This window comes from Epinephelus fuscoguttatus, linkage group LG14 (genome assembly GCF_011397635.1).
Source record: "Epinephelus fuscoguttatus linkage group LG14, E.fuscoguttatus.final_Chr_v1".
NCBI lineage: Eukaryota > Metazoa > Chordata > Actinopteri > Perciformes > Serranidae > Epinephelus > Epinephelus fuscoguttatus.
The window spans coordinates 36,486,747-36,775,104 of record NC_064765.1 but is presented as its reverse complement, the minus strand read 5'-3'; the positions used below and the strand labels follow the sequence as shown (position 1 = coordinate 36,775,104).

General features: G+C 40.6%; 6 protein-coding genes across 6 annotated transcripts; 3 read left to right on the top strand and 3 right to left on the bottom strand.

Annotated features, from left to right (window-relative positions):
• Positions 1-13,701: 13,701 nt before the first annotated feature.
• On the bottom strand, positions 13,702-15,920 carry LOC125900979 (uncharacterized). Its single transcript, XM_049596324.1, has 3 exons — positions 15,298-15,920; positions 14,584-14,900; positions 13,702-14,194 (listed from the first exon to the last, which is right to left on the bottom strand). Exons 1-3 carry the CDS (start codon positions 15,459-15,461, stop codon positions 13,839-13,841), a joined length of 837 nt encoding a protein of 278 aa, XP_049452281.1. The 5' UTR covers positions 15,462-15,920; the 3' UTR covers positions 13,702-13,838.
• A 9,496-nt stretch (positions 15,921-25,416) lies between these two features.
• On the bottom strand, positions 25,417-114,740 carry rragd (ras-related GTP binding D). The gene is made up of 7 exons (XM_049596310.1): positions 114,457-114,740; positions 102,884-103,179; positions 98,157-98,356; positions 93,056-93,170; positions 79,364-79,506; positions 34,676-34,824; positions 25,417-26,951 (listed from the first exon to the last, which is right to left on the bottom strand). The coding sequence occupies exons 1-7, from the start codon at positions 114,578-114,580 to the stop codon at positions 26,800-26,802; spliced, it is 1,179 nt and encodes a 392-aa protein (XP_049452267.1). The 5' UTR covers positions 114,581-114,740; the 3' UTR covers positions 25,417-26,799.
• Positions 114,741-125,050: 10,310 nt separating this feature from the next.
• LOC125900966 (major histocompatibility complex class I-related gene protein-like) lies at positions 125,051-136,254 on the top strand. Its single transcript, XM_049596304.1, has 6 exons — positions 125,051-125,196; positions 128,468-128,704; positions 128,827-129,090; positions 129,988-130,254; positions 131,302-131,442; positions 131,940-136,254. Exons 1-6 carry the CDS (start codon positions 125,139-125,141, stop codon positions 132,167-132,169), a joined length of 1,197 nt encoding a protein of 398 aa, XP_049452261.1. The 5' UTR covers positions 125,051-125,138; the 3' UTR covers positions 132,170-136,254.
• Positions 136,255-145,655: 9,401 nt separating this feature from the next.
• Positions 145,656-175,902, top strand: ankrd6a (ankyrin repeat domain 6a). Its single transcript, XM_049597112.1, has 15 exons — positions 145,656-145,698; positions 145,771-145,925; positions 146,056-146,154; positions 147,355-147,453; positions 147,644-147,742; positions 155,468-155,566; positions 156,664-156,741; positions 156,989-157,093; positions 158,946-159,122; positions 161,383-161,532; positions 161,770-161,922; positions 163,205-163,318; positions 163,841-164,135; positions 170,785-171,155; positions 175,607-175,902. The coding sequence occupies exons 1-15, from the start codon at positions 145,656-145,658 to the stop codon at positions 175,856-175,858; spliced, it is 2,289 nt and encodes a 762-aa protein (XP_049453069.1). The 3' UTR covers positions 175,859-175,902.
• Positions 175,903-189,289: 13,387 nt separating this feature from the next.
• Positions 189,290-194,591, top strand: gja10a (gap junction protein alpha 10 a). Its single transcript, XM_049597111.1, has 2 exons — positions 189,290-190,717; positions 194,553-194,591. Exons 1-2 carry the CDS (start codon positions 189,290-189,292, stop codon positions 194,589-194,591), a joined length of 1,467 nt encoding a protein of 488 aa, XP_049453068.1.
• A 515-nt stretch (positions 194,592-195,106) lies between these two features.
• Positions 195,107-279,978, bottom strand: bach2a (BTB and CNC homology 1, basic leucine zipper transcription factor 2a). The gene is made up of 5 exons (XM_049596251.1): positions 279,639-279,978; positions 229,575-229,857; positions 219,418-220,842; positions 206,540-206,746; positions 195,107-206,017 (listed from the first exon to the last, which is right to left on the bottom strand). The coding sequence occupies exons 2-5, from the start codon at positions 229,839-229,841 to the stop codon at positions 205,577-205,579; spliced, it is 2,340 nt and encodes a 779-aa protein (XP_049452208.1). The 5' UTR covers positions 229,842-229,857; positions 279,639-279,978; the 3' UTR covers positions 195,107-205,576.
• Between the last annotated feature and the right edge of the window lie 8,380 nt (positions 279,979-288,358).

Here is a 288,358-nt window from a genome sequence, read left to right as displayed (position 1 = left end):
ATGAGGCTAAAAACAGAGTTCAAATGACGTTTTTCCAAACAGCTTTTTATGTCGGGGCTTCAGGACACTTGGATCACTATGGATGAGCAGTATGGAGATATTTTGTGGTTTCAATTCTGTGTTCTTGGACGTTTGAATCTGGGTCGCCGTCAGCCTCCATTAGGTGTGCAGTTGTGCTGCTACCCACTCTCCCCTTGGATCTCTGCAAGTGATGTGAGGACTCTAAAACTTCACCAGAGCCTCCCTTGGCATATGGGTGAGTAGATAATGGCTGAAATTTCATTTTTGGATGCACTATCCCTTTAAGCATCCAGTGTGTAGGATTAGTGGCATCCACCAGGGGGTTGCAGAGCTGACTCTTCCCCAGTGTGCAAAGTGTGTAAAAGAACTACAGTGGCTGACTCTAAAATAAAAATGGTCCTGCCTTCAATCAATGTTTCATTTGTCTGTTCGGGGCTGCTGTTGAAATTCTACGGACTTCAAGGGGGCGGACCCGCTTTGTATGTAGATATAAGCAGGTCATTCTAGGGAAACGAAAACAAAAAAATTCTTAGTTTCAGGTCATCATACACTAATCAAAACATAGTTATACCTATTATATTCCATTTCCATTAGTGTCAATACACACTAGACTTTTAAGTCACTTAAAAAGTATGTGTCAGTGATCCCACAATAATAAGCCCAAATTACATACTGTAAAATCACAGAATCATAAAACTAATGAGGCTCATAATTAGTTATTTCTTTCTGAGCTCTTTGTGACACCAAAGAATACAATTAGAAGCACTGAAGTGCTGGCACTGGAATATGATTTGCTTACTAGGGTCCTGATGATGCAGAATGACCATCACCAAACTTTTCCAGTTATCAAGTTATCTGTCAGTCTGTATAACATGTTGTTTACTCCTGTTGGCTTGTTTACAAAACAATCATTATTGTATCCTTATTGCCCCATCTCTGCAAACTGCTGACAGCAATAGTTGGATAGGCTGCATATTAACACTAGTTGAATATATTTATAACTTGCCTTGTTTGTAGTCCAACAGCAGTACAACTCATCCTCATCACCAAGTGTTATCACAGCATCTACACAACCTGCTGCTGCCTGATTGTTACTAGATAGGGTCTCAACTTCCTATCTGCTGTTGTATGTACCACCAGCACTGCACCCTCTCAAGGGTATTTTTTGGTCTAATCAAACCTTGCTTATGCTGTGTTCAGGTAATATGGGATATATGGCAGATATGTCATGCAGGTGTGTACAAGGCAACAAGGGAAAGGACCCAAATGCAGACAGTCCATGCTGACAGGGACAGTTTTGTAATTTCTTGAAAAAGTGAAGATACAAAAGCTTACTGGCATGCATAACAAGTCCAAACAAAAGTAACAGAGAATCCACAGGTGGACAGGGATGGGAAAAAGGTAAATCATGCAGGTGTGTTGGCAAACAGGTTCAGGAATAGGACTAGTCAGTTATCGCTTTCAGTACATTTAGGCCCTTAAGAGGAAACTCTAAGCAAACCAATTATTTCAAGTTGTCCTAAATTAAAGTAATTAAGTTGGATGTATTACTCAATGCAAATAATCCTTTCAGTTTAACCTGAATATTTTAACTTCATGTAAACCTTTTTTTGAAGGTCGGAACAAACTACTTTTAAGTTGTCTCAAATGAAAATTTAATGTTGTCATAATTTAATGTATATAAAATTGAATTTTAAAAAACTGCTTTAAAAACATTTTTGACTAATACTCAGAACACATTCCTTTAGAAACACATTCTTATTTATTGTTCAATGAACATTTTTTTAACATTGTATTTTTTTTTTTAACAAAAAAAAAAAAAAATGTATACAGTACAACACTGCTCTTAGTGACCTGATCAGACCCAAACTAAATACTCAGTGACAAAAATAAATCACTTGATAAAATTACAACAACACTGAACACGGCAATAGATTCTCTATAAATGGACTGATAAAACAAATAATCCGAAAATGTTCCTAAAACAAAAATCTGAAAATGTTCATATTTCAAAATGGTCAAAGTAAAATACATTTTGGAAAATAATACAATCAGAGAGCTAATTAGGAATTATTCCGTAAAATAAAATCATGGACAATGTCTGGAGAATGTCTGTCTTCTGACAGAACACATTTACTCAACACCGTAACAGTTGCTGAAAGCACTTTCCTTAAGTGTTTTCAGATGATTAATCTCCTCAGTTCCAAAGAGAAACCTCCAGTTCCTTATTCCTTGGCTTGAATTTCTAACCTATCTGCCATACAAAACCTGCAAACGTGTGTGGATCTGGAAAGTCTAACCTATCTGCCGTTCAAAAATCTGTACAAACACTGCACTGCAAATGCAATTGTTCTCCAGTTTTTCAGCACACTGCCTACTTGAGCCTGTGATGCTGTTAGTCTCTAAACTTGGCCAGATACTTTTGTCAATATGCAGTCATGCAAGTGCAACCTCCGAACACCAACCTCATATAAAAGGGTCTAAAGTCTTGGTTTTAGAAATGCTACAAAATTGACACACCAATGGAAAAATAAAATCAGACGAGTCAGTGGAATTCAACTCTACCTACTCTGGGATGTAAAGCTGGGTGCTCAGCCTATGAACTTTTGGGGACATCTTTTTTCCACCAAGCTCCATCAGGACTTTTTGCACAAATTCAAGGGTGTATTGCAGATTTTTCAGATATTTTGGTTGAGTGTGTATGTGAGCCTGAAGAACATGGCAACAGCTGTTGTAACTGAGAGCACCTCGTTCAGGACCTGTGTTCCATCGATGACTTTGGATGGATGGGAAGGATCCTCTCTGCCAGTGACAAAGATCACCATGGTTGCCTGCTCCAGTTCGCCAGCCTCATTTTCCTGCATATCCTGCACACACACAAAAAAGCAACAAATGAGGACAACTAGAAGAGTGCACAGTAGAGTGCAGACCTCTGCCAAAGCCTAACAGTCTCTCCACTTTCTTAAACACTGGACAATTTATTGAATAAATGACAGAAACAAGAGTTCTCAGTTTAGACTGATGGTGGCGCTACAATAAAGGTCAAGGAGTCATCAAAAATTACTAGTTTTTTTCCCACTTGGGGCTGTTTTTATAGCAATTTGGCCATAAAATTTAAACAGACACAAATCAAAGAAATTTTTATTACTAGGAAAAAATACACAGTGTTATGTTGAATCTCAACAACAAAAATGGGTCTGTGGGTGTTGTTAGTGAGAGAGAGAGATGCCCTTCGCTCGCAGGAACTCAGCATTGATCTGGAAAATAAAAACAGAGCATGCAGAAAAAACTTTGAAAATTTATGAATTAATGATCTTCTGAAAAGAGCTAAAGATTTGATCAAACTACTCGAAGATCAGCTTTTATGAATGTCTGATTAATAATATTCACAGTTACAGTTGGATGTCAACTGTCCGGCCTAATTTTTGAGTATTTCGTAGCTGTTAGCTATAAGACATTTGCTCAAATGTACTGAACTGGCCTTACAAAACGTGCCATGCCTGTGAAACTATTACAGGCATACTGGCCAACATTAAAGTACATGAATGAGTGAATGTTGTCTGAGTGACTAATGGGTCTGAGGTGCCGTGCATTGAAAAACATACCTCTTCCATCTGGAAAAGTGCAGGCCATCTCTCCAAGATGTCTTCAGTGCTCGGCTGCTTATGCACTATTTCTTGTCTCCGGTATCCAAACGTCTTTGCCATCTTTTCTTTTATTGTTTGTCGGTTGTTTCTTTTCTCTCTTGTCTCCTCTCTTGTTCCAGGCTTTCTGTAGCCTCACCACTTGGAAAAGATGGAAAATGTTTGACCTCGGCTCGTCGAGGTTTCTTCACATTCTTTGCCGGGTAGGCTTCCTCTCGAGACTTGGGTTTCAAAGAATTCACTGTGAGCTCAGCTGATGTGCCATGTGCCTTAAGTTGAGTCCTGTAGTTGCCCATTTTTATCTTGATCCTGCGTTTCCATCCATAGCTCTCATTGAAAGACCCTGGTTTTCTCAGGCAGGGGTGCTTCCTTGTCAGTGCCTCAGCAACATTGCTGAAGGCAGGATCTTCAAGGTATGGTGTGTATGCGTAGATACTTTCAGCTAGTTTCTCCAGTATGTCTGACAGCATTTTTGAGCTGGGTGTCAGTCTAGTTTGGCTTTTCATGTACTCTGCATTTCCCCTCTGCAGGTGACATTCTGTGTCATAGGAGAAGTGTGGGATTGGGAACAATTTTGGCCACTGCTGTGTTCTTAGTGAGTCTGAGGAAGGGCTGCTAAGCAGTATTGTGTCATCTGTATGTGCAGACACTGAGGAGTCATCACTGTCCAGTCCAAAAGGGATGCTACTGACTGAAGGATCAACTGGGTACAAGGTAACAGTTGTGGACTCGGGGTCTAATTGGACAACTTTGAGAATTGTCAGATCCTTAATTACAGTTGTAGAAGTCAGATTCACAAATATGTTACCAAAATCAGCGTCCTTGTACTGCAGCCTTATGTATCCCTCTAATTCACATGCATTCTTGACCTCATCGATAAGCTCTTCCAGTGAATTGGGAATCCCCTTGCGTAGCTCCATTCTTAGGCTGTTGTCTTCATTCAACATGACCAGCAATCGAACAGATGTGATATCTGCCGTGGTGCTCTGTGAGAGAGAAATTAGTTAGTTGCTTTTTAGCATTAATTTTAAAAATACATTTTAATGTAATCCTTAATATTTTCAAAATTAAACTAAAGGTGTCATTATGCAAAATACACTTTTTCATATTTTTCCTGCTTCATCTCTGAGTAAATGTGTACGTTAGATTTGGCTCCCGTTATGTTATAAAGGAATCCGTTGAACATAGACCTCCTCCTCCAGCCCTTCAGCAGGCGGACTCTTCCTGCCCACTGAAAACCTACTGAATGAAATTGTTCTGTTGTTAGCTGGAAGAACCAACACAAGTCTTTATGTCTTCCCATCTTCTGAGAAAGTGAAGACCATCAGGGGGCAGGTCTTAGCTAAAACAGCCTGTTTCAGACAATCTTAACTGAGGGGTAGCATAAAAGTAGAAGATCATAAATAAGGAGCTGTTTTTTAACTGTGAGTCATGAAAAGATACTCTAGTGGAGACCAAGAATAAAATATAGAGCTGAAATAAGCATAATATGGGACCTTTAAAATATTAAAATGAACGTTTTGTTGTGTTCCACTTTAAGACAGACCTTATACATGTATGTATCTTTTGAGAGTTATCAGCCACATTCCCCCAGTTGTGTAGTCAGCCAGTGGGTATGGATCTGCCAGTTCATTTGGGTCAACCAGTTCCACCTCCTTCGTAGGACACGTTTTCAGTTCATAGGCTCTGTAATGTTTTCAGTACCATGTACTCAGAGCTCTGACGATGAAAAGCAGTTTATCCTTGGCAACAATCATCTGGATTATTTCCGTAAATTCAGGCAGCCCTGCCAATGAGCCATGTGCAAGGATCATTCCATTCCTGTAGTTCAGGCCACTGTACATTGCATTTTTAGCCAAGCACACACCATCCAACTCCGGGTGCCTCTGCTTAAGAGCAAATGCAATGTCATTGACACATTTGCTACCTCCAGGGGGGATTTAGAAAAGTTGCACATGTAAAGGTGATGTGCCATGAGAAACTGATGTCTTTGTGCTAAGGACAGAAGCACATTTTTGAAGCAGGTTGTATGCCGCACAACTCTTTTGAAGAAGCTGTGCTTCGCTTCGAAGCGCATGGTCCATAATGCAACTAAAGGTCCAAACTCACAGGTTAACTGAGGATGATGCTCTGAGAAATGGTGTTTAGGCAGAAAGTTTGACTCTGGGAAAACCTCTTTAAATCTAACTCTGTGCTCAGAGATCTTAAAGTTCAAATATGCAATTGATTCCGGAGTCTGAACTGGAGAAACAACTTCCACAATGTCCTTCAAGTCAGCAAGGAGTTTCCAGGCTGGTTCATCAATGGGCAATTTCTGTCCAAGTAGTAGTGGAAAAAATCTTATTAAACACCAGTGTTCATGTGCGTTACCACCAATTGTTTTCCTGGATGCACAGGTCAGGGGAACAGAGTGGGGCTGATTTGTTTTATCAGTCCATTTAAAGGGAAAATCTTCCATCTGTCTATTTCTATCTATTTTAAAGAGAAGTCCATCCCAAAATGATCTGTATACCTGTTTATCACTCTCCACTGGTTGATGTTTTTCTTTCAAATTTATAGCCTTATTTAATATAGTTTCACAATTCAGAAGTTGCTGCAAAGATTTTAGTAAAGGTACATACTGAAAAGACTTTCTATTCTTTCTGTCTAACACATATTTAACAGGTTACACAACGTTGAAGTTTTTTCTACAGTATGAATTCCGTTTCCAAGCAGTCAATAGTAGATCCTGGTTTCCTATTGCAGCTTGAATGGGATTCGAAGTGCAAACTACAGTAGCTAACTCTTTTGCAACAGATTCATCAACTCTGCAATTCTTATCTTGTATGAAGCTGATTACAGTCTTTTGGGTGACCGGCACAGAGGCAGTACCAATTAAATATTGCAACTCTTCAAGTAGTTCATTCACAGCTGCACTTGGCACCAGAAACGAGTGTTCTAACTTAAGTATGACTGAGACTAATTTTAGTTCAATAACTTTTGTCAAATTTGTTGATTCTTCATCAGGAAGTTCTTCAGATGGTAAATCATCATCTGACTGCTCAGTAGTGCTGCTTTCAAATGATTCTACAACAGCAGGACTCTCAACAGGTCCAGGCTTGATTTTTCCAGGCTTAAAATCATGAATTGTGTAGGGGGTATGTTTTCTCCATTTGTGAGTTTTGAAAGCACCGTAAAGATTTGTTTTGTATGAACAACCAGCAAACATACAATTGACAGATTCTTGATTTTTCAAATGTGTCTCAATGTGTTGAAAATAGTCTGTCTCAGTAGAAAAATGATTGTTGTCGCAGATGTGGCACTTGAATAGTGAAAAGCTATCCTTCTGTGAGGATTTTTAGTCCGGGAGCCATGGTGTTGAACCTTGTTTTGTCGGGTGCAATTTTTTTCTTTGCTGTTTCTTGTAGCTTGGGGGTACCTCTTCAAAATACACGAGGGTGCTCAGTGATATCCCTTGGGCATTTTCAGATATTAACCACATGGCCCAAATCACACAAAAATAGACTTATGATATTGTATGCTGAATACATAAATTAAATGCATCAAATTTACATTTTTTAATGTTTTTTCATACAAGAGGTGATGGAAAATGTATTGCATTCCAAATGATTAGTATTAACCCTTTCAAGCCAGGCCTGTAAAACAATTTTTGTAGCAGGAGTCATTAGCTACGACACAACTCAAATTTGCATTGTGTTGGATCATTTATTGATAATGTCAACAAAACATGAGCAACAGGAAAAGGGGTGCAGCTCTTCCCCCCACAAAATTTATCTAACTAAATCAAACAAGTGCATCCTCACCCAGTGTGTATGCACCCACACTACTAAAACAGTATGGAAAAACACATAACTAACATAACTTCGATAGTACACACTCAGTGGTGTAAAGAACTTATCTCGCAGATGTGTTACATATTAGAGTCTTGAGCATCCTACTCTGAAACATGTACAGAACATTATGCATGGCAAACCATACACTTTACAGCTGCATTTCTTGGAGTTACAAGGAGCAGCCACACCAGATCGTCTTCAGGATGTAGTCTGGAACAAGTTTGACATCTTCTGGTAGGTGGATTGGGATAAGTGCCCTGTTACATGTGTCCTTTTTCCATCCAAATTCCTCTGGGTTCATTGCAGGTGGCTGATTGTTATTGAGATTTCGCCACAGGTACGCTTGGAAGTGGGCCCTCTTTACATTTTCAGTGAACGCTTCCTTTGTCGGAGGTAGAGCAGCTAGATTTGGTGAAGACATATATCCTTCCCCCTTCTTTTTTCCCTGGACAAGTAGCCTCGTGTGTGTCATGTCTGTGCTCTCCGTTAAGCCATAACAGGCTGAGCTGAAGGCAGTGGCTTGGTCAAGGACTTGCTGGAATGGTGCATCCACATTACCAGTAGCTGATAGATCGTAACCAGCTTTCAGGGCTTTGATGACAGAGCCTTTCCCCAAACCATAGTATGACGCTACAGTGTCACACCCTGATACGGCATGGGCTGGTAAAAGGTGTTTGACAATTTGTGTCTGCTTGGCCAGTGTTGACTTGATGTCCACTATTACTCTCTCCTTGCAGGGGGATTCTATGATGAGTGGTACATCCAGTCTTGCCTGATGGTAATGATGAAGAAGCAGGATAAACACATCTGTATCATCAGAAACCACTGTGATTTGATGGGCTTCTCCAGCACACCTCAGGACTTGTTGGATGATGATAGTATCAGCGTCTTCCTGCTGATTTTCTAGGTCATATCTGGTCGCTGTCTGATTGCTCAGTTTTTGTGGGGGGAAGAGCTGCACCCCTGATATCTGAAAATGCCCAAGGGATATCACTGAGCACCCTCTTGTATTTTGAAGAGGTACCCCCAAGCTACAAGAAACAGCAAAGAAAAAAATTGCACCCGACAAAACAAGGTTCACCTAAAAATTGGGCTATGGCTCCCGGACTATTTTGAGCAGGATGGAATTTGCTTAGATGGGTCAGCAGAGCTTTCCATGTCTTGCATGTGCATGAGCAATTCTCATAAGTATAAGGGTAAGCATGGCCTCGCCCATAATGTTGATGATCAAGTTTATAGTGTTTCAGAAGTTCAAATCTTCTTGAATATGAATGGTCACAGTCTTTACATTTTCACATGCATGGATAACTGAGGAAAAATACAAGGGAGGGGAGGGGAGGGTTTTAGGAGGGTGATCTAATTATCACAAATGCCTTCATGTCAATGTCAATGTCAACGTCAGCTTTATATAAATAAAGCTGACCTTTAAAACAGCCAACGGCCAACCAAAGTGCTTTACAGTTAAATAAGCAAGAACAACAACAACACACAAAAAACAACATTTATACAGTGAAATATAACAATGGTAAAAGACCATGATAGTATAGAACTTACCACAAGTTGAAGAGGATGCACAGCAGATTTGGTGGCTGCTTTCCTTAAAAGTGCAAAATCTGCTTTTTAGTTTCGTATGTATTTCTTTAGAAAATGACATAAAGTGCTAATCTTAGTCAAAAAATAGATAACGTAACATAACGCGGTAAAAAACGAGTCACAACAAGCACACAGGACTGTTTAGAGTTGCTGAAGAGTTTATCTGATGACTGCAGGCAGAGGCAGGCTAATGCTTCCCATTGACTCCCAGCATTTGAGCTAAGCTAATTAGCGGTGGGCGAGCTCTGCCCGTCTCTCCCCTTTTACTGCACGTACAGTCGAAAGAATTGTATCTATCTGCTTGTCATGGACTCGGGAATGAGGCAAGATACGCAAACAAAACAAATGTTGGCGTATACCTTTAACGTTACTTTTATTAGCCGTAACGTTAGCTCTCGCTAGCTTAGCTTAGTTTAGTAACTCATGGGAGCATGTGTTTCAGTGCCCACACACACGCATACACTCATACAAGCTTCACACCATGTACAGGCTGTTACCTTCATGAATGTTACCTTCATCATACCTTCAACGTTTTATGACGTCTTTCTATTTTATCTGAGTGAAAATTTTACCTTTCCGCGGCAGCTCCTTGTCTCCCAACCTTATCCACCGTCTGCCTGGCCGGCTCTGCTCTCTCACTTAAAGATACAGTGCGTCGGCCCAGAGGACTGAAAACAACGTCCAGTCAAGAACAGAATAATACATGCTTAGAAAATGACTTTGACTATCTTTAACGTTACCAGAATGCAAAGTATTTTCCTTACCAGTGTCAACTTTGGCTTCTTCTGTCCAAATCCGAAATGCAGGACCGTTTGAGGTGGAAATACATTTACCGCCAGAAGTTTAAAGACTGCGCATGTGCAAATCATACTCAATCTAATAAAAATCCTTTGATCAAAATGAAACATTAAACTGTCAGTTTACATTAAAGTAAAAAAAAAACTGACTCAACCATAAACATAAATTAGAAAGTTTAGTTTAAATGAGCAAACTAATATTTTTCAACTACTGGAATGATAAAAATCACATTAAACGAATGACAGCTTTGTTTTACTTTTTTCAGTGTAAGCTAACAGACTCTGCCTGATTGGTAAGTAGCCTACTATGTCACTGGTTTCTTTTTCCAATTAACATTCTTGTTTTAAACATAAAGAGATACTTTGCCAATTTTTAACCATCAAAATAATGTGGGTAGTGGGTATAGATGAACTGTAGTAAACTTCCCTCCATCTAATAAGTGTCTAGATATTCCTCCTCCCCCATGGCAAAACTCCACCAGATGACATAATGTACATCATTTGGCGGATCTTTGCTACCTCTTGGGGCTGTTGCTTGAACACACATGGGAGAAGTTTTCCTTGTAGGCTTTCTCCAAGAAAACTCTTAACTGACAGAAATCTATTCCTTTTACCCAAACCATGACTTTTATCCTAACCCTTTACCAGGAGATCTCTTCTCTAACGTTCATCATAGATCACAGGGACTATGGGCCGGGTTGGTTGGGGAGTGGTGACAGCTACTCTGGCTCACACTGCAAGAATGCTGCTGCTTTGCCTACAGGTGGCTTTGTTTATAGCCGGCTTTTGCTATTTAGTCTTTCTATGAACTGTTGTGTAATTACATAACTGTCATCAATAAGCTCTTTTTAGCCTGGGCCATTTAAGTAGAGTGACTGTGCTCTGTGAATGGGGTTTATTTCATTTACAGTGTTGCTGTGTGTAATTCACAGGCCTGATAACCTCACCTGTGGATCTTCGATAGCAGGGGTCTGCAACCTTTGCCATTAAAAGAGCCATTTTTGACCAAAAATAATTTGAAAAAATCTGTGTGTTTGAGCCTTATAATCAAGGTAACATAGCCTATTATGTCTAAATTAGCTTATACTTATGGTCTAAATAAGCATTTGTTAATATGTTTTACTTAAATTTTGCAGAGCTGGCAGTGAGAGCAAACAAATCTGTCCACGCACTGCTACGTTCTCTATTTTATTCAATTTACTTTTTTGGATTTGACATCCATAGCTAACCAGCCACTGCTATCGAGGTTCAGCAACATTTGGATTCATAGAATTAATTTCCATAGAATTCTTTTCTCAAAGTCTCAAGGAGCCACTGGACAGGGGCTTAAGAGCCACATGTGGCTCCGGAGCCACAGGTTGCCTACCCCTGTTCTATAGCTTGTGTAATTCATTCATTCACTTTGTTTTATTTCACTCAGTTTAAAATGTATTATCAAGTGTCTAATTATTTTATTCTGGGTTACAAATGTGGTTATTTTACATTAGCAACAGATGTACTGTTTATTATTAGTTTGTTTAGTTACTTTTGCTTCATTTGCTGTTACCTAGCAAGTCACTTCATGCAGATAACAATGTGTTTAGTTTATTTTGACACATTTGCAAACTGGTGGTTGTTCATTTCTTGCAATTATTATCATTTTGGGTCATTTATTTTGTTTTGTTTCTTTTGTAATTATATGCCTTACTTGTAGATTTTGTGTTTGACCATCTTACACAAACTGATATTGCTCTTAGGAGTGTTCCTAACCATGCCCATTTTTGGAAACCCCTCTATTGGGGTACCTAGCACACAGATCTGGTACTAAAAGATGGAGCTAAAACACTGCAGTCTGTTGATTGGTCAATAGCGGAAGGTCACTCGGCTCAGAGCTGAGTTGTGGCTGGTTTTGAACCTTATGTAACCACTGTTCATACTATGGCAAGTTTTACATATGTTATATATATGCATATATATATATATAGAGAGAGAGAGAGAGAGAGAGAGAAAGAGAGAGAGATATAGATATAGATATATAGATATAGATATAGATATATATACACACACACGTGTGTGTGTGTGTTTTGATGCCTCTGGCAGCAGCTGTAGACCGAAACAAAAATGACTTAATTCACTGGGTCGGCTGTTGGCAACTTTTAAGGTGAACGTTTACTTGTAATGTAACTCAGTGCATGAGTTGACGACATGACTCCATCAACACACCTTAAATTTCAATACGAAAATTTTGACCATTCCATAAGTCTTTATTGTCTTTCTTGGATGACATACTTTTAGTAATGAGTTGGTCACCAGGTGTTTAAAATATATATTAATTTGTCTGAATTGTGTGAAATGCACATATTCTAATCCTAGTGGAGCTTCGTTCCTGTGGGCTACAGCAGCACTAAACCCTTGCACTTACCTGAGAAGGACTCAATGCACAAACCCACTACCTTTAAATATCCCAACAAGAGAGACTCTCACTGCAGCCTGTCCTATTTTGTTCTGAAAATGTCTGTATGCAACCTTGTTCTGCGGACAATAAATGAGGTGGAGACTTCTGTCTGTGTCACTGGTGAAGAGGTAACACAGCGAGTGACAACAACTCCGTCCACATTTAAGAGCAGTGTTTGCGGTGGACACACTAAACATACCTAGGGTCTAGGTACCATGTCTGAAGGGTTACTTTTGGTTCTAAAGGTACTTTACCAAAAGTGTTTGGTGGAAACAGGGCATATGTGTTTAAAGATGCAAGGGGACTCTCCTTTGGGCTACCTGTCACTCTTTACTGGCTCTTTATAGGTGCTTCATTCTTATGATGATAAAGATTTTGATATTGTTAATAAAGTCAATTCCCAGAGTGCTCTGATTTCCTTGAGCTGAAAAAACTTAAAGGGAAATTTTAGTTTATTTCAACCTGTCTCTTATCATCCTAAACAGTGACTAGTGTCATATAATAATAGTTAGCATGTTAGCCGTTAGCCTAGATACAGCCGGGGCGCATAGTAGCGTCAGACCTGTTAAAACATAAGTGAAAGGGCATACTCTTGAAGTGCAAAGTTAGTCCACTAAACAAGCTTTTTCTCCTCAAAGACCACCTCATATCATTAGGATATATGTCAGAGAACACACAGAAAATGACAGGGGTGGAAAGAGTACCAAAAAAGTCTACTCAAGTAAAAGTACTGTTACCGCGATGAAATTTTACTTAAGTAAAAGTGAAAGTACTGGTGTAAAAATCTACTCAAGTAAAAGTAAAAAGTAGCTCATTTAAAATGTACTCAGAGTAAAAGTTACTTAGTTACTTCTTGGGGGGTGGGGGGTGGGGGGTGGGGGGGGGGTGGGGGTATAATCTCTCCCCATGCAATAAAAAAGTACAAAAACATACACAAAGCTCAAACTCACTTTTTTATTAAAGAAAACACATAGATCACAGATAGATCCAGATTACAGTTCCTCCTTAATTACTCAATGAACTTGCTTTTTAGTTTGAACAGGAGCTGGTTTTCAGGACTCGGCACCATCAGGTGAGTCAGAAATAATAATCAGAAATAGTATCATTGTTTTCAAGTTGCACCGACGCACCTGTTGCATATTCAGGTGTACAGAGATACACATGTATCAAAAACTGCACAAATAAATCAAACTTTTGCAAAATAATCATGACTTGATTCATGCCTGAGCTTTCATTCACATCTCACTGTATAAGAACAGAAAATCAACAGGAAACTGTCTTTAGCTCATCAAGACATAAAAGCAGAACAAGATTATCCCACTTATGAAAATAAATGTTAACAAAACTCAGTTGAAGTGAAAGTCGTCGGCTCTGTCTAAAAATCACAGATCTCTGGATGAACCATCTCCAAGTGAAAGTCAATTCTTTCTTCTTCTAGGATTTTTTGACTGATTTTTCGAAGCACTTTTTACACCGTTTCTTTCTCCTCCTGCTCTGCTTCAGTTCCTCATTTTAATTACTCAGTGAACTTGCTATTTAGTTTGAGCAGGAGCTGGTTTTCAAAGTTAGTAGAGTTCATTCTAGCTCGGTTTGCAGTGAAAAGCAGTCCAGCACAGCTGAAGAGGCGCTCACAAGCAGCAGAAGCAGGCAGGCCAGTGTTGAGTTTGAGAGAGAGCTTTCTGATGAGAGGAAAAGAGTTCAGTAGGTCCATTTTGTCTGAAACACAGGCAATGAACCCATCTAGCTCACTTGTGCCTTTTGACTTTCTGGACTTCAGTGATGAGAAGAAATCGTCCTCGTCTGATGAGTGGCCGACATGCTCCATCTTATCCTCTGTCATGTGCTCAATGTGGTGCTTCACATAGGCCAAACCTGTGTTAAGTGACAAATACACACAAAACACATAGAATATATCAGACATTTAGGCTTTCATTTATGTGGCGACTTAATTCATCATAATGTTGCCATTACAAAAACCAAAACATTTTCTACATTCATGTAGACAGGCTCATTATTTTGTTGCGTATATGATATTGGACTAAGCCTTCTTAAAGGTGGCAAAAATGTTTTACTGCTGGCCCTGTGCACAGCAGTACACTGCTTTGCTTCTATGCTGACGAAGTGGAGACTCCTCTTCTCCAAACTTTGTGTGAGCTGACCAGCATCTACAGTAGGTGATACACTGACTATATGTAGTTTATACATCCCCCATCAATAATCCAAATGATACCTTTAATAATAATAAGTGTTGAAAATCATACCTGCTTCTATGACGTTGGCTTTCTCAGTCCAAGTGGTCTTGAATTTTGGCAGAAGGATCGCTGCAGCTATCAGTTCAGGGTCTCCCATCATCCCACCAAAGCGCTTCTGGACACCAACCTGAATGGCTTTGATTAGTGGTAGGCACAACTTGTAGGATACTTCCAGTCGTTCGAGTTTTGCTTCTAACTGGAAGATCACTGGCAGCAGCCATCCCATGTGTGTGTTCATCTCTGACTGAAGGATGTTTAATGCCTTCGTCACAGGCTTCATCACGGTGCAGTACTGGGTCAAGAAGGCGATTTCATCCGGACTCAGCCTATATGACATAAAGCAAATATCAACAGATAAATACTATGTTTTAAATTAGAAGTTTGCCACAACCAAAATTCACAAAATGTCAGAAATTCAAGTCAACACCCCAAAGCCAAACCACTCTGTACTAAGGATTACCAGCAATCAGATGCTTTATTTACCCATCTCACTAGTACTACTGATAATATTGATACTTTGTGGTCATTTTTATGATATCAAATAAGTCCACTCATGTTCTATTCAGACTGTATGCTCAATGTGTGTGTATTTATGTACTATTCACCCTCTGTGTTTTATGGAAAAAGGTGTAATTGAAAATGTAATGGAGAATGTGTGAGAGAGTCATTATTTCAAACTGTGAATAGTGCTTACATAATGTATTCCATTTCAGGAGTACTCACATTTTCACCTTGAATTTCTCACAGTCATTTCTGATGGCACCCTCTCCCTTCTCGTGTATAATTTGTATGATCCTCTCCACAGCCATGTATGTGGAGTTCCACCGTGTTTGATTTGGCCGTATGAACTGGAGGATGCATTCTTCTTCCACAGTTTCTGCAGCCATGTGTGACCGACCTGTTTTGTTCCACAGTCCTTGGCATTTCCCAAAGGCTGCACGTGATAGCTGTTTGTATGTATCATTCTGTTCTTCTGCCTTGGCAGCATCTGTTAACAGGTGACGCGCACCTTTGATGAGAAGGCAGTTGGTATTCAAGACCGTTGTTTTCTTCCAGGATGTTGAATGTGTCTTGATGGTTGACTTTGGGCTCTTCTTCAGAAGAGTCTGACTCGGCTTCCGTGGACAGGCTCTGCTCCCGAAACACGCTGAATGCTTTGATAAATTTTGACCCGCTGTCTGTTGTGGTTCTTACAACTTTTCCCCTTAACCCGTACTGACAGTGAACGTCATCAAGGGCACCTGCTAGCACATCGAACGTGTGGGACCCCCTCAACCTCTGGCATGCAAGTGCAGCGGATCGTCTCTCAAACGTTTCTTCATCTATCCAATGACAGGTGACCCCTATGAAACTTCTCTGGTGTGCTGTCCAACAATCGGTGGTAGTTGCAACATAACTGACTTCACTGAGGTGTGACACCACAGCCTTCTTCATTTAAGTGGAAGCTGCCTGTATTCTGGCCCGGAGAGTGGGTCTGGAAATGATCTTGCATTGAGGATTCAGTGTTGATACAAGTTCTTTAAAAGCAGGTTGTTCAACCACAGCAAATGGATGAAGGCCTTCACAAATGAAGTTAATCAGGACCTTGTCAACTTTTGCTTGCGGCACACGTTTAGTTCCACCCACTGCCACCAAGTCAGATATTTTTGCTTGCTTGCTTGGGGTTTTTTCTGGTTTCAGGGTCCGCTTCCGTGCTGCCACGAGGTCAGTGTAGACTTTCATCTTTGATGGATGTTTCCGCTGTGAACAAAAAACAAACATTGTCATATAAATAATCAATACCATGTTTTCATTAAACATACAGTTAAAATATTTTTTATATTAATAGATTAATTCATATTTTTCAAAGTGTCATGTAGAAAGAGTAGACTATATCATGGATGGGTCACCGGCAGACTTTAAGTGTGGTCCCAGATCACCTGGTTTTATCCTGCATATAAGATTACTGAATGAAAAACATTCACCAATATATCAATCAATCAATCAATCAATCTTTATTTATATAGCGCCAAATCACAACAACAGTCATCACAAGGCACTTTACACATAGAGCAGGTCTAGACCACACTCTTTAATTTAATTTTAAAGAGACCCAATATTAGAACAATACTAGAAGATTTTTTATGAGCCAAAACTTAATAACTTTTTGGTGCATTTTTCAATGTGTTAATACACTCATAAGCATATCATAGCAATAGCATAATTTTGTGTGAAATTAAGGAATGGGTCAAATTTGATTGTTTAAAATGAACCTTACTAGTTTTACTACCAAGTAAGCTAACGTTAACTAGCACTATAAAGCTGGCTGCTGACACTGACGTTAGCATACCATGATTGAGTAAAGTCATTAATTGCATGGATCCATGATTAATTGCATGTAACGTTATTTAGCTTCTCGTGAGGTTATCTTACTTGTACATGCTTGCGCAGGTTGGAAGCAGAGTTTTTGTAGGTGGATAGCTGCGTCTCTTTCGGCATACAAAGTTTACATTGCATGATGAAATTGTTCTCATTCGCGGACTTAAACTCAAATAAGTCCTTTAAGTATGGCCAGGGATTGGCCTCACGTTCTCCGTGCGTGTCTCTGTGTCCCAAATTCGACCCTTCTCCATCGACACACTTATTTCCAACCACACACTCAACTCCATGCTCTTTTAGCTAACGTTAGCTCCTCTGTGGCACTGGCACCAACGTCTTGATGTTTATGACCTTCTGGCGCTGCAGTTGTCCAGAGCCAATCAGACGGACTGTTACTGGCACGCAGACGCGTGTAACGGAAGCTATTTAAAATGTAGTGAAGTAAATTACTTCCAACAATATGTACTTAAGTAAAAGTAAAATTACTGATTTTAAAAATTACTCAAAAAAGTACAACTACACAAAAAAACTACTCAATTACAGTAACGAGAGTAAATGTAACTCGTTACTTTCCACCCCTGGAAAACGACATGTAAACATGTTGTCTTACCTTACCGGTGTGCTGCCATGTTTGTTTACCATTTAGCTCTGCTTTCCAAAGTGCGGCCGAAATATCGCGAGAACAAGCAGCGATCTCATACTGTGCCTGAACAAGCAGCAACAGCTGGAAGGCAGAACCGGACAGTAGCCTGAAAAGTTCATTCATTTATTTTATGAAAGATTTGTAGAATAATGGCTGACTTTTTGCCAGACTTTGACTTTGTGGAGGAGGAATTTGATTTTGCAGAGTTTGATGGCCGCCCTTATTTATTTGATACACTGACGAAGAGCTTCGTGAAATTGAAGAATGGAGGAGAGAGAGAGAGAGAGGCGCAACAGGTAGAGGACGAGAGAGGAGGAATGGCTGCTGCAAGGCTGCGTAGCTCTGGAGATTGGTGGTGTACCTGTGAATGCTGTGCCCCAATGCCCACAGAAGGGGAATGCCTCTGTTGCAAGGAATGGGACCGGTTGCAGCCTTATTTTCAAGGTCTGGATGTGACCGAGGACGAGACACCTCCACCTGGAGTAGTATCCAGCTGGGCTTTATCTAGAGCTTGCGAGATTTCAGGCACGGTATGAGATCGCTTCTTGTTCTTGCGATATTTCGGCCGCACTATGGAAAGCAGAGCTAGATGGCAAACAAACATGGCACCACACCAGTAAGGTAAGACAACACATTTACATGTCGTTTTCTATATGTTCTCTGACATTTATCCTAACGATATGAGGCGGTCTTTGTGGAAAAAAAGCTTGTTTAGTGGACTAACTTTGCACTTGAAGGTTGCCCTTTCACTTACGTTTTAACAGGTCTGACGCTACTGTGCGCCCCGGCTGTATCTAGGCTAACGGCTAACATGCTAACTATTATTTTTATGTCACTAGTCACTTGAAACAAATTTAGGACGATAGGAGACAGGTTGAAATAAACCGAAATTTCCCTTTAAGCTCCCCATGCCATCTCTCCTTTTTTCCCATTGACCAATTGGATGATTTGAGAGGCTGGCCTTCTGTGGTGGTCATGACAACAAGTTTACAGTTGATAAACAATGGAGGAGAAACTGGTGGTAGTGATTGCGGGATACCTAGAGCTATCCGACTTTACAAACTGCAGTTACCACCATCTAATTAGAAAACAGCAGGTGTGGAAGCACATAAGTGCAGTACCTGAAATGTCCATCATTGAGATGAAGCTCCTGGACCAACTGGTGGTACTCCCCGTGAACCACCCACTTTTATAGGGTCTCATGTACCCCCACAGATCTCCGTTTCCCTGTGTCCAACAAAGTATTTGCTGACAGCCTCTCACCCTTAACCACAGCTGCAGCAAGTACTAATTAAATAAAAACCAAAACTGATCTGTGCCTTAGTGCCCTCCAACTTAACCACCCAGCACAATAATATACTGTGAAGGCAGCCCCTGATGTCCAAACTACATAAACTAAGCTCCTCACTGTGTCCTTGACTCTGAGCTCAGAAGCAAACTTGACTACATTCTCCCAGTTCCTGCTTAAAGCTCGTAATCACAGCTGGCTGATTAAGCCCAGACTGACAGGTAAATGGAGAGCTTCACCTTCACACGCAGCTCTACTCAGCCTTCTCTGTGTTACAAGGTTATAGAAAGCAAAGGCCTCATCAAGTTTATGACCTATATCCATCAGACATGATAGCTGGCCAATCAAATCTTGATTCATTTCACTGCTCAAGAAGCAAATAGCCTGCTGTCAAAGTGTCCAGGAGGCTCCTGCCCAGGCTTCACTTACTAATAATCACAGTCTCCAACTAAACAGGAAAAGACATCAATACAAAACATTTTTATATATTTTAATGCCTCCTTCAACAAGGTCCTTCAAAGTCTGGTGCTAATTCTCTTCTTATCAATAAATCCCATGTGCATATCTAAACCAACAATAAATTTATCTACTAACAAGAATTGTATGTGTAACCTGATATACAGTATGCTCTTCCTCTGTACCACAGAGCTCCACTGTTGTTTAAAAACTATTAATAAAATACATCAGTGAGCCTCACTGTTGCACTGGATGACATGTTCCCACATTGCCATGGACACACACACTATAGTTTATTTTGAGTCACTCCCACACACTCTCCTGCCACAAATACTCACTAATGTAGATCATCAAATGTGGATTCATCCACCTCTGAAAATAGTCACAATTAAATACAATAATTTCTCTTGTTTGAGTAATGTTTATGGGGAACTACAGCGACCAGCTATTTTTTTTAATGAAACTAGATTTTGTGAATTGCTTCTAAAGATATACATTTTTATTAGGAACCAGTGGGCTTGGATCTGAGAGCTACAAACCATGGATCAGATTGTCCAGCAAGTGTGCCACTATTGAACTCCACCTGAAATATTAAGGGTATTAAAACCCCATTTTTATTGGTTTTTAGTGGAGCACATTTCCAACCACTTTAAAATTGAATCAAATAACTCAAACTAATTGACATAACTTACCACAGGGGCCATTTTAGTAGCTGTTCTTGAAATATGAACGTAGAAGGCTTGTTTTGATCCCCAAGATGAGCAGCTAAGGAAGGTTGTACTTTATGAGCGGAAGTTACACAGCAGGTACATATATGGACTTTGTGGTGGGACTTATCAACTACTGTTTTTAAGGTCAAGAATTAAATTAAGATCTCATTTTTTAGGCTAACACTGACGAGAAGTCTTAAAGGTGACCGTGTAGCACACGTGATAACCCCCTCACAGGAAGGGATAAAGTCTGAGCTACAGCCATCTGGGAGCAACATTAGTCAGTCTGTGCCAGCTACTCTTCTTTTCAAGGGGAGATGAAGAGAGTCTGTAACCATCTGGTGACAGGTAAAGAAGCTGCAAAGAGAATTTAAACCTTTGACAAGGCTCTTGCACTTGGAAAAGGGAGACTCATTTCCGCTTTCCTTCATGGGCTATCTCAAGCCACATATGATGAATTAATCTCCCCCAGGCTTGACAACAATCTTGACAATCTTATCTCTCTGGCCATTCAGGCAGACAATCACCTCAAGACCACCTTTACAACCAGCCATTTCCAGACTTCTTCTCGTCTCCTTCCTTCAACTCTCCTTGATGGTTCATCTTAAACATGTTGCAACTCTTTTCAGCCTGAGTCTCAGACTACTGAGACAAACTCTCCTGAACCCATGCAACTTTGGTAAACACCAGACACCAGAGAACGAGACAAAGATGTTGCACCTACTGTGTTTTACCAGGACACTGCAGATCAACCTGTCTGGAGTTGGCATCGTAAGATAGGGCTCATCAGTCAACAATGGGTCCTGGTGAGCCAAATCAGTTTTCAAAATTCTACCTCCAACACACTTCCTTTTCTGTCGGTTTGTTTTGAATGATGCAGTCTTTTTCTCACAGGCTCCCATTCATTCTGGCTCTGAAGAGGGTTTTTTTGACTTTTCCCTGGTTTGCCACCTAGAAATCCCAACTCTACCACTCACGAATCCCCTTGAGACCAACAGATTTGAAAGAAGATATCAGCAAGAAACGAGCAACCACACTGTTCCCTCATCAGTTGTACTGTATTGTTGTATTGTATAATAACCGCCATGGTTAGGTACATAGCAGAGTCTCTTGCTGGAGCAAGCTTATTCTTTGTGAGTGAGATGGACGGCATACTCAGACCATGTACTTACTTTAGAGGGTTCAATCAAATAACGGTCTAGAACTGTAACACCCTGCATTCTGATGTCATCTGTTGGACAATATACTGTCCCAGAAACAATTGTGATAAACAATATTACTCAAAAGTGGAAAAACAACACGCACATCTTACCCTGTATGAGGATGGGTGCTGGACCAAAAAAGTTAACATGCAAAAACAAGTAAAGTCCGCACACCATAAAAGCTCGAATCAAGTGTGATTTATTTATAGCATGACGTTTCGAGCCATGTCGGCTCTTCCTCAGATGCTTACATGAATGAATGTGTAGGGAGACGCCATCTTTAAAGATCCCAAACCCTGGTCATGTGACCTGGCACACCAGACGTGCATTATCATCAGTAAATACAAACCAATAAAACATATCAAAAATAGTTATTAGCCACAATAGTTATCACAAAAAATACACATGTATACATATATACATACATACATCTAAACACAATTTTTTATGTTCCCCAGAAGGACTCAGGCTGTAAAGGCCGAGAGAGAAACTCTAGAGAAAAAACATAAAGGACAGTAACTCTGAACATACAGCATCTAGACCAAGGAGCATACAATAGCAGTCCACATCTATAGAAACGGTCTAATATCAAAGTCCTCATTTAGGCCCTTGGGGGTTAATGTCCCCAGTGTGTGGATCCAAAAAAAGCTTGCGTTTTACGATTGAATTGAGAGATGGGGAGGTTCTGTTTTAAATGAGTGGGATGGTAAGACTCGCCATGAAGGAGAGAATTTCTATCTGTAGGTTTACGGTATAGACTAGTTTTTAGACCATCCCTTTCTTTAATCACCACAACATAGTGGACAATAATCCTTCATGGTGAGTCTTACCATCCCACTCATTTAAAAAAGAACCTCCCCATCTCTCAATTCAATCGTATCAGACGTATCTGCAGCTTGGTTGAGGACTACAATCAACAAACTATTGATCTAAAAAACCATTTCAGACAAAGGGGTTACAAAGAGACCTGGACTGATAATGCTGTCTCACGCTTCTCCAGTCTTTCCATCACCAGACCTAAGGAGTCAGAACAGAGAACTGTGTGTGCTATACAATATTCACCAGTGTCTAAGGACATTTAAAAGACTATTAAAAAACAGTGGCATATAATTGAATCAGATCCATCTTTGAAAAACAGTTTCCCTAAACCACCTAGAGCGGTTCTAAAAAGACCCCCAAATCTGCGCAACATGCTGGTAAGGGCTGACCTCCCCCCCAACCATCTCACCATCTCATTTTCTTAGTTCTATCCCCTCTGGTAACTACCCGTGTGGTCTATGTCAACAATGTCACTTTACATACAAAACTAACTCTTTTAATCATCCTCACACAGGAAAAAAATACCACATAAAAGGATTGATTTCATGTTCCACTACCTGTTATCTATATGCTCAAATGTCCATGCGGTTTGGCATACATCGGAAAAACAAACAGACAGTTGAAAACACATATTGCCGAACACTGGAGCACCATCAGAAACCAAGTTGCCTCGAGCCCTGTAGCAGTACATTTTGCTGAAGCAAAACACAGCGTTTCTACTTTGAAATACATTGGGATCGAAGCTTTAAAACATCCACGCAGTAGGGGGAGATCTTAACTCCATGCTCCTCAAAGGCGAGCTTTTTTTGGATCCACACACTGGGGACATTAACCCCCAAGGGCCTAAATGAGGACTTTGATATTAGACCGTTTCTATAGATGTGGACTGCTATTGTATGCTCCTTGGTCTAGATGCTGTATGTTCAGAGTTACTGTCTCTTATGTTTTTTCTCTGTAGTTTCTCTGATGCTGTACATATTGAGGTTTATGTCATGACTTGTTTATCATTGTGTTTTTTTCAGTGTATCTTGTCATGGTATGTATATCAATATTATATATCTCCGTTGTGGTATTGGAGATCTGGTTATACCTAGGTCTTTTTGATATTTTTGAGTATTCTCCACAAGTATTACTGACCCTGTAACTGTTATTTAGTACTAAAAAGAGGCACCTCTAATAGTTTTTTATGTAACATGACGGCCTTTACAGCCTGAGTCCTTCTGGGGAACATAAAAAATTGTGTTTAGATGTATGTATGTATATATGTATACATGTGTATTTTTTGTGATAACTATTGTGGCTAATAACTATTTTTGATATGTTTTATTGGTTTGTATTTACAGATGATAATGCACGTCTGGCGTGCCAGGTCACATGACCAGGGTTTGGGATCTTTAAAGATGGCGTCTCCCTACACATTCATTCATGTAAGCATCTGAGGAAGAGCCGACATGGCTCGAAATGTCATGTTATAAATAAATCATACTTGATTGGAGCTTTTTTGATAAACAATATTACTGTCATTTTAACAAAGTACTGCAAGAACACCCCTTCAAAGAGCACCGTGCTTTCAATGAATATACAACATCAGAATGAGAATATATTAGAAAAAAAGGAAATTATTCAAATATCCAAAATAAAAAAAAAAACATTAATCAAATAAAACCACACAAAAAGCACAAAAAAACAGACTGTCAGGCTATGGTGACATAAATTTCATTTAAATAAATATTAAATATTTGGCAAAGAGCTCCCAGCTCATTTTCCAGCAGAGGGTGGCGGGCTTCCTTTTACACATGGGTGGAAGACTCTGGGTGATGGCCGCATGGCGGAGGCCAAACACCACTCATCTGCACATGCTTAAACTGCCAGTTTGCCAATCCAATTTGTCATTGGTTGTGACCGTTTTTTAAACGCATTCACATTAATAGAAATGTCATTAGACCTCAACCTAGAATATTTAGACATCGAAACTGTGGAGTGTGTCCATTTAAACTTATTCTTTAAAACTTTCTGGCTGGTCAGTAGCCGTCGGCTAAAAGACCAATAGAGTGCCCCAGGAATGAGTCCTGAAACCCAGAAATAAGTTACCATTTTGCACTCCCAGTTCCCTTGTCTCGAAATTAATAGGTTTTTTAGTGATTTTTTGCCTAGATGCCTGAAATATGGCTTCACAATTTTGTTATGGTGGTTATATTTTGTAATGCGTCCGTGGTGTCGTACGTTTATAGCCTAACGTTAGCTTTTTGTTTGTTTGCCACAGAGCTTATTTTCAGCAATAATCTAAAATCCAATGGAAAAATATCATAGGCTTTTGACGAGGTAACTAGTGCAATGTTAACTTCCACATCGGCCTACAGAAGAACATCATCTCTGGGACACTCTATTGGCCTTGACATTATCTACACTTAATGTAATTCACAGAAACTGCCACAAAGACAGCATAGAAGGGAGAGGACAGAAGGAGGGCACAACCGGATATGACAGCTGTTTATTTGGCCTAGGCACTGTGAAACGAAAACACTTTGGCGCTGTGCCCAGGTCTTATAATGGTGGGGAAAACCCTGCTATTTAATCTGGTATGAGATCAGCAAAGATAAGATAGATAAGATCTTTATTGTCTCCCTTAGGAGAAATTTGTTTTGTACCTGCGAGAGACCGTCCAAAAAGGATGGTGACATTCTTATGTAAACATGCATACAAACGCAATGGACAAAATTTAAGGTCAGCAAAAACGATCAAGGACATGTTCATGAGTCTTAATGCAATTATTGTGACATGCCTTGATATGCCTTCATAGACAATTTTTGTCGACTTGATGACATTTTCCTCTGGATTACGTCTTCCATGTGTGACAGATGCTAGCTATACTATCAGAAAATCAACTATATGTAGGCTGAAAAGTGGGCATTCCAGGCCTCACTATTTCCTCTCTGGATTTCACTGTAACAGACAGATGTGTCCAGATTGATTTTGTCAAGGTGAAAGCCATAAATGATTGACCTCAGCCAACTTCAGTTAAACTTTTGCCAGTTTTTATCGCTGCTTTGGGGCAAATCAGTGGCAGCTCCTCTTGCAGCGCTAACCTCTTGCTCTTTTGCCTTCTCCTGATCTCCTGAAGCTGAGTGGGCCTCCAATAGTTGAGGTTGTGATTTACTTCAGCCCCAGTCCTTGGGCATCTGGACATCCCTCTCCCTTTCATTGTATAAGTTGACGTCTTTGACATTGGTGTAGGAGCAGTCCTGTCCGAGTTCTCCTGTGAACAATCCAATGGTAACACGACTATCCCTGAAAAGGCGGCAGAGGAGATACACACACACCAATACAACTGGGCCACAAAAAGGGTTTATGGGCTGAGATCAATGCAAAAAAAGTAAAATTTATTTAGAAGATCAGTGCACAAAAAGAAGGGTGCTGAAAGTGCAAACAAATAATAAAAAGTGATTAAAAACAGCAGCAAACATTTCAGTCCTTGACTATTATCAGCACTGATGATAGTCAAGAATCAAAATATTTCTTATCATCAGCACTGATTCAAAACACTGAAGAGCGCAGGCAGTGTCAGAATCACCCCACCTCCCACAGAAAAATAAATTTAGTCTCAATTAACTGAGGCTCTTCAGCCAACTTGACACTGCTAAACTGTATAATTTTAGTGTGTAAACTGCCACTGCCCACAGAAGTGGAAGGTGTTACCATGAGCTATACAGATAAAAAAAAAAAAAAAAAGAAACACTACTGAATGGTATGCTCCTCTTTTAACATGTAGCACTCCAGTACATGGTGTCCACAGAGACTGAGGAGTGTTTTTGCCCAACGTATCCTAATACAACAGTTCATATAATACTTGACAAAATGCCCACACAACTGATATGATATCCTATGAATTAGCATCCAAAGAATGACATTACATCCTTGACATAAAGTTACATAATTAACATAAAGTTACTGTGGTTAGGTTTAGGAAAGGAAACAAGGTGAGGATGTACCTTGAAATGACTTGGTGTTCACTCAAAGTTCACATGATTCTGAAAACTGGTCTACTGCAAGCCCTGTATTTTGTGACCCATCCACCACCCCAGCCTGCCTCCTAATTGGACCGCTCAGCAAGGGTTGTTAACTAAAACGTACTCATATTTATGGTATAAGCGTATACTGTTGCAATAAATGGTTAAAACCTTGATGCGAGTGACTTGGCTGAAATACAGAAAGCGTTTTTGGTGTCTGCCACTTGACTCTCTCACAGAATATCAAGTGAAACAATCACAAGTTTAGTCACGTGCACTCTCTACAAGCAGCCATTCCAATCAAACAAATCTACTGCTGTTTATATATTGTGCTTAATAACGGTATCCATAATGTTTAATGAAGACCCCCAGTTTTGCTATGAGCTCTCTGTTTTCAGAATAAGCCCCCACCCTCACCCCCACCCTCGCTACAGAGAGTCAGGAGAATAAAATCAATATGTATACTTCAGACAAACAAGTAAACTTAGTATACTTTTAATAAAAAGGATCCACTAAATTTCATCAGCCTAGTGAAACTTGATGAATGACAGTTTGTTCTCCTGTTGCTGACAGACAACTGCCTGTGAAGACAGAGAGACAATGATGGACGTAGTGTGGATTAAACAAACTGAATGATTCCCAGTGTGAAAAAAGGTGTTCATCTGAATGAGGATGGAGTCTCCTGGATTTGTGGGGGTGCAGCTCAGGTACATTTGGCTGTCTGATGTGATGTAATCAGTCCTCAGTGGGGGTTGTCGAGCACTCCATTAGCCATAGTTAATTTGCTCCACCTCCTCTGACTGAGAAGTTTGCGATTCTGTTGAACCTTTACACGGACGTCAAAAACCTCCTGGATGGCTTTCTTGAAGCAGTGGAAATTGTAGTCAATCAGTCCTGTGAGGGACACAGAAAAAGACAATCAAGTAATTGTATTCTTCATAAAACATAAAAGTCAACCATAGGCCACAAATTAGATAAAGGCCTGAAAGGGGAACTCTGCTAATTTCATACAAGAAGATCAGTTTCCAGTCACTGTTAGCACAATCAAACAATCAACAATGACTGCGTGATGCAGTATAACAAACTGATCTTGTTTCTAAAATTGCATTCATTAAAATCTTGCCATTTTACATTCATTCCTTACATTCTTGTGTGTAGTTAGGTAAGTAGAAGATAACCTAATTCCAAAAGGCATGAAGTTAAAGATGAAACATTTCTTCAATAGCTTAAGCAGGATTACTTTTTCATTTCAATCTTTTATAGTTTCAAAATAACAAAAAAAGGAAAAGGGCCAGAAACAAATGTTTGGACACCCTGCATGGTCAGTACTTAGTTGCACCCCCTTTGACAAGTATCACAGCTTCAGACACTTTTTGTAACCAGCTTAGAGTCTTTCACTTCTTGTTTGGTGGATTTTCACCCATTCTTCCTGCAAAAGGTTTCTAGTTCTGTGAGATTTTTGGGCATACACTGGTCTTTTGGGGTCCATTCACATGTTTTCAATGATGTTTAGGAGGACTGTGAGGGCCATGGCAAAACCTCCAGCTTGCTCCTCTGGAGGAAGTCCACTGTGGATTTTGAGATGTGTTTAGAATCGTTTTCCTGTTATGGAAGCCGTCCACTATTTATCTTCAACGTTTTTACAGATGGTGTGATGATTGCTTCCAGAATTTACTGGAATTTAATTGAATCCATTCCTCCCTCTACCCTTGAAATGTTCCCATACCATTGGCTGCAACACAAGCCCAAAGCGTGATCGATCCACCCCTGTGTTGGACAGGTGTTCTTTTCATGAAATTCTGCAACCTATTATCTCCAAACATATTTTTGCTCATTGCATCCAAAATGATTTATTTTAACTTAATCAGTCAACAGAACTTGTTTCCTAAAAGCACCAAGCTTGTTTAGATGTTCCTTTGCAAACTTCTGACGCTGAATTTTGTGGTGAGGACACAGGAAAGGTTTTCTTCTGATGACTCGTCCATGAAGATCAATAGTATAGCAGTGGCGAGCGGTGACCTTTTACTCTGGTCATGCTACCTCAATTTTGAATATTCCCCGACATGACCTAACTGTCAGCAACACATGCCCGCGGCGCACCCACCCACCCACACACACACACACACACACACACACACCAGCCTCGGCGGACCTAACTCACTCACGCAAACAGGCCTAAACTCTGATCACAAATCTACCACAACCAATTGAGGCCACAGCAGACCAAAACCATTCAGAGCAGTACAAAAACACTCAAAGCACACACATACACACACACACTGGCCTCGGCGGACCAAAACCAACTGCTGTTACAGTACAAAAATATTCAAAAATAGAACAATGTCCTACCTTATTTGTAGATGAATTCCATCCTACGAGCCTTCCTGGTGAATTCAGTGATGACTTTGTCGTAAAAAGTGTCGGACGTCTTCATTTTATGTAGCATTCTTCTTTCAATGGACATCATCGCCAGGCCAGTTAATCGTTGTTGTCCCATGGCATTCCGTTGATAGGTCTTGATTCTTTTTAATGAAGAAAATGTTCTTTCTAGTGACGCAGTGGTAGATGGCAGGGTAAGAAACAGTTCACACAGTCTGTAAAGTTGGGTCCTGCCATCACAGAGGCCGTTTGAGTGCTTTAAAGATGTTAACTCTGAGACATTTCACTTGGCCAGCTCAGGAGATGTAAACAGCACTTTCAGTTCACTGCGCAAAAGTATGTCATCAAAAAACTGTGCACGTGTCCCTCAAAGAGTTAAATGCACTGTCTGGAAAGTCCTCCTCATACAGATGAAATTTAGAAAAGTCCAATAGACCCAGAAACCTCTCCAGAGATGAAAGTCGCTGCTGCATTTGTAACTCAATAGTGTCCAACACTTTGAAATAAAGCTCTTGATATTCTGCCTTTCTGTCATCACCCCCTCTGCTCCTCTTAGCTGGGTTCTCTGGTTCTGAGACCTGTGCAAAAACATGCTCAAACTCTTCTCTCCTCTCTGTCTTTGCAACTGTTCTGCTATTCTCTTCATTTGACTCACACAATAGCCAATGTCCAAGCCTTTCGTTTGTAGGATGTTGAAAAGCACATCAGTGTGAGAAAACACATCAGAAAAAAGGACTTTGGGATCTTGTAAATATTGCAAAAACCCCCCTGTTGAAAGAATCAACCTTTCATCCCAGTCCAACGGGTTGTTTTTTTATGTGACTGAATAGTTCGATTAATGATTTGTGGTTCTCTTTTGCTGTGTTTACTAAACAAGACATAAAGTTCCACCTAATTGCAGCAGCTCTAGGGAATCGTCTCTTTACGATGTCATCTAGAGCCTTGGTGCGCTTTGCAGAAGTGGTAAAAAATGATCCTAGGCCATTTAAGGTTGAAAAGAAAACCTTGCAGTCTTTGATAGTGCTGCACACTTGTGACAGCACTAAGTTGAGAATGTGCACACAACAATGCACGAAACTGGCACACAGGTATCGGTCCCTAACCTTGGCCTGCAAGCCATTTAGGTGGCCAGACATTACACCGGCTCCATCATATGTTTGACCGACAAGCTTGTCACCACATTCCATTTCACCTACAGAGGAAAAAACATGCTCCGCTAAGGCAGTGGCTGTTCTGTCAGCGCTAACGTCGGAAAAGCCCACAGATCTCTCCTCCACCACCCTCTCTTTGGTAACATACCTCCAGACTGTAGACAACTGGGCGAAGTTGGACACATCTGTCGTTTCATCAAGTAGTAGCGCTACAAAGCTTGTGTCTTTGAGTTGAGATTTTATTTCATTAAGCATCACACTAGCCACAGCTTCAATCAGATCGTTCAGAATGTGGCTTTACATGCCACAGAACACAGTGCATGTTTCCAAATAATGGGCTAGCCTCTCATCATATTTCCGGAGTAGGTTAACAGGTTCAATGTAGTTACTGCGATTGTCTGATCCTTCCCCTTCTGAGTGCCCTCGGAATGCCTGCTCCTGGGCTCCAAGGTACACAACGATGTCCACAAGTCTTTTCAACACGTCCCTGTTCTTTCTTACCCGCTCGTTGTGTTGCTCCACTGCTCCGTTGCTACTCGCAGGCCCTCGTTCAACTGATCATCAATCCGTGTGTTGCCAAATGTCTGCAGTTTTACCAGACAAAGTATGTGTGAAGATGCACGCTCATGTTTGGTCATACCGGTGTGGAAGTTGTTTAAATCGCCATAACCTGTTGTGGTCCAGACTGTCTATTCGGTGGAAAAAAGGAGACATGGCCAACAGAAGAGTTTGCTCACCTTTGGACAGCCAGCTAGCCATGTGTGTTTCTCGTACGTGCTAGATTGAAAATGACAAACAAAACTCTTAGTTGTTTTTGTGAATGCAAGGTCTGGAGTTGGACGTCCTTTTGATATAATGTTCCTTTTTTCCTTCAAATGTCCTCAGGGAGAATGGCACTGAAATGGCAGTTTTTATTTGCCTTTCTAACAATCCTACAAGCAGCTCTTTCTGAAAGTTTTATTTGTCTTCCAGACTTCAACTTGACCTCCACAGTTCCTGTTAACTGCCATTTCTTAATTACATTATGAACTGAGGAAACAGCTGAATGACAAATATTAACATGCTAAAGAAAGGTGTGTAAGCATTTAGCTCTGCTGTGACTGAATATAGCCTCACAGAGCCGCTAGCCATGGCTGTAGACTCTTATCCTGTTTGTTGTTTGGCCAGCTCATGGACTTAACATTAATTACCAACAGCTGAGTAAATTTGGCGTCATTATAACCAATATGATTAACAGTCCTAGGGATTACACAGCTCTCAGTTATGTTATGTATTATAAATTATGCAAGCTATAATTGCAGTTAGGTCTCCTACTATTTGAAAAACACACTTTCGAATAACAGTGACAATATTTAAACAATAAATTATTCCACCCTAACTTGAAAGCCTAAAAGATGAAAATGGTTGCATTATGGGAAATATAGGATCCAGTGTTTTTGGACCTTGACTAATATTAGGGACTAAAAGTCTTCTGCTTTGATATTGACAAGTGTCAAAAGTTTTTAGATCCCATCTCTTGTCCCCAACTTCATGAAAAAGCACTTTTAGGGAACCCCTTTAAGATATTGTACAATTTTTTTTTTTTTTTTCAAAGGAGTGGGAAGACATTTCTGAATTTCTGGCAAGGTCTGAGAAAGTGTGCAGAAAGACCATGAGGTTACTTTGAAAAAAAAACAAACAAAAAAACCTAATGTCATAAGAGAATGAAAGGAAAGCTTAATGGTGTAAAATAACCTTTACCAACAACACAGTTTGCAGTTTAAATGTATGGTAAATAAAATGTAATGTAAGTTAAGTATCTCTCGCAAATGACCTGAACATCATAGTAACAATAATGACAGTGAAGGCAAATGTGAAATACAGGCATATGTCAGCTATGGAGGATGTAAGAAGAGATGCTTGTTTGATTGTTTGTTAGTCTGCCTATTGTACTTTTCACCATTATTGTTTAATTGACTGTATATTGTTAACACCAACCTACCTAGGGACAAAGGATGGAAATTAGCCACTGGCTATAATCCTGCATATTTACACAAAAGTGTTTATTAATACGCACCGTCCCTGATTATTTCAAAAATAAATAAATTAATAAAAAATGCTAAACTCTATTTTTAAGTTTATATTTAATCAACTTATAGGGATAAAACACAATAGGCAGCAATAAAATAAAAAAAGGGAGTAAAAAAAAGTAAAAGGCATAAGCAGTGTTTGAATCACTTAGCCAAGATTGTAAACAGCATATGGTACGTGCTACCCTAACTTCACAGAATCATTTCTCCTTAGATGTGAGGCTAAACAGGAGATGATCTCCATAGAGACAGTACATCTCAAGGGAAAAAAAGTCCATTGTCAGTCAGTCAGTATTACTATGTGCACATTACTAAGCCACATAAGGCAGATAGTCAACTATATAACTACAGAGAAAGCAGGGACAAAACACAGCTACTGCATGTAGAAGCACAGACCCAGCTACCAAATGAACAGAATTTGAGTTTTGGGTGCACTGTGTGTTCCTATGAGATGCTGATGCAGGACAAAGCATTGGTAATTGACCTTTCGCTAAGTCCCACCCCCACACGCAGACAGGCTAATCATAACATAGCACTGGGCCGTCTCAGACCAGGGTCTGCTCCATTGACTCTAATGCAGTCATTTCAGATTTCCTTCATTTTCAGGGTGGTTTTGTGGATTTAGAGCTAAATGTTGTGCCTGGGGCACGTCGTGTATTAATGATACTCGTTACCTGGAGAGGTTGGACAAAGATATAAGTTTCTTCCCTGTGTAGGGTTAGCTACCTAGCTAGCTACTGAAGACATAGCCTACTGAATGTATACACATGCTGCTTTTGCTTTTTAATGGTTATAACAGTAAAAAAAAAGGCTGACCCTGCTGTACAGGGACCAGTGAAGGGAAGCTGGGAAACTTTGCTGATATTCAACCAGCTGTCTCTCAACACATTGTGCGCAGATTAACTTGTTTGACTTCTTCCACAGCCTCCCGACAGTCCAGCTGCCAGTCTGGGTGCTGGGAGCGGCACAGGGGTGAAGCTAAACACTGTTCATCTGCAGACACTGCGATGCCACACAGCTGGTTCAATATCAGCAAAGTTTCCCTTTAAATTCATTGTCTTCTGTGGCGATCAGCAGTGATGTGATGGTTCACTTTTACACCGTGATCTGTAGGCTTTACTGTAGCTTCAATCTTTATTTTGTTACCTTGATTTCGTTGCTGTGTCAGTCTGACATCCTGAATATATCCTTCAAATGCATATTGTAGACCCTTCTGTCTGCTTCTGCCCGAAAACACTTTTTTGTTTTTCCAAAAATTTAAGAGTATTTCTCCAGGGAATGCAGTTAGCGACAGTGAAAGCGCCATGCCAGTCTAGCTCCGAAACTGAAAGTTTGTCGGACTTAGCAACAGTAACTAAGGGGGGCAGGCCTTAGCGAAGGGTGAATTGACAGTATTTGGGAATAAGAATGGGTTGGTGTGCAACAGTGAGCTAGACTTGCTCCATATATCGTCCTACGAGGTTCATGTACCATAGGATCACCTCCAGCCGGTGACCATCCCTCATTCCTGCCCATGGAATACCTGCTAGATAAACCTTGCTACTTGTCTATCTCTGCTGAAGCTACTCGCATCTCTAAAGCCTGAAATGCACTTGTTAGTCGATACTAATGCCTGTATTTATTTTCGGTTAAAGACTTGCCCTGGCTGCAGCACTGACTGTGCATTGCAGTTACTGCATCTAAACAGTTGCCAGGTGCTGTTTAATTAACAGTTTATCATTAAAACTATTAGTTATCAAATGTCAATCTCTTGGACCCTGCCTTGATCGTTAATTGGCTACTAGCATGACAGCCAATAGAAACAATAATACCATCATTTAGACAATAGATTTGTGGCTGTGAGTTTTGGAAGTGGGTGGAGTCTCGGGTTTTGGGGATCGTATACATGCCGCGTTTTTTGCGCCCTCATATTTATTGTTTCCAATATAGACGCGCAGCAGGCATGCTCAAACGCCAGAGCAGCGTGCACACGTTCCCAAGCGCCTGTGTCTTAGGGCACAACTACTGCTCCTTGTGATAAACTGAGTTCAACTTTTGGAAAACAGCAGCGTGTAATGTATGTGATGAGGAACAACCAATCACAGCCAACAGATATCTTTCCCTTCTTCCGTAAATATCAGTGTGTGGTACATATGGAGACGAAGTTAATTTTTTTAGTGCTACTCAGAACTTCACATCTGTCCCCCGGATAATATTTTGGGCCTTACACACAATTATAAAACAACGCCTGGAAAAAAAGCGGGTCTGCACACACCTGCCTCTGCGCCTTTAAAAGTTGGCACAGAGTGGGCAAAAGAGTAGCACCCAATGCCTGACCTCATGTTTTCCAGGCTGTTAAAGGTGCTACATGTGTAAGGCCCCTTACAGTTATTTTTCCCATTTCAATTTATTCTTTAAACAATATGCTCATTGCTACTGACAAAGACACACAGAACTCTCTGGATAATATAACGACCACCACTTAATCCACCACTTTCAATCATTCAACTTGGCTGTGAGAAATCTTTGTTTCTATATCATTTAAATTTTGGCATGGCAAATGGGTCAAAATATGTGAGTCTGGGTTGCTGTTGCCATGTTGAATCAACTTGTTAGCTGATATATAACAGCTTTGTTGTTATAGCTGAGAACAAAACATGGCACCATGTTGCTAAGTTCAGTAACAATTTGAATGGCACTTTGACCCAAGTGAATTGATTTAAGCTCAGACTGTATTTTAAGCTTTCTCAACATTGTTATCTTTAGCTTCCACCTGCCATTAATTGCACACATAACACAGTTTTAAGCTTTGGATGTGTCTTTTTGAAATGCACTTTGAAGTCATAATCAGCGTCTGTCATTACGTTTTTATATACATAAGCTTGTACCTTGCAACTTTTTATTAAAGAACCAGACATTTTCAAACAAGGCTCTCAATATTCAATAAAATAGTTTTTATGCTGATTCATTGTGTATGAAAAAGCTCATGTAAAGGAGGTATTAGTGATTGATTGGATAAACATACTGTAAACAGACTGACCTTTTCTTTCAAAGCTTTCCTTGCGGACAAAGCAGACCATTGCGAGGAACTTGGTGACCTCCTTCAGGTACATGACTGTAGTGTTGTTCAGGTGGATGATAGCCATAGACTCCTTGTCATAGGGTAAACCAACTTCACTGTCCGTCAGACTGAAGGAGAGGAGACAGAGAATACACTCAGCTTCAGTGGGTAAACTTATATTATTGCCTTGCAGTAGTATGCCTCCGTGAACCAATCGAGTTGCACTTACAGTTTACATCCATGTCTGTGAAATTCAGTATCTGACCAAAATGTGTCCCCCTCGGTTTCTGAGATATGACATTTAACAATGGCCATAAAAGTGTTTTTGCAGAATATTATGATGTCACAGTGAAACCTTTAAAGGGATACGCCAACATTTGTTTTGTTTGCGTGTCTTGCCTCACTCCCGAGTCCATGACAAGCAGATAGATACCATTCTTTCGGCTATACGTGCAGTAAAAAGGGAGAGACCGGCAGAGCTCGTCCACCGCTAATTAGTTTAGCTCAAATGCTGGGAGTCAATGGGAAGCATTAGCCTGCCTCTGCCTGCAGTCATCAGATAAACTCTTCAGCAACTCTAAACGGTCCTGTGTGCTTGTTGTGACTCGTTTTTACCGCGTTATGTTACGTTATCTATTTTTAGACTAAGATTAGCACTTTATGTAAGTTTTGAAAGAAATGCATACGAAACTAAACCGCAGACATGCTTGTAAGTAGGTCAACAAAACAAAGCCTCTGTTTAGGAGAAGATGAAGAAGATTGCTACTACAGATTATGGCCGACTTTGTAAGAGAGGACGAGGATGATTTCTTCGGGACTGACGAAGATCCACAACCTTACCTATTTAAACCAGAATATACAGAAGAGGAACTACATGTTTTGGAAGCTGAGCATGCACGAAGAGAAGCTGAGACAGTCGAACAGCCTGGGGCCGAGGGGAGAGTCAGAACCAGCATGGATTGGTGGTGTAGATGTGGGGCTTGCCAACCTATGCCGACAGAAAATGAGTGCTTCTGCTGTACTGAGTGGGAGTTGGTGCTGCCATGCTTGATATATCTGGCAAAGAGGACAGTACACAAAGAGATTGTGTCACAATGAATGACGCTTTTCCAGCTACAGTAAATCCCGCAGTTGTTGAAACTTTTTTTTTTTTTTTTTCCCATCTACCCAAAATAAACTGGAAAAAACGCCCCAGGCCATCTGGACCTAACGGACGAGTAGAGTAAGTGACTATTATAATTTTATTATAAATTATAATATAAAAATTATAATTATAATAAAGATGCATGAGGCACATATTGTTGTATATAGCAAGCTGTATACACAGTTAGTCTCTACATGTATAGAGAAAATAGTTAAAGCATAGGCCAAGAATTACACAGTCGTGTATGTTGTTCTGGTTATTGATAAATTTTTTTCTTGTTTCTCAGTAAATACAGGTTGGTGTCCTACCGCATTGTTTTGGAGTGGGCCCTGAAGGGAGAAACGCTGGGGAAAGGCAATCGTAAACCTTTGCCACCGTGTGTTGTCAGTGCTATTCGTAGAAGATATCCCTCACCAACGGGGACATATCAAGGATTCCAAGAGGCACAGGATGCTATGGATATGTTGTAGACTTGCAAGCCATTCCAGTTATCAAAACACTATATAAAGACTTGTCTTGATCACGCACAATTTGTTGATACATGCACTATTCATATCCTTGTGACATATCTGCTGGCTAATAATTGTGTTCACTACCTTCCTATAATACTCTCTTTTTACCCTAATAAAAGTTTCAATACAGCATTATGTTGTTATTATTACATGCAGCGTAGTAACAATCTGTGAACAGACAGGTGACTCCTGAAGTTGTAAATAGATTACACACCATATATTAGTTCAATACTCAACCTTCTGACAGCTAAATAATTTCAAAATAGTTTCTCTATTGTTGTGTGACAAGTTGATCTATCTCCAACACTGCCCTCTTCTCTCAATCCTTCCATCATAACTGTTGTTTTCCTTGTTTGTCTGAGGACATCAACAGTTGTGATGGGAAGATCAGGAAAAGAGGGCAGGGTTTGAGATTGCTGTGTAATAACATCTGTAAGCTATTTTTATCAAACATTTCAATGTTCAACTTGTAAATAACATGATCAGATTTGCAAAAGTAAAATGACAACTCACAAAATGATAAACTGTGTTATTTACTTTACAATATGTACATGTATGAGGTAAGAATGAATATTTTGCGGTAAATGGACAGGTATGGATGAACCTGCAGACTGGTTTGGGACAGAAAAAGTAGTACTATATCACTATATTACATTACTGTATGTCACACTATAAAACTATAACATTATGTCACACTACATCACACTATATTACATTGTCCCAAAAAACATATCACACTGTAGCATCCTATTTTACAATGTATCACACCAAAATCAACAAATAAATATAAGGCACACTTATGACTGGAGGGGGGGGACTTGCAACATTATTCCTCTGATGAGCCTGTGAACCTAGATTTGTGTGCTTTTATGACATCCTCCTTGTTGGGTTTAGGAAATGGGGCGATGTTGGTAGCCAGACGAGGGACTTTCACTTTTGATGAGGAGTCTCTGAATATGACTGAGGGATCCAGTCTGTGCAGTACTTGCTCCATCAGGTCATCTCTGAATCTTTGAGTTGTCTCCCTGTAAACTGGCCGGGAAACCCACTGCTTGGACTGCTTCTGAAAGACAACGCTGTGTCTTTGGAGGCCTGAAATGATATACAAGCAAGAATTGAGATGTTTCAAAACGTTCAATGACTTCTTGACAGATGCTGTTCCATAATGTTTTATTTACTGCTTTGAGCAGAATGAAATAAGTCCTATATAGCTCTACTTGTCACTCTCTAATCACTACAGTGATTACGGTAGACAACTCGTGCAATGAAAATTCTCAAAATCTAAAATGATCTTTTTAGGTATTTTGTGTAAACTTGCCACTGCTCATATTCTTAGAATTTACCTGTTGCAGTCGAAGCCTGTTCACGTTTTGTGTTGTGGTTCTCATTGTGATCCATGACAGCCAACCTTGTGCACACCTGCATCGAAGGATAGTCAAAATGCAGGCGCTTTGGACAGTATTTCAGGAGGGCATTATGGAAAACCTCAAGGTTTCCTGAAAACACAAAAAACATAGTTGACATTACAAACTATAAACTATAAACCACATACTTTATGCAATATTTATCACAGAGTGTGTGCATGACCTGTTGAAGAAACCAAAAACGTAGAATAGTATGCATACCAATGCTCCTCTTGTCTGTGGTGCTTCATAACCACCCCATTTACTGTAAATCATTTTCACAGAAAGATTTCCTGAACACACAATTACCTCTTATTGCATTTTATTGGGCCTTTTCACTATCTTCCAACAAGTTTATATACATACCCGTGTGCTTGAACAGCGTCATTTGCTCCAAATCTTGAAGGGGACGTCTGTTCATCACCACCTCATGAACGCAGCGGAGTCTTCCAACAATCATCTCTTCTTCCTTTGCTCATCTGCTGACAAATCAGGGTGGTAGCATTTGTGCTCTTCCCCATTTTCCTCCAAGCGATGGACTCCACGGATATGATGAAGGAGTGACTTCCATCGTCGAATCAACTCCTGACAATAACATTCCCCCACAAGAAGAAATCATTGTAGCACTGATGTAACATTCCATATGAACTATCCATTGAATAAAATTAGAAACATTGTATGCCATAGACCTGTCAGCAAATCAGTAATAATGTTTCATCATTTCAGGAATGAAGTACTGAAAATGAGGTACTGTATGGCTTAGGTCTGCAAGGAAAAGTGAAATGCCGTAGGGCTGTCTGCAACGAGGTGTGATTGTGTTTACCTCTCCATCTCCTTTTGATGTGCTGCAGCACCACCACAAGTGATTGATTACGCTCTTTATCCAAGGACCAATGTCTTTGCAGTACTTGCGTTTAGAGGCTTGGACTAATTTCTTTTTTATTCCTAAAATAAAAGGGGAAAAGGATTAGAAATGGACATTACAATTCAGAAAGGGCACACACAGACAAATTATTTTCTATGGCTGTTCTCAGGGAAAACACAGCACAGCATTATACTAAGTGACAGGTATTGTGCTATATGGGCACATACAATATTGTTATAAGTAGACCAACCTTTTTTTATATGCCAAGGATCAAACTGGTGGTCTATGTCTGGAAAAGTCTCTCTCAAAGTTTTCCTGATGGACGGATGTCTGTCAGCGGTTACGACCTTTACATGGATCCCTTCATCCAAGAGCCTTTCCAATCCTTTCTTGAAACCTAATGGCTCCATACCAACAGAACTTTTTGTTTGGGTCACCTTGGGGGAACAAGAAAGGTTTACGAGTTACTGGTGGTTACGTTTTTGAAAGAGACTTTGTAGCACAATAACTGTTATTTTTTGTCTATTATTGTGTTTTTCTTACCTGAATCAATTCAAAGAGTATGATTTCATTGGTGGAGTCATCCATGAAGGAGTAGGTTGTGTATTTGCTTGAATGGCCCGGGTTATCACTTCTTCCATCTGCACACACATGCACTGCCTCACCATCCAGATTCTGGCATCCTCCTGCATCTTGTATGCTTCCTCAATGACAGGAATCAGGGAGCTAGACTGTATGTTATAATATGTGGTTTTCTTGGGCAGTTGAAGCCTCAAAACCGCTGCCCAATCAGAAATGTCAGTGTAAGTTGCACCAGTGAACAACGTTGCTGCTGCTGTAAGCAGATTGTTTTCAGCCATCCCACGGACATTTGGACATGACTCCCATTTCTGCAGTGTGACCGTTGCTGCATTGCCATCTCACTTTGAGTCTGCTGCCAGATGATGCTAGGCTGTTGTCACACATTTCAGCTCCACAAATACTGCATCTGTGAAATAGTTCCATAAGTTTGGACTCATTCACTATCCACTTCTTTTCCATCCATGTTCTTGTTTTTTGTGGATTTCTGCAGCTTTACTCTGTGACTTGGCCAGTGCATACATGACCGTCATCTGTGTAAAGCAGGCAAGTGGCATTTTGGCAGCTTTAATTAAATCTCTGTCACATCTAAATTCCTAGCCTGGGGTTTTGAGGAATGCATCTGCACCTTGTCGGTCGAGACCTGTAGCTCTCAAAATTTCATTGTTCTGCTGCCTGTGTTCTTGGTGTAACGACAACATTTATACTTTGTCACAAGGATAAATACAATTAGACACAAAAATAGGGAAAATTGGAATAAGATGTAAAATGTTATGGGTGTGCCTGTGCAATAATATCATTAAAAAATATATATGTTTAGTCCATTTTTGACCATGACTAGGGAATGATAGAGGTTGCAAGTGATGTGCAATTCATGGTGGTTCATCAGTGGCCACAATCCATTCTTTGTGAAGTTGCCCCTAGGTGTGCTATTACAGCACTCAGGCACACAGACCTTGATTTTAATATTCAACCACATAAATTTCAAGATTTAGGGGCGTCGGTGGCTTAGTGGATAGAGCAGGCGCCCAATGTACAAGGCTGTTGCCACAGGGGCTGGCCATTTTCTGCATGTCACTCCTCCTCTCTCTCCCCCTTTCACACAGGCTAAAAAATGCCCCAAAAAATATCTTAAAAAAAAAAATTCAAGATGTAGAGACCAATATGGAGAGGGCAAAGACAGAGAGGGAAATAGAAGCAGTGAGAGGAGCAGTTAAGAGGGAGATAGGGGCCTGAGAATTTAAACAAGAACTAGAGCACGAGGACATGTTAAACTGAAAACTGAGCAGAGCGGACAGGCTGTTTTTTGTTTTTCTCCTATAATATATTCTGTTTTCACAAAGAAAGCCAAGAAATACAAGAAAACATTGCTTCCTTCATTCCATCTGATGAATATTCATTTTCTCCTCCTGGTTTTTATATTTGGGCTTCCTTCTCTTTTTGAGCCACATGGGATTTTCATTTTACAGTATACATACAAAGGCCCATTGTAGCATCAACTCTTGTTACCACAGAACCCCAGAAAGCCAAATAAAGTTTATTAGTATTGCACTTTCATCATTGGACTTCACAACTGGCCAACTGATTAAAAGTGAAAACCCAGCATCAGACCCTCAGCTCAGGATGAGGAAAACTCCCACTAAGACAACTTCTGAAACTGGGGCAGTACTTTGATAAGACAACCTCATTTGCAAGTGTCAAGTTCTGTTTTCTGCTGTAGAGAAAGTTAAGCAAACAGGTTCTGATATCATCTACACTGTTTACGTTCTATTCATTTTGAATCCACTTTTCCTCTTCACATATAGCAATGAAACTTCAATCAGACATAGCCTGTAACAGAAATCTCATTCATCTTAATTCAAGAAGTGGGTACTACCATTCCATCTGCATACATGCAGGGGTAAAAGTAGACTCAAGATCTCACTACTTCCCCAGCCTTCATCACTTCATATTGTTCTCCTCAAGCCCCCAGCCTCACACAACCCTAAACACATGCATTTTTTTTCAACCTCTGTATGGTATAGAAAGAAATCAGAAGCATATGATATCATGTGTAGCTAATGATTTATTTGAGTGGTGGAAGTGCTACAGAATAAACTAACTAATGCTAACAAAACTTTTAAACTCGTATTTTTTTTTTTCTTTTAAAGTACAAGAAATTTACGATTGAATTATCGACATCAGTCAGCTTACAAGTCAATCAATCAATCAATTTTATTTATAAAGCCCAATATCACAAATCACAATTTGCCTCACAGGGCTTTACAGCATACGACATCCCTCTGTCCTTATGACCCTCACAGCGGATAAGGAAAAACTCCCCAAAAAAACCCTTTAACGGGGAAAAAACGGTAGAAACCTCAGGAAGAGCAACTGAGGAGAGATCCCTCTTCCAGGACGGACAGACGTGCAATAGATGTCGTACAGAACAGATCAGCAAAACAAATTAACAGTAATCCGTATGACACAATGAGACAGAAAGAGAGAGAGAGAGAGAGAGAGAGATGCAGGTAATGACAGTAGCTTACAACAACATTAATGAAAGTAATAATATTATAGTTATAGTTCTGGCTACTGTGGTACAATATGTTGAAAGTATGTATTAATATCTGGCAGTATACATGTGTGACAATAGTCATATGTGTATAATAACAGTAGAAGTATGACTAATGACTAATGATGGCAGCAGCAGCAGGAGGCATCTGGCAGGACCACGGCAGGACCACAACCACACACGTCACACTGTCCAGGCACTGTTGCGATATGAGTTAGTCTCCATCTTTGAATTTTTTTTCTTCATAATAAAACACTATTAAGTAAGCTAACTGTAAAATCTTCTCACGTACTGCACCAGGTTACAGGACCTTCTCTCACTCTCTCAAATAAATCTGAAAATCAAAAGTGCTCCAGGTTACTGGAAAGACCTTTTTTATACAAATAAAATTCAATTGAAAATGAATTGCAGTAAATCCCAGATCCAAAGACCTGAGAATGTTGTCCTCTTATCTATTAAGGTATTGTCCTCAGTTGTCAGTAAGCTTTAAATAGTCTAAATGTTTGTCTTTTGGACCTACAACTAACTGTATACATTTGAGTTATCTATGATAGTTTTCTTTTTTTTTTAGGTCTAATACAGAATCATCTAGAGGCTCAGGTAGTAGCTTTATGCAGCCATCTTTTCACAACTGCAGTACAAGCCCCTTGTAGGTACTGACAGATCCTTCAGAGGCAAATCCACCTCTGTTCCTCCCAAAAATAGAAATGCCTCATTAGACACTTATTGTTGCCAAGAAGAGAGAGATGTTTTACAAGCCCTTAACAACAACAAAAATCAGAGAGAAAATACAATACGGTACATACTAATTTATCATTAGATCAAAGTGAGGGCTCTATTTGAACCAAATAAAGGCAAGAATATTATTAATCAAGCCAGCCGATAAAGCGGGTTTACAGTGGTGATAGATTTTTGTGACTATGATCATGAAATTAATCAACAGCTATCAAATGTTCTATAGGAATCTCGGCTCAGATCCGACTACGGATTTTAAAAACACCATTCACAGCACGTTATCCTGTCATTTTGAAAATGGCATCACTAAAAAGAACTTGATTATATGAAAGTAGATCATCCACTATCCAAAGTACATAACAATTTAGAAAATCCACTCAGTAGACCTGTTACAGGTGGCATTGGCTCTTTGACAGAGAAAATATCTACATTTGTTGAATGTTTTCTAAAACTTCATGACACCTCTTTGCCTTTACATGTGTAAGGTATCAATATGATTAACATAAAAAAAATACATAAAACACTAAGTGTTCTGTGAATAGCTGGTTATGTTTGATGTGGAATCACTCTATACCAACATTCCGCCTAACGGCAGTATTGAAGTAGTTGACTATTTTATGGTCCTCTCATCCATATAGGAATCCCCTTTCTGCCATATTAAAGAATTAACCAAACTGGTCCTAATAACAAAATGTTTTCTTAAACAAACATTCCTTTTATTTGCAGTTGAAAGACACAGCTATGGGTAGCCCCATGACCTGATTTCCTTATATGTTGGACACTTTGAATAAGAGTTTGTGTTAAATTGAGTCTTGGGCAAATGTACATTGAGGAAACCCCCTTACTCTTGAACAAGCTCCTCAAATACTTGAACTCCTTCACTTGTGGCAGTAACCTTCTCCCAATCCAGAGGGGGCATTCCACCACCATTTTTGGGCAGAGAATCATAAACTTAGAGGTACTTACTCTTATCCCAGATGTTTCACACTTGCCTGAAAAGAGCTCTAGTGCATGCTGGAGGTCATGGTGTGACGAAGCCAACAGAACTACGTCATCTGCAAAGAGCAGAGATGTTCTGAGCCTCATGGTCATGAAATTTGGGTAGTGATCAAAAGAATGAGATCGCAGGTCTGAGCAGCCAAAATGAGTTTCCTCTGTAGGGTGGTTGGTCTCAGCATTAGACATGGGGGAAAAGCTACAGTACAACATCCGGAGGGAGCTCGGAGTACAGCCGCTACTTAAATTGCTTTGAAAGGGGCCAGTTCAGGTGGTTCAGGCATCTAATCAAATTGCTAATCAAGAGGTTTTTAAGGTTTGTCCAACTGGAAGGAGACACCACAAAAAGACCTACAACATGCTACAAGGATAATAAATTTCATTTGGCCTGGGAACACAGAGAGATCCCCCCCTTGGTCAGTCTGCTGGCCCCGAATACACGGATGAAAGTGGATGAATGGACATAGATAAATATAAAAGAATTGCTGGATTTCACAAGTTTTCTAAATGCCAGCAGCCATCTTAAATTTATAGTTAAATATGATCATTCACAGATCAAATTTTCTAGACATTATAATCATCAAAGAACAAGAAAAAATGACTTCAGGTTGCTATAGGAAACCGAAGACAAAAACATAATTCAAATATTGAAAAAAGTTTCCATCCCACCTCTTTCAAAAAATCTCTTGTACTCCACCCCCATTTTGTAGCAAAAATGCCTAAAATGACATATACAAATAAAAATGACTGTAGCTTCTGAACCACTCTGACTACATGCATACATGATTTCTTGCCAGAAAGAAAACTCCCTGAAGTTTTTTTGTGAAAGTGTCAGAAACACAGATACAGAGACAGAGTAATGGGCCTTTGAAGTCAGTAAAAAATTGAAGATTTTGCCTAAAATAAAATAAAAAATGTATTTCAGGATGAATAACTGTCTGTGGCTTCATCTGAGCAGGTAAATGACACTGTGGGGCTGTAGGCACACTATCAGTGAACACTTGTTTCAAATTTGAAGAAGGTTGCTCAAAGTTTGACCATTCTACAGTGTTTTTACCATGAAAACATCCAGGCGGAGCTCCAAATGACAAGTCAGTCACTTGGCTTCAAAACAGTAGTCAGTGATCAAACAACACTCAGCCAGCTTCAAACATTGTACTTGTGAAATCGGATGTGATTATGATAGCTGATGTTGTTTATGACACAGAAACACCATAAAATATCACCCATAAAGCCATATGAAATGTGAAAGTTATGATCCCACTTTCTAGTGTATCTCAGCCAATAAAGTGGTAGGAGTGAGACTCTAACCTTTTATAAAACAGCTAAGTCCCCGCTAACAGCTCCACATAAGATGGCGAGTAATCCTGCAACATTTCCCGTCGAAAAACGGCATGACATGACACTACTCACTGCGATTTTGGACTATGTGTGTTTAGGCTGCTTTGGTGCGAAATACATAAAAAAAGGAAAAAAAACAAACAAACAAAAAAAAAAACAATGTTATTTTTTAAAAGTCCAGAGCTTCCTGAATCCTGAATGGGAGATACCATTTCACAGAGGAGGAGGGTAGCGAGGACGTCGGCGTACTGGTGGAGTTAGAGAGGTTAAATTAGTAAATTCAATATAGTATATAGTATACCGCATTTGTAAAACAGATGATTCTTACAGTAAACATAGTCTGAATTTGATTGTTTCTCCAATAAATCCGTTTTTCTGTTGATGCAACCTACCTTTTCATTCTCTTCGTTTTTGTTCATGTCGTCCCTTTTGTCGTAGGTCCCAATACCAATTGCTAGGCTGAATGGGCCTGTACTCCTAAAAACTCTTTCTGGCCAAGTTATATATTACTGCTGTCTATTTTTGTACTTCTTATATGTCTTTTTCTATATGGTAGTTTTCATGATAAGTGTTTTTCCTGGATGATTTTTATGATGTATAAAACATATTTGACTCAACATCTTATGTGGTGTATGTCTGTATCTTGATGTTTCTGGTTCCTTTTCATGGAGGCATAATCTATCCCCCATGTGGGAGTATCAGACAACCTTGTTTAACTCTGCTCTGATTGGTACAACTTCATTGGTCCAACTTGAGTGTAGACTGACTCTCAGTGATGCATATCACAATCACCTAAGTTATGAATGTGTTTGAGTCTATATTGATTGTTCTGCTTAGTGACGATGGTTTGGCAATGTCTGATGAAGATCTCTGTCGGATCAAAATAATGCACAATTAAAAGCTGGGATCTTTCATTACAGTGTGCAGATCTTGTGTCTGATTCTTGCCTTAGTTAGATTTTTTTTGATCCAGCACCTTTAAAAGTTTTTTGGGTGTGCGTACCCTCCACCCTTTCTATATTTACACAAATTGTCTTGGGCAAAGCTAGGTAAGGTAAGTAAGGTAAGGTAAACTTTTTGTCCCTAAGAGGCAATTTGAGATACAGACAGTATTCATGAGCACAACAAAACAGACAATGCAAGGCCCTGGACAAGAGTGTGGATTAGGTTTTAATACATTGTAACCTTGGTTCTCTAATTAAGGAGATTATTTCCCCACCCAGTAGTTATATCATAACTATGGGAATTAACCCCATCTGGGGTAATCGACATGGAAAATTAATAATCTTAAAGACCCATCACTTTATGTGGCCAGCATGTACCAGGCAAAAGAAGCCCCACCTTGCGCATGTACCCACTGATTAACATTGATTGGAACTGGTACAGAGCGGCCTCGAGCCATGGGTGGCTACACCTCATGTTGAGTGTGCCCACGAACCCACCATACTGGCATGCCAGCCCCTCTGTAAGCCTGCTGAATTGTCTCCACGACCCAATAAGACAGCCCAGCCTTCGACACCGGCTCACCCTGGCACTGGGCCTTAAAGCAGACAAAGAGTTGGTCTGCCTTTTTATATACTGCAGTGCGCCAGACATAAACCTTCAGAGCTCCAACAGGACACAGTCTTTTTGACCCTCACTACCCTCCTTGGAGTGGTCGTAGGGTTGCAACTCCACCAACTGATTCCAATGAAAGTCTGAGAGTACTTTTGGCAGGAATGCAGGGTTTGGACACAACATGACACCAGCGCCATACAGCAGGAAATGACAACAGCTCTTATCCACTGACCGAGTGTGCAGTTCCCCCACTCTTTTGGTTGATGTCACTGCCAAGAGAAAAACACTTTAAGAGACAGCCACTTAAGCTGACTGACTCCAGAGACTCAAAAGGTTCCTGCTGCGAGGCAGCTAACACCTGATCTAGGTCCCATGGTGGAATGGCCAGCCTCCTGGTGCACAGTGCAAGCCCCTACGTACCCTTCAGGAACTGAGAGATGAGGCTGCAGTCACCATCTGCAAGCCTATAATCACCTGCAGCCTTGATAGCTACCACCATGCATCTAAGGGTTGAAGGTGATTTTCCCGCCTCATGCAGCCCCTGCAGGTACCGGAGCACCTCTGGGGCTGCGTATGTCAGTGCATCAGTTTGGTTAGTTGTGTACCATGATGCCAAGAGCTCCCAGAGGTAAGAGTATGCAGCCCTCGTAGACAGTGCCCGAGCACTCTGCATGGTCTGAACCGCTGACTGCGCAAGTCCCGGTGGAAAGGGATGTAGCAGAGCCCCCTGCGCCTGACTCAGAAGATCCTGCCAGACAGGGAGCTCCCGGCCAGGAGAGGCACAACCACCGAGAACCATGTCATGTGGGGTCAGTTTGGGGCCACCAGGATTAGCTGCACTTCCTCCTTACGAACTCTCTGCTGCAGATTTGGGAGAAGAGTGAGAATAGGTCGGCCACTGCTCTGCCGAAGCGGTGCCAGATCTCTCCAAACACCTCCAGGTGCAGCCTCTAGTCCCTTGGACTTGGGCCTCCCCTGGAGAGTAGGTCTGCCCCTGGTTCACCAATCTGGGCATGTGCATAGCCCTGATGGACAGAAATCTTGTCCATGCCCAGGTCCAAAGCCTGTGTGCTATTCTGCAGAGGTTTGGGGAGCCTAGACCCCCTTGTCTGTTGACATATGCTGCTGCCACTGTCTGTCGGTTCTTACTAGCACGTGATGGCCTTGCAGACTCAGGAGAAAATGCTGGAGGGCCAGGTGAATGGCTCTCAGTTCTAGAGCATTAATATGATGTTGGCTGGATCCGTCACCACCTGAGGTCTGCACAAAGCTGACCTCAGGTGCTGAGCACTGCTGCCTGCAGCTGTCTCTGTGGACAGAACCCCAGGTTGAAGAGATGCCTCTGGACTGGACGCATGTGTAGAAGAGCCAATTGCACCACTTGTATCCAGGCTGCCATAACACCCAAGAGGCGGAGACACAGCCGCCACGTGACCCTGGCACCAAGCTGAAAATGAGAGAGGCAGGTCCTTGGCCACTGCCACATCGTCTGCCCCGTTTAGACTTGCTGCACCGTGCTGCGTCCAGCCGGCCCCGCAGATCTTCCTGCCCCCAAACAGGCTGAGGTTGCTTGGGCTGCTGCTGCTGAGGCCACTGCCAGCCCTAACCTCGCTTCAAGGTGCCTAACACCTCCTTAGCACAGTAACGGGCTTTCTGGCCCTGCTGAGTCATCATGGATGCATCAGGCCCAAACAAGGCAGATGGCTTGGTTTGAGCAGACACACCCTATCCTCTGGCTGCAGTATGAACTGTGACAGCCAGAGATGGTAACTGGCCAAAAACTCAAACCCACAAACTTGCAATAGCACTTGCTTCACCCTGCTCTCTCATGAGCTTTGGAAGAAGTGAGGAGACACGTTGTAGTTCAATTATTAGATCCATACTACGCCCCTCCTCTAGCTGGCCAACCAGATGGCGCTGGTACAGGGACCGTATGGCACCTGTGCTTGCCAGCTGTGTCTGGACTGCCATGACTTCATGCATTTTCTCCAACAAGCCATCCAGTACCTTGCAGTTTCTACTGGGGCAGTTCGCCTTGCCCAGGAGGGACTTTGATGGAGCCACCAAGGCAGCCAAAGCCTGATCAATGAGGGGAAATGGCCCACAGCCTACAAGGGCTCCTTTCTAACCCAGTGGAGGGCCAAGGAGCAGGGAAGTATCTATATGACACAGTCTGCTCACCCTCTACTGAAACTGTAATAATGGAGGTGTTGGGCACCCTGATGAGCCCCTGTCCCCCACTACTGGATCCACCAACTTAGGGTGCTTAGCTGGCTGCAGGCCCTGAGAAGGGGCTGATGGATGTCTGCCAAATGAATGGCAGACATGCAGAAGCACTTTCATTCATTAAGATGGATTATCATGAGCAGCCACTGCATGCTCAATTATGTGGGGCAGAGGCACACATTTTTTATTTACTAGAATGTTCATGTGTTGTTTGGGGTGACGAGGTGAGACACAGCAGACAGTCTCTCAAGAAAACTAAAACTGCACCAATAACATTTTGGATTTAAGGGCAACAAAAGATGTCCTGACTAACTGCCAGTGATGCAGCACTGCATTTAGAGCTAAACTCTTGTTGGTTGGATGAGGAACTGCTGAGTCATTAAGTTGAAAAGCAATTCTGCACACGATGCCTCATTTCACTACCAAAACCAACATAAAGTGGAAGCTGGCCTGAGGGAGATCCCTGGTGAGCTCAGAGTTTCTGCAAAGGTAAATGACCATGCTAATAACAAGCTAGGCTACATGCTGTTGGCTATATTGTATCTAAATTTTTAGTATATATGACAATACATAATGTGAGTTTTCTGTTAAAAAAAAAAAAAAAACACTGTTACAAACGTAGGGCGATAGCGATAAGGCTATTCACCCATCTTTTATGTGGTTACATCTTCAGTCATAACTCAAGTGCCCAACTGGTAGCTATGTGGTTTGCTTACATGACATAACAGATGTGCATATTTAATGGAATCAGTGTGGACAGAGAATGCGATAATCTGATGCCCATTTGCTGTGGGGACAGGGTGTCATTATGTATGCTACTTAAGTATGACACCTGGTAAAACTGGTATACTAGTGTGGTCTGGTGTTTGGCTTACAATCAAACCATTTTGACAATGCTAACACTGGCCCAATCCTTGTTCCCACCATACATTGGACAGAAGGTGTTTGTGAGCCATTTTAAGTATTACACTGAATGTTTCAGCAGATGGCTTCATTTTGCTTGAACAGTCTCAAGTTTTGGAACTTTGTGATAACAGTTAAGGGAAATGGAATATATTTCATAAAATGTGTCTAAGTAGCTATAACAGTTTCACAAAGAATTATTTTTGAACATCAGGCAGCAATCTCTCAAAAGGCAAACAGACAGCACTGAGCTGAACTTGTATTAATTATGAATTGCTCACATCTCTTCCTGGGGCATTGCTGCCAACAAAAAGATCACACAGCAGAAATATGATAAAAAAAGAATCTCTGTGCAACAGATGCAGGATTAAATATAATTAGCAAAATAAATAATGTAACTATCCGAATGAATAAAAAGCTCTGATACTTAATCTTATGTTTTCATGGCCATTGGCTGAAACATGATGACATATTATGACATGATGCCGAAGAAGAGAAACGTGCATAGCTAATGTTTGTTTAGTAAAATGTGAATTCATCATTGTTGTCAAAGAGAAAAATAAATAATTGCATGTCACTGACAAAAGACTTGGCCAAGGAACCCTTTTATCCACATTTGAGCTTTCCAAGTGCTGAGCTTGCCAGGTTTTCCACAAGAGAGGAGTTCATTAATTAAATGAGGTGGAAAAAAAAGACTCCATTTACTAAAGCCTCTAATTAAGGATAATATCCCAGCTGTTTTGTTATGATAATGATGGAGCCTTCTGTACAACAATCTGCTGATTTATGTGAGCAAGTCCAACTGGTACCTACAACACTTCCACACTTGTTAATGCTACACAATTCTAGGACACAGGTGAGTGCACACGTTATTAGAGGTTACTGAAGCATAGAGTTACGGTTAACTAAACAGTGTGTGTTTACAAAGAGAACGTATTCTACAGACATCTGGCATCCACCTCTATCCATGACAAAATTAGCAGGAGTCCTTTTTGTGCCCTCGGCAACACATTCCCCAACACAGCTGTGATGGGTTAAATATTCACTCACTTCGGGCCGAATGTGGCCTAGTTCAGTAAAACCCTCAGCTGTGATGCCTAAGGTTAATCACATACACTTACACACACATTCCCCCTATTATCTCGCCATCAAACATAGGTCAAAGAAGGATCACCTGGACCTAGGGAGGCATGGTGACCCTACGCCATTCCAGAATTCAGTTTAGGTGGTTCTTTTACACTTGCCTGTGAGCACCTAATCAACATCACCAAATATTTAATTGATTTCTAACCCTTTGCATGCTGGGGTTCTTTCTTGGATTCCATCTACTTATGAATCTACTGCGGCCAAGCAGCCTGTTCTCTTTTCAAGGTCAGCAAATACTGACACCCCTCTGCTTGTGATACCAATGACAAAGGCGCAATTTGGTATTTCTATGTGATGCACAGAGCTCTCAAGTAACTCCAATGTAAACCCATTTGCACCAATATTTAACACTCAAAGCAACTGACAAAGTATAAAAAGCAAGGAAGTCCACGAAGGGTGGGTAGGAGGTTAATGGGTCAAACACAGACTTCCAGCCAAACGCTGCTGTTCAAGCCCCGTATGAAACCAAAAGTCTTAGTGTTACATAACTTATGACTGTCCATCACATACTCATGTCACCTTACATACTTATATTATTAAAAAAATGTCTTTATACGAAGTAGTTTTGTTGCCTAAGCCTAATCTTAACTGTTTGACTTTAACGTATTAACGAGGTTCACTGAGGAGACAGCTACGTGTCACATACAGACATTAAAGGGTGAGTCTTATAGGGACACCAAAGAGTGCCTTTAGTGTCACTATCACAGGCCTGGGGGCATGAGAAATTTCTATATTTGAAGATCTGGGAAGGTCAGTATTCTGACTACGTAGGATAAGAATGCATGGGGATGTCCCAATCAAGTTTTTTTTTTTTTTTTGTTTTGTTTTTTTGCCCCAATCCCAATCTGAGTCATTTAATATTGAGTATCTGACGATACTGAGTTCTGATCTTCTTGATACTTCTCAAGGTAATATCTCTGTCCCTTTAAAATAGTTGCCTATTCTCCAGTGTTTGTTGCCTCGGTGCAGCCTTTGCCTGAGTTACGTGAATGAAAAGTATTTAACTAAGTGTTTGTTTTTGTCATCTGTACATCTTTTGTGTGGCCTGGGCTACATTAATATAAAACTCCTATGTGCTTTTTGCCTCTAGGACTTTTGTTTCACTTGCAGTGGCCTGGTGAGTGCAGTTGTCATCAGTTCTGCCTCTGTGTGTCCTTCCTCTGCCTGTGGAAAAACACCAAGCGCCACAAGTGCACAAGAATGTCACACTGAGCTGAAATGAAACAAGTGCTCATAATTTTGGTAAAAAAGAAAAAAAAAACAGGCGGGGCTCAGTCCCTGCTCTTACACACACATCTAGGAGAGTTCAATCAATCAGTCAATCAATGTTATGTATAAAGCCCAATATCACAAATAACAATTTGCCTCACAGGGCTTTACAGCATACGACATCCCTCTGTCCTTTGGACCCTCACAGCTGATCAGGAAAAACTCCCCAAAAAACCCTTTAATGGGGGGAAAAAAATGGTAGAAACCTCAGGAAGAGCAACTGAGGAGGGATCCCTCTTCCAGGACGGACAGACGTGCAATAGATGTCGTACAGAACAAATTTGGAGACAGTCGCACTCTGCGTGTCTCTGCATAAAAGTTTCAAGAGTAAAAGCACTTACTGTATGTGACAGCTGAGGTTAAACAAAGGATCAGATCCTCTATGTTGGGATTCACTGGACAACAGATGATTTCTCATTTGTAACACTCTAAACTGGTCATGTGAAGGCTTCTCCTCTTGCCATCTGAACTGGTAAGGGACCTCGTGTTCTTTGCTCTTCAACATTTATTTGAGATCTATCTCCACAGGATGCCCCACCTCACACCTCAGTGAGAGACAAGTCTCAAAACTTGATTGGACAGTACTTTAACAGTGTCATGCGACTCTGCGATGTCCCCAGGCAACTGTAGAAGTTCTGATCCCTTCACTGTCAGTGTTACTCTCTTTCTCCTGGGCTGCCAACCAGGGCAGATCTTTCCTCCTGGGCCCAGACAGACCTCCTCTTTCTCCTGGGCTCTGACCAACTCAGAGGCCCTTGCCCCCAAACCACTAAAGAGAGGGCAATTGCTCACAGACTGTTTTTCTCCTGGACCACAACATGCCCTTGTTCATGGCAAGAGCAAACCTGGGAAACCAGACAAATTAGTATGCAAACACAAGGTTTGCAACTAACTTTCCAGCAACAAGGAGAACCAAGTTGAGTTAGCACCCCAGCATCTAACTCTGCATACACCCCAAGTGACCGGCTTCCTCGAATCTGCACTTTCAGAAGAAGGACACAACAAAGACTGCTTCTGGAACCACAGCTCTTTCCAGCCTTCCTCTGCCTACTAACAAAATCAGTATGCCTCAAAGAAACTCTTCCCTCCATCCATTCAAGGATTGGTATTGTAACAACCGGGCATAGCTTTATCACATTAGTACAGGCTAAGCAAGACTGTGTATCTTGTTGTATGTGATTTAATGCTGTTCATTGCGTCATTGTTGTAATTGTTTGCAGTTAGGTCATTAGTTAGTTGGCTTTGCCAAAGCAAAGTGATGTTAGTTTGCTAATGCTGTTCACCGACAACGTCTTGCATACAACTAAACATCCTCTGCACCAATCAAGACCCTTTGCGCACCCGCACACACACACACACACACACACACATATATATATATATATATTTTTTTTTTTGATTGATTGATTATTTTTATTTACGTGTCATGCACAAAGTGCCCAACCCTCATGGGTTTATAAGACACCAAAAAAAAAAAAGTACAGTTACAGTGTACATTTTTTTTCATTTCATACATAATTACAGCCCCTTTCAGACTTTAAACAGAATATTCTGCCTTCTCTCCCACGCTTTACAAATAAAATCTGCAACAAAAAAGGTTCCCTTTCTAAAACACAACTCAAGTTTCTCATACTCGTCCAGCCAAAAGAAATCACCATAAATAGAGTACATTTTCATAAAAAATACATCTCTCAAGTCCTCGTAAACAAAACAGTAAAACAGAAAATGGACCTCACTCTCAATTTCACCGAGCTCACACACCTGACAAAGTCTGTCCTCCTCTGGAATGGCATTAAACCTGCTGGTCTCTAAAGCCAAGGGTAATGTTCCTGAACGTAACTGTGCACATAATGATCTTTGTCTTTTGTTTAAATTATACTTCACATACATTTCAACGTCATAACAGTTTGTTATGAGACAGTAAGTTCATAATTTTGGTTTATACCATATACGTATATCGACAGACCACTTTTCCTTATACTTGAGAAACATATTAGTCTTTAACTCCTGAATATTACAAAGTAATCTGTTATGAAAGATAAATGAAAAATCATTCAAATTAAATAAGGGTTTCATCTCGTTAGCCCAGGGATGACCATGTAAAATGTCCCAAATAAAAATCTTTTTAGTGAGCCTCTGATCTGACATCCTTACAAGTCTATTCCACAGTCGAAGCATTTCACATTTATGTCTGATGTTTGGAGGTTCCCATCCCATATCTCCACAAATAGCTAAAACTGAAGCTAATTTATGCACTCCTAAAAAAGATCGAATAGCTCTATAATGCACAGCATTACAACTTGAATATTCCCGGAAACCCCAAACACCAGAAGCATAATCAGACACAGGACAAACACATGAACTGTAGAGCTGTGTATAAGTATGAAATCCCAGATTACCACAGTATTTGACTTTATTAAGCACAGATCCCAAGGCTCTACCTGCTGACTGAGATAACACACTAACAGCATCTCTAAATGTCATATGCTTATCCAGTGTCATACCAAGATATTTATATTGATCAGTATATGACAGCACTATTGAACCGAGATTACAAACAACTGGACTTCTAGACAGCGATTTTCGCCTAAAGTGTACTATTTGTGTTTTGTCTTCATTAACCACCACTCTCCATTTCCAGCACCATTCCACCACAGTGTTCAGCATAAACTGCAGATCTTTTTCGTGTTCCGCCATTAAAACTACATCATCCGTGTATAATAATATTCCTACAGTTTGATCTTCAACTTTAACTCCCAAATTACATGCTTTAATTTGAAGCACTAAATCATTTACATAAATGGAGAACAATGTTGGAGACAAAACATCTCCCTGTTTCACACCAAATATTTGAGGAAACCATCCAGTTGTATATTCATTAACCTGAACACAGGCAACAGGTGCTTGATAAAGAGACTTGATGGCATAATAAAACCTTCCATTAACAGCAGAATTTAACAACCTACAATGAAGAAGTTCCCTATTAATTCAGCCGAAAGCCTTTTTAAAACCAATAAAGCAAACAAAAGTGGACTTATTCAACTTAATTCTTGCACGTATAATGGAAGTTACTGCATATATATGATCAATACATGCTCTGGATTGTCTAAATCCGTTTTGTTCATCAACAAGCAAACTTGTCCTCTCAAGATAGTCTACAAGTCTTATTTAAAAGTGAAGAGTACAATTTATAGACACAGCTAATGAGGCTTATTCCCCTGTAGCTGAGTGGCAGTTTGGGATCATTTTTTGAAGATTTCGGAATAGGTTTAATAACAATCTTGTGCCACTGTGTCGGGATAATGCCACTGTCAAAACAGGACTGAAATAACTCATATAACACATCAAACAATCTTGGCGACTTCAACATTTCATTCAAAATTTCATCAATTGCAGAGGCTTTTTTCCGTTTGCATTTATCCACCACATTTTTTACCTCTTCAACAGAAAAATTTCTCTCATTTCAGTTTCCATAGCCTCATTTATACTAGCTACTTCACTCAAAAAAGAATCATCAAAAGAACTTTTGCAACCACAAAATAAATCTGTGAAGTCTTTTTTCCACTTTTGTAATACTACTCCTAAACAGAACTATATTCACCATTCTCGAGTTTAACCTCCATGGGTATTTCCCTAGACTTTCTGGGACCCAATCTGTTGATTTCATTCCAGAACTTCTGGGGGTTATGGGTTTGTAAATAATCAATATGCAATGACAGGCCTCTATTAAAACTGCATTTCACTGTGCGTAACCTTTTATCAAAATTAGTTTGGCTTTTCTTAAATTCTATCTTCAGCCCTTCCCTCAGATTTTTGTTCTTGCATCTTAGAAATCTTTTCTCTGCTGTTCTTAGATTGTGCCATAGGGTCTGCAAATCTTGATTCCAGTAGGGTTTGTAGATTTTACTAAAACCTTTATGAGGATTACATTTCATTTTAACACATTTATTTAATTCTAAATGGACACAGCCACACAGTCTATCATACCAGGCATCCAGACTCCCAGTTGCACACTTAAGTTAAGCAAAATGTTGTTACATTGGCGGAGGATAGAAATAAATCAGGGAGATGTTTTTGTGTTACTGCTTTTTCAGTGTGTGGTACATATAAGTCATCCTCAACAAAGCTTGGTCTTACTTGAACCTTTAACCATAATAATGAATGATCGGTATATATATATATATATATATATATATATATATATACAGTACAGGCCAAAAGTTTGGACACACCTTCTCATTCAATGCGTTTTCTTTATTTTCATGACTATTTACATTGTAGATTCTCACTGAAGGCATCAAAACTATGAATGAACACATGTGGAGTTATGTACTTAACAAAAAAAGGTGAAATAACTGAAAACATGTTTTATATTCTAGTTTCTTCAAAATAGCCACCCTTTGCTCTGATTACTGCTTTGCACACTCTTGGCATTCTCTCCATGAGCCTCAAGAGGTAGTCACCTGAAATGGTTTTCCAACAGTCTTGAAGGAGTTCCCAGAGGTGTTTAGCACTTGTTGGCCCCTTTGCCTTCACTCTGCGGTCCAGCTCACCCCAAACCATCTCGATTGGGTTCAGGTCCGGTGACTGTGGAGGCCAGGTCATCTGCCGCAGCACTCCATCACTCTCCTTCTTGGTCAAATAGCCCTTACACAGCCTGGAGGTGTGTTTGGGGTCATTGTCCTGTTGAAAAATAAATGATCGTCCAACAAAACGCAAACTGGATGGGATGGCATGTCGCTGCAGGATGCTGTGGTAACCATGCTGGTTCAGTTTGCCTTCAATTTTGAATAAATCCCCAAAAGTGTCACCAGCAAAACACCCCCACACCATCACACCTCCTCCTCCATGCTTCACAGTGGGAACCAGGCATGTGGAATCCATCCGTTCACCTTTTCTGCGTCTCACAAAGACACGGCAGTTGGAACCAAAGATCTCAAATTTGGACTCATCAGACCAAAGCACAGATTTCCACTGGTCTAATGTCCATTCCTTGTGTTTCTTGGCCCAAACAAATCTCTTCTGCTTGTTGCCTCTCCTTAGCAGTGGTTTCCTAGCAGCTATTTGACCATGAAGGCCTGATTCGCGCAGTCTCCTCTTAACAGTTGGTCTAGAGATGGGTCTGCTGCTAGAACTCTGTGTGGCATTCATCTGGTCTCTGATCTGAGCTGCTGTTAACTTGCGATTTCTGAGGCTGGTGACTCGGATGAACTTATCCTCAGAAGCAGAGGTGACTCTTGGTCTTCCTTTCCTGGGTCGGTCCTCATGTGTGCCAGTTTCGTTGTAGCGCTTGATGGTTTTTTGCGACTCCACTTGGGGACACATTTAAAGTTTTTGCAATTTTCCGGACTGACTGACCTTCATTTCTTAAAGTAATGATGGCCACTCGTTTTTCTTTAGTTAGCTGATTGGTTCTTGCCATAATATGAATTTTAACAGTTGTCCAATAGGGCTGTCGGCTGTGTATTAACCTGACTTCTGCACAACACAACTGATGGTCCCACCCCATTGATAAAGCAAGAAATTCCACTAATTAACCCTGATAAGGCACACCTGTGAAGTGGAAACCATTTCAGGTGACTACCTCTTGAAGCTCATGGAGAGAATGCCAAGAGTGTGCAAAGCAGTAATCAGAGCAAAGGGTGGCTATTTTGAAGAAACTAGAATATAAAACATGTTTTCAGTTATTTCACCTTTTTTTGTTAAGTACATAACTCCACATGTGTTCATTCATAGTTTTGATGCCTTCAGTGAGAATCTACAATGTAAATAGTCATGAAAATAAAGAAAACGCATTGAATGAGAAGGTGTGTCCAAACTTTTGGCCTGTACTGTACATACATACATACATACATACATATTTTATTCTTTTATTTTTTAACAGGATAAAACTGTTTTTGGACATATCTGTGGAAACAGCATCTAAGCCTCAAGCCTGAGAGGGTTTTTCCTATGGCATCGGCTGGCTGACAACTCAAGAGCTGGCTTTGCTAGCAGACACACAGTTATCTTCTGTGGTTCACCACTAACTGGAGAAGGAGTGTCATACAAGATGAATTTCTCTCTTTTCCATCAAGTATTTTTTACAGTGTTAGTTATCAACCATTCACAGTTTAAGAAGTTCAACATTTAACAATTATGCTTGTATTCCACTCAAAAGTGGAAGCTAGTTAGACTGGCTTACATTTTATAAAGAATGAGGTCTAGGTAGTGTTAGCTGTCTCTCTTTAAGTGCTCCAGTTGTGGTGATGGCGAATGATCAAGCTGTAAAAATTCACAGCAACATGTATTTCTGTGACCTCAGCAATCACAGAGCCTGTTTACACCTGGTAATTCATATGCACCTTGGGTGATCCAATCACAAGTGGACGGCACTAAGTACAAGTGTAAATAGCCATCAGGACACATTGTGATGCGATCACTCAAACCACCTGGTGACGTGGCCTGGAGCACATTTGACCACATATCTTTTGAAGTGTAAACACTGGTGCGCCCAACACAGGATGTGGTTGTTCTGGTGACAGCATATTAACACTCCATGACTTGCCCATTTTTAGACAAGTTGGACAAAGTGTTACGTGACCCTCCATCATTTTGCCCTATGAAAGGAAAAGTGTTGAATTGTCCTGACAGCAATATATCCAATAGGCTAGGGCAGTATCACGGTATTACAGTATACCAGGGTATTTAGAAAGCCCTACAGTATGATTTTCAATTCCAACAAAAATACAGACTCTTCTCTTTCTGTGAAACTCATTGTATGTAGTGCACATCATGCGCCACCAGAGGTCAGTCTCTACTAGTAGACAGGCAGCTGAGCTGACAGACATAGTGACTGTGAGTGGTGGGGATACCAGGACTGTAAACAGCTGCAACAGCAGAGAGACTGTGGGGCAAACAGCATATTTTCACATCCAACTCATTAAATTAAGGGTTTCTTTTGACCACACCTGAGTTGGTGATCGTTTAAATAGTGGACTAGTTAACTAAATGACTAAAAAGACTGACTAAGATGGTTTTGGTGAGTTTTATTTTGTTTCTTGTTGAGTTTCAATAATGTGTATTTAACGATGAGTTAACAAGGCAACTAAGCTGACGTTATTCTTCGCTCAGTGTAAAGAGAAGGGGGTGGGTAGGTAGCAAAAACACCATCATATACTGTAAGTTTCATGAAGTTATGAAAACACAGATCCTACCCAAGCCGAATCTCCAGCTGAACTGACAAAACTGCTAAGGTTACCAATGTGCATGCTAGCAAGCAGCTAATGAGAGACTACAATGATTGTGCATGAGGCCCTTTAACACTCTAGCATGTTTGACATTCAGCATGATAGACAGAGGTGTTAACAGCAATGTGTCTTGGCTGCCCACTTTTGTTGGGATCACCAAAACACAGGTCAATATCAGGTGTAAACCAACCTGATCTCACAGAAATACGTGAAATGACCACGACCTCTTAACACCACATTCAGTGGTGGCAGCACATAATGGGTTGAAATTACACGCTGGTACCATGGAAACAATGCCAATGTAAAGGCAATTAGGATCCTTTGTCGTGGTGTCCACACGGATTCCCTGATTCAACAACATCCTGTATACACACAAAAACACGAAAGTGTTCTTGATATTAAAACAGCAATTATATTCCTCTGTTATAATTTCCCACCAATAATAATAATAATAATAACATGATAGTTCGGCTGTACTAGATATTTGAGATATTCAGTAGATTTACTTTTTTACGACACTATTTGACAACTCTACAATCACAGTCCCAAAAATGCCGTTTCTAGAGAACTTGCTAAAATATCTGAAATTAACCATCATCCTTACTTTTTCTGGGTCCATGTCATTGGTCCGACAGCCCATTGGTCTGACGTCCCGTTGTTCCGATATGTGATTATACTAGGCTATACTGTATTTGTGTACCATAGAGGATCAGCAAATGCAACAAAAGTAGGCTACTGGTCGAGATACAAGTGTCATAGAGAGGAGAGAGTGAAACACCATAACCTCTTGATATTAGCTCTGGGGTCCGGGTTGTGTGGGGAGCTCTCCGTGGTGCTGAACGGCTCCCGGTGGGCGTATTTCTGCCTTGATGGTGCGCCGCAACCAGCTCTGGGTCAGCTGGGAAAGACTTGAGGCGGAGCAGGCTCATGGCTTATGTGTTTGTCACTTTCTTTTTCATTTTAACCCACACCATGATCTTTTCCTGACCCTAACCAAGTGGTTTTTGTGCCTAAACCTAACCAGACCTTAACCACAGGGCATCATGATGATTTCGGAACAGACTTCGGAACAATGGGTTTAATATGATCGGAACAATGGGCTGTCGGGCCAAAGGGCAGTTCCCCTTTTTCTTAACGTGTTTCATCTAGGTGCAGTGTCATTACTAGTTCGGCTTTACTAGACATTTGATATATTCAGTAGATGTATCTTTTTATGACTTTATTTTACAACAAGCCGCAAAAACCTACTGTTCCAACACCGCTGTTCCTAGCGTATTAGCTAAAATATCAAAAATTAGCCGACATCTTTACTTTTTCTTAACATAGTTCATCTAGGTGCAGTGTCATTACTTGTTTGGCTTTACTAGATATTAGATATATTCAGTAGATCTATCTTTTTACGACCCTATTTTACAACTCTATTTTACAAGCCACAAAAACCTACCGTCCCAAAAACGCTGTTTCTAGCGTATTAGCTAAAATCGAAAATTAGCCGACATCTTTACTTTTTCTTCACATAGTTCTTCTAGGTGCAGTGTAAAAAGTAGTTCGGCTTTACTACTTACTACTACTCTGCCCACAGCGCAACGCTCTTAAAGCCCTATACACATAATACATTTATTTTATTTCATAGCCTTGACATTAACCTGTCATATTGTTGAGTTATCAAGGACACTTCCGTGTTTTTGTGTATACAGGAATGTTAAATTTCCATTATTGGTGTTGTGTGTTAAAAATGCAATTCAACACTTGTGTAGTTACATTCAACTATGTGAGAGTCATTGCTCAAAAGAGTTGGTGTTAATCTGGGGAGTAATCCAATCAACACTGAACAGAATTTCTCCCAGAATTCAAACGGATCTGTGACGAGCGGGGAGAATACGCGCAAGGACAGCAGACCACTACCATCTTGTGGCTCTGATTGGCCAAATTTGTGGAAGTACTGTATATCAAAGACAACAACATGTATATTAAATAATATTTTCTTTGCAGTCATATGTTATGTGCTGATAATTAACTTAATACAGATGAAGGACTAAAAAAGCGGCTAGTTTAGATGTGGCAGAGTCTTGTCAGCAGCTAACACTGTGATGAGGTAAGCCTTGTGTTCAAGGTTAGCTGGATTGCTTTATGCTGTTTTTGATAAGTTACGTTTGCACAAGGGTGTCGATGAATATGCACAATTTGCTTTATTTAAGTATACAAATTTGTCCGATTCTACGTAAGACAACACGGTAGAGATGTGCAACTGGCCATTTTTTGCCAGAGGTTTTCAGCTAGTTAATGTGTTGATGGAATAAAGCTGGAGGCACGAGCCATGCCGCGTTCCACTCTAAAACCGGAGCTGTTTGCGGGTGGAAGGAGTTTTTTTTGCTTTTGGCAGAGAAAAAAAGTGTTGTATCTTAAATTAAGGATCTCAAATTACCATTAGCTGGAGCTAACACCAGAGTCACACACACACCCAGCAGACATCAACAGTAATAAACGTTTTAAATGCCGGTGAGTTTATATAACTTTTAAGTTACACCGTGTGTAAATATCTATACACATAAACAATAACATCGCTGTCATATTTATACCTTCAGATGACGTTAGTTTGCTAAACTAACAGAGAGATGTTGATAATGTATCTCTGTGTTTACGGCTAAATGTAGGTGCTGTTTGCTGTTTGGAGACTAGCTATTATGATAGCAGGCAGGCTGAGCTTCAGTAACATCACTGCGCTGGTTCCCATTGTCCAGGAACTAGTTAGCGTCATTCGCATTATTCCCGAGTAACACCAGCAGTGTCATGTTTTGTCATGTTTGTGTTTCTGTCTTCCTGTCTACTCCATGCTGTGATTACCCAAATGGGTATCACCTGTGTTGATTTCCCCACCTGTTTCTACTTGTGTATTTATCTCTGTGTTTTGCATGTGTCGGGCTGTGTGCGTTAGTTCCCTGCAGTCGTCCCCTTTGCATGTTCTCGTGTTACTGCACTGAGTTCTGCATTTTTTGGGTCTGTCTACAATCCTCCACCCTGACAAGCAGCGAGTAACGCTAAAAAACAAAACAAATGCTCAAATTAGTTCTTTACAAATCCATGGTGAACACACAGTGACTGATGGCATGGATGTCTTTTCTTCTTTTTTTCTCCTCACAGTGCATCATGTTGGTGAAGGTGAGTTTTGGAGAAATTCAGAAGCATGTCAAAGTGGCTGAGACTGATGAGGGCTATGATAGCTTCAACACATTCCTTCAGAAAGGCTGGCAACCCTTTTCACACAGCCAAGAATGTAGTTAACAGAGTACTTGCTATAATACCTGTTGAACTTATTTAATGTTTATATTATGGAGTCCTGTGAAAAATTCAAAAAGTGCTTTTGGAAGTTGTCCTAAAATGTTAAATTACAAGCTTATCAAATTTCTATGTTAATCTATGTTGAGGTAATGCTGCTCATAGTTTAATCTTTTTATTGCTCTAAATCTAGTATGTTTTGACAGATGAATCAGGGACAGAAGTGGACGCAGATGTGTTTGAGAAGCTTTTGCATTTTTTTTTTTCAAACTGTTTTACAGTTTTACTTCAGACTCATCTATTGTACACTTCATTGGAGTCATCCATGTCAGACAACTCACCAGCATCCTTGCTAGTATCCTCTGATTCATCAGATACAACAGTGTTAAGACAAATGGAGGGAGGAGAACCCATGCTGAACGGGATTCGGCAAAAGAGGTGTGCAGCCACATCCACTTTTGTAACAAATTGTATTAGCTATCAAATATCAGATACAAAGATATTGTGCAGTTAAAGTGTGGTTTTGTTGTTGGATGTGATGATGAATATAATTGCTAACTTTATGATTCTATGGGCCAGATCCACAAAGAATGGATTGCTCCTGCTAATAGCGCCATTATTTGCACAGAATTAGCTCACGCAATCTGCCCTGTTTTAGCGCCTTATCCTCAAAAGAATTTGCTCTAATCATATGCCGGCGCTAACACGCCCACAAAGTTTGGCAGCTGAGCGCAATTTGCGGCACATTGCCCTGCTGATGGATGACTGTGAGAGCCCTGAGACACCTGCAATGGGGTTCTGGAAAGAGCCAGAAGCAAGAACCTGCAGTGTAGACACTAGAGATGTGCGGATGACAGTTATAACCGCCAGGTCGATAGCGTGATAAAAATGAACAATCTGATTAATGGCGGATGGGTTATGGGTGGGTGAAAATAATAGCCTAATAATAACTTTTATTTAAATCGCACCCTTTAAAAACAAAGTTTACAAATTGCTTTGACAAACATTAATGAGGGGAAAATGTATTGCATGCTCTAAAATGTGAAATGAGCCTACTTGTGTCGTGTGCAATACAATAAGCCCTCTATATCATCATGCTTATATCCCGCTTATAAATAATGTATGATCGGCTGGGCAAGCATACTCTTTAAATGTGTCATGTGGAAGGGTTTATTTAACACAGTGATCCCCGCAGCAGCAGAAATGAGTGTCTCCTCATTGAGTGCCAATGTGCGCCTTTATGCACATAGTAACGGCGCCATTTTATTGATTATTTTAATGTCAGTCAGCTGACGGGATCGGTCAGGATCTAATCTTTCCTGATAATATAAACATGCGGGTGCGGGTGGATGCGGGTCTGTAATTACAGAAAATTAATTTGCTCGGATGGGTGGTGGATGGATGATTGTTGGATCCGCGCATCACTAGTAGACACTAATTTGACAATACCAGGTAAAGCATGGGATCTCTGGATGGCAGGCTCAATGTCATCCTTGATGTCATCTAGTAGCGCAAGGATCATGCGGCCTGGCAACCGGTATCTGCAAATGATTTCATTGTCACTTAAATCAAAAAGTGATATTCTCTTCCGATAAATCCTTTCTGGTGCGCGCCTGCCATTACGGTGCCTTCGCCGGGCTACAATCACTGCTGCCATGATTACCGGAGTCCTGGCATGACAGCCCTTATATAGACTATGCTCCACAGTTTCCACCAACTGAGTGAAATTTGCAATCATTTTGCGTGAGAGAGGGAGAAAGAGAAATTGCGCAGATTTAATACACGGGTATTAATTTTGGATGAATATGATAAAACAAAAACACTGATGGATAGCACACAGAGACAGTTGGTAAACCTTCTCGTGGATGACATGGTTGAAATTCATGGGTAAGACTACAAAGTTCATATTTGCACTTGACATTGAATTATTTAAAAAAAGAGCTCACTCATTGTAGAACATTGCATATTCATTATTACAAGCAATACATATACTGTTCAAGCAATTCATGATTTAATTTCTTTTTTGACAGCAATAAATAAGGGCTAAAACAAACAAAAACAATTGATTTGAGAGAGCCTATAACTCACTGAAGCTAGTAAAAGTAAAACGTAATGGGAAAAGGAAATGTAATAATGTTCATCAATCATGTTTATCTTTCAGGAGGACCCCGCCAATCTCTGTGCGAAGTAAATACGCTTTGGGTATCATCTCTCTATTTCCCAGCCTCAGAGATCCATACTCAGACAATAAGTTTGTAAATGAAAACCTTGTATGTCAACTTAGGAAGCAGAAATATGTTCTGATCTCACTCTACAATGTATTGTTTTTAATATTACAGGAACACTTCTCTGACCCACAGAGTGGATCTGGCTTCCTGGCCTGGAGGATAAAGACGGCAGCTAAGTCCCAGAGATCCTCCACCACCACTGCCTATCAAGATAGTCTGAAGAGAAGGAGGGTCTGCTCTGATAAGCGGCTGCTTGGTGATCAGTGTCATAAGGCAATATCCTTTTGAAACATTCAACTGATGCATCAGCAATCAAAGAGAAGATGAGGGCCACATTTCAGTACCACCAGTCACTGGTTCAAGATCAGCAGTGCTCTTCAACAGTCTTGGATGCCAAATTATTCAAGTTGTACACTTTAACTTGCATAAGTCGGAAAATGTGTGTTCTTCTGTAGATTGACCAAGACTTCAACATGTTGTTTGGAGAGGAAGTGTCTGGAAGATTTTTGGCAAAATGGCCCACATTTTTAAAACCTAGGATCCTGGCTGACTGCAAAAAAATTACTTCCAATGAGCACACTGAAGCCCTCTTGTCCATGCAGCAAGACTCCAGTGGTTCTGGTAAGCTTTGCTCATACTTCTCTTTAAATTATCTGAATCATTTATGTGAATGTGTCCAATATTTATCCTGTTTCCCCCTAGGCTGGGACAGTGATCTGTCAAGTGTTCTGCTCTTGGTTCACTTGCTTCCCCACACCTCTAAAGGCCACAAGAAGAGTGCAAAAATCAGCTCATGTTGAGCTGTTGACCATGTTGTGAAATATCTTCAGGCATGCAATTTTTTGTGTGTACTTGTGCAGTTATTCTGATGATCCTACTTATGTAGAAGCATTTTTTTTACTGGCACAATTAGTCACCTGAATGCAGCAGTGCTATATTTCATTATTTTCTAATGATTCTTTTTTATATTTTGTTGTAGATGGGAGCCTGTGTTGAAACCTTCCTTGCTAGTGTGGAGCCAGGACAGCCCTTCCTCCTGTGTGTTGGTGAAAAGAAGAACAGCATCCAGAGATTCTATGTCATCATTGATCATAAGGACATCCCTGGCAGCTTTCAACAAGCTCTTCAAAGCACACTTCACCTTCAGCATCAACTACCATGAATCCCTCTACAATTCTATACGTTCATCCAAACCACAGTTTTCAACATTGATGTGGGAAGTGCCAAGGAAAGTCCCAGAGTCAAGGAGCTTAGAGCAAGATTTTTGCACGACACTTGAGGCACTTAAAGATCCCTGGCTACAAACATGTTTCTTTGTTACATTTGTAAGGCATACCACAAAAGTTCTGCATTGCTTTGCCAGCATTTAAGACTCAATCACGGTTTATATTCTGGAAAAACATAACGTTTGAAATGTGGACAACCAAGATGTTACTCATCATTTTGTACTTATGAGGTTTCAAGAAGCACCTTTTTTGTTTCAACAAAGATATTGCTCTGACTAACACACCTAGCTTACCACTGGGAGAATTTTGATTTTCAGAGATTTGAGTTTGGTCTGGTGAAGAAAGAAATTATTGATAGCTTGGTGGGAGGCGAGGTTTTAAGTTCTGTGTTTAATGTTTTTTTTCCTGAACTCTTACCACCCAATTGTACATATTTAAACTCCCCTAGGACAATCGGTCGGGGAGGAGGAATACCGACCATTTATAAGGAGAACTTTTATTGTAAGCAGCTCGTGTCACCGGTCTCTGTTTCCAGCTTCAAACTGACCTTATTTGAGTTGGGTCGCTCTCACCTGGTTCTCTGTGCAGTGATATATCGCCCTCCGAAATATAACAAAGATTTCATTAATGACTTTTCCAATCTTCTGACCGAAATTATGCCAAATTATGACCGGGTGATCTGAACATACATGTCTGTTGTCCAAACAAACCCTTGGCAAGAGACTTTTTAACTCTTATTAGGCCCGTTTCCACTGAAGAAGTTCCTGGTACTATTTGGGGGGCAGGAACTACTACAGGAACGTCCTCTCGCTCGGCCCTCTCAACCGCCGTGTCTCCACTGAGAGAGTGGAGTACGAGGAAGGTTCCTGTAAAGTTACGGGTTCTGGATGTAACGTAATCGTCGACCACTTACCATTTATCGGGGCGACGTAGGGATGCCCTTAGCTGTTAGCCCTTAGCGGTGTCTGTAATAACTCACTAAATGCCCCATGAAAAAAATTTTTTTTTCCAGAGGATGTCTTAGTTACAACATGATTGAGCTAACTGGAGTAGTTTCATGTCGTATCCGACAACGGGAGGCTTTTAACAGATGATGTCCTGATGTTAGCTTTGCTGCTGTTAGCTGTCCCTGTCAGCTGCAGCCACTGATGCTTTCTAGACATCGTGACTTCCCATAACTGAATAAATACCACACATAGCAACACAAAACTGCTTTGCTAGCTCAATCATGTTGTAACTAAGATATCTGCTGGAAAAAAAAAAATTTTCACGGGCCATTTAGTGAGCTTTTTTACATGGCGGCGGAAGCTATATGAACAAGCTAACCCTCGTCTGCTGAGTTTTAAAAATGCCGGCTATTTTGTTGCTTTCTGTTGACATCACATCCCTCCTTGAGTATATCCAATCAGCACCAAGTAATCCCCAAGCCCCAGCCAGGAGTCTTTCGGGGCCGTTCTGAGTACCTACTCCAAGGCAGGGACTTGTTTAGCCCCCGTAAAAGTTCCGGAACTCTGTCCTTCGGGGGTGGTTCCTGCGGTGGAGACACGCACCAATGGCCCCGGCCCCGTAAAATTACCCCAAAGTTCCTGTGGTGGTAACGGGCCTATTGATGCTTTTAATCTTGTTCAGTCTGTGTCTGCCTCCACACATGAACACGGACACACCTTGGATCTTATTTTGTCTTATGGCTTGCCTGTTTGTAATGTTGAAATATGTGATGCTATTTTCTCAGATTATATGCCCGTGTTATTTGAGTTTTCTCTGCCCTGTAATATCGTTAAACCATGTGCTCCTGATCGTCTCTGTCGGATGCTCAAACCTTCCACAGCTATTCAGTTTTCAACTGCCTTTAATAATGCTGCAGTGGCCGACCGAGCATCATCCTGTTTTAATACGGAGGAGCTACTCTCCCTATTTCTCTCCACCTGTCAAAATACCCTTGACACTGTCGCTCCACTTAAGCCTGTTCGTTTTAAACCTAAGTCTGAACCATGGTTGAATGAGACCACTCAGGCCATTAGACAGGAGTGCAGGAGAGCTGAACGTAGATGGAAGAAAGACAAGCTGCAGGTGTCTTATGATGTCCTAAAGGAGTGTTGGTGCAGATAACAAAAAGTTGTCAAGGCCCAAAAGACTTAATACTTTTCTGATATAATTTTGAATAACTGTCACAAACCACGTGTTCTTTTTAGTACAATTAACAGCTTCCTTAACGTCCCCCAATCCAGTAATCTGGCGCCTTCCACTCAAACTTGTGGCGCTTTTCTCCAATTCTTTGTGGGCAAGGTCGCTTCTATTAGAGCAGGCATCTCACCTCCTTCTTATGTCCCATCTGTCACCGCCACTTGCTCCGCTACTTTTTGTCACTTTGAGCCTGTGTCACCTTCTGCTTTGAAGGAAATTGTTGCTTAAATGAAACCCTCAGGTTCCTCCGCTGATGTTGTCCCTCCTTGCCTCTTTAAAGAAGTCTGGGACTCTATCGCAGTCAGTGTTTCTAGCATTATAAACAGCAGTCTGTCTAGTGGTACTGTGCCAATGTGTCTTGTCCTGTGGTGCAGCCCTTGATTAAAAAACCCAACCTGGATACCTTAGTTTTAAATAATTTTAGACCTATTTCAAAACTCCCTTTTATCTCAAAAATACTAGACAAAGCTGTACTTGTACAACTTCAGTCCTTTTTAAAAACACATGGCATTCTTGAAACTTTTCAATCTGGTTTTAAGCCTCTTCATAGCACAGAAACTGCACTTTTAAGAGTTTTTAATGATTTATTTTTAGCCACTGACAATGGGGACCATGCTATTCTTGTACTTCTAGACCTCACAGCAGCATTTGATACAGTGGACCATAAGATCCTCATTTCTCGCCTAGAGCACTGTGTGGGTATTCGTGGTGCTGCTTTAGAGTGGTTTTGGTCTTACCTGTCTGAGAGAAGTTTTTCGGTTAACCTTGGGGATTATAAATCATCATGTGCCCCTCTCCCTTATGGAGTCCCCCAGGGGTCCATTCTAGGGCCAATCCTCTTCTCTCTATATTTGCTCCCTTTAGGTGCTATTAGTAAAAAACATGGCATCTCATTCTATTTTTATGCCGACGACAGTCAAATCTACATGCCCCTGAAAGCCAATGACCCTAATTGTATAGAGGCCTTGTCTGAATGTCTAAAGGACATTAGCTTGGATGGCTCTGAACTTTTTAAATTTTAATGACAGTAAAACCGAGGTCATAATGGTTGGGCCCAGTGGTGCCTCCAAAGCCCCTCTTGACCTGGCTCTCTTGCTCCTTACGTCAAAACCACTGTGACAAATCTCAGGGTTAAAATTGATAATTGATTTAAAATGGATCAGCAGATTAATTCAGTTGCTTCTTTCAGTTAAGAATTTTATCAAAGATTAAGCCTTCCCTTTCTTTTAATAATTTTGAGAGGGTTATTCATGCATTTGTCTCCACCCGACTTGATTATTGTAATGCCCTTTATGTTGGTGTTTCTCAGGCCTCCCTCTCTCGACTCCAGTTAGTCCAGAATGCTGCTGCTCGACTATTAACTGGAGCACGCAGGCGAGAGCACATTTCCCCCGTATTGGAGTCCCTCCATTGGCTTCCTGTATATTTTAGAATCCAGTTTAAGACTTTATTGTTTACTTTTAAGGCTTTGAATGGGCTGGCCCCATCCTACCTTTCCGATCTTTTGAAAAAATGTGTTTCATCACGGTCATTGAGATCGGCGACCAGATCACTTCTTGTTGTCCCAAGAACAAGGTTAGCGCAAAGGGGAGACAGAGCCTTTGCAATTGTGGCCCCCAAACTCTGCAATGAGCTGCCCCTCCAGGTTAGACTGGCAGATACCCTCCCTGTTTTTAAATCTCATTTAAAAACCCACCTGTTTTCGTCGGCCTTCTCTGCCCCTGTATGATAGTTGGCAGCCTTTTGTTGTCTAATTTTGTGTTTTCTTTTCTTGTGTTTTATTTATTGACTTTTGTATATTATATTTGATGTACAGCACTTTGGTCAGCGCTGTTGTTTTTAAATGTGCTATATAAATAAATTTGTATTGTATTGTATTGTATTGTATTGTAAATGCATACTGTGAAGTGTCAACCACTAATTGGGTGAAGAACTATGGAACGGAGTATCAGATTGGAATGTTTGTTTGTACTGGAACAAATATTGAAATTCCTGTTTTCAGAAAGGTCACCAACATTATTATACATGATGAGCAAGCTTTCATTTTGACCTGCAGAGTGGATACTCTTTATTTTGATGATCATTTTAATGCATACTGTATCGAGGAGAGCAGATTCATTCTCTGTTCTTCCAGTTAAGGAGATGATTTATTACAGACCCTATGACAAACAGTTTTTGAACGAGATGTGTGAAAAAACATACATTGTACCACACTGTCATATTGTCTGACCTGTTTATGCAAAGACTGTGTGTTTTATGTGGTGTGCTTATTTGAAATACAGGTTGATTCAAACTGCAATTTGTGTGGTTTTCTTTGTAAATTCCAGTGGCATGCATTGTTCTTGGATTATTAATCAACTCCGAGTGGTATTTCTTAAAATGAACTATAATTATAAAAGATTTCTATTAGTTATATTTATAACAATCTCCATAGAGTTAATATAATTTGAACTTTATTTAGTGTTAAAAAAACACTCACAGTGTTAACTTTTTACACTACACACTAGTGTTGCATAAATTCAACACTAAGAATGTTAAATTTCAACTACTGAGAGTGTTGTTTCAACTCTGTCACAGTGTAAACTCTTCAACACTTTCAAAAGTGTTGAATGTAACTCCCTGAGAGTTGAATTAAAACTTCTGATTTGCTGTCGACAATGGATCCTAACTGACTTTACATTGGCATTGTTTCCATGGTACCGGCAAGTAATTTCAACCCATTACGTGCTGCCACCACGGAATGCGGTGTTAAGAGGTCGTGATCATTTCACATATTTCTGTGAGGTCAGAATTCAGGTTGGTGTAAACAGTCTCACAGAGTGATGTATAGCATTCTAACCAAAATGGGTGGCAACATCGCCTGCCTGCTCAGTCACTGCAGAATCATTTAAAGTTATTTCTTTGACGATGACAAATTGGATCAGTAGTTTTCAAATAAGTAGATGTCAAGAGAGACAGGTGCATACATGTATCTTAACTTTTTTTTAGAATAAAAAAAGCACTTTTTGTACTAATCTCATTTGAAACAACAGCTCTTACAGTTATTTCTGTCACCTTCCATCACGTACTCTTCCATTGGCAGCACGTTCTCTACAACTGCGTCCTTGTTTTTATTAAGAAAAACCCATCCCGGATATGTCCCCTTATTTCCAATGACAGAGTTACAACAAGAAGAAGAAAGGCTGGGGGAGGATCATGTTAATAGTCCTACAGTTCTGTACTACAATTGACCCTTCACTAAGCCTCTCCCTTAATCAGTCACTGTCCAATCCTACGTTACCAACCGTGTGTAGCACCCGAGAGGTCCGTCAAGCTTTCAGCAGAAGCTAATATGCCGAAGCAGCATGCATATCGTAATGTTACCTTCAAGTCCAACACCTGATACCCAAAAAGTGTCGAAGGTGGTGTTGAATTTTTCCTCTTCCCCAAGCCCAAGACCCAAGGAAGATATGGCTAAAACAGTGTGGAAGACCACACAAACAGCTGAATCCAGTAAAGATCAATAAAAACACCTACGTTTGTTCCAAGTTAAGATGCTAACTAACGTTAGCTAACGCTAGCTTTGGGTGCTAGCTGCTCTCCCTTTGTCTGCCCCAAGGAGGGAATATAACTCAACATTAACTTAAATTTAAACCATATTGACTTACCCTGCTCCCTCTATTTTAAAGGGCCAGTGTGTAAAATGGGTTTAAAACAGTGACATCAGTGGTCAAATTCTAGATTGCAGGGCTCACTCGCTCACCCCTCCCATCGGGTAAATGACGGTGGCCTCGTAGGGACAAAAAGCCTTGCGCACAAGTTTTTCAGGAGTAGGTCTATCTAGCAACGAGGTGAATGTTTATTTAGAAATCTAAACCATGTTACGATATTGTAATGAATCCCTCACAAGCAGGAGACCAGAGTAGCGTTTATTTGAGCACTCCAGAAACTTCGGTAACACTCCACTCCGTCCCAAACTCTGACTCTTCTAGCATAACAGACACACTTCATAACTTTACACACGTGCTTGTTTACCATTCCGAATGGGGACCCCCTCCCCTCTCTGCACCACCAATCTCCAGCCCGCACACTGACTGACAGCGTAGCCTGTAAACAGAGCTCAGCTGTTTATTTAGCCTAGCAATATCTCCGGACTATAGTAGCTGCAATGGACAACTTTGAACGCGATTTTGAAGAGTTTTTTGAAGAGTTCCTTCTTCCTTCCTTCCGCTGTCTTCGTTGGTTCATTTATACACGCGAAACGCATTCTCTGGCTGGCTGGATTGTCCGTCGGGCTGCCGTACATACATGGCGGTGCAAGATGGCGATCTCTCTAAAGCAAGGCCCTTGCTATATATATATATATATATATATAAAAGCATAATTATAAGGCTAAGAAAACCAAACGAATTTTATTTTACAGCGATCATACGCTTGTATAAACATATTAATGGGTAGAATATTCAGATTCAGATTCAGATTGACAATAAACCATGCCAAATATTACACACTGGCCCTTTAATGTTCTCGTGATTTATACTCCACCAGCAGATGATATTGTGAATGTAGCTCTCACATGCATATTGAAGACCTTTCTGTCGGCTTCTCTCTGACATCTCCGAACAGTTTTTCCAGAAATTTGATGTTATTTCCTTTGGAATAGCTCTCCCTGATATCACTGAAAACTCCATATTTCTTATGCTAGGAGTGAAAGCTTGACGGATGTGGCAACAGTAACTAAGGGGGGCAGGGCTTAGCGAAGGGTCAATTCTTGTTTTGACACAATGTTCAAATTTGTCTTTTTAAAAATCATATTATGTGGCATGTACCTTGGCATGGCTTGGGTTGTCGATATACAAGAAGTATACAGCATGACACCTGTCATAACAGTTGGCCTAGTTCCTCTATACGTAAATCCTACTATTCCTCTTGCTATCGTCGGACAGCAGTCTGTGCTCCAGAAATGCAGCATATTTGCACATCCCCCTACTTAACCCAACTTCTTCTTTCAGCTCACGATGGCACATTTTACTCTGTGATCACAATGCTGTAATGGACAAAGAGAAGTTTATTATTGAGGCGTAGAAAATATTTGGAATTCTATGATCTATAGTCCTGGCTTTATAAAGATATATTCATTAAACATTTCCTGGTCGGCCACAGCAACAGAGATTTTGTGTCTTCCTGGTGAGGATCGTGTGAAGATACACACAAAAGACTCCATGGCAACCCTTCCAATGCACTCTATTTGCTTGTGTAGCCCTGTTTGTGTGTTGCACCATGGCACATCTGATATTGCTGGGGGGAGTCATTTGACCCTTATCATACAGGTATGACACACAGCAGAATGTGCTTTGACTTTACACCTTGATGAAAGCCATTCACAGATCTAGATTAGGACCTAATTATACTCCCAGCTGGAGTGATAATTGAAGTGAGAATTTTGAGCAGATCAGAGAGGATCTGTGGGGGGATCAGAAGTACAGAGAGTGTGCCTTGGGCTTTACTTCACATTCAGCTGTGTACTACTATTATATCCAGTATGCCAATCCACTCTGTTCCTGAGACACAGAACTACCATGCATACTTCACCTAGACAAGGACAATGATTTCAGACACTCCGACAGCTACTGCCACATCTCAAGGCTCTGATGCGTTCAGATCTTAATTTCTTCTATAGTCATTACCACTGGTTAAAGTATATCAGCAGAGACATCAGTGCACATATATTTGTGCAAGCTTTGGCTGTTCTTTACAGACATTACCTGTATGTGAGGATTTTATCAAAAAACAGTTAGTACCTCTTCACCTTCACCTCTTTCTACAGTAGAAAATGGAATAGATATTACATATACAGCCACAGCATTAAAACCACTGACATGTGAACTGAATAGCATTGATCATCTTGTTACAATGCAATGCAATGTTCTGGAAAACCTTGGGTCCTTGTGGAAAATTGCCAGGACGCCACTTTACACATACCAATAGCTTGGGGGCCATTACATTTTCAAAACCTTCATACCGTTTTGAATTTTCACCGGATGGCATTAGTACCCCCCTTCCCACAACCAGCCAGTGCACTACTTTCCACAAGCTCTTTTAGCTTTTACAGTATAATAAACACCCAATAGAAACTAACGAAATGTCAGCAAAGGTATATTTTACACCTATTTTCCTTATTAAACAGAAAAATATTACCATGCAGCTTTTAAATTCAAGTTTCTCTCTTTCACCAAACTATGACTGGCTTCATTGCCTTGTTAACTCAGTTAAGTAACAGTAACACAGTTTTGCAGACCAAGTAAACCCCTTCATGGCTTACTTTCCTCACTTCCATTTCTCTTCTCGTATGTTGAGCTGAACTGACAATAACTGACAGTAACTGACAATGATTCACCAGTGGGCTCCACCTTCTCGGATGCCAATTCAATTAAATTCAATTCAATTCAATTCAGTTCCTAATGAATCGGCTGAAAGAAAGCTGACAAAGGCCATCGAATGCCAACGATGCTGGACACACCTTAAAGACTGGGGCCACAGATGCTTACCAACAGCCAAACACTGACCAACTGCCAACTGCGGCTTGGTGTGTCAGGGCCTTAATAATTTCACTATCCACCCACCTCAGCACATTGCATAAATCTTAATGTGAGCAGATCTGTGTACAAATTTTGACTTTTCACTTTATCCACATTTTTTTTACTATTTTGTTAACATACAATATAGTATAAACACACTGATATTGATTGATATTTTGTAACTTACTTTATGCTGAACATTTCATTTTTTGTGTCATACCCTACTTCCTGCCTGCAAGGCTATAATTTATCCACATACGTCTCACCAAGTTCACTCATTTGTACAGTTTGAGATAAAGTGATGGATTACATGCTCCTATATGAGCTTAGAAAATTCTCCAGCATTCTTTGCTAGTTCCTGTGATGTTGGCTGTTTGAAAATGCAAGCTTTTCTTTGTTTCCATTTATCCATTGTAGTGTTCATATCACTCTGATTGTAGGTGTTCATATTTTTCTGTATTTCTGATTATTTATTTTTTTTAATCAAGACATTATGTTGCTGTTGCAGTTTGACTGTGAAGAATAATGAAGTTTTAACTTGGAAGGTCGGGCCTATTATATCTGTAGCTCCTGTGATAAATGACTGTAAAGTTGTTATAGTACTTCTCTCCCAAAGGCTTTAAGCCAATGATATCTGGCTTCTGTAGAAGCTCCTGGCTGTTAACGTAAAGAAAGGTCAGTATATCAGACAGACGTCAAAGTTTATCAAGTTAAGAGATCTTCAACAGTCCTCCAACAGTTCACATCCATTATTCAGGAATAAAAGTTCAGGTGAGACACTTTTCTCTGAAACCTCTGTCTCACACTGGTTCTGATGTGAATCTTGTCAGTGTTGTTAAATTGAGAATGAATTACAGATCTACTTAATTACACAAGGCCATTTAGCAAGAATCCTGACAGTTGATATTTTCTGACCGACAACTTCATTCAGCTCAAACAAAGCTAAATAGCCACTGACAGGGGGATGGTGTATAAACAGTTCCAACTAAAGGGGCTTAGATGTATAGTAATTAAAGATGCTAACTTATTTTTATATTTATTTTTTGTGGCCGATGGCCGACCCATACCAACCAATCATTAACCATTTACTGACAAGTGTGTGTGTGTGTGTGTGTGTTTGCTGCAGGTGGTGTATTTCAACACAGTTTCACTCCGAAATCATCGGATCCCTGCAGTGACTTCCAGTGTCAGACACAGACAAAAAAGCCGTCCTTTCATGTCGGCATGATATGCTTGCAATTATTGTGTATTGGTGCCTGGCAGTGTTGGGGGAAATGAAAAAAATGCAAAGTAAGGGGCCGCAGAGTCTGAGCTGGGCTGGCAGGAGGGTGGTGGATGGGTCCAGCAACAATTGACTTCACTTCCCGTATGATTGTAAAGCCAAACCCTGTTCTTTTTTCTAGACCCAACCACATGTGTGCATTGGCCAAACCTAACCAAGTGTTTGTTGTCAAGTCAATTTGTGGTGTTGTACCAACATAATGCATTTATTTTGAAAGAGACTGCATGCAAATGGTACATTTCCTGTGCAAACGTAAGTTAATTTTGACAGACAAACAGACAATGCATGTAACAGGCTGAAGTTGACACAACGTCCCACAACATCAATTACAAACGCACCCAAGGTACCTTGCATGTCATATGTCGATGTGGAACATCTTTGACCAAATGTAAATATGTTGAGAGTTGAGAGTCCACCTGCCCCACACACAGAAACAGGGCTTACTGTTAGCATCACACAGCTAAAGTTACGGGTTTAATGACTGAGACGACATTCATGTGAGTTTGTCGGGACTGTTTAATCGCTTAGTTTCGATGTTAGCCGCTGCAGCTGTGTTGGCTCATGCTAACCTGGCAGACGTTGAACTGACCATTCTGTGTAATAGCAGCAACAAAAAGTTTCCTGATCCTTTCAACCGGTGAAGAAGATTAGTGACAGGGGGAACTGCCTTTCAAGTACGTGTCAACCTGTGCCTCTGGGTCACTAGGTCGTTGAGGGGTGCTATAGTCGTCCCCTAGGAGTAACACTATGGCATTGCCCTGGCAGCGGCGTACGACTCTAGCTGGCGGCAGGCTGAGCTGGCTCATCATCTCCCCTGTAGTATTAGTGTATCATATATACATTTTTAATTGTTCAACTGATTCAACAGTATTAATTGGTCAAAATTCTTGTCAATTAACCGGTAAACGGTTAATTAATTAACACCCCTAATAGTAATTGTTAATGCATGCAATAGTGATGACAAGAGGTCTGATTCAAGTGCCTTTTTCTTGCAATCTGCTACTGTGACTCATCTCAAAGTGTGGTGGTTTTCTTTGCCGATTGTGTCTTTGGTTTTAGAGAGAAATGGAATTTCAACTGCTCTGTGTTAAGTTTGTTTTAAAGGCAGGCCTGCAAGCTGCAGTGGGTTGAGAAAGATGACAGTTCTGAGAACAGGGCTTCTTTTAAAGGCACCACTTTCAGTGTTGTTGCCTCTTCTGCTGAGCCAGACAAAGCTCAGTAGTTAAGCTCACTTTGGACAAGGTTACATTACTAAAACTCCATTAAACAAAAGTTACAGCATCTGAAAATTGTTTCATTACAAACATGAGGTCAAGCCCTGCCTCAAGAACCACATTCATTTATCTTTTTGCTCTGTATACATAACTAGAGATTCATGTTGGCACATAATGGTAAAGGAATAGTTCATCAAAAAACAATATAAACTGTACAGTGTAGTCCCCTCCCTAGACTCTCTATGGTTCCACAAAAAAGTTTTCTATTGCTTGGCCTTAAGGAGATGAGAGTGCCCAGAAAATTAAAGCATAACAGTGCAAACACACTTCTGCGAAAAAGTTTATAAAACATCCAAAAAGACTGTCCCCTGGGATCACAGTAAACTGATCCAAGGCCACGCCTCGACCCCTGTTGAATTCCCCCACAAATAAAAAAACCTCTTAGATCTACATGCAGCTATTTCAAAGAGTGCAAACAGGATACACACAGAATTGTAGGAATAATTCCCAGGATCAAAGTAATAAACCATCAAGACAAGGTTAAAAAACACACTGCTCAATAAGATTTCAACCCTCAAGACTAACAAGTAGACTCTGTAGGAGTGTGTGCACCAGGGGTGTAAGTATAGACAGTGCAGGCAGTGCGGTTGCACTGGGGTCCGTGAGGTGGGGGGCCTGTAGACAGAGTGGGCCCTCCAACAATGTGTTGGGTGGAGAATGGGCCCTTATGAGTGACTGCCACCTTGAAAATATGCCTATGCTTAATATGTGAATAATAAATAACATATTTTGTGTAAAGAATTTTACTCACATTGCCCATTCCTACTGAGCAGGACCTTTTGCAGTGTCTTTTTTTTATAATACTGCTGCAATAATCAAAATCTAAATTTCTGAAACAGATTATGAAAGGGATACAGAGTTACAAGAGGGCTTTCAATCAAATCCTTCACATTAAATCAAAATGCTATAAACAAGACAGTTTTAGAGTTTGGCATGACACTGAGTTACAGCAGAGTCTGCTGCACTTCCAAGCAGCAACCTCCAAGAACCAAAAGCTCCAGTTAAGTCTGGCTCTAGAAGCAACCCTTTCCAATCCTCATAGACCCCTGTGTTAAAATACCCAAATTTACAGCAGAAACAAAACGGTTTTGGTCGTCATGGCTTTCAACATTCATGACAACTGTACAGGGGGTGGATTTTTATATTACTTAGCTACCTGTTTGCTTTTTATTAAGGCCTAATGTTATGCATATTTACAGTAAGGGCTCTATTTAAATGACAGGTTGTCCGCAAGGCATCACTATAGTCTATGAGTTAGATCCACCCCTCACTCCTTCACAGCTTCAACTTTTCATCCAAATGCAGTCAATTCTGGCTCCAAAAAGCCAAGATTTTGTTGGCAGAAATGATGAACTCGAGGCAACAGGGACAACAGGGTAGCTACATCCTATGGACCATTGGCTCCATACACACTTGCCTCACTTGAGGCCACTTCAATCTAAAAACCATGTGCACCGTTTTGCTGCATTTTTCATGTTGAATGACGTTTCCATGAAATGGTGTGATACGGTGTGCAAACAGGCATTGGTGTACGTACCCCATATAATAAGACACAGAAGAACAATTAACACAGGATAAAAACTGTAAAATGTATCTTCCATTTCACTAAGTGAAAGTTGATGTGGCAGACTGGTTAGTAAGTAGTTGCTTATTTAAACATCCAGTAGTTATGAAGCAACATTATCCTTTATTTGGAGTCATGCTGCTGTTCACCTGTACACCCACCTGTAGTGTAAGTCCAATTTTCACTCTACTTTTAGCTCTGCTTTTGGACTGCAAATCATGAGAAAAATACTCTGAAACAACTGAAACAGTCTGCACCGCTAGCTAACCTCCTCCTGACCTGGCTGGTGCACAGTGCGGGGTGGCAGAGGCTAATGCTGGCCAGCCAGTGGAGACCAGAGGGTGGGCAGTTCTGCATATTAATGCAGCTAGGCCGGATGGTGCACAGTGCAGTAATCTGAAGAGCAGCAGAAAATAGGCCGACATGCAAAACCGGTCAAATATATTCCAGACAGTTAACCGTTAAACAGTTAAACATCATCCCCACATTGTTCCTGACAGAATGTCTTTGTCTTTATATTCATGTAAAAAAAAAAAAAAAAAAAAAGACCAGCATTGATACTGAAGACAACGAACAACAACTCTTGTTATGGTTTGCTGAGAGTGTCTATTGGCTTACCCATAGATGCAGGAGATGTCAATGACCACATCGATCATGTCACAACACAGTTCATATGTCTGCATATCCACTGGACTGCTGTCTGTGGCTATGTAAATCTTACTGACCACATCAAACAGGAAGGCCTTCTCAATACCTGAGTTCTGAAAACAGAGGCAGAGACAAGAAGAGCATCACTTAGTGTAAGTCATTCATATTACCACAATTGAGCTCTAGTGGCCATAAAGAGCTTCACATGACAAAAATTAGGCCTGCATGCAGGGAGTATACTATCCTCTACACAGACCATGTGCTGTGACAGTCAGATAAGCGGCTTTCTTTCACTAATTTCACACACTGGTCTTTGATATACACATTTATTATTTGAAAAGGGTAAATAAAGAGAAATGTGTGTATCCCAATGAATTCACATGAACAAAAGAAATAAGGTGGCTAGGTTATAATACAAATCTCAAACAATTAACATGTTTTACGCGCTACTCATTCTGAAAAATAGGCGTGATGAAGACTGACCAACTGACGAGACTACTACACACCTGAGGCTGCAGATGTTGCTGGATGATGTCATGCGCTCATTTTTAAAGATTTTTAGCATCATAATATGCCACATATTCAAGTGTTTTAAAATGAAAGTTAAATAATGAAGTCAAGCTGAACAGTTAATCTTAAAGCATCAACCTCCAAGTTGCCAGTCCTAGACACCCAGGTATTCATATTCATAGACTTGTTTGACAAAGGTCCATCAAGGTCTATCAAGACTGGCAATTTTCATACAGCAGCAACAGTATGTGGATGATGTGAAAATGAAACCTGACAGTGGGGGAAAAAAAAACATTAATCATATGGCAAACTTATGTTATAAGCAGATTCACATAGGAACATGGTCTGCAACTCAGTTTAACCCCTGAGAGCTTTGTGGCAGCTAAACACATTGAGAACAAATTATAAAAGTTGTCTCCTGTTTTTCATCACACTGTTTATTCTTAATATTACAGCGCTCTTTAGCTGAGTAGTTTACTGGTATAAAATTGTTTATTCCAGTGGGATAAGTCCTAAATACCAACCTCTCTCCCGGGACAGTCTGTTTAATTGCTCCTACATGGAGCAACATGAATAAATTACAAATATTATCAGACCCCAAAAGTGTCAGCAAATTAAATTGTAATGATCAGATGAGCATTTCCCAAGACAATAACATTTAACATATAGTGTACAATATCATTATAGGAACTTCAGTAATAGTCTCCAAAAAAAATAAGAGAATAAGAGTAAGTGGACTTTTTTTTGTTAAACTATACACTGTAGGTGACATTCTGAATGAATATGGCAAAAGTTAAGGTTGTTACTGCAGGTCAGTGGTTCCCAACCTTTCCTTCCTTCCTTTCTCTTCATTTTTCTGTTTTTGAGTAAACTGATGAATAAGTGAGTAAGTGACATATTCCATGGATTTTTCACATTATATTCAATGCATAACAATAACAGTACAGAACAGTTAACCCAAATAGTGAACTACAGCAGTTTGTTTAAAACAGGCAACACATATGAGGTCTCTAGTGGAACCTGTGCTCACAGCCCAGCACCGTGCAGCTCAATTGGTATTCTCCAGACAACACCGGAATTGGCAGGTCTGCCACTGGAGCCCTGTTCTCTTCACAGATGAGAGCAGGTTCACACTGAGCACATGTGACAGGCGTGAAAGAGTCTGAAGATGCTGTGGTGAATGTTATGCTGCTTGTAACGTCATCCACCATGACCTGTTTGGCTGTGGGTCAGTGATGGTCTGGGGCATATCCTTGGAGGGTTGCACAGACCTCCATGCCATAGCCAACAGTACCCTGGATGCTATTAGGTACTGGGATGAAGTCCTCAGAGTGATTGTCAGACCTTTCGCCGGTGCAGTGGGCCCTGGGTTCCTCCTGGTGCTGGACAATGCCTGGCCTCATGTGGCCAGAGTGATTAGGCAGTTCCTGGATGATGAAGGCATTGAGGCCATTGACTGGCCCTCTTGCTCCCCTCTGACCTAAATCCAATTTGGCACTTATGGGATGTTATGTATCAGTGCATCCAACACCGCGCCAAGTACCACCATAGACTGTCCAGGAGCTAAATGATGCCCTGATCCAGGTCTGAGAGGAGATCCCCCAGGACACCATCCACTGACTCATCAGGAGCATGCCCAGACGCTGTCAGGAGGTCATACAGGCACATGGGGGCCATACACACGATTGAGTCATATTATAAGTTGCTGTGACACCCAAGTTGCATCAGCCTGTGATTTCAATTTTCTACTTTAATTTTTGGTGTGATATTGAATCCAGCCCTCAGAGGGTTGTTGATTTTGGTACCCACCAACATTGTTGCGTCATTTTATTCTCAACAAATTATACAATGTACATCAGTAAAGATTTTCAATTTGAATAATTCATTCATCAAGATCGGATGTGTGATTTAAGTGCTTCTACTGTATCTATCTATCTATCTATCTAGTGTGTGTGTGTGTGTGTGTATGTATATATATATATATGTATATATATATATATATATATATATATATATCTGTGTATATATATCTGAAGCTTTGGTGACCCCTGATGGGGGTCAAGACCACCAGGTTGGGAACCAGTGTTGTATGGAGCCAACAAGGCTGTAGTAATAAAAAGGCAAATAATCAATCAATTAATCATTTATTTGTCACATGGAATTACACAAGGTACAACTCCAGTGAAAAGTGAACTCATCAGCTTCTTCAACTTATTCACTGTAATCGAGTCCTTTTTTGCATCTTCTTACATTGTTAGCTGGTGCTTTATAATTGCCCATGTTTCCAGCTGGTTCCAGTAATCCATGGTTTCTGGTTGTGGAATGATTTAACTGTCCACACACGATGACCCCAGTAGGACGGCTGCAAGGTCGCTCCAACTGAACAGGGGCAGCACAGCACTGCAGCCACCTTTGAATGACGCAACGTTATAGTAGCAATCCACAGCCCCCCCACGACACACTAGTCCTTATTCACCGCAAAACACACTCATAAGTAAGCTGGGCTGTTTTGCACACACTAACAATACAGAATACAATGTCAGCTCAAGGCTGAGACAAATGGCAAAGATTTGCAAAAACAAAATTTGCAGAATTACGTAATTCAAAATCATGGTCTAATACCTGCAAAAGGCCACAGAAAATATTCCAACAGGCTATACGGGCTACAATTGGTTATTTCTGTAGTAATTAGTAATTAGTAATTACGCTCACCCCCCCATCACCAACAATATAATGGTTTTTAAGTAAAGTAGTGGGCTATTAGTAGCTAAGGTAACCAGTCCATCATCAGTATGTTCCAACACTCAGCAAGGGCAAGGCAAGGCAAGGCAATTTTATTTATATAGCACCATTCATACACAAGGCAATTCAATGTGCTTTACAAGGGAAATACGTTAACAATAAAACATTAAAGGAACAATAGATCATTAAAAACAAAAGCTAAAAGCAAGAAAAACAGTGCAGAAAATGCATTTAAAAAGCAAACATAAAGCAAAAGCAACAGTAGACAAATATAAAAACAATAGCTACAGATTATCCTAACAATAAGTTACATATCTAGTTCACTGGTAAGCTGCAGTAAATAGTAATGTTTTAAGCCCTGATTTAAATGAGCTGACAGTTTCAGCCGACCTCAGATATTCTGGAAGTTTGTTCCACAGGCGGGGAGCATAGAAACTAAAGGCTGCTTCACCTTGTTTGGTTTTGATCCTGGGAACACTGAGTAAACCTGTTCCAGATGATCTCAGGGTCTGGATGCTTCATAACGCATTACAAGTATATCAGAGATGTATTTAGGCCTGAGACCATTTAGTGCTTTATAGACAAGTAACAAGATTTTAAAGTCTATCCTTTGATACACAGGAAGCCAGTGCAGTGATTTAAGCACTGGTGTAATGTGCTCCACTCTCTTGGTGTTGGTGAAGACTCTGGCAGCAGCGTTCTGGACGACCTGCAGTTGTCTGATTGATTTTTTACTCAGGCCTGTGAAGACACCATTACAATAGTCCAGCCTGCTGAAAATGAAAGCATGAACAAGTTTTTCTGTATCTTGTTTAGACAGAAATTATTTTATTCTTGCTATGTTTTTAAGGTGGTAGTAGGCTGATTTAGTAATTGTCTTAATGTGACTATTGAAATTTAGGTCTGAGTCCAGAACTACACCAAGATTTCTGGCTTGATTTGTAGGTTTTAGTGTCATGGCGTCAAGGTGAGCACTGACTATTGATCTTTGTTCTTCAAAAACAACTATCTCAATTTTTTCTGTGTTTAGTTGTAGAAAATTCTGGCACATCCACGTATTGATTTCACAATGCACTTATTTAGTAGATATAGGGGACTGTAGTCATCTGGTGACACTGTTATGTAAAGTTGTGTGTCATCTGCATAAGTATGGTAGGAGATGTTATGATATTCCATAATCTGAGCAAGAGGGAGCATATAGTTGTTGAACAGAAGAGGCGCAAGAATGGACCCTTGAGGAGCTCCACATGTAGTCTTTGTTCGCACAGATTCATAATTGCCAAGTGACACAAAGAAATCCCTGTCTTGTAAATAAGATTTAAACCAATTTAGCACAGTGCCAGAAAGTCCCACAAACTTTTCTAGTCTGTCGAGCAGTATGTTATGGTTAACTGTGTCGAATGCAGCACTGAGGTCCAGTAATACCAGAACCAAAATCTTTGATGCATCACTGCTCAGATGAATGTCATTTAAAACTTTTACAAGTGCAGTCTCAGTGCTGTGATGTGCTCGAAATCCAGACTGAAAGGCATCAAAGATATTGTTTTGCTCCAAGAAGGTGTTGAGTTGCTGAAAAACAACCTTTTCAATGATCTTTCCTAAAAATGGTAGGTTTGATATGGGCCTGTAGTTATTTATTACTGAGGCATCCAGATTAGGCTTTTTTAAGAGTGGTTTAATGACTGCAGTCGTCAGTGCCATTGGAAAAAGGCCTGACTGAAGAGAACAGTTGACTATCTGTAGTATATCTGATGCTATGCAGTTAAAAACATCTTTAAAAAAGCTTGTAGGCAGAGTGTCAAGGCAGCAGGTAGTGGACCTAAGGTTTCTAACTATGTCTGTCAAAGTAGCATAATTTAATGGGTGAAAAAGTGCCAAATTAACTGGAGTAGTCTTATGAGGCACAGGTGAAATAGCCACTGTGTTGGAGTTACAGACTGTCTGTCTTATCTTTAAAATCTTGTCTGTGAAAAAAGAAGCAAAGTCATTGCATGCCTTGGTGGATAGCAGTTCAGGAGGGACTGACGCTGATGGGTTTGTCAGTCTGTGAACAACAGTAAATAAAGTCCGTGCATTGTTGTTATTTTTGTTGATAATCTCAGAGAAAAAGGATGCCGCACCCTTTTTAGCTCCAAGCTATAGATGTGCAGACTTTCCTTATAGATGTCATAATGAACCTGGAGTTTGGTTTTTCGCCACCTGCATTGTGCTTTTCTGCATTCTCTTTTTTGAGCTTTTACCTGTGTGGCGTTCCTCCATGGTGTTTTTTTCTTACCAGAGACAACTTTGACCTTCATGGGGGCAATATTGTCCATAATATTCATAGCTTTAGAGCTGAAACTATGAACCAGATCATTGACAGAGACTGAGGGCACAGCTGGTGTGGGTATAAAATCCTGGGTGAATAGTGTACAGGCGTTGATATAGCGTTTTCTGATTACCCCTGTTGTACTTTTACTGGTGGCAGCGGAGATGGCCATTTTAAAGAAAACACAGTAATGATCAGAAAAGGCAACATCAGTCACCACAACCTCAGAAATGTTGAGCCCTCTGGAGATAATTAGATCTAAAATATGTCCCTTATTGTGTGTTGGCTCTGTTACATGCTGGGAAAGTTCAAAGTTGTCCAGGATGTAGAAAAGTTCTTTCGCACTACCATCTTTGGGATTATCAATATGAATATTAAAATCACCCACTATAACAACACAGTCAAAATCAATACAGACAACAGACAATAGTTTAGAAAAGTCATCAACAAAGTGTGCACTATATTTTGGAGGCCTGTGAATGGTTATTATTATATATTCAAAAGACTCAAACTTCCCATATGACAACTGTTTGCACTGGTAAACATCCTTAAATAAAGTGGCTACTCCACCTCCTTTCCTGAGTTCTCTAACTGAGCTGATAAAATGGAAGTTTGGGGGGGCTGATTCAATAAGTACTGCTGCACTGTTGTTTTCATTTAACCAAGTTTCAGTTAAAAACATAAAATCTTCTCTTGATAATAAACTCATTAATTAATAGTGACTTGCCAACCAGGGATCTGATATTTAATAAAGCTAAGTTTAATGTACTAACATTGTCTGACACAGTCTGTGGCTGACGCATAACCGGAGTCAGATTAGATAGAGTAGCTGTGCGCTTCGAGTACACATTGTTTTTCCTGATGCTAGTCAAAACAGGAATGACAGACCTTGGAGATGACTCTGGCTGATACTTGTCAATTTCAAGATGTGTTTGACCATGCCACCAGCTATTTAAGATTGCCGGTATGTTTAAGGAAGCAGCATGGGGTCTGTCTCATCTCTGACAGGCACCTGAGTGATGACGTCTAGGGCTACTATTTAAGAGTTCATCAATTTGACTAAGCTTTAGTGTGGCAGCTTTAACTAACTCCTTGATTGTGGGGAGGGTCGACGTTGGCTCCTTAGTGTTTGCGCTGGTGCTGGGGGGGGGGCGACGTTGGCTCCTTGGTGGTTGTGGTGAAGGGCAGGAGGAGGGTTGTTGGATCCCTGACTGGGACAGGGACATCCTCTGAATGCCTTGGGTGATGTGGAGCAAAGGGCCAGGTGAAGGAGGAGAGATGCAGGCTGTCTGTCTCTGTGCCACGTACTTGTCCTTGGCTCTTATCTGTCCATTCTTGTTTTGGTATGGCCTTCCAAGAGCATGACGTAGGTTGGCCCCGAGTAGTCTGCATCCAGTGATGTTCGGATGAATCCCATCACTCTGAAAGCGATCCTTACAGTTCCAAAAGATGTTAAAATTGTCAATGAACTTTATCCCATGAGTGAAGCATGCCGATGTCAGCCATGTATTCAGGGCAAGGAGTCTGGTAAAAGACTCGATTCCTTTCCCCAGGGTTGGAATGGGGCCAGAAATGAACACATTTTGTGACAGACAGTCACTCAGTTTCTCCAGGAGCAGGGAAAAGTCTTTTTTCAGGATCTCAGAGCCAGTTTTTCTTCGTAGAATGTCAAAAGACCCAGCATGGATGATGATCCTCATGTTGCTGGGGTGTGTAGAGAGGATCACTGGCAACAGCTCGGTTGGCTCCCTGACAGTGTCAGACACTGTTAGATTTTCAGTCTTTGCCATTCTTACATGCTTGGTTATTGAGTCTCCGATCAGGATGGTATCTGGCTGATCAGGTGTGGTGTTAGCGATACTTCTCCTGGCCCTTGGCTTCTCAGGTGTGGTATTAGCATAGTTTTTTCTGGCCCTGGGTCTAGCAGTGGTTTTGGGGCTATTGCTTGCTGATGTCAGCACTACAAGACATCTGTGTGAGGAGGCTACCTGAGAGGTTTATCTGTATTGTTCTAATAGGTAACCACAATGAAACACAAATAAAGTTAAGTTTTGGTGTTTGTCACTCTTTTTTATGTGCTATTTTAACACTTCCTCTTTCTCTCTCCCTCTCTCTCATTTTAATTAATTTTCTAGGTTTATTTGTGTGTTGGGAGGATAAACAAATACAGATCATGACTGAACCAAATCTTCCATGATTTGTGTAAATGCATGCAAACTAATGGCAGACATGCCGTTAGCTTGAGTCTAAATTGGGCAAAGTGGTTGAAGTCATCACATGACACTAATCTGAATATTCATCACGAAATCCCAGGTTAAGTAAAATTACATGAGGCCAAATGTTTATACATCTAACAAAAAACTGCTACTTCTGCTTTTTCATTACAGCATGTTTTATTGTCCATTCTGGGTTGGGAGAGAGTTGCTGCCCCAAGCAAAGAACTTAAAGTACCTCAGACTCTTGTTCACAAGTGAGGGTAAAATGGAGTGTGAGATGGGCAGGTGGTTGCAGTGATGTAGGTGCTGCGCCGGACCACTGTGTTGAAGAGAAAGCTGAGCTAGATCATAAAGCTCTCGATTTACCCTTAGCTTTGGGTAGTGACAGAAACAATGAAATCACAGGCAAGCACCAAAATGAGTTTCCTCCATTGGGTGCCTGGCCTTAGAGATAGGGCAAGAAGCTCAGGCATCCAGATGGAGCTTGGAGTAGAGTCACTGCTCCCTCATGTCAAAAGGGCTGGCCCCTTTTGTCATGAGGTGGCTCCGGCATCATGATCAGGATGCTTCCTAGGTGCCCCCAGATAAGCAGATGAAAATTAAAGAAAAAAAAATGGTGTTCCGAAACATGAAGGTGGACTTCAAAAATTTGTAGAAGGATAACAAATAATACCAATAAAATTATAAAATCCAAGTTTAAACTTCACATCCCTAACAGACAGTAGCGTACAGTCCCTCATTGAAATTACAATACAGCCATCAAGTGGTCTGAAATTTTAGCCAGTAAACAGTAAAGAGAGTCTTGTCAGACTTTGTGGAGAGTTGTGCACCAACAGTACACAGGTATAGAGGGAGAAATACAACCTCAAAGAAAAAAACATCCATCTGTAATAACAGTAGACTTTCTTACTCTTAGGTACGGTACATCTAAAGGTAACAGAGGATCACTGCAGGGAAATATTTGTTTAATTAATTACCACATCTTCATGACTGACTTTTCAATTACATTTACCTCTTAGAGAAACTAAACTATCATCTGTTGTCTTCAAGGCTGGATATTCAATTAGAAAGATATAATCAGTTATTTTTACCCTGTCAAAACACCATGCAAAGTTTGGATTTTAATGTGAAGTTTGAAACTTTAAATATGACAGCTTATGCAATACTCAGTGTCCTATCTGACAGAGTGGGAGACGTGACTGAATAGAATCAGTGAATGTAAGGCCTTTCAGAAACTGAAGAGTTAATGAACACTTCAGTTCTGAACTATTAATTATATGAAGAATCACTATGGATACAGGCAACACAAGCTACATTTTGTTGGGGCGGAACTGGTCCACTGTCAAACATATTAAAATAATTTTATTACATACACTGTACTCTGGCTCAGATCAGGGAAAAATGTGATTGGGATATACAAGGCAAGTTAAAACATTTCAAACAGTTCACAATTTTTTCTGAGGAACAGCATTCTATTTTCTATTCTATTCTATTCTATTCTCAATTTTAAATGTGTTCATTTATTTTTTATTAAATTTAAATTTATTAAATTTCTTTCTTTCTTTCTTTCTTTCCTTTTCTTCTTGTATTCATTTAGTATCTATTTATTGTTTTCCCTTTGTTTTCCCCAAACCTATTTATTTCTGTATTATTGTCTCATACATTTATTTTTTACATTTCTTTATGCATTTTGTTCTTCATTATGAAAATTAAGGGAGGGACAAGTGCTGCTCTGCTGTGCTGTGATTGCCCATCACATTGTTTTTCCAATCGTAGAGAAGAAACGCTACGTTTAGATATCAAGGTCAAGTCCACAGCTCCACATCTGAGGGGTATGAGTACACTGGGGGGGGGGACAAGGAAAAAAAGTTGTAGCCTGTCTTTTATACAGCATCTTTCACCGCAATTTGACGCTTTAATCTTTTCTCTGTCTCTACAAAAGGCAGGCATAGGACCTTTCTTAGCACTGACTGAGTCCACCTGCACATGTCCAGATTTAAAACAAAATGACTGAACAAAATGACCACATGTACACATGGACAACAGTCAGGTGCGCCATGCTGTCCAAGGTGCTGAGTGTGTCTGGAGCAGAGCAGGTCTCTGTCTCCCCGTGCGCAGTAGTGTGAATTTTTATGCTATTAAGTAAGCGGAGAAAACATGTCTCTCATTGTTTAATAGCAGCAAAACAATAAGGCTTCATTCATCAAAGACAGAAACTCGATCTCTCTCCTTCTCTCCCTCTTTTTCATCTGGCTCAGGTGTGTGGAATGGATCCTTCTCTCTGGCTGGCTGCAGGAGCAAACCGTTTTTTTCCGTTTTTTTAACGGCAGTGAGATAAACATTTCCTGCAATTAAACTGGTGAACTGGTTTATAAGCAGTGTGCTGTGAGATCTGCTGCTGCGCACCTCACAACCGTGCGTAATAGTCGTGCGTAATGACCGTTCCTCGTCAGTTAAACTGCACGTCTGTCATGTGTGTCTCACTGACAGGTGGAGAGCCTACAGATATTAACTACGAGCCCCTCCATCACTGACTGCTCTTGTCCTGTCCTCTCCCTCTTCTTTCTCTCCTGTCCTCTCTGACTATCACTGAACTCTGGCTTTTGAACAATGCAGGAGAAATGTTGCAGACAGTTTATATTATCAGCCTGGGCCTGGGGCTTGTTGTAACAGTAAATGGGATGTGTTGTAACTTGTGTAAGTTAAACTGTATCTGTGTGAGTGTATACCACTACTAGGAATGGGAGGGACAAATCTTTAAGACTTAAATAGCACATTATTGCGCAATTATAATGAGCACCGCTTACATTGTGCTTTCAATAAATACTACTGCATTGTTCAAAAATTATTAATTGTGTCTCAAATTATTCTAGGGGGGTACAGCTTTACTGAAGGGGGAGTCATGTCCCCCCTGTCCCCCCTGGGATTTTCGCCCCTGGCCATGGGCACAGACAGGGCCAACCTCCTGCCCTCCCTCAGGTTCTCTGGCATAGGAGCAGAGCAAAACCTGGGTCAGTGGGGCTTGCTGAAAGCTGCTTCAGGGCTGTGGGATACAACCAGCTGGTGGCTACAAGTCAAGCCAGGACCTGCGGAGCATGCTGGAGGCCTTACTGCAGAGGCTGTCATAGCAGGTGAGAGAAGACCCATGGCCTGCAGAGCATGTTGGAGAACTAGAGGGAGGGCAGGAGGTCTCTGGGGTTTTTGCCCACGGCCAAGTGCCCGCTGTCGGCTGTCCTCCAGTCAGGGCTGAAAAACAATTGAAGGTTTTGCAGAAAATACCCAACCTTCATCGCTTTGTATTGTTCTCCTCCCACCCAGTCAAACGTGGTTTTAATGTGGTTAATTTCCGTATCGTTGATATCTTGGTCATGGCAACATTTACTGCTGCAGAGTGAACAATAGCCCAGTAACTGGAAACAGCTGTTAATCTGGACAAATGTCCAACACATAGACTTTATCTATGCATTTACAGCCTCTGTTAAAATAAATTTACTCAGATCAGGGAAGCGTTACACAGTTTATCACTTTTGTGTTGATTTGTTGGAGGCATGTGTACTAAGAGTCCTGCTGTCTGACACTCCACTCTCAGCCTGCACTAACCAAGCGAAATTATGTCTTAAAACCAAGCACCAACCTCTAGGGCTTAAAATGACACCAGTGTAGAAGTGTCCAAAACTGCAGTTCCTCTAATGGCCAGTTTAGACTGGCTCCAAAAGCGAGTCGATCCCTGTTGAACCCCATGTTAAAATTGTTAAATGTTAAAGATTTAAAGATGTTAAAGAGTTTGGGCTCTATTGCTAATTTAAACATATATGACAAATGTAGGGAATTGGGAATTGGCGGTGCCTGCACTTGAGAATCTGGACATCAGTACTGACGAGTCTGCTGCTCTTCAGAGACTGTGCATCACCGATCACCCTGAGCGCGGAGCACAGAGAAGCAGTCAGAGCTACAGGCTACAGTGAGGCTAAAAACAGAGTTTATATGACGTTTTTCAAAACAACTTTTTATGTCGCGGCTGCAGCACACTTGGATCACTACGAATGAGCAGTATGGAAATACTTTGTGGATTCAATTTTGTGTTCTTGGATGTTAGTCTGGGGCGCCGTCAGCCATTAGGTGTGCTAGCCGCTCCCCCCGCCGATCTCCGCAAGGGATGTGAGGACTCTAAAACTTCACCAGGGCCTCCATCGGCAAATGGGTGAGTAGATAATGGCTGAATTTTCATTTTTGGGTGCACTATCCCTTTAAGCAGAACATTTTAATGTCACAATGATGTTGACTTTTGACCTTCAAAATCAAATGCCACCATTTTATTATTTTATCCTATTAGACATCTGTGTAATGTTTTGTCATAATTAGCGTTTGTTTTGTGAGGTCACTGTAACCTTTACCTTTGACCTTCGACCACCAATATCTAATTAGTTCATTGGTGAGTCCAAGTGGACTTTTGTACCAAATTTGCGGTACCTCCCTCAAGGCGTTATTGAGGTATCACATTCATGAGAATAAGACAGATGCAAAATCACAGTGACCTTTACCTTTGGCCTATGACCACTAAAATCTAATCGGTTCATCGTTGAGCCCATATGGATGTTTTTGCAAAGATTTCGAGAAATTCTCTCAAGCTGTTTGTGAGATATCATATTCACAAGACTGAAATGGATGCAAGATCACAGTGACCTTGACCTTTAACCACCAAATTCTAATAAGTTCATCCTTCAGTCCAAGTGGATATTCTTGCTGAATATAAAGAAACCGTCCCAGGGTGTTCTTGAGGTACCATGTGTTCACAAGAAACACATGTTCGCAAGAATGCAATGGAAGAGGGGTCACAGTGACCTTGACGCAAAGTCATAAGGACCTTTGACCACCAAAATCCAGTCAGTTCATTGTTGAGTCCAACTGACCATTTGTGCCATATTTGAAGGCACTTCTGAGACAACATGTTTATGAGAATGGGGTGTACGTACAGATGGACGAACAACCCTAAAACATGATGCCTCTGGCCATTACTATCACTGGTGCAAAAGCTTAAAAAGTTCAAGTCCTGCATACAACATATTATGTGGCTCTATGGGCTATTTGGCAATACAGCTTTTAGTTGGAGTCAGCAAAATGTTGTAAAACTAAGTTCAAATGGTGGTGTGGTGGCCAAAAACATCTAGCAGTCAGTGATAAAGGCATGTCAGGGGGCACATCTTTTATTTATTTAATGTTTAGTTGTATGGGGACAAGTATGCAGCATAACCCAGTGCCACACACCACAGCATTTTATAGCCTAAGCTAAATTGCGATGCCCGTCCCTTGATGGGCCATAAAACACATAAAACTCAACAACAAGTACACACAGTACTAAAAACAATCTCAACAATCAATTTGTACATTAAGAACGCAAAACTCAGAATTCAACATAAAAACACAGACAACACACAAAATATATAAAAATAAAACACCATAAAACATGAAGCAGCAGATCTGTCATGACTACATGATTGGTCCCTTTTCAAAAACCGGTAATTGCTTTGTTTTCTCATTTATGAATGCTTTTTGGAAGGATTCAACTAAGTAACATTCACATAGAAATCAGTGTTGGCATTCAATGCAATTTCTACATTCATACAATACAACCAGTATATCTTATGTATTACTACCACCTAGTGTGTGGATTGTAAAAAACAGGAGGAAACGCACACACAATATACTGTACTCAGAGGCGAAACAGCAGCACACTAGTTTAAGGTTTCCATAGAGGTTAGACTAAAGGATGTATTAGTCTTCATATAAAATCAGCCCATTCAGTAGCACTGCTTGGTTTACAGTAAACAGACCCAGGTGCATTATTGATGTGGTGTAGTGTTAACCCTGCTGTGCAGAATTACTCACAGATATGAAGATGTTAAGCAGGTTTTCCAGCGTGGGCAGCTGTGGAATGAGTTTCTGGACCACTTTACTGAAAGCCTCGAATATGGAGTGATCATATATACTGGTTAAATAGAAGCTGTAGATAACAGGGAGAATAATGTCAATCAGAACAGATTTAAATAAACAAAGTACTTCACAATTTGATTATTTTTTAGCTTTGTACAGATATGGACAGGAAACAACTGAACAGTCACTAATCAGAAGATTGCATTTCAAGGTTATCACACACATCTCTGGATTATATTGCAAGTGATACAATTCCTGTAGATAATTTAAGGAGAAGCATATTAAGTACATTAAGCTATAGTCTTTGATAGAATTAAACTTGTTAAGAGTTGGTATCTTTTGAAAATGTTTGACATTAGTTTTTCATTTCATTTATTCCTTTTGACCCCTCCCCGGAGTATAAGGGGCAGACAACAAAAAATAACATTAACAAATGAGGACAGGCAGCAGCCAATGCACAGCAAAATAAATAAAACAGAATTTGTGTACATACATACAAGTCAAAGCAAATCAAGAGAAACTATTCAAGATTTTCTTTAAAAGTTTCAACAAATTTGACAAGACCTTTACTTTTCGAGATGACATTAACTTTTGAAACTTATAAATATTTGGATTTGCTCTATAGAACTGTCCGACCAACTCTCTTCTCTCTTTATCAAAAAAAGAACACACAAGTTCATAATGATATTCGTCTCCTCGATTGCCAGTCAAACAAAGAGTACATTTCCGGGGGACATTTTCACGATCATACCTGCACTCAGAGATAGGTAACTTATGATTTCCACACCGAAACTTAGACAAACAAACTCTTTCGGCAGGTCTTAACATAATCAGATAAGGTTCAAAAGTGAAATCAGTTTTAAACAATTTATAACTATCACATAAAGGGTTACTTTGTAATTTCTCATGCCATCTCTGTAGTTCCATATCAGATAATCTACATTCAATCATTAATTTGAAATATTTAGGGTTCATCCGTCCAGCGTCATGCCATAAGTACGATAAACCACAATCATCAAGAATATTTTTAACTTTGGAAATCCATTTACACTGAAAAATATTGTCATCATACAAAGTCTTGAAAACAATAAACACAGTCAAAGAGATTTTTGCTGTTTTATGACTAATTAAATGTACCCAAAAGTTAATCATTCTCAGGTTTACCTTTAAATCTAAACTATTTTGACCAAACTCTCCATAAATAATACAATTTGCTGTGCAGATATCAAACTTTCAGTATGATGCCAAAAAAGTAGTTTTTGTGAAACCTTAATTTGAGATATATTTATCTACACGACGCTTTTGTTCAAAAGACAAATTATCAAATGTTGAGTGCTGTTTCTCCATGCATAAGCAGCTATACAAATACTTTTCCTAAAGACAGTTTTAATTTGGCAAAATTAAGATTTCAATTAGCACTTGGCAATTTTCAATACTCTATCAGGGCTCCCGATTAACTTTCTACATTGGTTGCACTAGTGGGCAAAACTTTTGATGTTGTTTTAATGATTTATTTGTGTGCACCAGTACATAATTTACATGCAAACAAAAACTTTTCACTGCACCTTTTGGCACTGTAATAATATATATTAAGCATGACCTTTTTTTGTGAGTTCCCATACACACAGGTAATTTCTTATCTAGGGGCACAAGGGTACACAGAACTCTTGGTTCTCACACCCATAGTTTGGTGTGAGTGTGAGTTTAGGACAGCAGGAAAAACAAATACACAAGGATATGTTTGTTTTCATTTATTTTGAACAGTCAGTAGTGTGTGTGTCAAAGACAGAGTCCTATTGCTGGGGACTGAGGCCATTGTGCACTGGCTCCTTTGGTCAACTATTTTCATATAAAAATTAAGAGAATTTCAAAACTTCCTGTACAAACCCTGACCAAACACTCTCCTAAAAGCGAACACGTAACAGGCTCTAAGTCTAACAGGCATGTTTTGTGCTATGAAATCAAAATACTACATTAATTAACTACATTGCTGAAAGCAGCAGTGATTAAGAGTTAGGCTCCAGTATGTTCTTCTCTTGCCCCAGTGACTGGGACATCTGGGTGATGCTCCTGAAAGTGCATCAGCATGTTGCATGTTTACATTCACAGACTCTACGATGGTGGAGCAAAAATCATTCTCTCTATCCATTGCTGTTGTAGTTGATCTGGAAACCCACAGGCAGGTCCTCTAGCTCCATCGTTTCAGTTGTGCTCACCAAAGTGTGACTGACTCATATGCTAATCCATGTGCTGTGCTAATCTTAGCATATGTTGCTAACAGCAGAGGTGTCAACAAAAGGTTTTCAAGCAAAGCTCAAGCTTGTGAACTTTGGTTCCACATTACTAGCATTAATGTAGTGAATGTCAGGGACACTGGTGCCACCACTTAAATTGTTTAGTCAACAGATATTTGGTCTCATACACAACCAAAGGGGCGGCTGTGGCTCAGAAGGTAGACGGAGTCGTCAGCCAATCACAAGATTGGCTGTTCAATCCCCAGGTCCTCCAGTATCCACAAGTATCCTTGTGCAAGATACTGAACCCCAAATTGCTTCTGATGGCTGGGCCATTGATGTGTGAGTGTGTTAAAAACTGAGTAGCAGTTGTATCCATGCGTAGTAGACTCAGCCACCAGCTTATGAATGTGTGTGAGTGGGTGAATGTGACTCACAGTGTTAAAAAAGCACTTTGAGTGGTCAGAAGACTATAAATGCTGTTGGCCCATTTACCACTAACAAAAATGGTCGCTTTAGGCTATGGGCTATTTCTTTTGGAATGAAAAAAGTAATGAGGTTCAATAGCCAGTGCTAATCTTTTTTGGTCTCTAGCACAATGGTATCAAAGACCCCAGAGGAGTCCTTGCATTCTAGTAACTCTGCAGTAATATGCAGGTAAAAATAGCTACAAATGATTTACCAATAGAAAGAATAGAAATTACTACTTTTTGTTACAAGTCCCCAGGTAAGGTACAAAGTTACACAATTGAATATTTAAAGGGGCAAAAAGCGAAATCGTTTCATTGCTAGGTTTGCTGTTGTGCACTGCCTGGAGACAGGGCCGTTGCAACCAGCTAGGCAATTGCCTAGGGCCCAGAGCTGGAAGGGGGTCCCCAGAGACGGCTGACATTGGTCCATATCAATGACAATATGATGGAACCCCTATAGACACTGCAACGACAACACATTGGAATCCCCCCTAATGGGGCCCCCCACTAGCTGCTGCTTGCGAGTGGCTAAGTAGGGTGACCAGACGTCCCGCACTGTGTGGGACTGCACAGCATTTCTGTCTCTTTTCACGCATCACGCAAATTGAGACCATGTCCCGCATGATTGGTTGCCACCCGCGCTAGCATTGTTGGAGTACTGTAGTGCTACAGTACCTCACTCTACCACTAAGTCCAATCGCAAGAGGGTAAGTGTCCATGTGCCGTCCAATAACGGCGCGCTCTGGCCACCTGGCACTCATATGCTGCTGCAGTGGTTTGTATCCAGTGACATTTCAGGTATTAGCTGAGCTAGTGAGTATATTTAAGCAGTGAAAGTTATTATTTATTTCTTTTTACTTGTAGGTTAGATTTGTTTATATATGCTACAGTGATTTGTTTTCCACAGAGCTCTACGGTTCGAGCATTTTACTCGCATTTGCAACTAAAAATAGTTTTGCGCAAAGTGCCTCTTGCCTGGGGCCCCCAGAGTGTCTTGAAACAGCCCTGCCTGTAGACCAAAACAAAGTGTGTCATGAGCCACACCTCCCTCTACCTCTGCTCTCCACCCCCCACCCCACTCACCTCGTCTGAACTTAGCTTAGCTGTTAGCGATGTCTTTCACTCCCTCTCGGGCTCTGCTGTGTTTAGCTATTCCCCTGCCTACTTCAGTGATGATGGTACCTAATAAATGTAATATATTTGCTGAGATGGAGGCGAGGCTCAGTGACTAGAAGAGCTGGTAGAAGCGCTCCATAGCTGTAAGTTACTCCAGTAGCCGGTGGCAGCCGGTTCGGCTAGAGCTATCGCCAGATCCTGGCTAGTGCTAACACTGGGAGCTAACACTAATGTTCCTACTCTTCTCTGTGAGTGAGAGCAATGTTTTAGCCTGGCTACATTTTACAATGCTAATTGCAAATGTTAGCTGGGCTGCCGGGCTACACACCTAACATAACCGTGACACCTGACCCATTGCTGGGACCGAGCCACTAATAACTCAAGCTCTGGACATTAACCCATGCTACGATTGTAACATTAAATTTAATTGAATCGACATAGCAACATGTGCCTAATGTTACTGTAACACTAATTAAAACAGACATTTGACTGTATGTTGTCACTTAACTGTTACCTGTCCAGGAGAAGAAGAGCTAGCTCCGAGTTAAATTGTAGCCCCTTTATCAACACAGAGAGAGGGTGTGTGACGTCATGCTATACTCCAGATGAAATTACACCTCTAGTTCTTCACATAGCAATTTTTTGATTCCTTCAATCTAGAAATGATGAATTTCCGCTTATTGCCCCTGTCCAAGCTTATATAGGTCTTAAGGTCTAGAACATGTCAAATTTAGGTCCAATTATTCAGTTTGTCATGTGAAAATATTAAAAAACACTTAATCGACTGAAGATTTCTGACTCAACATACAATCTTAAAATTTGCTTGTATTTAGGGATGCACAATATTGGATTTTTGCCGATATCTGATATGGTGATATTTAACAACTTAATTTGGCCGATAACCAATACTGATATTGATATATCTACATTTTTTCCCACCTAATTTTATTGCTCATCAAGTCTCTAATGTAGTGGATTTGACATCAGTTATAAATGCATGCTCTTATTGTGATGGCCCACCAGCAGATGGAGACATGAAATTCAGTACTTTTCAATGTATGTAATATTCATTCATTGTGCAAAATAAGAAAATGCATGTTGGACAATTGTGATAGCTCATTTTAAAGCCAATATTGGCCGATGTGCCGATAATATTGTGCATCCCGACTTGTATTACAGTGTTTATTCAATCTATTGTGAAACCAAAAACAGTCCAAAGTTGCTAGTGAAGCCCACCTCAGGTGTATTCGCTCCAGGCCAGCATCTGCAAGGTCATCATTGGCTCGTTTGTGAATGTCCCTCTGCTTCTCGATCTTATGGTCATCTGACAGGCCATCCACTTTGTGAATGAACACCTCGAAATTAATTTCTGGGTTGACTTCATAGGCCCTGGTCACTGTGAGATGCAGCCTACTCAGAGCCTCCACATAGTCATCCTGTGATGAGGAAGACAAAAGATTCATACAACAATAGCATCCACTGTCAGTTTTCGGTTTGACCTACAAAAGTTTTCTTGGGTTCTTGTGTCAGTGATATGTTTGAGGTCATTTAGAAACAGTGTCTGCATTACAAACTCAACTGTCCATCATAGAGAACTGGCGAGTTGATTTTAACAATTTGGAATTCAAGTTAACAAGGACATTTTTTGCACTGCCTGAGAAATGGGTTTTAAGATTTTATCAACACCAGTAAAGATATTGAAACTGCTTATTGTATGCTTTTTTTAATGTATGCTTCTTCTTGATTTTAATGGGGGAAAAATGAATAACTATTTGCACCAGTGCTCAATGTCCCTGTTATTTATTGATCATGGTATCTTGTTAAAATAATTAACTGCTTTTTTGCAGAAACTTTGATGAGAAGATTGATATCAATCAATCAATCAATCAATTTTATTTATAAAGCCCAATATCACAAATCACAATTTGCCTCACAGGGCTTTACAGCATACGACATCCCTCTGTCCTTAGGACCCTCACAGCTGATAAGGAAAAACTCCCCAAAAAACCCTTTAACGGGGAAAAAACGGTAGAAACCTCAGGAAGAGCAACTGAGGAGGGATCCCTCTTCCAGGACGGACAGACGTGCAATAGATGTTGTACAGAACAGATCAGCGTAATAAATTAACAGTAATCCACATGACACAATGAGACAGAGAGAGAGAGAGAGAGAGAGAGAGAGAGAGAGAGATGCAGGTAATGACAGTAGCTTACAACAACATTATTGAAAGTAATAATATTATAGTTATAGTTCTGGCTACTGTGGTACAATATGTTGAAAGTATGTATTAATATCTGGCAGTATACATGTGTGACAATATAATAATAATAACATGTGTATAATAACAGTAGAAGTATAACTAATGACTAATGATGGCAGCAGCAGCAGGAGGCATCTGGCAGGACCACGGCAGCAGCACAAACACACACTTCACGCTGTCCAGGCACCGCTGCGATATGAGTTAATCTGAGAGATAGTAGAGCGCAAAGGCTCCGGAGAAGAAGCCGAGTTAGTGAGATGCAGTAATAGAATACGAGAGAGAGAGAGAGAGAGAGAGAGAGAGAGAGAGAGAGAGAGAGAGAGAGAAAGAGAGAAGGTGCCCGGTGTATTATAGGGGGGTCCTCCGGCAGACTAGGCCTAAGTCAGCCTAACTAGGGGCTGGTACAGGGCAAGCCTGAGCCAGCCCTAACTATAAGCTTTATCAAAGAGGAAAGTCTTAAGTCTAGTCTTAAATGTGGAGACAGTGTCTGCCTCCTGGACCGTAACAGGAAGATGATTCCACAGGAGAGGAGCCTGATAGCTGAAGGCTCTGGCTCCTGATCTACTTTTGGAGACTATAGGGACCACGAGTAACCCTGCGTTCTCAGAGTGCAGCGTTCTGGTGGGATAATATGGCACTATGAGCTCTCTAAGATATGACAGAGCTTGACCATTTAGAGCTTTATAAGTTAACAGTAGGATTTTAAATTCAATTCTGGATTTTACAGGGAGCCAGTGCAGAGAAGCTAAAACAGGAGAAATATGATGTCGTTTCTTAGTTCCTGTTAGTACACGTGCTGCTGCATTCTGAACTAGCTGGAGAGTTTTTAAGGACTTACTAGAGCTACCTGATAATAGAGAGTTACAGTAATCCAGCCTAGAGGTAACAAAAGCGTGGACCAATGTTTCTGCATCTTTTCGGGTCAGGATAGGCCTAATTTTCGTAAATATTACGCAGATGAAAAAATGCAGTCCGTGAGGTTTATTTTAAATGAGAATTAAAACACAAATCTTGATCAAATGTTACTCCGAGGTTTCTTACGGTAGTGCTAGAGGCCAGAGCAATGCCATCTAGAGAAACTATGTCATCAGATGAAGAGTCTCTGAGTTGTTTGGGGCCAAGAACAATAACTTCAGTTTTGTCTGAATTTAACATCAGGAAATTGGTGCTCAAGTTTTTATGTCTTTAAGGCAGTTATGGAGTTTAGTTAATTGATTACTTTCTTCTGGCTTCATCAATAAATACAACTGAGTATCATCCGCATAACAATGGAAATTTACAGAGTGATTTCTAATGATGTTGCCTAAAGGAAGCATATATAGAGTAAATAGGATTGGTCCGAGCACAGAACCTTGCAGAACTCCAAAACAAACTTTGGTACGTAAGGATGATTCATTATGAACGTGAGCAAACTGAAAACGATCAGATAAATAAGATTTAAACCAGCTTAGTGCAGAACCTTTTAGGCCAATTAAGTGATCCAGTCTCTGCAGTAGAATTTGATGGTCAATTGTGTCAAACGCCGCACTAAGATCTAATAAAACAAGTACAGAGACAAGTCCTTTGTCTGAAGCAATCAGAAGGTCATTTGTAATTTTAACTAGTGCTGTCTCAGTGCTATGATGCACTCTAAATCCTGACTGAAATTCCTCAAATAAATTATTATCATGGAGAAAATCACACAGCTGGTCTGCGACTACTTTCTCAAGGATCTCTGACATAAAGGGAAGATTAGATATTGGTCTATAGTTGGCTAACACCTCTGGATCCAGGGTGGGCTTTTTTAGTAGAGGTTTAATTACAGCTATCTTAAAAGACTGTGGTACATAGCCTGTTAATAAGGATATATTGATCATATCTAACATATGAGTGTTAACTAAAGGAAAGACCTCCTTAAGTAGCCTAGTTGGGATGGGGTATAAGAGACACGTTGATGATTTAGATGAAGAAATCGCTGCGGTCAATTCTTGAAGACAAATTGGGGAGAAGCAATCTAAATATATATTAGGTCTTACAGCTGTGTTTGAGGTTAGATAGGTACTATCTGAGGACAGGAGGTCATGAATTTTGCCTCTAATAGTTAGAATTTTGTCATTAAAAAAGTTCATAAAATCATTACTGCTAAGGGCTAAAGGAATACAAGGCTCAATAGAGCTCTGACTCTCAGTCAGCCTGGCTACAGTGCTGAAAAGAAACCTGGGGTTATTGTTGTTTTCTTCTATTAATGCTGAGTAATAGTTTGCTCTGGCATTGCGGAGGCCCCTCTTGTAAGTTTTGAGACTGTCTGCCCAGATTAAACGAGATTCTTCCAGTTTGGTTAATTGCCAATTCCTTTCAAATTTTCGCGATATTTGTTTTAACTTACGGGTTTGAGAGTTATACCAAGGAGCGAACTTTCTTTGCTTTTTTAACTTCTTTTTAAGAGGAGCTACAGAGTCGAGTGTTGTTCGCAGCGAGCCTACAGCACTATCGACAAAATGATCAAAGTCGGTACAGGATAAACATCTAGTATAGTAACTGTTGCTGAGTGGCGTGTAACTGAGTAAAAAGAAATCAAAAGTAATCAGATAATGATCCGATAGCGAGGGATTCTGTGGAAAGACTTGATACCACTCTTATATCTCTTATCTCTTATCTTATCTTAGTAGTCCAATTAAATTTGAGACCACAGTCTACAGTCAGGAGACAGTTAGCATACCATAAATACTGAGAACGGGTGGAAACAGCCTGCCTGGCTCTGTACAAAGTTTAAAAAAATTACCTACCACTAATGCATTCACTCACTAATGAACATGTAATATTTTGTTCGTTAAATCTATTTAAAAATAAAACTGTGTGATTTTTAGGAGGTTATGTGACAGATTTTTCCTGGAGTCTATGTCCTGGTCACTATACCAGAAAAGACTCAAGGAAGTGACAGAGCCTGGCCAAAACATAATAACTGCAACTGCAACTTGTCACTTTTTTGTGCACATCAGCACTGGCTGTCAGCTCAAGCATAGAAAGACAGGCAGGTGAGAGTGGCAACACTGCTGATTCAATGCTTTTCAAACTAGAAAAGTGCACTCAGTAGAGTGCAGATCCCTACAGAGCGGCCTGGAGCTGATCATGGCCACCCTCGACAATGCAACACAGTGCAGCTGTGCCTGGGGGAATTGTCCCTTCCAGCCACCTTACAGTCAAGATGACAGTATAGGTAACAAAACTGTGGATTTTTCCTTTTAGTTTTTCTATGTATGTCAGCTTAAAGTCATCATAACATATTGGGTATTGAGTTAATCTGCAGACGCCCTGGCTCAAAATGGGACAAAACTTTTCTATGGATGTCAGTTTTTGAGCCACAAAAAAGGCCAAAATGCAGCTGCAACAGACTAGGTGAGTTTGGTCACTTGCAGCCCCAACCAACTGGTTAGGAGGAGTGAGGAGTCAGCAGTCAATACTGGCACTAAAACTGGTTTTCAACACTTGTGAATCACTGCAACCATGAGAGGTCCGCGAGCATACACTCATAAATGTGCACATAAAATGAGGCTAACACACACACACACACACACACACACACACACACACACACAACCAAACTTATGATACCTTCTGGCCTCATGGTGGAAACACAGCAGTATCAAAAATAGAATAATAGTAATGGTAATTTTAGGGTAACATTAAAAAGGACAGATTTTTTTCTTAAGGTTTGTGGGCTGACCTGTGAGTCGATGACAAAGATTAGCGCTCCGGTGCCTCTGAAGATCATTTCATAGTCAAAGGTGGGGTCAAAGAAGTCGATCTGGCCAGGGAAGTCCCAGATCTGGAAGCTGACAAAGGAGCTGTTGGAGACGTCCTCTCTGCAAATCTTATTGGTGCTCTCCAGGAACAGGGTCTCATTGGGAGACATTTTGTGGAAAACCACCTTCTGGATAGAGGACTTTCCACTCCTCCGTAGGCCCATCAACAGGATACGAGGTTTGACCTCTCCATTCAGAGAATCACTGAAGCCCAACACTACACAACAGCACAGGAACAGAGACACTAAAAGAGGTTAGTAAACATATGTTAGGCAACCACCTATAACAACACAAGTTTAAACAGTCCCGGCTGAGCCAGGACCACAAGTTTCATCATGATACGATATTTGTTGATATTACAGCTTCAACCACAGCATAGTTTTGATTTGATTCAATTCAGCAGCCTGTCAGTAAATATCCTCATTGTCTTTCTCTTGGCTGCTGTGCTCACCATTATCTGCCTGGCACTAAGCTGTTTGCATAAATGATACTGGATCATTGATTACTAAATCGATATATTGATCCAGAGTGATGAATGGTTACACCCTTAGTCAATACACAGATCCTACTTGCCAGAGGATGGTGATATTCCCTCAAAATAATATCATGATACTGCAGAGTAATGCTGTGATAACAATATTCATTACAATGTGATTAAATACCAGCAAATATTTTATTATGTGATGCATGCATATGAAACACATAGTACTGTCTAGCAGAGTAGTGATGTCTCCAAATCTCATAAATAATGCTGTTCAGGTTTTTGAGTAAAGATTAGGATGTTGGTTTAAATGTTTAAAGGGCTCTATGCAAAATTCAGAGCCTATGAGTTGTCTGGACACGGATTTAAACATGAAGGTGGCTGAGCCAGCGACAAACAGCTAGCTAGGGCTGTCCCAAATGCTTTGGAAGATTCAAAGCTTCTACTGTTGCCGTGGTAATCAGTTTTCAAATCAGTATTTGAATGCTTCATTTCATGTTTTTTATGTGTTTAAAAGGCATCATCCCAAAAATCAGGATAAAATAAACATTGGCATAGGCCAATGTCACAGTGCACACTTTTGACCTGCATTGCATGCCATTCTCTCACTTCACTCAGTAAATTTGCACTCACCCTTCCTCTGCACCTCACCTACCTGCCAGCCTATCACCTGTCCACACATCTCCCACTCCTGCCGGTCCACCACAACCACCTCATCAAGCAAACTATGCTCACCTGTAACTCATTACTCCCTGCCACTATAAATACCCCAGCTTCAGACCGCCTTTGCCTTCCGCCTTTGTGTGTGTGTGTCACGGAATCAACTGTTCTTTGCCACTGGTTGCTCAGCCTTTCGCCAGAGCAACCCTGCCTACGGCTGGCTCCACACAGGTATGTTGGCTTCCTTTGTGTGTTCTTCTGGTTCCGGAATCCCTGCTAGACTGACATCACCTTCTTTCTGCTCTCTCACAGTACCGTACAGTACCGCGGTCCATGCCTAGAGCCCTGGAATACGTTTCTCAGAAGGCTCCAAACTAGAAAAATCACTCTTCCAGTTGTTTCACCTGTCTGCTCACTCTGTTTTTATAAACATGTGCAAACTTGTTTTTATGGGGTATGCAGGTAATTTATTGGATGTCATTATTGCAGATTTTGTAGCCATTTTTGTTGCCATAAAAAACAAGACAAATCCTGAAGTCCAACTGTTTTGTCCTAGTCTCTCATTAGACTCATTATTACAATAATAGCAAAATGTATGAATAATGACTGCAAGTTTCTTTGAGATAATTCTTCATGAAGTTTTTAAGTCCAAAAAATGGTATTTGGGTCAGCCCCACAGCTAACGGTGCTAACTCCATGAAAAGCACTCAACAATGACAACAGAGCTAACAGTATTGGAACCAGAGGGTGGGCGCAACGCCTTCACAACTACACCTTCCCAATATCAGTGGTAATTGCTGTATGAGTGCAGTGCAAAGCAGTTGGGATGAGCCAGCCAGTGGGATAAACACCTGCACAAATATGCACGTGCAGCTGGACCAGCTTACCACAACAAACCAAAGAGAAGCTTGACTACCAACACACACAAAGATAGTGTGCTTCATTCTTTGCTCAGAATTCCAGTACTCCACTATATCTTTACATAACAAATAGTGGTTTCTGCTATATTAATGTCCTTAATTTTTCAAAAGGTACTTTTAAGGTCAAGAGTTTAACACAGACCAGCAGGATATTTGAATATCTGAGCAGCAGAGAAATAAGTGGCACTTGCCTCGCACTCTGTACCACTGCAGGTACCCTTAAGGCTCCTAACCTCCAGTGGAGCTCCTTAATAGCCAAAAGATCTGACTTTGGTTGTAACTGGGCAGCTTTTAGGTTAAATGTGTGTTATTGTGTGAATGTTGAGCAGGGGGCTGGTAAAAAACAAAAGAGTACCCAAGCAAACATTTAAATATGCAGTTTATTATTTAAAACTTTTGTTTAGAAATTAACATGTGGCTCTTAAAATTTTAAATGCAGTATTAATGACTCCAAACAATATAACAGAAAACTAACTAGTGTACCAAAATACTATTTCACTCTATAATACTATTTCACTGCTCAGAAAGCAGTGTGAATATTAGAGAATTGTGGGTAAGAATGGAATGTATATAAGTTTCCTATCTGTTCAGACAAATGCACAGTAAGACAAATGTCTGTGAGCGCCACATTCTTGCTTTGACGTTGTGACCCTGATTGCTCCGTGTTGAGGAATGTGGAGTCCATTCTAACAAAAAGTCTTTCTACTGTAAAAGACTGGGGAGGCCACATACTCTGTAAGCCATCAAATGATGAACCTTTAGTCAGTGTACAGTGAGTCAATAGCACAGTGTTTGGTAAAACAACAGCTCCCATTGTTTCTCAACTCCAGCTGACTCCTTGTACAAATGCACTGGTCTAATTTCATATTCCAGGCATAAGAACTGCAGAGAGAGAGAGAGTTTGCAACTGTTTATGTACCCATATAATAACCAGAATTACCTCATTTTTAAAGTTAGATTTGCCTCAGCGCTCTGGTCAAGTTACAGTTTACATCCATGTCTGTGAAAACATGGATGCTTCACACACATCTCCCCCCCAACAGCACAGAAGATCTATACAATGTTTCAAGGTGACACCTAAGATTTGTGTCACCAATTAAGTATCTGATCAAATGTCTCCCCCTCTGTTCCTGAGATATGACATTAAATAATGGCAAGAAAAGCCTTTAATGCAGAACATCATGATGTCACAATGAGGTTGATCTTTGACCTTTTGGATATACAATGTCATCACTTCATTATATCTTATTAGACATTTGTGTGAGGTTTTGTCATAATTAGCATAAAAATTACTGAGTTACGGCCAAAACAATATTTTGTGAGGTCACACTGATTTGACCTTTGACCTTGGGCCTCAGAATTCCAATCAGTTCTAGTCCTAATTCTTCGGTCCAAGTGGATGTTTGTGTCAGATCTAAAGAAATTCCCTCATGGTGTTCTTGAGATATCGTGTTCACAAAAATGAGACATAAGATCACAGTGACCTTTACCTTTTGACTACCAAAATCCAATCAGTTCATTGTTGAGTCCAAGTCAGCATTTGTGCCAAATTTGAAGAAATTCTTTCAAGATGTTCTTGAGATATTGCGCTCATGGGAACAAGATGGATACAAGGTCACAGTAACCTTGATGTTTGACCCTTGACCACCAAAATCTAATCAGTTCATCCTTGAGTCCAAGTAAATGTTTAAATGCCAATTCTGAAGATGGGGCAGCAGTAGCTCAGTCCACAGGGACTTGGCTTGGGAACCGGAGAGTCACTGGTCAAGTCCCCGCCTGGACCAAAATATGGAGCATGGACTGGTAGCTGGAGAGGTGCCAGTTCACCTCCTGGGCACTGCCAAGGTGCTCTTGGGCAAGGAACTGAGTGAGTGAATTAAGGTTTATAGTGTGCAGCGTCCAGTGAAATCTCAGCCTGACCTGACATCCAACAGCCGTAGTGAAGCTGTTGGGGATAAGGGCCCTATTAGGGGTGGCATTAAGGTAGTGCAGGGTATATGCAGGAATCCTGAGGTTAATTTCAACACCTTTTTAAGACTTTTTAAGACCTTCCAAACAAACCTTAAGACCTCATCGCCACTTCAAGCAGCAACACACCTTTAACTTACTAAACAGTTGTAGTTTGCAATTAAATCTATGGAGCACAAACATACAACAGAACTCATAAGATGAGAAGGAATAAAGCTTGAAAGAATAAATTAAACCAAAGGCAGGTTTATTACAATTAGGGCTGTCAACGAATATTCTAAATTCAAATTTAAATTCAAATTTGAAAAAACAGTGGACCTTCGAATGTGAAAACTGATATTCGCGGCGCAGCCGGTGTGGATGACACAATCGGTTAACATGGGCACCTAAAGGAAACTGGCTTCGCTTCTCGGCGCTTTGAGGCTATTCGCAGTGCTCCCGCGGGTGGTGTGGCCTGACGGAGGGCGAGCGAGAGGTCCGCAGTCGTTTATAACGTAATGTTATAGATAATTGTTTCATGTGTTTTAATGTGTAGGTATGTAAATGTTTTCAAAGACATTTATGTTCAAATAAAAATACCTACAAGTAGTTATGTTTCCTTTAATTAATACATACAAGTATGTTTCCTTGTATTAGTTTGCCCTCTTGTGGACATAATACGAAAAAAAAAAAAATCGAATGGTTCAAACCTATGAGTTATTTTTAGAAGGAATATTCGAACGTCATTTTTGAGCAATTTTGACAGCCCTAATTACAATACACCTTAGGTCATAACAAGAAACACAGCTGTACAGCTCAACATCAGCTATTCAAGGCCAACTTGCTGAAACAACAACCTTACGGCTAGCCCCTTGTATGTGAGATTTAGGGCTGACCCAAAAAATTCAAAGCTTCAAAGCTTCGTTCGATGGCACGGGATTCGATCGTGAAAAAAAATTAAAAAAATAAAAAACAATGAATATTCTGCCTTTTTTTTCTCCCGTTTTTTGGGGGGACCTTGAATGCAACACTAATCATGCCGTCCGTTTACGGTTGTTTTTTTCCCCTCTTTAGCCATATGTAAACTCAAAGAACGAGAAGCAATGTCTGTTAGGCATATAAGATTTCATGTTCTAGTTCCAGTTTGTGTTTTTAATTGATTGTTTTTGGTTGGTTGACAAATAAAGGCCGGCCCCATTAGGCCGAGTAAAGAAGTCATCTGGTCTGGTTGTTGCATGAATTGCCTAAAAAAGTTTCACAATAAATCAGAACAGAGATATTATTATTGCCACGGGTTATTTGAAACGGACAAAGGTATTCTTTACTGGTGAATTAAGGGAGAATAGCTATCATGTAATTAAAAATGAAAACATCTCTGACAAGGAAATAATGAATAGAGACCTATTATCCTGCTTGAACACAGACGACTAAATTCTTTCAACTATGTGACTCAAAATAATGATAAAATAGATTTTGATGATGATGATGATGATGATGTAAAATAATATGCTGATGGTGACATTTTCCACCGGTCCACTGTGCTCTGAGTCTGGTGTCAGTGACACATGCTGCTCTGAGTTGTGCATCTGTCTGCTTGCGCTGCAGTGCACCGAGGATTTTAATTTTTAGTGTTAAATGAAAAAGTAAATACTACTTATCAGCAACCAGAAGTATTTTTTCATTTGTGAATATTTTTATCTTAATTCTAGGGTTGCAAGAAACTACCTTTTTGCCATAATTTTTAAGTTATTAACTTTTTTGGACTTTTTTTTCTGCTCAGCACCCCCCTGATGGCAGTCCGAGTGTGCCACTGTTTGTGTATCACTGTTTGTAATAGTCGCGAGGAGGAAAATAAATTATATCATTATATCATTGATACTTTTTGTCAAAGCTTGAATGCCAAGAAAATTTAATACTTAATAAAATCGTGATTAAGACTTTTTAATACTTTTTAATGGCCTTAATTTTCCAACATTTGATTTATCAACTTTTAATACTTTTTAAGACCCCGTGGACACCCTGTAGTGGCATCAAACCACCAACCTACTTCCCTAACCTTCAGTCCACTGACACATTCATTCATTCAGGAAGACACAGTTCATCAATCAAGATTCTGCACTCATGCCATAATCACATTCTGAGCAGCAAGTGAATCTCTGCTTACATGCATCATTTGGTGTAGTAATACATATCCTGGCTGGTGCTGTAACCCAAGTCAGCACCAATGTCCGTGCACAGTGCCACTGACTTCCTGGAAAATGTCTCACTCTACTCAAAAATATACAGATACATCACCAGTCATCTAAAATTACAAAACATTACTAGGGTAGCTGTTCAGCTTTTCCAGGCAACATTATATAACAAACCATTTTCAGCTTACTCTGCTGCCATTAACTGCCACAGGTTGGTCTCGTCCAGAGTAAAACTTATTGGAAATGCTGCTGCCTCTAGACAAAGTAGCCAAAAATATTTGACTAAGTGTGCTATGTATTACCCTGAAATAACATATTTTAAACGTAACAAGTAATCAGTCATCACTCAGGGTATTAAGGGACAGAAGCAGAGACACTTCTGATTGCCTTTACCCTGACGAGGTAAATGCGTCATATGTTCAGTGAACATGTAGCAGCATGTAGCAGCAGTGTCAGACCTTAGAAATTTGGGATACAACTGCTTTGATAAATCCAATAGAATGTGAAAAATGAGAATTACTGTGCTAAAAATGTTCCTACTTTATGTGAGTATTGATCAGTTTTGAGCACAGGATCTCACTCAGACTCCAACAAGTCTAAAACAGTAGCTATATGTAACATGAGATAAAGACCAACTATCAAGTTGTCCATTCAGAAGACAATCAATGAACCATGTCAGGGGTTACCATCTCTCCCATATAAATCCACCTGTTGTCACTTGGCCTGAGTATCAGCTGCCCCCTTAACAACATGATGCAAAGTCCCAGAGTCAATTTCAACTTTGTCAGTCAGATCACTGCACTTTGGTTTTAGCTGTATTATTAGTACTGCAGGGTAACAGCCTGGCAAGATAACGGCTACAAACCTACTCCAGTCTTAATTTAAGTCTTATCCCGCACCATGCCTTCCTAGTATGGTGTGAATAAAGCAGCTTTGGGTTACACTTTACAGCAAGTAGTAAAAAGGCTCTTAAAGTACATTCCTACTATATATAATCTATGGAACTTTTTTTTTTTTTTCAAAAAGTTCTCAAAGCATTGTCAACTGTTTCTTTCTTTAATGTACCTTAGCATTTAATGTAGACAATCTTCTGTCTAGAGTGTTGATACCTAGGCTGTAATTATAATATACAACTCCAATTCCAAAAGAATAGGGACACTGTGTAAAACATAATTAAAAACATTATGCGATAATTTGCAAATCTTTTTTGACCTATACGCAATTGATTACAGTACACAGACAAGATATCTAATGTTCAAACTGATACATGTTATTGTGTTTTGTAAATATAAAAAAAAAAAGTTTGTAACATTTCACAGATAAACAAATTGATTGGTAATAGATTAAAGCAGTGGTTCCCTACTGGTGGGTCACAGTCCAAAAGTGGGTCACGGGTCCATTCTGCATGGACCGCATGTGACTCGCAAACATGTCAAGTCTGTAAAAAACACACTTTATTTTTACATACAGAGAATTTCCGGGGCAGAGCTTTTATTCTGAAGTGCTGCTTCCTGCTGTAGAGCGAGTGACTAGCAGACAGCTACTTGAGAGAGACAGCAAACTAGTTCAAAGACAAGGCCAAATGCAAGTATAATGCTAAATGTATTAAACTGTGTCGACCTTGAACTAATGACTAAGGGGAAATCTAGACCCTGAGGCTGAATCAGTTGGGAACCACTGTATTAAAGTATCATGACTCATTATTAAAGAAACATTTTTGAAAGGCTGTTTACAAGCAAGGATGGTCACTTTGTGAAAAACTGTGTGGGCAAATAGGCCTAGTCCTACAGAAAAACTGTGTCTGTAAATAGTCCAGCAGTTTAAGAATGTTCCTCAGTACACAACTGAAAAGAATTTAGTGATTTCACCCTCTACTGTCCATATCATCAAAAGATTCAGAGAATCTGGAGGAATCTCTGCACGTAAGGGGCAAGGCTGAAACCAACATTGAATGCCCTTGACGTTTGATCTCTCAGACATCAGACTTTTGACCCCTCAGCCTGCGCTGCATTAAAAACCAACATGACTGTATAAAGGATATCACGACATGGACTTGAGAACACTGTCAGTTATCACAGTTAATCACTGCATCTACAAATGCAAGTTAAGATTCTACCATGCAAAGTGAAAGCCATATATAAACAACATCCAGAAACCACCAATTTCTCTGGGCCCAAGCTCATCTGAGATGGACTGACACAAAGTGAAAAGTGTGCCTCCAGTTTTGAGAAACAGGCTGGAGTTCCATGCGAACGCTAAGCAATCTACTGCTGTGGAGGGGTCAGCAATAAAATGTATTCAAGCCACCTAAAAAAGTCCCACCTAAATGAGCCAATATCAGTTTAAGTGTACGCTATATTGAGAGTATTTTCACTGCTTTACCTTATTGTCAGACAGTGACTTCCAGCAGTAAAATTAAGCCGTTATATGACTCTCTTTACAGCCAGACTCCATTGAGAAAACCATTAATTTAACATTGCTGAACACAGGAGCTGCCGCTCCTCTCTGCTGCCTCAATCATTTAGTTAGTTCGTGTTATTGTGTGACTTTGGCATTTAAAAGGGCCAGTTTGGATTCACCAAAGTCACACAATGATACAAATTAACTAACCAATCGAAGCAGTGGTAGACGAGTAGCTCCCTTGTTTAGCAAGCTAAAATTGCTGTTTTTGTCAATGGAGTCTGGCGGCTCTGACATAGCTGGGAAACTATGGCCATTGATGTCTTCTCCACTGAAACAGGCTGTCTGACATTAAGGTAAAGCAGTGAAAATACTCTCAATATAGCATACACTTAAACTCATACTGACTTATTTCAGGTGGGACTTTTTGAGGTGGCTTTTTTGTGACTCCTCCACAGCATTATGTTGCTTAGCTTCCATGTCAGACTCCAGCCTGCTTCTCCAAACTGGGGGCATGCTAACTGACATCTACTGTATGTAATATACTGTCTATGGATAAATACCTCATACAACCCTACTGAAAAAAATTCCGAACTATGCCTTTAAACTGCTGGTGTTAAAGGGATAGTGCACCCAAAAATGAAAATTCAGAATGTGAAAATTTTTTTTTAAAAAAAAATAGTGTTGAAATCAGCAGGAGGAGAGCTAGTTAATGTTTCCGCTAAGCAGCTAGTGGCTGCAACCAACAGCTCACAGAGGTTGATTTACCTTGTGAAGCATTCAAACTCTATTCAGTAAAAATGAGTATTGGACGAAGGCAGGGTTTTCCCTGCATAGAAAATATTTTGGTGGCCACCAAAGCCGTTTTAGCCCTCCGCCAATGGAAAATCCCCTCCGCTAAAGAGGGGTGTGGGAGCAAGGAAGGGAGGGAAAAAAAAACCCCTCAAATCTCAGTGCAACCACTCATAGTTCCATCACCATGGTTCGGACCAATAATGAGAGCCTGGTGATGCGCAGTAGACCAATAATAATCGAGTTCTTTGATTCATCAAAGATCAGAGTAATGTGTTGAGCCCCTTCGCGTGAACTCAGAACGCAGGTGCTGGTGCACTCACTGCCAGCCTGGTGACAAGTGAGATCCCAAGCGAGATCATGTTTTGGTCCTGAGGTAAGATTCAAATCAAATTAATCTAATTTTGATTTCTATGTATGACTGGGTATAGCTAATGTGTATACAGTATTAGAAAGCAGTGGCGACATGTCTGACTTTTCTTGCTGACCATCGTCAGCAGGAGTGACTAGCAAACACTACAGCTAACTAGCTGGTTATGGTTAGCTAGCTAGGTAGCTTGCTAGCTTTAACCGCAATTCATTGTCCAGAGGGATATACTTAAAGAATCAGAGATGGCAGCTTCATCACACCCCAGTCAGATGAGATGGCAGCTTCATCACACCCCAGTCAGATGAGAGAGGAGCAGGTGAGAGAGGAGCAGGGGTCCGGGGACTGACAGGGCAGCTGATTCTCAAGGAGCAGTGTGATCAAGCTTAGTAGTTTCTGGTTTAGGAAGAATGTACTGTATTATTTGGACCTCTCTCGTCTAATAGAGAAGTTATGGCATCGCTTAATACATTTGCATGATCTGTAAATGTATACCCCCAAAATTTTGCGGCACAGACTTTACCACCATAACCCCTTTCTGAGCCAGGGAAAACCCTGCAGGCTGTGTAACATTAGCCTACTGTAGCATAGCCTCTGAAACATTAACGTTATCTTCTTTGTACATTTCCACTTACTAGTAACGTTAAGTTAACGCTAAGTTACTGTCTAACGTTAGCACTGTAACCTTATTCTAAAACTCATCAGTCATCACTGACTCCGGTTGAGTTTTAAAACTCCAGGGTTGCGTTTTGACTGTCTTGGTTGTAACGTTACACTCGCTCTCCTCTTCCATGTATCTAACGCGCAGGCCTTTGGAGGGAGGTGGAGTTGCAGGAGGAGGGGGATGGGACTTTGGAGGGAAGCGGGAGTTGTGGATGTTCAATTTTTTTCTAAGTGCTATGTGAAATGCAAGAAAGGTAAGAGTAGCTTTAATTTGTACATTTTATTATCATTCTACAATGTCATACATTATCTTATAGTTTATACTCCTGAGCAGGTCAGTTTGTAATTCTTTCTAATTAATGAACTATGTGATTATCATATGGCATGTACAACATGTTACTGAAAGCAGATTATTATTTTATTATTTTTATCTCATTCATTATTGTTAGCTTGGTTGTTTATTTGGGGGGGGGGGGTGCACCAGGGGGAGGCTGCCTAAAGCACTAACATTAAATGTGTTAAGACCACCACTACTAATATTAAAATCCATAAATACAAACACAAGTGAGCTAACGATTTTTGGCCCCAAACAAAATCCCATATAGCTACCAAACTGAAAAATAAGCATCTGTTCACAAGATGTAACGTTATGTCAACTGTCACAAGAGTTTAAAACTCAAACATCATAAAGTAACGTTAGCAGATCTACATGTATTTAAGCTTTAACTCTGTACGAAACCTGATTAAAAGTAGTTGATATACTGATGTTAATGTTGTCAGATAACGTAACGTCAGTCAGTCTCTACCATGAAGCCCTCAAACAGTTCAGTTACCAGCTGACGCAGAGGGAAATATTATGTGAGGCAGAAAGGCAGAAAGGTTACCAGCAGAGTTATTACACAGCGCTGGGCACCAGCTTCAGTTAGCTAACCGAAGGACGGGCTAGCTAAAGTTCAGGGCAGTAACGTTACATTCCTCTGAGGCGTTTCACAGCCGAAGTAAAGGAGTGCGGCTCGCCCCCTCTCTCTCTGCCTGTACGTGACCTTCCTCAGCAGCACATATATCCGCCTACCTCCGTCCTCACAGCCCTGCTCGGCGTCTGAAAACGCCTCCAGCTCGTCTTCGTCGTCGTAATATTCCAAAGCTGTGTCGTCCTCATCGTCCCCTCTCGGCGCTGAAGCCCTCTCGCTCGTCATGCTGACTTCTACTCCTGTCGCTTTGTTTTTGCTTTGGGTTTAAGCCGCTGTTGGTGTCCAACTTTCCCACATTGTCACCTGATATGTTAGAGCCATGCTGGTGAACTTTCACCTCCGCTGCCTCCAGTCCGACACGCTGCAGCCGGGTGGATGGGACCGAATCAAGTGGGCTGCCAAGTCCAGGGCCGTAAACATAGACAGTGCAGGGGCAGTTGATGTGCCCCATGATGTGGGGGGCCCATAGAGAGAGTGGGCCCTCCAAAAATGCACTGAGCAGAGAATGCACCCATATGAGTGATTGCCACACACACACACACACACACACACACACACACACACACACACATACATATATATATATGTATGTATAAGGAAATTCATTTCCTATTACAGATGTTTTCTTCATCAAATTTGGCCATGAAATCCCAGACTTTCTCACCCTCCCAAAGGAGAGACTAATTAAAACCCTCCTAGGAGAAGCAGCAGTATAATAGAACTGGCAGGAGAATATGTTACTGAATGTCACAGAGCAAGACATTTCAGTGTAAGATACATAAAATGTAAGATTTAATGTTTTATACCATTTTCTTGTTCTTGTTATGTATTAAACAAATTGTATTGTTTTGTAAACATTTTCTATAAGGCCTTGGCAGAATTGTTAATTTTACAGTCATGCCAATAAAGTAAATTGAATTGAAAAAAATTAAATTGAGAGAGACAGAGAGACTTTTTTTTTTTTTTTTTTTGCTTTTACAGCAACTTTTATTTACACCATTACACAGAAATTTAGAAACAGGTTGAGGAGCCACTGGTCGGAGAAGTGGAGGAGCTGCTGGTCGGAGAAGTGGAGGAACCGTTACACGTCCCATAATCTTTTTGCAGAACTCACTGCAGAAGCCAATATGTGAGTTGTCCAAGTAGATTGCCTACAGATTTCCTCTTTTGCCATTTCCAACGTAGCCTGTGCAAAATAAAAGTAAAAGATCCCCCCAAAAAAAGAATGTTATATGGATGCTGCAGGTCTTCACTGCTTCATGTTTTAGTTTTGTTTTTTGTTTTTGTTTTTTTTTTATGAGCAACTACTGAAAGTCATGTTTCCAAGTATTGTATACATACCAGGTTTGCAATTTCTGTAGACCTCTCTAAACTACAAACAGGTCTCAGTGGTGTACATGGTGTAAAATTCCTCCTTGTATCCTGCTGAAAAGTTACACCATGTACTAACGCCTGTGTATAAAAATTAAAAAATTAAAAGCATTAAAAACTACGCTCTAAGCTTCCTTACATAAACAGACCTCAAAGGGTGTACCACAATTAGAATCATTACTTCTTCAACTTACTGTCAAAATGTGCTCGTCTCCTGAACCAATCCGTGTCAACCACCTCTCGAAACTGCCTGCACACCAGGGCCAATGTGAGGAGAGCTCCATTGCCTTCCTGCAAGACCACCTCAAGGAGGATTTGTTCCAGTACAGGCACTGGCAGATGCAGGATATCCTTCAACTGAGGTATCACAGAATGTTAAAAATAATTTGTTTAGCATTTCAATTTACCCATGTGGTAACTGTGCTCAGTGCCACAATACATGGAAAACGAACACCTTTACACACCCCAGGACAGGGAAATCTTTTCCAGTAAGAGGAGTTATCACATGCAATACCAAAAATGTTGTATATATGCTGAAATGCACCTGTGATAAAATTTATATTGGTAAAACTATTCGCCCTCTGAAACAAAGGATTAGTGAACACAAAAGTTCAATAAGACGAAATGATATTAATTACCCTGTTGCCCGCCATTTTAATAACCACTCCCATCCTATCTCCTCCCTCAGGTTCCAGGGAATAGAACAGGTTACTCTTCAGAGAGGGGGTGATGTTGACAGGCGACTATGTCAGAGAGAGCTGTATTGGATTCACACCTTAGAAACTTTGCAACCACTGGGTCTCAATGAGGATTTTGAAATGAGTGTTGTACTTTAATTCAATCACAATAGACTTTAGGCTACACTATGCTCTATGATGGTCATTACCTGATGTTTGCATAAAAATGGTCACTTCTTTCTATTGTGTTGTTACAATTTACCCTTGTAAATTATTATTTTGAGGTACTGATGTATTGATGTATTGATGAAATGATGTATTTATGTTTCTTGTTTTCAGTAGACCCTGTCTAAGGCTGTATTTGATGTAGGACTACAAGTCTCTTAGCTGGACTACAATCCCCATGATATCCTTGTAGCCTCAGCCATGTTAACACAGGTGTCTGGCATTATGCAATCAAGTGAAGGGATGGCCAGAACCCTTTATCTACAGCCACATTCACTCGGTGTGCATGCCTGAAGAAGGTCACAGACCGAAAGCTTGCAGAAATAAATTGATGATTGCACAGAGTTGTGAGTGTGCGGTTGCTGTTTTTGTTTTTTCAAGTGTCTTAGCTCAGCTCCAGCACCTCTAAGAAGAATCTTGCCCACGGATGAGCGGTGGCTTTTTTCATTTTAGCATTTCAATTTAAAAAACACATCAAGACAGAGAGAGATGCACAGCAACAACAATAATCATAATAATATCAAAAACACATGATTCAGTTTTTCATAGTAATGTTTATAAAGTGTATTTGTCTACCTGATTATCCATACATAATATTGAGGGGAACCCCTCTGTCACCCTCTTCCTCACCCTTAGCATGCTGAAAAACAAACAGGATAGGCCTACAATATCTACTTTAAGATTATTTATTCACACTTAAAATTAAATTTTTTTAATTTACACTCAATACACAAGTATTTTTTATTAAAAATACTTGTGTATTGAGTGAATTATCTTATATTTTCCTCACAATGATTTTTTAATGTAGAAGCATACTGCTGTGCTGTCTCTGTCTAGTTAGCACATGGTGTGTGTCTGGCTAGCACAGAGTATGTGTCTTATTTCCTACCTTCTAGAAGGGCTAGAAACATCCACCTTGTTGAAACGGTTGGAAGGTAAGCTAACCGCTAGTTTTTAAATCTCGCAGATCCGTTGTGGATTGACCGAGATACAAATACAAATGTTAACACTAATGTAACACTGCATATCACAACGTGCTGGCACGTTTTCTGACCTCAGAGACAAGGGGGCGGGCCCTCCACTTTGAGAACCACTGAGCTAGCAGGGGTGTGTGTAGCAAGCGAATGTTATGAGTCTTGCAAGTGTATGTTGTGTGTCTGACTAGTACATGGTGTTTGTTTAGCTAGTCTGATGGGGCTAGGAGAGACTGGGGACAGTTGCAACACTAGCTTGGGGACGGTTGCAACACTAGCTTGGGGACAGTTGCAACAAGTCCCAAGCTGTCAGCCATGACAGAACACCATGTGCTAGCTAAACACACTGATTTTAACAAATGCTAACCATGTGACTTAGAAGTCAACTAAACAACGATTCAAACTAACTATGTTGTGATTAATTCATGCAAACAGTCAGGACAGTATGACAAAAATACACCACATGAAAAAATGTACTTTCATACCTCAAAAACATGTTTTTTCCAATAAATCCATAAGATGATGCTGAATGTATCTTCTGTCCTGCTGGTGGGAGGGAGGATCCAACTGAGCATGTGCAGTATCAGTGTCATCAATCTAGCATGTTTCTGATTGGAGGAATAAGACTTGTTGCAACCGTCCCCAGTCTCCCCTACATTCTATTGCCAGAATATTTGGCAGATTTGTGGCTTGTAAAAAAAATGGGTCCAATATTTTATTCTGTGTCTTTGAGGCGAAAGAATTGGTCCTAATCGGTATTCACGTTCACTTTTCGCATTAACGGATAACTTCGGTATTTTTCAACCTGGGCCCTATTTCCCCATGTGTATGTGTGTGTATGATTCATAGGTACAACTCGTTCTAAAATTGGTTCAGTACTGAGGGAGGCGGATGCAGCCGGCAGCCGCGAGGTAGATATGGGGGCAAATGCGTCCCGTATAAGTTTGCACATTAAAAGTGGGGTTTTTTTCGCCACTGACCGGTTCAGATCGCCAGTGTTATCTCTGTAAATAGCATACTAAACGTTTCCCTTAGCCTTCACTTGGTCTGGGGTGTGACGTCATCTCACGAGAGATTTGCTTGTTGCCGGAAGAAAACCATGCTGAGCGCCGCTCCGAGCAGCGCTGGTTGTCCCGGAGTACAGCTGAGAGTTTTACTGCATCAATTGAAAACAATGGTTCGTGTTTCTGCTTATCCGAATTGCAAGAGCAGGATGTCGCGCAACACCCCTTACAGCTTTCATAGGCTGCCTTTGTCGGATGGCAAGATGCTGAAGTTTTGGCTAGTTGTCAGGGCTCAACAATAAGGATTGCCCGATTGCCTGGGGCAAGTAAAACTCAAGGTCAGGCATGTAAACTAACAACTCACTTGCCCGATTGGGCAAGTTGCTAAAAATAGTAAAAGTTAATAACTAATTGATAAAATAAATGTATTTTAAAATGTGCTCCTTCGGCTCTGATGCAGCGGTCTCTCTGCCTGAAGTCACAGGCACACGCTGTGTAACAATGTCCTGCCCACAGCCCCCATTGATATTATTTTGCGCGACGAACGCTTCATATAAAAACATAACAACATACTATTTATGGTGTTATGTCATCTTGTCATGTCTCTACATGGTCACGCTTTAACAATTCTCCTCTGCTCTCTGTATCGCGCACGGCGGAGTTCCGCCACACACACAGGTGAGCACGCTAGAGCAGCTCGGGCCGCATTTTCCTGCCCAAACCTGACCCCGAGCCCGGTGCAGTTTGTCAGCTGACAAAGTTATTGTTATGGACACTGTGTAAATAACCAGCAACAGACTGCTGTTACGCACAGACAAGCACGCTGCTCGCACCACAGCTCAGCACAGCACTCGTGCTGAGCTTGTGTTACATTCAAGCTTTGTCACGTAAATAACAACTTCCAACACTTAAATAGGTCATAGCACAAAACAGCAGCATGTCAAGTGACTTTTTACTTTTATTATATTCAATAAAGTTGTATGTTCCTAAATCTTGAGACACCTCATATGTAAGCTAGACAGACATTTCACCTGCTCATTACTGTGCACACATGTACTGTATGTACTTAGTCCTAAAGAGCCCTTCTGGTGCCAGTAGATACATAGAAACATCCCAGCAGGCTGTGCTTTGCAAGCATGCAAAAAAGTTTCACGCATGTGAAAATTATTTTTCATGCGTGTGCTTCACCTCCGCTGCTACAACTCCATCCTAGGGGAAACACTACTGTGTGCGTTTTGTGCAACAGGTGGATGTGGTAGTCTACTGGTAGAGTAGAGAGAGAGCTAAGTAGCATTGAAGTACAGTAGAGCAGGGCAGAGAGATGGAAGCAAAAAAAATGAAACCTGGTGTTAATACAGCAGAACTGGAGAGAGGGGTGAAAAATAAATAGAGGTGGGCATGGCTCAAGTAGGGCGCAAAATTATAGACGGAGAATGATTGACAAATTTTTCACTTTAAGCCCTGACACTGTCATTTTTGTGTAGGAATTAAGCTACAATACATGACATATGTTGTTTTAATTAATAAATACAGTGTGAATAAAGATTACATAACATAAAAATAACTGCAGTCTTTGTTATTTGATAGCCGCTTAAATTAAACAGTTTTTATAGGGCAAGTAAAAACTGACTTCGGGCAAGTAGATCTCTGACCAACTTGCCCGACCGGGCAATTAAAAAAAAACCTTAGCGTTGAACCCTGGTTGTGCTACAAATGGATGCTAACACTCCTGTCGGGATGCATTTGTCCCCGTTACCGTTTTAGCTTGTTTCAAGGCTCCCGGTTGCATCTGCCCTCCTCAATATTGAACCAATTTTGGAACGAGTTGTATCTATGAATCATACGCACACATACACGTGGGGAAATAGGGCCCAGGTTGAAAAATACCTAAGTTATCCTTTAAATTGAATAGACTCAAGTCTGCCACTACTCTCCTAAAGGGGCAGTGGTGAAACCCACATGACACAGATGCAGGAAATGAATCTACAGTGGGACCTCTGGAAGTGGTGTAAGGTAGTTACCACTGGCCCCACTACACACTATTGTGACGGGCTCTAGTGCACACCAGTTACAAGTTATAAGACGCACACACACAAACACACCTCTGGCAACTGTTTATATAATGTTTATAATCTAATTTAGGAAGATTTCCTACTTTTCCTCTTGTTTATTCTCTCTTGTCTCTTTCTTTCTTAGTGCTGCTTTTCTGTTTAAAAGGCATGACTGTTCACTGGACAGATATGGCTTGTGTCATATTGTCTTTTCACATGATCAAGTAGAGACTTGACATTAGGCAACATCAACATACATGTTACCCAATAATCATCATTGCATACCTGTATATGACAAAAAATATCACAGAAATTATTCATTTAATTGAAAAGTTTTTATATATGTATTTTATTCATGGTTTTTCTAGTCCATGTACAATAAGCATATCATTTTTTTTATAGATTGCTATCGACTATTTTACCAAAGAAAAGGAAAAGAAAATCATGACGGAGATGGGTTTGCATATTTAAGGGCATTTCCTGGATCACCAACATCACAGCTATGGTGAAAAAGGCACAGCAGCGGCTGAACTTCTTGAGAGTTCTCAAGAAAAACAACTTGGAGAAGAAGCTGCTGCTGTCCTTCTACTGCTCCTCTGTGGAGAGCATCCTCATGTACTGTCTGTGTGTGTGTGGTGGGCTGGCTCCAAAGCAGCTGACAGGAAAACCCTCCAAAGAGTGATCAAAAATTAGTGGTTGCCTTCTGCCCACACTGGATGACATATCCAAATCCCACTGTCACAACAGGATCACATCCACAACAACAGACCCCTCACATCCAGCCCATCACCTGTTTGAACTGATGCCCTCCAGGCGGCCATAAGAACTGCCAACAAACACATGTTCCCAAACCCCAGGAACAAAGCTGGGCTGTGACTTGATTTTGAAGTCGTGGTTGCACAGGCAATTGCAACTTCCACCATGTGACCCACACTGGCCGAAAAAAGCATTTTTTTTATAATACAAAATCATTGGAATAGGTTGTATTTTGGTGACATCACAAATCCCAGAAATGGACCGTTTTATTAACAGAATGTGATCTTTTCTGGTTTTGTGTTGGGCTCTGAGGACTGCTAAAAAAACTGGTGACTCATTCTGTGTAGATATACAGAGGACTGCAGCTGCTGCCGCTGCTCACACTACACCTCCGTTATAGACACAGTGTAATATTCGGCACATTTGTGAGAGCAAATTTAACAGTCTGTATCCAACAAGTGTCGCAGAAGAACAAACAAAACAAATTAGACAACCTTCTACTGTCACTGTCAACATGTTTCATTAAACAGTCTTATCACATGCTCTGAATACAAATATCAAGAATATCTACCTGGAACCTGTAAAAGGGAACTGTGAAATTTGGATTTGCTTTGCTTTACATTGGCTTTATCAGACCACATTCTTCTGCTTATGTAGGAGGATAAGTTCAGACAGAGGTGAAAAATAGGTACAAATCACAAATCAGGCCTCCACTGAGATATTTGGTGAAAAAATATCTGTGCATTCAGTCTAATAAGGTATGTCAGCTTGAAATAAAGTGATGAAGTTAGACAGTTGTTATAATCCCAGTACACCACAAAGATAAAGGTAATACATTTGAAAGTGGCTTTAAACAAACAGATTTATTTCCCATTGTCAAATGGGTAACACTGCAGTAACACTGTTCTGTTAGTGCTACACTACACTTCACTTGAACTTGGGTCTGGAATTTGTCAACAGACCCGTACCTGCTTATCTTTAAAGCTTAAATGCTCAGGCATGCTCTGACTTGATCTGTCCTGATATGAGTGCATTCTGAATATTCTGGCTACAGGCTCACCAGGACATGTATATGAGTTGCACAGTGCAAAGTTGTTGAAATCGAAAGGGTTGGTGTTTTGGGAGAGACAACGTGCAGTACATACTATGTTTAATGGCAGTCTGTGTGCTGCTGCTGTGTTTTCTTAAGAATCTGTTTCACTTTTCATCTGTAGAATCACGTGACAATAAGGTTCTGTTCCTTCTCTGTAAAACAAATAAATGCCAAACTACCTTTGTCACTAAGTTTGTTATTAATATATTTATATTTTTTAAGGATTACAGTGGCATGCAAAAGTTCGGGGACCCCTGGACACCCATTTTGTTTACTGTGAATAGTTAAGTAGGTAGAAGATGAACTGATCTCCAAAAGGCATGAAGTTAAAGATGACACATTTTTTTCAAAAGCTGAAGCAAGATTGCTTTTTATTTCAATCTGTGACAGTTAAAAAAACAACAAAAAAGGAAAAGGGTCTTAAGCAAAAGTTTGGGCACCCTGCATGGTCAGTTCTTTGTAGCACCCCCTTTGGCAGCAATCACAGCTTATAAACGCTTTTTATAGCCTTGTTTGGGGGATTTTTACCTATTCTTCCTGCAAAAGGCTTCTAGTTCTGTGAGATTCTTGGGCTGTCTTGCATCCACTGCTCTGTTGAGGTCTATCCACATATTTTTCATAATGCTTAGGTATGAAGGTATTATTGGTGAAAAAGGTTTGAGCGATATACATGTCGCTGTCAAATTTTGTTTACTGTGAATAGCTAAGCAAGTAAAAGTTAAAACTCTTGGATTTATGTTTTATTGTTTTTTATTTTTGTAAAATCAGATAAAAAAAGGTCATTTTTTTTCTAATGAAACTATTTCAATACTTTCAAAAGTTATTTTGGTTTACTGACTGGCATACTGTTTTAGTTTAGGTTGTTCAGATTTTAGGGACATGAAGTATTTACTCCAAGAAATGACATTGCAAGAAAATACCACTGTAGGCATCATTTCTATTGCAGAGTTCGAAGGGTTAGAAAAGAAAAGTAGCTAAAAGAGATGTGGTGAGATTGTGGTGGCAATGTTGTCGTCATGTGACTGTGGTATAGTTATTTTACAACCTAACATTAGCTTTTTATTTCTGGCAATCTCATCTGCATTTCAAAAATCATAGAAATGGTGTTCAGTTGTGAAGATTATCTTGCTGACAAAACGTATAAGTATTATAAACGTTTCTTTGCCACAGAGCATATTTTCTGTAATAATCCAAACTCCAGTGGAAAATGTCCGATCTGGATTTTTGGTGGGGGAACTAGGACAACACTATGCTGGCCTACAGAAAAAAAGCATTGTCCCCGCACCACTCTTTACCTTTCACAATCAACACTTAACTTAATAATGGTAAGTTAAAGCAAAACACTTGTCAATGTGTAACGTCTAGAAGTTATAACCTTTACTGTCATATCCACATTTTTTATACCTCAAAAAGTGGGTAAGGCACAGCTGTTTAAACACTTTTGTCTATCTTTTTTTTCTCAGAATCACCAAAATGCCCCCATCTGTTGTTTTTTCTTAAAATCCACAAACTCTAACCATTTAGGATTATTTTTATTTTTTACTTATTTTTCTGTTAGTGCAGTTTTATTTAGGAAATGTAATTCATAGAAGAAAATCTTCCATCTTCAGGAGACTGTGAAGATCCACAGCCAAGTTCAAGTTAAGTATACTTGTGTGTCAAATCTATGTCGTATGCGGTGTAGGCCCTGCATAACCTGTGCCGTAGCCTACGCTGTAGTGTGACGTGCACCTTCCAAGAAATGTAACTACACTTTGCAGTGACACAGACATCTTGTCTATTTTTATAAGCTGAAAACTATTTCCCTCAGTGGAAATGAAGCTTTAATTTACTTTTATTTCACAGATAAGAGACAATCAACTGTGAAGACAATAAAGCCTCCACTAAATAGCATTTTAAGTCTTAATTTATACAATGTAAAATGCCATAGACTTGGGCTAATAAGGTTAGCATGATATATTTGTTTGGAAAATGTGTTTATTATAAGACAGTTGTTTTGTCAGTGAACCTTGTGTGCTATAATGGAGCCCAGTTTTGTAACATTGCCTTTATTAAATGTCGCTGTTGTTCCTGGCTTCATATGAGCACAGGAAATCTCCACTAGTGCTTATAACATTAGCATGTTGTATTTGTGGGGAAAATGTGTCCAGAAAAAGACAAGTGCTTTGTCCGTCAATCCTGTGAGTTATAATGAAGCTGATTTGTGCACTTGTGTTTGAAACAGTCACTATTAAGCCATGTTTAATGTGTAATTTGAATCAACTAAACGTTACAGCACTTCACAGAAACCCCCCTGGTGTGCTTTGGAGGTGTAACTGCAGAGCAACACAGACACACCACTGCACAGGTATAAATGGTCACAACAGAGTAGGCCATGAGCGTAGGACACAGCGTATGCTTTGCACAGAGCTGATGCACAAGTATAAATCTGCCTTTACAGTGTCAGGTGCTTCTTTAAAACAGCAACTGAGTGAGTAGGTGGAGCTTGAGCATATCATTGCCTAGATCAGGCAGTGTAAACTTGTTCAGCAAGTTCAGTGGGGCTCGCAGGTAAACACTGCTTCTTAATCACAACCAGTCTAAGAGGGCTGTAATTTCAATCTTACACTCTTGATGATGAGGGTACTCCAAGATGCAGATAAATTGGAACCTTCTGACTACATGTTTACTGCTCTCAGCCGTTGAATGTGGTGAGTGACATTTCATCAGTGCATACTGTTAACAGAAAGATTATTCTACTTTTTTTCTTGTTATTATCACTCCATGTTGCCGTGGTGATTTTGTATCAGGAGCTCACTGAACAGTTTCTTCCATTTTTGGCATTTACAAGTTAAGTTTAGGGAGAGCAACTAAGAACTGTGTATTACGTTGTATCTACTGTGAATGTTGTTGTGATCATGATGTTTAAACAGCTTCTTGATATGCCATTACCTGTCAGGTGGATGGATTATCTTGAAAAAGGACAGATCCATAGAGGTTTATACAAAAAATGTAGCAGTAGAAAAATAGCAACACTTGTGTTGATTATTAACTTAAATAGCTTGCTATATGATAAGCCATTATAATCATGTCAACATTTCTTAAGTGACATAGTGTTGGAGCTGACTTTGGTGGAAGTGGAGGGGTGTGACAGCTCAGCTTGCCAAAATGTAGCTCACTGTTCCATACCAGCACACAAACCGGTTGTGTTGTGTCATTGCTGTGTTACCAGCAGCTTTTTAAACATTATACACTGGGGTTTTGTAAGGACCAGTCACTACATTTCCAGCTGGGATAGTGCCATGAAAACTGGATGTTTTACGGCCAAACATGATCTTTTCCTAAACAAAACCAAGTAGTTTTTGCAGGTTGCAAAACACGAGGCGTTGCCAGGGACTACCCTATCACCTTCTTACCCTAAACTTCCTGTGTATTCAATTTACCGTATATTTTGGCAAGCTAAAACTACCTATTTATTTCTAATCAGTAACTAGAAACTAAACAGTAACTAAAAGCGCCATATGCCTAGAGCGCAGAAACACACGGTGGGTAGCAATGCAAAAACAGCGGGCAAAAAACTTAATTCTCATTAAAAACAATTACAAAAAGCCACCTGCACCTGCTAAAATGCTTTCTGTGAGATCGGAGCCTGGAATTGTTTTCTCAACGTTGGTGTCTATGCAACCTGGTGGAGAGAAGGTGCAGTAGAGGGTGTGGCAATGCCAATTGTGCACTGCAGTCTTGGTGCCAAGAAAGAGTGGCTCTCGCCTGGTTGCCTGGAACCACGGATCTACTTAGAATGATAAATAGCCCATGTGACATGACTAAATTAATCAGTGTTCCAGAGAGCAGGGAGAGTGTTTTTTTTAGGCTTCACACCACTCTTCATCTGCTATCTCACAACATCATGTCCTATTTTACCAAAGACATGAAAACATGACAGCTATAATGATTTAAACATATTTAATTGAAACTTAAAATGGAGGTAATATTCTGGGTTTATTATACAACCATTTATAACCATTACAACCATCAAACACTGTCCTCACTGCTACTCCACATCATTAGTAACAACTCAAAACCCATTTCTAATTGCAGCTACCAACTATTAATTCAACATTTAACTAACTAACAAAACAAAACAAAAATCTAATTGCAAACTAGTCTTTACATTGAAAGCAGTTGTAGGAAACCTTCCCACATTAGCAGTGAGTTGTCTCTGTTTTGCAGTCCTGTTTGCAGCTCAGGTCTTTTTAGGCCCAATACATGTTGAAGTGAAGATCAGTAGGCTATACTTACACACAGTCACACAGCGGAAGAGACCTGCTGTACCCACTGATCGAGCTCCTCTTTGCTTGATTTAGCACAACCATGCCCTCTTCAGCTCCAGCTGGGGACACGACAAGACACGCTTTTCTGATAAGGATAGTTTATGAATAGTCTTATCGGTGCCGCTTATCAAAATGAGAATTTTGTCATTGTGGCAGCACCAATTCCATCTCTCAGTACATGCACATGCACAGTTAAGTCTACGGTTTAAACTAAGCAATTTAATTGAACTACTGTCCTTGTCCCAGTGTACAAGCATGGGAGGGGAATCGATTTATTAACTCAAGTATGTCCATCTCCGCTTGGATAGGTGGAGATATGCCCCCTTTCAGCTTGTTAGTATAGGACTTTTTTCTGGTTGACCTATTACATCACAGACCAAACAAGTGACAAACAAGTTAGCTACAGTTTGCTAGCAGCAAACTGGTACCATGGTGGACAACTTCTCTGTACATTTTGTCCGTCCAAATATGCACGGCTCTGGATGTAGATTTTGCCATGTTGTTACTGGATTCTTCTTCTATCATGCATTTAATGCTATCTGACTTCCGGGTCAAAGCCTGGGGCAGAAAACTGTGAAGGCTTGTGTCATACTTTGTGTGTCATTTTCTTGTCTTTTATGAGCTGCTGGACAACTGAATTTCCCTTTGGGGACCTTTCTGTTCTATTCTATTCTACAGACATGGGTCTCCTCTCTTTCTTCTATCGAAGACTACCATTTCAACCATGGGCAGCCGGCTAGTCATCTAGCTAACTTACTAATTCCACTATGTTATCATGGTACACCGGTCCATTTCAATAGATCCAGGTCAAGTTTGACCCAAAACAGTACAAAAATGTGTTGTTCCTGTCCTTGTCAAATGTCAGAACAGGTCACCTTTGATCCAAATATTATGCAACCTATGGAATAAATCAGCAGGCTGAAAGCGCACACAATGAAACAGCTCACACAGTTGCATGAAAAATGCAATTAAAAAAACCCCTAATACTTCTTTATCCACCAAGAGTTCCCAAGTGTTATTTTAAAACTTCTAATTTTTTTGTATGTCATTGCCAGGATCATGGCAATGACATAATATTAAAATGAAATAACAAACTATTGAGTTTGCTATTTTTTCACTATAAATCTAACAAAATTGAACTTTTGAAATTATTCCAGAAAGAAAATACATGTAAAGAACTATTTTTGGTTGTTTCATTTGATGCAGCTCCAGAGGTATTTACAGTAACTGCAGATCGTTGCTCTATGTATAATTGTGATAAGAGTATGCACCATTATGTGGAAAACACAGTGACTGTCAGGATCTTTAGCATGTCCAGAAAAGTCAACTCATGACCATGGCAGTATATTTCAGCTGCTGTATTCCTACTGAAAGCTCTGTACATCTCAGACACCTCATAACAGACAGAGCTCTATGTTTAAAGGGGATGAAGGTTAAGAATGTGATTAGCCTTGATTGTCACAACTTGTACACACCCATCTATAATGCAAGATGATGTATTCTTTTTGATCCCTGCAAATGTGCCACAGGTGAGCCAGATGAGCCTGACCACCAGATTACCAAAAGCACTGGGTAGCGCTTGATTGTGACCTGGGCTTCACCACCAGCTGACCTTGACCTTTCAAATGTCTTGCTTTTTTTTTTTTTTTAGGTTCCCAGTACTCTCTTGAGTTCTTGTCTACAGGACATGTGCAGCCTGGAAGTCAGCCCTTATTTGACCAACTAACTGTATTTGATAGAGTTCCCATCTCTTACTGCGACACCCTGACCAAAAGAGAACAACTCAAACCTATCCTGGCATCAAAAAACTTCCCCAAATACTGTGATGACGCAAGTTATGATATCTCATATCTCCACAACATTCCACCATTCATCAACAGCACAGCGTGTAAGTTTTTAAAATATGTGTTTTTGTGACATGTTGATCACATTTTAATCAGCAGCTGTCTGGTGTCGTGCACCATACATATATATAACACATAAAATTAATTTTGCTGTCTTCCTGTATAGATGTTGTACAGCGGCGGCGTGGCTGCATCCAGTCTGCTGATGGGATGGTGTCAGGTTTTGATGTCTGGGCAGTGAATGGAACGGACTTTATAAGCTTTGACCCTGGAACTAAAAGCTGGACGTCCCAGTCTCCTTCTGCAATAACAGTTCAACATCAGTGGAACAAAGAGAAGCATATGAACTTTGCCTTTAGCCACTTCATTAGAGAAGAATGTCCACAGATGATCCAGATGATTCAATTAAGATCAATACCACAAAAAACGGGTGAGAGCTGCAATTACTGTCCACATCAAACGCTGACATGTAGCTACACGCACACACCCACACATACACCCACCCACACACACACACACACACACACACACACACACACACACACACACACACATTTCACACAACAAAAAAATGCAACATGTTCTCATGCCAAGTCATCACATATCACTGCTTTGTCAGTGGACTTTTACGTCTACATATTACATGCTAGGTATCCTCCTGCACCTGCTGTTGACATTCCAGGACATCACAAATAATGCTGTCACATCAACAAAAGCACATTGTTAGGTTTAGGCAACAAAAGCATTTGATCAGGTTTAAAAAAAAACACGTCATGGTTTGGCTCTACATTAATGGGAAACACAGACTAATTTGGGGTTCAGTATCATACCTAAGAACACTCTGGACGGACTGGAGAAACCCCAGATCTTCCAATTAGTAGAGGGCCTGCTCGACCTCCTCAGCCACAGCCACCCCATAATCTCCTCAGTGACATTAGAGATGGAGCCAATCAGAGTCTTGAGGATGTTCCAGGACACCATTGTCAGCGTCACTGATGGTATCAGTGAATTCACTGAGTCTCTGGTGAATTTAATTCTTAAAACAAAAGAAGCAACTTTACCCAAAACTACTGTTAAATCATTTCTCATACTCAACTTGTATGATTTCATGTTGCAAATGATTGATTGATTGATCAATCGATTGATTGAGAAAGTATCTGTGTGCCTTGCCCTCCTCTCCATGTGTTATCAAGTAAGTTAAACTGTGAAATCCATGTGCCAAAGACACTCATGAGATGTAATTGAAAAGCTAGTAAAACTACTACTTTTTAAGGTCAAGAATGAACTTTCTGATTATGATCTTTGATATTTCTTTATTTCTCCCCAGAGCTACATATATTTGCCAAGTCCATTGAAAACAAAGATGAAGTTCTGTTGAGGTGCCACGTGACAAGTACTGACAGATCAGTGAGCTCAGTGCATCTCATTGGAGATGGGGCTTCCAGGGCCAGTTCGATCACAGTCACGGGACCTGTGCCTTCTGGAGATGGATCTGTGATCCTCAGACTGACAGCTAGGATCTCCCGGAGCCAAAACACCAACACGTATGGCTGCACAGTACAAACAGGAGGTCACAACATCACTGTTTTTTGGGGTGAGATCTTTTTTGAAGTCAGGCAATAAAAATGAATGTCAAACTTTAGTTAGCATTGTACCAGAATTGGGTATCTTCATGGGTCTACAATTTATGTTCAATGCCAACATTCAGTGTCAGTGCAGGAATTAGTGAGTCCGTCACTGAGGGAGATGAAGCTTATGGTCAGTGTGGTGAATGGACGTGTGCGATGTCTGTCCTTTATGCAGGAGATCATATTCCACATACTGTCATGGACCAGTGCCAAGTGCCCTATCTTTCACCTGGCAGAAAGCAGCACACAGCACAACGTAACTATTATTATTGTCTGGGTCTACCTCCTGTGTGGTAGTATAGATAAGGTAAAGGAGGTTGTTGGGTTGGTGCGGGGAGCAGTGAGACCTGGCATTAGGTGAGTGTCTCTGGGATGCCAGAGATCACTGTCTAGCCTCCTGGAGGTGTCGTGGGACCAATTAGATGAAACACTGGTGAAAGGAGGTTCCCACCCGATGACCCCAAAGACATGCTAGTTATCACTGCTCACTGGTCTGTATAGTTAAGCCTTGCCATAATAGCTTATCATAGGGCTTAGGAGGTTAACTACGCTACACTGTCCCCATGATCTGCAGTGGTACTACTTTGTTTCATCTATATCAGTTTTCAGGAAACGTGCAAAAATACGGACGATATAAACGCTGAGTACAGACAGAGGGCACCATCTGTCTCCTACTCCGTATCTAATGCTGAGCATAAATGAGCCCTTAAGATGAGGTATGGTCCGGTGCACTGTTGCGCCCAACAAAAACCCGATCTGAAGTCAGAATGGCACAGTATTTCCCTACAATTTAAATGGCACATTATTCAGATCGTAAGATGCGCCTACATTGGCAAGTTAACACACAAAGGGATGTGAAGGTGGGTTGGGTTTGTGTGAAATAACACTTCATTAGAGAGGAAATTTAGTGATTGGTGATTCTGTAAAATGTGAATGTAGCAGAGAGCAGAGCTGAGATAGAATGGACCACTTTGCTGATCAGAATGGGTATTCAGGATCCGATTTCATTACAGATGGGAGTACTCTTGATGGCATATACCTTCTTCACCTGTCAAGTGCCCACTGGAAAATTCTGACAGTAATCCTTGGATTCTTCTGCACTGTGTCTGCAATCACTATTCTGTCCTGTGCAACTATAGTTCTCCTCAAATGTGGTAAGACTTACTCAGTTCACTTATAAAATACTCTACATATGTTGGTCACATTTCTTTTATAATCAAATATAAGGACTTGTCATTAAACTATTTACTTTGTATTATGTGTTTTGGGTTAAAAAAACAATTTCTTATCAGATTTTTAAAACTATCTAACTAATTAATATCAATTTAGGTATTGGCCTTCATTGGTTGGGCTATTTGTACATGTTAAGAAAATTTCTATGTGTTAACTAAGGAGTATCACAAATTTAGAATAATAGAACTTGAGTGGGCAGTGAAAGTCTTTACATTATACTACCGTCTGTTATTTGTGCCATCCTCACAGAAATATATGCATAAGGAAGAAAATACACAGAGTCTTTACAAACAACATCCAGCTCAACATCAGGATACTTCACTGCTGTCATAGAGAAACACTTGAAACTGTTTTAGTCTCTGTTAAATGAGATGTAACTGCCAGTGTGTCCTAATTATAAATCCAATTTTCCTTGTAGTGAAGAAGAAGTCCTCTCCTCCTTTGCAAGTTGATCCACAGCTGATGGAGCAGTTTAGCAGGATGATGGAGAATGTTGCTTCTCCAGATCTGCAGAGTGTTCTCTCTGCATTTATGCGGGGTACAGAGAGAAACAGAGAGCTCCAGGTGCGGTGGGAGGTGAGCATTAGGCTAAGGGATCAAAATTACTATGATCCAGAGTACTTTGGTCATCAAGTTGGAGCACGTTAATAGATCATTTAGAAATTAAGCAGGGAATAAAAAATATAATAAATAAGAACCAGTAAAATTTGAAATATCAACTGAAAACATTTCTCAGATGACTATTTAATGTATAAACCTCACTGAGAGTTAGAACACTTAATAGTGATTCTGGGTGCAACTCAACTTATATTGCCATTATCCTGTACATAACTGCCATTTAAGGCCACAGTGACAGCTGTTGAGCAAATGCTACATATTCTTACATTAACACTAGAACCATCTGTAACTATCGCTGTATACCTAAAACTGCCAATTGGTAAAATTTACCCACTATTAAAACACATTGATTTTCAAGGCACAAGATGTTGTAGAATGATAATAAATGAACCTGATGCTAATCCAGCACGGTCTTATTCCCAAATTCTCAGATAGTGCCACTTGGTCATTGACACCCGTCACAGACACGTCAGTATGATACACTGTTGAGTGGCATCAGTTTAAAATATCACCGGACAACAACGTAATATAAGGAGCTGGAAAGTCCCTATACAAGACTGTATGCAGCTAATGAACAGAAATTGTTCATTTCCTGTGTATTTTGAAAAGACACAATGCCTGTAACAGGTGTAAATTGACACGCCATCTCAGAACATCAACCACAGACACACTCAGGACACCGAGTGCATCACATGTAGATGTGAAGGTGCACTGACCAAGCGGCAAATTGTTATTAGTTGAAAGTGAGAATGCATTGGCTAATCACATGCTATCATATGCTAACATTTATTTATTGTATGCTACTCACAAAATGACAACAAAATAGTATAATAATAAACATAATAAACTTGCATTGAAAAGTCCCATGCCCGATGTGAAATTATAAATCTCTTTCTCTTGTCTACAGTGAAGGTTGGCCTTATGATGCCACCCTAATACACACTGTCGTAGACAAATGGCGTTGCCATAGGAACATGGAGTTTTTATCTAAATGCGCAAAATTAATTTAATAAATTGTGAAAGAAAAACTTTTTTTTTTTAATGTGTTCTCCTCGGGGAAATTTACCTGCAGACGCTTAACAGACATAAAAGGCTTTTTTGTTTGTTTGTTTGTTTTATCTTGACAATATTCAACAATAGGGGGTGCTACATAACATACTTCTAGAAAAGGTCAAATACTGGGGGACTTACATATTTTATTGACATTAAGGGCAAGTAAATGTTATCTATTGGTGTTTCTGGTGTTAAATATATGCAGCAATAAAAACACAAGACTTTAAACTTTGTTATCACTCCTGATGAGGAATCTCATGAAAAACACCTTATATATTGCAATAGCATTTCTTTCCTTTAACACACTGTACATCATTATACTGTAAAACTTCAGTTAAAAGCTTAGTCCCAGTTAAATGCCCAGTCCCTTTTTCTAGCCCAGTTTGGCAACAAATAAACACCTGTCTCATGAGATGCCCAGTCTGGTGGCCAAGCAGTTCATTTTTTATAAACGGTCTTTGGATGTATAAAACCAGGTTTTTGCTACCCACTTTCAAACAGGGGAAGCTCACTTTAAGTTTACATCATAATATCTGTCATATTGTAACGTTAGCGAGACAGTAACTTATAAAAAGAACATTTAATGCTGAAGCTGTTTTTCAACCACACTCATGCCATAGAACCACAGCAAAACACACCTCAAAGATTCAGATTGGTTTAAACACCTGAACTGTGATGAAAATGAGTTTTATGGCTTATGGAAATAAGGAAGTCTGGACAGCACTCTGTCAGAAGACTCTACTCGCAAATATCTGCATGGGACTGAGCTCAAAATGCAATGATGCAGGTGTGTATTTCCAAAGCGCTGTCAATCACAAAGGGGTTCAGCCTTTTAGACAGTTCCTCCAATCATCATGCAGACACTGAGCGTCCTCTCCCGCCTACCGCTCCATTAGGTCCCAGGGAAGCTGAGCCTCCCTGGAAATGACGGTTTTGTCGCATTTATCCAATGACCGTCTCCCTTTGCTGGGTGAAAAAAACCTGCTCAGCACTCTCGTAGGAATGCCTAGAGGCTCTGCGTCCACCGTGCTGACACGAGAATGTATGACAGGGAGGTCGTGTTTGAAAACTGGTGATAAACAGCTGACGTTTGAACATCATAGTCATGATGTTAAACGCATCCCAGCGCACATTTAATGCAATGTAAATTCTTATTTTAATGTAAATTCAGTAGTGCATATTTGACCATTTCTTCTATGAATTTTTAAGGGAAGTAGAGTTGACAAAAGTTTGTACAGTTTAAAGTTTAAAAGTTTAAACTTTTTGTCAATATGGAGATGCTACACATCGTTAGCTGGTTTGATTCTCCACAATTCAATCGTTCAGTTCATTTTACTGAAACCATGAGCATCAGATAAGACCCTAAGTCATTCAGATTTACCAGCATGATGAAAAAACAAGTTGTCATTCCCTTCCTCCGAAGCTGTCATAAAGTCAGAATATGTGTCCATTCTGCGATTACCCGGTAAATTATTCATATTCCTTGAGTCTGTAAGAGTCCACCGATAAAAAAGGTCAGTGTTTTTCATAAAAATTAACCCACGTTGTGATTGATATGTTATTCAAAGCACAATTTTATACAAGTAATATTAATACTAGTTCAAATAAACAATGTGCTCATATTTCCCATCTTTGCTAAGGAACAGTTTTGTGTAAAAGGAATTAAAGGCCTGTCCAATATAGACAACTGTCTCAAATCTAAGCCTGTTGAGTTCGGTGATTTAAGCAAATAATAGCCCAGGCTACCAATTGAAGTTTTATACACTTTATATCATTGCATTAACAAAATGACCCTATTGTTATTGCTGGAATCTAACTTAAATCTAACTCTATTTATATCTATATTTATATTTAGAGGACCAACCTCTAAAACTACATTTTTGGTATGTGAGATAAACAGTGTCAATAATCACAAGTATCATTAATAGAGAGGCAGCAATGGTACTAAAGCAGGAGTGTATTCTGACGGCAGTATCTCTGCAGGATAAATGGCTGCAGGTTTAGAAGCCCCGAGCAGCCACTGCTGGTAATCATTTTTCCATCAGTGTATGTGCAATATTATATGCAGGCCTATAGACATTCTCCAGGCAGGAGTGCACAGTGAGCACGCAGCCTTACCTTCTGTCTGACCCTTATTGAAATGTATCAACGACTCACTGGTGAGGGGAAAGTATTATTTATGCTACTATGTGACTTTGCAGCTCAGTTTGCATTTTTATTGTTTATAATGCTGGACTGTATTCTGATTCAAGTGCAAATGTATGTAAATATTGTTCAAACAAAGCTAAGTATTTTTTCTATGTAACTGTTTTTTTTTTTCAATCATCATGTGTAGCACTGATCACACTGTATAATACTATGAATCTTTTCCAAAACCTCTGCTGCACTCTTATGTTCATGTGCTACTATTTAGCATTAGCAAAACACATTTAAGAAAAACAGCAGATACCTTTTTTATCATTACATCAGACAGAAATACAGTATATGCATAAATGTTTATTTCCATTAGTTTACTCTGCACTGCATGAACATCAGTAGAAAAGTTTGCGTAGAATGCCCTGTAACACAGTTATGTCTTGCAAAGCTACTTTCCGTTTCCAGGGAATGGGATGTTCTTTTATTCCAACCCCTCTTTTTTGTTAGTCTTTTTTTTTTTCATTTTGTGTCACATGGCAAAAGCCAAACTTGAAAACCAAATGTAAGTTTGTGTCACCACACAACCAAAAATACAAACGCAGGATTGGGTCAGTGATCTGTATTAGACTGACATGTTTTAATACAAAGTTTCTGTGTTTCCACCAGTATTGTCTTTAAAAGCTAAAGTACACAAGCTTTTGTCTTTTAATAATGACACGCTGGGATACAAACAAGTCAAACTCTATAATTATGGATGTGAATGAACCTCAAATGTATGTTAGAAAAAAAATCTACTAAAAGAAAGTACAGACTGGGTTTAACTGTCCGCATTTCAGGGAAGGGCCAACGCAGCTTTATTGTATGTTTTTCTGTTATTCTTGTCTAACATATTATGTGTAATAAAAACAAATGTAAATCACTCTCAATGTCCCCTCTGTTATTTTGTCTGATTGCTAATGGAGGTTGCAAAAATGAACTTGAATGTTGACACTGAATCATGTCTCTTTCTTAGTGTAACGTGCCTTTTACTTGTTTTTAGTATTTCCAGACAATTTGTCTCCTCTTAGAGACATTCATCAAAGTGCTACATAGACCTTCATGTTTAGAAGTCACTCTTGTCTACATCTACAAATCCAACCCTCCAGTCTGTGAGCTGCTTTTACAGCAGTAACCACAAGGGGGAGACAGAAAACACAGTTATATTAATGAGACTCCATACCAGGGATGCAAATACAAACCGTGCAGTGTGGTTGAGAAAGTGAGACCCTAGAGAAAGTGGGCCCTCCGGCAATGTGTTGTATTTAGAATGGGTCCTTACGAGTGATTGCCAACTTGGAAAAATGCTGTTTTCAAAGAAAAACTCTTACTAAATTAATAACAGTGCCATTTGCTTTATATGCCCTTGAAAAAGCAAAACCCATCTCATTCATGTTTTGTTTTTCTTTTTTTAAAATAGTCAGTGACATCTATAACAAAATTATATGCTTATTCTAAATACACTAAATATACTATCAACATTGTTAAATTGATAATTTCTCATTTTCTTTGGTATTTTTGTCATGCAGATATGCAATGATGATTGCTGAGGAATATGTATGTTACCTTTATCCATTGTCAAGTGTACTATCGGGCCCGTCATAATAGCGTGCACCAGGGCCTGTCGTACCTACTTCACGCCATCACTTCAGACTTAGATTAAACTTCATAAGAAGAATTTAATTGTGGTTTGACTCTCAGTGTGGCACACAAACACACAGGCAGGTAAACAGGATAGCCCCTGTTTTTTGACACCCAGCTCTCTCTTTTAGATCAATTTCAACATGTTTCTGATTATGTATTTGACCTGTAATTTTATTTCCATTTATTTTAAAGATGTTAAGTGATTTAAAAAACTTTTATAGTATAATGCATATGATTTTGACTTACATCACTTATTCACACCAAAGGCCCCATCACTATGCCTGTTTATACCTGGTATTAACAAATAGACAGCTGGAAGTTGAGGTGTGAATGCACCCAATGTTTTGAGATCCGATCATTCAGACCGCATTTGTAGGCTGTGTTTCATAATTCCACATGTATTTATTTCACAGGACTTTTTTCCTAGTTTCACATTAATTTCTCATATCACATCTTAAAGGGTTGAAGCGCTGAAATACAATGGCAATGGCTAATGACTCAGTGGGGGTGACAACAGAATGTAGTAATCACTTTTCAAAACTATGTTTTGCATTAATTTGTTGTAAACAAAAACAAACAAACAAAACATGCCTCTTTTATCTCATGGCCATCCACAATGATATGGATCAGTGTGACAAACAGACATGCCATCATACCCCACTCCCCATCAGGGGTGTTATAGAGGGGGGAAAGTCTGGAATGAAAAGTTTGGTTTTGGTTGCAATCTTTTATTCCAAATAATGAAGCTTGCGAAAGTTCCGACTCTCTTTACGCTGTCATTTCATTTACAGATCTCTCTGCCTCACTCCAGCTTCTTCACTATTAGATAGATATGGGCTTCACTCTAAATTAATCCAAGCAGATTTTGCAATGATCTCCCTAAACCAATCATGTCACTGCTGTAGAAGTTAAAACTGTTCTCCCCTCTGCTGTGATCAGTTGTCATTTCAGGATGAACAGACACAACCCACCTCCACCCCATTTTCCTGCAGTCTTCATCACATCCATTGCCCAGTCCTGCTCCTCATCCCATCATTTTCATCCTTCAGCCATCCCTCTCTTCACCTCCACCACCTGTGTCTAGACTCCTACAAAGGTAGTCCCGCCACCAGACAATCAGTGATCTCCACCTTCTTATAGTCTGGGGACACTCCTTTCTAAAGTGTGTTTAACACACCGGCGAAAATGGCCGGCAACAAAGCAACGCCTCTTGCATTTTTGAAAAGGACATGCCTTCTCGGAAATGTGTGCTCCCCCTTCTCTTGTCCGCAAGGAAACAAACACACAGAGAGCTTGAAAATGGATGCCGAGAGATTAAACTCCATTTTATCAAACGTGTGCTCAGAAGAAAATATTTTTTCCAGCGGATGTCTTAGTTACAACATGATTGAGCTAACTGGAGTAGTTTCATGTCGTATCCGACAACGGGAGGCTTTTAACAGATGACGTCCTGATGTTAGCTTTGCTGCTGCTGTTAGCTGTCCCTGTCAGCTGCAGCCACTGATGCTTTCTAGACATCGTGATTTCCCAAAACTGAATAAATACCACACATAGCAACACAAAACTGCTTTGCTAGCTCAATCATGTTGTAACTAAGATATCCGCTGGAAAAGATTTTTTTTTCACGGACCGTTTAATGAGTTATTAGCTATTACAGACACCGCTAACGGCTAACAGGGCTAACAGCTAACGGTTAGCCCAGCTAAACGTGCACACAGAAATAATAATGTTTGTTCAATCATTGTGCTTATAGACTTTACAAACATCGGATTAGTCTAAACGGTGATACAGTGATGTGAAAAATGTGATATATAGGCTATATATATATATATAGCTAAAAGCTCTGCTGGTTTTCTACCCGTAAGTATTTGTAAACAACAAGGCGATTCCCTCTAACTTTATAGTCCGGCCGGACGGATGAGTCATGGCCTTGTAAAAGATTATGTTTGTTTCTTTTAGTTGGCGAGAATGTGTCGCCGCAAACGTGACAAACATCCACTGACTTTGACGGCGTTGTCTGCGAGCACGGCTGAGCCATTTTGTACCACTACACGTGTTTCTAGTGGGACTATGTTTACAAGCACAAGAGTTCAGCGAGCCACCGAAGGACCGCCCTGCAGATTTACTATTGGTTCTGCAACGCAGGGAGTTTTTTTAAACTCTGAAATTGTATCCGCCCATCTAAACACAAAATCAGGGAGAAAGACATCAGTCTTTAGTTAAGCAAAGCGTCTAAAGACTGACTTGAGAGTCTACCATCAAGGTAAATTTTCTGACTACCATGGCATCTCTACCCCCTAAATATACATGTCACAGTGGGGTCTAGTCGCCAAAGAACTTTTCACTATTCATCTTCATTGCAAAATGCAGCAAAATGGTTTCGTCCACCCCTGCACAGTTGTCTCTGAACTCAGCCAGAACCAAGTGAGTGACTGCTTATGCTGCCCAAGTCTTTCTACAAGCAAGGGGATTCCAAAAGAGAAAAGAAAAAAGAAAGAAAGGAAAGGGGAAGAAAGCAATGTGAAATTTCAAAAGGTACTTGATATAGACATGGACATGGATCAAGAGAGGAAGGGCAGGGGACCCACAAAGACTACTTACGCATAGGGCCCAGCATTTGCTGCTACACTTCTGCCTCCACCCCCAAGTAATAATGAGGTCTTCACTAACAAGACCTCACCAATGCTATTTTCAGAATGATTTATTACATGTTATGGATAATGAGTAGTCATGGCTGAGGAGGAGAGGGTTTAGGGATGAAGGGATGAGGATGGAGGGGTGAGGGATGAAGGGATGAGGGGATGAGGATGAAGGGATGAGGTTTGAGGGATGAAGGGATGAGGGGGAGAAGGGGTGAAGGTATGAGAGGAGGAAAGAGGGTTGTGGGTGGATGGATGGACAGATAGATGGATGGATGGATGCTTGGTGGTCGGAACCAGGAAGTTGAGACTCTGGGTGGGGGAGCCGTCTCTTCGATCTCTGGGATATGATTGTTAAAGTTAGAACTAATAAAAAGTCTGTATAGTTGCATTGAATGTATGGGTTTTGTTGTGTTGTTGTTTATCATTTACGCTGCTTTTATTGTACCCGTTTTCAGGAACAGTGGAGACTGCGTTAAATGCATCTGTTTCATGTTTTGAAACATATTTTATGTATGATAAAGACTACACAGTATGTAACACAGCTGTCATTACATTACAACCTTACTTGAATTTCAATTTAGCTGGAGATTGTTTTCTCTCCATCCTATTTTGTTACCATGTGCAACAAAAGCTTAGATTAAAATGACAACGTCCCAGCAAAGCAGTGATTTCATCTGGGTGTCCTGATCCTAATCCACACAATGCTTTTACAAAGATTCACCAAAGACATACAGGCCTGTGCTAATACACTGTGTGTGTGTGTGTGTGTGTGTGTGTGTGTGTATTTGCACATATAAGACTACAGCACATTTTAACCAATGGAGTGAGGACATTTTTTAAAGTGAAGTGATGCTGACCCCTCCTTGCTTTTCCAAAGGCCTGTTTGAGCATTGAGACTTGATTTTACTGTTCAGGTTTGAATTAGGTGTGGGTTGGGGTTAGGCATTTTGTTGTAATGGTTAAGATTAGGGTTAGGGGTTAGGGAATGGATTTGTAACAAGGGTCCTCACAAAAATAGACGTACAAGTGTGTGTGTGTGTGTGTGTGTGTGTGTGTAAAGGAGATTCAAACCCCACTGTTCCCCAGATGAGCTGAAAGTCAGATGACGTGTTGTAATTTCACATCACAGCTGTATCGGTCATAAATACGGTTAAACCTTTTCACATGACAGTGTGCACGACTGGATGGAGGGTTATTGTAAATGGAAATGCTATTCCCTCCCTCTCCCTCCCCCCTTCTCTCTCTCTCTAAGCTGTAATGCACTCCAACAGCTGGCATTCTCTCAGCACATCTTCACACACTGAGCAGCCAGTCTGCTGTTGCTGCAGCAGCATCATCCTCTTACACGCCACAAACACAACGAGCGACTCTTTGAAAGGCTTGTCTGGATTTTGCATGGATGCTCCTTTTTGCTAAAGCAGGGAGTAACAGAAGTGTTTGGGCTATATGGAGGACAAGGTAAAACAATTGCACTTCTTTTCTGTAAGAACCTATAACTGGACAAACTTTTAAACACAAGTCAGCATCATGAGGAAAAATGATCACATTGAAAAAAATGTTTTTAACAGCAGCAAATGCTAAAACTTCTCTTTGAGACCTACTGAACATGTGTTTTATATGTTAGCAGTATACATTGCTAGCCTGTAGACATCCACTTACACAATGCTTACTCTATTCTTGCTTGCTTTGTGCTAATATTGCAATTCAGCCTTTATTCAAGGTGAATGAGGATTAGTTTGAGTGCTACATATCACACTTGTAGTACAGATGGAATGACTGGGCTGTCTATGCAGTACAAAGATGCATTTTTTTAAATTGGTGCTACATGACCAGAGCAAACAGAGGGAAAGGGCTGTGGCAACTGTTTTTGCTTGAGAGTTGGAAAACCTATAACTTTCAGAATGCACTGCACTGGACCAATAGACACTCCTGCCGATGGGTGACATGATGTGAGTTGGTTGCTCATCCAAAAAGCAATATGGCAGCTGTCTGGGGACAAATGATATCATATTACAATTAAACATTAAGCATAAATATGTTTCTGAAAATATTTGGGGCAAATGGGGTCTTTACTCTTTTGGTGCTTCTCAAAGTCAAGGACGGATTCCTAAATGGTTGAATATCAAGAAGGCTACAAATCCCATTAAATCCCAACAAAGGACAGTTCCAGTGTCAAAGATCCTTCAAATTCTACCAAGTACTGAGTCCTTCCCTCATGATTTGCCAACATTGAAGGCGGGGACTCTTCAATGATGCACACCTGGACACTTGCTAGCCTGTTCCAGTGTGTCTTCACTGAAAGCTAGGAAGGATTAATGCCTAGCCTCAGCAGGATTTGACTCGGAAGGACCCCTTCTACCAAGAAAACATCCCTGACTTTGAGAAGAACCACTGGTGTCCATGGTGTTGGCACGCGTGAACAAAAATGAGGAAGTACAATCCGTATTTTGAGCAGCAGCCCCAGTGCCAGTGAAAATCTCTATCTATCTATCTATCTATCTATCTATCTATCTATCTATCTATCTATCTATCTCACCTAAAAATGTTCAAATGCAACTTTGCAATAGCAAATAGTTTTGAAAGAAACATAATGCGTCCAGGATTACATTTTTGATCTGCATAATGAGAAAACTGTTTAAATGAAAGTATCTGCAAAGTTATAAAATGTTTATACTCAAAGTATCTTAAAAATATTCACTGACAACATACTAATTTCTGCTCACAGAAACTAAAACAGAAGGAATGTTTTTACTTGGTTAAGATTAGTGAAACATGTTGTAATTTGAAGCCCCAAAATAACTTGTTCACTTTTTCAGTATTTAACCAAAACCACAACCACACAGTCACAGGAAAGGAAAGGCTCACAATTTTTCAAGTCTGTCTTACAACAATGTCCATGTGCCCATATGAACATTGAAACAGGTTTTATTTGCTGTTCAGATTGGTTACAGATTCCTTCCTAATCTTTCTCCAATGGAGAGATGGGGCACAAACACTTTCTGTTTAGTGCAACAAAAAAAAAGCATTTCAAATTTAGTCAAGTAGTAAGTCAAATCAAGTGGGCATCTTCCAAATAACAGCCTTTTGAATATAAAAACCTTTTAAAGCAACTTCCAGATGAGCAGTTTTTTATAGCTTTTAATGGGCCATCATCTTGGAATGAAGTTTCTGGTTCTGTAAATATATCAATTATGGTACCAAACCTGGTAACCTGGCAAGATTCCAGGAAGCTGCACACAGTTAGCTAGCTCCAACAACTCCCTGGACATGCCTAAACTTAATTGCTAGGAAAAATACTGGCATTGTATGTTTCTGCAAACCATGGATATGTTACATATTTATGTTTGAACAATGCTGCTGTTAACCTGTGGCAGGGCAAGGCACAAAAAGAACTGGTTATAGTTGGGTAGAGATCACATTTTGGCTTAAAATACCTGGTTTTGGTGTCACAATCCCAACAGGAAACACAGCGGTGTCTCAGCTTTTTACAGCACTATCCCTGCTGGAAAATCAGCTGCAGGTTGCTTAAAAATATCTATGTTTGGTGCCTAAAAAGCAGTTGAATACACAGCAATGACTTGCTAAAAAACAACTGGCTTTGTGGTTTGTTGGTCTTGTACAGTGGTCTGCAGCTTGGCAGGTGACTCACCTGGATATAACACCATACACCATCCCCTCCACCTCCCAATGACAAAGTCAGCTCATTGCATGGGATAAGAACGTTTACTATACAGGAAAAAAAATAGAACAATTGTATATGTACAGGTTGATTCATGAGGAGAACAGTGGAGGTAATGATGAGCCCAAATGTTTCTGTGTTCACATGCTTTGGGTTCAACACTGTCTATAATCACCATCAAAGATTAAAGCTTGACCCTTGGCATAGAGCATAATCTGACTATCAGCTCAAATACTGCAGCACTGACATGAAATCCTTTGTCATTTGGGTCAGATGATTAACATTAAAGGAGCAGGACAGTCAGCATGAGAATTCAGGTCAGCTGTGTTCAGTGAGTGCTCCAACAACACCATAGCACCAATATTCAGTCTCCTTTTAACCCTGGATTGTTGTCCCCGGTTACGGCCTCTGTAAACAAATCAAGACTCTACAAGAGACCAAACATATAAAGGACACCACAAAAGTTATGAGAGGGAAAAACAGTAAGTTGTATTACTTAACAAGAATGAAACAACACTAACAACTTAATGCAGGAAACAAAACTGGTTGAAGATCCCAGCCAAAAAAATAAAAGATGGAGAAGTCGCTAGGCCAGCCACTCAATGGGCCATCATACCCAGCTCATCCCCATAAACTGCCTAAACCGAAACTAAACTGTGCCAAACAAAATCCAAGAATTTAACTACTGGCAATCTCCAACCCAAACTAAAATAACAAAACCCAACAAGCCAACTCATGCTGGGAAACAAGGCAGGAAGAAAACCATCCCCCAACTGCTGTCTGTGCTGCTGTGGGCGTGTGTCTCTGTGTGTCTCACATTCAGGTCTCTTTTATTCCCTTTCTCCCAGTTACTTCAGGTGCTGCTCTCCTGCACAAAGAGAGACAGGTAGAGAGGAGGGAGAGAGAGGGAGACAAACACATCCAATATATGCAGGACCACATGTAACGCCCCCACCCTAAGATGTACAATAACGGGAATGCAATTACGTATTAAATCAGCAGCGCAGCAACTCATTGGCCAGGACATTTTCCCAACCTTTAACATGCCTGACCTCCATGCTGAAGGCTTGCAAGAAAACGGCCCAACGCATCAGCTCCTGGTTTGTGTTCCACATCTGATTAATGAACACAAAAGGACTGTGGTCAGTGTGAACAACAGTAGGTGTGCTAGAAGAGCTGACATAAACTTTAAAGCATTCAAGTGTCAAAACAAGCGCGAGAGCTTCTTTCTCTACAGTGGAGTGCACCCGTTGATGTCCTTTAATTTTCTTGGATAAAAACAAAACAAGATGCTCAACACCATCATCTCCTTCTTAAAGTACAACAGCACCCACTCCCACATCACTCCCATCAACAGAGAGTTTGAATAGCCGATCAAAATCAGGTGTAGAAAGTACGGCGGCATTAGTCAACAAAGCCTTTACACACTCCAATGACACTGGCAACTCTGGGATCAGTGGAAGTGTATTTTTGGGCTCAAGAAACTGGTGAGTATAGCTGTGACAGCAGAAAAGTTTTTACAAAAACATCTATAATAGCCTGCCATCCCCCAAAAACCGGCCCAGCTCACATTAGGGATGGCAGGATGGCTTCCACCGTAGAGTGTACTGGCTTGACTTGACACGACCCACAACTTTACCCAAGTATGCCACTGTAGCTTGGCCAAAGTCGCACTTTGCAAGATAACATTAGCATCACACAACCTCCCAAACACAGCGTGGAGCTGCAGAATTTGATCGACTCATAAGCACTTAAATGTAACAAGAGTGTTATGATCACCAAGCGGTATCACCGTGTACTGCAAAGGAGCATCAAGGGTCACAAATGCAGATAGGAGGATGCAGAGGATAACAGTCTGGCTTTGAGAACCCATTCACCTCATTAAACTCGGTACAAAACTGTTCTGAGCCATCAGATTTATCAGCTCATACACATGGTGAGCTCCATGAACTAGAGCTAGCATGTAGATTGCCTGCTTTTGCAGATGACGGCTTATCAGGATTCACTCTACATGCATAATGTTTAACAGATAGAGAGTTCCCCACATTGATGTCATGTTGCTGCACAGGGATCTAGACATGTGAGATTCAATTAAACTGGCCACATCCTCAAGTTGTGACTTGGATCTTAGCTTGGTAAGCTTGATCCCTTTAGCTGCTACATGCTCCGCTATGTTTACTAGCCAGTCTGTCTGCTGTCTACGCACACACACACACACACACACACACACACACACACACACACACACACACACATTGTTCTAGATACCGTTTTAGCTGGGTTCAAATATTTTTATTTTGTGACAACAGGAAATGCAAGAGCCATCATGCCAGAGCACTGCAGGATTGACATCATTCCTCTAAAGGTGGGTAGGAACATATTTGTTGTACAGTACATTATGTATTTAGGCCTACATCCATGAATGTGTGTATGTGTGTCAGCAGTGATGAGTGAACAGGCACTGGTCCATGTGCCGTCATCACCATGCCAGGGCCCTGGTTACCAGACGGCCCTGCACCGAGCCGCCACGGTGGGGAACAGTGATGCCATGGCTGCTCTGATTCAGGGAGGCTGTGCTGTGGACCTGCAGGACAAAGTGAGTAGACACACTGTACATGTCCAAACTCTGTCACACAGAGGAAAATCATTCATATATTCTCAGATTGTGTAGTTGATTAAATGATGATAGTTTGTGATGAGAATACTGTGTCCAATATGTGTTTGAGGACGGCAACACGGCGCTACATGAGGTGTCCTGGCATGGTTTCTCTCAATGTGTGAAACTGCTGGTCAAGTCAGGAGCTGATGTACACATCAGGAACAAGGTAGGACAATCATAATTTCAAAACATATCATATATACCACACAAGGACTACTTATTCTATGTTTCTGAAACTTTTATCCACATCTTGTAGCCTTGCACAGTGGACAGAGTTGCTTACTTTTCAAACGACTGTTCCAAAGTCCTTAGCAGAACATAAATAAAGATGAGAATATGGCTAAACCAGGGGTGTAAATATAGACAGTGCAAGCAGAGTGGTTGCATTGGGACCCATGGGGTGAGGGGGCCTGTAGAGAGTGGGCCCTTCAACTATATGTTAGGCAGAAAACAGGCCCCTGTGAGTAATTTAGGTTGCCACCTTAGAAATATGCCTGTGTTCAAAGAAAAACCTCACATTTAATTTAAAACGTTCCGTACCCATTGGTAGCTTTGTCACCTTCTATCTATGCCAATCTTCAATGCCTATGTGCAGTTTCACATAGATTGACCACGTCAGTGAGTAGAAAAACGTGGGACAGACAGAATGACTGACTGACAGAATGACACACTGACAGTTTCCGTGATTATGTACAGCATACCATACTATGACTTAGTCATACCAAACATTAGAAAACAACACCAACATTGGTCCACAGGGGGAGCCACAGCGATCGGTCGCATTTTAGCCATTTTTAAGCATTTTTCTGTTGTTATAGCGCCACCCAGTTGCCAATTAGAGTTAAATTTCTCCAGTCACCTTGAGGCGTCCTGTTCTACATATCTACCAAGTTTAGTAAAAATCCATATGGCGGTTAGGCCTAGATAAGAAATGAGCTCTCTAGCGCCCCCATTTTGTTTGATGGGGTCAATAATGGAGGGGTCCCCTCAGATTATGTGTGCTCATATGCCTACAAAGTTGCGTGGTGATGGGTGAAACCACTGAGTTAAAGAAATACTTCACCCACAAAAGGACCATTGACATACCAGTTACTCAGAGTGTGTCACACTGAGTTTGTAAAGAAAACACTTCAAAGTAACACATGGTGAGTAACTGATTTACAAATGGTAAGTTTACAGGTGAAGTATTCCTTTAAAGTGCATGCTCTAAAGTTGCTTACTTACACTATGACGTGACAAGAATGACTCTATGTTCCAAAACACCTGCCAAATACTTCCAACAATGTGGACTGTCTCCTGGCTGTTTATCCTGTCAGAGCTATGCTGTTACATGCTCTCCAGCCCAGTCTGTTTTGTGTTGATTCAGGCAGGAAACACAGCACTCCACCTGGCCTGTCAGAACGCACATGCTCAGACTGCTCGCCTCCTGCTGCTCGGAGGATCCACACCAGACACCAAGAACAACGTGAGTCTTCCAGCATCCCATAATGCAATGAGATGCTCTCTAACTAACACAAGATTTCAAGAGTGGTAGACTCACTGCTGTGTCACTATGACACCACTGAGCTCTGGTACTATTGACTGTTGAACAGTGAGGAATAGTTTCACAGTGCTGTCAGTGCATCACTGAAAATGGAACTGTGCTTTGGTTCCAGATGGGTGACACCTGCTTGCATGTGGCTGCTCGCTACAACAACCTGACGCTGGTAAAACTGCTGCTCGGTTCTCTGTGCTCTGTGACAGAGAGAAACCAGGTACAATATGTCTGTGTAATCAGAGTATAATTACAGCCCATACAACACAAACAATTAAAAAAATCCATCACACATTAGTAAGAACACAGTGAAACTCATGCCGGTAAAACCATTTTCATTCTGTTTTTGTGTCATTACTCTGGTGTCAGGGAGAGACCTTTCTGTTGTCTGACAACAAATGCGTGCGTGTGTGTGTGTGTGTGTGTGTGTGTGTGTGCATGTGATTTCAGTCATGCTTTTGTCTTGTATTATTGGCTTGTATGAGTGGAATCACGAATGGATTGCAACATAAGGCCTTTCAAGTCTCCCAAATGCTCAAAGCGTTTTTAACACAGTATGTCACATTCACCCATTCAAACACACATTCCCACACTGGTGGCCGAGGCTACCATACAGGGTGCCACCTCAGTTACACTAAACATTCACACACACTCAAACACTGATATCACAGCCAGCGGGAGCAATTTGTGGTTCAGTATCTTGCCCAAGGATACTCTGACATGCAGACTTGAGGCGCCGAACCCTCTCCACCTCCTCCACAGCTGCCCCTATATTTATAAGTTGAGCACACTATGTCCCTTCCTCCAGCCACATTTTGCTACCTCAAATACATTTATTTCCAAAATGTCTGTAGAGGAGCGCTTCCAGGACTCAAATTGTTTGCTTGAGCTGCTCTTTGGATGGGACAATCATATATAGAGAAACTCCAAGGCACTCTCTTTGGAAAAATTAAAAAGCCTTTACTGTTATGGCTTGTTCATCTTAAACCTTTAAAAACTCTGATGCATTTCAGCATACAAGCCTTCGTCAGGGAGTCAGACAGTTTTCAAACTGGAAAAGACTTCCTTTAAAGCTTTCAAACCACCAATCAGAGGCCTCCACTTAGCAGAAGCAGGTATAGGGTTGTAGTACTATACAAAGACCACTAGATGTCCTCTTTCACACTTAATAGAAGAGAATTTTCATGACTACATACAAAGGTTACATAAACTGCATGCATCACTACAACACATATTTAAGTCAAGGGTATGGTTTACAGGTTGACAAAAAACAACAAGCCAAACACCATAGAAAAAAACACAGTTAATCAAAGGAAGACACTAGACACACTCAAGTTCTTCGTTCAGGCCTGGGTATCTAGTAGCCTGCAGTTTGTCAATCCAGAAACTTTCTCACTGGTTTAGTTGTTTTTGCCTGTTGCCAACAGGCCACTCTGTTTCAATGCCCTCTCACTCTAACAATTCCTATGTTCAGGCCAGCACTGAGCCCATGGTCACCTCCACCACTGTTTTTGGCAGCCCAGATGGGCCTATCTTAAATACATCAGCAGCTCATTCTCCACCAGTATCCCTCTCATCCATTCCAACCATAATTAGTAATAGACCACCGCCACCCAAGTACTGTTCTATCAGCATTTCTAAAGGTGTCAGTTACCAGAATCTTCGCCCATTGCAAAAAGTGTCCGGGACAACTGATGGCACTACTCCCAACCTAAACTCCCACATCACTCTAAATCTGGCCTTAATTAACGCTAGATCGCTAACAAATAAGACCTTCCTGTTAAAGGACTTTTTCTCCTCCCGTGATCTACATGATGTTTATCACAGAGACCTGGGTGAAAGATGGTGACTCCGTATGTTTTTCTGAGCTTCTCCCTCCTGACTGTAACTTTTTTAGTTCCCAACAACTAGTAAAGGAGGTGGGATGGCGTGTGTGTATAAATCCAGCTTTCACTGCCAACTGATTCAACATATCACTCAATCCAGTTTTGAACTGCAGCTCATTGACTACTTGCATTAATTTATCACCCTCCTAAATATAACAAGAACTTTATTCAGGACTTTGAAAATCTCCTGTCTAATATTCTCATGACATATGATAGGTGCCTGATCATAGGAGATCTCAGTATTCATGTTTGTTGTAGAGATAAACCAATGGTTAAGGAGTTTCTCTCTCTTATTGACTCCTTTGAATTTACACAGTGGGTCTCTGGCCCAACACATGAGAAGGGGCACACACTTGATTTGGTATTGTCCTGTGGCCTATCTGTCAGTATAAATGAAATCTGTAATAGTGCCTGCATTTCAGATCATTTGCCTGTTATGTTTTCTGCTATGATTCCCTTCTCTGTTGCTCCTACTCATCCACCAATTCATCGGTTCTGGGTTATAAACTCAGATACTTCTCTGAAATTCTGCACCACCTTAGAGGATTTTGCAAATTCATCTTTTCACTCAGCACTACCATACTGGATTCTATTGCCCCTTTTCAAACCAGAAGCTCTAAGACTCCCTCCGAACCCTGGATTAATGATTCCATCCGTTCTCTCAGGCATTCTTGCAGGCGTGCTGAGAGGAAATGGAAGAAGGACAAATTACAGGTGTCATATGGTATATTGCGAGAATGTCTACAAGAGTACCAGAAAATGGTGAAAGCTGCAAAAACTACCTATTTTTCCAATCTTGTGTCTAGCAACATTAACAGGTCTAAAGTTCTTTTTAATGTTCTGGATTCCATTGTCAACACCTGTTCTCTGTGATAACTTTGTTAACTTCTTTATTGACAAAATCTGTGCTTTACAATCAGTCTCACCTGTTGCTTCCCCTGACCCCTCTGAGCCCAACTTGTGCTCTGCTGTTTTTAACCAGTTTGAGCCGATAGCACTAGAGGAGCTGTCAGAAGTTGTTCAAGAGCTTCGCCCCACAAACTGCCCATCTGACTGCATTCCCTCCCACCTCTTTAAGAATGTCTTTAATTCTACTGGCTCTTTCATTCTAAAGTTAGTCCATGCTTGTTTCAGCTCAGGGTGTTTCCCAGCATCTCTAAAGCATGCTATAGTACAGCCACTCATTAAAAAACCCAACCTTGACCCCACTGTTCTCTCTAACTTCCGACCCATCTCCAAACTTTCATTTTTATCAAAAGTGCTGCAGAAGGTAATGACTAACCAGCTGTTTTTGAAAAATTTCAGTCTGGCTTCAGGCCACGTCATAGCTGTGAATCTGCCCTGCTTAAAGTACGGTATTTAATGACATTGCTGTAACTGCAGACTTAGGATGTGCAGCAATGCTAATGACCCTGGACTTAACAGCAGCATTTGACACTGTAGACCATGGGATCCTGTTGTCACGTTTAGAGCATCATTTGGGTATTAAAGGGGCAGCCCTCATGCTGATTAAGTACTATTTGACTGATAGGAGTTTCTCTGTGCAGATAGGCAGTTTCTCCTCTATTGTGGCCCCCCCCTCATGTGTGGAGTACCTCAGGGGTCGATTTTAGGCCCCCTGTTATTTTCCTTGTATATGCTGCCTCTGGGGTCTATCTTCCGTAAGCACAATATTTCCTTCCATTGCTATGCGGATGATGTGCAGATCTATCTCCCACCGAAACCTCTATTAGCTTGTCTTGCCGACATTAAGAGTTGGATGAGCCAGAGCCAACTCAATCTCAATGACAATAAAACTGAGATTACTGTATTTGGCCTTCCAGAAGGCTGTTTTAATTCATTTAATGGCCAGGATCTCCTTGCCATGAAAACCACTCCCTTTATAAAAAGCCTTGGTATAACTTTTGATTCTAACCTTGATTTTAAAAAACAAATCAGCACAGTGGTAAAAGGGTCCTTTCACCAAATTCGTACTCTGTCAAAAGTCAAGCCTTATTTATCTTTTATTGACCTGGAGAGGGTCATCCATGCTTTTATATCTTGCAGGCTGGATTATTGTAACTCTTTATATGTTGGTCTAGACCACACCTCGCTCCGCTGCCTGCAGCTGGTGCAGAATGCTGCTGCTCGCCTTTTGACTGGCACCAAAAAACGTGAACACATCACCCCTGTTCTGGCCTCCCTCCACTGGCTCTTCCGTTTTAGAATTGATTTTAAAGTGTTATTAACTGTTTTTAAGATTTTAACTGGTCTGGCTCCCCTATATCTTGCAGAACTTATTCAGGTCCGAAATCCAGCCAGAGCTCTATGTTTGTCCAGAGAACTGTTGCTGGATATACCAAGATCTAAATTAAAGACTAAAGGCGACCGTGCCTTCTCTGTAGCTGCTCCCAAGCTCTGGAATAGCCTGCCACTACATATTAGACATGCGGGATCCGTGGTGAGGTCTAAGTCTGCCTTAGAGACCCATCTATTCTCCCTTGCCTTCGGATCCACAGGACCCTCTACCTTAGCCTAGTTTTTTCTTTTTTGTGTATGCGCATACGTATGTATATGTGTATATACATTATGCGTGTACATGTGTATGGGTGTATGTGTGTGCGTATTGATTCAGTATATGCATGTATGTATTTTTTATATTTGTATATATTTTTTACTTCTGCACTGTAAAGCACTTTGGCTGACTGTGACAGGTCTTTTAAACGTGCTATATAAATAAAAGTGAACTTGAACTTGAACTAGTGACAGTGGTATATGGTCAATCCCAAAGGCCTGTAAGGTGGATGGATCACTATTATGACGTTCCATGTAGTGCCTCGCCATAGGATAGTTCATGTTGCCTATGCAGGTTACATATTTATGTTCAGCCAGTCTGTCCTGCAAACGTCTGTTTGTTCTTCCTATATAAAACACTTTGCAGTCAGGGCATTCCAGTCTATATATAACAAATACAGTTTTACAGTTTATGAAATGGTTAATGGTAAATTGTTTTTGGGAAACAACATCAACAAAGGTTTGGTCTATAATACATTTGTACAATGATTGCAGCGTTGACATTTGTAAGACCCTTTGGGCTTAGATCCCAACCACATTTGTTGGCCTTCTGGTTTCAAATGGCTCTGGACCAGTTTGTCTCGAATCGTAGGACATCTCCTGAAGGTGACCAGAGATGACTCAGGAAACATCTGGCCAAGCACATCATCACTTTCAATAATACCCCGATGTTTTCTTATTATTCTCTTAATTTCTTCTGCCTCTGTACTATATGTGGTGACAAAAATGGGTCTGTCTTTTGTTGGCTTAAGTGGGTTTCTTACATGATGCCCTGTCTACATGTTTGGCGCTGGTGTATGCATTCTGGGGAGTTGTGCTTTCGTAACCCCGTTCCTTAAAACGTGACATCATCTATTGTGCTTTACACTGAAAAGCACTATCTTGGTCACAAATTCTCCTGACTCTCTGGAATTGCCCATAAGTAACATTTTCCTTCAGCCACTTTGGGTGGAAGCTTTTAGCATGCAGAAAGGTGTTCCTGTCAGTAGGTTTTCTAAATACTCAAGTGTGTAGGGCACCATGATTGTCTTTAAAGATAGTCAGGTCAAGGAAATTAATACAATCTTTACTATATTCCAAAGACAGTTTAATGTTGGGATTAATGCTATTCAAAAAAGCATGGAAATCTTTGAACTCTGCCTCTGACCCAGACCATGTATAAACTGCTTCAAATACACACACACTCTAGACTAACCTATAGTTGCAATATATAAAAAAACGAAACAAAATGAGAAAGCACATATTCATGAAAGCAGGTTGATTAATAAATCCAACTGTATTTTAACTCCAAATATATAATATGGGGCTCCTTATAGGAACCCACTTAGATGAGGGATTAAAATCTTATTTCCTTAATTCCCTTAATTTTTGCCTTTGTTCAACTAACAAACAAGGATTATGCACATTCACAATGTTATAACAGGGATGACATTTATAATTTGACTTTCAATATTTCAATTTTGTCACACAGAAACATTTGGTAAGAGAGTGTAGGGCGTGATTTCCCCAGGGCAATGCAAATGGACAGGATGTAGTTAAGAAAAGAAGCATTCTCTCATGGCAACTAGTGGGTCGTTCATCACCGAGTTTTGCCCCAAGGCTGGATACTTTAAGATGGTATCTGAAACTTGAGGGATCCCAAGTGACTTTTCACCTCCTTTTGGCCTAAGGATGGCTGAAAGAAGCGTTTGTCCAGTCTGGGGTAATACAGGGGTTGAGTCCTAAACATTTGACCCCCGGTTGTCTTGTTTGTCTTGTTCATTGATAATACTGGTTCAAGGGAAGTCCAGAGAGGCAGTTCCTCTACATGTGATTTTGTTGTTTGTAATATTTATGAATATTTTGCTCACTTAAACAATTAATATTCCTATTATTACTATTCAATTGATCACCAATCACTTGACGCGCTGTCATCTGTCAGTAGGACTTCTGACAGTTGTCAATTAGCTGTCAAGCTGTCATCTGTTTGCAGCTCAGTTGATGTGATGTATTGTCCGCTGTAAAGAAGATTGTGAGTCAGAATAGCCAGAAAAGCATGCTGGCTTACATACTGCAAAATCGGACCAGATGTAGTAGAACGACATACTATGTATTGGGACATACTGGATCTTTTTCTGGCATAATAAATAGTATACCATACTATTCAGTATGGGTATTGGAATGTACAGCTAGAGTTTACCTGTCTGCCTGTTTCTCTGTCTCATTTCTGTTTGCCAGTGAATTCTCAGTGACTTGTGTTTGGACTTGCCACCCTCACCTGGGGGATGTTCAACAAAGCAATTAATGTGTTAGCAGGGTATGTTGAGCCTAAAGCCAGAGTTCTGAAAGGTGGTTCTAATTTAACATGGCTAGATCACCATGGTAATTCATGCTACACAGCAGACCTTCTCTGAAGCAGGTTACGTTCAGAGTTTTAGATTGAAAAGGTTCTCTACTAGGTGGCTGTGGCTCAGAAGTTTGAGTGGGCCGTCCGCCAATCAGAAGATCAGCAGTTCAATCCCTGGCTCCTCCTGTCTGCATGTTGAAGTATGCTTGGGCAAGATACTGAACCCCAAGATTGCTTCTGTTGGCTGTTCCATCAGTGTGTGATTGTGTTTAAACTGAGTAGCAGGTGGCACTTTGTATGGTAGCCTCAGCCACCAGTTTGCAAATTGGAGAATGTAGTGTTAAAGTGGTTTGAGTGGACAGATGACTTAAAAGGAGCTAAGTGCAGGTCCAGTGCAAGTCCATTTACCACTCTCTTTTGGGAGTGTTTAGAGGCTGAGTAGATCTGAAGGCTTTTCCTGACAACATTCTCTGTGAGAACTATGTGATTCTCAGCCGAAGGAATACATCATTGTCCACACTGGCTGTAGAGGAAGCCTTGGTTAGTCTGTTAATATTTATTTAAAGATAATATTCCAACAATAAAATTAGATTCACTTTGATTTGGCCAAAAACTAAAGTGTTGTCCATGTGGCCTTCAGTATATGACAGTGTCACGCACATGCAGTTTTTGATTTATAATGTTAAAATTTGCTACGTCAAGTGTCAGAGCTGTAGAATGTGCAGCCGTCACGTAAATAAAATATATTCACTTACATAATTTACTCAGTTAGCAATTTTCTGCCAGCATTCCTCTCTTGCCTTATTTTGTGTCGCAGAAGGGTCAAATGATGTCATATGCCCTTTTTTATGGGAACGCAGACAGAGCCTGAGGAAGAAAGCCTGAATTAACAGAAAGTTAACCCTCTGTGGTGATACCTATTATCTCTAATTGGGGTTTTAGGTTTTGTCATGGCAGCTAATGCAAAGAAAGCCTGGCTCTGTGGAACTTGCATTATTTTTCCTTGTTAGGACTTCTCCATTTAAACCCAAGTAAATATTCACATATTATTTTTTTAATTTGATATTTGTTGAATTGTATGCTTGTCTGTAGAATAGTGTTGCATGTAGAGAAACTGCAGACAAGCACACATACATACTGTATTGTACTGTACTGTATATGTGTCTGTGTTTGTCTATAGTCAGGGGACACAGCTCTTCATGTGGCTGCTGCTCTGAACCATAAGAAGACAGTTCAGCTCTTACTGGAGGCAGGGATTGATGGGAAAATCAGAAACAATGTAAGTTCCACCTAGACGATGAATGCCTAGTCCTTACACACTTACAGTGTAATTACCCTGATATCACACAATAACAAACTAACTAAAGATTTAATCCACTTGATTTCTACTCAACAAGTGGGGCTCATAACAATGATATTAACTGTAGTCACTGTCAGATAATGGCACATTTGATACTAAATAGGAACACCATCAACACCTCAAAGGCATTAGGAGTGTGGGTGCTCGCAGGTTTCAGTCTCAAGGGTTTTTGTTTGTTTTTAACAGACCCTCACCAGAGCATTGCTGCCTCTAAACATTCAGGTTTTCACAGCAGGTCTCTCCAGATTTCATCAAAATCTAAGGCCCTCTAAAGTTAAACAGTTTATCCTGTTATCTCCTGGGTGAAAGTGGGGTGTTGCTGAGCCCAGCCACCTCCCCTCCTGCCCTACCTATAGGGACTTTTTAAGACCGTAAATTACGTTGTTGTCTGGTGGCATTTCAAACTGACAACATCTGACAGCGTATCATACCCCTGTATCACTGCACTGCAATCAATGACCAAGCAGCAGTGTTTGACTTTGGAATGAAAGCTTGTTGCTTATTAGCCTAACCTGCGCGTCTTTAGACCGTGGTAGGAAGCAGGTGAACCTGGAGAAAACTCACACTGACATGGGGAGAACATGCAAACTCAACACAAAAAGGCCCCAGCTAGCCGTTTCAAACCTGGAAACTTCTTGCTGTGAGGTCACAGTGCTAACCACTGCATCACTGGGCTAGCCTAGCTTTATATTAGCTTGGTAGAGTTTATCTGCATCCAGAGATCAGCTGAAACCAAGCGCCATTTCTCCACCTTTTAATGCAGGCGTTTTGTTCCAGATGACATTACCTAAGTTATTTTATTTTTGAAATGCTGTCATTTGAGATATTAAACATCTGATATGGCTTGCAGACTAAATACTCCATCTCATAATGAGTAACCTGAACTTCATTTGCCCCTTTAAAAGCACCTTTATTTAAACAATGGAATTCAAGATGAATATTACACTACTCTTTTTCTGTGGGTCATATGAAATATCAGTGTGTTTTCTGTGTTTATCATACACTGTCATTTCCAGGCAGGTAAAACAGCCCTTGACAAGGCCAGAGACAACAACCACAAAGATTTAGCACATCTCCTGGCCAGAGCTCCTCAGGTTTGTACCTGCATCATAAACTAAAAATTCATTTTATGAGTTCTTATTTTTGCATCAGATAGACCAAAACCTTACAGTGTATAGTGTCGAATGTGACTGGCAGAAACCTTTACTCTGAGCTTTATAACTATCATTATAGTTTTTAATAGCACAAGCAAACATCTTGTGAATTTTAGGGAGCTTATTGTTGGCAATATATGCTAAAATGTAGTAATGCTACCATAGCAGATTTTGTAATTGTCCTTAGGTGCATCGCTTCATGCGAGGAAGAACAATAAGGAAACGAAGAGAAAGACTGACAGCTGAGCGCAGGACCCGGTCTGTCACAAGAGTAGACATTCTACCAAACAAAGTAAGAAAATACCACACACTATCATTCGTTGTAGCATGTGAAGGTCCCCTGAGCTAGAAGGAGAATTCTTACAATTGTGTTAGCCACATTAAAGGGATAGTTTGGAACTTCTGAAATGGGTTTGCATGAGGTACTTATTTATAGTCAGTGTATTACCTACTGTAGATGTCAGTCAGCACACCCCCAGTTTGGAGAAGTTTAGACAGGAGTACCACAACAGTATCCTGTTGTGGAGCAAAATGTATTTTATCCACCTACAATAGTTCAGTTAAAGCAGCTGTGCGGAACTTTTCGTTTTCGTTGATTATAGCGCCCCTTTGGTCGAAGCGGTATGACACCCACAGCTTGGTGTCGTAAAATCTCGACTGCAACTGCCAGTTACTGCATGCATTTGTTTTGGAGAGCGAGAGGATTAACTAACGTCAGGTCAGTCCAAGTAATTAGTGGAAACATGCTAACATGCTAACGTTACACACAAGTTAGTAGTAAAGTAAGACCTCTTCATAAATGTTCTGGTGTAGTTCAAACAAGAACTGCCTGCTGTGTATTTGTGTTCATGGTCACAGTCACAGATAATTTTGTGGCGTTTGTTGTATTAGACAAAAGCAGTTCACATCAGCTACATTTAGCTTGCTTATAACTTCCATGTTGTCATATATTGAAGTGCAACAATGTCTAACAAGTTGCGGTATATTCTCTAAATAACAACAAAAATGACATACCTGTCGATTAGGAAAAGGGCCAACTCAGGATCAGTTTTAAAACCTTTCAAATCTCTCAGCTCTCTCCACTTGGTGAATGCCTGACTGAGGTTTACAGTCATTTTGGCTCGAGCCCTATCACTGTCCCGTTTAGCCTTCTTCTGTTCTTTTTCTTTTAGATGGTGCTCCTTCGTTATCCGCCATGACATCAAAAGTACAACCGAGCCCTCATAGATACATCTGGTAAAACTGTTACGTGTTCTGCCCGTTGCGTACCGCTTACTTGGAGAGCACTCTCTGTAAACACGGCTCCTTCTTCTTCTGTGGTTTAATCGCTGCGGGCCGCTGCGGGCGAGCAGAATCACTTCCGCCTCGGGTGCCGTATTCTGGTTTGCTGACTTCCGCTGTGTCCGACCCGACCGAGGCTACACTAAATAGCCATATAGAGAAAGGCTTTTTTGTCGCTGTTGGGTTCAAATAAATATGCAGATCTTCAAGGGGGGGTGATACGAACTAGGGGCAGTTTTATTAATGGTAAAAAGTTTCGCACAGCTGCTTTAAGTACACTTAGAATAATTTCACCACTTTACCTTGTGGTCAGACAGTGACTTCAGATGGGGAACTAAAGCCATTATATTGCTGTCTTGGAAGTCAGACTCCACTGAGAAAAATTATACTTTAACATCGCTGAACACAGGAGCAGCTGGTGTACTGCTGCCTTGTTGTTGTGTGACTTTAGCATTTAAAAGGGTTAGTTTGGATTGACCAAAGTCACACAATGACATGAGCAATTTGTGAAAATATTATCAATAAGGCGTAGACTTAAACTGATGTTGATTTTCTAGGTGGCTAAAATACATTTTGTTGCTGGCATGTCCACGGCAGGATATTGCATAGGTTTTGTGTTGACATTCCTGCCTGCTTCTCTGAGCTGGGGGTGTGCCAACTGATGTCTACTGTAGGTAATACACTGATTATGAGTGAGTATCTCATACAACCCCACCTGAAAAGATCCAAAGAAGTCAAATCCTTGAACATTCAGAGATAACAAATATGATACCAGTATGTGCTATCATTGTTTCACTGACCACAGCTTTCATTTTGTACTCGAATTGAATTTCACAATATAGCTCTCTGTCTGTCCTGAGCAGGACAGCAGTTCTGCGGTGGAGGAAACCCCCAGCAGTGAAAAAATGGAGAGCAGAACTGTCACTAAGGTTGGTCCTCACCACCATCAGCAGCAGCAGCAGCAGCATTACAAGAAGAACCCAGCAGCCACCATCAGCAGCCCCTACAGCCACCGAAAGAGGAGGAGAGTCAGGGAACAGGTAGGTCAGCAACAGAGACACCATGTCTGTCATGCCCAGCTAGTCCACAGTGACGGCTTCATGTGACATCAGAACTGGAGGGTATGGGGCTCACTCTTTTTAGTGTTTTATTAATGCCTCAACATCAATGGTTCACTGATAGATCAACTGCTTGGCTAGCTATCAAACATGCAGTCATATTCATACAGGTATACAGCTGTGTCATTTTGTCCTCACCATTCTTACTATTAATCTGCTAAAACAGTCATTCCAACACTGCAGCTCCCTCTGCCACTCCAACATCCTCCTGATGTGCTGACTTTGCTAACATATACTAAAAACATGTCTCCCTAATCATATGTATAAGGTAAATATGTTTGATATGCAGGAAGGATCAGTTCAGCAGAATGATAGTTGCTACTCAGTTTCTTTAAGAGCTCCATCACAGAACAGAGCCCCTTTTTGCTAAATCTGACTGTGTCCATTTGCAATAACTCCTTGACAAACAAAATGTGTCTCTCAGAGACGTATTCTCATAGAACAGTTTGTATGCTATCCTACGAAAAATGTATGCACAACAGCTAGAATGATATCTTCTGAAATTGTGCCGCACGTTCCTTAATGTACAGTTATGTAATTATTGTAAACGTTAGGTTTAGGCAAGCAAGGAATTACTGAGGTTACTGAGGTTAGGGTTAGGAAAAGAAACATGGTGAGGACGTACTTTAAAATGACTCAAAGTTCACACGGATCTGAACATGCATCTCCAAGGGAAAGTCCTGGGTGAAAGATTTTTTTTGTGTGTGTGTGACTCATCCACCACCCCAACCTGCCTCTTTACAAGCACTCGGGACTGCATCCTTACTCAGCACATTGGTTTCGTGAACACAGCCCTTCAAAATACATGGGATATGTACAAATTGGAGTGCATTACCTTTTGTAGGAAAACATTCCACAGATTTGAACAGCCTGCTCTAGTGACCAGCCAAAAACAAATTAAAGATTTGTAAAATTATGCTTTTTATCCAAAGAAAACATTATGTCGAACACACAATGACGAATGATGAACAATGTGGTGTCTGTTTGCAATAATAAAAGCTGCAAATAAATAGTTTCTCCTCTCTGAGGCATTGAGAACCACTCTTTTTAGGGTATCAGAAGGCACGTTAAATGTGTTGTAAAATGACATTAATTTATCATGTAAATATATATAACTTGTAATGTCAGTGGTTTAAGTCAGTAAGTAAATTGCTGCACTTGATCCCATTTCATGGTCAGTCATAGACCTTTTGATTGCCCCCCCTTAGTCTTGGATCACAGACATAAGTTGATCCAAAAATTGACACTAGTACAAGTGAAGCCTGTTTGATCAGTATAAGCTAAACTGTGCAATATCTGTACTTCCATCTGTTAATAATGTGAAATCAACCGTTTAGTCTGTCTCTTTATCTTATTTTGCTGCTTACTTATTTCTACTGATGCTTCCTGTTTGCACTATCCCTCTGCTGCTGTAGTGTTGAAGATTTCCCCTCTGTGGGATGAATAAAGAAGTCAAGTCAAGTCAGTTTTATTTATAAAGCCCAACATCACAAATCACAATTTGCCTCACAGGGCTTTACAGCATACGACATCCCTCTGTCCTTTGGACCCTCGCAGTGGATAAGGAAAAACTCCCCAAAAAACCCTTTAACGGGGAAAAAAATGGTAGAAACCTCAGGAAGAGCGACTGAGGAGGGATCCCTCTTCCAGGACGGACAGACGTGCAGTAGATGTCGTACAGAACAGATCCCTTTTAAAGATACGTCTGGAAGAGCCTCAGTTTGTTGACAAACCTCAAACCACTTTAGAGCAGATCAGACAGCATCTTCACCTTGTGCTGCAGATCCAGGCTCAGTTTGCTCTGATGACGCAGCGTGTTGACCAGAATAGTAGGATCTGGAATCCACTTTAGGTCACGTAGCTTAGCATAATCCTTCTGTTTCTCTGCCAGGAACAGCTTCACTGAGGAGGAAAATATGTTAACTTTTAAAATCCAATCCCTTATTGTTGCACAAAATCTGTTGGTGCTACATGACAGATTATTTGGAATTTTGCTCACAGTTGCTCTTGTGATTAAATAGTCTAGCAAGACCAGTGTTTGTGATGATAAACCCAGCTGCATTCCAGTTTCCACCTGGTCTAACTCTAATGTCATTACATTGCTGCACATCATATGAAAACAAATGGGAGCTTATGACTACATTTTGTCAAATTAACACTTTCACACTTTTCTCCTTTGCAGGCCTTGAATGGAAATGATCTTAGAAAAGGCAAGAATGACTTTCACGTTAAGAAGAATCTGCTGTGGCACGATGGTGAAGATTCTGCTGAGAATGGAAAAATCTATCAGCTTTACACACTGTACCGAGACAAGGATGGCAACATTAGACAGGTTCATAATAAATAAACTCAACACATGTTTTGTAAATCAGTGATGCTCAGAGATGAATATATTAGTCAGAGGGTCCCAGAGTACTGAGAGGGTGAAATAGGCATGGAACTTATCAAAACCACAGTGTTTGGAGCAGAGTTACGTTGAGCACAGCTGTCACAGCCTAAAAGACAAAACATGTACAAGGTATTCTATGAAATGCGTGTGCAATTTGTAACTTGTGACTCCTCTCTTTAGGCCCCAGCTAATGGATGTCATTGTAAGCCCCTGCTCAAGAAGCTGGAGGGCCAACTGAAAGCCACGCAGGAGGAAATGAGGCTGCACATCCTCAACATCCAGGAGGAGGTCAACTGTAGACTGGGCAAAATGGACCACAGGAACAGACACCAGGTCTGTTTCGACTCTGTCTCTGCTCACAGATCATGACTTCGATTTACTTTACGCCTTTAGCATCTTCAGCTGATCAGCTCATTTGGTTTTATTCAAGAAACAAACCTTTTTGTTTGTTTGTTTCTTTGAGTAAAATTGCTGGTTGCCTTTATTTTATGGAGGACACAAAATGACTAAAGAACCAATAAATAAATGTATAAATAGATACAGGAATAGGTGGAACAGGAAAATATAAATACAGAAAGAAAGAAATGCAGAGGTTAGGACCTCCAACTTTAATTTATCTATACATTTATCCATTTATTTTCTATATATTTATTTATTCATTTATTTCAGCATTTATTTACTCTTATCTATTTATTTCCATGTTTATTTATTTATTCCTGTGTTTATTTTTATATTTATTAATTTATGTCCTATTTGTTAATATAGCCATTCCTGTATTTATTTATTTATTCATTTATTTATTTTTATTTCTATATTTTGTTCTATTTTTTATTTATTGCCTTCCATTTTTATGTATTTATTCCTGTATTTATTTTTATATTTATTCTTTAACGTCCTATGTAATTATTTGTGTATTTATTTATACATTTTTTTTATTTATAGATTTTTTTCCTGTATTTTTTTTATACAATTACGTATTTATTTACATATTTTAAAGGTATTTATCCCTGTATTTATTTGTACTTTTTTAAATACATTTTTCCTGTATTTGTTTATACATTTATTAATTGATTGATACTTAAGTCCTTTTCATCCTCCATAATATTTTGTGCGTCTTAAAATCAAACTTAAATTTGATTCGTTCTCACATATTTGTAAGGAAGTGGTAATACATCTGTGTGTGTCTGTGTATTTAGTTTTGGGTAGCTTGGAGAGAGTAAAGGGAAAACTCACAGGCAAACTGGTACTGGCTGACAATGCTAGTTGTTAATTGCCATTATACACACCAACCTTACTAAGCCCTGTTGTACAGCTACTTTTTTATCATACATAACAAACCAGAGGCCACACGTCACGTCACTATAATACACATCTATCCACAGCAGGTGCAATGCCCAATTTACTCAAGAAATACAAGTCACTGTCTAATGACGTTGCTTACACACCAAGTTTACACACACAGCTTATGGGTAGATTTCTTAGCAAAACTGCTTTTTATAAAATTCAATTGAAATTACAATTAGACAATTCTCATGTCAGAAAATTCCAAAATTGGTACAAAATTGCTTGATTCAGGGTGTTTTTTCACAGTGACATTATTTTACACTTTGGGCAGATGAAAGTGTTGGACATGCTGAATCAGGAACGAGCGGCAGCAGAGAGGAAGAACATAATCTACAAGATCGAGCAGAGAGCTGTGCAGGGGAAAGAGGAAGCCCTGATGACACAGGTACCAGTTACAGCTACTGACACTGGATTTCATTACACGCAGGGAACGCATGGGTAGATCTTCTTAATGTTTGCATGTGTAACCTTCATAACTGGGCCTGTTATAACCTGATATATTAGCAGTCGATTATTATTATGATTATTATGAGATTATGAGATGGAAGGTCAGTGTAGCTTGGACCCAACTTTTAGCATTCTGAATCAAATAAACTTAAAGCTCAGTGAAAGTCATCTGAGGGCTGAGAGTTATCTTAGAATTGTAAGAGTAATGGCAGATTTTGGCAGAATTGTGAGATTTAAATCAGAAGAGATGTTACAGTATGTCATGATTGGCACCCAATGGGAGACTCATGTGGAAGTGAAAAAAAGTTGTTTGAATTAAATCGCACAAAGGATATAGAAGATTTTCCAAGAATAAAGTGAATATTTTAAGAAAAAAGTCAGAGATGACGATTAAAGTCAGAGTGATTTAGTGATTAAGGCAGGTTTGATCATACAGCGGCTTGTCTCTTATCTCATGCAGGCAGCAGTGACTCATGAACTGAAAAGATGGTGTATGTCCCAGCTGAAGGACATGGACGTCCACATTGCAGCCAAAAGCCAGTATTACAAACTCCTCCCCTCACAGTCTGTGGAGCAGTCTGTAGCAGACACTGACCTCGAATCGCTCCCCCTGCTGTCTGTGGTATCTGGAGACAGCAGCACTTCACTGGCTACCTACGTCAACATCCTGCCATCTAAATCCACAAACAGTGTAGGAGGCCAGGAGCAGGAGGGGAGCAGGACATACTTTGAAATGAAAGTGGACAGGTCACCAGGTATGTCTAGAAACAGTGCCAACAGGGAGCATTTTAAAGGGGCATTCAGCAGTGCTTTATGGCTGTTATCACTGCAACAGCATCAGCAGTGGCACAGCCCTGCATGTTCTCCCCGTGTCAGCGTGGGTTTTCTCCAGGTAATTCGGCTTCCTCCCACAGTCCAAAGGCATGCAAGTTAATTGGTAACTCTAAATTGTCCGTAGGAGTGAATGTGAGTGTGAATGGTTGTCTGTCTCTATGTGTCAGCCCTGTGATAGTCTGGCGACCTGTCCAGGGTGTACCCTACCTCTCGCCCGATGTCAGCTGGGATAGGCTCCAGCCAACCAAAACATGAATGATGAATAATAAAATTATAAAGTGATGCCATTTTATTCAACACCGTATCTCAGGAACAGAACTGAATTAGTGACACTAATCTTTGGTTCCCATTTTGAAACTGTGCTGATTGTATGGATCCTCTGTGCTGTTGGGGGGAAATTGGTTGTGAAACGTCCATGTTTTCACAGACATGGATTTATACTGTAAGGCAGCTTGACTGTGCAGAGGCATTCAACCATGGGGTGGTAATCCTAGTTAATTTTATACTGATATGGATCTATATTTCTGAAATAAAGTTAAATTGAATTAAGATCTAGTGTGTAGGTTTTAGGGGCATCTAGCAGTGAAGTTGCTAATTGTAACCAACTGAAACCCCGAGTGCAAAGTGTGTAGGAGAACTACGGTGGCTGTTGTGAAAATGCATATGGTCCTATCCATAGACATATATACGTAGACGACACATCAAGTGAGTTTGCCCGCTACTGCGATACGTCAACATCGCCGCCATATTGGATGTGGCAAGGCTGCGCTGTAAACTAATACAAGTGAATGGACTTAATTTCATAAAGCGCCTTTCTTCAAAGAAATTTACGTTAATGCCTCTCGTTTATTCATTCACACACACACACACACACACACACACACACACACACACACACACACACACACACACACTAATATACTTGGGAAACAGTTAGGCACCAAAAACAATGTATTTGATCTTCTCAGATGGCTAAGATAAGAACTTTATTGATCCCACACAGGAGTAATTCACCTTACATCAGCTATAGAGAACAAGGTAGTGCCGAAAAACAATACACAGTATATATATACATCATATATATATATATATATATATATATATATATACAGTGGTGGAAAAAAGTTTTCGGACACCCCATGCATTTGTGAAATATTGCATTAAGAATCACTAGGTCTTCAAGTGCAATTTATTTTAGTACAGTCACAGCCAAAATACTGAATAAATCCTAAAAAAGCCATTAAAAACTTAAAATTGATTGGTTCCATAAAAATACATAAGAAATTTTGAGTATTGGGTCATTTTGGTACCAGTGATGAAGGTCGTTGTTTAAAAGACACAATTTTTGTTGCCAAGCTTCATGTCCATAAAGCCAGCACATTTGAAAGTTCTTCAGACACAAAAATGGCTAAAACAAGGAACCTAACGCAGGAAACACGCCTGAAGATAAAGATTCTCAGCCAGGAATGGTACAGCTGCCGCCAGATAGCCAGGAAGTGCAGATGCAGTCCTTCAGCAGTTGGATACACTCTGCAGAAATACAGACGAACCAACAGCTTGGAAGACAAACCAAGATCTTGGCGCCCAAGGGTTTCTTCAGCAAGAAATGACCGCATCCTGATCCACATGTGCAGGCAAAACCGAATGACATCACAGGAGCTTCAGCAGCAGTGGTCAAACCAAACTGGTGTCCAGTGTTCCACCCACACTGTACGTGGCCGACTTTTAGATCATGGCTTAAGGTCCTACAAGGCTATCAAGAAGCCCCTGATCAATGAGAGACAGAGGTTAGCCCGGGCGTCGTTGGGCCCAGGCACACAAGAACTGGACAGCCAGGAATTGGAAGAAGATTTTGTGGTCAGATGAGTCCAGTTTCCAGCTTTATCTTCCTCCTACTAATGTGAGGGTACGCAGAAGGCCAGGCAAAGCATTATCTCCAGCATGTACAGTACCTACTGTCAAGCATGGTGGAGGCAGTATCATGGTTTGGGGATGCATGAGTGCTGCTGGTGTTGGTCATCTCACTGTCTGTGATGGCACATTGAACTCTACCAAGTATTGTACCATTCTCCAAACCCACATGCTCCCTTCTGCGCGTGCACTGTTCCGTCGAGGTAAAAACTGGATGTTTCAACAAGATAATGCCCCTTGCCACACATCCAAGGCCAGTAGAACTTGGCTGCAGGAGCACAGTATCCAGGTCTTAGAGTGGCCAGCTCAATCCCCGGACATGAGCCCCATTGAAAATCTGTGGTGGATTATCAAAAGGTCTGTTTCAAAGCATAAACCAAAGAATTTAGAAGAATGAAAAGCAGTAATTCAAGAAGAATGGGACAAGATTACCCCTCAACAGTGTGAAAGGCTCGTGGGGAACATGCCAGCCAGGATTAGAGCTCTACTACGTGCCAATGGCAGGACTACTAAATATTAATTTGATGATGTGATGGTTTATTTATTTTTTGTCCAGTTTTGAACACATTCTCTGTTGTTTGTTGACTCTGATACCGACAATGTTGAGAACTGACATATTGAAACTGTCAAGAATTTAGTTTTGTTAGTTTTTCTTGTAAACAATAAACAAAAAAATATAATTTGTATTTGTTTGTATCTGTCTAATGCAGCCACACCTTTTGAAACACAAAAAAGATTTTTCCGCAAATATTTCATGATAATATTTGAGATTGTGTAAAATTTTAAGGGTGTCTGAAAACTTTTTTCCACCACTGTATGTATATATATGTATGTATGTAAATATATAGTATGTGTGTGTGTGTGTGTGTGTGTGTGTGTATAGTACAGTAGGCCTACAATAAAAATACAAGACACAGTAAAAGGACAGACAGATACAAAAATAGCAAATATTTGCATATAAACTAAAACACCAATGGTTCCAAAGCCTTGAGGTGAACCTAACCGTACTCATGGCAGGATTTGCAAGCGCTGAAATTGAGCTGTTTGGTGACTCAGATATCCTACACATTACACTTTTTGGGGCTTCTGAGGCTTGCGCTTCCTCCCTTCAGAATGGTACTCCATGCTGGGGAGAAGAGTTGGGGGCACGCCGTCACCCCCAGTGACTGCCGAGCAGGCTCCGCCGACCTCGGCGCTTTCCTCTCCTGCGATCCCGACGCAGCAGCACCAGCCCCACGGGCCGGCCGGGCGATCCATGGCAATGGCACCTCTCCAAGTCTGTCATCCGGCGATCCAGAGCCGCAGCCGTTCCCTGGTCTTCAATCATGCTTGCCTGTGTTTCCAGCGCTTCTCTCACAGTGGAAACTTCCTGGCTATGTATATATATATATATATATATATACAGTACAGGCCAAAAGTTTGGACACACCTTCTCATTCAATGCGTTTTCTTTATTTTCATGACTATTTACATTGTAGATTCTCACTGAAGGCATCAAAACTATGAATGAACACATGTGGAGTTATGTACTTAACAAAAAAGGTGAAATAACTGAAAACATGTTTTATATTCTAGTTTCTTCAAAATAGCCACCCTTTGCTCTGATTACTGCTTTGCACACTCTTGGCATTCTCTCCATGAGCTTCAAGAGGTAGTCACCTGAAATGGTTTCCACTTCACAGGTGTGCCTTATCAGGGTTAATTAGTGGAATTTCTTGCTTTATCAATGGGGTTGGGACCATCAGTTGTGTTGTGCAGAAGTCAGGTTAATACACAGCCGACAGCCCTATTGGACAACTGTTAAAATTCATATTATGGCAAGAACCAATCAGCTAACTAAAGAAAAACGAGTGGCCATCATTACTTTAAGAAATGAAGGTCAGTCAGTCCGGAAAATTGCAAAAACTTTAAATGTGTCCCCAAGTGGAGTCGCAAAAAACCATCAAGCGCTACATGAAACTGGCACACATGAGGACCGACCAGGAAAGGAAGACCAAGAGTCACCTCTGCTTCTGAGGATAAGTTCATCCGAGTCACCAGCCTCAGAAATCGCAAGTTAACAGCAGCTCAGATCAGAGACCAGATGAATGCCACACAGAGTTCTAGCAGCAGACCCATCTCTAGAACAACTGTTAAGAGGAGACTGCGCGAATCAGGCCTTCATGGTCAAATAGCTGCTAGGAAACCACTGCTAAGGAGAGGCAACAAGCAGAAGAGATTTGTTTGGGCCAAGAAACACAAGGAATGGACATTAGACCAGTGGAAATCTGTGCTTTGGTCTGATGAGTCCAAATTTGAGATCTTTGGTTCCAACCGCCGTGTCTTTGTGAGAGAAAAGGTGACCGGATGGATTCCACATGCCTGGTTCCCACTGTGAAGCATGGAGGAGGAGGTGTGATGGTGTGGGGGTGTTTTGCTGGTGACACTGTTGGGGATTTATTCAAAATTGAAGGCACACTGAACCAGCATGGCTACCACAGCATCCTGCAGCGACATGCCATCCCATCCGGTTTGCGTTTAGTTGGACGATCATTTATTTTTCAACAGGACAATGACCCCAAACACACCTCCAGGCTGTGTAAGGGCTATTTGACCAAGAAGGAGAGTGATGGAGTGCTGCGGCAGATGACCTGGCCTCCACAGTCACCGGACCTGAACCCAATCGAGATGGTTTGGGGTGTGCTGGACCGCAGAGTGAAGGCAAAGGGGCCAACAAGTGCTAAACACCTCTGGGAACTTCTTCAAGACTGTTGGAAAACCATTTCAGGTGACTACCTCTTGAAGCTCATGGAGAGAATGCCAAGAGTGTGCAAAGCAGTAATCAGAGCAAAGGGTGGCTATTTTGAAGAAACTAGAATATAAAACATGTTTTCAGTTATTTCACCTTTTTTTGTTAAGTACATAACTCCACATGTGTTCATTCATAGTTTTGATGCCTTCAGTGAGAATCTACAATGTAAATAGTCATGAAAATAAAGAAAACGCATTGAATGAGAAGGTGTGTCCAAACTTTTGGCCTGTACTGTATATATATATATATATATATATATAGGCTACTGTGTATTGTTTTTCGGCACTACCTTGTTCTCTATAGCTGATGTAAGGTGAATTACTCCTGTGGGGGATCAATAAAGTTCTTATCTTAGCCATCTGAGAAGATCAAATACATTGTTTTTGGTGCCTAACTGTTTCCCAAGTATATTAGTGTGTGTGTGAATGAATAAACGAGAGGCATTAACGTAAATTTCTTTGTAGAAAGGCGCTTTATGAAATTAAGTCCATTCACTTGTATTAGTCTACAGCCTTGCCACATCCAATATGGCAGCGACATTGACGTACACCTCAGCGCTCGATGCGGCGTCTATGTATATATGTCTATGGTCCTTTCTAGAGCCAGCATTTGGTTTGTCCATTCTAGGCTACTGTAGAAACATACAACACAACAATTCTGATTTTCAGTCGATAATAAACTAATAAAGATACAGTTATGAAAATTCCATTTCTGCTAAGGGATATTCCTAAATCCTACATACTGGACCTCTACTTAGGCTTTGTGTTGGTTGGTTTTGTTCTTTGTTGTTGTTTTTTTAGGGTTTTTCTTTTGGCTTTTTTGCCTATATTGGACAGGATGGAAGTGGATTTGGAGGTGTAATTAGGATCTTTGTCCTGTTGTAGAAGCCATCCTCACTTCATCTTCAGCTGATTTACAGATGGTGTGATGTTTGCTTTCAGAATTTGCTGGAATTTAACTGAATCTATACTTTCTACTACCTGGGAAATGTTACCCATTTCACTGGCTCCAACACAAGCCCAAAGCATGATCGATCCACCACGTGTTGGACAGGTGTTCTTTTCATGTGATATGTTTGGAACTTTTCTCCAACCATATCTTGCATATCTGCTCAACTCCTCAAAAGTTCTATTTTGACTTCATCAGTCCACAGGACTTGTTTCCAAAAAGCATCAGGCTTGTTTAGATGCTCCTTTGCAAACTTCTGATGCTGAATTCTGTGGTAATGACACAGAAAAGGTTTTCTCCAGATGAAGGTCATATTTGTGCAGGTGTTGCTGCACAGTAGAACAGTGCACCACCACTCCAGAGTCTGCTAAATCATCCTGCAGCATCCTCTTTTGCAGTCAAACAGGGGTTTTGATTTGCCTTTCTAACAATCCTACGAGCAGCTCTCTCTGAAAGTTTTCTTGATCTTCCAGACCTCAACTTGACCTCCACAGTTCCTGTTAATATCCATATCTTAATTACATTATGAACTGAGGAAACAGCTACCTGAAAAGATGTTGCTATCTTCTTATAGTCTTCTCCTGCTTTGTGGGCATCAGTTATTTATGTTTTCAGAGTGCTAGGCAGCTGTTCAGAGGAGCCTAAGGTACAACGTTTTAGGAGTCAGAGTATTTCTAAAGCTTTAAAATTAGCTAAGCTAATTAAGGTCTGAGACCCTGGTAAAAGTTGTCTGAGAGCTCAAATGTCTTGGGGTGCCTAAACTTTTGCATGGGGCTCAGTTCCTTTTCTCTTTTTTCAAAGTAAATGAGATGTTGACCAGGGGTGGCCAAACTTTTACATGCCACTGTAATATAGTTATTTGCTATGGAGATATATAAAAACCATTGAAGAGGCTCTCTCATTTTTTTCTCTGTCATCAGAAGACTATGAGAACACAGCCCTGTTTCCTCTGCATGCCAACCATAGCTCAGGCATCCTGCTGGGCACTGCTGACCCTCTCTGTCAGCATCCAGGAGTGCAGGACAGTTCCACTGCAGCAGTGGTGCCCCTGTATGGGGAGGGCTTCTCAAGCAGCAGCAGCCAGTCCAGCATCAGCGACCAGGGACCCAGACCAATCCAACATCAGCAGCATAGCTCTGACAGACAAGAAAGGAAGCACTTTGGAGAGCTGATGAGTGCAAGCAGGCATACAGGAGTACACAGTGAGGGCAGCAGAACACTGGAGTTCTTCATTGACCGTCCCACTCAGCCCACATTCAGGCAGGAAAGGAACAATCAACATGCTATGGAGGTGAGTGTCAATCAAGCAAACATGCTCCAAAACATACTTTTCTTTAAGCCTTACACTGTGTTCACACCGAGCACGAGGCGAATTTTTCGCGCGATAAGATTACACACAAAGTCAATGTAAAGATGCAAATAGTGCCGGCAGTGCGAATGACGTGGATGGCGCGATGCAAATGACGCGAATGGAGCGAACACGTGAAATTTGCGTCATTCGCCTCTTCGCGCAAGTACAAAATATTGAACTTGAGTGAAATATTCAGTTGATGCTGTGTCGGGGCAGCCTATCATCGTTGAGATTTTCCTGTTGTCACAGACGTCACCGACATCACTGACGTGCTGCTGTCCCACCCGCCCCTGCCCCACGTTGTTCCTAATCAATAACTTAATTTGGGATTCATGCCGTTGTAGTAAACAACATTCATTCAGGCGACATGTGACTTGCCGGATACAGTGAATATTTATTGATTTTCACACGCAAAAAACTCATCGAAGACAGATTGACAGGCGCTCCGCAGCTGAGACGGACCGCCTGTAGTTGGTGTCCTGGCGGGAGATCCTGGCACCGATCCTACCCAACAGGTCATTGAACTGGGCCGTGGTCAGCCTGAAATAGGGCTGGAAGTGGCCGTTGTCCAGACGCAGCTCCTGGAGAAGATGATGATATTCTCCCAACTGTGTGCGTCTCCGGAGAATGCCGTGGACCCAGACATGTCAGCGCTTGGGTTTCTGACGAATCTCGGACTTCCACAGCAGGTACAATGCAGCAATGGTAGTCACCTCAGTCATGGTTGATGAGAGAAAGAAATAGCGGGAATAATAATAAGAATAATTTCATTTTATATATGGCGGTAGCCCCACCTACGGAAGCCCAAAGGGCCATCTTTCATACCCTCCTCTTCTCTTTGGGCGAATATTTGCAAGTTGTGTACTCTATTACTCGCCTGAATGACTCGCGTGAATGTGAAAGTAAAAACAAATATTCCAGCGGTCAAACTCGCGCGAGTAGAGCGAGGCAAATATTTTACTTGCGCCCGGTGTGAACGCACTGTTAGAGGATAGTTCTATTTTATTACAATGTAAGTATGATTTTAGTAGTTTTGGCCATCATTTTTTATCACTAATAATAATGCTGTACCTACCCAGTTAACAGAACTGGGGACTTGAGTCACATGACTTGGACTCGAGTCAGACTTGTGTCACAAATTTGATGACTTTAGACTCAACTCAACAAAATAAAAAAAGACTTGAAACTCAACTTGGACTTTAACACCAGTGACCTGTGATTTCACTTGGACTGGCCGGCTCAAGTCAAGTTGCCCCAACGTATGGATATGTGACAGATCCATAAACTTGTATACCATTGGATCTTTCCGGATGCAGGTCCTTTTTGTCCAGTGTTTTAACTTGAAAATGCTTGATACCTCCGCCCAAGCCCAACGATGAAAAGTATGTTAATGTGAAAACCAAGTACCAACCAGTAGAACCCTTTTCCTACACCCCTCTGTACTTAATACACTGATCTGACACTAAAAGGTGGAGCTAGAAACACTACAGTCCCTTAATTGGTCAGCCAAGAACCATCACTCTTGCTCAGGGCTGAGTTGTGGCTGGTTTAATGGCTATGCAACCACTATGGTTACACTATGGCAAGTTTTATGTATATTAGTCAACTATAACTAAAAATGAAAGGATGTTTTGCTGCCTCTTCCTCTTTTTAAAAAAAAAAAAAAAAAAAATTTCACTGGGCTGCTGGCAGCTTTTCAACTTTTAAATGTCAATATGACAACTTTGACCATTCCATTGTTGTTTTTGTCTCTCTTGGATGACATACATTTTAGTAAAGATTAAAACTTCGAGCGTTAAGAAAATATGTATGAAGTCCAACCACATGGCTGGTCGTCCTCGTCCCCTTAGAGGCTCCACAGCATCTAGTCGTTCCAGGACTGAAGAGAGGTTAGCTAAGGCAACCTCATTAACGTCTGAATCTGTGACGGCAGAGTATGCAGCCAAGCTCTCTATGACCTGCTCAACTCGGTCATGGGCATCAGACTCAGATATAATATTAGAATCCACCTGGGCAGCTAATTCTAACAGTGTTTGCACAATCTCAGGGAGCACCATGATCTGTATAGCGTCCATATATCAAATGTGCACACCGCCCCCCCTACCGTATTAGATGGGTAGCATGGTCAGCACGGAGCTGAAGAAGAGCGGCTACTGACGTCACTCTCCTGCGCCGCTCAGATTTCCAAATCATTTTTGAATTATGGGCAATATTTTGCAGGGCAGACAACGAAGACGAAATAGCAATGTCTTCTTTGTTTTCTTTTTGATTATGGCATAAAATAAGCAGTCTTGAAGAAGAAAATGAAAATGCAAATAGGTTGATTGATTATTCATTTTATTTATGAGTCAAATAATGCAGCCACATTCTTAAAATGAAAAAAACATTTCTGCAAATGCATTTTAATTTTCAAATTTTACATTTCAAATTGAATTTTGGTATCTATTTGCTGGGGTATATTTTGAAAATTAAATCTCAAATGTCTTTTTCTTTTTCATTTTAATTAAGTAAAAGAATGAGTCTTGAAGAAGAAAATTAAAATGCAAATAGGATGACTGATGATTAGTTTTATTTATGAGTCAAATAATGCAGCCACATTTTTAAAATGATAAAGCATTTCTGCAAATGCATTTTAATTTAAAAACAGGGTTAAGAGGGGTCAAGAGAGGCAAGCAGTCAGACCCTCTGCAAGTAAAAACTAGAACTAAAGCAAAGGTGATCAGTAGAAGTATTATCCAAACTGTCTACACAGATCCACCTCCTGCTTCAGCTGTGACCCATTTCTTATTTTAGTTATTACTTATTGTAGCTGTGTGCACACAGTTTCCCTCTGTAATGACAGATTATTAGCAACATCGCAGGTGTGTTCACTTTCTGTTGCTCATTAAATAAAAAACTTTAGACAATCAAGATAAACTGTTGACTTGTTTACTTTCTGATCATCATGTTTGTTGACATGATAGACTTTGTAGTGATTTCAGCAATTAACTTTGTGAATGCAATTTTTCAAATTGATATTAATGATGGCCTAAGAAAATACAGTAAGACACTAAGATATTTTACAAGAACATACAGTACCACAAAAGGAATGGGTCATTTTTGAAAGAAATGTTGTTCCATTTCTCTCTCAAAGTGAGGTGAGTAGATCAACATCAATCTCGTCTGTGTCTCAAGTGCAGAGCTGGGCTTACAGTCTTAATGCTAAGCTAAGCTAAATACCTCCTAACTCCAGCTCTGCACTGAGTTTAGCATAAAGACTTGGAGCAGAGGGAAACATCCAGCCTGACTGTCCAAAGGGGGATAAAACATTTACCAACACCTCTAAAGCTAACTGATTTACAGGTTGTATCCCTTCATCCAATCTCCTTATGCTTAGAGGGTCACAGGGGGCTGGAGCTGATCCCAGCTGCCATTGTGTTTGACTGGGAGTCAATCACAGGGCTGACATAATGCAGGACAATCATCTAGGACACAAACAGACAACGTAGAGTCACCAGTCGACCGAACCTGGACTGTGGGAGGAAATCAAAGTACTCAGAGAAACACTTGCAGACACAGGGTGAACATGCAAACTTTTGACCTCACAGTGCTAACCACTGCACCACCGTGCCACCATTGTATCTCTATTAAACTGTTGAGATTCAGTGTATTCATTAAAGCTTTAGAGGTGTTGGTAGGTGTATTTTTGAATTTTGGAGTGAACCAGGCCAGCAGTATCCCCCTGAGTCTTAAGGTGCCATAGCATCACTCCAACGGCCCAAAATCCCAAGGCCACATTAGTAAGAAAAATTTCAAACTGGACTGAAAGCTGTTCTCCCAACAGGCTGTTGTCCCAAAAGCAAACACCAGTTGCTCCAAAGTCCTGTTTCTCCAAATATACACACTCTCTGCAAGTAGTTTTAGTTTCCTCAAAATGTTTAAGCTACTGATCTGTATTTAGAGCCAAAACATGATTTTTTCTTAATCATAACCAAGTGGTTTTTGTGCTGAAAACTAACCACACATTCACCACAGCACTGTTGACAATGAGAATGTGTCTGTGGTTTACAGAAATGTACAATGCGAACATTTGAGAGTGTGTATGTTCAGAGAAACCAGACTTTGAAGCACTGAGTGTTTGTTTTTGGGATAATGGGCAGTTGGAGAGATGGGCTTTTAGGTCAATGGGACATTTTTTTGGACCAACAGTTCTTAGGAATTTTGGCCCATCAGAACAATGGGCAGTCCTCAGTCTTTATGCTAAGCTTGGCCTATTGCCTCCCTGCTCTTACCTTCTACTTATCACTCAGACGTTAGACTGATATCAGTCTCCTCAACGAGGGAAACAAATTGAATATAAGCTGATCTTAAAACTCCAAACCACTTCAAGTGTGCTTTTGCCTTCCGGTCAGGTGACTCAGCGCTTCTTTGAGACGGTGTCAACTCAGTTGGAACGCTGGTACGAGAGGAAGCTCGTGGAGGTGGAGCAGCAGACGGAGCTCAGAGCCCAGCAGGACAGGAGGGAGCTGCTGCAGCAAATAAGCATGCTGGAGGAGGAGCTTGAGAGGTTGAAGACCAATGAGAAAGCAGAAGGCCTGTGCACCCTGACAGTGACTAATGACGAAGAAAGAGTGACGGAGAATGGATTACCTTCTGCACTTTGAAATTTAGCTGTGTCAGCATGAAGGGTCCTTGCAGGGATGTGAAGGTGGAGGCAGTGATCTTACGGGCAGTAGGGGGAGGTTGTTACAATGGCGATATGTCCATGTGTGTTTGTATGTATGTATAATGGTTTGTGTTAAACAGGGAGGAATTATTGATATTGAGGAATGGGTTCCAACATCCCTGAAATTAATCTGTTTGTTTTTTGTTTTTTTTTTTAATGTTACTTGTGTTATTTTAATGTTAATGTTACTTGTTAAATGTATTCAGATAGTTAATGGTGCCACTTGGAAATTGAAAGGATTATTTCTGTCTTTCCAGTTTAGTAAAATATCCTTTTTACCAATTGTTTAGGCAACTAGTATGGGTTGTTCACATTTCAGTGGTGGTTCAACTGAGGAGAGATCTCACAGCAGACATACAGAGGATATTTTGTGTAATGTATGTCCAGAATGTTTGAATCAGGGGGCAGAGCCAGATGGCAAGAAGGTAGCCATATATGGTATTGAATGTGCTGTGTGTACAGGTGTCATTGTCTGAGAATAAGCTGTAGTTTGGAATTATGCGTCATTGAGAAGACTTTGTTGTAGATGTGCTTCCAGGATTTGCTATAAATCGTGACAGCAAGATCTTTTCCCAGTCATGGACAGGTCATCGGAGATGGTTGTCTGTTTTTATTAGACGTATGCTAGTTTTTAAATTATGAACGCTATTCTGAGCGGCTTTGAGTTTGAGTTGATTGGACAATGGGGGTGGGCTGGTAGATGTGGTGATGTTTCCTTTTAAACAGTGTTTTAGTTGTGAATAATGCAAAAAGCTCTTTTAGTGTTTTGTGAGGAATAACTGAGCCATGATCAAATAAGAGTGTGATTCCTTGTCCTTTTCCATGAATAAAATGCTAGTGGTTTGTTTTTTGATCTGATAGTCCGCATTGTGCCAGATAGGGGTACATTTATTTGAGGTTGTCAGGCGTCCACCTTTTTTTCTTTTTTTTTTTTTTTTGGTGTGGAATTCCACCAAAAGGTCAGAATCATTAAATTGATCATAGTCATATTGTTCTATATCCAGCCAGGGGTGTTGTGATTGTTGATTTTCTTGCAACCATATGACTGTATATTGTAGATGATTTACTAGGGGGTAGAATTAGAAATTTTGGGCAGCCAGGCCTCCATGGTCTCTTGATTTGTGCAGAGTAGATAATTTAATTAGTGGTTTATCATGTTTCCAGTGAGATTTGGTCGAGATATAGTCTACAGTGTGGAACAAATGTGTAGGTTGGACCAGGGTTGTAGAGAAAATAGTTTATTTTTGGTAGTATAGTAATTTTCACTACTGCTATTATTCCAATTAGTGAGATCAACAAGTTGTCCCAGAGGGTGAGGTCTTCCTTGTTGCTTTTTAATAATGGAGCATAATTCAGAAGGAAAATCTTTGACAGCTTGGTAAAATTATTTTCAGTAAGGTATCATGTATATAATGTTACCTGTTACTGTAACAGGAATTTAGATGCAGCATTCCAGTCTTCCTCACAGAGCGGCAGAATTTTAGATCATATAAATTTATGGAATTATCAGAAATGTTTGAGAATATGGGTGTGAGATCAGTGACTTTTGGTAGGGTCGTTAAGGGATTTTGTTGGGTATAAGAGGATGTCATCTGCATATAAACTGATTTTGTGGTGAAAATGTCTTATTTGTATACCTGTGAAACTGTATGGCAGCTGCAAGAGCTTAAGTGAAAATGGCAAGCAGTAATTGAGAGAGGGCACCTTTTCATGTGCCCCCTGCAGTGTGAAGCATTGAGAGGTGTGGTTATGTTGGAAATACTTGATATTTTATCTGAATAGCAGAGTCTGTATCATTATTATCATTAATAGTTTAATTAGTTTTATTATGATTATTAGAGATCATAAAAAGTTGTGTTTATGTCTTTTGGATCATACATTAAATTCGTTTGTGTCTTGAATTGCTGTAATGAGTGATCTTTGTTTCTTTTTAGCTGATTGACAAAGAATTTACCTTTATTTCCATCATGTTCAAAGACCCAGTTACTTGCATGAATTGGGTCTGTCAATGTATGATATTTTGGAGCTGTGTCTTAATTTCCTGTATTTCATTAGTGGACTGAGGATGTTGAGAGTATGGGTGTTTCAGTCTATGTTCCAGGTCTGATGTTTTTTCATTCCTTCTTTTTTTTTCCTCGTTAAATGTGGAAAATGAGGTGATATGTCCCCAAAAGAACTGTTTTTGATATTTCCCAAAGTACTGATGGTGATATGTCTGGGGAGTTGTTCAGTTTAGTGAAGGAGGTCTGCTCTTTGGAGAGGAAGTGCAGTGTTGAACTGTTGAACTTGAGGGGGGTGGGGCTGTTTCATGTACTAGATTAGAGCTGACTGGACCATGGTTATATGTTAATATATGATATATATAATATATATATTTCTGAATTATAATGTATTAAGGGCGGCACGGTGGTGTGGTGGTTAGCACTCTCGCCTCACAGCAAGAGGGTTGCCGGTTCGATCCCGGGCGTGGGAGCCCTTCTGTGCGGAGTTTGCATGTTCTCCCCGTGTCAGCGTGGGTTCTCTCCGGGCACTCCGGCTTCCTCCCACAGTCCAAAGACATGCAGATTGGGGACTAGGTTAATTGGTAACTCTAAATTGTCCGTAGGTGTGAATGTGAGCGTGAATGGTTGTTTGTCTCTCTGTGTCAGCCCTGCGATAGTCTGGTGACCTGTCCAGGGTGTACCCTGCCTCTCGCCCGATGTCAGCTGGGATAGGCTCCAGCCCCCCCCGCGACCCTCAAGAGGATGAAGCGGTTAGAAGATGAATGAATGAATAATGTATTAAGCCAATTCTCAACTATAATTTCCTGGACAGACATCTGGTAGTTTTTATGATAAATATTATCTTTTGATATTAAATCCAATCAGCTATTTCCAAATTCAACAATGGACATTTAAACTCAATTAATAATGTTTTATTTCTTTATTACAAGGAGCACTCTCCTTTACAGCATTATCTTTGACTGATGATCAGTTCTAGCATCTTTTTAATGTAGATTATCTGTAAATAAAACCAGCTAAATGAGTGTTTTACCCAAAAGGAGCTGTAGGACTTCTATTCAACTGTCTGCACTCTTCTTCACAATCTGCATTCTGCAACAACAACCTCCACCAAGACTATGAGCAGGTCATATGCAACTGGAGCCAAGCTTCCCATCTGGGAAGTTAGACAGAAAAAGTACACAGTTTTTTTAAGCCAATAATCAAATTGAACTGTAAAAAAAAACCTGTAAAGGATTTTGAAAAGTGAAAGGGACAAGTCCCATCTGTCCCCATTGGAAATGATTCCCTGGTATTAAAGTACACAGATCACAGCAGCCGCAATGTGGTACAGGTTACTGTGACAGAATGTTCGGTTAATGTATGTTGCTGTGCACTGACAGAATGTCAGCATGTAACCAGCCATGTGACACAAGGGTTCAGTCTATCGATATCAGGTTGATAACAGCCTGACCTGAACAACATGAGGCATTTGGAATAAAAATGAGGGAATGATTGACTGTTTCAATGTGTGTAGTGTATCATAGACGCACAGTACACTCTGCCACATACAGTGTGAACACGGCAAAGCAAAAGAGGATTGATGTTGTTGGTGGAACTGTGAAACAGAGGAAAGGTCACAGTCTTTTTTTTCAGTTATTTTTATCTTCTGAACACAAGACAGCAAGAACCACACACACACACACACACACACACACACACACACACACACACACACACACAAACCACCTTTTGTTTTTGATAAAATATTGTTCCATAAGATATGCAACCAAATATATTTAACCGAAGTTATATGAAATACCAAATTTGGTTGGATTTCAGACATGGATGAGTTTCTTGTTTTTTAAAATTGAAGTAATAATAGTAATAGTTATAATTTATTGAAATAGCACTCATTTATTGATTGTGGCAGAGAACCGTTGGGGAAGTCGCTCCCCTCTTGCTCACCCTGTTTCCTCTCTCTTTAAACTGTCTACTCTCAAATAAAGTCAAATGCATTTGTGTTATTACAATTTTTGGGTCAAGATTATTACTGCTGATGCATTACTCTGCATTCTACTCAGTATTTTAAATTGGTAAGGGTGAAGCTAATTATGATCAGTTTAAAAGACAACTGATGGAGATGGCACACCCAATAATTATACCATCAGGAAGTTTAATCTATAATAATGCATCCTTTTTTTTAAGATTATCTTTATTAAGAATCTAAATTTGTAGTGCAATAAAAAGTACATTTCCCATCTGAATGAGTAAAGTACATGAAGTAGCATTTAATGGAAATACTTCAGTAAATTACAAGCACCTCAAAATTTACTGAGAAAATGTCCACAGTGACAGCAAGTGAACTGATATTACAGAATGAACTGAGAGTCCTACCAAGAAAACACAAATCGTTCGATTGTTGATCTGGTGTCAACAAACAGACAGACAGGACAAAGTCCCACCTCTCAACTGTCAGTCAGGCTGCTGGGCGGAGCTCATGAAGCAGCCATTGGTTGTGTAATCCAATGATCCTGGTGTGACATCTGGCATTTGGCCTCAGTGACCACAGCCGCAGCTTCTGAAGGGAAAATCAAATCAATGCTCCATTGACTCTGTCAGAGCGCGATGGAAACCTAATTAAAGGCCCTCCAGGCACAGCTGGTCATTTTATGCAGCCAAGCACCAGGGCTCTCAAATCAAGCCAGTAATATGTACTATTGCTTTACTCTGTGTTCTGAGGGAGGGGGTCTGTGGGCCTCCCTGACCAGGACACTGTCAGCATTCAGTATGCTAAAAACTCATGCCTGTGTCATGTCATTGTTAAATAGTTTGACATATAGCAGTGTGATCTGGTCTAAATGACATTGCTCAGTACACCATACATAGCTGAACTAATGCATGGACTGTAGAAAAGCCTACAGAATTAATTAACAATACTCTAACAGTGTAAAGACATTAACAATTTACAGATATAATTTAAATAAATCGTTAACTTTGACAGAAAGTTTTTTTTGGTTGGTTAATTAACTGTCTTTTCAACTGGAGAATTATTGAAAATGTTTATTTGCCTCCATTTTGACTCTGCATTTAACAGCGTAGGTCCTGTGAGATATAGCCATAGGAGATGTAAACATTTGGTAAACATTAAAAACAATTAAATAATGGCGGAATGGAACAAATTGATAATATAGTGAAAAGAATTCTTAGTCCACATGTAGGGATGTATTTAATTGCCTAAGAGACCACCATCATCTACAACACTACCTCTGTTAAAAGGTACAAAATTATAATCTTCTCCACCATCATCTCATTTGTTGTTGTGTGAAACTCTTGACTCTGCCCTCTAGTGCCATCAGTTGACTGTATCTAAGCCAACGTATAGGACGCATGGAAGTATGAGGGCAGTAACGTTTACAGCTTTTGAAATATACAGGCAGTATAAATGGGCCATACGTGTAATGGTAAAGGTGGATAAGTACTGCTATAATGTGTATCTGCATAAATAATTAAAAATAAAATGTTAGTTATATCAAGTCAATTTTGGGCTGCTTATTTTTTGCTAATGTGGCGAGAAAAATCCTATATTTTTGTTGTTTGGTTGTTGTTGTTTTAAATGTGATAATATTTTAGCATTTGCATTTGAAAATCTCTAATCAAATTTTTGAGTTATTTTAAAGCTGCAGGAATTAAAGTGCACAAGTAGTCTGAGTGGGCGGAGGTTCGCTGCAGAGATCAGCCTCTCATTGGGCGGAACGAGCCACCCGCTGAAGTCCCACCCTACCACCTCCGGTTGTGCAGCAGTTTTCAACCGTTTTCAACACGTCCTTTACTAACTTTTGCGGTGTTTGATCTTGCGGGGATGTAGCCATTTTTCTGCCATGGTTCGCGTCCTGTAGGTGATATTTTTGTGGGCGTGTTACACCAAAACCTGTTTCCCCCCGGCAATATTTTTGCAAGCGCACCATTGCTGTGGCACCGCCCAGAACAATTGAGATTGGTTGAAAGAAATACAAGCAGCCGGGGCGTTTTTTTTCTCCAATCTCTAAGTGAGAGTCAGCCCAGCCAGACCTTTCTTTTCTTGAGCTGAATTGGTGTGGGACACACCACACTGACAAGGATGGCAGATGCTCACCAACAGCCCAACTTTGACCAGTGGCTGACCGTTGGCTTGGTGTGTCAGGGCTTTAATACTGAAAACAGAAGATTAAAAAAAAACACACACACCACCTTTGGAACTTTAGGGCTCCGTACAAAACCAAAACAGTTACAAACTAAAAGATGCTAATGGAAGAGGAGAGTTGGTAATAAGTCTTGTGGGTCCATCGCTACAAGTGACACCTCTTACATTACATGTAGACATTTGACCAGTTGTTAATATAAAAATATAAGTACTGCAAGCTTTAACTACATTAGAAGAAAATGCAAATGATGCCAAAGTAATTCCCAATTTTCAAATGTAGACTTTTACAGTGTCCCTGTACATACTTTGTTGGATTGAAATCTGGGATGCCAGATAGTCACAACCCTGACATGCCAAATTAAAAGACAGCAGGTAAGACCCGACCCATCAAACCACACCATCCCTCTTAGACAGATGTTAAGGCCTCCCTGTTTTCTCAGTTACATCTGTATGTTGAGGGCCTAGTCCAGCCGTAAACAAATATCACCTCTCTCTTTCAGAGAGGCTGATATTGATGGCACTGGTTGGAGTTGGCACTGCTGGCGTGGGAGAAGGGAGGGGATGGTAGCAGGGTGGGGGGCATTGTCCCGTCGGGAGGCAATCGATGCTCACATCCTGTGAACCCTACATGTTACACGGGAGAGCACTCCCAGCACACAGGCTGCCAAAGCGCACACATACACAGACAAAGACAAAGGCAAGAGGAGAGCCGAGGGATGTGGACTGGAGTTTGGAACCAGCACAAGAGGATCACCAAACACCTCCATGGGGTAGCCATACAGAGACACTCACTTCCTGGGATGCTTATACAAAAACAATGAAGTGCATCAAGAGGCAAAGAGGGAAGCCATACCAGTGATATGTAAGTACTGCTGCAATGGTTGATTCATTGAATTTGCTGTAATGGCATGCTTCCAGATTCATGTAAAATGGTTTTCTCACATGGCCTTATGACCTTCTAACAGAAAAGACTAAGCTGGGTGCATTTCTTTTGCATACTTCTAAAATCCATCATAAAATAGAGTTTGCGTGTTATTTCCACACCACAGCACAGTTCCATTTGATTTTGAGTGTAAAGGCATCTGTATCAGCACGAGCTGTCTGGTGAATGCACGCCAAAATTTTGTGCTGGTCATGGCAAGGACATATTCGACAAGAGGATGACGCACACTAAGCTCCAATGATGTGATTGTATCACCAACATTTAGATCACATGTTGACACAGTGGGGCTGATGTTTCAACCAAATTTTTTTTCAGGTACCTTGAAAAAGACCAACAGGGGGTTCAAATGCCAGAGATACAATAAAATCACTGGAGTCCTGAAGACATCTCCTTTGAAAACAAGAGTCTCCAAACCCCAGACTATTGTGATGATGTTTACATGGGGACAAGTTCTGGAGCTGCACCACAGTACCCTGGCTACCAGAAAAAAATGATGTTGGCATTGTTCAAATCTGCAAACCATGGATAAATTACATTTTTACTACATTATTGGTGGATATGCTGAAACTTTATCAGCAACGCCGTTAATATGTGGTTAGGCTTAGGCACAAAAACCACTGGTTATGGTGAGTAAAAGATCATGTTTTGGCTTAAAATACCCACTTTTGGGGGCACAATCCCTGCTGGAAAAGCAGCAATGTCTAATTAAAACACAGTCTCTTTTCATGGCACTATCCCCACTCAATAAACAGTGTTGGATCCCAAAGAAACACCCGAGCACTGACTTGCTAAAGAGCAACAGTGATCTGCAGCTTGGCAGGTGTCTCACCTTGGTGTCACAGCATCCACCATATGTATGAAATGTACAAATGTAATGTATTTGTGGTTTGCCGAGATGTACAATGCCAAAATTTTCTTCTGGCTGCCGGGTTGATCATAGACTGAATAATGAAATAAATGCTAGAGCTCTGCATCTGGCATGGTGATATACTGGGGTATACTATAAGCTCTAAATGCACATCAAACTCTTTTGATGGAATATTTAAAATAAAAAGCCTAAACCATGTCAGACAACATTTTATTCATTTTTTTCCAAAACACTATGGATGTAAGTTGAGTTTAAGGGTGGGATTTTCCAGTTATAGGCAGCACATACATAAATATACTTAAACTTTGTTGTACATTGTGTCACAATGCCAGAGCACAGTCTGAGTCCTCTCTTCTTCTCTTTGGTTGGACCAAACACTTGCTTGGGACAGGGCTGGTTTTGACCCAGGCTGTAAAACATTATTAGTCAGACATAAACATGAACCCTGTCACACTTGATTAGACGAGCTCACCACTTTATAGGATGTCAGTAGCTGGTGCAACTTTAAAACTGGAAAAACAAAAGCAATTAGCCGTGTAAATAAGTTTGACTATGTATTGAGAACATCTTTGAATTCTGTTTTTTGATGTTTGGAAGTTTCTGTTTCTGAAGACTGTTACATCAACTTCTAACCACTAACCTCACTTTGCTGATTGGTCCAGTGTGAACATCTATACATTTTCAGTATAGATGTTTTTCATTCTAGTAATGTTATATATTTTTATTTATGTCAACAAATGCCATGTGCATATTCAAACTAACAATGCATGTGTCATACTAACAAGTATTGTGTGGATCAAAGCCTGATACATGTTCTTCATCTGTGCCATAGAGCTCAGTTGTTGTTGAAACACATCAATGAGTCACACAATTGCACTCGGTGACATGTTCCTTCATTGCCATGAACACACACTAGTTTATTGACTCAGTTCCATTCCACACAACACCGAATCAAATGTGGATTAATCTGCTGCTGAAAATAGTCCTCAACAATTACACTATTTCCTCCTGTTTGAGTAACATTTGTTAAAAACTACAGTGATTGATGGGTTCTGGAAATTACCGAGATTAAAAAAAAAGAAAAAAAAAAAAGAATCTATATCTTTGTGAGATCTCAAAGATTTATGTCTGAGAGCCATGGACCGGATAGGGAGGTCAGAAAGTATTGTGAGATTGGTATTGGTTTGGGTCTTTTCATGGGGTGTAAAGAATTACACAGCAACACCAGACTTACTCTTACAGAAATACTTCACCTGCAAAATGACCCTCAAATGTATATCAGTTACTCACTGTGTGTTGTCCTGAATTAGTGACGAAAACTTTATTTATCTTACATGCCTCCACAGTGAACGGAGAATCCAAAAAGGCAAACATCCTTCATGAATTGAAGTCAACAGCAACCACGTTTAATAACAACAAAACAATATCTAAACTTCAGTTTACAAACTCTCCTACAACTCGTTCAGTATAATGCAGGTCTCATTTATCCAGTCATTTGCTTGTATATATGTATTTTCACTAAAACCTTACTATATAGAACACAAAAATGCGTGCGTTTGAAGTATGCTCAGGCAGAGATCATACGGCGCGTTACTTGTAGGCAGCAGTGGTGTGGTGGAGGGTATATGAGGTACACCTATCTTTTTTTTTCTGGCCGTTTACAGTATAGTAACAGCCAACAAACTATTAGAATTGTCAGCTATCACTAGACAACTGTGTAGATGGGTAGGTTACCAAGGAAGAAGTAGGTATACTGTCTCATGTATTCCAAAGCTTTCAGCTGATAGGTGGGTAAACTGTGAGCGGCCAGAAAAAAGGTGGGTTGCACTGTATACCTGTGTGTACCCTGCACTACACCATGGGTAGGTGGATGTGTTTTATAATGTTTTCATGAAAATGTATGTGTTTGGGAAGTACTGAGCATAGGTCTAAATCAGGGGTAGGCAACCTGCAGCTCTGGAGCCACAGGCAGCTCTTTAGACCTTTTCCATTGGCTCCATGTGGTGATGACCTAAAATTATATGGAAATGAATAACGGTTATTTTTTAACATTGAGATTTTCATTTGTCATTGTTGAAGGCCTAAAGTGATCATTGCATTCTGCAATCGTAAAACTGTGTAGCCTATACATCAAATTGAAAAACGTTTGAACGTTTCATCAACTAAACTGTGAGTCATACGACCATGACCTGTTGCCTTTTGCTCTACATTTTGCTGCACGTTAGTAGTGATGGTTAGCCTGGAGTCTCTCCAGCATGGCTAGCTATGAATTCCAAAAAAGGAAAAGTCTTGGAGGAAAGTAGAGGATTAAATAGTGTGTGGACAGATTCATTTGCTTTCACCACCAATGCTGCAAAGTGAAAGTACAAAATAATTACAAATAGCTAGCTGCAGAGTAGCCACTTTGTAGTTACTCATATTAATAGATGCTCGTTCAGACCTATTTGTAATACTGATGGGCTACTTTAGACTTAATAGGTTGTTACCCTTATTCAAATATGTTTTGTGGCTCCAGACATTTTTTTTTTCTTATTTTGGCCAATAATGGCTCTTTTAATAGTAAAGTTTGCTGACCCCTGGTCTATATAAATGAGACTTGGATTATACTGCACAAGTTGTATGACAGCTTGCAAACAGTGTTTTGATGTAGTTTTGCTGTTGAATGTAGTCCCTGTTTACCTCAATTAACGAAGAGTGCTCGCCTATTTTGGATTCTCCATCCACCATGGAGGCATGTGAGAAAAACAATGTTTTCTTTAAAAATTCAGCATAACGTGGAGTAACTGATATACAAATGGTCATTTTGCAGGTAAAGCATTCTTCTAAAAGGATAGCTAAGGGTTTCATTATAGCGTCATTTTTGTAGATCTGGCCACCAATTCATTATGACTCACCAAAGCTTTGGATCTTGGAACTCCACAACATCACCGAAAATAGGTGGAACTGGGTAACAAACACAAGCAGTTTGATGGTTGTTGATGAGCCCTCTGGAGGTGTGGTGGACCTATCATTGTTACACTGGTGAAGGAGGGTGCCCACCTGACAACCCCAATGAAGCTTTTAACCTTTAACTTTCTTACTTTTTATCCATCTAATCATATCCCAATGGCTCCCACTCAGAAACTCTCAGATAACACTATCACTCCCACTCATAGTCTCAAGTATGTGCAACAATACAGGTGTCATCTAGTCCTAAATTGAACTTGAGAGAGGTTATAAACAAACTCCCAGGTCAGCAAAATTAATATGGAAGAGAAAATGTTCCTAAATGGTAAAATTACCCCAAACTGCCTGTTGTAAACATCCACAACAGCTTATAACCCAACTATCTTGTTGCACTTACAGTAGCTCTGCACACTTGTGTATTTTCCTGTGCAAAGAGGTGACATTACTGCTGCACCCACTTTTGGTTTTACGTCCAAAGGAAGCAGTAGCTAATCTGACTAAGCTGTCATTTTGTTGCTGTTTATGTTTCTTGTCACCTTGGTTTTATTTCTAGTAAAGATGCCATGTCTCAGGATCTCAGTAATGCCTTCAGTGAGCACAATGGTATCATAACAGAGGTGATGGCCTGAGCTGCAAAACTAAAACCCAAGCACTGTGGCTTTTCTTTAGAATTTCATAAGGAAAACTGATACATATATATATATACAGTACAGGCCAAAAGTTTGGACACACCTTCTCATTCAATGTGTTTTCTTTATTTTCATGACTATTTACATTGTAGATTCTCACTGAAGGCATCAAAACTATGAATGAACACATGTGGAGTTATGTACTTAACAAAAAAAGGTGAAATAACTGAAAACATGTTTTATATTCTAGTTTCTTCAAAATAGCCACCCTTTGCTCTGATTACTGCTTTGCACACTCTTGGCATTCTCTCCATGAGCCTCCATGAGCTTCAAGAGGTAGTCACCTGAAATGGTTTCCACTTCACAGGTGTGCCTTATCAGGGTTAATTAGTGGAATTTCTTGCTTTATCAATGGGGTTGGGACCATCAGTTGTGTTGTGCAGAAGTCAGGTTAATACACAGCCGACAGCCCTATTGGACAACTGTTAAAATTCATATTATGGCAAGAACCAATCAGCTAACTAAAGAAAAACAAGTGGCCATCATTACTTTAAGAAATGAAGGTCAGTCAGTCCGGAAAATTGCAAAAACTTTAAATGTGTCCCCAAGTGGAGTCGCAAAAACCATCAAGCGCTACAACGAAACTGGCACACATGAGGACCGACCCAGGAAAGGAAGACCAAGAGTCACCTCTGCTTCTGAGGATAAGTTCATCCGAGTCACCAAGCCTCAGAAATGGCAAGTTAACAGCAGCTCAGATCAGAGACCAGATGAATGCCACACAGAGTTCTAGCAGCAGACCCATCTCTAGAACAACTGTTAAGAGGAGACTGCGCGAATCAGGCCTTCATGGTCAAATAGCTGCTAGGAAACCACTGCTAAGGAGAGGCAACAAGCAGAAGAGATTTGTTTGGGCCAAGAAACACAAGGAATGGACATTAGACCAGTGGAAATCTGTGCTTTGGTCTGATGAGTCCAAATTTGAGATCTTTGGTTCCAACCGCCGTGTCTTTGTGAGACGCAGAAAAGGTGAACGGATGGATTCCACATGCCTGGTTCCCACTGTGAAGCATGGAGGAGGAGGTGTGATGGTGTGGGGGTGTTTTGCTGGTGACACTGTTGGGGATTTATTCAAAATTGAAGGCACACTGAACCAGCATGGCTACCACAGCATCCTGCAGCGACATGCCATCCCATCTGGTTTGCGTTTAGTTGGACGATCATTTCTTTTTCAACAGGACAATGACCCCAAACACACCTCCAGGCTGTGTAAGGGCTATTTGACCAAGAAGGAGAGTGATGGAGTGCTGCGGCAGATGACCTGGCCTCCACAGTCACCGGACCTGAACCCAATCGAGATGGTTTGGGGTGAGCTGGACCGCAGAGTGAAGGCAAAGGGGCCAACAAGTGCTAAACACCTCTGGGAACTCCTTCAAGACTGTTGGAAAACCATTTCAGGTGACTACCTCTTGAAGCTCATGGAGAGAATGCCAAGAGTGTGCAAAGCAGTAATCAGAGCAAAGGGTGGCTATTTTGAAGAAACTAGAATATAAAACATGTTTGCAGTTATTTCACCTTTTTTTGTTAAGTACATAACTCCACATGTGTTCATTCATAGTTTTGATGCCTTCAGTGAGAATCTACAATGTAAATAGTCATGAAAATAAAGAAAACGCATTGAATGAGAAGGTGTGTCCAAACTTTTGGCCTGTACTGTATATATATATATATATATAGCTTTGTGAGGCTAATGTGTTGCATATGCATTCTGTGTCTCCACAGTTTGAAGACATGTGGCAGTGAAGTGGTGAGAAGCTGACCATGGGTGACTGGAACCTGCTGGGCAGCATCCTAGAAGAGGTCCACATTCATTCCACCATCGTGGGCAAGATCTGGCTTACCATACTCTTCATCTTCCGCATGCTGATCCTGGGTGCAGCTGCTGAGGATGTATGGGATGACGAGCAGTCCGAATTTGTCTGCAACACTGACCAGCCAGGCTGCAAGGCGGTCTGCTATGACCGTGCCTTTCCCATCTCCCTCATTCGCTTCTGGGTCCTACAGGTCATCTTTGTCTCTGCACCCTCTCTGGTCTATATGGGCCATGCCCTCTACTGCATCCGAGCTCTGGAGAAGGAGCGCCACCGCAGACGGGCACAGCTAAAGGAGGAGATGGATGAGGCTGAGTTGGCTTTGGTTGAACAGAAACGTGTGGAGAGGGAGCTGAGGAGACTGGACGAGCAGAAGAAGGTGAAGAAGGCTCCTCTCAGAGGCTCTCTGTTGAGAACCTACATCATCCATATCCTTACACGCTCTGTGGTGGAGGTCTGCTTCATCCTGGGCCAGTATGTACTCTATGGTGTCAGCCTGGATCCACTCTATAAGTGCGAGAGGCTGCCTTGCCCAAACAGTGTAGACTGTTACATCTCCAGGCCCACAGAGAAGACTATCTTCATGGTGTTCATGATCGCCATTGCTGGTGTTTCACTTTTCCTCAACATTTTGGAAATATCCCACCTGGGCATCAGGAAAATCAAACAGACACTGTATGGAGAGAGGTACACGGAAGATGACAGTTTGATTTACAAGTCCAAGAAGAAGTCATCCTCGCCACACCTTTGTGTAATGAGCAATGTATCACCTCACAATGGGCCTTTGACTCAGACCTTCAAAGTGATTCCAGAGGCAGACATAAAGCCTCCTTATTACAACACTGGGCTCAAAGCCAACCAGGATGCACTAAGATACAACAACTTGGCTCATCTGGGACACAGTCAGACCAGCTATATCTGTCCCCAACCTAGGATGCCATCCAGGTCTGGCCAGAACTGTGTCCCTGAAACCCATGAAGGTCCAGAGAGCCACACAGCTGTGGTGGACCACCATCCAGCCTGGGCTTCTGCTGAGTCCAATATGGAAAGAAGTGCAGCAAGTCATCATGAGGATCCCCATGAGGAGGAACACCCCAACCCCAGTCATTTGGCAGCTCTGCTGTCCACCAGCACCTTACGGCCCAGAGCTATCAGAGACCTGGATGAGGACGAGCGAAGGGAGTCAACAGGGAGTGAGGTCCTACTCCCTAACCCCAGGAAGACCAGCTTCATGATCAGGCCACCATCTGAGAGCTTGTCCTCCATCAGTGGCTCCACGAGCCCTTCCTTACATACCTCAGAGGAGTCAGATGAACTGGGCTCCCTGCAGGGAGACATGCCTATGATGCCGCCTGCTGGAGGCCGAAGAATGTCAATGGCAAGTAGAGAGCAGAGATTATCTCGTGTGTCTGAATCATTTAATACTAGCCCAGAAGAGGGATGTCTGTTTCGGTTAATGTTGCTTTCAATAGGCCAACATTAACTGGTAGTTAACAGGTTAATTTTTCAGACACGAAGAAAAAAGAGAAATTTTTCTGTTTTGTGATCGAAATGTCTTGCCTTCTATATCACTGCCTGGTGGATTTGCTAACAAACAGCTGGCCAGCTGCGTTAACATGCAGAAACATCTCCACCGCCCAACCTCCTGTTCCTTGGCCGCTTTGCACTGCGCACTACCTGTGTTGGATGGGAGCTAATGTTAGCTGGCTAGCGGCGCTTGGTGATTACAGCTAGTAATGCCATCCTAGTGGGGAACACATTATTGCAGAAACATTGTGCCCATCCTCCAGTCTTCCCTTAGGTATCACCTATGAGTAAGTGGCTTCATTGTGAGATGTAAAACCCTTTTAGCATTGTCAACTGTGATAGCATCACCAGCCACACTGACACTGCAAACGGTGGTAACAGAGCGAACACTGATAACATAGTAAACAATATTACAGAGGTTTTACGGTTGAAAAATTAGCCACTTACTCAACGGGGGGAGCTGGGGAGAGACTGGAGGTTGGGCAAAGTGATTTCGCAGCAACGCTGTTAGGTCAAGAGAGCCTTACTCGCAGTAATCACCAATAAGCAGCGCATGCTAGAAAGCTCCTTCCAGACCCAGGTGGTGCATAGAGCAGTAAACTGAAGAGTAGCAAAATTAACCTATGAAGCAACATGCGTAACTAGTCAAATTATTCTGATCAGTTAACTGATTAACAGTTAACTGTTGACATTCCTAATCCAGAACATCAAAGGCAAAGTTATAAAGGACAGAGAACACAATTTGGGAGTAGTCTCGCCACCAGACAATCAGAGATCTCCACCTTCTGATAGTCTGGGGACACTCCTTTCTAAAGTGTGTTTAACACACCGGAGAAAACGGCCGGCAACAAAGCAACGCCTCTTGCATTTTTGAAAAGGACACGCCTTCTCGGAAATGTGCGCTCCCCCTTTTCTCGTCCGCAAGGAAACAAACACACAGAGAGCTTGAAAATGGATGCCGAGAGATTTAACTCCATTTTATCAAACGTGTGCTCAGTCCACAAGATTGTTGAAATGAAGGACTTACAGCGACTTCAGCCATTTTGTACCGCTACACGTGTTTCTAGTCGGACTATGTTTACGAGCACAAGAGTTCAGCGAGCCACCGAAGGACCGCCCTTAAACTCTGAAATTGTATCCGCCCATCTAAACACAAAATCAGGGAGAAAGTCATCAGTCTTTAGTTAAGCAAAGCATCTAAAGACTGACTTGTGAGTCTAATTTGGGAGCAACTTATGCCCCACCTGGATTTCATCGATAGTCTAACCAGTTATACGTACAAAACATAAAGCTTCTGCTAGAGTATTATCAAAGAGGTTAAAGGGAAAAAAGTTATTCTAAGGCTCACTCACTGGTAGAGTTATGGAATTAAGCATTTTGTCCACTAAGTTCAACCAACGAATGAGGCCAAAGTACTTAATTTGAAAAATATTTGATTAACAGTTATGGATGCAGAAAAGTCAAGTAATATAAGAGACAGCACAAGAGATGCGATGTTTTAAAGAGAGAACGAGGGGCAGAAAGCTCATTTCTGTTGATTTGGACAAAACCTAATAGTGACAAATTGGCAGCTTCTGTCTATTCAATGTTCTCAGTGGAAGCAATGAGAAGAAATCAAAGTGCTCTTAAGTTTCAGATAATGCTCTTCAGTTCAGACAGGAAAAGCAAAACAACAACAGACAGGAGGCAATGTGCTGCCATTACAGACATGCACAGACCTGACAACACTGAATTTAGTATTACAAAGTATTACTTGTATGAGATCAGACACATTAACAACTTTAAAAACAAAGGATAAATACATAAACACATATAAATATATCAATTATGAGATGTAATCTAAAACAAAAACAAACTAGAATTACTGCCAGGCAGTTGTATGCCTCTGTAAGTCAAGTTACAGTTACAGTTTACATCCATGTCTGTCCAGACTCATATGTAGCCATGACAGTTGACAATGTTTCAAAGATGTTGCTGCAAAGAAGCTCCAAAGTCTATAACATGAATGCTTCACACACATCCTCAAACCAGCAGCGTGGAAGATCTATACAATTCAGCACAGTTTCAAGATAGATACCCAACATTAGTGTCATCAATTCAGTATCAGACCAAATCTTCTTCTTTTCCTGAGATATGATGTTGAGTAATGGCAAAATAAGTGTTTTTGCAGAACATTATTATGTCACAGTGAAGTTAACCACTGACCTTTTGGATATAAAATGTTGTCTCTTCGGACAGTTGGGTAAAATTCTGTCATAATTATCATATGAATTCTTGAGTTATTGCAAAAAATATGTTTTTGAGATCACAATACCTTGACCTTTGCCCACCAAAACATGATCAGTTCAATGTTGAGTCCAAGTGAAGGTTTGTGCCAAAGTTGAAGAAATTCCCTGAAGGCACTCTTGAGATATTGCATCCACGCAAATGAAACAGATGCAAGGTCACAGTGACCTTGACCTTTGACCACCGTCATCAGTTCACTGTTATAGTGAACTGGCAGTAGCTCAGTCCATAGGGACTTGGGTTGGGAACTGGAGGGTTGCCTGCTCAAGTCCCCGTCCGGACCAAATATGGAGCGTGGACTGGTGGCTGGAGAGGTGCCAGTTCACCTCCTGGGCACTGCCAAGGTGCCCTTGAGCAAGGCACCGAATCCTCAACCACTCAGGGCGCCCGACCAAGGGCAGCCCCCTCACTCTGACATCTCTCCACTTTGTGCATGTATATGTCCTGTTTGTGCATGTGTGTGTCTTTCGGACCTGTGTGTAATTGACAAAAAGAATTGAAAAAATTGAATTTCCCCTCAGGGGATTAATAAAGTAAATAAAATTAAAAAAAAAAAAATTATATCCAAGTGAACGATTGTGCCAAATTTGAAGAGATTTCCTCAAGGTCCTCCAGATATATCATATTCACAAGAATATTATAGACACAAGGTCACAATGACCTTGACCTTTGTCCACCAAATTCTTGTCAGTTCATGGTTGAGTCTAAGTGGACGTTTGTGCCAAATTTGAAGAGATTTCCTCTCAGATAACACTATCACTATCACTCCCACTCATAGCTTCCCTACATGGGAATGGGACAGACGGACAAAAAACACAATGCTTCCTGTCATGGGGGTCACTGGCACGAGGCATGAAATGTAAAACTAAAAAATAGTTGTTTAAAGTTTTATAACACATGACATTTAAACACAAATTAATTCACTGAATATTATAGATACTCTCAAATTATTGCACAACAGAATTGTGTTATCTTTAACTTCCCTTTCACAAGTTAAAAGTGCTGACAAACACCTCAGTGTTCTGTTCTTTTAATTCATTAATCTGCACCTACAATTCCTCTTACATAGGTTTTTTTTTTCATGACCTCTGCTGGCCTCTATAGATTTCATATTAAAGCTCTGTCTATTGCCACCTCATCAGCAGCAATGTTTTTACTGAAAAGATGTTTAAATCTGCTCAGTGTTTTCTTCCATAAACTCATTTTGAAATGATTAGATTTTATTCATCATTCTTTGTTCCAAGATAAAAATATAAATGCATTTTATGGATAGGCTACTCATTAAGGCTATGACACCGGACACATACTGAGAGATATTTGCTTTACTGAATTCCAGGCGTGTATTTGCTGTCCAGCAGCAGCTCCAGTCTAAGTCTAACCCATCCTCTTGTCTTTCTCAGAGCATGTTTCTGGATATCTCCTCTATCATGAAGAAGTGAAGAGACAAGGCTAACGTCACGGCCGCGGGAGCTGTGTTCCACAAACTTTATCAGTGATCCAGCCATCAACATTGATTCACCACCCGAGTCACATAGGGCCAAAGGCAGTGAAACATTCAGCCATGATGAAACAATGGACACAGTGCCAAAGCCCAGCATGTTTTGGAATTGAAGCACCTTAGAACGTCTACATGTGGGCACTAACAGGAACGAATTGTATCTTTTTTAAAAAATGTGTTGGCTGAATTTTGAAGGTTATGCAGACATGACACAATGGATTATGGAGCAAACTCCTCAGAGGATCTGTTTGCTGGACTTCATAAGCTTCAAATACTTCTTCTAAGTCAAAGACTTGATTAGAAACTATGTGTATCTGTATATAGTCATTTGTATATGGCCATTTCATGAGAAATTATGATACTTTATATTGTATTCAGATTAAATGCTTCTTAACAAAACAGTAATCATTTTGTCAACAGATACTGAATCAGTATTCACACACCAACAGCACACTGTAGAATTCTCATGCTTTTTGTTTTATTTCTCAAGAAAAAATGCCTTGACAAAATGCTTTTCTTCATATCAAATAAACAAAACATGACATGTTGCACAATATTTACAAAAGAATCAAAACAAAACGAAGGTCATTTGAATATTCAAAGATAAAAAAGGAAATCACAAATGCTCGATCTGCATATAACAGTCATGTATCAGGTACTCAAAAAAAAAAAAAAAGAACATGTAAAAAATGGCTCACCAAAATCTACAAATACAATGAAGTAACCACTGTAAAAAGTTAGAAACAACGCCACAGAAACTGTCTACATGTCTATCATACAGTCCTTACCCATAAGAAGAGGTATGCTGAATTATCCAGGTAGATAAGTGCTTAGAGTCTGTTCAACTGAGACTCGATTAATGAACGCATTCTGTAAACAGATTGGAATAAATAAGTGCTTCCTTTAGTAGGCCACCATGTATTGTAATTTTAAAAAAATCATTTGATTCCAAAATACTCAAGGGCAGACTCTTCTGTGTAAACCCACTGCTTTAACCACTTAAACACTGGATCCTAGATTAGAGCTGCACTCAGAGATGATGGACACTTCAGCATCCTATGCAACATAACAGCTCTGAATTAACTATAAAAGGATAGTTTGGATTTTTTGAAGTGGGGTTGTATGAGGCACTTATTCATTCTTAATGTATTACCAACAGTAGATGTCAGTGGGCATGCCCCCAGTTTGTAGAAACAGGGTGGGGTCCGATGCACTGCTATAGACGAGGTCAACAATTAAACATATTATAGCCACCTAAAAAGAGTCCCACCTAGAACAATGAATATCAGTTTAAGAGCACACTACACTGAGAGTATTTCCCTGCTCTACTTTGCCGTCAGACAGCGATTTCCGATGGGGAGCTGAAGCTGTTTTACTGCTCACTTCAAAGCCAGACTCCACTGAGAAAAACACTGCTGATCACAGGAGCTGTTGGTCTACCGCTGCCTTGAACAGTTTTTTGTGTGTGTGTTTTCAACTCAGTCTTACTCCGAAGTCATTGAACGCCGGTGCTTAGTCGGTGACTTCCGACATCAGACACTGACGAATGAAAAGCCATGCTTTCACATCAGCATGATACGTGGCCGTTATTGTTTAATGGTGCCCGGCAGCATCAGGGGCAAAACTGCAGTACAACAATGAAAGTAGGGCAGGTGGGAGGGGTGGTGTATGGTTCCAACAACCACCAACTTTTACCCAGGAGGTCGGTGTTTGCTTCCCCTTAGTCTCGCTCACCAGACCTTTCTCAAGAAAAGTAAGGTCTGGCTGCGCCGACTCTCACTTTAAGACCAATCACAATCGTTCTGGGCGGTGCCACAGCAATGGTGCACTTGCAAAAATATTGCCAGGGAGAAACAGGTTTTGGTGTAACACGCCCACAAAAATATCACCTACAGGACGCGAACCATGGCAGAAAAATGGCTACATCCCCGCAAGATCAAACACTGCAAAAGTTAGTAAAGGACGTGTTGAAAACTGCTACACAACAGCGGGTGGCTCGTTCCGCCCAGTGAGAGGCTGATCTATGCAGCGAACTTCCGCCCACTCAGACTAGCTTCCCCTAGGACTGTGAAGTCTAAACCTAACCATGTGCTGTTGTTGGCAAAATGTAACTATGTGTGTTTGTTGTTGAAGGTTTAAAAAATGTCAGTTCACAGTGTTGTACCAACATAGTGTGTTTACTTTGGTCTTTCGGCTTTGAAGAGAGCTTAGATGTGGAACTGAAGCCGTTAATGGCTTTTGTGTTGGAATGGAATGTCTGACAGAAAGGTAAAGCAGTGAAAATACTCTCAATATAGCATACACTTTTACTGTAATGATTTTTTAGGTGGTGAAAATACGTTTTGCTGCTGACCCTCATCCACAGCAGCACATTGTTAAGCTACCATTCAGACACTCATTTAGACATCTCCTCAAACAATGGGCACACTAGCACATATTTACTGTAGATAATAACCTGACTATGGACAACTACCTCATACACCCCTCTTCAAAAAAATACAAACTATCCGATTAATATTTCAGCACACTGTGTAAACTAGTGGTTCTCAATCATGTATCACAGTGGTCCAACAGTCTGCAGGGTTTTTGTCTTTCTTTTCATGTTGCTTTTCATTTCTTTCAGTACAGCTGCAGATAGTTGAAACTTGCTTGTGTTAGCTGATCTGTCACAGTGAACATCATGTCAGCTTTTACTGTTGCCAAAGGTTTCTTTGCTGTGTGGCGATTTGCAGGTGCAGATTGTTCTTAAACCTCTGCGCTGCATTACCGCACAATAAAAAGGTCTATGATGGATTACAGAGCTCAGGCCAGTTTCAAGTCCCCACAGGTTCCTTTTTGTACCGTACTGAAATGAAGTGAAACCATCAGAACCTAACTGAGAGATCAGGAGTGTATTTTGTGGTTGGCTCTAATAGCAGAATGAGGAATCTACAGTCATGGGCTAAAACAAGGGAAAAAAGAAGATCCTGGAAAAAATAGCTCCTTTAAATTGAATTATTATTTAGCACTGGTGTTGCAGATGCCCCATGCTGACTAATCAAATAATACTGATAGACACTGATACATTTGATGTCAGTTGAGGTCTGACATGAATTCATGAAGAAGTTGTCATGTCAGTAATGTCGTGTTCCATTTATGAGGAATATTGTTCAGTGTCCATGTTCCACCTCCTCAGGGTTGGACTTCTGCAAAATGCAGAATAACCAACTTGAAACATTAGATTTTTTCACATCTCCTAAGTGCAGCCTTCAATTAATGTAACACCACTGTTTGTTTATACATTTACAGCATTTTAACACTGGTTAACTAAAAAGTCAAAATGAGGCACGGAATCATTTATTCGGTACAAAAAACATTATGTATGTTTTGATATCAATTTTTCATTAGTCTTGACATTTTTTTGCAAAGTGTTGTACAGAATATGATTTTAAACTCAACAAAATGATTTGATGCCTCATTTTGATGTTTACCCAAATCAACCCTAACCCTTCCTCCAATTTACTTTAGCTCAAATACAGAAACAGCAATTGACTAATTACATCAAGTACATTTTTATCTTTCAACAGTTGATCCTCTAGTATGGTGAATTCCTTGCTGACACCTACAAGAGCATATGAAGAGCCACAGTGGTCAATATTAAATGAATAAGCAAGATGTTATTTAACAAATAATCATATGAATAAATACACACAAATATATAATGTCGCCATGAAATTGTAAAATAAGCCAAAGGCTTTCTAAAACTACTATGGTTATTGTGAAATGTTATTTCTTTTCACAATAATCATTTATTACATGTTTTAAATCCAGCAGTTTTCAAGTAATGTTTTAAAAATGTGAGTCACTGTTTTACAGTTTCATGGTAATAATATAAATGATGTCTGTATTTATTGATAGGATTACTTATATTATTTTGTCTATTTATCTATACTGAACAATTTGGGTCTCCATATTTATAGAGGGGGAGATGTACATGGCTGATTTCACTATCCGTCATAAAAGAGAGGTTTATAAACATCCATCCATCCATCCATTAGCTATACCTGCTTATCCTTCACAGGGTCACTGAGGGCAACCTAGTCACCAGAAAAAATGTTGGCATTGAACATTTCTGCAAACCACAGATTTGTTACATGAATACATTATTATCTAACACATGCATTGCAACTTTACATTTCAACAATGTTGTGGTAAACGTGAGGTTATGTTTAGGCACAAAAACTACTTGGTTATGGTTGGGGAAAGACCATGTTGTGGCTCAAAACACCCAGCAAGAACACAGAAATGTGTGTAAAGAAACAGTGTCTTTTTGAGGCACTAACCCAGCTGTAAAAATAGCTATGGGTTGTGAAAAAAAACCACCCATGTTTGGGGGCTGAAAAGCCGCTGGAAAAAAGCAATGAACAAAAAAACAAGCAGATGTGTTGTCTGTTGGTTTCCGACAATGGTCTGAGGCTTGGCAGGTGTCTTGTCTAGGTGTACCGCCATCCACCATCCCCTCCACCTCAAGATGACAAAGTCAGCTCTATTAGAAACGTTAATATGATTTGTACAAAACCTGCAAATGAAATATATTTGTGGTTTACAGAAACAGTGCCAGCATTTTCTTCTGGTGACTGAGCTGTAGGACACCAGTCAGGTCACCAGGCAATCATAGGGCTGAGACAGAAAGACAGACTACCATTCATACTTACATACACACACCTACAGGCAATTTAGAATCAACAATTAACCTAACATTTATGTATTGGACTGCTTTATGAATAGTGAAACAAAGAGGGGTCAGAAAGGGCCGCATCCACGTTTTTTGGACACTGTTGCAATGCAGTTTTTTGAATCTACAGACTAGTTTCCCTTGGATAAAATCTTTTGTTCCCTTACTAGAGAGTTTGGCCGCTGTAACCTCTAAGGCAAGATATTATAGCTGCACTTGTCAGATGCTTATTTATCTCACAAATTCATCAACACTTTTAACTTAGGTATAATAAAAAAGAGATTTCCTATTAAACTTAATTCTCAGGTCATAATTCTATCTTTACAAAATAAAAAGCTCATACACAAAACTGTAAACATACTCACACCCCTTTAAATTGAAATATTAAACTTAAGTACATGTGTGACTTGTAAATGAAGACTTATTTTTCATGAAACTGACAACAATAAAAAAAATACAACTGTTAACAAATCAACTCTAAGAAAGGGTAGCAACCTACATTTTACATCTATGCAACTTCCTCTACACCCGACCCCAACCCCCAACAACAACAGTCCAAATAAATAAATTAACAAGTTCACATTGAGGAATTAAAGTCTGTAAAGTCAGCTGAGCAGTGTTCTTCAGTGTACTCTGAGCATTTAGCACATTCTACTGAGATTATCATTGGCTAACAGTGATAACAGCAGATTTGTCTGTAATGTTTAATCTGAGCTCATTCTAGTCTGTTAAAGCTAACATGGCTGAGCTGCCATTAAACACAGATCCAAATGGTTTTGATTTAGAATCCAAATGTTCCACTTACTTTTAAAACTAGGAGTTTGACATTCACAAAATCACACAAAGAAACAGCAGCCCTTTATTTGAAGGCTTATTTAACCAATTTCTAAAAAACAAAACAAAAAAAAGCAAGTGCAATGAAATATTGATTGCATTTCAAAATCTAGTGTGACCTTCCTGTGCTAAAAGTGATTTCACTCTGCCCCTGATGGACAAAAGAAACCAAAAAACACACCCAGTGCTAAAATGCCACGGCTGTGCTCTGCTGTGAAGCTGACAGCGCAGCAGCAGAGTGTCGGGCAGCAACACAGCAGACGGCAGCAGCACTCACCCCTGCCACGTGCCCCGCCATCGACTTTTCAACAGCAGATGAATTTGGCATCTCCCTAAATCAATAATGTGCCAGCGTGTTTGTTTGGAGCTTTGAACCTCATACCATACGCTATTAGGGATGCTGATTCCTAAGTAGAAATTGATCATTTTTTGTTTAGTGTTTAAACAAATTCACATATGATGTGTGGATTTGAAAATGTAGGTGTTTTACACCAACATACTGTACCAAATACTTTAAGTAGGGCTATTCGTCTTATGTACAATACAAGAACAGTGCAGCTAAATACATAATTACCATAAGTACAAACACTAAATTCTTACTACTTTTAAAACAATAAATAAATGGGTCAAAAAGAGCACTTAAGATTTGTTTAAGCTGTTGTTTAAATGACCACACCAGTGTCTTTAGATTTCAGCCGATTTAACGTGGTTCATTATATAACTACCATCCATTTTCCAAAGCATCACAGAGTAAGTTTTTTTTTTAAGCATGTTTTCTCCACTCTCCAGACAGATACTGGTTTCCATTCATTTCTCTCTATAATAAGACATGATATACAAATTAAGTAGGAGGCTGCTGAGGAAACCATCACAGTGAACATTATATCTGTTGCTTTATGTCTGTCATTTCATTCATTGGCTTTTTTTAGTTGAGTGACCTGATGTGCAGGACACTCAAGTCAACCTTTCAGAACAATTTCAGATGACCATTTATTTAGCAGGTCCTTTATCATGTTAATTCCTTTATCATTCATGTAAAAATATAGTTTCAGAGAAAGTTTCCTAGAGAGGAAATGAAGATAATGTTCTAAAACACAGTACCTCATTTATAGGATTTTTTAAGAGTGAACAAGGAAATAATGTTGTAGTATGGACCCCTAAAGTCCTGAAGAGTGATAGTTTATATATTTTGTGCACACATGTTAATTATCTTGTGGGAACAAGTTATAAATATATCGTGTGCACACTAGATAACAACTTGTTCATACAATTGTTCCCACACTTGTTCGCACACGATAATAAATTGTTCCCACAAGATAATTAACTTGTTTGAACAAGATAATAAATTATTCGCACACTTGTTCCCTCAAGAAAATTAACTTGCGCACACAAAGTAGTAACTTGTTCCTACACTTGTTACCAATAGATAAAAAAAAATATTCCTACAAGATAATGAACTTGTTTGCACAGGATAATAACTTGTTCTCACAATATGTAACTTTTCCCCACAAGATAATTAACTTGCACAAACAAAATAATAACTATTTTCCACACTTGTTCCCAAAAGATAGTTAACTGTTCCCACTAGATAAAAAAAAAATGTTCCCACAAGATATAAACTTGTTTGCACAAGATAATAATTGTTCCCACACTTGGGCCCACAAGATAATTAACATGTGCTCTTGTTCTCTTGTTATCAAAAGATACCTTGTTCCCACACCTGCAAGAACAAGATAATAAATTGTTCCCAAAAGATAAAAAAATGATTCCCACAAGATAATTAACTTGTTTGCGCTTGATAATAACTTGTTCTCACAATATATAAATTGTCCCCACAAGATAATAACTTTTTCCCACACTTGATCCCACAAGATAATAAATTGTTCCCACTGGATAAAAATATTGTTACCAACAACATAATCGACTTGTTTGCACAAGATAATAATTGTTCCCACACTTGTTCCCACAAGATAATTACATGTGTATACAAGATATTGTTCTCCTGTTATTAAAAGATAGTAACTTGTTCCCACACTTGCAAGCACAAGAAATTAATTTGTTCCTGCAAAATGTTTGTGGGACACAAACATGTTGACTAAGCAAAGATAAATTAAATCAACTGAGAAACACTGCAGCATGCTTTGGAAAATGGTCAGCAGAAACATAAATAGACACCAGTATGGTCCATACATCTATTTAGACACCCAGTGACTGGCTTGGGCTTTGAGTGCCAACGTCACAATGCATCTGCTCATATCCAATGCCAGGTGTCACCTCTTGGAGGTGCTGGGCAGTGCTTCAACTTTGTCATGTAGTTCTGTCTCTTAGCGCAGATATGAAAAAAGGCAAAAGAGAATTGTGTAGAAATGTCCATCTGAGTACAAGAAAAAGTACAAGTGAAGTTTGACAAAAGAAACTTTGCATAATGAGAGTTCATTTGACCTTTTCATCGAATGTAAAATTTTACAAATACACACCTTTGGTAACATTTTACTTTAAAGTCCTGTGTCACTCAACAATTACGAGATCATTAAAAATATTAAGTCATATGACGAAAGGTAAGCTGTTTGATGTTGTACCATGTACTGAAGAATTCAAAGGATCAGTTCAACATTTCCCCAAATATGCTTATTTGCTCTCCTTCGTAGGGTGAGGTGAGAAAGTTTATATCAGTCTCATGTCTGTGTGTGAAGTGCAGAGCTGGATCTCCCCTGTTTAATGTGAAAACAAACAGAAATGTAAAAAGATAGTTTGTGGCTTTAGTCAGCAAACAGTGCACAGCTTCCTGAAACCTTGTGCCGTGTTCACATCATACTGTTCAGATCATAATTACAGGCATCAGAGGGAAAACATCTGAGGGTTAGTCTCCTGGTTGTAATTTCTTGTCAGAGGTATCTAAGATGTCTCTCTCTTGGTGAAAAGAACTACAGTAGCGCTGACAGATCTGAGGCTGAAAAGTTGCAAAGTTATGCCTACATCTGCTTTAAATCCAATCCAATATTAATATTTATACAACTTAAAATGATGGCTCTGGTTTCACTTGTCAACAGACTGCTACAAACATGGAAAACAATCTATTTTTTCTCATACTTACTGAAACTGTCACTATATCCTGACAGTGGTACATGAGACAGATTTTTCTGTGGCTCATAGTGCTGCTAATGGCAAGGATCCACCATGCCTGAACAAAAACAATTAATCAGAGCCAGTGGCGATCACTGCAAGTGCACATGCTGCGCTGCCAACAAAACTGTACATGACAAAGACAAGAAAACAGTAAACAGTTAAAAGCAAACTACAAAAAAATAGTTGTACTGAGCCAGAGATAAAACAAGAGTAAACATCAGAAAAACTTTTCCAAGGTGGAGAAAGGATTCCAGACTCAGAACCTGGACTCCCTACAGGCTCTGAGAGGTTGTTTTTGTTTAGGCACTGTCTATCCTTGCAAATGCCATTAGCACCACTAGGAGGGTCTTCATAGATTATCTGTCTCATTACTACTGTCAGGATATAGTGACCGTTTCAGTAAGTGTGACAAAAAGTTTTTCTAAAAGTTACCTTCTGAACCTTTAAATTAGAGAACTGCCTGCAAAGCTAGCAGTGGCTTTAGTCGTCTTGGATTCATGCCTGACCACTTTTTTAATCTCTTTCAGTTCTGTTGATACGTCACCGGTGGAACATTATTGTCACAGTGAGGCTGCCAGGTTTGAGACCAAAACCTGGATCAACTGTGTCAAGTAGCTCGTGCTAAGTCCAGAAACGCTGGGTGCAACTCTGCCTTGTGCTGGGTTCAGACTACATGGTATCAGCCTGATTATAGCCCGACGTGGTGTCGTACGGTGTCGACTCGGATCATGAGCGTGAGTGTTTTATCCCGTGTAGTGTGTCATAGTAGACGACAACTGACACCACGTCTGGGACACCTCATGACGTCCTGACAGAGAGTATAGCATGTATGATTTTCTCCCTGTCTTGTATGACTTCTCTCGTCACAGCTGTCACTTTGGACAATAGGAACACAGCTGTCGTGGACAACTGTATGGCAACAACACCCCAGGGTTTTTGATATTTCCTCTAGGGATGTTACCACACAGGGTAAACAAGGAAAATGATGGTGTGAAACAGCAGAGACACTTTGTCAACCCGCTGAGTACTGCCATTAGTGTCAAGCTAGCAAACAATGTTCTTTCTTCATAATGGCTACCAGATTCATTTCAAACAGTCTACATTATAAACGGGTCGTTATTAATTATTCCCTCTGTATTTTATATTTTTACTTTTTATCTGCTCCCGTTTGTCTTGCTAAAGTTAATGCATCATGCCGTCATTTCAAACTCAACACTTCCTGTATCTGTTTCAAATTAAAAGCCCCTTATAACTTGGTTTAAGAACATCCCTTCATTTCCTGAAAAGGCTTTTATTGTGACACATTTGCAGGAACTTGTTGGGGAGGATTCAGTGACTTGCGTCATTTTCATGAGCTTCAAATGAAGCTCCTGCCATCTGGTGACACTTGTTACATCACTACAATAACAGTCACAGTGACTGAAATAATAATAGTAATAGGGAAGAAAATAGGTCAAGAATAATCCGATGGCATCACGCACGTCATGAATGACGACCCCGGATGACTGGTCATGGACCAACGTGGAGACTGTCATGTCTGTCAGCCGAGTCACAGCAAGATTTTATGACTCCACAATCACGTAATCTTACATAGTGATGTCAGATTAGTGATGCTGTGTAGTCTGAACCCGACATTAGAGTTGTTGACAGGCAGGTTTTTTTTTTACTTTGGACTGAGCCAGGCTTTATGCTAAGCTAGGCTGCAGCTCTGTTCTTTTTTGGACTGTCTGAACATCTCACGCTCAGAGAGAAAGACAATAAGCATATATTAATAAAAGCAATGAACCAATGCTTCAGTGAAGTAGAAGTGACAGATGCTGACTCAGAGGTCAAATATGACTTATCAAAATTATTCATATTATTAAATGATTAATTCTATTGACTACAAATCAGTTGTACGTAGAGAAGTAATTATCCAGATTTGACAGGACTGTAAAGTAAAGTGCATGTACATGTTAACAGGGACATAAGTGAACATTCTGAGGAATTCCTGAGTTGAACCTCCCATGATGCACGAGAGAGGGAGGGAAGCTGACAGGAAGAAGAAGTCAGGATGAGACAGAGACAGAAAGAAAGAGAGAGAAAGCTGCCAGTGCTTCTGTTTATCACCAGTCCAAAAATACCTGTTGAACAATATTGCTGATAAGACAACGCTTGTGTCATCCATTACAAAAAAAGAACAAAAATACTTCAAATATCAAGGTATAGACAAGTAGGAGTGTGTCACAGACCAAAGTGTTTGCCACCAGACTCTAAGTACAGTTCTGTCTCTTCTGTTCCTCTGTTGTACATTTCTCAGTCATTTCCTGACAGAAATCCACTGTTACAGTGGGGCTACATACTTCCTCAGTGGATCCCAGCACCAGCGGACACTCAGGGTTCTCCTGCCCCAGACCTGACACCTCCACCCCAGGCTGCCTATCCTCCACTTGCCCCTGACTGGGACCCACATCAGACAGACACGCAGTATCGCTGTGTTGTGACACGGGCGACCTGGGCTGTGACGAGCCCTCGTCAGAAGAAGGCGACGGTGGGTTAGATGTGAGGTCGATGCTGGCGGAGATGGAAGGCGGCTGAGTGCCCTGCACCTCCCTGCACACTTGCTGTGAGAGGAAAGACAGGTTCTGCCACAGCTCCGACATACAAACCTTCAGCTGGTTGCGCTCGCTCAGCAGCTTCTCTTTCTCGCACACCTGAGTTTATAAGACACGGCATCATCAGGTCAGCATGACAGCAATACGCTCAGTTGGTCAGGTGAGACTGCTTTCACCAGGAAAACTACAGCATCAATCATTTGTTCAAAGTGACCTAGATGACTCTTGTCTGTCACAAGCAAAGGCAGAATTAGTGTGACACTGATCCCTCAAAACTTGTTTAGATTGTGTTTTTATCAGCACCCTTTCCCACTCTGTACTGCAACTACTGCACAAGAGTTTCCCCCAGGATAGATTAAGTTATATCTTACAATAAACTGGAATGATCAATTAATATAAACAAACAAAAGCTCAACAGCAGAACTTCCTCATTTTTAACATTTTGCTTGGACATGATGGGGAATCACTTGCTGCCTAACAATGTAAGGAGCTACAGTCCACCACTATGGCCACCAGAGGGTGTGCTCCATCACTGAAAAGCACTCTTCTATTACGAGCAGGATGCTTTTGTTCTGAATGATGTGTGAGTGTGCTCTATGTGTGTTTGTTTTCTGATCATACCAGTTTGCGGATCTCGCACTCCAGGTTCTGGATGCAGTCCAGCTTCCTCTTGCGACAGCGCTGGGCGGCGATGCGGTTTTTGCTGCGCCGGCGGATGTCATGGATGAATTCCAGCTGCTCTGAGGTCAGCTTGTGCATCTTGATGAGGATCTGGAAGTCATTGCGTGGCAGGTTGGTGATCTGGTCCACAGGGAAGGGCAACTTTACCTGAAAGGACCACAAGGATTTGTTTTTCTTTTATTGAAATAATTGCAAATCAAAATGAATCACTTTCACATTTGAGTCATGTGATGACAACTGAGTTATCTCCATGACAACTGAGCAAACTTACTTTGCTGATGATGATGGCTATGACATGTGGTTGAAAGCCCAGAAAAAGTTGGTACGTGGACCTTGAGTCAGGATTATTTTGACAAACTACTGTTTCCAAAATTGAGAATGAGCTTTCGGGGAAAAAAACCCAAAAAGTTTGGTATGGTCACGAACAGTGTCCTCTGACTGTCCAGCTGCCAAAATCCAGAGGAGACAATTAAGTTGATACACAGTGTTGCTATGCTGGTCTGAGTCATTTTAAGTTAGTACTATGGATTTACATCCAGCACCTTATGAGCAGGGTGGGTTTTATGGACTCTTCTTACCCTGGGTTCTGGCCCTGCATACGGCCTTGAAACATAGATGTATAACAATAACTAGATTCATTCATTCCTGTGAAAGTTGCTAAGTGATGCAAGAAGCCAAACAAGTTCAGCTTCCTGGGTATAAAATTACCTAAATCTCCTGCATGATTGGGCCAATAGAGCAAACATGCTACAGACTACCCACTTGAATGTGAGTCTTTAATTGATGATGGCTTGTCGTGAGTGATGAGATTTAAAAGCAGAGTGCTGATCCACAGCTAAAGTCTCCACATATATTGGTTGCATCCACAGCACGGCAGGTAAAAGAAGTTTACCTGTTGGAGGTGAGCTGTTTGTAGAGGTGCAGTAAGAGCCTGTTGTCTGCAGCTCTTCATTTAACATCTCACTGTGGCTGTTTCTGCTTTTACTGTCCTCACTGCTTTATTATTAGACGTGTCTTTATTGAAGAAAAGCCGCTGACAAAGTCCAGCCAGTTTAGTGATAAATACATTCACTGAGCTTCACAAAACTTCTAATTTATTCTCCCATTTATAATCTGTGGAGCAGCTCCAGAGGTTCTACCCTATGACATCACAAGTTTGAGACTTCTCTTTCTGGTTTATCATGTTCACAAATGCTGATTGAACTTTCCTGGGCCATGGTAATAATAATATGCTGTAATTCTTAATTTAGGTGGTGTTCCCCAATTAAAGACAGACAGGATGAACTACATAAGGCAACTCCCATTTTCAACACAAATATTAAATATATCTTTTTTAGCGATAATTCTGAAATTGCCCAATTCCTATGTACACCTACATGTTTGTACACACCTGTCTAATGTAATGGTGACACGCATATCGAGACTTGCACTGATGATGACTTTATGTTGATATATGTGTTATTATTATTGTTATTATTATTATTATTATCATTATTGTTATTATGTTTCACTACCACCCAGCCAAATTTAAATGAAACAAAATCAACAAATTCATAAAATCAGGGTTAAAAATAGTGAGAAAATAATCTACAGCAGCAACATGCTCCCACTCATTGCTTTTTTTTTAGTTTGTGACCCCACTGCCCAGCAAACAACAGCCTATGTGTTTTCTCTCTGTTAGTGCCATGATTTACCGTAAAGAACCACTGATCAGCCGGCTCATGTCCATGCATCAGCATTAATGAGGTGCTTTGCATTGACCATTTATGGTTGAATGTAGGCGTGTAGAGGGCAGGATATGAGGCTGGTCCATGTGCCAAGTTGATTTGAAATTTATAAATGGAAATTGCATACTGGCAGGCGTGCACATGATATTATGAATCAGAACATTTTTTGGCGAACATACATTTCCTCATTTGTACATACACAAACATTTACTGCGGATTCTCTGCAGAATTTTATAAATGAGGCCCCTGGTGTTCAGTAATATGAGTAGCATTCAACAGAAGTCATCAGATGGCGGTTAGTGCGGGGTAAAATGCACTAGGTGTCAGTATGATACTGTGTATTGATCCCAGTAGCTGTGACACAAAGGGAACACAGGCTGAGCTCTTTGTCTCAGTGGCTCATGCTTAAAGGTGTATAAACATTTTTATTATTATTATTATTATTATTATTATTTTACTTTTACTAATCTATATCAGATGGATTCATACTGTTTTTTCTTTCTTTTTGTGTATCTTAATTCATGTAGTCACTCTGGTTAACTCTAACTTTTTTATTCTCTCTTTCTTCACAGTCTTATCAATGCATTCATTTATCCCTTTATTTATCTGCCTATTCATGTGTTAGTATTCTCTCATTCATTCACTGCTTTGTTTGACTGCTAAGCTGTAGCTGCAGCCATCTAAAGCTGAATTCTTACTTTTTAAATATTGCTTATGAATCCATTGATGACTGAATACTCAGTTGACCACGTCTCCTCTGTGTTCGCTCCATGTTACACTGCAGCAGTGTAAATCAGAATAGTGTGCTGCGGCAGCCCATGCTGTTTTCTTCATACAGCCAGTGTTCAGCATAGCGCTGCCAGCATACCACGATGACATCATTCACTGCTCTGACAACAGAGCAAAGGGAAAAGAGAGGAAAGTGTGTCTCTGTGTGAGTGTGTGTGTGCTGTGTTTAGGTGCTGCCTGTCCTTTACTATATAGACATCTAAATATAGCTCCATGACTCTCAGCAGTCACATAATAAGGTTGGAATGACAAAGTGAGCCCTGGATGGTCATAAATCCCCTCACCAATCTCTCTCTCTCTCTCTCTCTCTCTCTCTCTCTCTCTCTCTCTCCCTCTCTCTCTAGTGCTCTGGTTTCCATTTCTAACACTGTGTGTATCGTTTGAGACAATCATTCCATCACTTGCTGGTGTTTAAAAAAGATAAAAGAAAACACTTGTTTAAAGCTTTAATCATGTGCACACACACACACACACACACACACACACACACACGTACACACACACATATATATATTGTTGTAAAATAACTGTGACTGTTGTACCTAATACAGTGGGCTACACCCAAACCTACAGAACAGGATTAGAGCCACAAGATATTCTTGAGTCTTGCGTAATTTTCGATGATATTTGGTTTACGGGATTTACATGAAACATGAAAAACCTGGTTACTCATATCCATGTATACATGATCATCACAGTATGCAGTATGCAGCTGTGTCTTCATTTCTCACCACCTCAGCTGTGATATTCTGTGCCAACAAAGAATGTTCAGAAACCAAACTGAGCTTTGCTGCCTGTCTGTGTAAGCACTGACTGCTATGACAACAGTAAAGAATAATTTTTATTCAGATCAAAATATGGAGAAAAAAAATCCTCATCAATCAAGTGTAAGATAGTTTGGATTCACCTTTCCTAAAGAATCCCAGTATGGACAAATTACTGCATCCCCATTATAGCTTTGTGATATTGGGCTTTATAAATAAAATTGATTGAAATTGAGCATCCTGCTTTTAAAAATTAGGTAGGTGGGTTTAAGTAGTATCAGTTATAAACCAGTTTGCAGTTTTGTGCCTTTGCCTTTTGAGGCAACTTTAACATCAAAGTCTCTCAGCTGCACGTTAAATAGAGCTGGATATCTTTAACATGATGATACCAGTATCAACACCACTACCCTTCAAGCACCAAGTCAGGTAATCCGCAAAAAGCTGTGTAAGGGGACCTGGGGACTTTGACCTGGTGTGTCATTGATGGCCACAGTGGCTTTGTCACATGAGAGAGGCAGACGAACTGACACTGCTTGGCACCGTGAATGGAACATTTATTTCTAAGAACACCCAATCAGAGCTGTTGATAGGTGCACTGAAGTTTCTGCAGGAAGGAATTTTCATACCATCAGAGTACATTCAGTCTGCGATATCACCTCAACACAAAGCATTTAACAGCAGACCAGGAGGTCCGAGCTAGCACAGCCTCTGATGCTAGTGCTAGCAGCCAGCCTCATCAAGCCACACTCCAGGTGTTCAGACACAAACTGAGTAAAGCCTAGTTCACATTACAAGATTTTCACCGCGATTTTGATGTCGCAGAGGATCTTGAGAGCCACCTTGGGTCTGAGGTGAGTCGGCAGATAGTCTGCCACAACGAGACATCGTGTGTGAACAAGCCTACGAGCAAGTTGCCCCCTCGTCTCGTCTGTGACTGGGATTGGATATCTGGCATGCTAGAAAACTGGAGAAGTGTGACACGAATGACAAAGAGCATCAGCCAGTGAGAGGCGGGATACATCCCACGTCAGCATGCAGGAGGACAGAAGAAATGTGAGGAGGAGATCTGGCAACACTGCGCAAACAACAACAACAATGGCGGTGTCCACAGGATCACAGGGAGCGTGTTGTGCTTGGATCCAGGCCCTGGAGGCAGATCTGATTCAACACTGGGAAGAATATCCATGCCTTTACAATGTGTCGTCTCCAAAGTTTGGTGACGTCACCGTGTTATATTGGTGAGGGCTCGGGGAAGAAATCTTGTGGTGTCCACACACAGGTCGTAACGCAGTTGGCGAGACTCCTGCTGACAGAAACATACATCGCCAGGTATGAACACTCACCCAGTGAGGATCCTTTTGAGGCTTAATGGTGGTGGGAGGAGCATGCTAAAATGTTTCCTAACCTGGCAGTAAATGCACAGGATGTTTTTTCCATCTTGGCATCAAGCGCAGCCCGTGAAAGAGACTTCCTCTGCTGGATTTGTAATTTATGAACAGAGAACCCAGCTTAATGTGAGTGACTGTAGCCTGTGTGTGTTTAATCACGGGTGTGGGTCGGGTCGTGAGAGTTTTATTAACGGGTGTGGGCAGATCTGGCCTTGACTTAGACATAATGATGGCTGCAGATTTTTTAAAAATGGACCCGTGCCTTAAAGTGATACCACTACCAATAGAGCGCGTCATCCGATACTTGTCATGTGTATGAGGTAGCATGTAGTTTCGCAATACTTTGAAATGTTTTGGTCGCATCTTGGCATGTTGAACTGCCATCTCTGTCAATACACCACGCTTTACCACACCACAGACTGTATGGGTCGGAGTGTGAGTTCCGTGCCAGAGACAGTTGGTAAGAGTCTGCCTGCACACACACAATGACAGTGCTAATTGTTAGCATCACATGACTAACTTTACCGAATGCTTAATATCCAGTTTGATGTCAGAGTCGAGCCATTTAAGTATCTGTGTGAGTTTGTTGGGACCGATTTACAGCTTGGTGTTGGATGTTAGCAGCTGCTGCTGTGTTAGCTCGTGCTCATCTGGCAGAAGTTGCTAACTGATGTTCTCCAAGAGAACAGCAACTCCTGGCGATGGCAACAACAGAGTTCTTGCTGATCCGGCAGGTAGTCGGGACGTTCTGGGATCAGACTTCCCTGCACAAAAAGGATCAAATGCAAGTGTCCTTTGACAGAAGAATTTTAAAAACTTGGTAATGCGTTGTTTTAGTCGATAGTTTAAAGGTACTGAGTACTGATACACATCCCTATTATTTAAGCCTATAAAATATTTGCATTGCATTTGTAATTTATAGTTCTATAAATTTCCTACCATAACCACTTTTTGCAGCATCCCATCAACACTATCATCAGATCACATATTAAATAGGCTGCTCTGGATTTGTTAATGTTGCATGTGACTGGCTGTTTGTTACCGTACATATCACACCCCCTTCATGCGCATGAACTGGTGCTGGATTGAGAAAAAGCAGGTTTAACAAAGGTAATTGGTAAGATGTTGAGTAATCAGTTACCCTGCCAGTGTTGAACTTAGTTAAGTCAGATAACTCAATGAAAGCCTTACTTTGTCAGACAACCCTGCTCTCTGTAATTTATATATCAATATCTTTTTTTTTATCTGATAACTCAAATATTTGTTAAATAATCAGTAAAAAATCTACTTTTACAAGCCCAAAATACTGATCTTGTAATACTCCTTTGATAATACTTCAGTAAGGAGGAGACTAAGTAAAACGGCAGAATGCAAAGTGGGTGGAGAGGGTCTTGATGGGCTGGCCTAATTGGAGAGGGCAGATCTGGGGTCAGGAGCAGCAGATGGTAGAGGGAATGTGGCCAGGACACCTTCCACCTGCCTACAGGGCGCCCTAGGGTGTGTGTATGTGTGTCCGCTCTATGGGTGAGACAAATAGGGCAAAGAAGTGGGACAGACCCCACACACATGCATATACATGAGTGATATATGATGTACACACGCACACACACACACACACTCTAAATACAACAGCACTAAACCTACATTTTCAACAAATTGAAGTTACAAAAGGAAAGAAGCGATCCTCTGGGGCCCATGAATTTCAGTAATAATTTCCATGGTGATAAATCTATTAATTACTGGTACTTACTGGTAGTACAAATAACAGACTATGTGGCTTGTTGCTAGCTGTTGTCAAGCTAATGACTATTAGGACTGTGAGTCTTCCTCTCCAACAGTGCAGCTACAGGCTAGCGACAAGCTACACTGTGTCGTCTTTAAGGTGTTGTTTTATTTTCTTTCAATCTTGCTCAAGTAGGCAGCGGCAATCAAAGTCATGTTCATACATCATGCGATAAGTCAATAACGTAAATATTGTGACAGGCCTAGCTGCCCAATGTGCACTGATACCTGTGACAAATATGCTCCCAAAATTAATCTGATACAAAAGGTTTTTACTCCCAGCTCATCAAACATCGACGGTCAGTCTGTGGATTTTCACGTCTACATATGACACACTGTTGTTGAGTCTGCTGTTGACGTTCTGGGACGCTGTGTCAATTTACACCTAAAAAAAATTCACTGTGTCTTTTCAAGAAACACTTTCACAGGAAATGTACAGTTTCTGCTTGTTAGATGCATACAGTCTTTTTCAAAATAAACTTACAACATTGGTAATACACATCTGTGGCTCAACATTCATATAGGAAGCAAACACTGGGCTCCTCTGTGAAGGTCTGGTGTTTGTTGGACCATCCACCGCCCCTCCTGCCTGCCCTATAGGGACTTTTCCAGCTCCTTAAACCACGTTGTTTTGTGGCTGTGTTTCAAACTGATGCCGTCTGGTGGCGTATCATACCACTGCGAAAGGATGGCTTTTTGTGTCGGTGTCTGTCACCCAAATCCCTGACTAAGCAGCAGTATTTGACAACTTCAGAATGAGAGCAGGTTGTCTGATAACATGACTGCCTCTTCTGCAACTGACAAAGTCCTACTTGTTTTAGGACAGTAGAAATCTGCATTGCATAACCCTTAAAAGCTCCTGATGACCCAAAGTCCAAGTATTTGTATGTGGAGTTCATCTTTCTCAACTTTTTTTTTACCATTGAGCATTTATAAGATGTCAGAGCAGCAGAAACTGCTTATAGTGGGTAAAAAAATAGTTCCACATAGTACACTACACACATGTATAGTTTTTATGAGAACACAATTTAAAACAAATAGAGTGGGTCTGTGGTAGTGACCCCTGTAAAATGGCTCTCCAAGTGTCTGCTCCAGTATGTCTATTCAGAATAGCTGAGCACCTTATGATACATTAACCTCTGCAACACATTTAACTGACTCATCCATGGGCCAGAGGCCACAGCCACTCACATCTAATAAAGATAATATCCTCTGTGTGTGTGTGTGTGTGTGTGTGTGTGTGTGTGTGTGTGTGTGTGTGTGTGTGTGTGAGACAGAGGGAGAGAGAGAGAGAGAGAGAGAGAGAGAGAGAAAGAGAGAGAGCTCCAGTATAAAACTCATCTCACATCTCGTCAGATATTGCATGTGCTTAGGCATCACCATGGCAACCATACAGCTCTCTTTACTCCTAGGAGTATGTGTTGGAAGTGTTTGCGTAATTTCTCCTGAGAGAAAAACTGTCTAAGAATAGTCCCAGCTGTAAATCACACCTAGAATATGCTGGAAAACTATCACTGATACATGCTAGAAGCACGTGAACATGTGCTGTTGAAATTTGCTTTAATAAGAGGCCAGCTATATATAGAGGTGGTCAATACTTTGGTAACATAAGGTAGTACAGCGATTTCTGTACAGGCTTATGGTCACGACAGCATGTCTTAACTATTAATGCCATAGATTGTTATTCTCAGAGTAAGTTGGGCTACTCAGAAATGTCATCAACTGACACGAGTGGTTCTTTCAACACTGTTCAGTTTTTTGCTTTTTTTTTAAAGAATAGAATTTAATGTAATTTTAATTTGCCTGTATTTCCACATCACACAACAAATGTCTACATGAATGGACAGATGAGAGTGTGTGTGTTTGAGCCATGTTGATGGGGCATTCTGAGCCTGAGGGTGTTTTCACACCTATAGTTCAATTGCTCTGGTCTGAATCAGTTGAGTTTGTATACTTGGAGTGATTTCCCCTTCGTTTTGGTTTCTATTCACAAGTAAAAAAGATCCAAGCTAACCAAAATGCATCACTACAAACAATGTGCACTCCGCTTACTGGTCAGATGTGTCTAGGGCGGGATAAATATAGGCAGAGGGTCCTGTGTACTTGAGTAGTGCATAGCCCCTTAACCCAATTTAACACAGAGCCACAACAGAGTTGGCATTTTCTCATAACTCTAATTATGTGGGCAATACACCAGGCAAACTATGCCAGCAGAATGCTGAATGCACTTTGAGGAAATGTCTTGAAACACTATCCTGCTTCACACCTTGCAAAGTAGATGTGCTGCTTTCATGCAGCTAAGTAGAATAAGGGAGCTAATATTGAGCTTGTGCGAGAGCATACTAACCTTCATCGTATTTAACTGAAGACATGTTTGGTAAGTGTGATATTCTAACCCTTTTTCACTAACATTTTTCGTGGCTTCAGGAGCCATTTGCTTCAAACTTGTGAAGTACACCTGGCAGTTTGGTCAGATCAAGGGCGGAAGACATTATCACTACAAGTGAACCATTCTAGAATTTGTTTGGGACCAGACTGAGGTCATCTCCTTGGACCTCATCCATCTTGATATGGTCCACACCTGAGTGCAATTACTGTGCTCATTAGGAATGAGGGAAAAAAATCGATACAGCATAGTATCACAATATTTTGTGTGGTGATAGTGTATCGATACACTGACGCGAAGTATCGATATTTTATTATGTACATTATGAAATGCATAATAAAAACAGTTGCTTTTTCAGTCCCCTAGATGGTGCTAATGTTTTCTTCCTGGTGAGGTCAGCAGAGGTCTCAGTCAGCGGCATTTGGCAGAAGGTTAATCAAAACAAAGATGGAGGCACTGGAGAAAGAAATCAGTAATGCTGCATCTGTTTTTAAATCAAACGTCGAGACTTATTTTGGGTTTTTTAATGCGTAAGGAAAGTAGGATCTGAATATGACACGAGATTTGCTAGCAGTGTCACATGAGAATAAAATACTCTGGGAATACTACGAACATGAGGGCTCACCTCATACACCCCCATCCAGAGATAGCGTTAGCCGCTGACGGCCAAGCTAACACTAAACCCGCTCTGCCAAAAAATAAACCAACAAGAAGAAAATAACACAGTCCATCACCTACTTCATGAGATCTGCATCCATACAGCGTTGGTGAAAATGAAGGATGGTTAGTGTGGTTACATGCTAACCACACTAGAACCCAGGTATGTGACGCCATCCCTATGTTTCTTCACTGACACAGCAGAACCCAAGCTCTACGGAAAGGTGAAGCATAAGTTGAGGAATCCTTGAGTACAGCAGGAAGGGTGACATTAACTTGTGACACCTGGACTGCAAGTCAGTGGATTCATATGTGACTAATGGTTAGAACATAATCTGCCCTTGATCCAACTAAACTATGAACTACCAGGTGTACAGTAGTCTGCAAATTTGGACTACATAGCTCCTGTAGCAACTCTAAATTGTCCGTAGGTGTGAATGTGAGTGTGAATGGTTGTCTGTCTCTATGTGTCAGCCCTGCGATAGTCTGGCGACCTGTCCAGGGTGTACCCTGCCTCTCGCCCGATGTAGCTGGGATAGGCTCCAGCCCCCCCGCGACCCTCAAGAGGATGAAGCGGTTAGAAGATGAATGAATGAATGAATGAGCTCCTGTAGCCAGGTGTACATTGCATTTTGGGATGCAGCACAGTGTGCAAACTGTAAAGAAAAGATTGTTAATACTTGAAACTTACTGAACATGTCTTCAGTTAAACTTGTTAACGGTTAGCATGTCCTTGTACATGTTCAATATTAACCCCGTTATTCTGCTCAGTTATCTGAAGGCAGCACATGTTATTTGCACAGGGTGTAGCAGTATAGTGTTTTTAAGAGGTTTCTTCAAAGTGTATTCAGCAGTCTGCTGGTATAGTTTATATACTTATAAACTAAGAAGATAAATAAATAAATAAGATATATTTCTCAGATAATTACCACAGTTGTTGAGCAAATGCTAACTCTGCTGTTGCTTCATATTAAATTGCACAGCAATGTTTCTCTCACAGAAATATGCACTAGTGCAGAGTGCACAACCTTCTTCCTGCATCTACTTTCTTCCTCCTACCCCAGACACATCTGAGCAATAAGCAAGTTGAATGTTCTCATGTGGTTTGTAGAGATGCAATTTGGTTCGCTTGGATTTTTCTCTGTGTAAAAGAAACAGAACCGAGGGGAAAACGCTCCGAGTTTACAAATTCATCAACTGATTCAGACTCGAGTAAACAAAGTATAAGTGTGAACACACCCTAAGAGTCTACATCTACCATCACCACTCTGAGGCTGTATTTTGGCACAAACATAATGTTTACCGTGTACCTGGGCTACTGTTACACTACATTTGAGCAGAGGGCTGTACCACAAAGCAAGTTTAACAGGCTCTCTGTGGCTGAGCTGGCTCGATAGACCCCAAGGCAACAGTCAGACATAGCAGGTACCATGAAGATGGTTAACCGCTTGCTCTGTTAAATTGCTCTGGCTTTGTGCTTCAGGCTCTGTGCGTGTTAACATAAAATGTGAAATGACACATTCAGCATGTCATTTGCCACTTACAAATAATCAATTGTGTGCTGCCTACTTCCATCTTTGAAGACTATTTGTATGCCTCCACGCACCAGTCAAGTTTCTCTTGCAATTTACACCCATGTCTTTGAAAACATGGATGTTTCACACACATTTTTACCCGACAGCACAGAAGATCTATACAATCAGCAGTTTCAGGCTGGTCACCCAAGATTAGTGTCACCAATTAAGAAGGGAGATTTTTTTCTACTTAAGATATTTAACAGACATTTCCACTTCTGTTCCTGAGATATGACATTGAGAAATGGCCAGAAAACTGTTTTATGCAGAATATAATGATGTCACACTGAAACTTACCTTTGACCTTTTGGATATAAAATGTCATCACTTCATTATTTTATCCTATTAGACATCATAATTAGCATATGAATTTGTGAGTTATGGCTAAAAACAGATTTTGTGATGTCATACTGACCTTGCCCTTTGACCTTCGACCATAAAATTCTAATCAGTTTATTCTTTAGTCTAAGTGGAAGGAAATTCATGGAAGATGTTCTTGAGATATTTTGTTCACAGGAATGAGACAGATGCAAGGTCACATTAACCTTGACCTTTGGCCACCAAAATCTAATCAGTTCATCCTCAGGTCCATGTGGATGCTTGTGCCAAATTTGAAAAATTTCCCTCATAATGTTCTTGAGATATTGAGTTCATGAGAAAGAGACAGATGAGAAAATAGTGACATCTGGGCATTTGTGCCAATTTTAAAGACATTTCCTTGAGGTGTTCTTGAGATGTTGCGTTCACAAGGATGAGATGGACATATGGGGGTACACCCATACGTAGGGACAAACAACCTGAAAACAATGCCTCTGGACATGCCTCTCGCCAGTGTGGATGCATAAAAAGTACTGCAGTCAAACGCAACACTGTTGCTTCAATAAAAGCAAAAAAAGGAATGCTGATAGAAAATTACCAGTTGTGTGAATTCACAAGTCTGTATAGCTGAGCCTATTTATAGTACTACTCTGTTTATTGCTAATATGACAGCTGTACATTCTGCAGCTCTGATTCAAAAATTATACTCAAGAACTGCATTTAGATCTGACACTGTTCCACGATGACTGATATGTCTTTACCATTTCAATTTTTGGACAAAGCAAAGTGAAATTGATTTTACTGACTGAATATTATCTGTGATAAATACCAGTAGACTAATCAATTACCTTTAATATACCAGCAGTGTAAAACAGATTTCAGCAAATTAGAACTAGGCATATAATATGTAATTTCATATGCGAGAACATGTCACCCTGATTAAATGCTTTACAGAAGGCATCTTTTAGAGACAGCTTGGGCAGATGGACCTGAGAACATTACAAAACATTCAGTAGCTCAGTAAGAGCAACAACAACGTTGTGAATAAAACAGAATATTCTTGCTCATATTTTCTGCAGTATCGCTTTCAAACCAGTGGAAGGATCCAGACTAGGTCAGTCTTAGGAGTAATCAGCAGACTTGGCCTGCTCACTCAAAAGTCTCAAAGAGTAACTGGGTGTTGGTCCAAAAAAATCACTGCAAAGCAGAAAACCCAACAGCACTCACTAATAAGTATAATACTTTGAATATAGTGGATTGCACAGAAGCAGTCAAATGGACGAGTTTCAGCTCATAGCCGTCCTCAGCGTTGAGGACGGCTATGAGCTGAAACTCGTCTGCTTTGCAGTCTTAGGAGTAGCCAAAGACTGCCTTGATGCTAACACAAAGTGGAACCTGAGCAAGGAAGTAGAAGAATAAAAGAGCATACTAACCTCAGGGCCAGAGACTCTAGAGACGCCACTTTCACTGTCTCCCTCTGAGAATGAGCCTGATTCGTCACTTGAGTTGCCGCCACTGGCACCAAATCCCTGTTCACTTTTGATACTGGTGCAACCCTGAGACAAGACCACCTCCCCGCTGTGGGGGTTCCTCTGCTCCACTACCCCAGCCAGGCAGTGAGACAGTCCAGAGGTGGAGCCTGAGTGTGGGGATGAGGAGAAGTCAAACTGGGGAAGGCTGGAAGGTGAGCTACCACTGCCTGCGTCCTCTGGGTAAGAGAATGAGGAACGGGAGCTGGAAGTCTGGGTTCGGGGCTCAGATGGGGGAGGGGAATGGACTGATGTTTGGATGGGAACAGGGCAGCTGGTGGTGAGGCATGACCGACCAGAAGAGGGAGCCTCTACCTGCATCAGGGTTGAGACTTTTTCTCTGAACTTATCATCCATGTAAGAATGGGCCAACATTTGTCGCTCGCCGGCTGCTGAAGAGAAAATGACACTGGCTCTGTCTAGCTCCCCCTCATGTTTAGAAGAGGAAGCTTTAGAGGCTGGCCTTTCCACGTTCTTGCCAGTGCCAGTCAGTGCTGCTGGTATGACATCTGCAATGCCAGTCTTGAGGTCCACGCGACCCAGAGATTCCCTCTTATCCCTCTGCCTGTCTTTGACTAGTTCCCTGTAGTGGTTGAGGGACAGTCTGTTGGTGAGTAGCTGCTGGATGGTGGTGCTGGGCATGCCACTGAGATCTAGGCCGCCTCTCTGGAGGTAGGAGCGCAGGCAGGAAGAGGGTGAACCTCGACTCGGAGAGTGCTCAGTTGCTACTGGAACCCCTTCTACCTCCAGCTCCATCTCCAGTACCTCTTCAGTACACAATTCTGTGTTGCAACCACTCCTTTCATCTCCTTCTTCCTCAAACACAAATGGCTCCTCTTTGATCCTGGAGGGTGTAAGAAGAGTTTGTAGAACAGCACTGCTGTCTCTGAGCTGTGAGCTCACAGGGCTGACTGAGGTATGGTTGGCATCATCGATGCCATGATGGTTTTCTCCATTGTGCTTGTTATCACAGATCTGGTACTGATACTTCCTGTACTTAGGACATTGAGAAAGGTCAGCAGGAAGTGACGCAGTGCTTGCTATATGTTTGGTTTGCTGCCTCATCTCTGCAGAATCGTCTGAGGATATTGTCTCAGGAAAGACTGCTCCCTCGGCCGTGATGTCATCACCATAATCCGCCTTGCCATTGGTGGCAACTTGGCTGTCATTCTGTAGCTGGGCTTGAAGGAACCGAAAGCAAGAGTCCTCCAAATTGTGAACACCCAGGAAGTCAGCGCACAGGATGACCTCATGGATGTTTTCCCGACTTAAAACCAGCTTGGCTGTATAGGCAAATTGGAGTAGTGGAGCAAAACCCTTTGCTGTCACCTGTAGCGGAGAGAAATGTGAGATGAAAGAATGGTTTTAATGCCAGTGCCTTCAGCATCCACTTCAAAGTGACTAAATATTACACCAAAAAGATTCTTACATTGTGGAGCAACAGACACAAACGAAGGCAGCCAACTAAATTACCTGTATCCACACCTGGAATGGGCAGAGTTTAATTAGGAAATGGGTGGGACTTAACAGAAGTTGTTATTTTAAGCCTGAAATTAAGGGTTCATCAGAAGTTGCTAAATTAAATATTTATTTGAAAATTATTTACAAAGCAATCTCAGGATTCTCATCATTTTTATCACAAGAGTAGGAGATTGAACGCAGCTACCAAAATGCGGGTTTTCCTTCAGCACAAGTACGGATATTGAGACACATTACTCAGATGATACTTGCACTCCTAAAAAGTACATTATCCATACAGAATACTCATTTTATCTGAGTATTTGGCTCAACCCTACTCAAGTCAAGTTCATGTTTATATAGCTATTGTTAGCTAGCGCCTTGAATCACAGTCTCGATTGCCACCTCTACAGACCACCTTGGCAAGAGGAGAGTGGGCAGCAACTCGAATCCAGCCCACACAAACCCCAGCTCTGGGGAACTGTACAGCCCTGATTTCCCCATGGATCAGCATACTTTCTGTTGCTGCTGTTACAAAGGTTAGACCCAATGCTCCAATTGTGACACCTGGTGCTGGGGGTTTGTGCTGGCTGAATTCAAATTCCTGGCAAAGCAGTGAGGACGCATGGAGTGAGTGATGCTTGATTTGATTTTGCGCTGTCCTGTGAGTTATTCTAAGTTTTGCTACGTCTTACAGAGTCAGCATTTTCTTATAGAGTGGTTCATATGATTTTCTACAAATTTGCGCCCCACTAATGAAGTTACAGCCTTAATGTACAGTTACATAATTAATGTTAAGTTATGGAGGTTAGGTTTAGGCAATAAAAGTTATTGAGGTTAGGTTTAGGAAAAGAAACATGGTGAGGACATACCTTAAAATGACTAAAAGTTCACACGGATCTGAACATGAGATTCCAGGGGAAAGTCCCGGGCAAAAGTCAACAAAGTCCTGTCATACTCACAACTCTGTCACTTTGACTTTTTTTCCATCAGAAATAATGTTTTCACACTTCAGTTACTGCATCTTTGTTGTACTTCTGATTAATGTTAAACTACAGTGAACAAAACACAACACTTTGGTGTTTGTCACATTAAAAGCTTATCTACAAAGAAATGGCTGCATTTAATGTGAAAATTCTAAAGGAAGCATTAAGTTTTAGCATAACATAATTTTGGTAAAAAGGCTAAGAAGAACGCCTGACATGACTCTTGCTGTACTCGTGGAATGAGCGCTGTAGAAATGGACATTATAACTGAAATTATCACGACAGCAGGTAAACATGGAGGTTTTGAGTTTGCATTAACTGGAGAACAAGGGGAAATTAGAAAAAAATGGTAAGTCTGAAATATAAGCCTGTCCCTAACATAAGCCTCTTTGCCACTAAGGCCACTTTTGAAAAACTTAAAATAACCTACAGTACAGTGCTTTTGTTCATTAAATATTGAGAACACAACAATGTAATATATGTAACTGAGGGTGGACAAAATATTAGAAGAACCTGTAACATATATACAGGAGTTTCAATTATTCTAGTCAGATATTGGGACTCTGAGAAACTGATTATAGCTACTGTACTGTTTCTTCACAGTAACAGAAAAACAACATTATGGCAATAATTATGGGGGACAAAAGGAATACAGATGGCGACTTTAACAAAGAGGTGGTGCACTGGAAATGGATGAAACTGAATTTTTCCCAACAGGCATCCAATACACTTTTTTTCATAGTCAGTTATTTTGCCATATTGCCGCCTTATTAATCTTATCTGTCTTATCTTCTTGCATTTATCTTTCTGCCCATCCCTGTCTCCCACCCTGCATCCTCTCATCTCTCCTGCTTTCTTCTTGTTCACCACAGTCAGCTCCTACTGTATGTATTTCACATGTGTGTAAGTGAGAAAGGATGTTGTACTTACTCTATATTGCTATGTATGCATGTGTGTGTATGTGGAAATATCCGTGTGTATATTGGTGTTCGTGTAAGCCTATTTTCAGCTAGCATCAGCAGCTGCTGCGTCCTGAGCAGAAACACATCTGTACAGAGAGGAACCAGGAGAAGCTACCAGCCTTACTAATGAGAAGCAACAGAGAGAGAAATATGGCACAGAAAAGACACAGGATTAATCAATGAGTGTGATCAATCACTATCCACTTACAATCTGCTTTTCACCTTTTATTTCACCTTAAGTAGCTGTAAGGTTAAAAATGTTATTCCACACTGTCTGCTAGTCTGATATATATTCTGTTTTGTTTTGTTTCGTTTTAATGATGCATGCAAATCCTCTGTCCTGGTATTACTAGATCTCAGTGCTGCATTTGATACAGTTGATCATAATATACTACTTAGCAGATTGGAAAAGTGGGTGGGACTCACCGGCACTGTGCTACCCAGTGGTTCAAATCTTACTTACAAGATAGCGACTTTTTTGTGTCAATTGGTAACCATGAATCTGAGCGAACTACGATCACATGTGGGGTTCCTCAAAGGTCCATTCTCGGACCACTTCTATTCAACATCTATATGCTATCCCTAGCCCAGATTATGGAACATCACAACATCTCCTATCATACGTATTCTGACGACACACAACTCTATATCTCAGTGTCATCACATGACTACAGTCCCTTACTCTCATTGAGTAACTGTATTCATCAAATCAATGACTGGATGTGCCAGAATTTTCTCCAGCTAAATCCAGAAAAGACAGAGGTATTAATTTTTGGCCCTAGAAATGAAAGGGCAAAGATCAGCGCCCACCTTGGCTCTATGTCATTGACAGCTACAAATCAAGCCAGAAATCTTGGTGTTATTATTGACTCAGACCTGAACTTCAACAGCCATTTAAAGTTTATTACTAAATCTGCCTATTACCACCTGAAAAATATAGCTAGAATTAAGGGGTTTCTGTCTAAACAAGGCATGGAAAAACTTCATTCATTTTAAGTAGGTTGGATTATTGCAATGGCTTATTTACAGGCCTTAACAAAAAATCAGTCAGACAGTTGCAGATGATTCAGAACGCTGCCGCCAGAGTCCTTACAAACACCAGGAAACTGGACCATATTACGCCGGTCATTAAATCGCTACACTGGTTTCCTGTGAGTCAAAGAATAGATTTTAAAATCTTACTGCTGGTCTACAAAGCTCTGAATGGTCTTGGACCAAAATACATGCTTGATCTATTGGTTCCCTACGAAGCATCCAGACCCCTTAGGTCATCTGGAACAGGTCTGTTGTGTGTTCCAAGAACAAGAACCAAGCAAGGTGAGGCAGCATTCAGTTATTATGCTCCTCACCTGTGGAACAAACTTCCTGTAGATCTGAGGTCTGCTCAAACTGTCAGCTCCTTTAAATCAGGGCTAAAAACACTATTGTTTACTGAAGCGTACTCTTAGATTAAATACTTACCTGCTGTATTCTACTGCCCGTACTTTTTAACTACACACTGCTGATTTATGCCTTTTATTATTCTACTTCTTTTCTTATCCTGACTGTTCAATGTATTGAGTCTGTTTTTATTTTATGTTACTGTATTTTATTATTATTATCACTATCATTCTTAATTTCTATTTCCCTTATTAATCGACTGTTTTTATTGTTTTAAATTGTGTCTTGTTACTTTTAATGTCTCTGTAAAGCACTTTGAATTACCTTGTGTTGAATTGTGCTATACAAATAAACTTGCCTTGCCTTGCCTTACCTTGCCTTGTTTTAAAGCTGTATGGTATATATAGTGAAATATATATTTTTAAAAAATCTACATATTTTTGGCTTCATTTCAATACATTTTACATTTTTTTACCAAACTCAGTCTGACATATCAGTATTTGCTGTCTAACATATTTTGGATCTTCACCAGAATTTAAAACCAAGTTCTGTAGGACTGAACTATTTTCAGCTGGTCCAACAACTGGTCAGTAATATTTAAGGGATGAATAACAACTCTCCAGTTCAATTGTAAATCAAAAGATTGTAAAAATGAAATAACACTTTGTTAAGCCTGAGCTATACAATGGTTTGTTTCAGCTTGTTTATTTGATACGTAGAAATTTCACCTTTGTGTCCTGACTTTAAAGTTCAAACACAGAAAAAGGGTATTTTATTTATTCCTAAACCTAACCTCTGTAACCTTATGTTAAGGATGCAATGGGGTGCCAATTCTTACTGTACGTTCACACCAACTGCAACCAGGGCTTGCAAAGTGGCGGAAGTCATTCATTTTCAACGAGAGCTCAGCGACTTGAGCGACTTGGGTGACTTGGGCAACTTGGGCGACCTGGTCGTCAGCCAAAATGACCGGAGCAGTTCCGGAGGAGAGTTAAAACTCGTTTAACTTTATGGTAATGAGCTCTGACTCGGTTCGGCGGCAACCAGTTGGAATGCTGACGTGCTTGGATGAAGCGGGTCCCAGAGAACAAGCCATGTAACTTTGGTTCCTACAGCACACTTGTTCCGACAATGGATAACGAGAAGTTTATTACTTGTGTTCACGCCCACTCAGTCCTTTATAAAGTGTCACTGTTCGGTTACAGAGACCAAAATAAAAAGAATGAGGTTTGGGACCATGTCACAGAGGGAGTTGGTTGGTCTGGTGAGTTTTAAAGTGTGTAATGTTAGTAATAGAGGAGAGAATTGCAGGCTAATGTTGCGAAGTAGAATGCAAGTCTTCCTTGCTTGGTTTGAATGGGATGACATACGTTTTCTGTTTTCACTGACAAAACATAACTTTCTGTAGGCCAAATTTGAGCGTTTTGACTGGACAACAGCAAGCAGCAACTACGCTGCTTTCAAGCCAGTAGTCTGCTTTGCGTCTCCTTTAAATTGGTTTTGTGGAGCAGCGTTTTAAAGCTGCAAGTCTGGAATTTTGGCTGTTGCCAAGTTAGATTTTTTGAGACAGACCATAGTTGGATAATCGGTAAAATGTAAACATGTCAGTTATTTAAAAATTCAGCCCCGTACAGTTGTTATGAATGTTGAAATCATAAAATATAAATATGTTTATTTCTGCTGTAAAGTAAAGCTTTGGAGCCAGCCTCAAGTGGCCATTACGGGAACTGCACTTGCATATTGGCAACATGTTTTGCTGTTGGGAGTGCTTATGTGTTTATTTTTCAGTCTCTGAAGTTGCCACTTACTGACGGCACTAGCATGTTCCCTGCAGACCAGTGTGTTACAGGTTAGCTTGCCAGGTCCAGTTGTTTGCCAGTTAGCCCTGTGAGTAATCCCTACAATTCACCAGACTCCTGCTGTGCCACTCACTGTTGTGTCCAGATCATAATACAGAGTCAATAGAATTATATGGTTAGCAAGAAACAGACTTGAAGGAATAAACATGCTTCAAGATGTGTTAAATGGATTGAAGAATGAGTCATTATGCAGCTTTATTGATCAACACTGAGGTGGATTTGTTTTATCAAGTGCATTTGAGATGAAGGACAAATATACATGCCAGATGTATATAGCCTGTAATTCAGTATTCTTTATTGTCATTTTACAAGAACCATATTAACTGATGTTTTTCTAATGCTAGTGTACAACAGTAATATGGCAGTGTCCTTTGTCCTGAAAATACTAAATTCCACACCCAAATCTGTTTACCTCTGAGCCACAGTGAGTTGGAGTAATTTATGAGAGGAGTGAGCGGACAGCAGAGAGGATGTGGAAAATACAGCCATGCTCTGAGTCATTAGTGGAGTAGTAAGGTGGAGTCTGAAGTGGTGAAGGCCTGTACAAGTGATTACTGTACAAGGTGGAGTAACACAGACATATTAATCAATGTGACAGATCTGGGGCTTTCTATGGTAATGTCAGCCACCGGGATCAGGAACTGAATGGAAGTGGCAGCAACTAACAAGGTAACTGCATTTACATTCATATCCAACATGTTGTCTTTTTTTTTTATAGTAAAATGATACATAACAGGTGAGACAAGACAACATCATATATAAGGTGACTTCACAAGGCTGACACCTTAATTATTAAAAAGACAAAATTATAAAACAAGATAATGTCACTGAGGGAGTAAAGCAGTAAGGATTGCCATGCCTCCTGGCACTGATGTATTTTATGGTTAATTATGAGGTCAGTTTCTCCATTATTTTGTGTTTTGTAAAGAGCTCTATCTAAAGTAAGATTTTTACTTTTTTCTTGTTCTTCCAGGTTAGGGGGGTGGTCTAGGCGTAAACACACTGAAAGCAATAATTGATTGATAATTGATATGTTTCATTTGATGAGCGTCAATTGATGCTCCCATGGCACACTGCAGGCATCAGATATGAAATGCCAACACCAACATTATTTGAGGAAAAGATTGAAAATCAAGCAAAATTTTTGTAAATAACAAATACCCCCATTCATTTTCTATCAGGTTCTCCATTATCTGGTAATTACCTGTTTTAGACAAGGAAACACATTATTTATTTAAATCTATCCAGACATAATGTCTGGTGAAAATACTTCCCTCTGAGAATATGTAGCCCTAAGACTGAGCCCTGTGCCTACAGCAAGCAAATGCTGCTCTCTCTTTAAATAAGCACTTCTGTTTAGGGATGCACAATACAGGATTTTTTTGCCAATATCCAATATGCCTATATACTATAACAACTAATTTGGCTGATAACAGATATCAATATATCCATACATTATGGAAAATTATGCAACTTTCTTCCCTGAATCCTCTGACTGAGTATACCTCTTTGTCTGTGCCTGTGTCCTGGTTCATCTTTATCACTTTATGTATTTTCATTTATTTACTTACATAATACCCTGGGTTAAGACCGTGCATTTTTGTTCACATTGTGTAGTCCTGATATTTTTATTGTCTGATTTATATAAAATTAAAAATAAGGTTTTGAAATGAAGATCCCTCAGGAAAATAACACTTCACAACCTTTTGTTTCTAAGTGTGTTGTTGTACTTTGTGGTGGTTTAATAAATTTGTAAAACAGAGTTTACTTAGAGGAGCTCAAGTTGAATGGGTGGTAATTTGCTTGTTAAGCATACTGCTGTACTGTGTGGATGGTTTAGCCCGCTGGCATCTAGCTAGCTATTTTAACCGCTTTTATCTAGTGAGGACTTTAGCTTGCTAGCCATTAGTTAGCTTAGCAGATGGGTTAACGTCAGTTGGTGGATCAAAAGAGGATAACGCTACATCACAAGAGGACAACACAGCACTGCAGGACTCATCCTTGGACATCATGTAGTTTTTGGACTTACCATAGGCAGGATGGTGTGGTGTCGTAAGTTACTGAACTTCAAACACGTGGATTTACTCCTCTGAGCTCTAACATGCATCCTACATAGACTTTCACATGGGCCCAATTCTTTTATTGTTCAGTATGTTTTATTCTTAACAGTTTGCTATTACACTGGAATGAATTAACTCATTTGGGTGTCTGGTTACGTTAAGGTGATTGTGAATATTATCTTCACACAAGGGTTTTACAATTTACTATATTGTAAGTCCTTTAGCACCAGAGAGTTAGTAACCGAATCTTAAGCGCTTAAGACGTGTTATCTTTGGTTACTGGTCCTTTCATCATTATTTCTGCTTCGTTGCTCTGGTGGTTATTAACACAGTATGAGCCGACTGTGTACAGGGTTACACGTCTGTTAATCTGTGTGTTTTAATATTTGTCATTTATATTCTTTATACATACTTATATATCTTTCATATATTATATCAATCATATCAATCAATCATATTGATTTGTTACTTGTGCTGTATCATTTACCTGATGTTTCGTACATGTTAACTGATTCCGATATTTCATTTTAAAGCCAATATTGGGCGATACCAATGACATGCCGATATTATCCTGCATCCCTACATAATGTGAATAACCCATGTAGCTATCAGCTGTGTGCTCAAGATCAGACTGGAGATGTAACCACTTTGCTGTTTTCCTACTTTTGTACTTGAGTTAATACAACAAGTAATTTGTTATTACGCCAAAAACCTACAAAGCAGCAGGAAAGTACAGCCTGCACTGAGCTGCCATGTCATGTCTACCAAAGGCCATTTGATTCTTCCGTGAAGTGCAGACATCCACTGTTTCTCCATTTCTACTTTCTGCTTCATTGACTTTGGTCACTGGGTCCTCCTTTGAGGCTCCAAAACTGAAACAAGGTAAGAGTGCGTGCCTCAAAGCAGTTTGATGCACCTCACTATGGTGTTGGTACACGTTTGGCCAATTAAAAATGCAGGTTTACTTAAACACTTTGAGTGTGTTTGATCCATTAAAGCAATGAGTACTACTTCTATACTGTGGTTGGGGGCGGGGTGTGACAGACGATATATTGCCTAATAAGTAGAGTGATGGGGTAAGTGAAATCCAGCCGCTCAATATAAAGGAGTTTATCAGTGATTTATTTCCAAAAGTGTCGTACGGGTGAGCAGTGTCAGATTGAGTAGATGTAATCTGCTAAGGTGTTAGAGGGGCACAGCTTGAATCTGAAAGACCCATTCACAACAATTTGTGCGAACTCTTTTCTATCCATCCAATTGCATGTCCTTCTCTTTTAACCTTTTTTATCCATTGAAGGTCAAATAAGAAGAATATTTTAAACCCTTAGTCTATGTGCTGTCTTTGTGGCCCTTTACCTTGTCTGGCAGGTTAATGATGGGCTCTGCTTCGCCTGGTGACCCGTTGTGACCCAGCAAGGCCTGAAGGAAGTAGCGGCTGCTAGCGGCAAGGACGGCCCTGTGTGCGCGTACCTCCCTACCCTCCACCAACACGGTCACGTCGCACAGGATGCCCTGCCGCCGCTGCTCCTCCAGGCTCAACAGCACGTTGGCACAATGGACCTTGGATTCATACACATATACAGGCGCTGCCGCCTCACCGCCCCTCTCCTCGCCTGCCGACATCACTCTCTCTAGCACCCTGCGCAGAAGAAAGAAAGAAAGAAAGAAAGAAAGAAAGAAAGAACATGTCAGGTACATGTGTACAGTGTTTGCATTTGAATACGACGGCTACCTTTTCATTGTGTCCAGTCTCTATAGAGGCTATGAAAACTCAAGGACTGAAAGGCTAAGTACAGAAGTACTTTAAAAATGGCTGTTCCATGAAAAATGCAGATAAGTTGGCTGCTAAACTGAATGCAGTTGAGAACCTTTGTGAATTTGTTGCAAACGAAAATAAAGAGCCCACAAATATTTGCAGTATTAGTGTGTAAGATCTGCACTAAGCAAGACTCCTGATAGTCCCTTACCAGCTAACAATGATACACACGAGCAAAAATAATGAGTGCACTGGGGAAAATGGTGAAATATGAACGGACCCTTTGGGGGAACATCTGATGGAGAGACAAACAAGAGTATAAATTTGTAATGTTTATTATTTCAGGTTGATATTTAGAGAATATCAAGCCAATCGCCAGAATAATGTTGGCATCGTGCATTTCTGCAGACATCGGATAGGTTACGTTTGTACGGTATTATAGTCCCTGGGTCTTCAACAGGGGGTCTGTGACCTCTAGGGGGTCCTGAGAGTTACTGCAGAATTATTGCTTTGTTGTTGTTGTTTTTTTCTTTTCAGAAATAAAAACATGTTTGTGTCATGGATGGATTTGGGTTCACAGTGCAACTCACTTTTATTATGTATATGTAATAAAGGGTCTCTGCTCTGACCTTCTTTCAGCTAAGAGGTCCCTGGTTTGAAAACCACTGAAAACCCCTGATGTAGTGGATATGTTCAAGCTTTATGTTTCAACAACGCTATGTACAGTTAATGTACAGTTAGGTTTAGGTATAAAAACCACTTTGTTATGGTTAGGCAAAAATTATGTTTTGGCTTAAAGTACCCTGTTTTGGGGGCCATGTCTCTAAAATTGTGGCAAAAACCCAGCATTGTCTTGGTAAAAAACAGCCACTTTTCGTGGCACTATCCCTGATGGAATGACAGTGACGGGTCCCTAAAAAATAGCTCATATACTATGTCACTTACAAAACACTGATATGATACATATGAAACATGCAAATGTTACTTTTCCATGGTTTGTTTAGTAAACTGAACAAGCAATGGTTTCACTGTCTCAGTGTGCAGATCTTTCTGTCCAAGACATATGAACAGCAGAGGGTATTTATCTATTCACTGCAGGGTTAATGTACTGAAATATAACGTACTGTAAAATATGTGTATCTATCTATATGTATATATCTAGAAATAGATATTTAAGTAGCAGCTCTCTTTATAAAGCAGCCTTCCATATTGATAGCAGGCAGCTCTGTCTATTGTGTTTTATTTCAATGCTGTAGTACATAAAGCCCCAACACAGACAGCTGAGCATGCAGTCTGTCTGTCTCATCAGCCCTGGGCTGTGTGTGTGTGTGTGTGTGTGTGTGTGTGTGTGTGTGTGTGTGTCAGCAGGCAAAGAGGGGGCTGCTTTCTGCTGACTCATGGCTTCTGAATAGGCAGAGCCCTGCATTGGGGGCTTGCTGAAGTAGTGTTCTGGCTTTTTTTCCCTGTTGCCCACGGGCCAATCATCTCAACATTGTAGATCATCTCGTGCCTTCCCTCAGGAACACTTCAGGCTCAGTCCATTCTCTACTGCTTTTCATGATGCCTGCACATTGTTATCTACCACTATTTATCCTCTGCACTACACATTCATGTGCCTGCTGTAAGTGAAAACAAAAGAAAAAGGGAGAGGCAATGCCATCTACTGTATCCCTTCTTAGAGATATGACATTGAAAAATGGCCAGAAAAGTGTTTTATGCAGAACATTACGACATCACAGTGACGTTGACCTTTGACCTTTTGGATATAAAATGTCATCACTTCATTATTTTATCCTATTAGATATTTGTGTGAAGTTGTGTCATAATTAGCACATGAATTCTTGAGTTATGGCCAAAAACATGTTTTGTGAGGTCACTGTGACCAGATTTTAATCAAGTGGATATTTGTGTCAAATTTGAAGAAATTCCCTGAGGAAGGTTCTTGAGATATTGCATTCATGACATTAAGATGGGTGCAAGGTCATGGTGACCTTGACCTTTGACCACCAAAATCTAATCCATTCATTGTTGAATCTAAGTGGACATTTGTGCCAGATTTGAGGAAATTCCCTCAAGCTGTTCTTGAGATACTGCGTTCAAAAGAATGAACAACACAGGGAACCATCATGTTTTGGTTGAAAATGCCCAGTTTGGTCACCACAAACACGAGTGGAAATGCATCTAGATCTCCGTACCTCCTCCTGATGAGAAACTCGCCTTCTATACATGTAATGTGAGCTACATCACTTCAGAAATGTTCATATGATGCCTATGAAATGTACAGATGTAACGTAATCATGGTTTGCAGTAACATACAATGTCTCAATCTGACAATGAAAGCCATTACAGTGTGTTTACACCGGGCGCGAGGCGAATTTTTCGCGCGATAAGATTACATACAAAGTCAATGTAAAGACGCTAATAGACGCAAATTTGTGCTGGCGGCGCGAATGACACGAATGGCGGGACGCAAATGGAGCAAACACGCGAAATTTGCGTCATTCGACTCTTCGCGCAAGTTCAAAATATTTAACTCGAGCGAAATATTCGCTTGTCGGGGCAGCATATCAGCGTTGAGATTTTCCTGTCGTCACCGTCGTCACCGACGTCACTGATGTGCTGCTGCTGTTGTAGTAAACAACATTCATTCAGGCGACATGTGACTTGCTGGATACAGTGAATATTTATTGATTTTCACACGCAAAAAACTCACCGGAGAAAGATGGATATTTATTTTGGTGCTAATATTCAAAGCAGGCTCCACTTCACCGACGGCGACTGGGATGCTCGTCCTCACTGCAGGTGTCTGGGTTATGGAGAACGCAGGTAGCCTTCACACACTTCTCTGCCACATCTGGATGGACCTCAATTAACCTAGTCCCCAATCTGCATGTCTTTGGACTGTGGGAGGAAGCCGGAGTGCCCGGAGAGAACCCACGCTGAGACGGGGAAAACATGCAAACTCCGCACAGAAGGGCTCCCACGCCTGGGATCGAACCTGCAACCCTCTTGCTGTGAGGCAACAGTGCTAACCACCACACCACCGTGCCGCCCTTTAAGGAAGTTGACCTGCTTAAACTTTTTGAACATGTTCTTGTTAAAAAAAATAAATGCAAAAAAATAACAGTTATTTGCACTAAACATTCATTCATTCATCTTCTAACCGCTTCATCCTCTTGAGGGTCGCGGGGGGGCTGGAGCCTATCCCAGCTGACATCAGGCAAGAGGCAGGGTACACCCTGGACAGGTCGCCAGACTATCACAGGGCTGACACATAGAGACAAACAACCATTCACACTCACATTCACACCTACGGACAATTTAGAGTCACCAATTAACCTAGTCCCCAATCTGCATGTCTTTGGACTGTGGGAGGAAGCCGGAGTGCCCGGAGAGAACCCACGCTGACATGGGGAGAACATGCAAACTCCGCACAGAAGGGCTCCCACGCCTGGGATCGAACCTGCAACCCTCTTGCTGTGAGGCAAGAGTGCTAACCACCACACCACCGTGCCGCCCTGCACTAAACATGAATGATAATAATAATTATAATTATTACGGCCCAACATTCGCGGAAAATCTGGCAGTGTAAAAGAGGCTTATGATTCTTTAAACCCCCTGTTAACCAAGTAAAGTTGGCGAAGGTGTGGGGACAGTGCTGCTCACTATTTACACATATTATTCCCTTCTATCACTGCACAGCAATCAATACTGGATTGACATAAGCCAAACTATGGAGATTATACTTCAGTGCACACTGTCACTGGGGCAAGGGCTAGATATACCTCTGCTACTGTCTCACCAATCTGCTGAGTACCTCTCTTTAGAATTCTAAGTAGCAGCGCTTGAACAGATAAAGTGTCTGAAACCAATTGCACCACAAATAGGAAAATGGAAGGAGGTGATTAAGGAAATGTACACGACAGAAATGATAAGCAATAAGATAAGAGACTCAGTTCATTTATCTTAATTGATGAATTAAGATTGTGAGATTCCGGGGTTCACACAGAGGTCTTATAGTCAAGATTGTTTCTCTGTTAATGAAGGTGGAGAGGAAGAGGGCACAACATACAAGGAGTATAAATTTGAACCTTTTCTTCAGCCAAACATCAGTTGTTTGTCGTTGTTGTTTTGTTGTTTTTTTTATTTATGTTTCCCACATTATACTTATTTGTTTATGTGTTTCATGCATAATGTCTTAAAATATGGGTTTTGTATGCAGTGGTGGGGGGAGGAGATGGGAGGGTAAAGACAATGACTGAGGTGATTTTCTTTGAAAATTAATATTATAATGAGTAAGTCTAAAACACACATATGATCATTTTATATAATATCTTACCTTCATATTTCAAATCATAGCATATATCACTGTCCAAAAAATATTATTTTTCTCAGCAACACTTTCTGGAAATCCAGTGATTAGTTTTTAAAATACCATGTCATGGGCCAAAGTTTGTCAGGAGGCATTTCTGACCTGATAAAGGCCCTGGATATTAAGTGGAGGGTTATCAAAATCTGTAGCATCATCCTATTAAGAGCCATAGCAGTGATTGTAACCCAGTCTCCAGAAAAAATGTTCATGGCATTGTATATTTCTGTGAACGACATACATGTCACATTTTTACAATATTATGTTGCAGACATGTTGAAACTTGCCATTTCAACAACACTGTGATTAATGTCTTTAGGTTTAGTCGCTAAATATACATTTGGTGGCTATAAAATCACTTGAAAACCAGCAAGTCAGCTCATATACTACTCACTTTAGAAATGCTGACATGATATGTATGAAATGTGCTAAACGTTCTTTGTTTGCAAAGACATATGATGCCAACATTTTCTTCTGGCGACTGGGCTGCTTGCTCCTGAACCTTGATTTCTAAAGATTCTAAAAATGAGAGATACCACTTTAAAATCATCGAGGGTGAAATAAATGTATTAAAATCATTAAAATAATATGTTCTATTTCCAGTTGAACTTCAAACACACTGTGAGCAGTAATACTTGAGATGTGAGCGCCAGCGGTAGCTCTGCAGTCAGTATTGACTAAAACAAAATACAGACATTATTTTGAGAAGTTGCATAAACATTTCCCACATTCCACTTCTCCCCATTTCTGACTTTGAATTAGCCTAGTCTTTGACATTAAAGCTATGCTTCTACGTGTTTTTCTTTCCCCCCTCCCAACCACGCTGGGTAAATTGTTCAGAGACAGTTGAGGGGCTTTGGTAAACAAGACGTTGCCAGTGGTTTCATCATCTTGTCTGGGCTGTGCTTTAATACATGTGAGGAGAGGTTGGGATGTTTCAGCAGCAGACAGAGCTGACAGGCAGCTAACTGATATCCATAATCCCCAAACTGTAAAATTACAAGTGAAGAGGAGGAGGGAGGAGAGGAGAAATACAGAGAAGTTTTTCAGAGTGTAACAGGGCTGCAGTGAAGAACTGTAGTCCTGAAATGAAATACAGTATGAGACACCATATCATTTCTTTTATGTTTATCCAGTTATATACGATAAGAGAAACAGATACAAAAGCTTGGGACCAGATATGCAAGTGTTGCAGAGTCAAAAACATATTAATACTGTATGCAACCTAAAGGGCACGGGAGTGTCTCTGTATATGAGAATGTCTTATTATGAATGATGAAATATTGACCTGCTCCACTGTAAAGCACAGGCAGGTGTGCTGAACACAGAGCCACCTAAATCCTGTCACTGTCTCTGCAAAAGCTATTGTATTGTTTCTCAACTAGGGTTGGAACAAACAATTATTTTTATTATTGATTGATCTGACGATGATTTTCACGATTTATGGCTTAATCGCTTTATCTATAAAATGCACAAAAAATGTAAAAGAAAAAAAAAAAAGGTTCATCATAATTTCCAAGGGCCCAAAGTGACATCTTCAAACTGCATATTCAAAATTGATTCTTTTATGCCACCAACAGTCCAAAACCCTTTGATATTTTTGCCTGAACTGACTGACTGACTGAAAAGATGAATCTACTATCAAAATAGTTGGCAATTATTTTCTTTGGATCGAGCAGCAGTATATTTAAGTAGGGTCATCTCTCACATATTATTTTCCCCACCCTCACTTTATTCTGCAGGGTAACAGAAATCAGAAATTGAGCATAGCGTTATTTCAAGGAGGCCACAATGTAGGACTCAGCTAACATCGCAGCTACATCAGTTGATCTCAAGCAGCCAAATCAACTGATGGATCAGCTGACTGATGGAAGGGACTCAGCTGACAGATCACGATTCCCTTCTATGCAACCAATTGGTAAACCTCATTCAGGGCGCCATATTTAAACTGCTCTGGCCTGCCTACTGGTGCTGCTTCCTCTGCAAGCTGCTTTGCAACCTGCCTCCACCCCAGCTCCTCCTTTTCATGCTGTGTCTGACTTATCAGTGTCATGTCTGGTGGGTCTTTGCTGCTGCTTTCCCCGTGCTCTGCATTAGGCTTTCCATGTAGGCCCATGGAGGGGCAGGGAGATGTGCTCTCTCTGCCTCAGACTTTCCTTGGTTGCATGTGGAAGGGCAGAAAGGTGTGCTCTCTCCCCCTTAGGCTTTTTGCGTAGGCATAGGAAAGCCAGAGAGCCCTGAAAACAGAGCCATACCGCCAAATGTATTACTGCAAATGGAAAAAAAGAGTTTTCTTTGACTAAAGTGGTCCTGACTAAACTAAAATTAAGTTGTGCGTGTGTCATCTTACATTAAGGTATAATCACAGTGCATATTCACTTTGTGCATATTCACTTTGTCTCTCCACATTTCAATGGACTTCCACTCAACACACAAATAAAAAAATGCTATTTCGTTTCAGTGTGGTTTTCACTGGGCTCCAGCTGACTCACAATTAAGAGTTCAAACTTGTTCAGCTTTGATAATAGACGTCCTGAAAGTGAAGAAGATATTATTACAACACTCCCACGACACTGCTACAACACTCACTGCCTGTGATGGACACACCTGTTACTCAGTCCACAGTGACCTGATCCTCGATTCTTCCATGGTCAATAAATATGTTACCATGACATTTAGAGCATTGTTTCTATACATCTTGTATGTGCCAATAAATCTCTAATTAACCCCTCCCCCTTGTGTTTCCAAGTGGTATTATTGTTGGCACTGCTGTCTCAAGGATGATAGGATCACTTTCTGTTTTGCTCAGAGTCTAGCAGCCACCACAATTTCTGTAATTACATCGGTTGTTCCACAGTATGCTATTTCAGTTACCAAAGTTAGTAATTGCAAAGACGTTACACTGACGGTGACTGGTGACAGCTACCGATAGCTACCATGGGAAACCATTGTGCTATCATCTTCCTGTTTTGGTTACACAAGGGTTCATGCACTTCCTTTGTGCCATAAATCGAGCCCTCATTTTCCAGGCGGACAGAATTGCATCGTGAAAGTGAGGCACATTGGGAACCAATCTAAATTCCAATGAAATAAATATTCTATAGCCATTATATTGTGCTATCAACATTTACTCATTATGATAAGGTAAAGCTGCAGTTTGTAACTTTTATAAAACTTTTTTTCATATTTGCTTAAACTGTCATATTCATACCCCAAATCCCACTCCATCAAATGTTTTCAGAAACATATTAAGTGTACTGTTTAGCTGTAAAATGAGAAAGTTTGTGACCTGGCAGCTATGCTGGAAACAGTCAAGCTGAAACAAAACACCACCTACGGACTGGAGCAAACTTTCTCATTTGAATTAAGGAATTTTCATTCTGTTCCTGAACGTTGCCTGTGAGATCAGTGCTTCCTGTGCATTAGCACCACCAGTTGGGCCTAACAGATCATGGTCCCCCTGTGAAATAATGGATATTTCAGAATGTCCACTTACCCTGTCAGAAGAGTCGGGTTGATGGTTAAAAATGGATAGACTTATACACAGACCTGTACACAACACAGAGCAGGCTCTTCAATTATTTGTTTGCAACATCTAAATACAGCTCTAAAAATCACAATCAACAGGCAAAACCCCAGTGAAGCGGAGCAGCAGGGGTTTCCTCCTGTCCAAGCGGTACTGCCAGTATTTCCCATAATGCAGCTCAGCACTTTTCCCTCATCAGCCACTTGCTCTGTTAGCCTACATTCACCCCGGCACTACCATCAATCAAACACACACATCTAAGGCCATCCAAACCCCTGAGACAGCCAGATACGAGCAAAGGTAGCCACAGGCAAACACACACACACACACACACACACACACACACACACACACACACACACACACACACACACACACACGGTGCAGCCCAGCAGGCGGAGTAGAAACATCCAGGAGTGAATTATTCATCACAGGAACAGCAGAGCCCAAGACCAGGCAGGGACCTTCCCCCAGAGCTGCTGCTGCTACACACAAATATTAATTAACAAACACTAATAATTCACCAATTCCACTGTGTGTGCGTGTGTGTGTGTGTGTGTGTGTGTGTGTGTGTGTGTGCGTGCGTGTGTGTGTGTACTGCTATGGCCTACTTTCCTCCACCCTTTTCCTGCTTCCTCCCCTGCCCTGATTATGTCTTATTTTCATTTGATGGTGTCTGTGGGGTACAGCACTTATAGGGAGAGTGTGTGTGTGAGTGTGAGTGTATGTGTGTGTGTGAGCATGTGCGCGCCCGCACATTTAGGAGATAAATAAAGAATGGTGAGTTCGGTGACAACATCTGATGACATCTGTTTGCTAAAAGAAGCCCTGCCCAGTTTGAATCATTAAGGAAAAAGAATTTTATGAAAATGTTTAACAAATATTTCTGATCCTGCATTCAGAAAAACAAAATGCAGTCAGTCTAAATCAAACTCAGTTAAAAGTGATTTGAATTGAATTGAATGTCTGGGATGACCCCATAGATGCAAAGCCCACCTTAACATTTTCACTGGCCTCCTTGCACTTTCTACTGTTTACTAAACTTGTTTTCTGGCATCTGCCACGTTGGACGGGACACACCAGTAAAAAAGTGTGTGACCTGAATAATGTGGCATGGTGAAGCTGAGGGATGTTAGACATCTATTAACTCTTATCATCAGCTCTGCTTTCCATACGGACGGTCGCACAGACATGAGCTGACAGAATCGTGACAAAGACACGTTTGGATCTTTGATACTTTGTGCAGGTTTCTCCTCACAGCAAACAGGTATTCTTCCAAACTGTGGGGGGCAGTGTATCAAAATTTCAAATCTATAGCATGGTTTCATAGAAGAATTGTATTTGCATTTTTAATTTGCACAGAAAAAAACTAAAGAGCTGAACACTTCAGATCTGTGTGGCACCACAAGAAGGCTGTAACCTTCCTCACATTAATACATTAAAGTAAATGTCATATATTTCCGTCATGTTTTCAACTTGGTCTCCCATTGTGTTTGTCTTCTTCTGCAGTGGTTTACGGGCACACGACTGGAGAATTAGAACCACCAGCTGTTCATGTTGATGTGTCCAGCTCCTAACATTTTCACCACAGAAGTAGATGCCGGTGAAGATTCTCAGTCATCCAGGTCATGGTAATCGTAAGTGCTATACCATAGGCAACTGGACTTTCTGCGTTTCTTGAAGACGTTTCGCCTCTCATCCAAGAAGCTTCTTCAGACTCACATGGTGGCCAGGTGGGTCAACGACTCACATTGTGACTTTAACGACTCTGAAACTAAGAGATCACATGACCCCTACGACTCTGCAAGGGTTCCCACCCACACAGCGTTTATAGTCTGCAACTTTGTACCAGTCATTTAGAACTGAAGAAACTTCTTGGATGAGAGGCGAAACATCTTCAAGAAACGCAAGCAAGTCCAGTTGCCTACCATATAGCACTTACGACAGAAGTAGATATAAACATGCATACCTTTTTTGTAGATTTTTTTCTGAAAATCAAAAAATTTGTGATTTGTGCTACATTAGGATTGAAACTTGGCTAAGAACACAACACATTCTTACTCTGACCATGTCAGATATCAATGTTTTGTCATGGACTTTCCACATCGAGATATGACATGCAAGGTACCCTGTGGGTGCATTGGTTGATGACGTTCTGGGACACCGTGTCATCTTCTGCCCGCCACATGCATTGTCTGTTTTCAAAATACACTACCATTTTCACAGGAAATATACAGTTTGCATACTTTCAAATTAAAGCGTGTGTTTGGGTTTAGGCAACTAAAGCAAGTGGTTGGGTTTAGAAAAAGAACAGGGTTTGGCTATACAATCTTATGGGAGCAAACACCGGCCTCCCAGGTGAAAGTCGGGGGTTGTCAGACCCATCCACCACCCCTTCCGCCTGCCCTACTCAGACTTCCGCCACCTCAATTTTCATTGCTGTCCTGCCACGTTTCCCCCTGACGCCACCAGCTATTGTTAAACAATAACAGTAACTGTCTGGCACTGGAAGTCACTGACCAAGCACCGGTTGTCGACGACTTTGGAGTGAGTACAGGTTGAACAACATCATTAACATGCTGGTGTTGAGCAGGCTTTTTAACCATGTTTACTTTGTTCATCATTTTGATGATGATAAGCATGAGCTCATTTAAGTTATCACATCATAACTTTAATGAATATCTATACTAATTATGTCAATTTTGGTTAACTTTGCTTTCAGCAGCCTGACATCCACTAACTGGTAAATTACTGGATAATTTTTAAGAGAAACACGCAGAACAACGTGAAATACAAGAGGACCTTTCAATTCATCTGGCACTCTACTGACTAAGTGAACTTCAGCACCACATTTCATAGCACTATCCATCTAGGGGTGGTGAAATTTTAATGTTTTGTGATGTCCTCTCTTTTATTTTATTATCTGTGGGCTTTGGTGACAAACACTGGCTAGCCACATTAACATGCAGAGTGCCCACTGCCCACCCTCTTGTCTCCACTAGTTAGCTAACGTTAGCATTGGCCACTCTGCACTACACAACACCTGGGTTGGGTGGGAGCCAGCTAGCGGTGCCACTCATTCTCCAGTTAACGCTGGTAAGTCCATCGTGGTGGTGGGACAACATTGCTGCAGAAATCCTCTGGTCTCCCCACAGGTGGCCTGTGAGAAGGTAGTTATTTTGAGATGCAAAATCCCTAAGTATTGTTTACTATGTTAGCACCAATAGCTGTACTGACACTGTTAATGGTACTAACAGAGCAAACAGTAATAACATAATCAACAATGCTAAAGGGGGTTTGTAGCTCGAAACTAAGCCGCTTATTCACTGGCACATGCTGGGGGAAGACCAGAAGCAGGGCACAATAGCCCCTTTTCTACCAACATTTCCAGAACTTTCATTACCAGGAATTTATTTACCTGGGTAGAAGAATTCCTGGTAATATGTGTGGTTTGTGTTTCCACCACGCCTCAAAGTTCCGGAAAGTTTATTCAAATCAGGCTCATGATGTAGATGATTAGGCGTGTGCCGTGTATTTGGCTCCACCAACTTGGCTGGTTACATACTGGTGTGGGGAGAGGAGGGGCTGTTTGTCTCAGCCAGAAGCCAAGTTTAAAAGTATTTTACCAGTTTTTTTTTTAAAGATATTTTTTTTTTATATTTTTTCGCCTTTAATGTATAGGACAGACAAGTGTGTGTTGGGGGGGAGTGACTTGCAGCAGGGGGCCACAGGCTGGGGTCGAGCCCGGGCCGCTGCGGCAACAGCCTTGTACATGGGGCGCCTGCTCTACCACTAAGCCACCGGCGCCCCTATTTTACCCATTTTAAATTAAGTGTCAAACTAAGTTAGTGTACATACACTAATGACAGCTGTCATTTGAACTTACAAGTAACAATCTGCTATTTCAGCCAAACTAGCGTGCTGTCCTTGTGTAAGACATAACGTTAGTGTTGGTGGATGAGAGACTGTGGACGGAGCATATTGAATATCGCTGTCTACATGTTTACATGTTCATGCTTGCTGAACACATGTATTGATAAATTACTGGCTTCTTACTCGCTAAGGTTTAATGTCACTTACAGTAACGAGTGTAGCTGCCATCAACTCAAGTCATTTTCGAGTTATCTTCACTTCGTTTCCACTGGGGCCGCTCAGCTGTTAACCGGTTACTGTGTTGTGTAGGCGTGTGTGTGTGTGTGTGTGTGTGTGCGAGATCAGTGCCAGCACAAAAGAACCAATACTGTTAGCGCTTATCAATACTACGGTCTTTGATAATTTAGCCCCGGGCTAATTTAGTACCAGGTTTCGGTGCCCATCCTTAATCAAAACACGAATGAAGTGAAGCTTGTAGAAGGAAATAAAGTTTCAAAGTTTGCAGCGGCCAGGAAGTGCGTAACGCTGCAAGTGTGTATTCCACTAATCAGCGTTCTTCAGCAAGCAGCCCTGCCTGTAAAGAATTCCAGGTAATCTGAAAAGTAGTCTGGGGTTGAGGGAAACTTTTTTCCCCAGGTAATTTTGGTGGAAATGCGTCGAGGCTTTTCAAAATCCTGGGTAAATGATAAAAGTTCCTGCGGCGGAAAAGGGGCTAATGTTTCCCCAGCAATGCTATTGGCTCGGGATAGCTTTACTAGCAGTAATCGCTGAATGAGCGGCTAGCTAGTTCCCACCAGACCCGGGCATCCGGGTAAACTAAAGAGTAGCAAAATTAACCTACAGTAACTGGTCAAAAATATCTGTACCAAAATTCATGGCCATCCATCCAGTAGTTGTTGAAATATTTTACTCAAAACCAACACTTCAAGCTCATGCTGGTATGAGAGAAAAAAGTCAGAGGATCACCAAAGTCAGTAACATTCACTGTGTGGCAGCCATTAATGTCTGTACAAAATTGTATGGCAATCCATCAAGTGGTTGTTGAGATATTTCGTTCTGGACCAAGGTGGTGGATTGACTACAGCCACCATGCTAGCATGACTTGAAAAAGATCATGATTTGCCAAATAAGGTGCTGATGACGTTGATGCCCAAGCTCCAAGCAAATATATAACCTCCATTATCTAATCAAGAAATCTGAACTTAAAAGCAAATCATACTGGGTGTATAGAAAGATGCCTTCTTGCATGTCACTGCTTAGATCGTCTGATCAAACTCCTGCAAACACATAAAGGTGAAACTTTATCTCAGGAAGAAATGTCCTCAGAACAATTCACAGCTAAAGATAGCACTCAGTCCTCACTACATTACCAGGGCCCTCCCTCGGGAGTTCCTGAGTTCCGGAAATATACAGCCATGACATCAGCATCTCCCATTCAACAATGAGCCTTTGTTGAGAAAGCAGCTCTGGGGAAGCTCTCACTTGCACTGTGGTCATTGAGATCCTGATAAATGACCTCTGAGGTCATTGCCAACAGTGTTTGCTCAACCCTCAGCCTCCTGCAGCCCTGTATAACTCATCTTGCCATTGTCAAGTGGAATTGGATTTAGTGCAAATGAAACCCCTTCATCCCTCAGGCATGTAGCCAGCTCTCCTGACATACTGCTCATATGTCAGAGGACTGCTGTAGATGTGTGTGAAGGGCAAGCGGCCTGCTGTAGCAGTGAGGGATTATGAGGAGTAAATGGACTATAGCACTGGGAAAATGGCGCGTGGAACATTTATGGAGCAAAGACATATGTGTTGGTATGAGCAGGCAGGGATGAGGGCAATATCTGCATGTGTGTGTGTGTGAGAGAGAGTGTGTGTGTTAAACCAGGGATTAAGTTACAATCTATAGATGCTGAATAGCTGACCTAGGTACTTTGGCTCTCATGCCTTCTCACTCTCCATCAATACCTTCACCTTTTATCCTACGAGTGCACACACACACACACACACACACACACACACACACACACACACACACACACACACAAACACACAAGTGTTGCAGCCTGCACATGGGTCAAGCAGCACTAATGCAGAGCACTCACCACTCTAATCTGCTTCCATCAGGAGACCATTTGTAACCCTGAGAAGAGCACTCTCAATACTTGGATGTTCAGGAAAAAGCATACTAAGACATTTTACTGCTTTCAACTCTCTTGCCAGACATGAACACTGACACAGTATGATTCTGCAAAACTCAGGATTTCATTCAAGGTCTGCATTTGTTTTTTATGTCCGGAGCCAACGTTTTGTAACTCTCTATAATATCTCTGCATGGCAGCTACAGTATGGTTCAGGCTGGGAAAAATGGTGATCGTGGCAAATAAACTATGGCTAGTTATGGTTAGGGTTAGAGAGCTAAATCATTGAACACAGCTACAATTAGTACAGTAGAAGCTTGAATTGGAGATGTAAAATGAGATGGATACTTACAACAAACTAACAAGTTATTGCAAATTCCTTTAAATGCCACTAATCTTTTGACATGTGATTAACGCACGTATGTTCTGTAATTATGACCCTCGGCCCACCCTGTAGTTTGGGAAGTCAGGAAGTGATGGAGCAGTAATGTTATGGATAGCAAGCAGAAAAACATAAAGAAAGGGGTCTTTTGAATGGCAAGTTCAGTTTCAAAGCCCTGCCAGATGGTTCTCTCAACAAGACCAGCGTTATTTGCATTTACTGTTGATGTGAACTGAGTGACCACCGGAGTACATCGAGATGCTTGAAAATACAAGGGAAGTCTAGGTAAAGGTGGATACTACATTGTGTTAGTATTACTAAATAATGCTACATTCAGTTCCATATGTTCGTCTGTTGTATGATTGTTGGGCTTGAGTTTGCCATGGTATGCTTTCAGCATATTTTATGTGCATGCAGCACCTTTGAAGGTTATTCTGGACAGTATTTGTCAACGCTTTGGATTGTTGCAATAATAATAAATATACATTTGAAAGTGTTTTTGTCCACTCCTATGTTGACAAAAGTATTAAAGATTTAAAAATGGCCCTTTAAAGTACATTTAGAGCAGATAAAAAATGTGTGATTAATTTACAATTAATCATGAGTTAACTATGGACAATCATGCAATTGACTGCATTAAATATTGTAATCAATTGATAGCGCTTTCTGCCTCAGTTCTTTTTGGTGATGTCACATCTTCCCAGATATCAGAAATTAGTAGAGATGTCAAGTTTTGTTGCCCCTGATCCCAAGCTGAGTGATTTACTATTGAGAATCTGCTGTTACAGAGTCTTGATCCAGTAGATCAAAGTTGTTACACTATTCCAATGTACCAATTGTAGGCCTATGTGCTTGACGATTGAACAGCTCTGCAATGCATTAAGCAAAAAAAAAAACTTTAAGGAACAGCTTGGATGGAGGGATTTTCTTTTTTTCACATTTTACAAAGTAAAGTATAAAGTAGCCTAACAAACCCTCCCTTTAATCTTTTTGGCCTTGTCGCTGTTTCGGGGGAATTTCTTTGTCCCTTAAAGAGTATTCTCCAGCGTTTGTTGCTTCGGTGCAGCCTTTGCCACCTGAATCAGCTGTGTTCAGCTAAGTTTACTTTCTTTGTCTGGACTTCTTTTGCTCGGACTAATTAGGAAATAGCCCATAGGGTTTTATGCTCTTGGGGTTTTTATTGATCTTGCAGTGGCATGGTGAGTGTGGTTATCGTTGGCAGTTTCTTGAGCTGAGCTAAAATGAAATGAGTTCTGACAACTTCGGTAAACAGCGAAATAACCAATCTCACTCTGTATTTTGCTTTCGTTTATGGTGTGTAGTATTTCCCTGCAGAGGGGGCTCAGCCCCTGCTCTGCAGAGTGGAGGAGGGACAGGCAGTAGAGAGTTGGGGAGCTGAAGAAAGCTTTGTGAGTAAAAAAAACAACAACAAAAACAGCGGATGTAAAATAAAGTATTAGATCAGGCTCTGTATAGCTCAATATAGCTGATCTCGATCAGTTAAAAGGTCAATAGCAATCTTTGAGATCGGCTTGAGACATACCTAGCAATTATCTGGCAATCAAAATTCAAAATCAATTTACAATTTCATTAATAGGTTTATTTCATTTCATTAATGTAACGTTACTAATAATGTGCAAAAAATGCTTTTTGAAGTCTATGAATCTTAATGTCCATCCATGTTCCAAAAACTAAGCCATTGCCCACTAACAGGCTTCTGAGGAAGAAAAGACCAACCAATATCTTCCATTAAAAAATAAATAAATAATAATAAATAATGACAATTTATACATAGAACATATAAGACATAGGGTGGCCTATACAGAGACTTCTAAAATGAGTAGCAAGGCAGATACCCATCTGTGTGCAATACACATGAAATGACCATGACCTCTTCACACCACATTGGCAAATAGATGGTAAATGGACTTGCATTTGTATAGAGCCTTTCTAGTCTTCTAACCACTCAGAGTGCTTTAACACAACACGCCACATTCACCACATATCTCACACATACTCCCACTGGTGGCCAAGGCTGCTGTAAAAGGTTCACCTATACATCAGTTAGACACAAGCACTTAAACACACACAGCCATCAGGAGCAATTTGGGATTCAGTATCTTGCCCAAGGGCTCTTTGACATACAGTACAGGCCAAAAGTTTGGACACACCTTCTCATTCAATGCGTTTTCTTTATTTTCATGACTATTTACATTGTAGATTCTCACTGAAGGCATCAAAACTATGAATGAACACATGTGGAGTTATGTACTTAACAAAAAAGGTGAAATAACTGAAAACATGTTTTATATTCTAGTTTCTTCAAAATAGCCACCCTTTGCTCTGATTACTGCTTTGCACACTCTTGGCATTCTCTCCATGAGCTTCAAGAGGTAGTCACCTGAAATGGTTTCCACTTCACAGGTGTGCCTTATCAGGGTTAATTAGTGGAATTTCTTGCTTTATCAATGGTGTTGGGACCATCAGTTGTGTTGTGCAGAAGTCAGGTTAATACACAGCCGACAGCCCTATTGGACAACTGTTAAAATTCATATTATGGCAAGAACCAATCAGCTAACTAAAGAAAAACGAGTAGCCATCATTACTTTAAGAAATGAAGGTCAGTCAGTCCGGAAAATTGCAAAAACTTTAAATGTGTCCCCAAGCGGAGTCGCAAAAACCATCAAGCGCTGCAACGAAACTGGCACACATGAGGACCGACCCAGGAAAGGAAGACCAAGAGTCACCTCTGCTTCTGAGGATAAGTTCATCCGAGTCACCAGCCTCAGAAATCGCAAGTTAACAGCAGCTCAGATCAGAGACCAGATGAATGCCACACAGAGTTCTAGCAGCAGACCCATCTCTAGAACAACTGTTAAGAGGAGACTGCGCGAATCAGGCCTTCATGGTCAAATAGCTGCTAGGAAACCACTGCTAAGGAGAGGCAACAAGCACAAGAGATTTGTTTGGGCCAAGAAACACAAGGAATGGACATTAGACCAGTGGAAATCTGTGCTTTGGTCTGATGAGTCCAAATTTGAGATCTTTGGTTCCAACCACCGTGTCTTTGTGAGACGCAGAAAAGGTGAACGGATGGATTCCACCTGCCTGGTTCCCACTGTGAAGCATGGAGGAGGAGGTGTGATGGTGTGGGGGTGTTTTGCTGGTGACACTGTTGGGGATTTATTCAAAATTGAAGGCACACTGAACCAGCATGGCTACCACAGCATCCTGCAGCGACATGCCATCCCATCCGGTTTGCATTTAGTTGGACGATCATTTCTTTTTCAACAGGACAATGACCCCAAACACACCTCCAGGTTGTGTAAGGGCTATTTGACCAAGAAGGAGAGTGATGGAGTGCTGCGGCAGATGACCTGGCCTCCACAGTCACCGGACCTGAACCCAATCGAGATGGTTTGGGGTGAGCTGGACCGCAGAGTGAAGGCAAAGGGGCCAACAAGTGCTAAACACCTCTGGGAACTCCTTCAAGACTGTTGGAAAACCATTTCAGGTGACTACCTCTTGAAGCTCATGGAGAGAATGCCAAGAGTGTGCAAAGCAGTAATCAGAGCAAAGGGTGGCTATTTTGAAGAAACTAGAATATAAAACATGTTTTCAGTTATTTCACCTTTTTTTGTTAAGTACATAACTCCACATGTGTTCATTCATAGTTTTGATGCCTTCAGTGAGAATCTACAATGTAAATAGTCATGAAAATAAAGAAAACGCATTGAATGAGAAAGTGTGTCCAAACTTTTGGCCTGTACTGTATGACTGGAGAAGCTGTGGATTGGACCGCCAATCTTCCAACTGATGGATGACCAGCTGTACCTCCTGAGCCACAGCCTACCCACAGGGTGGTGGGACGTAATGTGCTAAAATTGTGTGCCTGAAAAAGCAATGGAAAGTCAATTAGGATCTGTTTTTGTTGTGGACACTCAAATTCCCTGGATGTCAAGCAATATGTTTTATAAAAGCAGGAAAGTTTGTGAAGGGTAGTAGGGAGTAGAGGTGAATGTGTCAAACAAACACAGGACTTTCACCCAAGCAACGCAGTCTCACTCTGAAGTTGTCGAAAACTGGCGCTTGATCAGTGACTTCCGGCATCAGACACCACCCAAAAAAGCTGTCCTTTCACATCGATATAAAACGTGGCCAGTCACCGTTGTTACTTAGCGGTGCATGGCGGCATCAGGGGAAAAGCAGCGGGACAACAACGAAAGTTAAGGTGGTGGAAGTCCAAGTAGGGCAGGCAGGAGGGGTTGTGGATGGGTTCAGCAACCACCAACTTTCACCCGGAAGGCTTCTTGTAAGATTGTAAAGCCAAACCCTTTTTTTTTCAGTGTGTTTGTTGGCAAAACATAACTATGTATGTTTCTTATAGAAGGAAAAAAACTTCAATTTGCAGTTATATACCGATATAATGCATTTATTTTGAAAGAGATGGTATGCAAACTGTACATTTCCTGTCACAATGGAAGTGTATTTTGAAAACAGACAATGCATGAAACAGGCTGATGACCCAGTTGACTCTTGTTCGTGTCCTGTGTGAACCAACAGTTAACTGAGTTTTTTTCTACTACCTACTACCACCTACTTATGCACTTCACCTAACAATGCCACATTACGTGACATTTTGTTACATTATGACATATTTACATCCCGTACTAATGCTAACCAATCGTTGTTGTTTTTTTCTGAACCTAACTGAACTGCAGCCTTTCATAATATGACCATGTTTACAACTACAGCCATTTGTAACTTAACCGTTAGTGACTTTTCTTTGGAAACATTTTGTAGTGCCAGGACGTTATTTTAACTATGTGGCAATACCATGTAATTAAGAAATTGTGGTCATTTCACACCCAAAACACATTAAACATGGCTTAATAGCGACAATTTCAACTACAAGTACAGCAATGGGCTTCATTATAACTCACAGGACAGTCAAAATACTTGTCTTTTGCTGGACATGTTTCCCCCCAAAATACAACATAATAATGTTATTAGCACAAGCCTATGGCATTTTTCTTGTATAAATTAGCCTGGCTGCTAGTGGAGATTTCCTCTACTCATATGAAGCCAGGAATGACAGCAACATTTAAGAGAGGTAACGTTACAAAAAGTCAGCTCCATTACAACTCACAAGCTTCAACGACAAAACAACTGCCTTAAACTTTTCCAAACAAATACAGCATGCTTATGATATTAGCACAGGTCTATGGCATTTTACATTGTATTGTACATAGCAGAGATTTCCTCCACTCATATAAGGCCAGGATCAATCACAGTTTATTGCTTCTTTTCTGTGAAATTAAAGTAAATAAAGGCTTCATTCCCACTGAGGGAAATGGTTTTCAGCTTACAACAATAGACAGGAGGTCTGCATCGCCACAACATGCAGTTACATTTCTGAGAAGGTGCACATCAGGCTACGTTGTAGGTTATAGCCGAGCCTATGCTGTAAGTACAGTGTCAATTTAGTGCAGTATAAATCCCACTTAACAGTGACACCCATGCTAACATTATGTGCTTATGATACTCAACTTTGCGAATCTTCGCCTTCTTCTTCTTTTGCGGCAGTTGGTTGTTGGTTTGCAGACCACGGGTAACGAGAAGACGATGAAAAAAAGAATGGTCGAGAAGATGCGGTGAGGATACACTACATTACACTACTTAGTTAAAGTGCCCCGTGATTGAGTCGATCTTTTCGTGGAACAATTCAATCATTCGTTAAATTTTGTACCTGACACCATGGCAGGTAGGTTAATAAAATCCGTTTCTGGCCAAATTCACCTGCATTTGACAGGCGTTAATATCCAGCCATGGATAGAACTGTTGGTACTCAGTGTTTGGACAGAACAGATTCTCTGACTGAGCTTGGATGCTGTAATAAGGTGACTGCTGTTTGATATGAAGATTGTCTTATTCTGTTTCAGCTGTGGAACATAACAAACAGGTAGTAATGGAATACAGGCAGATCAAAGGTTCCTACAACAACTGAACTACAATTATCTGTTAACCAAAGTGTGCCATAACTGGCAAAATTCCATGCATTTAAGAGTGCTGACACATTCTGCAGTATGTTCCTTTACTTATGTAGCAACCCGCTAAAATGAACCATACTTACTGTCTCATAAGTTTTATTTCTTTTGTTAACTCAGTAAAAAACAAAACAAAAGGCTAAAGGCCAGCATGTACTCTGCTGCAGAAAAAAAATCTCATTCTCTTTTGGTTAGCTTGTGAAAAAGCAGCGCTGCTGGCTACAGACTGTGAGGTGAGAACACAATTCCTGGCTGAACTAGTTAAACTGTTCATATGCCAGGCATCACTGAACAATTGTGCTGCTGGTCTAAAGGCCCTCAATTGTCTGTGATGCCTTGTACCGTCTCCATTTCCCTTTTCTCTTGGTTCACTGCCTTTGTTTCCATCTCACATCTGCTAGTTAACTCTTAATGGAGCAGTTTGAGGCTTGACTTCTAAGTTTATTGAAGAATGTCTGCACCTTTATGATAATTAAACATTTTGTAAATTCTTCCTTTTTTTGACTTTGCTACTTTCAGTTTGTCCAAAATACATTTATCTCTTTAGCTTCACATGCTCACATGTGGAATGTACATTAACATACAAAATTGCTATAGGTATATGTGGTGTCAGGGTTCAGCTGTTTTTTTTAAAGGCAATATAGACTTTGTTGTTGGGGTACTCCCATCTCTCACCGTGACCGAATGTCACAGTCAGCGTGAAGGTGTCTTAAGGTGCAGTTCCTCTAGTGGCCATTAGGGTGGATCTGAAACAAGTCCAACTGTTATAAAATAATCAGTAACGGCCCCAACTTGTCTTTTTATTGATGGAGACAATACCAGATAAATGAATCCTCCATTTGTCACAATTATCTTCTGTGAATCTAAATCAATTAACAGATTCCAAAAACTAATTTTTGAACATAGTTAATAACATCATCTTGATGGAGCAAAACCGAACATAGCGCTCGCTTTTGTCTTTATTGAATCAAGAATGACCTTGCTACCTTAGAAGCAGGGTGCCTTATTAAAATGAATGAATGTTTTTTGTTCTTTTCAATATTTTGTATAAAGGGAAGACTTTTAAACTTCACACTCTTCTATTTCTCTGCAGATTCCTGCGGCTGAGTTATCTTTGAGGTGATTATCATTGTCATTACAATATTTTCTTCCTGGACCAAAGGTAGATGTTCACAGGGCAGTTACCATGGAGAGGAACAGTGGTGAGCACTATTACAGGGAAAGGGGAACTCTAATGTCTGGTGGCTGTCAGAGCCAGTCAACAGTGCATGTTGTAAACTGCTTTCTGCTTCCTTTTCACATGAACAAGCATCAATCATTCAATCAAAGATCACCATGCTGCACACAGCACTGTAAATATACAATATCAGTAATAATATGTTTGTATCTGGTGCAAGGCCAAATGTGTCACATTAAAACTGCAATAAATGAATCATTTTGAGAGGGTGCATAAGCTTTCAGTTGCCAAATGAGTCATAAAGGCAGGGATGTTGAGCCAAGGATTATTTCATCTCCTTCACAAGGCAACATAGTGTAGGCGTGAAAATGAAAGTACACATGTGGGCTGCTAGACGCCCACAAAGTTTCCATAGAGGAAAACTGACAAGATTAACATCACCTTTATGAAATACAGTGATTTCTTTCAGTGCTTCAAATCTTTTGCATTGCAGGAAAACCAAAAGCAGCATTATGCTGGATAGTATACCTCAGTGTAACACGCAACATGGACTCTGTCACACTACGGAAGAAGAAAAGAAGCTTCAGTGACTCAGATGTTGATCTCATCCATATGCTCAGGGCTGCCCTGGATACTAGTTTCCCATGCTCCTCTGCAGTATGTTGTGTTGGTATATTATCACACTCTCCTCACATCTTCTGTTGTCATCCTGAACGTTGTGGTGACGCCACTGCCCTAATTAACCCACAAACCATTGAGGAGTCATTCCTTGTCCAATGGATTTGATTTCACCTGTCTGACAGGTACTGATGTAGCAGAGGAGGACTTTCCATCCCCAGGGAGCTCCTCCATGGTCATCTGTGTTTCCTTACACTTCTGTTCCCTCCTTTCAGCTGGGAGGCTGGTCTGACATCACTTTGCCCTAGGCTGCCGGGGAAGCGTAAATTGGATCAGGCATGTCAGGTTTCAGGGAAAGTGACGCTGGTTTTGCTGCAAGAATCATGCTCAGGATGGGAGCGCTGAAGAAATTTAAATTCTCTACAGTGGGAAGGCAGCCAAATCAAACAGAAATGAAGAGGCAGGATCAAAACGAAAGAAGCAATGCTAACCCCTCAGTGTTTACTATGGGCTTTATTCATAATACAGCCTGCAGCTTTATAGCAATTAGGAACAAGTTTTTTCATCCAAATACCTAACTGAAGACAAGCTTTTCTCTTAAACTAACATTTGGCAGCTGTTCTGTAGCTACTTTGGTGATACCTTCTTTCAGCAGAAACTAAAACAAAATCATAAAGCTGCACTTTCAAGGGGCATCATTTATAACCTGTGTGCACACAAAATTAAAGGTTTTGAAAGATGTATATGCCAACCTCCAGAAAACCCAACCTGAGAAGCTGGGATTTATAAAAACTAAATGTGTGCACTTGTACAGAAACTCTGAACGCAGCACCCACAGTTCAGTTCTGGTTTGAGGTACCTGTGTTGCATGCATGGATTGTACAATGTAATGGACATAGCTACTGTGATGCCACCCATTGGTTTGCAGACTCCAATATAAAAGACTCGCGTTTGGCACTTTGGCTATCACCATCATGTATTTTTGAAGCCAGAAGTGACCACGTTAGGACGAGAGGGTGGAGCCAACCCTAACGCTAGCTGTTAGCTTGTAGAGCATGATGCATTTACAGCTATGGTTAACTGTGATACTGCTGGCTTTAAATGGTGAAAAACACGCTTAAAACAATAAAACAAAATGTAGGGACCTGCCTATGGGAAAAACTTAATCTCTTTTTTGGTTGGCCACGACATTACAATTAACTTCCACGAACTAAAAACACGCTGAAATAGAGACAGCTACGCTACGCCTTTACTCCATGAATCTGGGGATATGTTACCCAACCGACTAGGGGAGTAACAATACATGTATTCGTATTGAACCCTTTAGTACGCATTAAGAACTGGATGATATGTTGAACTATCTATTACACTTGGAAAATAAAATATACAGCTTAAACTGTGTTTAATATAATGTTCTCAGTGCCCCTGTGCTCAACAAAGCAGCCCACAAGACCAAACAGGCAACATGCTGTCTGGCTGTATTCGGCATCTGACTTCTGGCAGACAGCGATACAGCCTCTGGGGGCAGACCCCCGATTTTTTGGCATTCCGGTTTGATTTGGGCAGAGGAGGCAAATTTCCATTTCCGACTTCCGTTTATATATAAGTAGAAATGCTGAACCTTTGTGATGGATTCAGAGTTTGCAGTGACGCCAATTATGTTCTGCCTTGTTAGTTCACCGCACGGAGTATTTAACCTGGCAACAACTGCAGCCCGCTCAAACATGATTGGTCAATATCACGTGGACTACAAACAGCCTATAACCAGAAACCAGGGCTCTTCTGCTCTTCTTCCGGAGGCAAGATCTCCGGGGTTTGTCTACAGACTCTACATTCACTGAATGTAGAGTCTGTATATAGAGACTAGGTGTTTGGAGCCACTGGTTTCGCTGTGAATTATGAGGTCGAAGAACAAGCCGCTGAACAGCTACAGATTATCTTCAGCAGCTAACCCAGTAGCACAGTTACTGTACATATCCGACCATCAACCGAAGTACGAGCCGCTGCGCAGCGACAGACTCTCGTCAGCAGCCAAGCCAGCAGCACACACTGGGTTGCACTGCACAAACCCCCTGAACCAGGGAGTGAGAGAGAGGAACTTTCTCTGGCATTTCTACTTTTTTGCGTGACCAAAAATGTACTGAACCATGACACCACTGTTTTGAATCTAACCGAACCCTGAACTTTGTGTACCGTTACACCTGTACAACCAATGTTGTTGCCATGGTGGTGACTTGTCAACATACAGCGTGTCACTGAAAGCAGCCCACCCTTCATGATGCATAACTTTAAGCCTTAATATCATTTAAATGGGTGAGTTATCTAAAAAAAATCCCCCCGTCTATGGAGATTTATGTCCACTTGGAGCATCCCTCAAGTGGCCATTTGATGAACTGCAGTTTTTGTGACTTCCTCCTTCTCTTCATTTTTAAGTCTCAGAGGTTGCCTCTTGGTCACATGTTTTTCCCCTCTCTGTCTACCTCTTATACCGTCCTATCTAATGAAGACATACATTCTCAAAACTATACATAAATACGAGGCAAAACTGAGCACACACAAAAGCTGTTTTAGCCTCACTGCCCCCAGAGCTTACTTGGTAAAGCGTCACCCCATTTATTAAGGCTGTGTCCTTACACAGCAGTGGTAAAGGGTTGATTCCAATCTGCATGGGGCCCTTTGCTGTGTGTTGTCCGCTCTCTCTTCTCCCCCTTTCCTATCACTCATCTGTGCTATCAATAAAGAAGGCCAAAAACATCATCTCAAAAGAAGGAGGTGTTTTATCTCTGGAGAGTTCTGTTTACACACCTCTGCCAACTAAAGCCACATTGTAATAAAAACATCCCTGTGCTTTCTCAATTCTAGTTGCAACCACAGCAAGCTGCTAAATACTTTAGTGTAACAAAAAAAAAAAAGAAAACACCTGATAAATGATTCATGATGATATTGATTTATTTCGCTATGATTTACTTCAGTGCCACCCCCCTCTGGCCAAATGTGTGCTCTACAGGCTTCAGCTCCCCTGCAAGCCTTCAAAGAAGTAACCTGGCACAGACACTGAATGGACGGAAGTCATTACACCATGAAAAAGAACGGCTCTGCGAGAAGTAAATGCTGCCAGGCTGTATCTGGCCTCTACTCTTTCTCCCACACGCAGATCAAATGAGCCTCAATTAAACGAAGCTTTCAAAAGTATACTGCTAATTATTGTCACTATCCGGCTCTGTGTGAGAGACACCCAGAGAGACATATGTATACCAGTCTGCACAGTTTGGTGAGTGTTAATTGGACATGATGAAGCTAATTAGCAGAAACCCTAAAGACCCTCAGCAGCAAGCTCTAAGTGTCAAACAGGAATGACTAACATGGTGCTTAGTGCAATTAACACTTCTGCTGCTGGGAATCAAGATATTAGAAAAACGGGAAAGGACAGAAATGATGCCCCACACTTCAAAGCAAACAAATGTATTTTAACCTTGAAACTGCTACTAACAAACTGATGAAATATGTGGTACTGTTTTCATCATTGGTGTGTTTTAAATTGACATTGTCAGAGCAAAGGGCCTGAAGGAGGCTCTTGTAACACTGAATGAGACAGGAAGGAGCCTAAGGCCAAGTGCACACTACAAGATTTTTGCCGTGATTTGCAAGTCTAAGACAAATTTCTTTGATCTGAGACTAAAACCCTCAAGTCTGCACAGAATCTGTGTTCATGCCCATCAGGACAGGTCGCTAGTTTCAAACATGCTCCATATTCATGGAGCCAAAAACTGGATGCGCTTGTAGTTGGGGCATTTTGGAAATGAGCCTGAGATCAGAAAAGAGCACGGTCCGATGAGAGTACACAGGACACAAACACACACACACACCAAATGAAATGATGACTTAATAAGGAATCCTACAAAGAAAGTCAGGGGGAATGAAAAGGAGATGGAGTGACAGTTTACTGGTGGGAGCCTGCTAGCAACCACTAGCAACGCCATCCCTGACCCATTCCTGTGAAAACATTTTACACTCTGTCTTCCCCCAGGTCACTCTGGTGAGTAAGCCCAACCAGTGCTGGGTCAGTGACTTCCAGCGTCAGACACCAACAACAAAAAAATGTTAGCATGATGTCAGCATGAAATGCTGCTGGTCGCTATGGCAGCGTCGGGGATACACGGCGGGACAACAACGAAAGTTAAGTAGGGTGGGCAGGAGGGGTGGTAGATGGGTCCAACAACCACTTAGATGTTGCCACGAAGGGAATATAAACAATCACTGGGTGTTCAAAACTCCATCAAAGTGGAAAAATTACATATTTCATCTCCTCACTAGTAGCCTATAACAAACACCCACACCAACACAGCCCCTTGCATTGTTTTGCTGTAGTGCTGTGTTGGGTCTGAGCACTACCTTAAAGCTAGCCACGTGGTAGCAAAGCATGACAGAGTGCTTGTTTATCACCTCCACTGCTGTAATCCTTCATAGCACACAAACCCTAATTGCATCACATCAAAGCCAGAGCCACGTCTTCCCTCAGCAGCCGACATGGAGATGAATGTGAGAGCACGTTAATCTGTCTCGACAGGTGGAACCTCCGCAACATCAAGCAGCCTTTGCAGCTTCATTGGCACTGTTACATCAGCCCACAAACTGCTTCAATAGTCCTGCTAAGGCCAGGAGACACTCAAACAGCTAACCAGCAGGTGCACTGTTTGCCATCAGATAATTTGAGTACACATGAAAAATGTTGCACTAATATTAATTTGCGAGGGAGGTGGGAGTCTCGTCCCCATACTGCTTCTTACAACTGCTGATCAGAGGGCAATTTTCCAAGGTGGCTCTGAGTTGCCAGTTTGGGCTGATGCTTTTTTTGTTGGTGGTCTCTGCAGTGTCTCAGCCATAAACAGCTTGTGGTTCTGCTCCCTCAGAATGAATTCAATCACTTTTATGATCCCTAAACCTTTTAACTAGTGCCATCATCAGTGCAAAGATTTCATTTGTCCAATACTAAAATGCTTACTCTCTCTCAGTGTTGTAGTACTGAAGACAGTCTTGGTCTCAAGGTCTCAGTCTTGTCCCAGAATTGAGCGGATTTTTACTCAGTCTTGTCTTGGACTTTGACAAAAAGGACGCAGGCTTTAATTTTAAGACTGGTCAAGACCACAGCTACAGGGATATCACTAAACTGCTTGTGCAAAAAGAGGAATCTTCATTTGTTTTCTGTGAATATTTTTTATGTGAATGTGGATCTTTCAGACTGATTTGAGTATTGCCTAGGGATTGCATGTTCCACATTTTATTATAAGTGTGTCATGCATTGTGGGACTCCTGCTGGTCGGGTCTTGGTCTTGACTTGGTCTCTATACACTCCGGTCATGGTCATGACTTTGATTATATTCAGAAAAGCCCACTATATTTCATAACAGGCATGCACGATAGTGGATTTTTAGCCCATATCCAATATGCCAATACAGGACAACTTATTTGGCTGATACCAGTATCAATATATATATATATCCACTTTATTTTCCACCCAATTTTAGTGATCATCAAGTCTCTTCTGTAGTGGAATTAACATCATGTCATGCATGCATACTCTTATCGTCGTGGCCCAACAGCAGATAGAGACATGAAATACAGTGCTTTTCACTGTATGTAATATTCATTCATTGTGCAAAATTTAGAAAAAGCATGCTGGCTGATTCTGATATTTCATCTTAAAGCTAATATTGGCAGATACCAAAGACATGCTGATGTTATTGCGCATCCCTAGTTGGTACTGATTCAGCAAAAATGTAGCATGTAGTATGCCAACCCGATTCCCAGGTTAAATGTTGGCATTGTACATTTCTGAACGTCATGGATACATTATATTTGCATGTTATTATGTAGCAGATACATCAAAACTTGCTGTTGGTTACTTGTGATAAGGTTTAGATCCAAGTTTTAGGGGCAACATTCTGACAGAAACACAGCAGTTCATTGTTTCCCATATATTGATGAGACTTTGGCGGCCAAAAAGCCGCTGAAAAAACAGCAACTGGTCACTAAAAAAAACACATTTGCCGAGAGACTTATATTTAGTTGAGTTTTTTATTTGAACATTTTGTTGCTACCACTTCTACTGCACCTATGTCCTCGTAAAATTACTGTAGTGGACTTGGGGATTAGACCAGTGACTTATATTTAACATAAATGTGAAAATTAAATTACAAAATAAATAAATGATTTGGTCTGACAACAGCAGACCAAATCGCAAATGCAAATTAGTCTGGAAAATCTCAGTTTATTTTTCATTCCCAAAGGGTATTGTCAACTGGTTATCAACATGTGACGTAGCGTTGAGCAAACGCTGACCAGGTCCGCCCAGTATAGAGGGCTAATCACAGCACATAAGGGAAGGATATGATGCAACGGAAAAAAGATAATGCATAATTCAGAAGAACGGCGAACACATCATTCTTCTCAAGAAAAGCTTTAAGTGCAGTTGATTGTTCTTCTTTTAGCCAAAATATACTGTCCAATTTGTTCAGTGTTGATACAATAGCACCTTCAATACAGTTTCACGTGTCTTCGTCTGAGGCTCGGTCTATGTTAGGTAAACAGTTGTGATTGGCCCAGCACATCTCAGGCTGCTGTAAATGTGTCTGAAGGAAAGGGGGAACCAGATGCATCTGCGAGAGCAGAGTTGTCTGGTTCCCAGCCAATCTTCATAATGGTTCTCAGTGAAGACTGAGAAGATTAGATCACACCTTATTCACTGTAATTATGATAACAACACCTATACGGTGTATCATTGTCACCTACTGGCTATTGCTTGTTGAACATACAAAAACATAAGCTGCTGGACTGATAAGGAACACCGCTGTAAGTATTATCATTATTATAAATAATATATACATTTAAAACACTTGATCATACTGGTACAACCCGTAAAATAGCTTTGAGTGAAATTCAGAGCATATGAATTTTTCTCAACATAAAGGTGGTTGAGGCAGCGGCTAGCAGCTAACAGTGCTGACTCCATGAACAGCGCTAAACCATGGCAACAGTGCTGATGGAGCTAATGGTATTAACCACGGGGAACTAGAGGGTGGGTGCTATGCTTCCACGAAGTTGACATTCCGATTTATCAGCAGTAATCGTCATATCAACACAGTGCAACATAGTAGCAATGATCTAGCTAGTGGGATACACCTGCTTAACCACAACAAACTAGCTTGACTTCATTTTCTGCTCAGTTCCAGTTATTTCTCAACTTGGCAATTTAATTGGACTACTGTCCTTGTCCTAGTATACAAGCATGGGAGGGGGATCGATTTATTGACCAAAGTATGTCAGACTCCACTACGATGGATACGTCATAGACCAAATGATCAAGCGTGTCCAGCTATTCTGCCACTTATTTTGAACAGGTTTCCCTCCCATCCAAGTTTTTTCACAGCATGAATTGTGTCTCCTCATCCATCCAAAAATGCATGGCTCTGGACATAGATTTCGCCATGTTGTTACCAGCTTCTTCTTCTGTGCATTTAATGTTATTCAACTTCCAGTGTAAACTGTGGAGCATGCACAGAGCCTGGGTCAGTTTGGGTCTGATTGACTGTATATATGCAGTAATTGTAATTTGACTTCCAATGGCATTATCTGGGTATGTCAGTCCTACTTTAAGAACAGAAAGCAGAAGAAGAAGAAGAAGAAGAATTCCAGTCGCACCAACATGCTTATCTGTATTTTAAAAGACTGTTTTTAGTGAGACTAATACAATAAATCAATTTTCTCTAATGTCATGTAAACTTACTGACTGTCCTCAGCATGGCTTTGCTTTTACCCTTTTCCCCACTTTCCTCACAGTCACAAGTCATCCTTAAGAGAAGACTCAAAATGTAAAGGTTGCAAAATGAGATTTGAATCTGGAGCTACTCCACGAATAATTGGAGTAATTGTGTTTAGGGGGCAGAAAATGAAATTAATGATGTAAGCCTGAGAGGAAGAAGTTCAGAGCTGGCTCCTATTATAAATGTTGAAAGTTGAAATGTTCCTCATCAGTCTGACTATAAAATTACTCAATGTGTGCAGCTGGTTCTGCTACGATGGGAGTAGTAGCTGATTGGTTGTGAGTTCAAAAGAAAGCCAGAGATTATGTATGATTTTGATTGGTTAACCCCTCAAAGCACATGATGCCACATTACAATCTGTGTGTGTGTGTGTGTGTGCCTTAATTGTAAGCAATGACAAACTGTCAAATACTGACATGTAGCTCATTGCTGTTCTCACTGGATCAGTCCTACACAACTACAGAGTAGCAGAAATGGAGGTGAAGTAATGCTGGAAGTTTCAGGATGGTCCCCTCCCTTCACAGTGTCGCCCAGGGTTCGATGGCTTTACTCGCACACAGACAGTCTCTGTGGACACAGTTTGGAGAAATGTTCCTTGAGGGCTTTCTACCAAAAAGGGATATCTTGGTTATGGTTCGGGAAAAACTCATGGTTTGGGATAAAATTAATAGATTTCTGTCAGAAAGGGCTTTCTTGGAGAAAGTCTACAAGGAAAACTTCTCCCATGTGCTCTGCAGACCCTCGCGGACATAGGTGGATGACCAGATTTACGTCACATGGACCAAATCGGACCTTTGCAGACACGTGGACGCTGAAACTGTGACTTGGCCTTTAAGCATGGGTCTGAAAGCTCTCTAAGAGTAAACCTCATTCACTAGAGCTGGCGCTCCATCAAGCTTCCTTCCTGCCTCTCTACTGGGAGGATTTTCTATCTCCCAGAGCTGCTGCAGCCATTTGACCATTTGATAACAAAGGATTACATCACACACTCAGGCTGCTGAGTAATCAGACAAAAATGACTTAAAAAAAAGAAAAAGAAGAAGACAGGCAGTCACTGGAGTTAGAGTCTGCAAATCCCAGCAAAGCATGTGAATAAGAACATGTGAGCTGAAGAGGATACGTCTCCAAAGCAGAGTGACACCAATTATATGCAATATACCTGATGTTTAAAAATCCACCTCCCATCTTTAGCAACCTCAATATTATAAAACAGGATTATATTATAAACAAAGCAGTAGGGGTGTAACGATAAACAGTTGGTATTGTGGTTGGAAGTCATGGTTAGGTATGAGTTCAGTACAGTAGTAAAAACAACAAATGCAGAAGGGTCCATTTCTTTTCATTTATTTTGAACAGACAGCTGTGCAAGTGTTAAAAATGGACACAATCCTGCTTGGGACTGATGGAACATTTTAAGGCTCATTTCAAACACTTCTATGTTACGCTGTACCAACACTGAACAACACTTTCCCAAAAGGAAACAGGTCACAACAGGCTATAAAACTAAAAGGAGCTCTCATGATATGCAATTGAAAATGCTAACTGAATAGAATAATAAAAGTAAAACTTGTGCATTAGAGTAGTGTTTTAATTAGTTCCACCTTGGCTATATGATAATGTTAGGGCTCTCAGTTTCAGTTAATATTATTTGGTAGCCTGACACACATTACCTGTTAACTAATCAGTTAATTTTTAGAAAAAAAAAAAAAGACATGAAATACAAGAGGCCTTTTCTATTAGTCCAGCACTCCACAGACACAGTGAGCTTTAGCACCACATTTCCAAGCACTATCCATTTAGAGGTGGTGAAATTTTAATCTTTTTTTTTCTCCATTCAAGTAAGCGGAGCATTAAACTGGAAAGAGGCAGCTCCGCCAGCAGTAGCAGCGCCGATCATCCAGGTGATTTTATACTGCAGAAATAGAGCTTTTCTGGCTTTATGCAGCAATGAGCAACTTCCATAGGAATAAACAGGGTCCTGCCTCTAATGCTGTATGTATCCAAGTCTCTTAATCCACATCTGCACTGCACACCACCCGCGTTGGGTGAAGCTGGCTAGCAGCACTGCTCATTCGTGATTACCATTGCTACCGCCACTGGGACGACATTGTGGCTTCCCTCCATGTCACCCCGGTGAGTAAGTGGCTTCATTTGAACCACCAAAACCGTTTTAACATTTTTAACTAATGTATGTTAGTAACACTAAGCTCTGCTGACACTGCAAATGGTACTAACAGAGCCAACAGTGATAACAACAGCCTAGCTTACAATGCTAAAGGGGGTTGCGGCTCAAAATTGAGACCTGCGGGAAGACCTGAGGGTGGACACAATGTTTCCACAGCAACACTGCTGAGTCAAGGCACTGTTACTGTCACTGTCACTGAATGATTGGTGCTGGTAGCTAGCTCCCACTACACAGTGAGGTGCAACCACTAGACCTAGACACTAGACAAGCAAAAATAACCTATAGACCAACATAAATAACTGGTCAAGAATATTTTAGGCAGTAAACCAATTAACCGTTGACATCCCTAGCCAATGTAAATTGCTCCAGTAATTATTTAATTCCATTCAGCTTCGTGTCTAAAGGCTGCTTGAAAGCAACTAAGACATAAAGTTTCTAGTTTGTTGATTCCTTTTCCAATTTATTGGCATGTCCGGGGGACGCCATTGAAGGTGCATTAGCATGTTAGATGCGTTTCCTTCGTAGAAACTAAAGATGGAGCAATGCTAAAACATGGTCCTTGTCTTGTACCCCTTTTTCCTTCAAAATTAGCATGTGTATACAGGTTATTTAAAAACGGGAAAGTCTAAAAACCTGAGGCTAAAGATTCCTTTCCCTTTGCCAGTAGACAAGTATGCCTTTCTGTGTATTTTTTTCTGGTGTGTCATGTTGTACATCACGGACAGTCCAGAAAAAAAGGTTAGTAAACAGTGGAAAGTAGCACGGAGGCCTGTGAAGGCATTACCAGTGTGTTTCTTTTTACATATATATCTAAATTATTCAGTCTCTCTTTTCAAAATTGGTGCAGACTAATTTGGAACAATGTTTGCGTTCTGCTTGGGCGAAGATGTGTTTTTCTGTGGTAGTGCGTATTGCATCTCTGCTTTTTACAGGCCTGCAGCTGCCACAGAGATCGGATTTTTTTCGTTCTTTTTTCTGATCACATTATGTATTGACTACTCTCAGGATGGAAGGACCATTTTACCCAGTATAACAAGAAGTGTTTCTGAACAGGATTACCAACTATAGCTTTAAGTTATTCATCCACTTTTGTATTTCCATCACTGACGACTGGAACCAGAGCTGACTACTACTACAGAGCCATTTGACCCAGATGTGAATGCCGGTTGTAACCTTTCCCATTACATACGAAAACCAGATGTTAGCAGGTGTTTCTTTGTAAAGTGGGAAAGGGTCTTTATACACTTCTCTCTCTGCATTGCTGTTGTAGCTGACGGGGAACCTGCAGGCAGGTCTTCCAGCTCCAGTGCTTCATTTGTGCTCGCTGTGTGACTGTCTGACTTGCACACCATTCCTATTGTTGTGCTAAGCTCAGCAAATGATGATGCTAACAGTGTACAGCTAAAGGTTTCTGGGCAGAACTTAAGCTTGTGAACTCTAGCTCCACATTATGTGCGTCAATCTACTTCTGTGTATTGTGTGTGCAGCTGAGTGCAACAAACTGTGCACCCCTGCTGTGATCTTCTGAGAGTGACTGTATTGTTCTGCACGGATACACAAATTCTTACAGACCTAAAAAGCAGTGGGCTTTTTTTCTCTGATGGTGGTGAAAAGCTCTCTACTTTTAATGTAATGTCACCATCACAAGTTAAATGCCACAGTTCATCAACAGATTTGAGTCCATGCCCTCAGTTAGTTCTAACATGTCTGCTATAAGAAGACTGAACACCATAGAAGGTTTTAGACATTACAACTAAAGAATTCTAAAACTGACTCTATTTTATTCTCTTTCTTCATCAGCTGTGTCTCTCAGACACTCTGACCCTGAGACATTCTGTAAGCTAAACAACAGATTTAGTTTTAGCTCAGTAACCCCTTCATGGCATATGTGGATTTAAGCAGTGCCCAAAACAGCTGACCATCATCTCACCATCTGCCCCCCTGTCTACACCAATCACCGCCAGCCATGCCAGATGGGTTGCCAGATCTGTGGCAAGGTTATGCACCAGATAAACCAGAAATGCCAACAATGCCCTGGGCACTGAGAGCTGAGAGTGGTGAAGAGCCATGTCTCTGTTTTGTTGGTAATTTGGTTTGGATTTTTGGTTAAATGCTGGTATACTGTTACAATTCCACATATCATCATCTCATTACAGTAACATCCTCCACACTGTGAGGATACAAACATTGTTCTCATGGACAGATTGTCTCCTCATCAATAATTCTCAGTGTGTCTCTCAGAAGTCCAAACAATGGGTGCTCAAATCTGTTCCAAGACACAAATACATGGCAACGGCTTGGCGCAGGATGAAGCACTTTAATGTCAGGAACGCCATCTCTCGCACTGGGATTAGAAAATGGTTTTCTGCCATGACAAATTTGCTGCTGGTAACACTCTTCATTGTTGCAAGGTGTGAACAGATGGATCCATGAAATATTTAATGCGCAGTAGTACAAAAAATGCAGCTGTGTATTCTTTTCAATGTGTAGGCCAAGTCAATTTCAAATCAGAAGAAATGCTCTGGAATATGTTGCCGCACATTGGTTCACCAACAAATGAGACAATGAGCGAGGCCAAATGTTCCAATTTTTGTGTGAGGGCAGCAGAAGTGGTATTCATGTATGGCCACTGGAATGTAAGCCATGACTAAAACATTTCATCGAGTGCTAGCTGTAGAATCCATTATGTATGTCAAGGAATTCTCCCATTGATTGAGGCAAAATTAAAATGTGTTGTTTTGTTTTTTAACAAAGACAAGTCAGACTCATTCAAGAACAGTCCACTCTGACGGTTTTTGATTACTGACCTTGTTCACAGCCCTTTATGAGGTAATTCATATCAAGTCGATCTTGACCCTTATGTGGAAACCCTGCTAAGGCACTGTTTCCCATGGTTCCATAGCTGGTCAATGAATCTGGTGAAATGTGTGGGATTAATAGATTAAGAAAATTGATTAACATATTTCTGCTACACCAAAATCTAAAGTTGTAACAAATAGATTGCTCTTAATGCCACGAATACGAATGCCACTTCACTTTCTCTTTGAAATATGACACCCATTCTCATGTCCTACCAGAAAAAAAAAAAAAATTAATTATAACTTATCAACACAGTAACTTAATTTCTGGGGTGAAACATTCATTTTAAAGAATTTATGTATGAAAAAAAAGATAGGATTTTTATATATGATATATTTATAATATGATATGATTATTCTGTCCCATACAGAAATTCACAACTTCAAACAATTAAAAGTGTGTTAAAAGCCTTCAAACTCTGAGCTAACAGTATGTACTGATATCATTGGTATCAAAACGTAGTTATATTCATCTTTGTTTTAAAATATACTTTTTATGAAAATGTTGGTCCTTTAAGAATGTGTTTTATACAAAAACATAGTTTATTCCCTTATAAACGGGGTTAGCTATATCCCAAGGACTCCTGTCTCACTTCTCGGTTTCCAAAAAAGTGGGAATGGTGCTCAAGTATTCAGCTCAACTCAACTTTATTTATATCACCTTTCCTACAAATAAGCAGCCTAAAGTGCTTCACAAAGCAAAACTAAATTGACACAGACACAAGACAATAAAATATTTAAAAAAAAGCAAACCAACCAAACCAGAACAAACTAACAAAAATATGATTAAAACTCCACAGAATAAAAAGAGAGTACATAAATGAATAAAATAGAATAAAAATGAACAGGATAAATAAGTAGGTAAAAATCAGTGGTTAAAACTTAAAAATCAAGACTGTAATGGTACTCCACATTAAAAGCCAGATTAAAAAGGTAGGTCTTTAATTTACATTTACAAATACAGAGAGAGCTCGCCATTCTAATAGCAAGAGGTAACGAAGTCCACAGTTTAGGGGCGTAAAAACAGAAAGCGCTCTCAACAGTACTATTATGGGACACATGAGGAACATTTAAAAGTTAGCAGTGAAGGATGTATGTCGGGGCAAGGTCATTTAAAGTTTTATAAACAAGTAAAAGAATTTTAAAATCAATTCTGGAAGATACAGGGAGCCAGTGTAGTGACTTTAGCAGTGGGGTAATGTGATCCATTTTCCTTGTTTTGGTCAACACTCTGGCTGCAGCATTCTGGACTAGCTGTAGTTTTCATATTTATTTTTTGGGTAGTGTGGTGAAAAGGGAGTGTTTTGGCATCTTTCTGGGTTAAAAAAGGTCTGACCTTAGCGATGTTCCAAAGATTATAAAGGGGTGTTTTAATGACCCTGTTAAAATGAGAATTAAAATTTAAATCAGCATCTAAAATCACTTGATAAGGTTTTACTAGGTTTTTAAGTTTGACTCTTGCTGCATTTGTCCGATTAAAAGAATCTCAGTTTTGTCTTCATTTAGCTTTAAAAAGTTTTTACCCATCCATACATTAATATCAGTGAGAGAGGCCATGAGAGCATCCAGTGCATTAGGGGCATTTGGTGGGACAGAGATGTATAATTGTGTGTCATCAGCATAAAAAATGTTAATTCATTTGGTGATGGTTAATAATGTTTCCAAGTGGAAGCATATAATGAAAAAAATGGTCCAAGAATGCCTCCTTGAGGAACACCACATTTAATGCTATGAGTTTCTGACACGAGTAACCAGGCTGACAAAAAACTGTCAGTTAAATATGACCTAAACCAAACTAAAACAGTGTCTATTGAAACAGACAAACTTAAAAACAAACTGGTCAGCATTCTAGTTTTTGATACATTTTTTAAATAATATTGCTATTGGCTGTGTCTCAGCCATAATAGGACTAGGGATGTTTCTGGCAACGAATTTCCCTGTCTACTTAACAAATTTTAATTAAGACTAGTCTACTAGTCTAAAAAGAGGAAAACACTCAGAAAACAGTCAAAATTTAGCACAATTTATTGTTACGTATTTGAAACATTGTCCCCAAAACATATTGTGTGCATTAAGAGCCCTTTGAAGTCTTTAATAACAACCTTTAACAACCATGTCTCATTTTAAATGCTGCTGAAGTTCGAGACACTTTGCGCCATATGTTATGAATGTGAACATGAACATTCAGGCTCAACATATTCCATTAACTTCCTGAAGCTTTATTCTTCAGCAAGGTTTACAAGGTTTGTCATGATGAGCTGTGTAATCTTCTCAGACCGGGCGGCATCACAGTGTCACCGGGTGAACAATGTAAATTTGGGCTGTGTGTTGCTAGCACAGCTAGCAGCAGCAGCAGCCATCATTCCGAGCAGGTTAACATCCAAATGCTTAAGTTGAATGTTGTTGAAAGTTGAAACTACAACTTTTTTGTCAACTCTAAGAGACGTCAGCTCCATCAGATCTTCCCTCTCATATCCATTATGTATGCTCTTCAAAAAAAATAAAAAATGAAATCACTGAGAGGTTGGCCCATTACAAGGTTATATTTTCCCAGCCTAATTGAATTGTACAAATCAAATCCCCCAAAAATTAAGGTTTTGAATGTGTTTGAAAATACACATTAACATGAATCAAACTCATTATTAGCAAAGACAAATCAGCGTGTTCATTTAAAAAAAAAAAAGCTATTTCATTTACAGTACACAACGTTAATGATAGGCTTACTGTCATCAGTGCTAGCTAGCATTAATTCACTGTGCCACACTTATCAATACAGCATGGTGAACTAGTAACCTGACATTTACTATTAAAACATATTGATCAATTAGCTGTATTCCAAGAGTGTAGACATTCTTGTGAGCCACAATGGATTGTTTTAACTTTTCGAGCAAGAGATTCTGACATACTGTCCACTCAGAAACCACTGGTGAAAGTGCAGAGGGTAAGGCTACAACTGCTGCTGAGATAAAAACCTACAGGCAAGCAAAAACAAGAGAAGACCAAAACATATTCAGGGAATCATCTCAATTGCAACTCAGTTTCATGTTGTAGGGGGGCCCTGCTCCACCTCTGTTAAAGCTTAGGGTCCTTGGCCTGGAAACCATTGAAGACCCCTGCACCAAAGGGTGCCCTGTGCATCGCTATGAGATGCCGAGGGGCTTGACAAAGCGTCTGTATTTGATGGGCCTGGGAATAAGAACGAGATGTTGTATTTAGTGCTAATTAAAAGATGCTAGCATGCTAATGCACTAACTAAAATGGTGAACATGGTTTTACCTACTAAAAATCAATATGTTAGCATTGCCATTGTGAACATGTTAGCATACCAATGCTCGCATTTAGCTCCCCTCTATGCTTAAAAATCACAACTCACGAGACATTCTCATATATTCAGAGAAAATCATTTATGGATATTTTATATTTCCTTTCCCATTTTAATTGGACATATGTGACATATTAATATTCTTTATTTTATCCAACCCAGAGAAGAGAGACACAGCACAAAACATTTAAATTATTCTTAAAACAACAAGCAGTGTAACTATCAATACTGCTACACAGAAATGTAGTTTCAAAACAACACTGTGTGTTTGGTGTGCAGAACATTTGGAGTAAGTTATTAATTCACAACTGAACTGATAAATTTAAAAGTGATCACAGCCTTGGGTGATTAACAAATAGCACTAAAGACAAGTGGAGAGAGGACGAGACAAAAAGCCCTGCTTCACACCAACTACACGCACCCATCCTCCAGCATGACAGACTGCTGAGGCAAAGGTGATAAAAATAGACGTGTTGAGAGAGTGAGTGTACAGAGTAGACAGAATTTAAGGAGACAGAGAGAGAGAGAGAGGGAGGTATGGACAATAAGAAGGGAAGAAAAAGAGATACAGAGATACAGAAAGAGATCCATCAGACATTCTGAGTCTAGTTTCCTCTGTCTGCCCTCGAGCTGTGCTACGCCTCCTGGGACAGTCTGTACTCATCACCTTCACACACACACACACATACACACACGGTCAGGCTGCCCTTGATCAGTTCCTCTCACCTGCACCTGCACCATGTACACACACACACACACACACTCACACACACACACACAGTGCTGTGAGTGTGAATTATGTATCGGTTTTACACAAACAGTCTCTCAGACAGACAGCAGCAGGGAAGAGGAGAAAACCTCCACAAGCAGTCTTCATCACACTGAAGCAAACACCACATGCTGCCATGGAGATGTAGTCTTATAAATAGTGGTGTTTGCAGGATGATGATGTTCATACTGCATCCAATAGATTTCTTGTTTTTCATGCTGCGTTCATACACGGACTGCTGTGATGTTTGATGTAACGTGAAGCTTGCAATGGAGACATCACTTCATTCACTCACTCAGTCAGGGTTAGTCCATCTGCTCCCTTGTGGCCATTGTAAGGCATGACAGAGTTGAAAGAGTCTCCGCACTACACACTGAACCAGGGTCAGTCACCCAGTGCCTTTGTGCTAAACTGTCACTTTGCATCAAAGACAACTCATGTTCTTGTTCCCCATGTCCCTGTTACCTGGTTAATGCAGGCGTAAACTGTCCTTCATGTTTACCTGTTGTCTTAATTCAATTCAATTCAATTCAATTTTATTTATAAAGCCCAATATCACAAATCACAATTTGCCTCACAGGGCTTTACAGCATACAACATCCCTCTGTCCTTATGACCCTCGCAGCGGATAAGGAAAAACTCCCCAAAAAACCCTTTAACGGGGAAAAAAACAGTAGAAACCTCAGGAAGAGCAACTGAGGAGGGATCCCTCTTCCAGGACGGACAGACGTGCAATAGATGTCGTACAGAACAGATCAGCATGATAAATTAACAGTAATCCATATGACACAATGAGACAGAGAGAGAGAGAGAGAGAGAGAGATGCAGGTAATGACAGTAGCTTACAACAACATTATTGAAAGTAATAATATTATAGTTATAGTTCTGGCTACTGTGGTACAATATGTTGAAAGTATGTATTAATATCTGGCAGTATACAAGTGTGACAATAGTCATATGTGTATAATAACAGTAGAAGTATGACTAATGACTAATGATGGCAGCAGCAGCAGGAGGCATCTGGCAGGACCACGGCAGCAGCACAACCACACACGTCACACTGTCCAGGCACCACTGTGATATGAGTTAATCAGTTCAGTATAATGTTCATTTCCAGAAATTCGAGCAGAATCTCATTTAGAGCTAATCCTAACTACATATCACTCTGCTGAGAACACTTCTTTCTCTCATCTTTTCTGAAATAGTTTTTAGCCATTATTATTCAATTTGATAATTTATTGTTCGATTGCTGTAAAGTAACTGTCGATAAATCAACATGTGCTGCAAATCTATTTCACATTAAAAGACTTCCAGAGGCTCAGAAGGCAGTCACTTCCTTCCCTTGTGGGCTCTTATTGTGAAAGTCTGCAGAAAAAGTGGACTTTCATTGAGGACAGCTTAACTCTTTACAGTTTTCTACTAAAGCTTTTCCATTTAAGCATTTTGATTTTACATTTAGATCATTTTCCTTTAGCCTCAATATAATTATTTATATCAGATTTTTCAATTTTTAGATCTATTTTGAAATTGTTGGTACTTCAGGTTGATTGTTCCCTTTTAGGTATCTAGTGTTAGTCTGTTCTCATTCTCAAGTTGTCAAATATTGCCAGATTGTCAGTGCTTTCAGTGACAGGCACTGATGCAAAAATGGGCATCAGTTTATAACACTGCCGGAGGGCATCAGTTTGAAAGGCCACCAGTAACAATGTAGGCCTGATATAAGGAGCTGGAAAGTAGGGGTGGGAATCTCTAGGCACCTCACAATTTGATTTAATTACAATTCAGAGGGCTACAATTCAATGATAAAATCAATGCATCTCAATCCATCATAATTTTTGATTTCTATACATGATTTATTTTACTCTAATGTAAAAATAATTAATTGCAAATAAATTGTAATTTATTTGTAGCCTATATGGCTCTTGTACCAAACTAACTAATACCAGTCGGATTGTATCCACCTCCAGATGTTAACGCATCCATTGTGGGATATTTATGCCACCATAGGGTCCAGGAGAGGTAGTGGATGGGTCCAACAAAGCCTTGACTTTCACCCAGGAGCCCAGTGTTGGCTTTCCATATGAATGTTGGGCCAAACCATGATGTATTTTTCTAAACCTAACCACATGCTTTTGTTCCCTAAACCTAACCATGTGCTTTTGTTCCCTAGACCTAACCATGTGCTCTTGCTCCCTAAACCTAACCACGTGCATTTGTTCCCTAAATCTAACCATGTGCCTTTGTTCCCTAAACCTAACCATGTGCTTTTGTTCACTAGACCTAACCATGTGCTTTTGTTCCCTAAACCTAACAGTGGGCTTTTGTTCCCTAGACCTTACCATGGGCTTTTGTTCCCTAGACCTAACCACAAGCTTTTGTTCCCTAAACCTAACCATGGGCTTTTGTCCCTAGACCTAACCATGTGGTTTTTGTTCCCTAAACCTAACCATGGGCTTTTGTTCCCTAGACCTAACCATGGGCTTTTGTTCCCTAGACTTAACCACATGCTTTTGTTCCCTAAACCTAACCATGGGCTTTTGTTCCCTAGACCTAACCATGTGGTTTTTGTTCCCTAGACCTAACCATGGGCTTTTGTTCCCTATACCTTACCATGTGCTTTTGTTCCCTAGACTTAACCACATGCTTTTGTTCCCTAAACCTAACCATGGGCTTTTGTTCCCTAGACCTAACCATGTGCTTTTGTTCCCTAAAGCTAACCAATTGTTTCTATTGCTGAAGGAGATAAATTTAAGTACAAGGTGTATTACCAACGTTGATGAAATTCAAAATGAAATTGTATTTTGAAAAGATTCAATGCACGTAATAAGCGAATGTCAACAACAGATGCACCCAGAATACCTAGCGCGTCATATATAGATGTCAGAGTCCACTAACCAAGCAGTGATATTTGACAAGTTGGGAGTGAGAGCATTCTCATTCATGTAAAGGATCCTGGATGACTACAGGACTGTGTGTTTGAGTTGGCAGGGCTGACTTTAACACAGGCCTCAGCTTTGTTTTTGTGACAGTGTCTGGGGTGGCTGTGGCTCAGGAGGTTGAGTGGTTCAGCCCCTTATTAGAAGATCGGCGGGTCGATCCCTGGCTCCTCCAGCCTGCACGTGGAAGTAATCTTGGGCAAGATGCTAAACCTCAGATTGGCTGTGCACCCATGTGTAAGTGCATGTAAATATTTAACTGTTGAGCAGGTGGCACCTTGTATAGTAGAGGACTAGAAAGGTGCTTGATAAACAGTTACCATTTTGTTTCTTCTTAAAACTCCTAAATGAAGATGATATTTTCACTAAGCATTGCTCATTTATTATAACTCAGTAGTGGAGTGAGCCACTGTGCCAGGCTGTTATGTTTGCCCTGCAAAGAGAAGAATGTGGAACAGCAGAGTGTACAGTAAGGCCTCCTGACAGACACTTCACTAAAATCAGCTCTGTCCTGTGCTTCACCAGACATGACTTCACTATGTTTCCTCATGTGCCTGCTGTGGCGTGTGTGTGTGTGTGTGTGTGTGTGTGTGTGTGTGTGTGTGTGTGTGTGTGTGTGTGTGACACACACTGGGTGAGAGGCCCATTTCAAGGTGATGAGCATCCTGAAACACCACTAACTGGTTCTGACTGAGCACGTGTTCATGCACACTACCAAATGTGCATATAGGAGGCATATAGCCATACAGCAAACACTGACACATAGTAGAGACGTGTGAGTAGGCACACACACACACAAACCCATCCCCCTCAGGGAGTATGTCCTCACATGACGTAGTGGAGGAGAAAATAGATGGTTACAATGAGCACTAGCTGTGTTTAACCCCTTTAAAACACCACTTTAATGAATGACCTTTGTTTCTAAATGTGGGGTATTTAGACAGGAGAGATGTGAAGAGTAAAAGGTGAAGACTTTCAACAAAGGTTCTTTGTTAGACTGAAGATATGCTCTGCCAACAATGACGTCATTTTCACTCTGCACACCTTTGTCTATAAATCTTCACCTGTTCTTACACAGGCTCTGTATTGCTGTCAACTTACTGTAAAGGTTGGTTACAAACACGTTCAGATGTTTAGTTTCAAATAGTCCACGACATTTTGTACAAGGTTCATTTATCAGTCACTGCTTAAAGGCTGCTGTAAACAGTGACTGGTCAGGTGTGCAAAGGTGTCAAAGTGGTATGAGCTCCAAGCATACTCCACATTCTCCTCTTTACGTTCCTCACATTCCTGCTTCCTCGTTCATGACTGTGCCACAGCTGTGCTTTAAGAGAAAAGATAGGGAGAGTGGGACTGAAATCAGAATGAATCGATCAGTTATTTGTTTGTGTTATTGTGTGACCTGGTGTAAAAATGGTTAGTTTTCACCAAAGTCACACAATAACATAAACTAACTAACTGTTCAAAGCAGCAGTAGACCAGCAGCTATCCTGTATGCAGCCGTGTCAGACTCCAACCCCAACCTCCAAACTGGAGGGATGCCGCTTGATACCTTCTATATGTAATACATTAACTGTAGAAGTACCTCATACAACCCCATTTCAAAAGATCCAAACTATCCCTTCAAGTCCTCAGTGTATTCCAAAACACAGACAGCAGGGTGGACAGCAGATACTCATGCAGATCTGTACAATCTGCATAGTGTTTCACACTTGTGCAGCTGGAGCACTTGACACGTACAGTCCATGGGTGCCCATGTTGTACATGGGTGCAGATATAAGCAGATGGTGAAATTTAAATCAGTGCAGTCCCAGCATCAAATTGAACATCACATTAATATGATTAAATATACACTATACTTAAAAACTAGACATTATAAAAAATAGAGAACTTAATATCATTTTTTCTGTACAGGACCATTTTCCCTGCAGACATTTTGACTTGTGACAGGAAGACAAGCACAGGTGTAATTAATAACATTAATATGGCTCTTTTGTTTTGTTACACAGAGTTGTGCATTGACATCTTCTGAATGCTTCATACCTCTCTAAAATCCCATCCATCATGGAAACGCTTAAAACTAAAGCTAATTTCATGGAATGTGAGGCAGGTTCATGACGGGTAAAATTCATACAAAATATACAAATGTAAGTTACAGTTACATGATTGCACAAGGATTCAGGGGTAACAGTTAGCCTATCTGTTGTGTAGCTTAAATTTGTTGTTGTTGTTGGGGTTTTTTATGAATAGGCTGATTTATCTTTGTTCATGTGTTTAAATTATCAAACAATAATTTGGCAGCCCCACCTGCAGTAACTCTGGGGACCCCCAAGGGGTCCCAAACTCCCTGTTAAACACCCTGGTTCTAATCCTTTAATGGCGAGGGCAGTGATACTCAACTCAAAGCCTGCGGGACAGATAGGGTGCCAGGTGGTCCACTGACCATTTTCTAATTCACAATGAAAATTTTCAACAATGCTTTGATTATATGTTTAGGCACAAAAACCACATGGCTAAGGTCGGGAAAAGATCATGTTGTGGCTTAAAATACCCAGTTTTGGTGGCACAATCGCTGCTGGAAAAGCAGCAATGTCTCTGTAAGAAACAACCACTTTTCATACCCAAAAAGCTGCTGGAAAAAAGCAACGATGACAAAGTCAACTCATATACCGTGTTACTTTAGAAGGAGATGCAAAGAGAAGACATTGATATCATCATCGTTAAGATACGCCCTTATTTTGAAATTCCCATGGCATGTCAGTGTCACCATTTCTGTCAAAGCACACCTCTTTCCTAAACACTCAAACAGGGCTAGCAGCCTAGCACAAGGCAGATGATGGCAAGCAGCCAAGAAAAGACAATGAGGATATTCACTGATATGGTTTCATCTAGATCACAGGCCCCTGAACTGAATCAAATCAGAATTGTATCATGACAGACTTTGGGATATCAGCAAATATTGAATCACTGTCAAAATAATGGCTATAATATGATATGATGAAACTTGTGATTTACACCCATATTAATGTCTCAGTTCACCAATAGGCCAGACTTGATTCATTTCATAAATGAATTACTCTTCATGTGATACATGAGACACAGAAGATGGAACGCAGTTATTTTCAGGACTGGACGCCTCCGCACAGACCACAGAAAACACACTTCACACTCCTCACAGGATGCAAACCACAGCCGGTCCTTCCATTCAGCAAGGCTAATCCATAGACAGACTATATATATACACACAGAAACACACACACACAAACACCCAGAACGACAAAAATGGCACTCCACCCACACCAAACACATCAATACATGCATCCATACTCTAAAAACTTACTCTAGTCACCTTATTTGAATCAACCTAACACCAAATATAAGCACACAACACCATTTTTTTTTTTTAATAAAATTTTGACTTGAACCTTAATAAATTCTTCAAGTGACATTTTTCCTGAGTTCTATATCTTCCTCTGTACACCACAGTCCACCTGTGAATCCAACACTTCAGTACGGCGCAAGAGATCTTAACAGCTATGGACCAGTGGCCATGAAACTTGCTATTCATGGTCCTCAGAGGAGGATCCCTAATTCCTCCACATTTTTTCACTTTCAACCATCTGGCCACAAATTCCTCTTAAACATAGCACATCTATACGCATAGATCATAGTCTTCAGTATGGTTCCTTTTCATTGCAGTGGCTCTCTGATCCTTCCTGAGGCAAACAGGAATAGCTCACAAAAATACATCACAATTTGTGTCCTGTTTGAAACCAAAAAAACCGAAAGCATTTTCTTTTTTTCAAAACCTCTCCTAAACCTATCCGCGTCTGTTTCACAACATTTATCTCGTTTTACAATGTGTTTGAGCTTTACGTCACATTGAGACGCTAAAGGGTGCCCTGTGCATTGTGAGGCTCATTTATCAACCTCTCCTAAACCTATCCGCGTCTGTTTCACAACATTTATCTCGTTTTACAATGTGTTTGAGCTTTACGTCACATTGAGACGCTAAAGGGTGCCCTGTGCATTGTGAGGCTCATTTATCATCCCTTTATGTATGAAAATAGATATCCATTTCCATTTCAAACATTGTAAACATCCCTGCCCTCATACTTTCTTGTGTCTTTTATGTTTGTATAGATCCAGCCAATAGATGGAACAAGTGTCACAAAACAACAAACAAGGAGACAGTAGAATAGGTTGTAATATTGTACCTTTAAACAAAGGCAGCATTGGTCTTGAAGCCATAACCTTAGATCCCAACATGTAGACGGGGAATTCTTTTCACTATACTACTGATTTGTTCCATTCTGCCATTATTTGAATTTCTTCATTGTCTGCTATGGTCATATCTCACTTGCCCTACACTGCCTCCATGATCTCCAGTGGTACTGCTCCATTTTCTCCACATCCGCAAGCTTTCAGGAAATGTGCACAAGACTATGGACAGAAGGCTCCATCTGTCTCCGTCTCTAACGCTGGTGGTGTTTACCGACCTGGGAAGGAAGGGTTGGACCCTCTTTGCCAGGTGAATGTCTGTTGCAGGTTCTCTGTGATGAATCTGTTGTCTCTGGGTACAGTCACGTGAGTGAAATTAACAGCAGCAAATATTCGCCTCCCAATTACTTCCATTTAATGCAAGCAGTGGGGCGAATAAAACATTCCCTTCCAGTGGCAAAGTAAATTTGCATCTTCACATTGTGTGGAGTTCAACTTTGGTGAACTTTGACCAATGAAGTTGCAGCCTCAACCAATAGCAACAAAGTCAGGCTGTTCTCACATACTGTTGGTATGTTTTCCTATGAAAAGTAATGCATCCAAATTCGTGAAAGGCTGCAATCACATGACCAATGCGCTGACAGGAGTAAACAAAGAAGCAGTCCCAAGCAGTCTTGTGGGGAGGCAGGTTGGGGCGGTGAACCACAGTAACTTTTATTGCCTCAACCTAACCTCCATAACTTCACATTCATTACACAACTGTACATTAACGTCATTTGTGGGGCGCTAATTCATAGGATATCACATGAATTGTTGTGCATGCATTTTTCGTATGCTCTCACAGGAACTGTTCTATGAGAATATATTGATAAAGTGTGTGGACGAGACATGGATTGTTGCCATGAAAAACCAGCTGATACTGTATGATATTGGCCATGAAAAACACAAAGTACCCCACATGAGAGATGCTGCCTGGCTTGCAGTGAGTCAGGGAAAGGGCATGCAACAACAGAAAATGGAAAATGTACACATCATATTTTGCGGTATTTATTAGCAGGCTAGCTTTCCGTGTCCATCATGTCAGGCTCTGCATACATTCAGCACAGTTATCACTTTGGAAGGTAAAGGTCACTCAACTGCATTTGCTTCTGACTGACCATACTCTCAAGCTTAGGTAACCCTGATGACATGATGTGGGTTATTTTCTCAGACTTAACAAAGCTCCACAGAAGACATTTGCTGTTTTCACAGGATGGGCAGCGACCCTCAATCAGTACGTTTACATGCACAGTTAAGTTGAGCTATTGTTATAGCTCGGCTAGGCCATTTAACTGGATTACTGTCCTTGTCCCAGTATACAAGCATGGGAGAAGAATCCATTTATTAACTGAAGTATGTCCAACTCTGCTACAATAGGTGGCGCTATGTCCCCTTTCAGCATGTTACTACTGGACCTTTGTCCAGTTGACACAAACCAAACAATCGGTTAGCGAGCCGAAAATGGTACCATGATGGAAAACTTTACAGCTCTGTACATTTCATTTTTTGTTTGCTGTTACATATTTAAATCTTTGAGCTGACACAGGATGAACCAATACGTCTCCTCATCTGTCCAAAAATGCATGGCTCTAGATGTTGATTCCGCGGTGTTGTTACCAGCTTCTTCTTCTGTTACGCATTTACTGCTATACGATTTCCGGGTCAAAGCCCAGGCCAGAAACTGGAGCATGTGCAGAGCGCCTAGGCCAGTTTGGGTCCAACTGACTACAAACAAACAGGAGTAATTCAACTCCCGATTGCATTATCTGGGCATGTTAGTCCGATTTTGAGAAATTCGATTTGGCGCAATTTCAGTCGGCCTAACATGCTTGTATTTTAAAAGTCCGGTTTTAGTTGGACTATCACAATACATTAATTGTCTCTATTGTCATGTAAACATACTGAGTAAGAATTAAACTGACCTTAATGTGTAAAATCATTCAAGCGCCCCTTTAATAATTCTGTCTTTACAGTAAACACTCTCTTTCTCTCTCTTTCTGTTGTTACTCTGGGATAATGAGAAGGAAATATTAACAGCAAAGCAAGAGAGCTATATCCATAGTCTTTGCTCACAATAACTGTCTGGAAGTGGTGGTAGTAAATATTTCATAGGCCTCGGTCACCTCTTATCTGCTCCATTCAGATGAACTGTGTGTAACTCTGATGTTGCTGTTTCCCATTAGCAGAGAAGATGGAAGAGGGAAGAGAGTGTCTTTGTAGGAAGGATAACAAAGAGCTAATCTGTTCTCAATAAGGGCATGTTTATAAGAAGTCATACAAACAGCCGAGTCACACTATATTATGAGAAGCATTGACTGAACGCATGGGTGTTAATTGAATATCAATATTTTTATGTAGGCTACAGTAAGAAGAAGACCTCGGTAATTCCTATTTTAGGCATTTAAGGTGATGAATTGTCATTTAGGTGACGGTAGTAGCACAGTTCATTCTGACACAGACAGTTACATGAGAGAAGACACGTCAGGATATAGTCCATACAGGAATTGCTTTATTCCGAGGTGGGTGTTTACTGAAGCGGCTGCTGAGCGGCTGAGGGCGGGAATAAGGGGGTGGGAGGCTGGCTCCTTTGTCCCTCTGCAGCCCCTTCCTCCCCCAGCGTGACAGGAGCGCCAGCCCCGGTTGTGGCATTTGTCTCCCGTGCAAAACATGTGCCCCGCGTTTAGTCCCCCATCCATATGTGTTATACTATTTATTATAGAAGTGGGATGTGGTTAGCCTTAAAAAAAAAAAAAGAAAAAGACAAGCAGGCTACTGTAGAGACCGACAACTTCCTTGTAAATGTAACAGACGCGTGTGGTCTGTCACAATGACACCACAAACACGGCTGGTCGTTCACTGACACAAGGCAACATAACCACACTTAAAGTCAGCTACTATCAATATTCATTCTTTAAAACAGAGTGAACTGTTTTTTAAAAAGTCGCTGGCAACAAACTTAACTCAACAGTCCACAAAGCACTTCGTATTCTCCCGACGTAAGCGGGGAGAAACACGTTTTTGAGGGAAACACATTTAAACAACACCTAGCTTAAACACAGCATCCCTGCTAACCTGCCTGAACACCACCACGGTGTCAAAGCCACATCAGGTAGGACAGACACACACACACACACACACACACACACACACACACACACACATACACACACACCTCAGGAATCAGGAGTAACACACATTGTGGTTGAATCAACCCCGCTGAACACAACAACAGTGAGACTACAACACAAACAAGTGAGGAAAGCCACTAGGAGCAGACAGATTAATAGAAGCAAATCCACGGCTGCCAAGGGGCTCCCGTAGTCTGCTTTATTCAAGCGTAGTAAAGCCCGATGGTTGCTTATTATCTGTGTAACGCTGGGACCGACTTACCCGTTTTTCCTGCTCGTCTGCGTTCAGTCCCTCAGAAATAAGAGTGAGTCCACATTGTTGTTGTTGTTGTTGTTGTTGTTTATTTCCGCAGTCCTCGGACAGACAGAAACCGCTGCTTCTAATGGACCGTAGGCATCAGTCGGTGTGTGGTAGATGGGTCTCCTGTGTGTGTGTGTGTGTTAGGATGAAACGCCTTTTCTCCTCTAGGAGCTGCATTGTTGACATTGGCTTCCTGACGTCATGCTGGCCCTCATTCACAACAACGGCCAAGCCCCCCTGCTCTTACGATGATGGAGCCCCCTGCTCCGGCTTGACGATGCAGAGGATGCATGATTGGTGAACTGCGCTCACACTACCATACAGACTAACTGCTTCCCTACCACACATTTTATTTCTCAAAAACATTAACAGACATCGCATTTTTACTGGCTAATTATTTATTACTGAACTGTACAATAGTCAAAGGAAGACTGCTTTGCAATGAAACCATTATTCGTTTGGTCTATAAAATATCAGAAAATAGCTAAAATGCCCCTTGCAGTATTTTTCCTGAGCCCACGGTGATTCAACTGACATGTTTTGTCCAAGTATAAACAGTCTAGATTCCAAAGAAGAAAGAAAAGCCAGAGAATGTTTGACATTTTTTTCTTGGAAACTGATTGCAATGATTAGGGACTGTTCGTTACTTGTGAGGGGGGAAGGGGTAGTGCAAAAAGGGGAGGCATGTCAAATATTTTTTTAAGCACCGGGGAGGGACTTTTTTTTTTTTTTTTTTTAATGGCTTAGAGGAGGAATATACATGGTTAAATGGTTGTATTTTGCATTTATTTTACTGCAAATAAATCAACAAAATTACACCATTTATCATAGCCAGAAACTGCAAAAACAGACATTTACACAGATTTTCACATTTCAGATATTTCGGATTTCGGTTCTTTGACATGTCATGTGTTACAAATGCTTCCATCAGAAAAAAAACATAACTGAATCTACGCTTAAAATTGTAAATTGTGATATGTCATCAAAACCACTTTGTTCTGCAGCTCATGTCAAATTTGGCTAAAAAATAAACCGTTTGCAAACTAACCTGCATGTACGACAAGAGTGAAAAACTGAGGCTTTTTTCAACTTCAGGATTTCTTCTTCAGCTTTTGACTTTTAACTTTAAAACAGCAAAGTGTAAGTTTTAAACATCTAATTAGTGGGTGCACGATATCGGATTTTTGCCGATATACGATATGCTGATAGATAACAACTTATTTGGCCGATAACCAATACTGATATCGCTATATCCACTTTTTTTCCCCACCTAATTTTAGTGATCATATGTATACAGTATACATACGTATAGAGCATGTATACTCTTATCGTGAGCAGATGGAGAATACTTTTCAATGTATGTAATATTCATTCATTATGCAAAATAAGAAAAAGCATGTTAGCCAATTCTAATAGCTAATTTTAAAGCCGATATCAGCTGATACCGAAGACATGCTGATATTATTGTGCATCCCTACGAATTATTACCCTAATAAGGGATGGGCAGCACAAGTAAAAACACTATTCGAAAATCGTGGCAACTATTCCACAATTTTTCGAATAATTAAAATACAATTAGGGACACAGTGGATGCACCTTAAATAACATGACAATTAACCATTTTGTTAGCATGCAGGTTGCACATTAGCCACAATAGCTGTTCTTCATTTGATTTGCCTTATTGATTTGTTCATTGTGGATTCATGACATATCAGTTTCCTTTGGCATAGCTGGCGCTCAACGTTTAGGGCACAAATGTTGATACAATTCCAGACACTTGACATTTTTGACATCTTGCTAGCGTAACTGTAAGCCTGTCACATGTCCTAAATGTCCTTGTCTGAAAAGAAATAAAAATAATGAATGCTGACGCACAATATTGGATAACTATTCAAATTCTGATTTTGACGTTGATTTCCATGAAAAACATTTTGATGGTTTGAAGCATACAGATTAGCCCTATTTCTATGCTTATATGCATGTATAAGGTGTGCCTCAAGGATCACTTAAATAGAACTTGAAGGATAACTTCGCGAGAGCTTTACTTGTTGCTGGAAGAAAACAGAGGAGCCATGCTGAGCGCCGCTCAGAGTGGCGCAGCTGAGAGTTTTACTGCATCGATTGAAAACAATGGTTCGTGTTTCTGCTTATCCGAATTGCAAGAACAGGATGTTGCACAACACCCCGTACAGCTTTCATAGGCTGCCTTTGTCGGACGGCGAGATGCTGAAGTTGTGGCTAGTTGTGCTACAAATGGATGCTAACACTCCTGTCCAGACACTGCGCCTTGCAGACCATCGGGTCTGCAGTGCTCACTTCTCCCAAGATGACTACTGCCAGCCAGAGAGAAGACATCCAATCCCGAAACACCTCTTCCTCAAGAAAACGGCTGCCCCACGAGTAGAGAGAGCTACAGACACAGTGGAGCAAAGCTCTCGCAAGATGACGTCACACAGCCCAGAGGTAAGGGAAAAGCTAGTATGCTATTTACAGAGATAGCACTGGCGATCTGAACCGGTCAGTGGCGAAAAAAAGCACTTTTAATGCACAAACTTATACGGGACGCATTTGCCCCCGTTACCGTTTTAGCTCGTTTTGCAGCTCCCGGTTGCATCCGCCTGCCTCAATATTGAACCCATTTTAAAACGAGTTGTACCTATGAATCATACGCACACATACACATGGGGAAATAGGGCCCAGGTTGAAAAATACCGAATTTATCCTTTAAGTTGTTGTATTGCCTACCTGTTGTGTCCATGGATGTCAGTGGTTCCTGAAGCCAAAAAAGTTTGCCTTCCCAGGTGTAAAATTATCCTGCCCATAGAGCAGGTGCACAAGAGACTTCCGCTAGCCAAGTGGCTAACTTCCAGTTTAGTGCTCCACTAACTTGAGTGGGGAAAGATGATTTAACTGTGCGGCTCTTGTAGAGTTTAGAAATGTTATTGGACCAAATGGATTAAACCTTGATAGTTAAACTACTTATTTTGCACAGGGTTGTCACACTCAAAACAATTATATGCTGATTTACGGATGTCTCTTTCACAATGTAAGTCTATAGAAGAAAGTCTTCTGGGACCACATGGCATCATGTGACGGATATACATGAAGAGTTACAATTCCACATTTTGGCCACTATTTAAAACTGATTATGAAGCGTGGTACACATCCTGAAGGACTGGTTGTGTCAGAGCAGATAAACAAGAAGAAACAAGAATAGACCTGCTATGACGAGTCAAAATGTCTGCTATGACAAAGGTTCAAAAATCTGATAAATGTGGAAACAATAAAGAAATACGTGTGCTCCGATGATAGCAAGGCTATCAGGTTGGAGGGATTGCTTTAGAATGCAAAACACCATGTTCAGAATCAGAATCAGAATCAGAATCAGAAATACTTTATTGATTCCCGAGGGGAAATTGTTTATGTTACAGTACAAGATGAAACAGGGAATAAAGGACAAACAGATGCTCATCAAGCACATATATCAGTCAGATCCAAAATATAAAGAGGCTCATCTTTCTCTTGAGTACACTGCCATATAGCAAGGAATCCTTGCGTTTGTAGTATTAAAAAAAAATGGCCCATAAAATCAGTGGATATACTTTTTAGCGTCACAACCACTCAATTCAATATCAGGATTTGATCAATTTGGTCTGGTAACATTTCAAAAGTCTAGAAGAGTCACTAGATTTAATAATTTAATCCCTATTCAAGTTAGCAGAGGGCTAAACAAGAAGTTAGCTGTTTGGCCTGCACAAGTCTCTTATGCAGTTGCTCCATGGGTCCAACGATGCAAAAGATTAAGGTAATTTATACCCAGGAGGTAGAACTTTTTTAGCTTCTTGCGCCACAGAGCAACTCTCAAAGGAATGAACGGGGCCCCGCTTCCAACGCTGTATCGACTTCTCTTTATAAATCCATGGGTCCACCACTTTGGTCCAGGCTGGAATCTCTCTACAACTATTGGATGGATTGCCATTAAGTATTGTCCAGTTCATAGTCCAGAGAGAATGAATCTAGGTGATCCTCTGACTTTTCATCTTGCTCCACCATCCAGGCTGTTCTTACAAATTTTTCATGTTTTCCTACGAAAACCAGTGCACCCCAATTCATACATATCCCACATATCTGAAAGGCTACGATCAGGTGACCAAAGTGCTGACAGCAGTAAACAAGGAAGCAGTCCCCTGCTTGTTAGGAGGCAGGTTGGGGTGGTGGATGAGTCACAAAAAAACTGACTTTTGTCCGGGACTGTCCCCTGGAGTCGCACGTTCAGATCCATGTGAACTTTGAGTTAACTTTAACTTTGACTTTTCGCACTTGCGCATTACGGTTCCAGTCACTGGGCATGCGCGAGAAAGACCATCACAGCAACAATGGCGGACTCCCGAGCTCTGCTTGTGCTGCTCACCCTATTGAATTTATCAACTCTTCCCCATCATAGTGTAGATTTACTGTAGCAACTCCACCTCGTTGTCCGTCCAGACAAACGTTCGTGTGGTTGCCATTATGTTTGTTAAATACATCGCCGCTCTGTAGAAGGAAGCATAAACATCACACTGCCAACTACTGGCCTGGCATGTATACTGCAGCGTTTTTGGTCATTTTTGCGGATCCATGTGCACGGCGATTGTTATCAAAATGTTGTTGTCTAAACGCTGAACTTTTTTAAAACGAAGATGAGAAATGATTCTGTTTTCAGTGGATCGTTTTCGTGTAAACATGGCCTAAGTCATGTTAAGGTACATCCTCACCATGTTTCTTTTCCTAAACCTAACACTATAACTTTTATTGCCTAAACCTAAACTCAGTAACTTTACATCAATTACGTAACTGTACGTGAGGGACATAACACCATTTGTGGGGCGCAAATTCGTAGGATATCGTACAAACTGTTGTGCCTGGATTTTTCATAGGATATCATACAAATGTCGATGAAGTCTAGATTAACTGAGAAACGCACAGTTCCAGTTCAGGTCAAACTTATTTTTGTTACTAGTTCCCCCAGAGTTAGAGGAGCATCAGAGCAGCATGGCTGCAAGTTTGGGAACAACAGGTTTAAAGAAAGGTCCATTAATAATGATGAGTACTAATCATACGTTCCCAGAGACAGACTTATGTCTTTAAATTGTTTATTTTGTCTGACAACAAAAGAAAAGCTCACTATGTTCTGGTTAGACTGATATGAAATCAATTGATAATCCAATTTTGTGCAATTTGACAGTACTAAGAACAAAAGGTAGTGGCCTATATAATATTACATTAAAATCACACTGTAACACAGAGAGAGATAAATGGGATTAAGTGAAGAGTAATTCCCAACTGAATGGAAATCAAATGACATGTATTTGGAGCCAGGTTTGCAGTGGGCTGAGGCCAATCTTAACAGGACAGTAGGTACAATACAGTTTCTAATACAGAGTGTAATCCGGCGGGAGCTGGCAAAGCTCTTACAGTTTATCAGTTTGCCACAGACAGGCACCTCTTGGGCCTCATTTTGAGCGGCTGGATTCAGATCAGCCCACATTCTCAATGTCAAGATGTTATAAATAGCCAGAACTGATTTGTACAGCTCCTCTGGCAGCTAAGATCAGCTCAGCGGGGGGACGTGATGTTCTCAGGGAAGGATCCATGGGTAGCCTGATAGGGCTGGAAAAGAAAAGAGCTAGCTGGTCGCCGCCTGAAGGCACACACACACACACACACACACACACACACACACACACACACACACACCGCAGAGGACTGTCTGCATTTGTTGATACAGAAAATATGATTTTTGTTTGCATTCAGATAAAATTAGTTTACTTGACATGGCTGTTATCTATTACTGTATATTACTCACATTGTCAAATTCACAATCGTTACCTGTAAAGACATAATCTGCATCTACTGAAGAAAGTGAAAATTAGTTGGCACTTCTGTTACATGCAATGTTTTTAATACCTCACACATCATTTAAAGCAGGTTAGCCATCAGTTATTGGGTTGGTGGTCCCATTTCTTAATTTTCGTGTCCACCTTTCAAAGTGTCCTTGAGTAAGACACTGAACTCCAAAGGTGGATCAATCCATCTTTGGTGTTCTAGTGAGTATTTGGGGGGCGGTGTATGTGGGGTTGAGTCACAGTAAGCTTCAGTGTTTGTATTCTTGGTAATAAAGGAACATGTCACCCAGTGGCTCACTGATGTGTTTCTGAGAACAATAGCGGTCTGTGGCACACAGGAAGTAGATAAATCAGGCTTTGATAAACACACAATACTTGTTGGTAGGATCAATTCATGGGTTGCCCCATCACTCTGAGGACCTTGTTCAAGTCTCCTCTTTCCTCGGCTCTATGGTGGTCGAATGGACTCTACTAAAGTCAGGACAGCAACCATTGCCCATTTCAAGCTGAACAACACCTTCTTAGACGATACCTGAACACTTAAAGAATGACGACAACACAAATCTACATGTTTGTTTAGGAGAAATGCACTTCCAATTTTTTTTATGACATCTAGCCCTTTTTCTGATGATCTTAAAAAAGCCAAAATGACTGTAATGTAAACATGTATTGTCTACATCATGGTAACACACGATGCAGGAGACTTAAGCTCTGTTTCCACCAAGCAGTCCAATATGGTTCAGTTCCGTTCGGTACGCATTTTTTTTCCATTTCCACTGTGAAAAGTTGTGGATGGTACCAGTGGAACCATTCATTACTGTCTGTATTTATGGTCACCCCTCCCTTGGGGTACCTAGCACACAGATCTGGAACTAAAAGGTGGAGCTAGAAACACTGCAGTCCATTGATTGGTCAATAGAGAGCTGTCATTCTTGCTCAGGGCTGAGTTGTGGCTGGATTTGAGGCTTGTGTAACCACTGTTCATGCTGTGGAGAGTTTTATTAGAAGACTGTAACTATAAAATGAAAGGATGTTTTGCTGCCTCTTGCAGCAGCTGCATACTGAGAAAAAAATGCCGTAATTCCTGGGCTGACTGCCGGCGACTTAAGATGGAACATTTATTTGTAATGTTACGACATTGTAATGTTATGAGTTGACAACATGAATCCATCAACACACCTTCAATTTAACTGTAACAACTTTGACCATTGCATTAGTTTTTATATGACATACACTCTTCATAATGAGTGGATCTTCAAGTGTTTATATATATATATTAATATGATCATTTTTTGGCTATGATAACTGGTTTAACTTTGGTGATTTGGTGCCTTCCAAAGCCATGTTTTCTTTAAAAATCTGCAGTAAAATACAAAATACAACCATTTGAACTTGTATGCCCCTCCTTAAGCCAAAATTTAATAAATATAAGTCCCTCCGCAGTGCTTAAAAAATTATTTGACATGCCTCCCGCTTTACAGTGGTACAGTACATTCAGCCCAGCCTTGTGTTCTCTTCCTCCTTTAACAGGCAGATGAGCTGCTGATGTCTGAGTTGTACCCCCATAACAGAGGGTGGTGGGTTCAAACTCAGTCCAACCTATCATCCAGGAGCTTTCAGTGTGTGTGTGTGTGTGTGTGTGTGTGTGTGTGTGTGTGTGTGTGTGTGTGTGTGTGTGTGTGTGTAACCAAATTACCATAGAGCATGTCAAACTGTTGTTAAAGGGAGTACTGGGATCTATAAAAACCTCTGCATCGCTATGGAAACTGAAGCCTCGCATTCAGATGAACCCAGTCCTTCACTTAAACCAAACACACACCTCTGGCAGAAATGACTGTTAACATCAACAACCTGCTCTACTGTAGCTGTTGATGATGAGAGGTGCTTTTGGGACAAATTCTTTTCACCTCATTTGTTTCTCAAATTACCCACAAATCAACGCAATACTCCCATTATATCCTCAACTAATTGTTTCTTCTTAAATGGTCTGTTTAAAGATGTAAATTCAACTGAGCATGAAATGAGAAAGATAATAATATACTGTTTTCTGAATATATTTTGTCTACTTGGAATGAAAGTCTGAAGCCACCTGTTACTAATTGCTGCAGATATTCTTTTGATATGATTTGAGCTTCAGCTTGGTGATTACAGAGATTCACACAGAGACTTTCAGTGTTACACAAATACCAAACATTTACAGAATATAGGCACTGTACATCATGTATTTTTTTTTCACTTCTACAATTAAAATACATAACACTACAGCTTGTGCTGTGAAGTATTGTGTACTGTTTATTGCTGTTTTGTTTCCTCTGTACTTATAGTATCATTAGGTCTAATATACTTTACTAGGTACTAGGTCTTATGTCGTGGTGCAGTGTAGCAGCTGAGATTTGGATTTTTTGCTGATATCCGATGTGCCAATATAACAACTTACTTGGCCGATTACTGATAGTGATGTTGATACATTGGCATGCAAAAATGTGGGCACCCCTGGTCAAAATTTCTTTTACTGTTAATAGTTAAGTAAGTAGACGATAAACTGATCTCCAAAAGGCATTAAGTTAAAGATGAAACATGCTTTTCAACATTTTAAGCAAAAGTAGTGCATTATTTTTGTTTTGTACAATTTGGAAACAAGGGAAATGAGCCCCATGCAAAATTTGGGGCATCCTAAGACATTGAGCTCTCGGACAACTTGTACCAGGGTCTCAGACCTTAATTAGCTTGATAGGGCTATGGCTTGTTATGCTTGATGCAAACATCAAAGCTTTATAAACACTCTGACTCCTGAAA

Coding starts and splice junctions, on each gene's coding strand:
- ankrd6a (XM_049597112.1), top strand. CDS start 145,656: ATGCCAGAGCACTGCAGGATTGACATCATTCCTCTAAAGGTGG. Junction 161,533..161,769: donor AGGATGGCAACATTAGACAG/GTTCATAATAAA, acceptor TCCTCTCTTTAG/GCCCCAGCTAATGGATGTCA. Junction 164,136..170,784: donor GAAAGTGGACAGGTCACCAG/GTATGTCTAGAA, acceptor CTCTGTCATCAG/AAGACTATGAGAACACAGCC.
- LOC125900966 (XM_049596304.1), top strand. CDS start 125,139: ATGCAGATAAATTGGAACCTTCTGACTACATGTTTACTGCTCTCAGCC. Junction 128,705..128,826: donor ATTCATCAACAGCACAGCGT/GTAAGTTTTTAA, acceptor CTTCCTGTATAG/ATGTTGTACAGCGGCGGCGT. Junction 131,443..131,939: donor TATAGTTCTCCTCAAATGTG/GTAAGACTTACT, acceptor TTTTCCTTGTAG/TGAAGAAGAAGTCCTCTCCT.
- LOC125900979 (XM_049596324.1), bottom strand. CDS start 15,461: ATGGCTGCAGAAACTGTGGAAGAAGAATGCATCCTCCAGTTCATACGG. Junction 14,901..15,297: donor GAGAAATTCAAGGTGAAAAT/GTGAGTACTCCT, acceptor TATGTCATATAG/GCTGAGTCCGGATGAAATCG. Junction 14,195..14,583: donor AGCCAACGTCATAGAAGCAG/GTATGATTTTCA, acceptor CACTTAACACAG/GTTTGGCCTATGTGAAGCAC.
- bach2a (XM_049596251.1), bottom strand. CDS start 229,841: ATGTCGGCAGGCGAGGAGAGGGGCGGTGAGGCGGCAGCGCCTGTATAT. Junction 206,747..219,417: donor CTAGAGTCTCTGGCCCTGAG/GTTAGTATGCTC, acceptor TGGTCCTTTCAG/GTAAAGTTGCCCTTCCCTGT. Junction 206,018..206,539: donor AGTGCGAGATCCGCAAACTG/GTATGATCAGAA, acceptor TTATAAACTCAG/GTGTGCGAGAAAGAGAAGCT.
- rragd (XM_049596310.1), bottom strand. CDS start 114,580: ATGACGAGCGAGAGGGCTTCAGCGCCGAGAGGGGACGATGAGGACGAC. Junction 93,171..98,156: donor CTGGAGCGAATACACCTGAG/GTGGGCTTCACT, acceptor TGTTATCTACAG/CTTCTATTTAACCAGTATAT. Junction 34,825..79,363: donor GACATCTCCTGCATCTATGG/GTAAGCCAATAG, acceptor CCTCTCCTTCAG/TCTGACGGACAGTGAAGTTG.
- gja10a (XM_049597111.1), top strand. CDS start 189,290: ATGGGTGACTGGAACCTGCTGGGCAGCATCCTAGAAGAGGTCCACATT. Junction 190,718..194,552: donor GAGGCCGAAGAATGTCAATG/GCAAGTAGAGAG, acceptor TGTCTTTCTCAG/AGCATGTTTCTGGATATCTC.